Genomic DNA, 257,536 nt, shown 5'->3' on the forward strand with positions numbered 1-257,536 from the left:
AGCAGCAAAGTGCACGGGTGAGCTCCAGTCGACACGAGCCGTCATATCCGAGTGACTGCTGTGTGATAATTGCAGCCAGCCCACTCCAGTGCAACTCATCTGAATACAACCATCCTAAACCACATTTTATCAAAAACCCAAAAAATTACTGCCCGAACAATGTAATGTTCAAAAGGATAAAACCAAGATACATAGTCTATACATACTAATATTATAAAGCTGAAGAGTTTGTTTGTTTGTTTGTTTGAACGCGCTAATCTCAGGAACCACTGGTCCGATTTGAAAAATTCTTTCAGTGTTGGATATTACATTTATCGAGGAAGGCCATAGGCTATATTATATTATCAATAACATTAGGGATCCTTACTAAAAGTCCAATTTAGAATCAAATGCGTTGGAGGGGGTTAGATACAACATGCAGTACTTGTACGAAGTGTGTGTTGACAATGCCGCAGGCGCTAGAAGTTTATTTCCTATTGCCTATTAACATTGTTGCTACGCACTAGATGCCCTATTATTCTTAATTTTCCCATACAAGTAAAAAACACCCGTGTGATATTAACAACGAAGCAATCAGTACCCTCATATAGAATACATAGAGATAGTGTGAGGTATATGTATATGTAGATATAAAGAGATAAATACAGATAGAGAGATACATAAATATATAGGACTATAGATGTAGATATAGATAAATATATATTTAGAGACATGGATAGATTATTTGTATATGTGTAACTACTTCAAACATATTACAAAACAAAACTGAATGAGGCATTGCAATGCATGCCGAGCATTAGCTAGATAATGGAATCTTTTCAATATTAGTAATCCCTTATTTTTCAGTTTTTTTTTCTATATTGCTTTATAGAGTCTAGATTACATACAGACCAGGTAAATAACTATAAACTGGCAAAACGTCTGTCGGGATCTTAAAGTGATATAAATTATTTTGCACACTTGACATTCAAATTAAGAAGACAATTACTAACTACATCTGATCTCTAAACAGTTCCCCTTCACCCTGTGTTTAGCCCGGGCAACGCTGGGCACTGCAGCTAGTCAAATATAATTCTGATACATATTGCTATGGTAGTGCCAAACATCCATACTGTTATGAGTGGGAAAACAAATTCGAAAAGGATTGCCAACTAAAAAAAAAAATATTTACTACCTAATATTTGCACTAATCATGAAGTTATAAGTTAACACTCTGTACATACATTATTCTTTCATTGTCCACACTTTAGCTTGGCAATAGCTCTCTCGTCTTACCGCGCACCTCTATCTTAACACACTGCCTCGCACTACTCACTCGTCCACCACACATATATCACCCGGATGCTTCAGTCCCCGATGCAACAATCTTTGCACGAGAAGTCTGCAGTTTGCTGTCCACTATCGCTCACCGGTGTCACCACCAATCTCTCTCTCTCTCAATGACTTGCCGGAGGCCAGCAAAACCTCAAATACTTGTAAAGTTGCAGCTTGGAAAGATCTCGTAGTCCTCTAAAGTGTTGCATCATCAGAAATCCTTACCTAACACTCAAAGCTTTGAGACCAATGGCATCCTACATAAGCTACTTTATGGCGATGGGGGTCTGGAAAATGCTGAACACTTGAGAGATGGAGAGAGGCGCCACTGCTAATCAGATTACCGCAAAGGGACGTGTGATACCTGTCAGGGAGGTGGGACCTCCCTGGATCCAGGCCGGCTGGCTTGCTTTGTTGCCTCGCCTCCAGTATCCTCGTAACACTACCCCCTCCTTAAACCTCTTCATTCCAAACAGGTAACATGCTGCAATGTCATCCCACGCATCTGGCAATCATAATGGATATGGCCCACTTCTTGACAGACATAACATCACTGCTGTCTTTGGGACCATCTGTCTGCTTTGAGATTATTTTGGACCTCGTTCTCTTGTTTTTGTTGTGGTGTCTCCTTTCTCATCATGCAGTCCCGCTGGGTACATTCCCGTTTGAAACAACTCCATTGAATGAGCCTTAGTCCCTGGCAGGCGAAGCAATATGGGCAACTTCCTGCTCTTAGAAACCTGCAGGATTTTCTCCTTCTTAACCCCATTATCACATTGCTGTCCTTTCTTCGGTTTCCTCCCACGATTTGGGCAGTTTCGCTGGACATGTCCCCCGTTCTTGGCATGTGAAGCACCGTGGGCGACCTCTTGTTCTTCGAACTGGTACTCTTTTTCCAGTTTGATCCTGTTATCACAGTATAGTTCTTTATTTGGTTTCCTCTCATGATTCGGATGGTCATGCTGGACATGTCCCCATTCTCGACAGTGTGGAGCACAGTGGGCTATCCCCAAACTGTGACCCATTCAACAGCTTTCTTAATGCACCAAGGATATTCTCTTTGTTAATGCTGGAACTGGCATTCACATCGTGGTAAGGTTCAACACAGTTCGCCTTGCCGTGATGCTCATGTTTCTTAAGGCAATGTAGGCACCTTCAATTTCCAAGGCGTGAACAAGAACATCACAGCTCTTCTTGTGGCAGGCCAAACGAAGGGCTTGCTGTACCTATCCCTGAGTCCGTCTATGAATGCACTAGTAGCTAGCTGCTGCCAGAACTCTGCAGGAGTATCCAGGTAAGCAAGGTGCACAAGCCTCTCAATATCAGCCTCAAATTCCTGAATTGTTTTTGAGGATAGCTGTTGACATTGGGCATTAAGTTTCTATTTTCTTCAGCCGCCATCTTCAACAACATTCACTGACAGCCTACTTGTCACTGATGTTCTATTAACTACAATTCCACTCAAAACTAACACTAACTTTACTACACTCAAAAATAACTATAGTTTTAACACTTAAATAGCTAAATTCTAATATTTTAATTTAAAAAAAATTGGTTGTCTGTAAAGTCGGTTTACGGACGATAGTTTAACGTGACGTCATAAAACATTGATGAAATGATTGATCCAGAAGAAAAGGAAATATCATATTCGGCCTGAGACTGAGCCGTAATAGGTTTTTGCAACCAAACCATTTAGGCATTAAAAATATTATATTTTTTGAGGAAGAATTTTTTTTTAATTTTTCAATCTTTTGCATGATAAAATTTACCTCTGAATACTTTTATAAATAAAATTGAATAATTTTTATTGAATTATCACTATTTTGTATGGATACAAAGGAGTGAAATGAAATGTGCAATTGAATTAATAAATTTACTTTTATTTGCATTCATTAATTCAAATATATTTATTACTTTTGAAATGTTGCGTGCGCCATATTTATTTTTACAAGTACAAAAAAAAATTTCGCAGTTGCCGGGTTTCAAACGGACAACCTTTAGTTTAAGAGTTAGGTACACTAACCACACGCCCACGAGGCCATACTAGGGTAGTGTAGTTTCAAATGTTATATACAGGATGAGCACAAAAGAAGTATACAAAATAAAAAATTCATAAAATATAAACGGTACAACATACAAGCTTCGAATCATATATAGTTCATAGAGAATCTCTGGAAGTTTTTTTAACATATTACAAGGACTCGATGTGTGCTCCTCATGTCACACGGCAAACGTCGAGACGATATTCAAACTCATCCCACACCCTGCACAACATGTCGGTAGTGATGGACTCTACCGCAACTGCAATTCACTGTCTTAGCTGAGGCAAGGATTGTTTAGGGGCGGGACAAACACCATGTCTTTGATGTAACCCCACAAGAAGAAATCACAAGGGGTTAGGTCTGGTGATCGTGGTGGCCACCTACACCACACGTCATCACCAGCACCTGCTCGACCGAGCCATCGCCCAGGCAGATGTGTGTTGATGTGTTCCCGTACAGCCAGGTGGAAGTGTGGAGGTGCACCATCTTGTTGAAAGGTAAAGTTGTCAGAGTCGTCTTGCAATTGAGGCAGCAACAACAAAGAAAGCATGTCGAGGTATGTAGTGCCTGTGCCAGTCTTCTCCAAGAAAAAGAAGGGACCGTAAATCTTCTCCCTCGACACTGCGCAGAAGACATTGACCTTTGGCGAATCTCGTTCATGTGCGATGGTTTCATGGGGGTGTTGTGTTCCCCCAACACGAACATTGTGATGATTAACTCTACAGTTTGTGTGAAATGTTGCTTCATCGCTAAAAATTAACCTCTTTGATAGGTTTTCATCATTCTTCATTCTTGCCAACATTTTGATGCAGAATTCCATCGTGCTGCTAATCGGCGGGAGTGAGTGCCTGGACCATCTGCAATCTGTAAGGTTTCATGCGCAAGCGTTTACGTAAGATTTTGGAAATTGTTGTTTGTGGGATCTGCAGCTCACGACTTGTGTGACGTGTTGATTTTTGTGGGCTTCGCAGGAATGCAGCTCGAACACGATCCACAGCTTGCTCTGGCACAGGAGGGCGACCAGGACTCTTGCCTATGCAAATCCATCCGTTCTCTTCACAGTTTTTGTACCAGGTTGATATGGATACTCTGGTGGGTGGTTCTTGACGAATATGTGTGCGAAATGTTCGTTGCACAGCGGTTACACACCCCGTTTTTGCTAACTGCAGGACACACCAGCTCTTCTGTTGCGGTGTAGGAGCCAATTTCTACGCTAGTACTGTCTGGTGGCGGCAGTATGCAACAAAAGAAGTGCGTCTATACGTCAAAAAAAACTTCCAGAGATTCTCTATAAACTATATTAGGTTTGAAGCCCGTATGTTGTACCGTTTAGATTTTATGAAATTTGAATTTGTATACTTCTTTTGTGCTCACCCTGTATTTATTTATTTATAAAAACTTTGTTCACGGTAGCTGTATAATATTAACACGATTTTATAACAAATACGCATCCCAAATACACCAAACTTATTTATAATGTGTTACAATATTTATTTAAAACATTGTGCAAAAGTTCCCGGGTGTAATTTGAATTATTATGTGTAACTGTAAAACACCATTGTTGGTTCAAAACGTATTTGAATTTTCAACATTACTTTTAAATAACCGTACCGATTGTGCTGAAAAGGTGGACGATCGTTAAATTACATAATATTAATAATTCAAACGACGAAAATATGATTGAAAAGTCAAATCGATGGTTGTTCCAATCGAGTGGAAGAGAGATGCCACGCATGTGTACAATGATCATGAAGAGAGATGCCACGCATGCGTACAATGAGCAAACAGAACACATCCGTAGTGGGACATCCGTAGTGGGACACTTTTTCGTGCGTACAGCCGGCGTTCATCGATTTATTAGACGTTGTCACGTCAAAAATTGAATCCTAAAACTATTAATAACAGCTATCCCTACTTCTGACACCAAATGCTACGATGACTGCGAAACAGGTTCGTAAAGGACAGCCCAATTAATTGAACACAATATTATGAAACTTAATATTTACACCATTTGTTAAGCTATAACAATTAAATTATTTGTACACAAATTAATCTCCTTAATAAAGTCCAAAATTGCTCTCCTCGCTGGAGCTCGGCTCGACAGTGGCTCTTTCTACTGCTCTTAAACGTGCACCTCTGTCCCAACACATTGCCTCGCACTACTAATTTGTATGCTGCTCATGCAACACCCGGATGCTTCGATCTCCGATGCACAAAGGGGTTTCTTCACTTTACTTCACTGCTCTCATCGCTCCAACTATTCACTAGTGTCGTGCTCTCGCTAGTGTCACCACCAACTTATTCGAAGACTCGCCGGAGGCCAGCAAGGCTTTATATACCTATTAAGTTCTTCCTGGAAAGATCTCGAAGCCCTCAAAGCTCCGAGAACAATGGCATCCCACTAAGCCACTTCTTGCAGGCGGGGCTCTGGAAACGTGCCAAATGCTCGAGAGACAGGGGGGGAGGCACCGCTCCAAGGATCACCGCAGAGGGACGGGCGCTACTTGTCTGGGAGGTGAGGCTTCCACTAGACCCCCCGCTGCATGGACAGCACGTTGGGCCGACTAGCCTGCCCAGTAGCCTTACCCTTACATTCTTTTCTGCCCTACATCCCTATGACTTGCCCTGGGCCTTTCATTCCACAATGGCTTTGATTTTCAGTATTAATGTAAACAGCAAAATATAGGTACTTTTTCGAGCAGTGTAATTATGTCAAATATAACTTTTAAAAAGACCTGTAATTAGCAAGAACCTAATTATGAGATTTTACTGTAAAGTGTTTACAAAATATGGGTACATGATTTTATACTAGTTGCACATGTCAAACATGTATCAAGTTTTAAGGGAAAAAAACTGTTCTCTCTCATCCTATCCATTATAATGAACTTCAACTTTTGAGCATAGGCGAGCTAAAGCTACTCCCTCAACTCTGCTCCAGGTTTCATCTTGGTTCACTTTTAATTTATTGTATACTTAAATAGATTTCCTTAAGTTCACAGTGACTGGCCGCATCATACATTTTCCCATGTGATCTCTGTTTTATAACGAACAAATTAAAAAAAAAAAAAATGAAACAAACTGTTATGACAAAAACACAGTTGAAACAATATAGGGTCATTCCATATCAAGTGATCAAAGTAAAAAATACATTTCCCCCTCATGTTTTTCTTATTGATTCGTTTTACCTTATTGAATAAACACATAAAACAAAATTAAAATTTAAAAATGTTTTCATCTCTAGTTTTTAAAATAATTTTTGAAGTTGCAAAAAAATTTTTTTTTGTGCTTACATTAATTTACATTTTATTCAATTTCTCAGGCTAGAATCAAGATAAAAAGTTAAGACAAAGACAGTTCTTTTCAGAATTCAACTAGCTTTATTTGATAAACAATATGATAGTATTTCAAGTACTTAGATCTTTCAGCCACTGAAATCAAAAATTTAAAAGTTAATCCAAAAAATACCATGAATTCTTAATGTTATTAGATTACTTAGTTGTGTACATTTTTCATTAATGGGATCATATTTTAAAAAAATTGCATACATAAGTTTGCAATGTAAATATAGACAACTTATATACATTTTTAATTCAAAACATGTCCAAGTTATGTAATGATCAATAAAAAACTATGTTTGTAAAACACAAGTTTTTTTCATATTATATAACATATAAGGTATGTATAATTTAGATATTTACAATAAGTATATGAGCTTAAGTCTACAAATTCTGTAATACTGGTACTTAAGATAGAATAACAACTGTTTAATGGCTGTGTCACTTCTTACAAATAGCAATTCTAGTAAAAAACAAACCTTACCTTTAAAAGAGTGATGAAAATGTATTTTTTAATGTTAAATTTGATGATTACATGAATTTAAGTCTTGAACTTAAGCTCTTTGTTGCTGCAATGGTTTCGTTTTTGGAAATTACATTAAGTTCTTCCTGTACTTGTATTCGGATTCACTCCAGTTAAGATATGTTTTATGTTCACTTTTAAAATGTCTGGGTTGTGTGGAAAAACAAATAAGGGAGCAGACCAGAAGGATGTAAAAATGTTACTTCTACATCTTCACTTTCATAGTCGTTTGATAGGACACTCGCCAACCACCAACGCCGATCACATTCACACATAACGTAACCTAAAATTCCCAAACTTTTACTTCCTTCAACAATTTCTTGTACGTAAGAGTTGTCAGATAAGGAAAAAGTTTTCTACTTCAATTCAGTCGAACTGTGAGGAATGAACGTTTGAAAATGTTGCGTTCCTGTAATAGTTTCAGCTTCTTGTAGATATTTCAAAAAAGATCCTTCTAAATAATACAAGTTTGTGCAATATTAAAATTTAATTTTTGGTATATTTTCTTGACTCCAAAGATACAGTTGTGAAGGGGTCATTATCTATTCACTATATATGGTCTTTGCAAGCTTGCTTTTGCTGCAAGCCATTTGACAGTCCCTCCCAGACCATCACAAGTTCCTTTGCCGTGAGCATTTGCGAAAAAGTGCCACTCCGTCTCAGTTCCAAAATCATTTTTGTGATTGCAGATATTGATAAAGTTTTTTAGATTTACATACTGCGCAGCTAACCGTCCAAGAAATAATAAATCTTTTTTTCAAACTGGGCAGCACATAATTTTTAATAAACATTAACTTCCTTTGAAATAAATGGACTGCTAGTCATGAATCAAGCATTCTGATTTTATTACAAAGCTGGTGTACTTAATTTTTCCCTTCTCACTGTAATAAATGGCAAAAGGGTGCACGGTAGCTTGGTCATTATTCCAGTGGAAGGACTGTGCCTCATCTTGGACAATGAAAGGTAGTTTTTTAAAAGTCCAAACTTAAAACTGCTTCATCTTCTTGGCTGTTTACTTTTAAATGTTTGTAGTACTTGGATTGCTGACTGGCTAGAAATGATGTTTCTTTAGTCCAAAAATTTTTTTTACAAAATCTGTCCAAAAATTCTTCTACAGTTTTGCAAAATGTTTCGAATGTGCATCTCCACAGAAACCCATTGTTTGTATGTGATGGTTTCTATCATTCCCTCTTCAAAGTGGTTCAGAAGGTTTTCTGTAACTCCTGCATATTTTTCACATTTGTTTAGGTAGCAGTTAGGGGTCTTTTCTTGGCACATTATTTGTGACAAACATTGTTTGTAAGAAGCTTCATCACTCTCCTCTTTCAGCTTTCCTCCGAAAAGAATTAATTTTACATTCTGGTAAGTTGTGAACACGCAAACCAAATGTGTTCCATTTCCTCCAGCCAAGATAGAATTCTTCTGTCTTAATTCAGTGAAATTTGAAAAAACCTTTTTTGGCAACTGAATCAGTTTTTTTTAATAGTTCATAACATTCTTTTGAATTAATAGAACCAATCTCATTTGAACATGTTTTTATCTTTCCATTTACATTCATCGAGACAAAATCTTTTTTTGCCTGGCATAATTTGACTCCCATCATCAGAGTTGTAAAAATCTTTTGACTTTATTCGCAACATTTTGGTGTAAAATTTTTCCTGGCTATGAATCTGGACACAACATTATTCCTTTTTCTTTAACTAGTGATTTAGTCTTTCTGACCATCCTGTTACTGACATGGACCTCATTTTCAATTTTTTTTTATACTCCAACTTTTAGGTATTGTTGTCAGGATTTTTTAAGTGTTTTGGAATTTTTCTTTCAATTGTACAATTATTTCGGAATCTAGATTAACTTGCTCTTAATTCTCAGGGAAACTTGTATCACCAATCATCTATTGTGAGTGAGCTATTTTATGACTTTCTCCAATTTCTTTCTACAGTAACCAGGTGAATGTAACCTTTTCTTTGTAATTGGTGATTCTTCAATATTTGAAAGTGATTTGTTTAAAAATTACAATGATAAATTAGGGTCGATAAAGTTCGTGTCTGTTTGGGAAAACGAAGGTTTATCCATTTCTACAGAATCTAAATTATTATTTTTCTTTTAATAGCTGCTTACAACAGCTGTTTCAAATTTTAATCCCAGGCCTTACTTCACTATTTATTTCAAACATCCACCCTTGTACTGGTCATAGAATTTTTAAAACTTTGTAATTACTTTTTTCAAAAGGATTACAACAATAAATTGTTTGAAACCCTGGAACCAGATTTTTTTGTGTGTCTTTTCCATCTCTAGTTTAACATTAACTCATTCATTAAAACATTAAAACCAACAAGTAAATAAACTAAAACAGTAAAAAAAAATCTTCCTTTCAACAATAACATTCACTCAATAACATCTGCCTGGCATACTTTTTCACTTGTCTAAATAAACACATTTACAAATCACTACTCACAAGTGTAGAAGGAGATAGCATACAGACTGCCTTGACTAGAGGAAAAATTAGTAGGAAGAGATTTCAAGTCTATTTATTATGTTCATGTGGAGACATGACAAGAGCATTGCATCACACTACTCCCCCACCCTGACTCACCCCACCTTATACTCAGGGGCGCAACAGGGGGGGCAAGGGTATTTTGCTCCCCCCCCCCCTCTGAAACCTTGAAGTGGGGGCAAACGGGGGCAAAGAAAGTGCTGTGTAATCAATTTTTAGATAATAAAACTGCTTAAATAGCACCATTTTCCAACTTGAAATACAAATTTTTCCCGGGGGAGGACCCCCGGACCCCCCGCTTCAATAGAGGGGATCAATGATTCTTTATAAAAAGGTATACAGTATTGCCCCCCTTCGGAAATTTAGTTGTTGCGCCCCTGCTTATACTGTAACCTATACCCTCTCCTCTCGTACAAAAAAAAAATACACTAATTTTAAATTTTTTTAAGTTATAATTATATTTTCTAAATTGGTTTTTAAATAATATATTTTTGTATGTGCTTAATTTTTGTTGGTGGTTATTCTAAAAAATAGTGATGCACATGTAATATTACTTTAGTATATTTTCTATAAGCCATTCATTGTCATGTGTTAAAATAAAAAAAAAAGCCTTAACAAGTTTAAATTAGATTTTTTATCAACTTTTATAAAATATATGCTGAATGATAAATCCTTTCAAAGCCAAAGGTTGGACATATGATCTTGAAAACATCCATGTAATAAAACTAATTTAAGGTTTAGGTGTGATTCCATTGAGATCCCAACTTGAAATTTTGTACATAACTTAGTAATACTAACAACATTAAGAAGTCAGGTTATTTTATTGAAAAGTTTAAATCATATGCATTTTTTTGAAATGACTTAAAAATTTTAGTTCGGGGTTTGAAATATGTAGTTGAAACATTGTCAAGTTGAACATCAAATTAAAGCTAGTTGAATTCTGAAAAAGGATGGTCTTCATCTACATTTCTCTCTCAATTCTAGCCTGAGATATTGAATAAAACGTAAATCCACGTAAACCCAAAACACACTTTTTTGTAACTTTAAAAAAAGATTTTTAATAACTAGAAGAGATAATTTTTTTTAAAATTTAAGTTTCTTTTACATAGATATATCTAATAAAAAGATCAACCCCATAAAAATGTTAAGGTAATATGGATTTGATCACTTTATGTGGAATCACCCAATGGCCAGTTTACCCATACTTGAAGAGATACAGTAAAGGTTTTGTTTTAATTGAAATAATAGCATATATTATTAATTTAACATGACTTAATTTTTTTTGCTATAGCTACAGTTATTTAAAGGTATTTTTGTTTTTCTGTGTGAATGCATTCATTGTGTAGTATTGAGGGTAATACCGCATTGATCACATATTGCACATCACACTACATTTCATCTTCTTCTCACAACACTAGTTCTGAGAACTTCTGTGACTGGTACAAGCACCTTGATAAAAGAGGCTGTCAATAGCAGGGGCCGTGCCAGCTACAAGTCATTGCTAATATCTATTTTCACCAAACTTGTTTGCAATTAATACAATTACATTTTTTAGTTGATGTTAAGGTTTGAGTTCACACATATTAGTTATGTTGCTAAAAGTGTAAATTTAAATTTATGCTAAGAGACCTGAAAACATTTACAAAGCTTACACGATCATCAAATGACTGTTTTTAATTCATGAAAAATGAAAGACTGATATGGGAAAAATGGATTACAGTCAATCAGTCTTTTCACACGAAATACTGTTAATATGAAATTAGAAGTTGTTTTAATCCCTCAAGTTGCTGTTTACATGTATAACTTACAATTGTTTAACACAAATTTTACTTCTGAAGTTCAAAATAAATAATCACGTTTTATCAAACATCAAGTATACAAACATTTATACAAAGACATGTGAATGTATTCTACAGCATAAAATGGTTGAAAAACAAGATGAAAAGTGTAACATTAGCGACAATTTTAGAAACTAGACTAAAAAGATGTCATTTTGTAAACTGAAACTAAAAGGAAGGTACTCTATACCATATTTATATGAGTCATCGGAAGTGTACACATGAAGTATACATAATCTATGATAATAAGTTCGGGTATTTTATTTTGATCGCATGTATGCCATAACCTGAATTTTGAGTGAGTGTTGTGTTGTAAAATGATTGCAAAACGTAAACGTAACGATATTACATTCCAAGTTTAAAATTAGCTAAGTTTAAAATGGAGAAAAAAAATACTGTAACCCCTAGAGACTGAACATCCCACAATTGTCCTAGTCAACAATATTTCAAAAATCAGCTTTTGCAAGTTCTTGTGAAGCAGCCCACCGCCTCGTACGTCGCTACGTCACATCCTTCCCACCCCTCTCTCCTCTCTTCTCCATCCCCAGTGAGTTTGTTTCCCCCTCCTGCACTTTTCAGCTTCCCCGCCGAAGCTCTCCGACCTCAGCGCGCTCTATGCGAGGCTATTTAAGCAGCCGTCGGCTGTGCCCCCGGGTTATTTTTAGCTTAGCATACTTTAAGCATGTTATCAGTTAGCTTGTTAGGCTAGGACGGCACCCAGGGAGACTTCGCTTCATGAAGGGCTTTAATGAATTTCTCTTTGTGTGGGCACGAGATGGCCGTCTGTAAAGTAAGTTGTTGTACAGTCGTGGGATCCCAGTGAGTAACGTAAAGTTCATCTTCCGCCATCATGCAGGGTTTTGCTAGGTTTGTCTGGGACCCCGACTTTTTCACCCTAATTAGGTTTTTTCGGAAGTATGTTTTCTTACACGGTTTGCATCGCCGCTTTTCACGCTCGTCGCCTGGGCTTGTTTGACAATTTCTCATTTTCGTTTGTTTTATGTGCTTTATCTCTTGCTTTAGGCACCTTAAGTGCTCTCGTCATGGGTTTCCTGCCGGTGTGACGTTTTTGCTGTTTTCCGCCCTTTTGGCTTTGCGCACTGCCACGTGTAAGATAAGCACTCCCACGGGCTGACGTCTGGATAGGGACATATTACACTGTTCACTATGAACTGTTTTCGGCCACTTTGGCTATAAGCATCAGTCTGTCTCCTGATATATGTTTTTTCTTAAATATTTTAGAGTTAACATGTTTATCGTACACCGCGCAGCGCTCATTTGTTGTCTCTAGTTTCCATGTAGTATGCGCCATATGTTACCCCAGGCATTCATAATGTGTAATGTTAGTTTGGGACCTTTCTTCCTTTTTTGAACTTCATACTAGTCAACTTTGTCAAACGTGAATTGTAACTACTTTTATAGCGCAGTATATCGCGCTAAGTTATTGTAATTGCTTATAATCTTTGTGGGACCTGAGCTCCCCGCACTCTTGTCTTACTTAACTTGCAAAGATATAAAGTCTACTTGTTCGAAGCCTGACTGGCCAACGTCACTATGTAATTTTGAAATTTTGTCAAGGGACTCTACGAGCGCCGTTTGTAACTTGGTAGGAATAAGCTGGTTCACGCCACGGTGCACTTGTGGGTTATCAACTATAAAAAGAATGAGTGGTCCAAAACATGAAGAAATACGTGAAGCAAATCTGCCAATTTCTGGACCTGTGATGTAGAAGAAGGCAGATTACTTAGCACTGAGGTTAGAAATTTTGAAAATTTACGTTCAGTAGAGGTTGGCTACATAGATTTATGTAATACAGTGTATCTATTATTTATGGTTGTAATTATAAGAATTAGAAGGTAATCAATTGATTTAAGTTGTAATGATTTCCCAATAGTTTGGTTGATACAAACCTCGTTACTAAAAATGCCAAAATAATGGTCCCTTCAGGTTTGTAATAAAGAGGTTTGACTGTAAAAGGTACCAATTATTAATGTACTTAATATGTATACATTTCCAATTCCTAGTAAGGTTGTGCGGTTCTGGTTTTTATTGGTCAGTTCAGTTTTAAATCAAGAACCTTGGTTATCAGTTCCAGTTTTGATGATTAAAAGAAAAAACCCAGTGCTAAACGAAATATGAATGAGGTTAACTGAGACATTTTTTTATTAAAAATAAAACACCCACAAAAGAGACATACACTAATTGTGTTAGCCTAAAACTTTAAGTATTTAATAAGTTAACCTCAAACCTTCCAAATAGGTAGGCAATCATTGCTGTCATCAAAATCCTGACAGAAAAGACATTCCAATTATCTGGTTAAGCATGTTAACATTCATTTATAAATATATTTCTTCAAATTAAAATGTATAATGTTCATTAGTCTACAGTTTTAATGTACTTATGTTTTATAATGCAATATATTTCACTTGCATGGTTTGTTTACCCTCTTTTATCGCGTAATCGTCGCACTCCCATAATCGTCGCACCAATATTTTAGGCCATCAAAATTTCCCAATTATTGGGATAAAAATAACTTCACGCGTAAACGTCGCATGTTGTTTTTGGTCCCGCTATTAGATGCAGAGCGCTTTGTGTAGGTATCTTTTTAGTATAAAACGATGTATTTTAAAGTATAAATCTAATGTTTATTCGGACATTACCACTTACAGTGGAACCTCGTTATTACGAGTACGGAATACTACGAGACCTTCGTTGTTATGACAGTTTTGTAATGCACCGTCAGTTTGACTACGTAAATCATACCAAATTAAACCGGTTATTGCGAGTGCCTCCTTGTTGGCCCTTTCGTAAGTACGAGTGATTTGAATGGCATCTTCAAAATAGGAAAAACACCGTCAGTTGAAAAAATAATGTTCACGCGGTAAACACAGACAGCTGCGTAGCTACGCAGGTGCCAGAAGGACTGGGTCCTTAGCAGGTATAAGCAAGTATCAGGGGAGGAAGGACTGGTGACAAACAAAATGCGCCCTCTCTCTTTCCCACCCTCTTTCTTTCTCTTGACGGCGCCAGTTGCTTCCCCTCCTAAGTCGGCAGCCGACACACTTCCTTTCTTCGCTCCTTTTTTTTTCACGGCTTCACATACCTTCCCTCCATGGACATGAACGGTGCCGGTCTTTGAATCAGGCCATTTCATTCGCGTTTAAATCAAAAACCGTTTTAGATACAAAAAATTCCATAGTGACACTTTCTATTCGTAATTTAATTTTCTACAACTTTTATTCAATACGTTTTTTTCACTATAGTGCACCGTTTTAAAGTTACGGTGTGAAATTAAAGACTGTTTGGACGGTCCAGAATCTAACTTCAATTTAATTTTTTATATTCGGTTATAACGAGTACTCGTTATGAGAATTTTTGCCGTCATCGTCAGCTCTCGTAGTAACGAGGTTCCACTGTACTTATTTAATTAACGGAAATACGAAGTTGTCTGACGTGTAAATTTTTCTTTTAAAGATGTTTTTTAACGTTATTACCTTTATCTATTCGTTTGCATCGTCGCGATGTACCATTTACAATAATGTAGAAATCACCAGTTGATATAGTTCTTGTTTGGTTATGATGCTTCCCGTATAGAGCGCGCACACGTAGTCGAATATTGATATCCGCCGATTCCTGCAACGCGCACTCTCTGTCATCTGTCCAGTTAACTACATTTGATGGCTCGCATTCTTTCGTGGCAAGTGTGTACTACGACACGTTAGTTCACATCACAGATTCAAGTGGTTTGTGTTCACGTCACAGTTTTGGTTTTTCTATTTAAAGTTGCTCCTATAAACGTACATTCCATTAATGGGTTTTGTTTTCATAAATAACTTTATCTAACAAAAAAAAATTATTTATTTGCATAATTGTTGAATCCCTACTTTTCAAACTTTATTTCAGAATAAAATGTGCGACGATTGTGCGAGAAAACACGGTATATATTGTAATAAGCTTTTGACTTACAAACAGCCAGAAATTTTAAATATTCTAACTGGCAAAAAATGGTATCACCACTATATCAAAGGAACTGTACGATGCCAAATTTCTTCAACTGTGTTTGTGCTATAACAGTTTGTTTCGTTTTTATTTGAAAATTCTACTTTGTTAAGCAGAGATCACACAGAAAAATGTATGCAGCAGCCAGTCACTATGAACTTCAGCAATTATATTTAAATATATCATGCTTTAAACAATACAGCAATTAACAGAATGATGTTATAGCCAAAAATTTGTTGAAACCAAGATGGCGTATTTCATTTTCTATCACTCCCCAAATTCACTGTAACTATTCACTATGGCATACATTACTTGTGTGTTGTTACATCATAAGACACTGGTAACATTGAAAGAATGTATTTGTTTACCTTTCCCGCACAATAAACATATCGCTACATGAGGTAACAGAAAAGTACAAAATAATACCGGGAACTGAATACACCAATTCATTTAGTACAATGTTAATTTTACTGCCCCAGTCTTAAATAGCATGTCTGTCGATTTCAATTAGCACGAAATCGCCACAGACAAAATAAAAATTTAATGTTGGGCTTTACGCCACGAAGTCTGTTTCAACTCGGTAAACAACTGATGTACTGTGGCATACAGTTAGCTATACGAGGGGGGAAGAGATGCTCGTGAAGGTCTGACTACACTATCAGCTTGTGTACAAACATCAGCTAAGGCAAGTTCAGTTGAGACTATTAGGTGCAAAGGATCAAATGTTATTACATCCGCATGTATGCCACCGGGCCGTACTGTTGTCGCCCGGCCACAGAATAATTGATTACGTATTTCTCAGTTTTGATTGCTCAACACAGGAAGTCAATATTTACAACTTCACAAATTTACAAAAAATTAAATTACTTCATTATTAAAAATAATTTACAGGATATTTTGTGTTTAGATTTATCATTCCTTTATCACTTAATCACAGGGAAGAAAAAGCACACATTTCATTAAAGGACAGTTTTTTAAAAGTAACTTTCAGTTTTACAAGATACATACAAAACAATGAAAACATTTTTGTACAAATTCCATTCTGAACTGAAGGCACCAAATCAACACAAGTAAGATATTTTTATAAACGTTAAGATTTAAATACCAAAAAACATAAGACCTATTTTTATTTCTCCGAATCAAAAATATTTTTAAATTTGTATGATGCAATACAACAAAAAAAGTACTACATTAACAGTGCCTCCCGCTTTTTAAATGCCATACTCAGTTCCACAAAAAAATTTAATAATTTAATTTTTAATTATGCTTTATGAACACAAAATCATTTATTCATAATTAAAGAATCATAAAATGATGTGCTACAGTATCGTCTCACATATAATATTTTTTCACAGTCACAAGTTTAATGATTTCCATTATGTGAATACTCAATAGAATAGTTGCCATACCAATCTGTTACAAAGTATAATTTTCTTGCAAAAAAAAATGTAAACAGTTCAAAATGTTACTTATATAAGGAAAATGCAACATTTATCAAGAAATTCTTTCCTTCTTTTTAACTTCAAGGAATGCCATTAAAGCCAATACTCTTTAACACTTGAATAATGTTTAGCTCCATAACACCAATCTCTTTTAGCACACACAGACGTATATTAAACACATTCATTCTTATTTTTAATATTATAAAATTTATGAAACAGCTTACTAAAATAATAGACAAAATACATGAAATTAAGATGCACAAAGATTCTATAATCAAACAATATGAAGAAAAAAAAGAGGTTGTATAAGATATGAAATATGTCTGTGTGTGTTCAACTATCATGCTGTTTGATTGTTCTACAGAAAATTAACATAACTGCAAAAAGTCAAGGAAAATGCTGAATAAGCCATTTTTTGTGCATCAAAAAAAATAAATGTATATTGTGCCAGTACTTGTATTCATAACCGCTCCACTTTATATTTGGTTCAACTTAAAAGTATGAGAATCACGCGACTGAACACTGATTCGCAACAACTTGTTCACACTCTCTCTTGGACAGCACCAAGTCACTAGTGTCATGAACACTTAACAAACAACTGTGGGCGTTGCAGCACTTGGCACGACTCCACCCGCTGTGGGGCTGGTGTCCAGGCCTCAGTCAGTCTCTACGATCCGGCCACGCCTGGCCTCGACGAACACAGGAACATGTCGCACTCCTCTTAACCGTCTTCTTTGGGCGGTGTGAACCAGCCTACAAACATGTGCATGAGAACTTCACTTTTGATCAAACTGCACACATTTTTACTGAAACATTATGAAGGTTACATGAGCACCTTCATAGAATTAACTACATTTGCAGCTAAATTATCCATTTTGTTTTGTCAATGAAATGTGTTGATCTCAACCCAGTTATTTTGTTCTCTACCTCATAAATTCAGTGAGCAGAATTAAATCTATGCTACAAATATGTAATGTTTTCAACTACCAATGAAGTGTTGTAAAATTAGTGTTTATATAAAAAGTTAATAATTTCTTTATTTCAATACTATTTCAACTGGTAAAATTTTCAAAATATATGATCAACTTTATGTATGTAAATTTTATATTTAAATCAGTTTGTTAGTGTCCATCTAAATTCTATATGTCAAATTATATAAACTACATGAATTAGTAAAATCCACTATGATTGATAACATTTCTCAGTCAGTCAGACTAGCAGATGTTTTAAAAGACAAATCAGTTTGTTAGTGTCCATCTAAATTCTATATGCCAAATTATATAAACTACATGAATTAGAAAAATCCACTATGATTGATAACATTTCTCAGTCAGTCAGACTAGCAGATGTTTTAAAAGACAAAAATTGATGGTCACTCGGAACAACCAAAAACGAAAATGTACATTAAGTTTTTAGTTTTTGTCTGGACTAGCTCCAAATAGGAAGCTTTAATTTTAAGGTCCAATTTTGCAGCATTACAATACTCAAGAAAGATTTAATTGACGAGTGCTATCAAGTTAATCAAAATATAGAAATACATTGAAGCCAGAAATGTTGAAAATATTATTTTGAGATTTTTAACATTTTGTACTGAGCAACTAAGTCTTCAACAATTGGAATCAACATCAATTAAATTTGGAATTTAGTACAAACTGCTGAAACCAACAACGGAAAGGGGAAGAAATTCAGATCCCGAGTCGCCAGCTGATCATTTCGAGAGCCACGACAATTCCCAACAAAAAAATTACACAGTAATTGATACCCTCTATAACATTTTGAAAATAGCCTCAGTCTTCTGGAGAACTGTGAAAAATATAACTGAAAATGTTTAAAATTTGAACAAAATTGCTAGGTGCAATAAAATGTGAATTTCTTCGTCCTACCAGCAGGCATTATTGCCGGTACGGAAGTGGGTGGCTGAAAAGTGGGATACAGTAGCTGCGCGTGTTAACGCTCGGTGCTCACGCCTACAATCCCTCAACATCTTGAGGCTGACATTATTCCATCTGCCTGGAAGTCGCAGCACCTGCACTCCTATCAGGGTGGCCACCCATTTGACATTTTGAAATTCCTGGTTTTTTCCAGGTTTTCTCAACTCACTGAAATTGCATGGCAACAAACTTGAAAATTATAAATCACAACAAACAATGGCTGTAATATATTTTTAACGCCGTAAAATTATTGAACTACATAGGAATTATTACAATTAGGTATATACACTTTGAAGATAACAGGAAATGGACAACTTACTTGTTACTTTCTTTTCATTGAAATCTCATCTTCAATTAATGCAACTGCTTCTGCTGCATCTGCTAGCAGTTTAGCCTTCTTGGCTTCCAATTCCTTAATTTCTAAGGCTTTCCTTTTCTTTTCTTGGATAGCAACTGACTCTTCATGCTTTTGTTTTCGCTTGATTTCTGAGAGTTCCACATATTTCGCATGAGCATTCCGGCACGAATGGATAAGACTTTTATCAATTAGAACTTTTCCTATGCCCCCTAAAATTGATACAGAATCATACACCTGTCTTAATGCTATCAGGCTCTCTTCATGTTGATTTTCAACAAGGCATTCTGCATTTACTGAAAAGCCCCTTTCCACCGATGCATTTCCATGGGACATAATCAGCATCATTTTAACCAACAATGTAAGATTTGGTGAAAACTTATCAACATCAACTACTTGCATCCAAAATTTATCCAACCTTACTTCATTTCTTCTGTACAATTTTGCAGATTCCAGCAGATATGGTAACTTGCATAGCTCCCTAAATTCACTTTTTATTTTGTCTGCTAACAAACCAGCCATCCACCTCTTCTCAACAAGTGCTTCTAAAAGTTTTTGCATCCTGTGTTGAGCTAATGTGGGACTAGCACAAATTACTGCTGGATCCAAGCAGGATACATTCTCTGATAACCTAAATGAGAGAGGCGACTTAGAAAGAATCTTTTGTACAAATGATTTGTAGGATTTGACACAATCATGTTTGAAATGAAGAATATCTACTTCTTTCACATGTAATTTAGAGTTCTTTAATGCATCTTTTGTGGAAAATCCCAAGTCAACATTCTTTGCAAATATAAGATTGTCACTGAGTGTTAGATCTATCTTCGTGATATCTTTGTTCTCAATTATATCTCCTTTCACAAACCTTTCCATTACAGATTTGACCATCAAATGAAGAGCACTATACAGAAAAGGAGCCACTGGAGCTTCATTCTGAAATTCCTTAAGGAAAGGCTCCACTTCTGCTGCCATGGCACTAAAAAAAGCTAATTTAGGCCCAAGAAGTTTGTCATTTAAAAATTCAGAAACAATTCTGTAGCTTTCACAATATGGAACTTTCTTTTGTTTGGTAACATTGCTAGTGTACAAAAGTAAGTCAGGTAGCATAGCATGAGCCCTGGATGCCACTTTAGCATTTTCCACCCATCTAACTGAACAGAACTTGTGGGGCAATCTGGATGAGTTTGTGTAACTTATAAAATCTCCTCTCCTAGAAGGTGAATTTTTGAACAAATTGTACAATGCCCTTAAAAAATGGACCAACTTCCAGCCTGTAGATGTAACACCTGTCTTAAAAGCATTATGCACAGTGTGCAGACCACATGTTCCTAATTGAAGAAAGTAAGGAGCATCAACATTCCCTTCATGTAAAACATATTCAAGGTCTTTAACTACTTTAAGATTTACATTTGGCCCATCCATAGAAATTTCAATGGTTTTTTCAAGAAGCTGAGGAGGGACTAATTCTTGAATAGCTCCCAGAAGGTCACTGGCACAGGCCTTATTAAGGAAAGCAGAAGTGAAGTATCTACTAGTTACCTCATTGTTATCATCGTCCCAAAATTTGACATGAATGTCCATTTGCTGATGTTGGGAGATTTTATTCAAGCTTTCATCAAATGCCAAAACAACATGAGGACAACTATTTAACTTATTTTTTAGTTTTTCAGTGAAATAAGGAGCTATTCCATGTACTACTGTGTAAGCTAACTTTGTTCTCTGTATCTGCAATTTACTAGCTATGGTACTGTCAGCAAACATGATGGGTAGCAAAGATGCCAAACCAGCAGCACTCCTAAATGACAAATGAAACATAACACTTGCTAAACACCATAAAATCTCTGCCTTGGACGTTTCTTCGTTAACAAGAAAAGTTTTTAATGCCGGAACTACACTGCTTGAGCAAGGCAAATCTAAAGATGGTGTAAGTGTTACAACCGAAGATGTAGGCTTTAAATCTTGTTTTTTTCTTAACAAACACATCCATAGGTAATGATCTTGCCTTATTTGCTGCCGCAAATATGTGCTTTGCACCTTTAGCATGACTAACAAGGGCGGTTCTACCCATACTACTAATATTGATTTTTCCATTACACAATTTGCACAATGCATTTGTACTACACTTGGGGTCCCTTTCCACCCACTCAAATTCATCTTTGTACTTATCACTGTACGTGGTAACGGAACACTTCGGCATATTAATTACACACTGTTGCAGATCACATAACCTTACTGTACAGAAAATAGTTATATTTACATCATAAAACAAATAGTTGTTACATCAAACTCTTTCTGTTGTTCACGTAAATAGGATATATTCATCATAAAACAAATATATGCAAAATCAAACTCAAATGCGGCGATTTATATTAAACGATTACTGTAAACATAAGACGGACTTGAGCCACGCACAAAAATACTTCAATTGATAAATCCTCAAATGCTGCGCGTATGGACTTCTAAACGTAATATTCCAACATCTAACACACTTCACTTGCGTAGAAAATCGTATAACCTTGTCCGAGCACTGTACAACAAAGATGGCGAAGCGCGCGTGCGAACGAGGAAGCAAACAAGTCATGTGACTTGACTGCTAGAATGCATGCTGGGAGAAATATCGATCGATCGCTGTGCGCGTGCGTACCTGCGCAAGCAGACTCGTCACATTTTTTTTTAATAGACATCGAAAACTGTGGTTACTCGCCATCATAATGCGTTATTTTAACTTACATTTAATAAGATAATTATTATTTAAAGAGTTTATACAACAAATGTATTGGAAAGCTAAGGTTATTTACTGCTGATGCGTATACATTTCATGATGAAAAATCCCGCACATACACGTTCCCGACTCTCTACGAAAATTCCTGGCTTTTTCAAGGTATTCCCGGTGCTCACGAAAATTCACGGTTATTTCACGGATTTCCCGATTTCCCGGTTGAGTGGCCACCCTGCCTATCCACTCTCTCCAATGCTCACCAATAACAGCTGCAGCCTGCCTCTTCCCTTCCAACCCCTTCCCTTTGCCATAACAGTTCTGTTGATTTCTGTCTGCAAGTCTCATACCAATGAGGGTCTGTACTTTGTGTTCTTTAGAAGTAGATAAACCATGGTAACACCAAGTAAATTGTGATGCAACAATTTATTTTACAGTATATTTTTACACTGCTGATAGAATTAGATTATTTTATTTTTTGAATAGGATTTTACTTTAGTTCTGAAGCCTGGATAATTAGCATCAAAAGAACAAGACAAAGATGAAGTGCATTCAGTGAAAACGAAGCTAGCACTGCCAGCAATAACCTGGAATTGTGTACAATAGCCTCAAGGAACAGAACAGCAGAAGTTAAGCTATTTATGTTTACTGTTTGTAAAAAATCTTATTATATCATAGTAGCTAAACACATTAACTTTATTGCATTACATTTATCCAACACTACCATTGTTTAGTAGTGCATTAATAAATAAACAGCTTAGTTTCAGGCCTACCAATGCAAACGTTGAGGTTCTCAAATCCACAACAACAAATGCTGATATTCTAGCCCCAGGCACGCAGTATCAATAAGGAAAGGGAGGATGGACTATCAGTCCACCATAGGAGAGCAGCCGACCTGCCTTCTCTTGTGTCACATGTCCCACACAACACCCATTATTCTCCAGCATGTGACTGGTTCTTAAGGCTAATACGTCCATAATTCATTCTGTCCTCACGAAATGAAAATACTGAAATTGGACTTCCAGCACACCTGTGAAACCTACATAGCTTGCTGAGGTTAGGCTTGTTTTGGCAACAAGGGAGGATATGAAGCATTATAGTAACGAGACCTGAAAAAATTGTGACTGCAACAAAAACATAAAATAACGCAATTTATGATGCTTTAAAATTTAAAGATGATTTTCAATTTTTTCAACTTGTACACAATTGCCTATAAAAAATAGGCTTCCATTGTTCATTTTACGACTTTCTCAGCAAAACTATCTCGAAAACCTTACACTGGTCTGCATGAAAATCGGCCCTGACACTATATCTGGCTAAAGAAAAAATTCTACTGTATTAATCTTAAAACGATGTAAGACAGAAGAATATAAAATGGTTTACAAATTATCTAATAAAGGACATACTATCATCATTTTCGAAGGATAAAATTTCTAACTGTTTTCCTCTAACCCAAAATGAGCCAAAGCAATGGTAACAGTATTATTATTAATGAAACTTCACAGTGATTTTTACATTATACTGGGCAATTTATATTATCCATCCCTTACTAATATGTAACTGTTTACACTTGGAATAATAACTTTGTATTACAAAATAATCATACTTTTGTATTTAATAATGTTTTTCCTCTATAACTGCTATATAATTTCTAGGAACTGTGAAAACACTTTGTATTAATGAGAGTTTTGTATTAAAAATGGTGTTTATTGAAGAAGTTTCACTGTGTGTATGTATATGTGTGTGTGTATGTGTGTGTGTGTGTGTGTGTAACAGCAACCTTAAAGAAATGTAATATTTTAATGTTCTTGTAATAAAATAGAACATCCAGCCAAAAAATTTTCACGTAATTTTTCTTGCATATTTCCATTAAAAATAATGTTGCAAACTTATTTTTAACATACAAAATCAGTATACCGTATTTTCGTGTATAGCGCGCACCACGATTTTTGCAACAAATTCCAAAGAAATTTTTTTTTTTCCCATAAATAAATTTTACTAACATTCTGTGGTACCTGTACGTGTGAAACAAATTATAATTTAAATTGATGTGTGGTGATGCGTCAGGAAAATACTTAAACTCTGCTGTGTAGACGGAAGATAATGAAGCGCTGTATCGTCACAACTGGTACGTGAACGGGAGGGAGGGAGGGAGGCAGGCAGGAACGTGACGCGGAGGACTAGATGACTCACCGGTAGCAGCTGCGACGAGGAAGCGAAGGAAGTGGGAGGGGGAATGGCGACAAGCGACAACATTCTTTCTCTCTCTTTTATTTTACTAGCTGCGCTGGCTTTGTGTAGAGGGGGAGGTCTAAAAATAAACAAGAGACGTGCGAGCTTGCGCGCGCACGTGTGTGTGTGCGAGAGACCAGGTTGCGTGCGTGCGTGCGTGTGTGTGAAAGAGAGGCCTTGTTGCTTGTGTGTATGTGTGGGGGCTGGCCAGAAACATCACCCGGCAGTTAACGACTTCCACTCCTCCTCCCCGCCACACCCCCTTTTTTTTTTCCGTGTATAGCGCGCATCCTTATTTTTTTCCTTTACTTGAGGGGGAAAAAAGGGCGCGCTATACACGAGTATATACGGTATTATATTGCATGGTTACAGTAGGCTGTAATGGTCAATTTTTTCATAATGATTATGTAAAACTAGCAAACAATTTTATTCTTACAAGTTAAATTTTTACAAATCAATACCTACTTATTCAAAAGTATGTATTGTTTATTAAACCAAATTCATTTTAGCTTAAAAATCACAGTAAACAAGAACTGCCTCTAACGTGGAAATTATTTTATTTAAAGACATTAGTATATGCATTGCATTCAAATACAGAGAGAGGGTTGGCAGGGATCTGTGGCTCGTCTGTACAGTACAGCATAGCTCAGTGTATTTGCATCACGATCACAAGGTGACGACTTTCCCCCGTCCCTCCACCCCTGCTGGTTGGAGGGAGCGCTGGGAGGGGAGCAAGCCGTGGCGAGACCTGGCATAGCCACGAGGCACGATAAAAGTCAACAATAGAGCTAGGGAATTGTCTCAGGCCGCATAAATGACTGCACAGCAATGTGAACAAATATTACAGAGAGAAACCATATCATTTGTGATACAATAGCTATGTTTAACTTTGAATAAAAAATACTTTACATCCTGATTGCACATCTTACACACAGCTACTGAAAACCTCCCTTGGTTTTAATCTTAACATTGCTTTTCTATCATCCGCCACCTCTACTTCCAGGCTTTTATAAGCTTTAGCAGATCATAAACACACTCATCTGGTGCTTCAGTCAAAAGCCAGAGTGAAATAAAATACATTATTAAACAATCTGGACATTGTAAATTAAGTTAGGCATATAGCATATTCTGAGAAAAACAGTTTAGAAATTTGGCACGTAGCATATGTGTATTTTTCCTTATAACTCAAAATGTGGTATTAAAAATTGTATTTAACTAAATATAAACATTGTTACTTAATATGTATTCTATGTTAGCTAAATGTTACGCAGCATTTATACTTATGATGCCAGTAACCAAGATACCAGCTGGTACTTTCGTATTAATGCCAGCATCAGCTCAACCCTAGTCTAAAGTGTTTTAGTGATACTCGTGATGGCCCAATATTCTATATTTGATATCGGAGATCGGTAATATCGCCACATTTTTCAATATCGGACATCGGTACATACTTGCGATATTTTGATAACCAATGTTTGCTCTCGCCAATAATACTTCTCACAGAACCTTAACCGTAATTCCAAACTTATTTTACCCGGGCGTAATTTATCTTTCTTCACGTCACCATATTACCTAGTAATTCCAAGCATATTTTCCAGTGAAACAATTTCAAGCCTATTTCTTCTTTCTGATACTGCAATGCATCCAGACGGTACAATTCTTCCATGTGTACACAAATCCCAGTCATTAGTGCATATTTATTCGTTTCAGATATTCGCAAAACGTTTTAGCTTGATGAATTTTCGAAGTTCACTAAGTGTACATAAATTGAAAACATAAACAAAAATAATTACGATATTTAATTTAATAAGTGGTGTAGCCGTAAGTAAACATGAAGAAGAATAAAGTTGCTGCTTGATATAACAGGCATTTTCTTTCCGTTTCGTTTCATGGTCGCCAACTGCTGTTCTATACAAAGACGTTACGTAAGTTTTACAAAAGCTAAAATATGAAACGTGTTTAAATAGGGCAAGTTGCAGCAAAAGTATTATGTTGGCTATATTGAGTGCATTGCCAACAACATAAATAAAGATTTGTGGTTTTATAAACTCAGCAGTACGTTTCAAAGTTGTATTGAAATTACTTTTCATGTATTTTTAACGTGTTTTCGCACCAATAAATGGAGCGATACACTTGAACAATGGAATGACAGCCCACTGGCGTACTGGAAGGCAAATTCTACCTTTCCGAGACTGAAATTGTTAGCCAGAATATATATTGGCTTTCCACCTGCCTCAATTCATTCTGAAAGATTGTTTAGCTCTGCAGGTAAATTTTTACCAAAAAACGGAATCGCCTTTCACCTGAACACATTCAAATGCTAACATTTCTCCACAAAAATCTGAAATTTGTTTCCTTGTAGTTACAATATGTTTTTTTACATACTGTAGGTAATACCTACACCAGAATATTGCTTTATCTGTCCTTGAAAAACAATTTAATTTTTTAAGACCTTGAATTTAGAGAGATTATTTGTAGGTCATTATAGTAATTTCATTATTAGCTTTCATTTAATGTGAATTTACAATATTTTAAAATTAATAAAAATAATATACATTCACATAAGTATGTTGTATTAATATTTAACATTTTTCATTATTGTCTCTAACAGTACTCCAGAACCACAATTTTATAGAATCAGTGTTAGAAATGAGATAGGCCTATTATCGGAAGATCGGGTATCGGGTATCGGATCAGTAAATTTGGAAATATCGGAATTGTTATCGGTATCGGGTTTTTGGATATAGGGCCATCAATAAGTGATTCAGTAACATTAATCCCTTGAAAATCCACACCTCACTCCTTGCACCTTGTCATCAACTTACCATTCTTCTCATGAATTTGGACTAATGACTTGAAGGATTGCTGAGCTCGTGCTAAGCTGTACTGCCCCTGAAAGAAAAAGTGCATCATTACCATCCCATTCACTAAACAAGTCTAGCATACAACACTCACTTGATGCTCTCGTACGGGACAGATATACATAGAAACAACCAGAGAAAAGTAATACCCTAAACCACCAGCATTCACAGTATTAACTTGAGCTGTTGTTGCACAGAGGTGGTGCAGAATAGTTATTTTTAGAATTTCTTCATGTTCACAACCGTGAGCCTGATTTTACCCTTGTATCCATAGTTACTTAATGATATGGTCCCTTTGTTAATAAAATTGCTGGTTGCAATTTCTTGACACCGCTCTTACCCTTCTTTCTACAAGGGCACACTCCATCCTCCCTTACCATCCATCATGGAGATCAGTACCAAATGTTGGAAGTTGGTGTTGTGCTTTTTATAGTACTCACCATGTGTTTAATTAAATGATTTAACAGTAAGTTATTTTAGTTTTTTGGTTGAATTTTATGAAAATTACAAAGATTACCAGATGTATATTTAATCTGTAATTCTAAAGAAGAGCCTTTTTTCTGAGCAAAAATAACAAACCTGCTTTTTATATATTTTCAGATGTGTTTTTCAAACATTTTCTGAAAGGTCACTGTGATAAAGTAGTTTACCAATCAAACAAATGATTAGGTATGGTTAGCAATATTCAGAATACTTAAAAATGTGTAGATGGTTGGTTAAGACTCTTAAAGAAATACATATAAAATACTTTAATAGTGTGGATGGTTGATTAGATTTGGTTAGCTACAGTAAAAATATTGTAAGATTATTATGAATTACCAATTTAAAATTTACCTAAGTTACACCATTTCACAGTATTTTATATGTAGCAACCTAACGAACCACCCACATAATGTCATAGTATTTTCAGTGACCCTAATAACCTAAATACTCGTTAAAATGGTAAACTAATTTAAGAATCAAACTGCCCTCTTAGAGAATGCTCAGGAAATAATTCCAGTAGGGAGGAGGGAGAATTAATTTTTTTTGGTAGAGGCTTTTTATTTAGAATTACCAAAAAATCTTAAATTTCAATTAATAGCACATAGAAAACAATTTTTAAAGGAATAAACAGACAATATGAACATATGATACCAAATTTTAGAAGTAACCTTAAATTTTTTTACACACTTTTTTTCACAAATTTTAGGTTTTGGTACCAAAATTTTGCACTGCTTTTTGCCTTATTTTAACACTGTGTTTGGTCAATTTTATTTACCATTTTCTGGGGTTCCAAACCTAGCTTGTCCCAAAGAGAAGCAAGGGAGAGTCACGTATCCAGTCATAGGCTACACATACACAACACAACTCCATCACCTCCCAGAAAAAGCTCTACATGACCTTGGAACAATTACATTTCTGCAGTACAGCCCAACAGCCTGTGTATCTATCCAGGAGGCAGAAAGATGCACAACGCCACTTAAAAAAATACTCTAGTGAAAAATATACTTGATACATGAACAAATCTTTCAAAAATTAACAATATTTATAATAAAGAACAAAAGTACAATGTTAATTAAGACTAATATACATTACCACAATTATATTAATCATTTCTATATTAGTTACCAAAAGTATTCAACCATCAACATCTATTAAAACAGAATCCAGAATTATTAATTACATTTGTTTATTCAAAAATACACTAGTGCAAATGCCTAGTATGTAGTAAGTAGTTAATAGTTCACTCTTATCCTTTTTTTTTGCATAAAATAATGACTATAAGCAAAGATATTTCTCGTTGAATATAAATATTTATGAAGAAATTTAAACATTTATTTCATCCATCCATGGCATGCACACTAAGAAGCATAGTGAGAAGACATACTGTACCTGACTACAAACCTTGGCCGCACCGAACTGTATGCGTGCCTTGCCCTTGACGAGCGTGGCTGCTATCTGCATGATGACTGCTTCCACGGTGTAGGCGGAGCTCCAGCCCTGCTTCGTGAGCAGCTCCATGCAGATGGCCCCGCCCACCAGCACGTAGCCACCCGTGATCACCGGGTGTACCACTCGCACAAAGGGCGGCTCAAACGGGTAGTTCTCCTGCATGAACACCAACCACTAGGGCTTGCAAGGCAGGGTCTGTGTCCCTGTGATGCAGCGTGCCAGTTAGTGGTGAAAAAAATGTTCAGGAACAGTTTTGCACCGACATGGACCAACAAGAACGTGAGTCAGACTCCAGTGGCATGTATAAATGAAAGAGTAGTTAGGTTAGTTTTATTTTTTGAACAGACATTGGACAGATTAAATGTGAAGTATAGTGAGGCAGTGAAACTAGAGACTTGTGTGGATATTAGTGATTAAATAGAATTGCTAATGAGTTATCCTTTAGAACCCAATAGCTTACCACCCGTGGGTAGAAGTCAGGTAGCACCACAGAGCAGCTGTGCTGCCAGGTGCTCCTCTGACAGCAACGGTCTTGGTGTGGGCAGAGCTGGTGTGCTCGGTCCGTGTGCCACAAGCGACGTGGCAGGGTTTCCCTCCTCGACCAGCCAGGTTCCAAGGGCTTTTACTCCACTTCCCCCCCAAATTACGGTAGGGCATAACGCAAGCGGGATACAAACAAGAAGAAGGGGTGTAGAAGGGTTTGCTGGTGACGATTGAACCGGGTTGACCAGGTCTGTGGTGGTGCGGTGTATTGTGGTGGTTGTCCCTGACCGACTGATCCATCCTCAAATGTGACTGTTTTCCCCGCTGACCAATGTCACGGGGTTCTTCCAGTGCTATCCAAGTGTTCGAGTCGCGGTGACTATAAGTGGTGGATCTGCAGAGGGCTGCTTTCTTGGTGGACCACTTCCACAGAGTACTTCAGCACTGAGAAACCACTCGAAAACTGTGTCGGAGAGTATGAGGTAAGGTGAAAATGTTGATGGTCAACAATCCCTTCCCTCGGCTTCGGCGGGGCACCGGTTAAGGGCCTAGGTGAGAGAGATTACCTAGTGAATCAAAGGTAAGCATGAAGTTATTGATGGGAGGTTTTTGCAATATGATAAACCACATCTGCCCCTGGCTTGCTTGGGAAGTACACACCATAGTGCCCAACCGCCCCAGCTCTCGACCACGGTGACAGCTGCTGCTGGCACAGGAGGCTCGAAGACAACTGCTGTGGTGGCTGCTTGGCCATGGCCGGAGAGGGGTGTAGGGTGAGCAGCGGCGAATGAGGGATGAAGGGACTGTGAGATGGACAATCTCAGCTCAGCTAGGCCCACCCCTCTTTCCAAGGCTCTGGACTAGTTAATGATGTATTTACAGTTTGTAAATAAGAAAAGCACCAAAGCCCATACTGAAGAGAAATTTTTAAATTACTTTTCATTTTATTGTGATACCAACTATTAGTTTTGTAATGTAAGTGGCAAATCTTAAAAATCTTTACATTCATTTGATATTTTTTATTATGTTTTGGAATGCAATGTATATTTAAAATTACTGCGAAAAATAAATTATGTCAATTACGGCTATAAATTTTACAGGATTTTTAAATGCTGTAAAGAGGATTTAGGAACCTAATTTGGTGGCAGGCCTGGCATAAAGTGTCACAGTTTGAAATTAATGCAAAAACATGTTTTCCACTGCTTTGTAAACTTGCAAAGGCAATGCTTATTCTTCCACACAGCAATGCAGGGGTGGAAAAGATATTTAGTAAGCTCAACCTTATCAAGACAGCGCACAGGTCATGTCTTGAATCGTCAATGCTAAATGCTTTGTTGCATATCTCTTCTAGGAAGAATATGGCAGAATTCCAGCCAACAGAAGAAATGAGGAATAGGGCAAAATATCTGAAAAAGTGATATTTAAATACTGCCAGTGGTGAAGTGTAGACTACGTGTGTGTGTGTAAATACTTGTATAAAGTGTTAAAAATTGAATTGTTTTGATTGAAGTATAGTTACGTACATTATGATCAAGTAATTTTCATAAAAATTGCATATTTTTTGTATTTTTTAATGTACAGGATTTTACAGAATATTTTATATTTAAAACAAGGATATTACAGGATATTTCACATTTCAATCAAGGATATTGTTTTCAAAGTGGTGGCAGCCCTGATTTATATATAACTGTCATGTTTAAAGACCAACAAATATCAAGGCCCTATACAAATCTCGGGTGTGAGGATTCTCATTGCTGCAATTTTTTTTCATGGCCTTAATAATTTTGTTTCTTTTGAAAATGCAGAGTATTATTAAAATTTACTTGTTAACCAAAAAAAAAGTATGAAGGCATGTTTTAATCACCGAAACCGAGCAAAATTTTATTCAAAACCATAGCATAAGTGCAAAAGTATTTGTCAACAGTCTTACCAGTCACCTAGCTGCAGGGTATATTAAGGATTTCCACTGTTCCAGGAAATTTTTGTAGCAATACAAAAAATATCATCAACTTTTTTTTAGAATAGTTATACAGTATATATTTCAATATACATGCCTAAGCCTGATCATAACTCAATATTTAAAAAAAAAAAAAAAAATAGCAACATTTTACTATGGGAATGATCATAATCAACATTTTTGTAAAAGTCTTTCATGGAGAGACACCAGATGTTCAATGTGCTCTGGAGCAAGGTTTTCTCCGCGTGTGGATACAATAGAATCTCGTATAAGGTACATCAATAAAGCCTCAACTTTTATACTTAGTAATGAAAGTACTTTATTCTGAAAGTTACCTTTAAAACGTAGTATTTTTGAATTTTTAAAAATAAAGTAGTAGGGGATCAAATATTACATTAGCTTGGAAGCAAATATTTGTAAAACAACAAGAATTGAAAAAAATTTACTGAACTTAATACAGTAGCCTAACTTCTAGGCGTACATATACAAAACTGATATCTGTCGAACACAAAATGACAAATGGTTTAAACTATTTTGCAGATATGTACATTTATTGGGATAGAATTCCCTCGTCATCTTCTAGGCGAAGTCTCTTGCGACCAGCGGATAAAGATGACTGTTCATACAGTTTAATATTTTGTTTGCGATTTTTTATTATTGTTGACAGTGTAATGGGCACCAAACCAAAAGACCGTGCCACATCTGCATTTTTCCTGCCTTTGTCAACTTCTTTTAAAATTTCCACTTTTTTCTTCAAAGTAAACTGCTTGCGTTTCATTTTATCTTTTTGGCCATCCATCCTGATTAAAATATTCAATCAACAATATTGTTTGCCTTGTGCCACGTCAAATGTAAACAAACCTCTCATCCATAGATAACCATAGCTCCGCACTAGTAGCGCACGTCGCGAGCATGGCTGTGCCAGGCAACATTCCGACCTTCATGGCAAAACAATTAAAGTGTGTCGGCCATGTTGTGACACCAAACAGTTCAAAAATTAACCTGCATAAATTAACATAATTGAATTTTCTATTTTGTATATAAGTTAAAATATAATTTTTATTTAACGTTTGTATCTGCAGTAATTTAAACTTTTAAAATGTGCTCTATAAATAACCAAAAGATGGCGCAGCTAAAATCAATTGTCTTGAAGAGGGGCGATAGAGCACTTGATTGTTTAGATCATCTCGTGCACTAAAGTGTGTGATTCATGGAGGAGGATGAATGGCGCGTTATACTGTGTTTGTTTACGTTTTATACTTGTTAAAGATTCTTGAAAGTGATAAAAAAAATTAATCATAGTGTACATTTATACTAAAGAACCCCTGCGCAAACACAGTAACTATAATCTAAAATTTTCCTGATAACTGGAAAAGAATGGTCGTTGTATTGAAAGGTAGGATACATTTTTAATGTTAAAAGGAAATATTTTTACATTGTTTACATTGGTGTTTTGAGCAGGAATTTAAAATCATACGTTGAACTGAAAGATACAATGGGGTTCTTTTATTTATGTACATGCGCAAACAAGGTTAGTTAACATGTAATTTTAAATATTTTTATACTTAGGCCTAACCAATAAAGTCTGAAAAGACATCATTATACTCAAACTCGACTCATGAGTCGTGAACAGCCATGCCGAGTCCGAGCACTAATTAAAAACTCGACTCGAACTTGAAATTCGAGTACTCGCAGGTCTCTAATAATACATATAAGTTTTTTTCCCTCATTTAAAGCCTCACATTTTATGACGAACACAATACGCGATCCAATCAACGACAATGAACAGTAATTATTTATGCTCTGTAATTATTCATGCTAAGTGTCATTAGGAAACTGATTTCCTGAGGTTTCGTACAATTAGATTTAAAAATTTTTTTTTTTAATTTCTAGTGTTTTAAATCAGCAGACTACCAATTATGACATAATATTAGCAACTTATATACTTTAACCAAGAAGATTAGTGCCACTGAAATCTCAGCCATTTAATTCAAAACTGGTGTACTGACACCATGTTTGACAAGTTTCTTTTCGTGAGTAGTTGGGATAAAACTTTTTTTTTCATGTATTTTTATGTTTGTTTTCTTACAAACATTAAGTAAGGCATTATTATTTAATGCTGTGGTATTTAGGATATTCATAAGTAAATACATACGTCCGACATTAACAAAATGAATAAAAACATGACCCAATAAAAACTTTTATTGTAAAGTAACTAGTGATGGGTCGAATCCCATTTTTCCCGAATCCGAATTTCGAATTCGAATCCCAAACAGTACCTCGAATCAACTCCTCGAATCCGAATCCAGATCTCAAGGGTTAATTATAAAATAATTTATAAGTTAAGAGAAAAAATTAAACATTATGCAGAATTATTTAACCCTTTAAATTTTTATTTAAAAAAACAAGGATTTTACAACGGTCTGGATCAAGACAATTCCGTTTTTGGTCACATATGTTTCCTGCAGTGCTGAACAAACGTTCAGAGAACACTGTCGCAGGTGGTGAACACAAATATTTTTTGGACAGTTTATGTAGCCTGGGTGAACACGCAGACTGAGTTTTCCAGTATTCGAGGATGTTTATTTCTGGGTTAACTGTAGGATCACATAAGAATCTGGTCACTTCATCAATTGCTGTAGAATTCGACTTGGTGGATTTAAGGCATTCAGGCATTATCTGTGAGTACAGTGATTCATGTATCCACGGAAATCGGAAAACGAAATTCAACATCCGACGGAACAATATTTGTAGTTACGAACTTGACATTTGTTTAAAGTCCCAAATGAAGATAAACGCTTTCCTGAAATATTTAATGGAAACTGAAAGGCACCATCTTGGCTTCAATGGTTTTAGGCCATAAGAAATATTGTTGTGCATCTTTTAAAATTAAGCCTCACTAAAGCATAGTGATTAATATGCCCGAAGTTAAAAGTGACGGGGTGTTTTCTCTAGTTTGCCCATTAAAATTCTTTATATTAATATTAGTTATTTTTTGTGTTTGTGCCGGAAATTAAGCATTTCGTCACTTTTTTTAATTTTTTCTATAATTTTAAAATTTTTTGGGGTTTCTATTTTTTTAAATTTATCTGGTTGTTAATGGGGGTGATTTACTTTTGTTAGGCCGGTGTACGCCACGGATTTAAACTTTGTGCCAGTGGACCGAAGCCCCTTCCCAGGGGGCCATTCTGATATTTTGCTGTCTAATGTGGACATGGTCAGCCCGGTTGAAATTTCTCTCGCCTGCAGTCACGTCCCGAGTTTGTAATTTTAATTCCCTGCACGACCAAAACTGCATAGAGCAGCTTCTGGGCTGCAAGCTGCTACTTCTCAGAGAGCTGCTGAGAGAAGTAAGTCTGGTCACGAATACGTATTAGGTTCTCTCCTCGAAAAGCACGTCATGGACGCTTGTTCTCAGCGTCGTTGCACTTTTGCTCCCCCCCCTCCTCTTTCGGTTCTAAGAATTCGCCTAAGGCCAATGACAGGTCAGAAACCCCAGCAGACAGCGACCGTCTCCCAGGATGCCTTGCATAAAAAAAATGTGTGTGCCAAGATGGACCACCCCGCGACACCTAGCGGCAAACTCGCTAACCACCCAGCCAACTTACCCTGTAGGCCGCCAGAGTGTAGCACTAGACTGCGCCCTTTAACCCTTGGTTTAAGCAGACGCCTTGGGCGAGTCGATTCTTTTTTATTTCAGACAGCCCTCAACAGGTAGCGCTAAAGTCGACGCAATGCTACCAGCTTCGAGACTTCAATCAGAGTTTTTTTTATGGCCCTCACTCGGGGAACTTCGGGACCTTTCGGTCCGGACTCCCAGTCCTCCCTTCCACTTTTGATTCAAGTTTTACTTTTAATTACGAGACGCGTTTCTCCGCGGGACACTTCAGGCCGCGACTGCAGACGGACCGTTTGATTATCGGCGAGTCGACGAGACTCTGCAAAACTTCCATCCGGCCGCAACCGACTATGTAGTCGCCTAAATGAGGGATGCTATCCCTATAATCTTTTTCAAGTAGTTTAGTCCGTCTGCGTAGTATAAAATGTAATAGTTATTTTTTATCTTTTAATTTTTTTTTGAAATTAGAAAACGACCGCGCCCAGCCGCGTATTCGCGGGATCCAGTTCCTGGCTGGCGACGCATCTGTAAATAGAAGTCAACTTCCCTGTCTGGTGAGTGACGATCCGGCCTTTTCTTTCCCCAATTTCCCGTTGTTGGCTTTCGTGCCAACTGTGTATGACTGTCTGGACGCAAGTCTAATTCGTTTTGAATTTGATTTGGGTTTCAGACAGGGTCGAAGTGCTGGAGAGACCAATTGCTCCCAGCTCGTGGTCCTGCACCTCCACTGCGGGTCACATTAGAAGAGATGTCTCCGCGACCCGACGTTATTTTTTGAAGACCCGGGTGGTAATGTAAAATCAACATCCCCCCCCCCCCCCCCACTTTCTAGCTACGAACTACATCAATCGAATGAATAGCCTACCAGCGAACAGTGCTTTCCTCAAGAATATGTAGAATCAATAAAACTAATCATCGATGTAATGATTGGACAAATCAAATTTTGGTGTGATACTAATAAATTTTTGTTTATGTAATTGTTTGTTGGTAAAGTTGAGTATGTGTGGTTATACTAAATTAGGGCCGGCCCTTTCTCGAAAAACTAAAGCATATTGTTAATATCATTAATTGGGAAACTTATAAATGCCAAATCAAATGGAATACGGAATTCATTAGTTACATTTTTAAATAAAACAGGGAACCTATAGACCAAGCAACTTGTGTAGTGTTAATTTATTTATGATATACCTTCTTCCCTTAAACGATCCACCAGCTCCCCAGTTGCTTGTGTCAGGGAGTTCTAAATTGTCTTGTTCTCCACCTCGTGCCACCTCTGGTCAATAAACTTATTTTTCTAATTATTCTTACCCAGCAAGTTTCCAAGGCTCTTTTTAATTAATTTAAAATAATTCAATTTTGAGGCACGAGAGGTGTTACATGTTGCTCAAAATGATTGGCTAACAAATTCATTGATTGGCCATCATGTAATTCTCAGATAATACATATTTTAACGTTGGTAGTCTACACAAACCAAACTTGGCCCCAGTGGCGTAGCGTGGGTGGGGCGGAGGGGGCGGCCCGCCCCGGGCGGCAGCCCGCGGGGGCGGGTCGCCGGTGAAGCGGGTTGTGACCTGATCTATGATTCATTCATTACATGTGTCAGACACACTATAATGTTCCATTTTTATCTAAAATTTTGCGCACCAACTATTTTTTAATATTTATTTAAAAGAAAAACTGCGAAATCACTGACAGAGCTCTTTATAACGTTTGTTTGTTTACATACGAACGGCAACATCGCATCACGCCGCGCCGCCCGGCGCGCGCGAGCGAGTTGAGCGGCACTCCTTATTATGTTAATTACTCATACAAAATCTTTTGTTTCACGCGTCGGCCCGTGTCAATGCCTCTCTTTCGCACTCATTGAATTTAGTACTACGCATTGTACTGTAAAGTTTGACATTATCAAAGGTAGCAGCTGTAGCACACATGCTACAGTACTGATCTTTGTTTGTTTTAGTGCATCGTGAAGTACCGTTACGCAATCACGCTTTACTCGTATTGTAACCCTTCTTCCTCCTTAATTGGAAGAGGGGTTGCGTCCCCGACTCACTCTGGGCGCGAAGGGAAAAAATAAATATTAAAACCAGGCATAAAAAGCTAAACAATATAAATTCCCCACACCACTGCCCAGGGGTCAGGCCAAAAAATTTAAAGGATATAATAGCAGAGTAACCATTAAACAAACAAGAGGCAAGACTTTGGACGTATGTTATTAAAAAATAGAAATTTGCAAAAATAATTTTTTACTATACATAACCATACAAGCTTAGTTACAAAAGCTGACGTTAATAATGGCAGCATCTTATCCCCATTTGCGATACTAACAATAACCTTTAAAAAATCGTAAAAATATAAATACTGATAACAACAAGTATAAAAATATATAAGGGCGTGAGGCGTGGCCACTATAAAATATCAAAATTTACTGACTGCCCTAATACCAAAAAATCAAACAAGACAATCAATACAAATATATAAAAAATCTACAAAAATAATACTGAAGTACAAACAAATTATTTAAATAAAGTTCTTAAACTCTCAATCAACGGTTTAGTCTTTCTTCAGATGTTCGTTGCTAAAGACTTGCCAAAAAAACAAAGTTAATATCCTAGGCGTGCGCTGGCTTCCTGACCTTCCTCACCAACTCCAGAGTCTAATGCCACGCCGGGCCATAGGTACGAATTCACAAAGGCGTGAACGATGATCAAAAAAAAATTATCTTATTTTTAAGGGAAATGTAGCAAAAACTCTTCACGTAACATAACTATGTTACCACAGAAGTATTTATCATATACTTCAAACAAAGTCTTACTTCTTTATTAACTTGCCAATGATTTCATAAAAACGTAGAATGGCCGCACCAACCAACCAACATCAGGCTGCGCATGTAGTCCAATACCGATCGCATACATTTAATTATACTGCACAAGCTGATATATTAGCTAAATGCAACTTTAAGTATGCAAATTCCGAAGACAAAGTCTCAAAAACAAATTGCAAAATGTTCGTTTCTTCCAAACTTATACTTTTATTACAACTACAGGCAAACGGGCGACCTTTTTAAAAAATCCCACACTGGAACAACGTGTGAAACAAATGGGCCTCTTCACCAAACTGGCTAATAAAAGTTCCGTCCAAATAAAATTTAGTATGGGAAAATACACAGTTCACTAGGTTTGCCAAAAACCACTGCAGTACCACGAGGGTAAAAATCAAAATTGCGGCCTCTCTTTACCTTGATAAGTTCAGTATCACAGGGCAATCCATTGCCCTGTCACCCAGCGTGGAGCCTCCATCCCAATATTCTTCGTCGCCCGTTGCCGTCCGGCACACCAGTCCGCACCGTCACATAGCTCTGTCCTCAACGGTCGCTGGGCACACTCTCGCGCCGGCCCAGCTGATTTTTTCTTCCCGGCAAGCCGAATGTCTGACGTCATCAGCCAACCGCCGGGCGCTCACCAAGTGGTATTTACGTGAAACACAATCGATGTTCTTAAACTCATAATCGATAGCTACCAAAAGGCGTATAACTAATTAACAGAAACAAATATAATTTAAAAAAAATTTACAGATAAATTAACATTAATTAAAAAAGGCGTAAAAATACGTGAAATAAAAAACCATATAAAACTAGAGACCAGCAACAAAAATAAATTACAAGTAAAAATGTGGCCCTGCCGGCCACAGTATGTTTGTTTCGCGAGAGTTTCGGATACGGAACGAAAGTCATTTTGATTGTGTTTTGATATTTTAAATACTGTTGAATCTTCTAAAACTAAACATTTAGAACTTTACCCAATCTTTGAACTAGTTTTTGAGAATGAAAAGGAGTCAAAGAAAGCGGTGCGGAATTCCGCAAAAAAAAAAAGGCTAAGAAAGAATCAAATGCGAAGAAGTCTCAAGGTGCATTACTGAAATATTTTAGTTCCAGTTCTGGTTCGAAAGCCACGTTAACGTCTTCGGTGGCATCCTGCAGCAGCGGAAGTGATTCCAGTGAAAGTAGGTATATGATTCCTCCATCTAGAATCATGCATGGCCTAGAATTACTCTAGTTATTTATTATTATTATTTATTTATTGTTTACAAAAGTTACAATATTTCTTACATTAGTCTCGCAAAACCTATTCACCTAGGTTTGTCTGCGAGTACGGAGTCACACTCGTTCATTAAATCTTATTTTATAATACACTTAAAATTGCTCTAATAGCTGTTTGAACATTGATTATTGTTTAAAAAGTATGGAGTATATTAACATAAATTACATTGAGTTAAGGTACATCTTTTTAAGTTTACGACTGAATTTTGTCCTGCTACTTCAATTTAAAACTTCAATAGGGGATGTTTTGTAAATCTAGTAGTAGTCTAGGAAATTTTTTTTTGTTTTTGGATAACTTGATTATTTATGGTACCTGTCACAAAGAAAACATAATTTTTCATTTAGCTCAAAAATGGCGCCAACGATTTTTCTCAAATTTCTCGTCATTTTATCTTTTAATAACATCTATAACATGGCTTACTCAGTCAGTTATTACCGGGAAACTCTAAAAAAGGTAGCTGCCATACAAAATCAATTTTGTTTGTAAATTTTCCTATAAACCCGGCAAACAGCGCCGTCACCAAAACCACTTTTGTTTTGTGATAGATAAAATACTTATTTGAAATTCTAACGTGTCCTCCGGCCAATATTCATGGGAATACATAACTTATTTTACAGGTACAAGAAGAAGACGTACCTGCCGTCGCAGTTGGAAGTAGTTCTGGTCCCACCACAGAGCAGGGTCAAGACGAAGTCGACTCATCAAAAGTACCTCAAGCATCTAGTCATAGTCATAAGCCTGCATAAAAAGTGAATGTTGCCAAAGAAGACATAATTGAAATCGTGCCTTCTGCTCCTGCCGAAATCAAAGATGTGAATGTCGACGATGTAGGTTGCTGGCCTTCTCCTATGACCGACGAAGTAAGAACGCTTCTAGTACGTCGCGGATCTGACTCAGTACAGCACATCGATTCCAAATTTGCCGATGTTGTTCGCTCAGGGACTTCAACGAAAGGCGGTACCCGAAAACTAACCAAAGAGTGGTTCTACAAACCATTATCTAACGGCGAAAAGGTTCTCCGAACATGGATGGTGTACTCGCCTTTGAAGCAATCCTTGTATTGTTTTTCTTGCAAGCTGTTTGGCAATTCCGGCTCTAACTTCGCATCTGAAGAAGGATTCAACAAATGGTGGAAGCTAAATCCAAGAATAGGAGACCATGAAAATAGCCTGGGCCATGAACAGAGCTTCTTGAAATGGAAGGAGTTGGAAGTTCGCCTGAACTGTAAAGCAACCATCGATCAGAAACAACAAGAAGTTTTCGAAAGTGAGGAGAAGAAGTGAAGGGATGTACTGTACAGGTTGCTGAATATTATCCAGTTCTTAGCCAAACAGAATCTGGCCTTCAGAGGACATCGAGAAGACATTCGAGGAGATGATAGTGGCAATCACGAGAACTTTCTGGAGTTAGTGCACCTCCTAGCTAAATACGACCCTCTTCTAATGGAACACCTGACAAAGATAAAGCTGGGAGCAAGAGTTTCAGTTTCGTATCTATCTCCAGAAACCCAGAATGAATTTATAAACTTACTGGGACAGCAAGTTCGATCCACCATCATCCGTCGTATTCAAGAAGCTAAATATTATTGCGTAATCTTCGACAGTACACCAGACATCTCCCACAATGACCAAATGAGCCAAGTTCTGCGATATGTACATATCGAAGGAGAAAAAGTCGCCGTGGTAGAATCTTTCATTGACTTCTTCGAACCAAAAGGAAAAAATGCAGAAGATCTCAGCAACGATATAATCGCGAAGATAACATCAGACGGACTGGACATACAGAATCTGAGAGGACAGGCCTATGACAATGCTGCCACAATGTCAGGGATCCACAATGGAGTTCAAGCCCGGACTAAAACACTGAATCCGAAAGCTATATTCGTTGCATGCACAAACCACTCACTAAACTTGGCTGGGGTACACACTGCTTCTGAATCAGTGGATTCCGTGACGTTTTTTGTAACTCTGGAGAAGCTGTTTGCCTTCTTTTCCGCATCAACTGTTCGATGGAACGCTTTGGTTGCCATCACAGGTCAAGCAGTAAAACGAGTCACTGAAACGCGCTGGAGCGCTAGACATGTAGCTGTCAAGATGCTTAAAAATAAGTTTGAGGTAGTTCTTGAGGTACTGGAACAATTAACAGATTCATCTGAAACTTCCAAAACAAGATCGGTAGCCAGTCTTCTCCTGACAGCCATGCAGTCATTTAACTTCCTAACTTTTCTTGGCTTTTGGGCTGCAGTGCTACCTGAAGTAGATGACGCACAGATTTACCTGCAGCAACGAGGACTAAGTGTGGATAAGTGTGCTCAGAAACTCTGCGCTTTGAAAACCCTCTTAGTGGAAAGTAGAGACCGTTTCGTGCAAGAAGCAATTGACTTTGCTAAGAATCTCTGCGAAAAACTCGGAATCGAACTCAAAACGAGAATTCGCAGGAAAAAACGCATGCATGGCGATGAATCTTCTGAAGATGCAGCTTTGTCTCACGAACAGGAAATCCGTCGAGAGATTATCGCATCATTCGACAAGATCATTCAAGAAATGACGACTCGATTCAAGCAAATTCAAGAAATATCGGACAAGTTCGGATTTTTGATGCCAGCGAAACTTTTGGACAGCAAGTTCGAGTGTGATCTTTCCCATATATTAGAAGACATCGACAAGGACGAGTTTCAGATGGAGCGGAAGCGTCTTCAGCAGTTTGTTGTTTTTGCCTGTTCTGAATCAGAGGAAGATATAAGTGGTAAAGGACCACTGGAGCTCCTCCAGTTCATTCAAAAACTGAATCTCGGAATTTCGGTTCCAAATATAGTCATCTTGATTCGTAAATAAGTATTTGACTTTGGCGATTAGTGTTGCAAGTTGTGAAAGAAGTTTTTCGAAGTTGAAGCTAATCAAAAATTACCTCAGATCTACTATGAGCTCCGCTAGACTATCAAACTTGGCTATATTGTCGATTGAACAAGAATTGGCTGCTAATATTGATTTTGACAAAGTTATTTCTGACTTCGCTGTTCATAAGGCCCGTAGAATCCGCTTGTAAAACCGCTCATCCTATTTTAACTTCAATAAAAGGTACCTCATTGCATGTGAAATTTAATTTTAATTAAGCACCTATAGAATGGGGGCGGCAAAATGGGTCTCCCGCCCCAGGCGCCGAGATGGCACGCTACGCCACTGCTTGGCCCTAAAAAAATTCATAAATAGAACGTGTATCAGAATATTTAAAATTGAATCGTGATTAAAATAATAATTGTATAATGTATTAATTTTTGTCATTTATTATTTCATTGTTATTACTACATGTGCGACCATAACTTGTGATGAAAGTCGGCATTATTGTTGTATTACTAAGTAACAGATTTCTCGGTAAAGTTATTAAAAAAAAAAAAAAAAAGATTCATATTACTAGTCTAGATCCTAAATATGTGCTTTATATTATTTTTTAGCATATTCTGAGAATACATCTGTGATTTATGCCTTATTTAATGCCAATGTAGCGGCAATGCATCCATGTTCATTAATATAAAGTAAGTTTCCCAAATCAGTACATGCTTCATAATTTTTTTTATATAACAACGAATTAAAAGTACAATACAGTAGAACCTCGTTAATCTGTGATGCGCTAATTCGGGAATCGGATAATCTGGTACGATTTAAAAGAGCAGAAAAAAAAGAGAAGTAAAAACTGTCAGCGCTTAAAATTAACGTCACGCGGGCCGGCGGCCGGCAAACACTGCAAGCCATCGCGTGGGCCGCCAAACTCTGCAACGCTGTTTGTACAGACCCTTTGTGTCGCCCCCCTTTCAGATGTCAAATTTGTCACTCTTTAAACATGAGGGGGGATGTCCTGACTTCTGCTTCCCGTCTCCCTTTGTTTGTTTCCACCCGCCAACGCACGGCAGGCGCCTGGCGAGTGACGTGTCTGGCTGGCATTTGGCTGTATGAAGGGCGGGGGAGGGGGGGGGGGGGGGGAGGCTACCCAAAATTTATGTGTGCAAGGTCAGCACGATCTTATCTCTCTCTCTTCGGCTGTTGTAAATGACCGTGAACTGATGGCTAGGCAGTGCTGTATTTTTTTAAGCAGAGACACTAATTCGAAGACGGCTGGCCCTTACCATGAACGGATTATCCAGGTTTATTATTTTTTTTTATAGGATTTCAATTATCCGGGCATCAGCGGGTCCCAATTAACACGAATAATGGGGAGTTTACTATTTTTTATCCATCTGCTGCTAAGGCGCAGTAAGCCTCGCGAGATGTTACGTCACATGACCTTGGCCTTAATCCAGCTGCACGCCAGTGTCTGAGAGGCTTGACAAGACCTTCCGGGCTTTTAATCGCTAGTCCGTGAAATTCGGTAATCCGTGATTATCTCGGTCCCGACCATCACGTATTAACGAGGTTCTACTGTACCTCAATAGGATGTGTTCCAAGGAAAACGTAAACAGGCCAAGTAAATTGTAAGCATTTAAGTTTTTAACGTACTACATTTACATCAATATTTTTCCTCGAATCCAGAATCTTTTCCCTCGAATTTCGAATCTTTCAAATACTAGAGATTCGGTGGGATTCGAGGATTCGAGGATTCGACCGGCCCATCCCTAAAAGTAACATAAATGCATATTCTATTGTAGAAATCATGAAACTTTGTTAAACTATTAATGTTTATTTTGAATTAAGTAAGTACTAGGTTCAGGAACTGATTTATTTGAGGTTGTCATATCTAGGAAAGAAAAACCTAAAAATTCCCAAAAATTTTGAAAAATTTTTTTCCCTTCCCAACGAGAAAAAACCCTAATTTTTCCCGAACTTAGAGATCCTGCACAGGCCTACTTTATACCTGTCTGTAAAACAGCGCACAATTATGTGACCACCCAATGATTAGTTTTGTTCAAAACATGGCAAAGGAAACTAGTATAGATCTGATAGAAAACACCCAGGTATAAATGCAAGGAATGACTTGTTTTTCCTGACATACTACATGCTTTTCAAGAAGATATACACAGTCTGGATGCACACCTGCCAAAATATAATTTTTAAAAAATTCAACAAATCTCATTGAAAGCTTATAAAAATGTTATTTTTTTAACGCACAGCATATATTTAATACTCTCAATTATGTTTCGATAAGAACAAAAAAAAATAGCACATTCTATTAAAAAATACGGCAGTAGTAGCTTCTGTGACGTGTGCGCGTGCGAAACTTGTCTGGCTAAGCTGGTCTGTGCCGGCGATGGCGGCGCCTGCACCGTGACATATGGCTTACCCCTCCCTCCCTTCATTGGTTTACAGTCTTCAAGGCTTAGGTGTATATTCCTCTTGAACATTACAACATTCCCTCTCCTTGAGCAACCTTCCCCATGTGAGGAACAGTCAAACCCCCCCCCTCCGCCCCCCCCAAACACTGCGTGCAACAAAAGCCTGAACATCACACAGTGTAGTATAGTACATTCCATATTATTGATTATTTTTAAGGCCCACACCACAGCCATTTATCTTAACAAATACTGTATAAGTTGTTATGGCATCAGACTTTAAATAAAAAAAATTGTCTAAGTACACTTTGTTAGTTAGTCACACAGCTGTATTTCTGCTGGAAAATCACAACCTTTGCAATTTCTTGTGTGGAAACATTTAGCAGGGCTGTAAAAATATTTATTTCACCATGAATGAACAATACTCACCTAAACCTCCGCATTCCAACATTTGTGACACGTGAGGCATAGCAACTTCAACAAGAAGAAAAAATGAGTAGCCACTTCCTCCCCCTTTGGCTGTGAAAGAAATGATTATGAACAATCGCTGAATCACAATCAGAGAAGTTGATGACGATGATGGTATATTCATTGGATCATGCCATGAATTTTTTTTTAAGTGTTTTGGGTATGAAACATGCAACAGCAAAATTCATTCCAAAACTGTTGAAACTCGAACAAAAACAGCAGCGTTGCCAAGAGGTCGTTAAATGAAGTCAATGATGCAGAACTACTGAAATGTGTCATAAAAGGTGATGAAGAAACATGGGTTAACAGCTAAGTTGTTGAAACTAATGCTCAATCATCCCAGTGGAGGCATTCTAGATCACCAAAACCAAAAAAAAAAAAGCTCCACAATGCGGTTGAATGTGAAGGTTATGTTCACTGTGTTCTACGATTTTAACAGCATAGTGCATCTTGAGTTCTTGCCACAATGTCGAATGATCAATAAAGTGTACTACCTACAAGTTCAATGCCGTTTGCATGAAGCAATCTGAAAAAAATACCCAGATATGTGCGAAACAATTCATGGCTTTTGCACCACGATATTGCACCTACTCACACTTAATTGCTTATTCGTAAAATTTTTACAAAAAAAAAAACACTGCAATTACAGTAAGTCCTCTATTTACGTCGTACCGATTTACGTCGTTTCCGATTAACGTTGCTAATGTTTGAGTACTCATGTTTCAATTTAAGTTGTCGCCGATTCACAATAACATCGTTTACAATGACCGTAAATCTTTATTTTAACCAAAACACCGTATATAATTCGTTTGTAATTCTTTGTTTCCTTCGGTAGTTAATTTATTCTATGTAGCGTAAGCTACACGTTCACCGCCTTATCTTATCATACATCATGAGGGACGCTTCCCGCTCTCCGCTTCTCTCCGCGCGGTGATGCAATACTAGCCCGCCAGCTCGGCCACCCACGTATCTCGCACGTAGAAGTGTTATCTACTTCCCGCAACGACACAGCATTTTCTCCTACCCCTTTTCGTCCAACTCCTTGGCACTTCAGTAGCGGTGTAAAAGTAACTAAAAAAAGTGTACCCGTATGTATTCGTTACTATAACAATTAGTACTCGTTACTTTCGTATCGTTACTCATTACTTCTGATACCGCATAACATGCTATGTTATGTAACAGCAACGAATCGAGTCGTATTTCGTACGCGTACAGTATGATGTCGCGTAAATAATAATAAATCGAATATAAACAATTAAAAGTATTTGATAATTAACAGCTTTTGTTAACCAAGAAACAATAAAATCTCATTAGAGCAGCTTTATTATAATATCTCTTTTAAGATAAGAACAAAAAACGTGAAAATACGCGATAATAAAAAACAAAAACGTACATATTTATAATTTGTAAAAAATACTTTCTTACGTTGTTTCTGTTCCAATCTCAAACTTTGTCTACACACACAATACCTTTAATAAACAGTAAAAAACTTGGACGACGAATTTCCAAATTATACTTTTCTTAATAAACAAACATCGTTCTTTGTAACGAATAAGCGCGCGCATGCGTAAAACATACGAAAAATGCGAGTAACGAAATGCATTCGTGTGTAACGTTTCGTTACTCGTTACTAGATGCCGCACCCGTTACTCAGTAACGAATACATACGGTTTGCTACAGCTCTACACTTCAGTCGCTATGATATCATTGAGTTGGCCGGAGTTTTAAACGTGCCGTTGTTAACTTTATCGTGATTAAATGCGTTTGTAGTAGGCCTACAGTATCAGCTCACTGCAATTTATGTTTTTTTCTTCATAAGATGTCTTCCAAACGACTATATATCTGTTTTTATATTTCAATCAATAAAGGTAATAAAGCAGCTGGTTAAATAACCATTCTATAAAGCTGAGAAGTACTAGTTGGAATTATTTCCCACGCTGTCGGTTGTCATTTGCTGATAAAATTACCCGTTGTCACGTCTGTATGCCAGCGCTTCCGGCCGACCTTGAGCCGTGGCCGGCCGGTGGCATGAAACATGGCTCATTTTGCGTAGTTTCTATTTACGTCGCGGTTTTCAGGAACGTAACCCCGACGTAAACCGAGGACTTACTGTATGTCTTGGCCTCTAAATTCACCAGGCAAGGCCCCATGTGATTTTTTCTGCTCCCAAAAATAAAGAGAACCTGAAAGGACCATTGTTTCACAAGCATAGATGAGATTAAAAGTGAACTGCTGAAATAGCTAAACGCTATCCCAAAGATCAAGTTCCAGAAGTGTTTTGAGGATCGAAAGAAGCGCTGGCATAAGTGTATAATATCTAATGGAGACTATTTTGAAGAGGATGACATTAATGTAAAGGAATAAATAAACTTCTTTCCAAAAAATGAAAATTTCCATTACTTTTACAACACACGTCGTATGTCTTCCTACAGCGACACTTTATGGGTTTTACATGAAAAAGTTTGGCTGTAAAGCTTTCCGTGGTACTGGGATTATATTAATGATGTTCTCTTGCTGAGAACCGGCAGAACTGAAAACAGGGACCAACACATCGCTAATCTATGCATACACAAGCAAGATTACAAGAGTTGAAAGTAATCAAGCTTGAGTTAAAGATGCATATGAGGCAACTGGTAGCAATCACCTTGAAGGTCATATGGAGCAGTATGTTGTCCTTCCCTTCCTTCTCCTTGAGTAGCACAAGGTCATTGTGCAGTGGAGAGTCCGGGTCCACACTCATCAGGCGTATGTTCCACTCGTACAAGCTGTCGTTGATCAGGTCTATACTATACATTCCTGGGGAAATACATCATTACAGATAACAAAACACACTATACATAGTTATTATATCGTTCATTTGGAAGTGAAACATAGCAACAAAAGCTAGTAACATTTCTTCAACAAAAGATACGCTCACAATCTATGCACTACGAATTTTTCATTTGGATAGTATAGTCATTTTGTTTCAAATCTAAAAACACTCAACTATTTTTGGACCTGAAGTTGACTCATATATGATCCACGCTCTTTAGTTAAGTGCAAAAAATAAAGAACATAAATAGTACAAATAATTAAATACTATTTTGTCTAACATCTAAAGCATTATCATTAGAGATGATGAAAAATAGCATTTAAGAAGCTACTTTATAGCATTTATTTTTTGTTCTGTAGAATTTATTTTTTGTTCTGTAGCATTTATTAGCGTTTATAATTTTTTTTTAAGTCCTGTAGTGTGTGATGTTCAAAAAATGCTTTTTAAAAATATAGGAATATAATATAACAATACTGACGTTGTAATTACATATGGTAATAAACTAATAAAGAATTGAATCAAAATACAAATAACAAATTCAGCTACATGGGACAACAATCATACAAATTTTTGTTTCTGACCACTAGTAACACAACATACTGTAGCAGAGAAATTTAACACACTAAAAAAATTACACATCATGTTTATGATAATTCATGATTAAATGAAAGCATTGAACATGTTTCAATGGTATTCTCAGTCATCCTTGTCCTCCTGTCAGTGACAATGAGGTTGTACTTACTAAAAAACCTTTCGGAATCAACACTACTGACCGGAAGCCACACACATCTCAATGCCGCCTCAGAAAATTCTGGGTACTTGAGCTTTACTGCCCACAAAATCTGGATTACATCACACGTCACCCTCTTTAACGTGGTTAAAATATTTACGCAACCTGATACACGGCACAGCAAAGCCAGTTTTTCTTGCGTGGCCGACTTAGGAATGAATTCACACCAGGAGTTTAAAAAAGAGTGAGTGAAAGGCAATAACAATGAACCGGGTGGTTTGTTGTGTGGTTTGTTGTGTCGTCGCATGGAGGGAGGAGAGGCGGAGGGTGGCTTGTTGAATGATGGACGGCGAGGGGTGGGAGAGACATTTTTTTTTTTGCTCGTAAGGAATACGAGGGGGGAAGGGAAGTTTGTTTTACAGTTACCGGATAGTGTTTATGAGGAAAATAACAAGTTATACAGCTGAGTTCAAACAGAAAGGTGTGAAGTATTGCGAATGAAACGGAAAAAAATGTGGCAGCAACCAATGTCAAGTACTGACTGGTGCAGCCAAACATTAACTCCAGAAGGCTCCGAAAGATTTCGAAGGATGAAACAAGGAAAATATCCAGAAATAGCAGAGGCCGTGACCGTGACTGACAGGTAAAGAGATACTGTACGGCAATTTATTGTACACATCGCCCGGGACACGAGTTGTGTTTATAGCACTTTAGTGCAAACTGTACTGGTTGGCCTTGACAACTTCCGCAGGCTTATCGCTGCACGCACGCACGCACGCACGCACACACACATACATACACACAGACACACAGACAGAGCTGCCTAGTGCCTTGCCGGTTGCTGCTTAGAAACAAAACATGTGCTCTGAGAGAAAAAAAAATCCAGTAACTCAAACTAACACAATGGTTATTTAGTATGTAGCGCAAATTCACAAGTTGGTTAGTTTATCGCATGTTATCGCTGGTAAACGGGTTTGTCGCATTTATTCACGGCTATATCGTTAAAACGATTTTTCATCATCTCTAATTATCATGTATCCTAATACCGTATATACTCGTGTATAGCGCGCTCTTTTTTCCCTCAAGTAAAGGAAAAAAATCAAGGATGCGCGCTATACACGGAAAAGAAAGTTATGGGGTGGAGGCGGGGAGGAGTGGTAGTCGTTAACTGCCGGGTGATGGGTGACCCCACACATACGCACAAGCAACAAGGCCTCTCTTTCACACATACACACACACACACACTAACAACATGGTCTCTCGTACACACACGCTCACACACACACACACACACACGTGCGCGCGCGAGGTGAGTCATCTAGTCCTCCGCGCCAGCTTCGCAACGGTGACGGGAGTGGCGGTGTTTAGTCCTGTCAACTGTCAAGGTTACTTGATGGTCATAGTCCCCCCCCCTTTTCCTGTCTGTCTGCCTGCCTCCCTCCTCCCCCCCCCCCCCCCCATCAACGTACCAGTTGTGACGATACAGCGCTTCATTATCTTCCATCTACACAGCAGAGTTTAGCTTGCTCCTGTCGTTTCAGATGGTACAGTATGCCACAAAAGTTTCGCTTTCAGGTGGAAGAGTATTTTATTTAAGTATTTTCCTGACACATCACCACACATCAATGTAAATAATCATTTGTTTCATAAGTAATTACTTAACAGGTACCACAAAATGTTATTAAAATTTATTTATGGGAAAAAAAATTATAAATTTTTTTCTTTGGAATTGTTGCAAAAATCGTGGTGCGCACTATACAGGAGGGCGCGCTATACACGAGTAAATACGGTAAACCCCACTTTTTTTTACAGCATTTTATGATATCCTGGCTGCATCACAGAATAATTTCAAAAAATACTAACAAATTAATAAAATAACAATAATTTAATTAGATCATTATAATAATAATTTCATCAGGAAATACAATCATAAAAATTTTTAGCTATTAAAAGAAGTGACGTTAGATTTGAGCTTGACATACACATGTGATGCACTACCTTTCTTAAAGCTGTCGGAGCGGTATATATCACGCAGCTCCTTCATCAGTCTGTCCGTGGCCTGCACGGAACCCGACACGGAACCCTTGAGGTAGTCCTGGCGCTGGCTTTGCCGCAAACGCTCCAGTGTTGCAAGATGCTCCGTGTCCATCTCCTCGCACTGCAATGCCATGGCAAAATTTGCATGGCAGGGGAACAAACCGGACATTAACATCTCTGAATTTACTTACAACGATTATAAAACCATCGAAATCCAGAATCAGGTTGGCCGGACTGGAATTAGAACTGGATTGCCAGTCCAGGGTCTTCATACAGCGTCACCTTGTTTCATACAATTTGGACTATATTGGTGACATGATACTGTTTTGAAGCTTTTTCACATAACCAGGGAATTTCCTATGAGCCCTTCAAGACTAAAAATTAATTTGTAAAATATATGTCTGTGTAAGAAATTCTGAACACCAACAATGCTCAGCAGGTGATTCCTTACAAGAAAATCACAAGGAAACATATTTACAATTATTTCTCTAAGTTATTACTGTGAAACGCTGTATCAAGTTAACGTGATTCTAATCTCCTACAGTGATTGCATGCACTTGCGAATGACTAGGCCAGCTACGTTTCCCCTGCTATTAGCTCCCTCCTGTCGCCCTCGTTACTCTCGATCACACAAGATACGTACGATAGCCATGAGTACAAAGTGACATTCAAAATACATGGTCTAACGCAAGTGCCAATACAACATGCCTGCTTGAGAAATTGTACAAAAGCAATTAAACAAATGGCACAGTCACAAAACGAGAAGTGCAAAAGTATCTGGAAGAAAAATAAAAGCCAATCAATTTTTCTTTTAACTTCAATAAAAATAAAAACCTGACTACTGGTACAACAGTTACACTCAAGACTTGCTATTGCAATAGCTATTGTCATTATATTCTTATTGCATAAATGATGTGAATGTCTCTCGCTCCTGTGTCCTGCTTGCCCAACATCAAGACAAGTTAAATAATCTTGTAAACGAGATTCTAATGTGACAGATAATATCATGATAGAACACTCATTGTCAACCAGGCTGAATACACAAAAATTTCTTTTTATGTTTTTCCAGCAGTGAAGATTGTAAATTTATTTTTTCAATCAACTACAATAGAATCCCGCTGATGTGACCCCTCACGGTTTCCAGAAAATCGGACTTATAAACGGAATGGTCGCAATAGAGAATTCGGGCCAATTTTACCCCCCCTCCCTCCCCCCAATTATAAAGTGAATTTGCGTCACGCGAGTTGGGCTACGCTAGCCGGCTGATTGTTATTTTCGTTCAAAACGTGGCGAAGGAACTTGTGTGGATCAGGTAGAAAACATTCGGCTATAAACGAAAGATATAAGAACAATGCTATCCTGAAATGCTGTGACATGTTTTTGGAGTAGATAATCACAGCGACAGACCGACAGGATGCGCTCCCGCCCTTGCCGTCAGCGATGTTTATTTTGACAGCTCAAGCAATTATCTTTTCCACGTCCCTTCACAGCGTAAAAAAAAAAGAAAAAAACAGGTGTGAACGGGTAAATGAGGGGAAGGAGAGCGGAACTGCTGGCTGCGCACGCATCTACTCGCCAGTCGCCACTGTCTGGCGGCGGCGCGCGCGCATGTGCGTGTGTGCGTGCGCGAGGCTGGCGACCAGCAGTGTCGTTAGCTAGCGAGTGTGTGACGGTAAATGTCGACCTTGAACTTGCACTTCCGCTTACTGCAGGGCTCGCTCTCTTTTATCTCTGTCTCCCCCTCCCACAAATATATTGGTTGGCAGGTCTCGCCCTCTTCACCTTCTTTATCTATCTCTCACGCACACTTGAAGCACCTAATACGTCGCGCCCCTCAAATTTTTCAATTGCAAATTGCTGCCTTCCTTCTGTACTGCATTTATAATTTCTTCTCTCTTTTTAAGAATCGTGAAGAGAGTAGACTTCGGAATGCCATATTTCTGTGTTATCTTTGTCTTGCAAATTGTTTTCTTATCCACTTGCTGTATCATCTCATAATTTTTCATTAGCGACAAACTGGCTCTCTTTATACTCATTTTCACGAATCCACGAGCCCGTGTAAATTGAAAAACGAGTCACAATCGTCAAACGGGACCGAGACCGGGACGGCAATAGACGCGCGCGCAGATGCTATCAGGTGATGCGCGCAGTTTACCGGTATTGGCTAGCTTGGACAGTCTAGAGGGGTGGTATCTATTTTTAGCCGTCTTTTGTATGCCTGCCTGCCTGCCTGCTTACAGTACAGCGCTCGCCAAGATAAACGTGAACACACAGCGCCCAACAAAGTGTAACAGACTTGTTTTTCAGCCGATTTTACTCAAATTTTCGACTTTATCTGCTCATATTTTTCACGGTTTCTCAAAAAACGGTCGTATAAACGGAATGGACGCATTAGAGGAGGATCGCATCGGCGGGATTCTACCTTGCAAGGCCTTATACGTTTTTAATGTTGGAACCTATTCTTTTTAGAGAATAAAACTTGTGAATTTTTCTCAATTAACTTTAATTACTTTACTGTGCTCTGTTCACTTAACAAGAGATTGTCAAAAAATCAAACTGGTTTTGCTCTTTCCCTTTCCTTCTCAGAGAATTTGTTACAGTAAAACCTGTTCCTTACGAACACCTGTATAGCGAAATCCTGTTTACAACGAAATCACGTCTTGATCCCACCAAAATCCTATACAAATACATGTGTTTTTACCCTCTTGTAACGAAATAATTATAACGTGTGATTTTACAGAACTCCTCTATTACGAATTAACAAAATTAATGGAACTGTACAAAATACACACAATTTTGTGGTGAAATACTTGACTTCTGCTCAAATATTAACGTAACGTGAACAATAAATTGTGGACTGCCATCTTGCTCTGCATCATAGAACTATCCACACTGCACAGAAGAGAGCAAGCAGTACGTCGCCAAAGAAGCAGCCGATACAAAGATGACATGGTACAGTTGGACGACTGCGCGCCATAAATTAGTCACCAGTGCTGTGTGTCGATCTCTCGAAAGGACAAAAGTTGTGCGTGAATTCGATATCGGCAGTTGGTTTAGTCTATGGGTTTAGTCCGTACTTGTATGAATAATCTTCTTTCGTTAAATTTTTGGCTTTGTGTTCTGAGTTTATTGCTGCAAGTTTATTTCCGTCATGTTCTCAAGCAATAAGTATATGTATGTTGGATTTTATTGTCTTAGGCATCCTAATCAATTTTTTTACTGTACAATTGTACACAATTGTTTGTAAGAAACAATTGGACATTCAATTGCGTCTGGTTCTAACCACATACGAGGGTTAAGTGCAATCATCAGTACATACACTGTGCCGGAAATCACGCATTTCGACACAATTTGTTTTAAATTTTTATTATAATTTTAAATTATTTTTGGAAATTTTATTTGCTCTATTATTTGGTTACTAAAGGGCGATTTACACTTTGTTAGTCTGGTGTACTCCCCTAAGTTAAACTTTGTGCCAGTAGTCTGAAGCACCTTTCCCAGAGACGTATCTGATATTTTGCAGATCTAATACTTTGTTGGCAGCTCGCTTAAAATTTCCCTCGCTTACAGGCACGTCCCAGTCCTGTAACGTTACTTCACTTCATGACTAAAACCGCCTACAGCAGCTCTGGACGGGCTGTTACCATTTCTCAGAGGCAAGCTGACCATAGCCTTTACTGTCACAAATACGTATTAGGTTCACTCCCCTGGAAGCACGTCATGGATGCTTGTTCCCAGCGTCGTTGCGTTTTCCCCCCTCTTGAGTTCTAAGAATTCGCCTAAGGACAATGACCGGTCATACACCCCAGCAGACAGCGACCGTCTCCAGGACGCCTCGCATAAAAAATGTGTGTGCCAAGATGGACCACCCCACGACACCTAGCGGCAAATTCGCGAACCTCCCAGACAACTTATCCAGTAGGCCGCCAGAGTGTAGCACTAGACTGCGCCCTTTAACCCTTGGTTTAAGCAGACGCCTTGGGCGAGTCGATTCTTTTTTATTTCAGAAACCTCTCAACAGGTAGCACTAAAGTCGGCCAGTGCTACCAACCCCGAGACATCCCCTCTCGGGGAACTTCGGGACCTTTCGGTCCGGACTCCCAGCCCCCTCCCCCCCAAAATGATTCAAGATTTACTTCTAATTACGAGACGCGGTTCTCCGCGGAACACTTCGCGTCGCGACTGCCGACGGACCGTTTGCGAAAATCGGCGAGTCGACGAGACACTGCAAGACTTCCGTCCGGCCGCAACCAACTATGTAGTCGCTTATATAAGGGATGCTATCCCTGTAATTCTTTTAAGTAGTTTAGTCTGTCTCCTTAGTACAAGAGTAATAGTTATTTTTCTTTTAAATTTTTTTTTTTTTTGAAATGATGAAATCAACCGCGCCCAGCCGCGTAATCGCGGGATCCAGTTCCTGGCGGGCGACGCATCAGTAAACAGAAGCCAACTCCCCTGTCTGGTGAGTGACGATCCGCGACTTTCCTCAACCTCCCCTTAACTTTTACGGGCATTTTCTGCCCCGTATACTGTCTGTGTTCAAGTTCTGATCAGTTTTGATTCGGACTGTTCCAGACAGGGTCCGAGAGCCGGACGCCGAATTGGCATTTTTCATCTCCCTTCCACAACCGGACACAAGCGCCCTGGCATCATGTACCCGCGTGATCTCCGGGAAACGAAGCCCCGACCTCCGGTGCTTCTGTATCTTTTGACCCTTTTTTTGAACTTTCTTTAAATTACGTCGTCAGATGCAGTTAATTAGATAAACAGAATTTCTGGACTTTAAGTACATACCTCAACTGGGATTATTTAAACATATTTTGTATTTTTTTATTGGTTTATGTATTTATAGTAAATGAAACTTTTAATAATTCCATGTACGGCCGGCCAATAATTTTTTTTTCTGGATATACCTGAGAGCTGTGTAAGAATGTAATTAATATTGTACGTTAACATTTTCTTGTATCTGTTATAATTTTCCTCAGTATGGAGTAATTATATTTCAGACGGAATCACACCTTTTTTTTTTTGTTCATTTCTAATAAACTGGTGAAACCTAAAGATCCACCTAGCAAGGCAAAGATGGTAATCAGACCGTGGTTTGCTGCTACAACAATAATAGCAGTTAGCATGGTTTGAACCTTGCTACAACACGGAATTTTTTAGAAACTATGGACAAGAAAAAGAGAACAGCTATTTCTCTTTCAACGAAGCTGGAAATTCTTCATGCAGTAGATCTGGGCGAAAGAAAAACAGATGTTGTAAAAAGATTTTCAATTCCGAACTCTACCTTGTCAACTATACTTTCGCAGCAAAGTGATCTTGAAAGTAAGGGACTTGTACTTGGTGCCGAGAGAAAAAGACAGAGACACTGTAAAAACGATAATCTTGATAGGAAATTATTTGACTTTGTAATGGAATGTCGAGCACCTATCTAAGGATCGATCCTTCAAGAGAAGGCAAAATATGAGGCATTAAGAATGGGGATTGACAATTTCCAGGCATCGAATGGTTGGCTGCAAAGTTTCAAGGTTCGTTGGAACCTGAGTACTCTGAAAGCTGCTGGTGAGGAGGCAGCTGTTGATCCTTGTGTCCAAGAAGAATGGCAGCCACAGTTGCAAAGACGTACCAAAGGATATGCATCGTGGGACATTTTCAATGCGGATGAGGCGGGTGTTTTTTATAACCTCCTCCCGAACAAAACTCTTGCTCTGAAAGAAGCATGCCATGGGGGGAAGCGAAGTAAAGAACAGTTCACAGTTCTGCTGTGCGCAAACTCTGATGGTTCAGAGAAATTAACACCAACTGTCATAGAAAAATTTGCCAAGCCTCAGTGTTTTAAAAATACCAAACATCTACCATGTACGTACAAACCCAATTCCCAAGCATGGATAACATCATCTTTGTTCCGTGAGTGGATTTGTAGTTTTTATGCTCGCATGGGGGCACAAAATAGGCAAATTGTGTTGTTCTTGGATTGTTGTACAGCACACAAAATTGATGGACTTAAACTGCGCAACATCAAAGTGGCTTTCTTTCCACCAAATTGTACGTCCAAGCTGCAGCCCATGGACCAAGGGGTAATATCTCAGTTGAAAAGGCTCTACAGGCACCAACTAGTCCAGTATCTGCTGAGGCAGATGGAGAATGGCAACACTTCTTTGAAATGGAATCTCCTGCAGGCCATGCAGCACCTCTGCCATAGTTGGCAGAATATTGAATCCACTGCAATTGCCAATTGCTTCCTCAAAGCAGGGTTCCACGATGAAGAGCAACAACAGCTAAGTAACCCGCCATGTTGCACCGAAAATGAGTGGCTTGAAGTAACCGGGAACATTGATGTCCCGGCCACATTTGATGATTTTGTGAATGTGGATAGTGCTGTTCAGACATGCCCTCAGGATGAAGGTCCTAGTGCAGAAGAGCAAGAAGATGTGTGTTTAACTGATGACACCACCGAAGAAGTCGACACTGAGGTACTTAGGCCATCGAGGCAAGACGTGAATTCGGCCTTAGATGTTTTGGAGAGATTATTTCTGACGTCTGATACAAGTAGCTCTGCATCAAATCTTAAAATGTTGCGAGAACTTGAGTGTTGTGTGACTAATGAGTTAAGCAACCGTACCAAGCAAGCATATATTAAAGACTATTTTTCAAAGCAGTAATATTAATTGTTTACATGTTTTTAGTCTGTCCATGCTGTAGTTTAGGTATTTTTAAGTTAATGTGCAATTGGCTGCAACTAGTTCTCTTGAGTGCTGCAACGACTGTCTGTACATACAGTATGATTTCCTGCCCAGTTATTTTCATCTATGTAGTATGTACATTATATACAATTTGTTATTTCCCTAAATAATACATGTCTTAATTTGCAATGTAATGTGAATAGTGTTAAAACATGACTTGATTCGGTGCAACGTTAAATATGCAATTGTTATTTTATGACATGCTTTTTTATAATTTTGGGTTTCACCTCTTTATAAAGAAACCTCTCTAATACAAACTTAACAAAATCAAGTCCCCTCAGTTTTGTTATACACAGGTTTTACTGTACATTGCTGATATTGAAACACCTGTTACAGCACTAGTTTAAGTGACATTGTACATCAAAATATAACTTAAATGTATACAGACTAGAGAGAATAATTGTTAAAAATTATGGATGTAGGCCAAAGGTGTTATTTAATATCAAAAATTTACCCATGGAACACTTAAATTTAAAGACACATTTAAAATTAGAATAATTGAGCACAAATCACAAAAATTTCCTAAAACAGAAAAAATTGATGGCATTAAATTGGCACTTTAAAAACTATTAGGTTTAGAAAGAATTGGCTTATTAGATATTTAAAAAAAAACTCTTTTTTTACGCCAAATAGTTATATCAGAACTTCATAACAACTTCGTGTTTGCTATTTCAAAAATACCAAAATGACATGTAAACATAATCCTCATTTACTCATATACTGCTGTATATTTCAATAAAAGAGCTGCTGACAGAGTGAACTTTATAATATTCACCAAAGTAACATGTAATGCCTTATCAACATGCACTATTTTGACATTTGTATTGTTTACTTTAAGAATTCATACGTTACAATTGAAATTTAAAGTTTTTTGTTGTTTACTACCACTTGAAATTTTGCGGTGCTGTAATAATTACAGTCAAACCTCATTAATACGAATCCGCTTAGTACGAAATTCCCATTTATGCAAAGTAGGTACTTTCACAGTCCCAGAAAATAAAGTATGCTTTCCTATGTTATTCAGTACTTTTAATACGAAATACGGTTAATATGAATTACAAAGTTGTTTTGATCCCTCAAATAGCTGTTAATGTGTATAAGTAAACGGTTAATATGAATTCTAAAGTAAATCACATCTTCATAACCGTCATGTAAACAAACGTTTCTCCAAAGATAGATGCATGTATCCTACAGCGCAAAATGGTCGAAAAACAAGATGAAAAGTTCAACTCTAGTGGCGATGTTAGTAACTGAACTAGAAAAGATGCCATGTTGTAAACGGAAAACGAAAAGGAAAGTACTCTATAGGTACCTTATTAATATTAGTCGTCGGAAGTGTACATACGTAGAAGTTTAAAAAATCTATGGAAAAAAGTTCTGATATTTTCCATTGTTCACGCACGTGTGTCTTAACCTCAATTTTGAGTGTGTGTTGTTTTGTAATATGACTGCAAAACGTAAACGCAACGACATTACATTGAAAGTTAAAGTGAAAATTATCGAAGAAGTAGACAATGGAGAGAGAATGAAAACTGAAATTGCGAGAGAATTTAACATCCCGTAATCGTCGTTGTCGACAAAACTAAAAAATCGTGAAAAGATTGAATCGGCTTTTGCGAGTTCGTGCAAATTATCAACAAGAAAATGAATGGGAGGCCCAAAACATCAAGAAATGGAAGCTACCTTGTTGCAGTGGTTTGAAGAAATGAATGCAGCAAACTTGGCTATTTATGGACCTATGATTCAGAACAAGGCAGACTACCTAGCATTGAGGTTAGGAATTTCAGACTTCAAGTTCAGCAATGGTTGGCTACAACGGTTTAAGGATTGCAACAATCTTGTTGGCATAACTATGTGTGGGGAGTCGGCAACAACAGATACGACCAAAGTTAAAGATTGGATACAGACTGCTCAACCAATCTTGATCAGTATGATCGAGATGAGACAGGTATTTTCTATAACTTGTTACCAAACAAGACTTTGGCTGTAAAGGGTGAAATGTGCCATGGAGGGAAACACAGCAAAGAATGTATAACTGTTTTGCTGTGCTGTAACCAAAGTGGCAAAACTAAACTTTCTTCCCTTGTTGTTGGAAAATTCCAAAAACCAAGATGTTTCAAGAATATCAGCAATCTCCCATGTGATTATGAAGCCAACTCAGCTGCTTGGGGAACCATCTCAATTTTCCCGAAATGGTTAATCAAACTCAAAAGACGAATGGCTTGTAAAAACAGAAAAATTTTACTGCTGTTAGACAGGTGTGTCGCTCACTCTTTTGCAGAACTTGAGCTGTCCCACATGACATTGATGTACCTCCCAGCCAGCACAACAAGTTTCCTGCAAACTTTTCAGAAAAACTACAGGACTCGTCTCACTTTGTACTTGATTTGTCAGATTGAGTTAAAAACATGAGGCAAACTTGAAGTGGAATGTTTTGGATGCTATGAAAAATGTTGTAATGGCATGGGATGCAGTTACACCAGTCACCATTTCAAATTGCTTCAGGAAAGCTGGTGTTGGTGCCAGTGAAGTTCAGGCTCAGGAAGAAGAGAGAGAGGATTTCTGTGTGGAAGAATGGGACCTACTTGAGAATCATCTTCAATTTCAGGGGCCATTTAGTGAGTTTGTGCAAGTTGATGACAATGTGGCAACAAGTGCAGCACCAGTGGATGATGAGCTGATGTGTCTCGACAAGGCTCAGTCTTGTGCTGTGCAGGCAAGTGTTGGAGAAATTGAAGGTGAGGACAACGAAGATGATGAAGTGTGTTCATCCTTACCAGTAGCGGATCCAGAGGGGGGGGCTAAGGGGCTCAAGCCCCCTCCAAAAGCATCTGGGTCCACTATCTATTGTTTTAGTGTTTGCCGTGATAAAGCCTAGCCTCAGCTGGGTCAAGCCCCTCCCAAATCAAAATCCTGGATCCGCCACTGATCCTTACCAAGTAGAAAGGATGCCAACAGTGCTTTAGCCACATTTAAAATTGTTCTCTCAAATGTTGATGATGTTGGCACTGAAACACTTCTGGCCTTTGATAAGCTTTGTAATGTGGTAAACAATGCCTATAAGAAAAAAATAGTGCAAATCAGAATTGATGCTTGTTTTTAAACCAAATGTTTGAATAGAAAATGTGTCATGAATGCAAGTTTATTGAAGTTTGTATTATTATATATTCTGTAAGTGTTGCATTGTGTTTGTTTTCTTCAGTGTTTACGAATTGTTATGCATGTAGTTAAGCCAGCTTATACTACCAACAGTGTATATAATTTTCTTTATGGTTGTAAACATAGGCATTTAAAGTTCTATCAATTTTTTTTGTCATGATATCCCAATAGTTTGGTTAATACAAACCCTCGTTATTACAAAGTGATAAAATTATGGTCCCTTCAGGTTTGTAATAATGAGATTTGACTGTAATAAGGCCACTCATCTCTGCAAGATGATGTCATACCATACAGCTTAAATGAATAAAATAGGGAGATATGCTCAATGTAAAGACACAATTTAAATCATTAGTGTCTCACCAGTATATTATATAATAGACCTTATGATGATGCTGAGTCATGCTGATAGGTTTCAAAAGATATTAAAACTACAAGAAGTCAAAATTATCCATAAGAAATACATTTACTATTTATTTTGGTGATTCAAAGTTACCTATGTTATTTGAAGCTTAAACTTTTGGTCCATAGCAACTTTTAATGAAAGCAAATAGACTGTACTTTTACAACAATTAAACATTCTCAAAACACACGAGTATGTTGTTGTTGACTGTTACATCTCCAGTTCTGAAACTTGGCCCGGAGTCTCCCCCAAGTGAATCAACTGCAGTATTAACAAATGCTGGCCACTGCTATGACACCTTGCTCTTGGCGGCGTCACCCTCGTCCAGGTCGAGGTGCAGGTCCTCCTCCCCCTCATCCTCGTCCTCGTCCTCGTCCTCCATGTCGTCCTCGTCCCGGCGCTGGCGCGGGCGCAGCGGTGGGGGCGGCGCGAGGCGCCCCAGGTCCGCCGGCTCGGGCAGGCCGTGCAGGCGGCACAGCTCCCGCACCAAGATGGACACCTGGCTCACCACCTGCACGTCACAGCATCCCTGCCAGGCTCCAACCAACCCCTTCCCTTATTACAGGAGATTTCTGTGTCATCATTTACGTATATATTTTTTTATTGTCTTTATTCATTAAAAAAAAAACATTTACTATTCAATATTGAACTAAAAATTCCTTAATACTTATATTACCAAAATAGTCTCATTATGATGGACATTTAATTCACTTATATAGCAAGATCATTAGTAACAGGCATGTCAACAAAAGAACTACCCAGACAAAAAATTAATCAGAAATTTTTGTGTATTTGAAACATAATTTAAAAACATGTTACTGATGTAAGATATGCAAGATCAAACAATATAATATTAATTTTTTCCAATTCATTTAGGTAATATAGTTTAGTACAATATCCATACTAATTAAACCAATTCAATGATTTTACAATGATGAAAATTTTATTTTTGCAATTTGAGTTACGTTTTGTCTAAAGGCTGATTGATTTCATGTTTTAAGTTAAATTCCAGTGCTGTATTACCTAGCATTTTGGTGGTATATATTTTATTAACATTCTTTTCGGTGTCATTTCAGTTTTATCGCAATTCACCCTATAACATTGTCCCTACTTATTATTATTATTATTATAAACCTTTTTGTATACATATTCACATATAAATATTTTTTCTACTATGAATCAGTCCTGCTATTTTTACTGAATTTAACAGATTTCAAGGATATTAGAAAATTAAAACTAATTGGCGGCAGAAGTAGTGAACTTCACGGATATATAGAATGGTTGAGCTGATTTTTTGACATTTAAATTACAATACTGTAAATATTAATATCCAATCCACTGGTAAACTACATGGAGAGGTCCGATGGAACAACTCCTATTAGCCCAGGCATTTTAGGGAAAAAATCGAGCAAACCTAAAAAATAATAATGGTGTTTTGAAATTTGGCACAGACGTTCCTTTGGGTGTTAAAAATTGATCATAAAAAGTCCCCATCTCTCAGATCTCGGCTTCATACTTTTTTTAGGCAATAAGGGGGTAAGTGCCGAAATATTTATATTGTGACTTGCGTGAAAACACTAAAATTCCTGGGCTATATTGTATGTGGCGTCATGAAACTTTCGAGCTTTTGATTCATCAGACCAGAAATATTTACCCCCAGGCATAGTTTCACACATAATTGAAGCATTGCATGTTTGGATTCATGAATCTGCTAAAAAGTTAATTAGTTTCTATAACACATATATTAGCTAAACCCACAGTTTCTTCAGACAAAGCTAAAATTTTCCAAATAGATGCATTTCTCTTTCTTCCTTGGTTAAGTTTGCAATACACTGACCTTATGCAAACATTTATATGTAAAAATACATACTTTTTTATTGGTTTTGAGTCTCAAAACATACCTCTTGAAATAAATGTCTTCAAAAGTCAGAACGAACAATGAAATGTTTAGATCCCCAAGAAACAACTTGATTAATATTTTGGCCTCAATTTTACCATTGTTTTCCAAAAAGACTAAATAACTACTTTTCTGTAGTTTTGATGCATTTGCAGTCATGAAAGTCATAACTCAAAAAATTTATATTTCCGACACTAGATGGAACAAGAAGACACAGCCACACTTTTGTGTAGCTATCACAAAACTTTAGAGAACCTTTTTAAAGTATGAGGTATAAGAAACAAATGCATGCTTCTTGTTTGCATCTCAATTTATTTTAAGACGATGTAAAAGGCAACATAACTGTTGTTGGCCGTTGTCAAAACACATACACATAGGACTGTCACCAAAAATATGGTCATGTGAGCACAAGCAACACAAGAATTACTGTGTAATACTATATGCAACCACCAGCCAACAGGTCACATTTATTGTACAACACAGACTTATTGTAGAACACGCAAATAAACATGATATTTCTGACGTGTCTTGTCAGTAAGTTTCTATGTTTCCATTATAAACAACACTCCGTAAATCTCTAACTGGACGTCTTAATACTCTAAATCAGTAATAATTATTGAAAAATCTGTAATAGTTGACAGCACTGCTCAATTCAAGTGGACAGCCACCCATTCTTTATATTTAATGTGCAACAATAAACAAAATACAAGTTAGCAAACGGCTGCTGAAAATTAGAATTTTAAAGACTTTTAACAGAGTTAATGTTTATTCCAGGACTTTTTCAGAACCAGTCCTTCAGTTGCATTACTTTTTCATGGTTTTCAAGACCTATCACACCCTGTTGAGACCACCTGCCTGCTATCAGCAGACACCTGCTAGCTTCTTATCTCTCCAACACTTCCTGAGTTTCAAATAAGAACCAGTCACATGCAGTTCTGTGTTTATGCTTATATTGTATATTTAAGGTGTTATTTGTAGATTTATAGTGTTCTTGTATTCCCAAGATGTCTATCTAAGAAAATAAAATTCATACATAATCAAAAATTTCAACTTTATTATTACGAGCCATGAAAAAAGAACTCTGTGCACTCATTGCTACACCTTGCGCGTCACACAGAAATAAAAACAAAACTTTTTCGATAAAACATTATGTGTGTGTGTGTGGTTAATTTTTTGTTAATACATGTCACTGGCTAAATTATTTTATGTTTAGATAATAAAACATTTTCTTGCAACCAGCCACTGAAAATGGACTTCATGCTGGCAATACGTTAAAATATAGGTGTGAATTCTTGATTATCTTTTTTCCGGTCGCAATAATAGGTTAAATTAGCCCTCCTAAGGTATTGTTCTATTTGAGACACATCTAACTATAAATATAAGTTCACATTTCAATAAAAATTTATTTAAGTTCATTTTAGAAGCCACTGAAAATTGACTACCCGTGCATATTTTGCTAAACCTTGATTGTCACTCTGTGCTTATGCTTTGTTATTTACGACAGGACGTTGAATATGACTTTCTGTGGTATAATTTTATTCAGAAGACATGTGACTCACAAAACAAAATTTAACTTTTACAACAAAAAAAGTTATTATCTTGGAACACGCATCCAAAATTGACTTTGAACTGCCTGCTTGCTACAAGCGTGTCATGTTATCATGTATGCAATCTCTGGCAACAAAAGAGGTTGTATATGTCCTCCTATTGATAAGAGCAATATATCCTGTATTTCAATAAAATAATGTAAGTACTAAATGACTGTTCCAATTATTAGAGGAGTGAGATAAAACATTTTATTTGGCCTTTGTACATTAAGTTAGCAGAGTATACACAATTTTAAACTACACACTGCATCGCCCTCTTGTTTAGCGCAAATACTTGAGAGGCTACTGTGATTTAATCTCACAAGGCTTACTGTCAATCTATACTTTCTGAGCTCATCTTACACCTTGAGCTTGTTTCATCTTGTGGGTCCTCAGAGGCCAACAGAAACACTGATTCACAGCAAGAGGAAAATTCTGTTGTCCAGCAGGCTACACACGACACACGCTAGCACACTGGGAAGAGAGAAGAGGTAGAGAGAAACAGGCTAGTTGGAAAGAGTAAGCCATAAATCACTCCCTTTTATTTTGCATGTGACATCATGCTCATACCTGTGGTCATCCACTAGAAAGCACCCAAATACATGTACGGTAGACATTATCCTAATATATTTTAACACATGGTTGTCAAAATGTTTTAAAAATGCATTAACACTACAAATTTTTTTTCCAGCAGACAAGTATAATTTCGTATTAATTCCAGTTTTACAGAGCCAATTCACATTCACATGTAAAGACTACTGGAAGCATTTTAGCAAGCTCCAAAACAAAATTATGGAATCTAAAGAAACCAACTGTTGACAAAATGCAAACTCAGCATGTTGATTATGAGCACTCATTTTGTGAAATACAACATGACAAACACCCTAAGATCGCTAATAAATTGTGACATGATTTGAAGTAAAACAGTCACAAATTCGAAGTAGTGCTCTTTTTTCAACCACTTGAGTTTTTAACCCCTGTGCACGCACAATGGCAATGGCCCTTGTGTAAAATTAAACACAATGCAAAGAAGTAATAATGTGATGAACCTTAAAACTGTTGCATTATCTTTTCTTTAATAGTTATTCGCTTCCATCATAGGTTATTTTTTGAGCCCAACTAAAATAAAAGAATGATTTATACTACACAGGAATATTTTTGATAACCGTGTTGTGTTCAGTCAATGTTTATATTATGCTATCTCGCAAGTCAGCAGCAGCTCTGATAAGAAAGGCGTAGTTTAGCTCGCACCTACTAGGATGCACTACTGACCAGTCATGTGACATGTTGAGAAATTTATTTATTTAATAACAAAGCTGGAATTAACATTTACAGGTTAAATAATCTTTCTTGTTAATAGAAAAAGTTACATTTTTCTTATTAATCATATTACACATTCAACAGAGCTTATGTATTAATAACATTATTATTTTATTGCTTAATGTTTCCATGCCTAAGTCCTTATACAAAATTTTACTTATTTCTTGCATTGCAATTTTTATAATTATTTTGATTAACATACTCTTATGAAAAAAAAATATTTTATTAGCACTGTTTTGATTAACACTCAATTTTCTTTGAATGTATTAAATTCAAAACTTTGCCTTTACAACTACAAAATAAATATTTATGGTTATAGTGTGTCCGTAATGTCACAGTGCACTTTCGACCAGTCACAGGAAAGCAACGAAACAAGAGATAGTAATGTGAAATCTATGCCAAAAATTTTTTAAAAAAATATTAAAAAAGCGCAACTTTTGTTTCGTTTCTGTTAGCCACAACAAACGTTCATAACTGCACCTTGACTTTAAGGACGTGCTGTATTTACCTATGCTATAAATAAAACCAATAGCGCTCAACCATTTTCTTGTGTAGGGCCTATATATGTAAAACCACAAAAATTATTTTTAAAAAATCAACGGAGGATGAATACAAAGTATTTCTGTGAAATGTTTAATGTTAACATACACTTGCTTTTGATTCATTACACATCTTACAGCTAGCTGTAAAAACTAATTAGGTATATGCATCACAAATCAGGGCATGAAAAAATCCTGATTTTTTTTTAAAAAATCAAAAAAATCAGATTTTTTTGATTAATATCGGTTTTTTTTTGACTAAAATCAGATTTTTTGATTAAAATTTAAAAAATTGTAATCTGCGTAATATACAGTACATTTTCATGACTGTTTTCATGACTTGACTTTGCTCTACAGTACAATTAATAACAGATTAATTCATTTTGCAAAGACAACTGGCTTAATTTGTAGCATTGCACAATGAGGATTTGTTATATACATATATATTTTTTTGGGTCATAAGAATAACTTTGATATGAAAGATAGTAATTATTTAATATGTAGATAAGGATAGTTCAGAGTTGTTAAGAATTGTTATTAATTACTTTGGTTAAATTTCATGGAAAGCCTTAAAATACTTATTTCCTTGAGATACTTAATTATTAATTTGAGGGTTAGCTCAAGTTCATAATAATTAATTTTGATATTTGATAATTAATGTCAGTAATTGTTTTGTTTAAAGCAGTATAGATTATAAATTTACAGGACATCATTTATAAACAAAAGTTTCTAATATGGTATGAATTTCAACTTTGTTTACTAAATTTTGAACATTGTATTTGAATTTTTTGGGTAATTTTATATTTTATTGGATATTGCTAGTGTAATATTTTGAGAATAGTCTGGAAGGTACAGAAGGAAGAGCGGGCAGGCGCGACACTCTGGTGCCAGAAAGTTATTTTTCACTTTGTAAATGCGTGTTTGGGATTTACGCATCACGTTGTACGCACAGCTGTAGCGACCGTCTGGAAGGGTCTCTGGAGGCTACCACTAGCCAGCCAATCAGGGCGAGCCCTGGCGTCAAGTGATGTGCCCGTACGAATTTCCTTATATGGTCATGTTTTGGAATTATGTGCGCTGATTGGTCAGTTGGCCCACGGGGTTGCCTCCCTTGTTTTCACCTTTACAAGGGAAGGTAATCTCGTCGACCAAGTCACTTGTTGCTCGATCGTCGCCGAAGCCGGTTGCGTCGTCGGCAAGTCACGACACAATATGAGTATTAACTAAGGGACAATTTAACGCCTAGGGGCTGGGGCCAGGCCGTATTTTTTCAAACTAAGTTCATTTTTTTTTGGACTAATTAACTAGAAATTTAGGCCCTAGGCATCGGCATGACTTCGTGTGATTTCGGTCCACGATCGATGATACCTTGAGTTATGTAACTAACCAAGGGACATTACTAAGTTTTTTTTTTCTTTGGCGAGTGACAAGACTCCTCGACCATCAACAGCAAGATGTATGGTGCTGTGGAATGTATTTGGACCTCATCCTATCAAAATTCAAAGACATCGTTAAGTAAAATTTGTATAAGAAAAGACAAAAAAACTGTGCAAGTAACAAAGTTTTTCCAACTAAATTCATTTGTAAAATTGTGTACTGAGGCCATGTAACTATGAAAAAAAAAAAAAAAAAAAAAAACATTTTTTTTTTAAAGAAATAAACAAAGATAATTTCATAAAACTTTTTTATTTCCAAATAACGTAGAACCATCGTAATGAAAAATCCCTAAGGAACATTGTTCGTCTTTGTTTTGTTACGTTTCTCTGTGTGCTTAGCCGGGCCAAAACATACAACGTAACAACATGGCGCCCAACATTGGGCACGAATTTAGACACTGCCTGATGATAATAAAATAAACATTTGGAAAAAGTTAACTTCAGTAAAACCTTATCAAGTAAAAGCCAATCATGACTAAATTAACTGTGGCAAATCCTTTTGGAACATCGGCAAAATTATAACTTGTGAACAAGTGATTCGTGTGTGGATCGTGTGAACTTTTATCTCCGCATCACACTTGTAAACATCGACAGACGAAGACAAGCGTGAGAAGCCAGCATTCACCGTTTAACAGCGCGGGACATCGTGGGAAAGGAATGCGACGAGAACTACATTTTAGAACATTGTAGAACAGCGCTTCGCAGAACATCGTGGGACACGATTCCAGCAACATAAATCATCTCGGTACTTCGCAGGACAACGAGGGATGAATTGGTACTTCGCGGGACGAGGGATGAATCGCCGGAAACAGCAAGTCTAAATTGGACAGAAACTTACATTCTTATGGTCTAAATTTTTGTATTTGTGGTTATCATTGTTTCAAGTTTTTTTTAAATGTGTTTTTCAAGGGTTATTTACGTTTTTTGGTAATTTATAATAGTAAAAAAAAAATGAGTACAGACAGACAGTCAGGATGACCTTGCGGGTTTTCCTGAAACTTCAGGAATGTCCGATCCTAATTTGAATATTGAATTGGTACAGGAGCAGTCAGAAAAATTAATGATAATGATGCATAACATGTCACAAGGTCAGACTGAATTCAGGTATATAATGGAACAAAAATTAGATGCTACTAAACAGGAAATTACAGCCACTAAACAGGAACTTACAAACACTAAACAGGAACTTACACAAGAAATTACACAAGTAAGACAAGAATTAGGAAATACATTTGAGAGCCGATTTGATGTACTTAGGAATGATCTTAATGAAAATATCTCATCTTGTATCGGCAAAGTAAATAATTGTGAAGTGCAGATGGAGGAGGTACAGTCTAGATTAAACACATGTGAAGGAATAGTGGGCCCAGTTCAGGAAAATTTGATACAAACAGGTAAAACAGTTCAGGAGCATAGTAAAAAATTTTCTGAGTTGGTACAACATAGTGAGGGTGTACAAAACAAAATTGCCGAAAATCAAGATGATGTCACAGATTTACAGTTGAAAGTGGTTCAGGAAGTTAAGGGGAATTTTGAAGCTAATGTTGAAGGGACGTTTACAGAAAGTTCAAAGGTGGGTGGCCAGTTGGAGAATTTTAGGTATGATGTGGGTAGAGAATGTTTACAGGAAATCGAGGAAGGGCTGAGTAACATTAGAGGGGATGGACATGGTAGCATTGGAGGTTCAGTTTTGACTGTAGATGAAGTGAACACTTTTGGAGGGACAGTGCCTAAATTGTTTGGTGATGACCGAGGAGTCACTCCGATACAATTTGTAACCAAATGTGAGAAAGTAGTTAGCTATTTTAGTGGTTCGGATGAGCAACAGGTAGAATTGTTTATCACTAAATTGGATGGTGTTACATTGCAATGGGCAATACATAAGAAAAATGAATGGAAAACATTAAAAAAAAAATAAAAAAAAAAAAAAATAAAAAAAAAAAATTTGCCAGTTGTGTATGTACTTTTTTAGGATAATTCAATGAAACATTATTATGGACAATCAGCTGTGCAATGTTTGATTATTGTGTAAAGTATGTTTATGTTGATATTGTAAACAAATTAATGTGATCAAGAATTTTATCAGGTTGGACTAAAGACACTTCACTATAGTGAATATTTTGCATAATTTTTAAATGACAAATGAACATGAAATTCCAATGAAATAATTTGTAGTGTCAGTATAACCTGTTGAAGGTTATGTTTGCTCTATAATCAAGTGTTAATTGTGTTTTTTGTTTAAGATTGATTTGTCACTTTTTAATTTGGTATGGAGAATTGAAATAATTTTCTGTATGTAATTTTTCAATGTTTGGGTTATAATTTTGTAAATTTGTTTTAAGGAACTATAATCATATGAAAAGTAATGGTATGTTGTTATTGTGTTAAAAAGATCTTGCAATACTCATGGTTGTTGCAATTGTTTGCACATTGTTGATTTGTTATGGTATTCTTTTGTATTCAATTGACACTTGTGTACTTTTTGATTTAATTTTTTTATAAATTCAATCAAAAAAGTAGGAGGGGTTATGTAGCATTGCACAATGAGGATTTGTTTTATACATATATATTTTTTTGGGTCATAAGAATAACTTTGATATGAAAGATAGTAATTATTTAATATGTAGATAAGGATAGTTCAGAGTTGTTAAGAATTGTTATTAATTACTTTGGTTAAATTTCATGGAAAGCCTTAAAATACTTATTTCCTTGAGATACTTAATTATTAATTTGAGGGTTAGCTCAAGTTCATAATAATTAATTTTGATATTTGATAATTAATGTCAGTAATTGTTTTGTTTAAAGCAGTATAGATTATAAATTTACAGGACATCATTTATAAACAAAAGTTTCTAATATGGTATGAATTTCAACTTTGTTAACTAAATTTTGAACATTGTATTTGAATTTTTTGGGTAATTTTATATTTTATTGGATATTGCTAGTGTAATATTTTGAGAATAGTCTGGAAGGTACAGAAGGAAGAGCGGACAGGCGCGACACACTGGCGCCAGAAAGTTATTTTTCACTTTGTAAAAGCGTGTTTGGGATTTACACGTCACGTTGTACGCACAGCTGTAGCAACCGTCTGGAAGGGTCTCTGGAGGCTACCACTAGCCAGCCAATCAGGGCGAGCCCTGGCGTCAAGTGATGTGCCCCTACGAATTTCCTTATATGGTCATGTTTTGGAATTATGTACGCTGATTGGTCAGTTGGCCCACGGGGTTGCCTCACTTGTTTTCACCTTTACAAGGGAAGGTAATCTCGTCGACCAAGTCACTTGTTGCTCGATCGTCGCCGAAGCCGGTTGCGTCGTCGGCAAGTCACGACACAATATGAGAATTAACTAAGGGACAATTTAACGCCTAGGGGCTGGGGCAAGGCTGTATTTTTTCAACCTAAGTTCATTTTTTTTGGACTAATTAACTAGAAATTTAGGCCCTAGGCATCGGCATCGGCCCGACTTCGTATGATTTCGGTCCGCGATCGACGATACCTTGAGTTATGTAATTAACCAAGGGACATTACTAAGTTTTTTTTTTTTCTTTGGCGAGTGACAAGACTCCTCGACCATCAACGGCAAGATGTATGGTGCTGTGGTATGTATTTGGACCTCATCCTGTCAAAATTCAAATACATCGTTAAAATTTTTATAAGAAAAGACAAAAAACTGTGCAAGTAACAAAGTTTTTCTAACTAAATTCATTTGTAAAATTGTGTACTGAGGCCATGTAACTATGAAAAAAAAACATTTTTTTTTTATAAGAAATATACAAAGATAATTTCATAAACTTTTTTATTTCCAAATAACGTAGAACCATCGTAATGAAAAATCCCTAAGGAACATTGTTCGTCTTTGTTTTGTTATGTTTCTCTGTGTGCTTAGCCAAGCCAAAACATACAACGTAACAAATTTCTTTCTTTGAAATAACCACATTTTACATTGCATAATGTTTTAAGGAAACATTAATGATGTCACTTTATGAAAATTTTTAGTACAGTAACATAGTTAACATTAGTAAAAAAAAATATGTCTTATAGAAAATAACTACATCATTGAAAATATATAATATTTAAATGTAACTTTGTCACTTCTGTCATCCCTTATAGTCTTATAGTACAATTGTTCTAAATAAAGTAATTTAAATCAAAACCACAATTTCCTTTTGTTCTTCTTCTCAGAATTGCACACTTTCGAGAGTTTTCAAAGTAAAACTTCTACATAAAATATTACTTATTAAAAATTTTAAACAAAAATACAAGTTTTGCAGCTTTTCTGTACCCATTCGATTTCTTAATGTTGACTGAACCAAACCAGACATACCAAAGAACTGAAAATTTCCTTCCTACAGTTCTAAAATTAGCATTTGACATTGTTGGAAGACAAACCTGTTGCCAAAGAGATATGACACACACACACAACACAAACACATGAGGTAGAGGAGAGAAGAGAGAAAATGAGATGGCATTTAAAGTTACATTCCACCCACCTATATTTAATGTGTTTCAAAATAACTATAAATACATTGTAGAAGAAATTAAGTACTATTAAATTTTCATTCTAACTTTGCAGCAGTCAATTTTTATGTAAGTAGGCATGAATACTTGGTTTAAACAATACAGTATAGGAAATATTAACGTTCATATTATAAATTGATTTTATTCACTAATTTTAAAAAAAAAATCACATGATTTAAATCATGAGATTTAAAAAAAAATTCACATGATTTAAATCATGAGATTTAAAAAAAAATTCACATGATTTAAATCACGATTTATATCATGCTGATTAAAATCAACATACCCTGTCACAAATATTATTTACATCTTTACTTTATTATTCCCCATTAACAAAGTTATTCTATTTATTTGGGTCATTCTCATTGAAAGGGATTATTTTCAAGCTAAAATTTTTTTAAACTAAATTTATTTTAAAATTAATGAAATATAATTATAAATGATTACATCAGATTTCTCACAGTAATAAAGCAAATGGTCAAGATGATTCCATTAAATTAGTGAAGTAAAAAAGTATTTAAAAATTGAACTGTCCACGGAGGAGACATCAGTGTCCACGGAGGAGATTTTTAAGAAAACTTGTGGTCAAGACTAATACAATGGCAGAGGAAAAAAACGTTTATTTGTGCAAGAAGAAACATTTAATTAATACTTAACTTAAGGACTGTAGACTAAACTTAAAAAAGGCAAAATATTTTGATTAAAATGCCTTCTACATACCAATCATATCTGTTTTTAACTTTCCATGTTGAAATAAACTTCACAGATTAACAAATATCCCCTAACATACATTATCATAATGGGATACATCATCATTGAATACATACTGATCCCGATTATTTACAATTGGGTAACTTAAAATACTCTTAATATCACTTCCCTCTACAACAGCTATGTCGTCAGCATCTGGAAAAACAAATTTACATCTGCCAGATTTCCTCATGAATCTAAATGTAAATTCATTTAACCACTTGTCTTCAGAAACTATTACACCAATGTAATGTCCCAGGTTTTTTCTTTTTTAAATTGTCCATTTTTCCTATAAACAAATACAAATAATGTAAAATGTACATTATGGCTTTATTTTTAGTTTCAAAGCTACAAAACAACCTTACAAATAGCTGCATGATATTCTGAGTTAGGCACCGTAGAACGGAAACTTGAATCAGGTGGAGACACGCGATACATTAATTTATATATATATTAGTTTTTGTGTCGAAGGAACTGAACATTTAAAACAAAGTTGCGGAATATTTTGAGAGAAAAAATTGCCTACAAATTGACCATGTTTTACAGTAACATTTATATCTTGTAATTTTTTTTTTTACACAAATTGTACTTAAGGCTGCATTGCAGCTAGTGAAAGTGAGAAAAACTTGGGATCTCCTCCCAATGCATTTTATGGTGAGGAGACCTCAAGATTTTCTCTCTTCAGCTCTCCAATCCAGCCTAATTCTGGCTGACTTTTAAATCAAACAGAATGAGTTATTTTTTAATACAGTATTTGTGAGAAGATCTAGGTACATTACAAATTTACAACCAAAATGTTTTCCTTTTTTAAAAATAAACTGATAGCCTTACGCTTACAAGAATGTGTTGATTGACATGTTAATGTGTTAATGTTATTAATAAAAACAAATGCTACAAAAAAGTTTAAATTTTTTGTCAAATAATAGACCTTTGTTTATTTTTGTCTCTTCCGTGGACAATGTGTTCCTCTCCGTGGACAGCAAGTGTCCACGGAGGAGGTGTCCACGGAGGATACAAAAAGTCATAAATTTTACTTCTTAGCTATTAATTTTAAGGTTAGAAAACTTAGTAAACAGTTGGTAAAATTCAACAAAAAAATAACTTGCCAAGTGAAGACAACTATGAAAAATATCCTTTTCTTTTCATATTACAGTGGTCACGGAGGAGAGACATTCATCTCAACACAAAACATTCATCAAACTTTACTGAATGATCATGACAAAATGGTCACATTTACTATTCAAATAGCAGTGATATCACAAAATGTCTACTTTTGACATTCCATTTTCCTTAAAACCAAAGATATTGTAGCACTAGAGAGTTATTTTTTTTTACTTTAAGTTGTGTCCACGGAGGAGATTCGCAGTCTGAAGGACAAAATGTAAACAATTTTAAGAAATGTTCTGCTTCATTGTTCATTGATGCTTTTGAGTAGAATTTGTAACAGTAATATCTAATTAATTTTAACAATAATACATTTATTATTTAAAATTAAAATATACTTGAAACAACAGAAAATGTTAACTAAAATGTCTTGGGGGACAGTCCACGGAGGTAGACATAGCTATACTGTGAACCAGTTATCTATCATAAATAAAAATTTATATTTTTTTGGTTGGACATAGAAATGTCACTCTAATTTTACTTGTTATATTAAGTTAATACCAATATGTAGAAAACATTTTATTAATTTTTTAATGTTAAGGGACGTCAAATAATCCCTTTCAATGAGAATGACCCATTTCCATTACAACTTAAGAGCTGCCACAAGACAAATTCACAAAACTTAAAAATATTTTTACCAATCATTCAATGTTGTTATCCATCAGCCTGTTACAGTTGGCACAGCCTCAACGCAGATAAGATACCGTCCTGCATGCCACCATTAAATAAGAATATCTCAATGAATGTTTAGTGTTAAATATGTACATGCTGCAAAGAAGCACCGCTGTGAAACACTGGACTCACATTCTAGAGACTTGGGTTTGACCATAGCGGTTTTGGTTTTCAATAATTTCCCAAAACCACTCCAGGAAATGCTGTGATTGGCCAATTCATTGCCCAATATCCCTGGTCTGCACTGTGTAGTCTCCATCTACAATGACCTTGCTGTCAACCACATGTTAAGTCATGGGGGAAGAAAAACTAAATGTACACAAGACGTAAATCAATGATGTGACATATCAGAATAAACAGTATACCATATTTATAGGAACATTTAAGCAGCATGTGTTTAAAGGATTGTCATCGATATAACAAGTGAAAGATGGAGGGCAGGCAACTCTAAAGATGTCACATGACAGTGTTAACAGCCAGGGTTCCTACACTATTAATATAAATAGTTTTCCTTAGCCCAAAAATTTTTTTTTCCTGTGTTATTGATCAATTTGAAAGATAACATTATTATAGTAAATACAAATACTTACACACATAAAATGTCAAATCTACCACAAAATCTTTTCGGATACAATATACAATTTGCAATGTTATCACATAAATTATATCTTGTTAGTCTGTAATGTATAACCGCTATATTTTATTAAACTTTGAAACAATAAATTAATGTTAGAACGACTATGCTTGTTTAGCATGCTTCAAATCATTATATCAACACACAGCTTATTCATTGTTTCTCTTTGTTTAATTAATGATGAAAACAGATGGCTTTTCTCCTGCACATGAAATTGTGATTAAAATAAAGTCTGGTTTTAAGACATCAAAAGGAATATTGTAGTACTAAGAATTATTTATGTAGTTTTTGACTAAAATTTTGTTAATCTCCATGTGTTTTCCAGGCTTTGGAGTCATCTGACCCTGTTTTATAAAATTTCCTTGTTGTCAGGGAACACAGCCAGCTGACCTCTAGACGTGGCAAATGTGATTTAAGTACTGTTTACCCCCAAACCTTGCACACACGAGCTAGAGAGGAAGGAGAGTGCATACGTGGTTGTCCCTGCCCGAAGTGTTGCTCAGGACCTGGACAGCGTTGGTCACACTGGTTTCCTCCGATTCAGCGAACCAGACCGGCGGAGTGGACGGGTACGTCTCCTGCAACAGCAGCCATTCTCACAGCAGAGGCCATCGCTTCTGGTCTACCTACACTTCTATAAATAGACCATTAAGATTTGGATTGGTTCATCTGTGGTAATTGAAAAAAAAAAAAACATCATAAACAACACTAGAAAAACATGCTTATTTCTAACATGTTCTCAACTCGAAGTTTCTTAATGGTAAAAGTACAACACATACATTACATAGTTACAAGTAAAGTCATTCAGAATTATTTTGATTGCCTACGTCTCAATAACTGATGTTCTCAATAACCAAATAACATCTTTATGATTAAAAATTAAAACATAAGCTTTATTGTAGAAAAAATCTCTTTTTGCACAGCCTGCAGGCATAGGTAGATATAAAAGTATCCATTTCTTCTGGAAACATTCTACAAACTTCTATTTACTTCCGAAACAATTTAAGAACTTAATGAACTTAACATCTCACATGTTGTCTAATATTCCAAAATGATTGATAAAACATTTCTCATATTCCATGCAGCAAAAATGTTATGAATGTTTTTAACTTAATGCAGCCAGCATTGAATAGCTTAGAACAAATTTCATATTATGCCTACTAGGGTAATTATGAATTTTTTTGAGCTTTAAACACTATTTTATTTATTTTGCACTAATATGTAGACATATAAACAAATGGTTTGGACCAAGGTTTAATATTAGGATGGTTTAAAATATATTCAAACAAATTTAATAGTAATTTTAATTATTATTTTAACCTCAGTTTTTACGATATAGTTCATTTTAACAACAATTGTCTAAGCCAAAGGTTTTCGATTATGTTATAAAAACTTAAATAACACAAATGTTTCAGATAGTAATTAGAAGGTTTAAAATAAATAAGAACGGATTAGATAATGTACATAGTAGGGAAGTTTATTTATTTTATTATCTAAACTCCTGTTTTTTTCAACGTGTAGTAATGGTTTATCGTCTCAAAAATTGTTTCATACCAAAAATTTAGATAATTAATAATTATTATATATTTTACCAGTTACTTTACAAGGAGTTAGGTTTGTTTTTGTTATTTAACCCCTGTTAATTTCACCTTTAGCAGGAATAATTGCTTGTATCAAATTTTGTTTCAGAAAAAAAGTTTTAGATAATATTTATAAGGTTTCAAAAATTTGGAATGGATTTGATAGTGTACTTACTACAAGAGCTATTAATTTTTTTGTCTTTCAACCCCTGTTATTTTCCACCCGTTGCAGTAATGCTATTCGTATAAAATATTATTTCTGACGAAAGATGTAGAAATATTTTTTAGGTTTTACAATAAAAAGGAATGATTTAATAGTGTAAAAGGTACAGTTTTTATGAATTTTTTTAAATTTCTACACAATTTTTTTTAACCCCTTGCTGCAATTGTTCATCTTATCAAAAATGTTACAGAAAAAAGTTTTAGATAAAAATTTAAACACACTTTGAGCTAATTCGATGGTGTGCCTACCAACAGTTTTATGACTTTTTTTTGTCCTCCAACCTTTGTTTTTTCCACCCCTTGCAGTTATGGTTGGTCGTATCAAAAATGTTTTTGGACAAAGTTTATGGTATAACTCCTACAATTTATAATACGTTCAAACGGATGTGATATCCATCACATTATGGGAGTCAATTTTTTGTTTTTCAAAAAAACCTTCTCCATTTCTACCCCTTTTGTCTGATATTGCCCATTAACGAACTCGACCCAGATTTTGCATGATTGTATTTTATGTATTAGTTTGGAAGTGATTTTTGAAAAATTACGGCAGTTAAAGTGACCACAAAAATGTTATATATATATGCACACACAAACAAACTTTTGAGTTGACAATGTTTTTGGGGTCTATGGACCGTGAAACGAAAACAATATAAAAATTTTCCGGAAGCCACACCACGGTAACAGCTACAATAGGTAGTATTTCTTCAAAATCCCTAAAAAGAATACCTATACTGCACAATATAAAAGTATACACTAGCTGTTCGATATTGTACTCGTTGCACTGGCCAAACAAGTAATTAAAGAATTAATTTCCATTATTCACAACAAAAAAGAAATTTATATTATTTTATACTGTTAGGTATATATATATATTGCACCTTTCCATTTGACAGCAAAGAAACTGCATAGGAAGATACTATGGTTACACAACTGATGCCACAGATGTGTAGAAAGAGTATGTTCTTCCTTTTACATATTTTTATGAATTAACACAATCAAATATGTAAAAGGAAATATTATTACAGAAATTGAATTTGCACATGCTTAAAGGGCCTTAGTCCATGCAACCCAGTTTTGAGAAAAACTAATAAATCTGTCTCTAAGCTACCTTAAATTTTTTTTTAACTAATTAACTTTCCTGGAAGGTTATACTTACCTCAATGTTACCTGTTTTTACTATTTTAACATTCTTTTATATTTAGTTAGTTTTCAAACTAGTGTAAATGTAGTGGACTGAGGCCCTTTTAGCATACTGCAAGGTTTTCACCAAATAGAAACAGAACATCTTTGGTTTTTGTCAATCTGTTTACTAACAATCAAAGATTCTAAGTACCATATTTATATAAAGGTAACAAAAACTCAATGTGTCAGTACAAAATGTCATTTAAGTTGAACTTAGTCATCATTTTGATCATCACTGCTGCTTTCAGAGGTAGGCCAGACTAGAATTTCAGTATAGAACTCCAGAAACTCATGAGGAATATATGGCATTAATTTTTGAATGTCATTTACTTTGACAGGTTTTATATGGACATTATTCAGTGGGTTCATCTGGAAGTTAACTTCTTTAACTCCGGTTTGTGTAAGGCAAAATGTGTGGGTTATCACAGAATCAATTAAGTGTCTTGAGACAATCTGGAATTTAAACTTGGAGTCGTAGGTGAAGTGCAAGCATGTAATAATCATAAAATTAACTTTGTGGTCTCTAGGAACAGTCTTGGGTTTAGTTTCTTCTAAAAAACAGTTCTTTTTATAGCAGTGTGGCCAACATTGTTCAAACTCGACAATTTCTTCTGATTTAACTTTTTTTACTATGATCTTATGAGTTTTACTAGATTGTATGATAATATGGATGATAATGATAATATTTGCCATACATTCTGTCGTGTATTTTCAGGGTTCTTTTTTATTATGGCAAAATCCCCATCACATGGTAGAAACAAATGTCCTCGGACAGGGAAAAATTGTTCAATTTTTTCAAAGAGCTTTGTGTCCGTCAAATCTAAAAGCATTCTAGATAGGGCATGATTTTTATTTTGCTCCCCACAGTTGTCTGAATACACATGCAGTTCTGTGTATTGTGTGGGGGGACACAATTCAAAAAGTCATAAACAAGTGAGCATACTTCATTCAGCCCTTTTTTCACCTGACTTTCATGATACAGACAAATAATGACCTCATTTTTTTAATGTCATGTCTATAAAACACGCTGGTTGACAGCTGACATATGTAGAAGGTTTCTTGAACAGGTATTTGAGGTAGTTGAACATTCTGCATGAAATCAAAGCAGATAGCGAGCACATGTGCTTCGTCTTTGGCTTCTCGTTCCCTTTTCAAACAAGCAAAAAACTTTGAGGTTTTTCTGTTATGAACTAAAAGCTCCGCAGATGCCACTCTTTTAGCTGCCTCGTTTAGGTGGGGGCTTTTTAACTTGACTTTCAGTTCTTCACAAGTGTCACAAAAATCAATTTGTGGTACTCCAAAATGCAAGTTATAATTTTCACCAATAATTCTTGCACAGAATGATTGGCTAACTTTGTTGTTTGGATTCTTTTCATTGTAATGGAAGCACAATAGTTTTTTGTTCAACCTTGCATCTAAGTAATTATAAGTCTTTGATGCAACTGGTTTGTTTTTGCGGGAAACTTTCAATATGTTCCCACAAAAGCTGTTTTGTATCTGGTAAGTGGGCTTTTTTTAACGTGTTTTCCACGTTTGTCAACAGGACTTTTACCCAATAGTTTCAAGGATTTCAGTCTCTTAACTCTTTTTAATGACTCTGAATGGAGAGCTAAGAAAGCTTTAATTATACCTGTTGTCTGTTTGATCCTACCATCACATGATAATGAAAAGTGTTGCTATTTTCTCTGGAATCTTCTCCTTTTCGAGGACGTCTTCGTTGTACCACAAAAACATCAATCAAATGTTGCAGATGCAAATCTTGTTAATCTTTGGAGGACAAATCATAATCTTCACCAAAATATCAGCTTGTTCATCTTTGGTTATGATTTCAAAACAATTCATTCTCTTGAAACTGAAAGAGAACATAAAAATTAGTAACAGAGACTAAAAATGCAAACAAAAACACTTTGTATATGTTGAGTTAGGTTATATTCTTTACATTATAAAAGGTATAAGTCTCAAAGTATTTAGGCCTATGTTTTTCATTAAAAAAAATTTGGTTTTAAGTTCCAAATTACACATTTGTATGTGTAAGTTAGTTTTTATGACAACTAAGTAGTTTCAAAGATTGGTTGTATTGTTATTATACTGATATATCTTACCTGCAGGCATTACCAGTAGTTTTCTTAGGGACAATAACGTTTTCAAGTGGGAAAATTCTTCATTGTTAAACCTAGCTCTTTCAATTCTATTCCTCTTCCACAAGTCTTTGTTCCCTTTACTCTTCACTATTCTCTACTAAATCTTCCATTGATAATATTACGTACAAGCTTAAATGTTTTATAAAACTACAGTAAAACAAACATTTAATTCTTTTTATAACACAATACACACAGTGCAGGCTTCCTAAGTAAGGTTAGGTTAGAAACAACAACACCAAACAAGTATGACAGCTGATCAAGTGCGCGAAACAGTTAGGCAGTGTTGCCACGAGTGTATGCTAGAAGGGCCTCAGTCACGGACTGAGAACCTTTTAGTGTACGTTAAGAATTTCCTTAGCTAATATTAGCTAACCCGCACGTGTGACTCAATCCCTTTTAGCATAGATAGTTGAAGCTATCCTATAACATGTGATTTTCATGCTTAACTCACTTTGCCATTTTTTGTGACTGAGGCCCTTTTAGCATGTGCTGATTAAATTAAAAAGATGAATGAAATTTGATGATGGCGATGAATGAATATAAGGGGGTTTTGGGATTCTTCTAATATTTAGTTTGGGATATAGCTTCTTAAATTTCAACCGTGAACCAAAACTTGCCAAAGTAACTATTTAAAAACTGCTCCTCTTTTATTTCTAAAAACTCAAGTCAAGGAAATGCCTATCAAAAAAAACATTTCACTGGAAGATGAAACTCGTAAAACTAAATTTAAAGTGACCGGTTTCTGATACATGAACTTCCTAACCAACGTACTTAACTTAAAATTTGAACATTAAAAAAAGTTATATACTTTAATAAATCTCTTTACATGAACTGGTACTTTTTACCAAGGCTTTACATTTTTAAATTCTGATACCAACTTATTCTCCAAAAATAAAAATTTGAAAGGTTCCTACCCAAACCATTTAAAAAGCAATTGTGTTAACTCTTTTTTTCTATTAAATTTTGTCTTTATCCATAAATACAGCTATCTTTGAACTTCATAAAATCTGAAACAGTTCTCATAAAAGTCATCCGATATTACTCAAGCATTAAAATTTAACTCATTACTAATGAACTATAATTAACAATCACTAAATAAGGATTGGACATCCAGTTCAGGACTTCTTAAATCAACTTGGCTACAATAAATTCAGGGTCATTCCATGTCAACTCACCCAAAAATTTTTTGAAATGTCACCCACCAACACGGATTTCCACAAAATTTTGTGTATTGTTGCCTCGATGAAGTTATGAAGCCATATGAATTTTTTCTTCATTGGTCCTTATAGTTTTTTTTTTAACAGAAGGTCAAAGTTATATGCATTTGCTTGAATGTGTCACTCTTGATACTCCTTTTCAGGAGTGTAGCACATTGCTAAAAAATAATATTTCAGCATGTATACTTGTTTAATGTATGAAATTATTCGTGTAAGTGAAACAAGGTTTACAGATTCCAAGAAAAATTGCCTGAAAGCATTTTTATGTTTTCTTATTGCTTAAAAAAATTATTTAAAATGAAAAGAGCATGTTTTTACAGCATAACACATGAAATTGCAGATGAGAAAATTTAGCAAGAGGCAATAAAGAAAACTCATCTGTATTGGTTTTACATTAATCCTGTAACTACATTTTATGATATAACGAAAGAAAAACTGTGGGGTTTTGAAGGTTTATGTATGTAAGTGCATGTATTATAACCCCATCTTTTGTTTTCACTTTGGTAACCACATGGCTACCTATATCACCTTCTTGCACTGAAGGTCCAGTCATGTCAGCATTACACAAGTGTGTAGTCATCACTGGGCTTATCTGCAGAGGCAGCTGCAGTAACCTCCGCTGATGTAGCAGGATAGCCAGTTGGTGAAGCAGAGTTGGAAGGATCTTCAGTGCTTTCTGGTATAAGGTTAATAAACAAGCATGTTGAATGAACTACAAACTTTTGTTTAGTTATTCTTTTAATTTTTTCATTGTGTTGTTATTGGGATCGCACAACAACTTTATGATTTGGTTTTTGAACCAGTGACATTATGTGAAAGTGTTGTGAAGTTGATAAAGCAGTAATGGAACTTCAGCAGTCAGGAATTAGTGAACCATGTAGTGTTCGTAAGGAGACTGGAACAGAGTGTCATAAAACAAGTTATACCCATTTGAAGAGGTTGAACAACATTGAAACACTAAGTGATACTGACAAAGAACTTTTATCCTGTAGGAGTGGCATAAAAAGTGATAGGTTAGCGAGTGTCTGTGAGCACCATAGGATTTTTTATACAAAAAAAATATGAACTGTATCAAACTAAATGTTGTGATCCACTTAAAAAACATAAGAAAACCATTTACAAATCACTACGATGTGTAAATAAAGACATTTCAAGGGAAATATATGACAAATTAAATTTGAAAATACCACAAGGACAGAAGATTTGTTCATCTTGCAGAAAATGCATACAAGCACTTCCTATTAATACAACAGACCAGGAATCATCAGAAATATCTGATACAGCCAGTGTATGCAGTATAGGTGATCTTGATGCATCATCAAGCAAGGAAGCTGCTTCGAAGACCATCAGTACTACATTTGATGAACTAGGAATATCCCATTTAAAGTTACATGCTGTACCAGCACACAGCAAGCTAGTTTATGGGAAAAGGAGATTGAAATCGGCATGTGACAGCTTAAGAAGTAAAGTGTGCAAAGTACTTGGCCAGGGCTTTCCCACTGAAAAAAATGACAATGAACAGATTTCAAAGGACATCAAACAGAAAGCAGAAGATCTAGATACACTCTTATCTTTAATTAAGGAAAAAGTAAGAATGACACAGAATACACCAGAAAAGATTAGACTTTTAACTTTAGTTCCAATTTCTTGGAGCAGACAAAGGATCATGGAAGAATTTGAAGTCAGTGAGTATGCTGTTAGGCAGTCAAGACATCTTCTTAACGAAAAATGAATTTATCTACTCCACAATCCAAGAGAGGGAAATCCTTAAGCTTAGAAACTGTTGAAAGGGTGCACAATTTTTATGAAAATGATGAATATTCTAGAATAATGCCTGGAAAGAAGGATGTAGTTTGTGTTGCTAGGAATGTCCACAAGCAAAACGTCTTATTCTTTCTAATTTACGAGAATTGTATGCTGCTTTCATATTCAAATTTCCAGAATCTGCTGTTCGGTTCTCTAAGTTCTGCATGCTAAGACCTAAGTGGTGTGTTTTGCCAGGATCATCAGGAACCCATTCTGTATGTGTATGTAGCATACACCAGAATGTGAAACTTTTCCTTCATGCAGTTGGTGAAATCAATGAATCCTATCATGACCTTATAACTTACCTAGTTTGTTCCAAGGAAAACAGAGATTGCATGGTGCGTCACTGCTCTCATTGCCCACCAAGTGAGAATTTAAGGAGAATTCTTCAAGAAAAACTGAATTATGATCCTTCAGATGAGATAGAATATAGTCAGTGGGTAAGTACTGATCGAACAGAACTCATACGGTGTACTGCAAGTTTTGAAGACTATTTGAACAAATTGATTGAAAAGCTAGAAAAACTTATTCCACACTCATATATTGCACAAGCCCAATCCAACTACTTTAAAGAAACTAAAGTTAATTTGAAGTCAGACACAGCAGTTGTTCTTCTAGATTTCAGTGAGAATTTCTCATATGTTATCCAAGATGAAGCACAAGGTTATCACTGGACAAGTGGTGCTTATACTCTACATACTGTAGTCATTCATGTCCGCTTGCCTGGCTCAGTGGATTTGTATGTTTGTAATCTTTGTGTGTTGTCTGATGATCTGGATCACGATGTGGCCTTCGTACATGCAACACAAAAAGAAATTGCCAAGCTAATTTGTGAAAAATTTTCGTTTGTGAGAAAGGTGTGTTACTTCAGTGACGGCTGTGCTGGCCAATATAAAAACTGCAAAAACTTTAAAAATGTGTGCTATCATGCTAAGGATTTTTCCCTCGAAGCATCTTGGTCATTTTTTGCTACCAGCCATGGGAAGTCCCCATGTGATGGCATTGGTGGCACAGTGAAACGCTTAGTTACTAAAGAGAGCCTTGGAAGATGTCTTGATAACCAGATAACAACAGTAGATGAAGTATTCAAATTCTGTACATCGTGCATTGAACATATTCATTTCAGGCTTGTCAAAAAGGAGCTGATTCAACAGGAGCGACATGAGTTGTCAGGATGGTTTACGAAAGTAAAGACAATCCCTGGAACACGCGGATTTCATCAGTTTATACCACTGTCGCAAGATGTTGTAGCAACGAAACACATAAGTTTTGATGAAAACTACACCTCTGTGTTCCATTTCAGAGAAAGCAATCGTACGCTAGTCACCATGTCACAGCTTTCTGTAAACTCATTTATTTCATGTGTATATGACTCTCACTGGTTCTTTGGAACAATTGAAAAGCTAAATCATGAAGAAGAAGATGTGGTAGTTAAATTCTTACATCCGCATGGACCAGCATGGTCATTCCACTGGCCTTCCGTTGACAGAGAAGACAGGTGTGATGTTCCACTGTATAATTTCCTAAGTGTTGTTATAATGCGACAACGAACAAAAGAGCGTTCTCAGATTTTCCTCTGCGCATCCACAGACTTTCCCTACCACAGCGGGAAAGGAGGGGTGGCAAACCAACCCATCACGCCTGAGCCCATCTTACACGAACACCAACGGCGTTCCTTAAGCATTTCATTTCATCATTTCACTATATTGGCAAATAAATTGCGCCTCAGAATTTTTAAATTAGTTTTCGAGATTAAAGTCTACGTCCCTCATGGCATAGCATTATTGTTTTTCCCATTTTGATTAATTGTATGATGTTTTTTTGATTGAAGATTCATGTATCGACTCGTCGTTTAAATCACAAACATTTAAAACTTTATATATATATATATATATATATATATATATATATATATATATATATATATATATATATATATATATATATATATATAAATTTAAAGGCTTATTCAAATGCATGGCTGAAGAAACTTAGATTCACCGAGTCTAATTTATTGCGTAGGAAGTTAAAAATTATATTTGCGCAAAGATTATACCGAAGTGGTTTAGAATACATTTTAAATGTAAGTACTGCTTCAAAACATTGAAACAGGCATAGAAAATAACCACTTTGTAGACAAGGAAAAAACGCTAGCCCACAATTAACATACTCACCTATTCCGAATCACAGAGACTGCTTTCCTCACTGTCTGTATCGCTTGCAGTGTCCGTGTCACTTGAACATCCGACATTTATTTTTAATCAATTTCAATGTCAATCCTCCTGTCACTGTTAACATTGTCCACAGAATAGCTGCTGAACAATTCCTCACACAATTTTCTTTTATCATCTAACGATGAAGAGATTCCTTCCCGATTTTTTTTTGATGTCTGCCCATACCAGCACAATAGGATTCAAATCAGCATGGTATGGAGGCAGGCGAATGACATCATGGCCACACTCCGTGATTAACGTATCTATTTTAAATTGTTTCTTTACTGGCGAGCTTTTTACTAAAAGCAGAAGACTCGCTTTGGTCATGGTTAAAGAGCATTAAATATTTTTTTTTGCTAGCCAGTTTTGGATGTCTTGTTTTAAGGATGATGCTGTAGATTTTTTGTTTAGCTGTGCATTATGATAACTGGCTTTGTCCAGAACTACAACACATTTTTCAGGTACATTTGGCAGTAATTTACTTTTCACCCACATTGAAAAGTTTTCGAAATTCATATTGTCGTGGTAGTCTCCAGATTTTTTTTTTTTTACTTAAAAATACATAAGTAAAGCATTCGGAACAAAGCATTCTTCTCCACCCGCATGAGCAATATAATAATAAATCTTGGACCTTTCCCAATGGATTCTGTGACGCCTATTTCCGTATCTGACTGCCAATAAGAACTTACGCTGTGTGTAGCATTAACATAAGTTTCGTCAACATAAACTACGGTTCTGCCAGCCTCACATAACTCACGCATTTGTTCAAGATAGCGCCCTCTCCAAGCAGCTATTTCTGGCTTTTCAATCAAAATCTTTCTCTTCGATTGACACTTTTTTTCAGCGAAACCCTAACCAATTCAACAACTTTCGCAAGTATTCCCTGCTACAGTTCAAAACGTTGTCTTCTTGCAAAGCCTTAGTCAACTTATTTAATGTCGGAACCGATTTCCTTACTGTATAAACACTCGAATTTTTCTCTGCACGGCACCACATGTAAAATTGCCTACTTCGATTATTTTCCCATGCTCTGTTTTCTTACCCGTCGGTGTCGAAAAAGCTAAACTGGTTTTGCTCTTTAATTTCGCCTTACCTTCTGCTAGAATTCGTCTAATTGTTGATACTGAGACACCTGTTTCAGCACTTGATGTTTCAGCGACATTGTACGTCAATTTATACAACTGTTTTTATTTACTGAGATGTGTTGCAACATTGTAAACAATCTCACGAGCTTGTCCCCGCACTGGCGTGCCAGATTTAATACGTGATTTAAATCCCGACGTAGAAGCCATTACGTAGATCGGTTCGTGTAATACGGACTGCGAGACAGCCGAGCGCGAAGGTGTTATCAGCCAGACAGCGGCTCCATTACTAACCCACTCCACTTCCTGACGCGCTCATCATGTGACCGTCTGCTGGCAGTGAGATCTGTGCAGGTTCTTTTCCTTGTTGTCGCACTATAGTGTACCAGTCACAAAAGGAAGTGGTAGGATGTGGTACTTCCCAGAAAAAGAGGTAGAGTTTGCTGATATTCTGTTCAACAAACATATTGGCTCATAACACTAACTGTATACAGTATATTGGTAGTTTTGGACAAATATTCATTTATTATGAATTGATATGGAAGGGGAAAATATTTGTATTTATATACCTGCAACAAGGGAAATTAGTTAATGTGAGATAGAAGTTTTCATCCTGCATCCTGACTTTAGGAACATCAACCACCAGAAATACTTCACAAGGTAATTATGCTCCATCACTTACTTGAAGGATAAGGCCGTTGGTTTAAAGCATAACCAGGTTTCAGATTATGTATGTGTGTGGGTACACACACATGTGTAGCAAATGGAAAATCAACCCAAATACTGCAAACATATTAAATAGCAACTTGCAATGAATTCTGATAGTACATATGTTTGAGTTAAAATATCTTAAAAAGGTATGAATACACTGATAATTAATAATAATCACTGACACTATCACCAGTTCATAAATATATGCAGTGTTATTCTTTAGTAGCAGCTACAACAAATTAAGAAAATATTTGTAATGAGTGTTGTGGTCGGTTTCCAATTAATGTCGTATATAAATCTGTATAAATTTTATATCAAAGCCTTCAAAACCCCACTGTTTTTCTTTCGTTATATCATAAAATGTAGTTACAGGATTAATGTAAAACCAATACAGATGAGTTTTCTTTATTGCCTCTTGCTAAATTTTCTCATCTGCAATTTCATGTGTTATGCTGTAAAAACATGCTCTTTTCATTTTAAATAATTTTTTTAAGCAATAAGAAAACATAAAAATGCTTTCAGGCAATTTTTCTTGGAATCTGTAAACCTTGTTTCACTTACACGAATAATTTCATACATTAAACAAGTATACATGCTGAAATATTATTTTTTAGCAATGTGCTGCACTCCTGAAAAGGAGTATCAAGAGTGACACATTCAAGCAAATGCATATAACTTTGACCTTCTGTTATAAAAAAACTATAAGGACCAATGAAGAAAAAATTCACATGGCTTCATAACTTCATCAAGGCAACAAGTACACAAAATTTTGTGGAAATCCGTGTTGGTGGGTGACATGGTCTGGGTGATTTGACATGGAATGACCCTCCAAATTAAACAAAGATGATGTACATAACTGACATCACTATCCCATGCTGACATGTCTCACCCAGGTCCTCCACCTTCTTGCCATGCTATGTCTAATCGGAACATTGTTCCCTTAAGTCAGCCTCCATCAAGAGCTGCTCGCCAACCTCAGCAGTTTCATAACCACCTTAACCCCCCTCTATTCAGGGTGGCCACTATATTTGTGATAAAAAATTCCAGGTTTTTTCCAGGTTTTTCCAGGTATTTTCAAGATTTTCCAGGTTTTGCAATATATATACAAAATGACATGTTTTTATTTATGTAATACATGATACAAAGCACACATTTTAAAACACGGAACTGTATAGTACTAAATATAAAACAAAAATGCACAAAATGTGATACATACCCAACTAAAAAAACAGGTGGCAGTTTACTAAATATATATTTGCCACATAACTTTAACCTTTTTTGTGTTTAAAATTTCTTCGTCTATGAGAGCGGTCTGTTTTAAGGCATCACTCATTATTTTGACTTTTTTTGCCTGAAGTTCCCTGAGGTTCTTTTTTTTTTTCTTTTTTTTTTTTGAACCAAATATATTTGGTATATTTTGTGCGTATTAAACAGGGCACAACACTGGCCGGCTGGTGGTTGTTTTCATTCAAAACGTGGCTAAAGAACTTGCATGGATCAGGCTGAAAACATCAGGCTATACGTGTAAGTTATAAAGAATCTTATTAGTGTCATGAATTGAGATATGTTTTTCGAGTAGATATACACATCGACCTACCGGATGCTCGCCCGCGTCTTGTTTTAACTGTCGCAGCGATGTTTATTTTGACAGCTCAAGCAATTATCTTTTCCCGTGAGTTGATAGAAAAAGGTCGCTTCACACAGCATAAAAAAAGGAGCTACGCCACTTATTCCCCACGCAGGAAACACACTGGCTGCTGTCTGTCATCCCCCGCATTTCCCCCTTCCTTTCTTCTAACATTCCACGTCCCGCCTCTCGCGCGAGCAATAACGAAGCGATGTAGCAGTTGCACCACGCATTGGGTCGTGTTTATGCTTTGCTGGTGACCGCAGGAGGTCCAACATGCTTTTATTCGGTATATATGATCTTTCATTGCGTTTTTTTTTTAAATATTTTTTTCTGTTTTTCACATTTTGGTCAAAATTTCCAATTTTTTTACGGTTCCCGAGAATGTACTCGTAAAATCACTGCTTCGTTAAATCCGGTGTTCGTGAAATCGGGGTTCTGGTGTACATAATAATTATATGTTTAGTATTATTATTTTACAAATTTTAAGTGAACATAGCATTACCGACGTTAAAGGTAAGTTAATGCGGAAGGTTTATCGGCCGGCCTCAACACGCTGCGAATATTCATAAAAAAACGTGCAGTGTCGTTAGTTACTGGACATATTTGACAGTTTATTGATAAGCGATGGATTACAAGACGTCGTAGTTTATAACATCGCTAAACCGTTGGAAGCTACTAGTATAAATTAAAGTACTAATAAAACTTTGTTACAGGAAGCGTGGGCTTCATCCTGAGCAGGTTGAGTAGAAACAAAATTCTGTAACTTGCAGGTTTCTTGATTGGTTATTTATAACTCTATTGTAATTCTTAGATTTGGCATGGCTTGTAAATGCTCCCCTACCCATCGTATCGATCTTGAAACTTTTATTGCATATTTTGCATCTCGCACAAGTTCTGTCTTTCGCATCCTCAGTAGCCCATGGAACCTCAAGACTCATAACGACAGGAATACCTAGTAGACATTGCCGCAATAGCTTCCTAACAAACTGCACAGCGTAAGACTAAAACCGCTCGAAGACTTGTACTGAACAGAACAAATTAGAACAACACCCCGTGTTGCACGCCGTAGTGCGGTTCATATTCCCCCTCCCCCTCCGCCTCTTAGTGACGTATTGCGTCTATGAGGAAAGAAGAAACATGGCACGCCTGGGAACACTACAGTCGCTGCCAACATGACACTGTACAGATTTGCCGCGTGATTATCAGACGCCGCGATGTACGTCTTATATAAGTTGTGCGCATTTACACAGCAGCATTTGCCCAGGAAAGAAATAAAATTCCAGACAGTTTCCCGGTTTTACCCGGGCCCTTTCAAATTCCCGACATATTCCCGGTTTTTCCCGTTTTCCCGGTTTGGTGGCCACCCTGTCTATTACGTAGTCCTGTGGTTCAGCATAAAACTTGCCTTCTCTCCTTCTTTCTTTTTTGCTCATGCACAGTTACAACACTGACTGGCACATAAAAATATAGTCACTGGCCACCCACCAACCAAAAAGCTAGCATCAACCATCAAACCTTATAACAGCTGAGTGAACCCAATTTTTTTTTTAATAAAATGTGTCCTACCAAAAAAAACTATTCATTTTAAAAAGATAACTAACACCAAACAACTTCAGTTTAAAAAAAAGCTTCATAACAATATAATATGCCTTATTTAATTTCAAACTAGAAATAAAAAGTATTTTATTAAGTAAACCGTTAATAGTTTAGCACTTTTATTTACTACATTCTTTTAATAACTCTATGCACCTATTCCACAGCACTTGCTAGATTTTGAGTGTTTGCAAGCCCATACATCATGCTATTTCTTATAGAAATGACAATGATGTTAGCAAGCGGTACCTTGGCCCACGTGTGTCAGCCAGCAGTGAGCCCCGCCCCTCACACCTCTACAGCTCAGGAAGAGCAAGCACTCTACATTTGGACCTGCTGCATTTTAGAGGCAGTATGCCTATACCATCTGCAGTAGCCCTGCACTGTGGCCCTCGATTACAATTGGTTTAGAGTAGTTCATAGGTATGGGGACCAGAGAGAGGAAGGGGTAATGGCATAGGAGGCGACAAAGACAGCTGAGAAAAAGAGGGAGAACCAACAGCATATCAGCGACGAAGAATATTTAAAATAGACTCACGGGAAGGATTTGCGCTGTTATGATAAACAAACTTCAACTCGGTCAGGAAAGGCTTCTTAAGCCAGGAAAATCAGTCAGTCTGGATCAGTCAGTGGGAATCCCCGCAACACCACTGCCAGGATGACGAACGGTGAGTGACCATGTCATGATGGTTCAACGATAGACATTTAAAGTTTTCGGCTATGGGCCAATGTAACTAAACTAAAGTTGGTAGAACAAACTTCTCCCTCCTCAAGAAAAACTTCTGAGTTAAAACTTAAAAGCTCTTTCTTTAAACTAAGATATAGTAACTTAAATTGTGAGTTCGGTACATAACTTACAAAGGATCAAAACATAATTTAAAGTCATTAGATAATTGAGTAAATTAACAGTTAACATGTCACGGACGAGCAAGTATAAACTAAAGTTGGTAGGACTGTAAACGCACAGACAGAATGAGGGTAAGAATGCAGAGATGGAAATGGCAAACATAATGACATGTCAATTTTATTTATTTATTTATTAAATTTGTGACATGCACACCAACAGCCGAAGCTTTGGAGGTGTGCACAGAACAAGTAATAAAAACACGACACATACAAACGAATAAATACAACATAAACAGGATAATAAAAGACGACACATACAAGCGAATAAATACAACATACACAGGATAATAAAAGACGACACAATAACAAACAAAACAAAACAAAACAGCAACAGAGATAATCTTAACTAAATGATCTAGAATGGGAAGAATAAACAGGATTATAAAATTACTCAAAATATTAGGGTAATCATAAAAATTAAAATTTAAAGTTTTTAATAAAATTTTCATATTTATTGAAATTTGAGATAAGTCTGTAAATTAAATCATTATTATTGTGTAAGGAACATAATAGGGATCGAAGGCGGCTTTTGAACTGCGGGACTCGAATACCAGAGTTATCAAGTAAGTATAAGCAATTAATTTTTGAACTATAGCACTTAAACACAAACAGGGCATCCAGATGGATGCGACGATTTGAAAGAGATTCTAATTTGGGTAATTGATGGTGTCTAGAACTAATTATTTTGAAAAATTTATTTTGTATGGATTCAATTTTGTCACTATCGGTGGTGTTAATACTGTTCCAGATAACTGAGCAATATTCGAGTTTACTTCTGACTAAGGACAAATAAAGAGTAAGAATGGATTCAATATTAGATGCATAGTAAGTTATATAATTTATTAAATATAAGGTTCTACGGGAAAAGGATACTAAAGAATTAACATGTTGATGAAAGAATAGTTTGGAGTCAAGAATAACACCAAGATCTTTTATACTAAGAGATTTGGAAATTTTTGAGTTGTCAAGAAAATAATCATATTTAACTGGATGAATTTTCCTTGTGAAAGAAATAATTTTTGTTTTATCTTTGTTAAGTGAAACTAAATTCATTTTACACCAATTATCAATTTCAGTAATATCAGATTGAAGAAGCAGACAGTCATTTAAGGAGGAAATTTCTCTGGATATTTTAAGATCGTCAGCAAACAGAAAACCAGTAGTATGATGTAGAACTTTAAAAATATCATTGATATAAATATTGAATAGTAAGGGAGATAAAGTACCCCCTTGAGGCACACCAGAAGTAGCATGATATAAAGTAGAAGTTTTTTTATTAAGTGAAACAAAGAAACATCTATCTTTAAGGTAACTAGTAAACCAGGTTATATAATTATTACAGAGACCGAAGTTAGAAAGCTTAGCTAGTAAAATGGAGTGATTGACAGTATCAAAGGCTTTAGCCAGATCAAAATAACATGCATCAACCTGCCCCCTTGTTGTAACTTTATTGTATATAGGATTAATAAATGAGAGAAGATTAGTAGAAGTTGTCATACTATTTCTAAAGCCATGCTGATTAGGAGCTAATCTGTTGTTTATTGGGAAGTTAATATGTTTAAATATTATTTTTTCAAAGATTTTAGTAAAGCCATTTAATAATGATATAGGCCTATAATTAAATACACTGAGTTTACTACCCTTTTTATGTATGGGAAAAACCTTAGCTATTTTCCATTTAGTGGGAAATACTTGTGATTTTAGACTTGTATTAAATAGATGCAACAATAGAGGCATTAGAATAAAAGAGCAGCCTTTAATAATGAAATTTGGTATACCGTCAGGACCAGTAGACATAGTTGGTTTTAATGATTTAATTCCCCATAAGACCTGGCTTTCTGATAAGAATGATACAGGAATTGAATCGTGAATAATATCGGGATCAATGATACGAGGGTGGTTGGTGGATGGTACATATACACTAGCAAAGTACTTAGCAAAGACATTAGAAAGAATACCTGGATCATTACAGATATCACCATTGACATTAAGAGAATGAGATTCACTATAACCATTTTTCATAACATTGACATATCTCCAGAATTTTTTAGGGTTATTCTTAACCTTATTATTGATACTACGATTCCAATTAGTTTTATCACGCTTAATAAGATTTTTAACTAGTGCTCTATATTTAGAGAAAAGAAGGTAATACTGAGTATTATTGTTTCTTTTATAGAGTTTATGAAAGTGTTTTTTAGATTTTAAGGCATGAATTAAATCACCAGAGAACCAATAAGGATGTTTAGAGGCCTTACGTGTGGATAATGGAATGTGAGTATTGATTTTATCACAGATACAAGATGTAAGTTGATCTACAAGAGCATCTATATCAGTGGTGTTATAATATTCATCCCAATTGTGGGTTTTTAGAGAGTTATATAGGCTTAAGTAATCACCAGCTTTGTAGTTTCTGAAAATAGAATCTGGAGTAAAATTGTGTGAGGTCGCCTCAATATGTAGTTTAATAAGTAGGGTAGGATGATAGATATCCTCTTTGACCAGAGATTCAACAGCTTTTTCAACCACACAATGGGATAGATTAGAAAGACAAAGATCTCGAAGATTATTGGAAGATTGTATTAGGTTGTGCTGAATTAAATCCAAATTAGATATGAAATCAAGTAGGCACTGAGCCTTGGATCTAACATGTGCACGGGCAATATTGAAATAGTGATTACCTTTCCAATCTATCCCAGGTACATTGAAGTCACCTAAGATAATCACATTATCATGAGAATTAACGAGTTTTTGTTCAAGAGCTTCAAAATACAATGTGAATAGATTAGGCGATGTAGTTGGAGGAAGATAAATATTACCCAATGTTAAGTACTTATTAAAAGCAATTTTAATATTAATCCATACGGCTTCTACTCCACGATAGTCATATAATTGAATTAGCTGAACAGAAGGGAATTTATGTTTATTCACTGCGATCAACACTCCGCCACCACGTTCCATTGATGAGAGTAGCGGATCCCTATCAGTTCTAAAAATAGAATAATTATCGGTGAAATAATAAGCATTGATACATCTTTCGTTGATTTCATTTCATTTAACACCTTATCCCCATTAGGTTCAACTATGGTTGTTTAAACAGATGTTTTATAAGGTTTAATGATTATAAAGTATATTTTTGTCAAAAGTTATGTGGCCAGTCAGATGTCTAGTAATGACAAATGAACAAAAACTGTTAGTTGTTTTTGAAGTCAAGCGATTTTTGTTTTAAGAGTTAACCTCTTTGTTTGTATTTAAAAAGGGACTAATCACCAATCATTTCTTTTAAAAAGGTTAAAGATGAGTGATGGACAACCAGCCCCCATAGCATTCTGATATCCACAAAGGGCCTTAGGCATATCATGACTATGTTAATGAAATGATCCCGGGAGAATTCCTGTCCAATCCCCTTCCCCATCATCCCTCATATTCATTTCGTTATCACCTTTCGCATTTCCACTTTCCTTTGATATCCATCTGTACGGTTAACGCAGGATTAGGGAGTCGACGGCCGTAAAAATATAAAATATATAAAATATTAGCATTTCTAATTGTAATTTTGAGACTATTATAGAAGATGATGGTATTCGCAGAATCAATTTTTTCAATTCATTTCTTTAAGGCCTATTTGAATACATTAATTCAAAATGTTTATAACTGCAAATAGTAAGGAATATACAGCTCTCAAGCCACTGTATGCACAGAGTGTCACAAGGCTCGCTAGAGGATAAGGGGAGATCAAAGAGAACAAAAAATGGAGAGTAGGGGAAACAAGATAATTTGGTAATCGACACACTCTGCAGGTTCGTACTGAAGATATTGAAGAGTCGTGGTGTGACCACTGTACTACCACCGGTTCAAATAGTCAAATAAATTTTGAAATCAAACTCATTTTAGAAAACAACAAAATGTAAACTTTTAATTCTAAAATTTTCTGTAAATGATATTTAACTCTGTTTGATTCAGCAAAAGGATTTTACTGAATATAGCATCAAATAAGTATAAGGAAAATGAGGAACAAGTTTTTTCTTTATACTTATTTGATGCAACTGAGGAGGCAGCGCAAAAAAACTAAGAGATTAACTAACCTTGTGAGATTAACTAACCTTGTGACTAGTCACAATCATGCCCGGCTACGACGACTGTTTTTTATACATACCTTGAAAAATATATCATATGAAGTTGCATGTTGTTGGGTGTAAATTGCTGTCTCTGGCTGTTAAATGACTCGAACCTGTTGATGATAATTCTCAAATAAAAGAGTTAAAATGAATTTAGTTTTTTTTATTCTTCTCCCGACAAAAAACTACATGTTCGTTACACAAGATAGTTCCGAACGCAAACTCACTCCCGCCGCTCGTTACTCACAGTACTGTGCCTCTATGCAAGAATGTCCCTACCGACTTCGTCATCTAGGTACTACGAAATATGGACACTAAGTCCCGATGGACCAACGGACAACCCAGGCCTGCGCCACACGTCTGGGGCCTACAAAGTATTGTTTAATATTCTGAAAAATTATGAGCACCCCCCCCCCCCCCCCCCCCCCCAATGACTTTTCTCACAGGGTGGCCACTCTTCTGGGATAATAAAATTCCTGGTTTTTTCAAGGGTGGTTTTTATCAATATTTGCATATAATTTGCATTTCTGTTACACAAAGCACTCACAATATGATGCTTTTATTGGCGTTAAACAATAGACAACTTAACTATAGGCTTAAAAATTAAATCAATGAACTTGCTTAAAACAAAACCTACCACCAACAAAAAAATTTATATCCTCACGTCACCAAAATTAAACAACAGTACTGTATAGCCTAGGTATTACAATTAATTAGATAATAAGTAGCCCTATATATAACACAACCATTAAAACAATTTAATATTTGCCGAACTCAACTTATTTACAAAATATGCATACCTTTTACTGTTTTTTCATTGCAATTTCCACTTCAATTAATGCAGCCATATTTGCTGCATCAGCAAGTAGTTTGGCCTTTTTTGCCTCCAGTTCCTTGATCTACAAAACCTTTTGTTTCTTGACTTGAGCATTGGTAATTTCTTCTTGCGTTCTTTTTTTCTTCAGTTCTAAATGTTCTTTGTATCTTGAATGAGCATTTCTACAAGAATGGATAAGACTTTTATCTATCAGAAGATTATTTATACTGCCCAGAACTGACACATATTCATACGCTTGTCGCAAAGCTATTAAGCTTTCTTCAAGCTGATTTTCTACAACACACTCAGCATTGATTGAAAAGCCCCTCTCTACAGATGCATTTTTACAAGTGACATAAAATTTGGAAAGAGCTCACTCAATCCAACTGCTGTCATCCAGAAATGGTCCAAACATGAATTACTTCTTGTGTATGATATACATTCTTGAATTTTTGGCAAATCACAAATTTTTGGAAGTCACTTTTTACTTTCTCTGCAAATAATACACTGATCCATCCTTTTTCAACAAGTGTTTCAAGAAGGTTGACCATTATCTGTTGTGCCAATGCGCTACTACTAGCAATGACGAGTGGATCCAGACAGGTTACAGACTAAGCTAACTTGTATGCCAGAGGTGACTTTAAGAGAATCTTGATAGCAAAGTATTTGTAAAATTTTGCACAATCTTGTTTGAAGAGAAGTAAGTCTATGTCTTTCACATGAAACTTCAATTTCCTTAAAGCATCTCTTGTAGCAAAACCCAAATCAATATTCATTGTAGGGATAACGGTTTCACTGGCTGACAAATCAATCTTTGAAAGCTCTTTCTTTTTAAGCACATCTTCTTTTACAAATCTTTCCATGATTGATGAAGCAAAGGAACCAATGGGACATCACTTTGGAATTCCTTTAAAAAGAGTTCCATTTCAGTAGCCATAGCACTGAAGAAAGCAAGCTTTGGCCCTAATAATTTGTCTTGTAATAACTCTGACACAATTTTGAAACTTTCACAATTATGGACTTTTTTCTCTTTGGTTATCCCATCAGTATATGTAACCAAATCTGGTATTATTTCCTGAGCTCTGGAAGCGACTTTAACATTTTCCACCCACCTAACCGCACAAAATTTCAAAGGGAATCTTTTTGACTTTGAGTACCGAATGAAGTCTCCTCTTCTGGAAGGAGATATTTTGAACAAATTGTATTAGAGCACGCAAAAACTGTACTAGCTTCCAGCCAGTTACAACAAATCCAACCCTAAATGCATTATGTAATGTATGCAGGCCACATGTACCCACATGTACATCTGCACTCCCATCATGCAAAGCAGCTTCAAGATCTCTAACAACTTTTAAGTTAACATTAGGACCATCCATTGAAATTTGTATCTTCTTTTAAGAAGCTGAGATCCCACTAATTCCTGAAGAGAATTCAACAGATCACTGGCACATGTACTATTCAGGAATGCAGAAGTAAAGTATCTGCAAGTAAACCTCAGATTTAGTTTCATTCCAAAATTTCACATGAATATCCATCTGCTGCCTTTGAGAAACTTTATTTAAACTCTCGTCAAATCCAATAACTATGTGGTCACACACTTCGAGGGAGTTTGTAAGTTTATCTCTGAAATATAGTGCAATACCATGAACAATTGTATAGGCTAATTTAGTTCTTTGCATCCGCATTTTACTGGCAACACTGCTGTCAGGAAAGATGAGGGGCAGTGATGATGCCAGAGATACAGCACTACGAAATGATAAGTGATTCATTACAGTTGCTATACACCATACAATTTCCTCTTTTGCCGCATCTTTATTAAGCAAATATTTTGTCATACCTGAAACTTCTGGATTTGATTGTGACGCATCTGATGTACTTGGACATGGCACAGACGAACTACCTGCTGTTGTAGAAATCACATATGTTTCTCTTTTCTTCACAAAATAATCCAGTGGCAAATTATTTTTCTTACTTGACACCAAACGCACGTGTTTTGCCCCTCTTACAGGGCTGGCTAATGCTGTTCTTCCCATGCTACCGATATTGATTATAACATTACATAAATTCCAAATGGCATTTGTACTGCACTTTGGATCTTTCTCCACCCATTCAAACTCTTCCGTATATTTGTCATTGTATGTGGTGACCGAACTCTTTGACATTTTGATAGTCTGCGCAAATTACATGTTAGATTAAAAAATTCAAAATAACGTCCCGCACACCTAAACTTTTAAAAAAACTGGAGAAAAGTATCCGTGATACCGTGACGCAACAACATGAGCGCAAAGTGTATATATATATATATATATATATATATATATATATATATATATATATATATATATATATATAGACACACACACACACACACACACAAAACTAGTGCTATCAACATGCCGTGCGAGAAATTACTACCCCCCTACAACAACATTTTCAGTCAAAATGCTGTTGCTTTTGAATAGAGAAACATAGTAAGTATGGAAGTATGAATTGTTAACGGTTTCTTACGTACTATAAAAGTTTTTAAATGCAATATGAACAAATTAACTTTCACAAAATATAGCTCACGAGCATACTGTCGTGCTTCGACGGGTGGTGAACGTGCTCACATTCAAGTTTCTCCATCATAGGCTTTTAACAGCCGAATGTTATTGCGATCATTACTTCATAAAAAAAATTTCCGGTTCTAATAAAAATTCCTGGTTGATTCCAGGTATTCCTGGTTTTTTTTAAAGAAATCCTGGCTATTTCCCGCATATCCCGGTTGGCTGGCCACCCTGATATACGCAATGCAGCACAGCTAACTATTTTGCGACAAACAGTATCACTTATTGATGTCTTCAGTCCAAGAACGCATGCAGCGATTTCTGCCAGTTGAACCTAACTCCACACCCCTTGCCCCCTCCCCCCCAAACCCAAATCCTTCTCCCTTGACATTTACGATGGCTTGCTTGTCCAGCTCCGCCAGCTGGTCGCACGCGAAACGTGAGAACGTGTATGAGTTTCACGAAGGTGTCCTAAGCTTCAAGCAGTGTGGGAAGTCCCGTATGAAGTCTTGAAGCGCCTAAATGATGTGGTCTACTGGATCCAGAGAGGAAAGGGGGGACGTATGTAAGTGATACATTTGGACCAATTGAGGGAATATGCTGGAAGGGATGCGTTACCTGTTCGGGACAAACAAGTTTAAGGAAGGAGCAGTGTTACGAACTGGGAAGCAGAGCCGCAACGCGTGCCAAATATCTGAGCAGGCCCTCCAGCGGTAGTCTGGCCCGGGGAGTCTCACACGGCCACTGACGTCATGCGCATATTAGCGCGGCTCAACCTCACCACCCTCTCCCCTTCCTCAGCGTCATCCTTCCTCGACGCTGTTATCTATCTCTCAGCAGCCTCGAGAATTCTGCGGGCCACCGCGCGGAGTGAAATGAATAAGTGTTGCCATTCTTAATGTTTCGGGCATTGAGTCAGCCCAGGATGACATGACTTGTCACAGCCGCACTCATCATTTCGAGAAGGGCACCACAGGTACTTAAGCAATGATGCCAGCCACCACGGGAGTTCCGCGACAGTTCCGGGCAATTTCAGAGAGTTCAGAGAGTTCCGCGAGTGAAGGGAAGTACTACATTTGCAAAGAGGGTGAGGGAACCCCCCTCGAGAGTGTTGCAATGTGGAGCAGCGGAATTGAGAGTGTGCGACCGAGTGGCGCGAGACTGTGTGAGGACAGGAGTGAGATAAGGGGCGAACCATTGTTGAGACTAGCTCCAGTCAGGAGTGCAAACTGTGAAACTTTGCAGACAGTGTGAAACTTGACAGACAGTGACTGACTTGCGAAAACCATTTTTCAAAGTGTCAGTGATTGGTGATTATACATGTTTAAGTACAATTATTTATTAGTAATGTAAATATTAGTACTAAATAAAACTGTAATAAAACTTAATTGGGCAATCCCTTATGAACCTAGTTCTCACCACATAGGTCATAACAATATGTATGTTGTGGATACGATATCAACTGGTGTTAAGGGGAAGTAGTTGAAATACAAGATTATGACTGGGACAATCCATATCAAATCAACCAATAAATAAACTAAAATTAATGTCAAGGTTTCAGATTTTAATAATTTTTATACGCATGTTGTACTACCTATCACAAGTATGATGGTAAAATTATAATTTTTTTGGAATGTTGGTTTTTGAGTTATGAATTTCTGAAATGCCAAAGGAATTGTAAATTATGCAGCACTAGTAAATCTTTAAACTGTTATAGTTAGAGAACCGTTAAACTTAGAAAACTGTAATTTGTGGCATTTTGTTTAGTTTTGTATGACATTTCATAAAATATATAACACAACATGGTTACATGAAACTGTTATTTCCCCAAAAATTTCAAAATTTTTTTTTATAAAACTCAAAAACTGAATTTTCAATTTTTTTGAAAAAAATATATTTTTCCCATACTTTTATTGACTACTTATATACCAAATTTCAATATGGTATTCCAATAGTATCTTACCAAAATAATTTTTTTTGTTTGTCAGAGTGCACATCAATTACTGAAGAAAAAATTGAATGACGGTTTGGATGACAAATACTTTACGTGGACTTTTTACAATCTGTTGTGTATTAAATGGTCACTTTTAATAATTTTTATATCCAACTTAAACTTGAAGTGGGAATTTTTTTCATGCTGTGAGGGATTTTTTGATAGTCTCAAGGAAATACTTCCTTGAAGCCTGGCATCACTGCCTGTTCTGCCATATTGTGTTTTGGGAGAGAAAAAAGTGTTTATGGAGGTTTATCAAGTGCTTACATTAACTCATCTGTTATGAAGCTTTGTAGCTTTAGACTAAGATTTGTTGTAGTGATTTTTTTAATTGTGATTGTTTTTTGGGTGAACAATATTGAGATTTTTTGTTGAATGAACAATATTGAGAGGTTATGTTTATTTAATACTTGAGTGTAGTTAATTGTGCTCATTCAACATAGTAAGGAATGATCATTGGAGTATACCATGGATAAAAAGTGGTCCAAATACTGTTGTAATCCTTTAAAAAAGAATGGACATTGGATTTCCAAAGACTTGAGAAATGTTACTTTATGGATTATTTCCTTAGGTTATGGTATTGAAGATGGTATGAAAATTTGTACTTCCTGCCGCTTAGAGTTAGGTAAGGAAAAAAATAGTGTCTCTAATGAAACTGAAAACAATGAATTAGGCATTGTTGAAGATGACACTGAAAAACAAAGTTGTAGTCAAGGTGAAACTGAATCATACATGGACGTTGAAACAGGTCTGCATTATTTAAATGCATCTTTAACCTCTATTGGAGAGTCACCTGTTTTAAAAAGTAAATGTAAAAGTCACAAAAGATACTGCAAAGAAAAGAGTGAAAAAATAAAATGCAAGATTGATGAAACTTTTTTTAAAAATGTGGGAAAAGTGAAGGAATGTAATTGCGAAGGGTCTCAAACAGAAATTATAGATCAGCTGAAAGAAAAATTCACAACTGCAAGTAAAAGTGAAAGATTACAAATTTTAACAATTTTACCCAAAAGTTGGTCTTGTGCCAAAATTGAAAGCGAGTTTGGTGTAAGCAATTACACTGCGCGAAAAGCAAAACAACTATTAGAAGTGAAAGGGGTTCTGTCTACACCAGATCCAAAACCTGGGAAAGTCTTGTCACAAGAAACAGCAACACTAGTAAAGAAATTCTATTGCAGTGATGATGTTAGTAGGCAAATGCCTGGTTTGAAAGATTATGTCTCAATGGGAAAAGATGCTAATGGAAAACCTATTCACGTTCAAAAAAGGTTAATATTATCAAACTTGAGAGAAGTGCATTGCCTATTTAAGTCCAAGCACCCAGAGTTAAAAATTGGTTTCTCCAAATTTGCAGAACTGAGACCCACGAACTGTGTAATAGCTGGTGCCAGTGGCACACATTGTGTATGAGTTTGCACTGCGCACCAAAACGTAAAATTAATGATTGTGGGTGGAAACACATAAAATTACACTACCTGGGTTGGAAAATTCACTGAAGACGTATCAAGAATGTCTGTCACAAATAATGTGCAACCCACCAAGTCAACTGTGCTTCCTTGATGAATGTGATTACTGTCCAACAATTAATGATTTTAAAGAAGCATTAATAGGTTGTCTCGAGGAAGATATGATTGAGAACATTAGGTAGTTATAAAAAATGGGTAATAGTTGATCGTTGTTCTTTTGACATTACGTAAACCAACCGATGAATTTGTTGACGAATTTTGTATCCAGTTAGTACACCTGAAGAAACATGACTTCATTACAAAACAGCAATCACAATTTTTTGCTGAGAAGAAATCTTCATTGAGAGAAAATGAAGCTGTGATAACATGCGACTTCGCAGAAAACTATTCGTTTGTTTTGCAAGATGAAGCTCAAGGGTTCCATTGGAACAACTCCATGGCTAGGTACTGTCCATCCATTTGTGGTGTACTACAAGAATACAGACATTGAAACAGAAAAACAAGTTCTTCTTCATAAAAGTTTTGTATTTCAGATTGTTTAGCGCTTTAGCCCATAACACAGTTCTTGTTAAAGTCTTTCAAAAGAAAACTTATTGGTTTCTTGAAAAGTTTTCTGCCCAATTTAACAAAGTTGTACTATTTCTCTGATGGCTTAGCTGCACAATATAAAAACAGAACGAACTTTTCAAATCTGTGTCACCATGGTGAATATTTTGATGGACTCAAGGCTGAACGGCATTATTACGCAACCTCTCATGGCAAATGAGTGTGTGATGGAGTAGCGGGTACAGTTAAGAGACTTGCAGCCAAGGCCAGTCTTCTAAATCCAACAGATAACCACATATTGACACCATTTCAACTTTTTCAGTGGGGAATAAGAAACATACCCCCAGTGACTTTTTTCTATGTGGCAAATGAAGAGTATGTTGAAGAAGAAAAATTGCTGAAAATTAGATTTGAAGAATCAACAGCTGTAGTAGGAACCCAAAAATTCCATGCATATATTCCTCTTGCAACAGATACACTTGAGGCAAAAATCTATTCATTTTCTGATAAATCTGAAGTGCACAAAGTTCAAATTAGTCCTGTTGTTGAAGATGTACCATTTGAAGAGATAGTAGGTTTTGTTGCATGCACCTATGATAAACAATGGTGGATGGCGTGTGTTCTTTCAAAAATGAAGTTGAAGAAGTTACTGTTTCTTTTCTTCATCCAAGTGGTCCTTCATTTTCATTTATGTACCCAAGGAGAGCAGACATTTAGACGGTACCAAAAAACTATATTCTTTGTAAAATTAATCCAATAACAGCCACAGGTAGAACTTACAGTGTACCTCAACAGGAGATGACTACAGCTTCACAAATTCTGTCCAAAAAGATAAATCTCTTATACTAATAATTCAAGAACAGTAACTAAAGTATTGTCTAAGTCAGCGGTTCCCAAACAGTGGGTCGCGACCCACTAGTGGGTCGCTGAAGGGTTACAGGTGGGTCGCGACTCGATCCTAAAACTATCAGAAACCATCGAATAAACCATCAGAAAAGACGAGAAAAATCTAAACAAATAGAATTGTGTGCAAACACATATCTATTGTTAAATTTATAACTGTTTTGCTACAACGTGCTTATATTTTGTCAACCATTTTCAAATCAGAACACATATTGTCTATCAGTAATCAATCGGTATTTTAAAAAAAAGCACACACACACACACACATATATATATATATATATATATATATATATATGTGTGCAATATTTGATGGTAAATTCTATATATGTACATAAGAAAGAGATACGATACAAATAAGGATTTTTACTCCACCATGGACCGATAGACCGTGGAGGTATTCCTATAAGGAAGGTGGGTCGCCAGCTGAAAAAGTTTGGGAACCGCTGGTCTAAGTGATGATGATGATGATGATGATGACTGTAACTGACCGAAGGCCATTGGTCAGGAACTCCAACCACTGAGCCAAGCAGTCTGACTTTGTGTAAGTGACAGAAGACCAATTTTGTTAGATGTAACCATATAACATTTTTTTCTGTTATCTATATTGAGGAAAGTGTTATCAGTTTAGGCATACCACTGGTCTACTAACATAAAAATGTTTTACAACATTTAAGTACCGGTACATAAAGGGTAGAGTACTCATAGGCTGGTACTTCCCAATAGAAAAACAAACAGTATGACAAAAACACATTTTCAGTTTCACTGGCTTAGCACAGCTTCATCGAGCTGCAAGTTTAGGCCTTAAGTATGCCTGCATATTCTAGTATACCTGAATGAAGCTGGCGTAAGCCAGAAAACGTCGCGAACATGCTTTCGCACAAAAAATGTGTCGTCCTGTTTTGTTCCTGTTTGGAAGTGTGAATACATACTCCTGCCCTTTATGTACTTTAATATTGGTAGCCTAGCAGCCTGATCTTTTATCATAATGTATTTATAATTAATTTTGAAGACAGCAGTAGATGTATAATTTAACATAATGGTATCTCAACTGTTTTCAAACACTGCCAGTAATTTAAGTGATTTTCTTTGTTACAAAAGTTTACATACATTGACACAGACAAAAAAAAATTTCAGTAAGATACCATTGGAATACCATATTGAAATTTGGTATATAGGTAGTCAATAAAAGTATGAAAAAAAAAAAAAAATTTCAAAAAAATTAAAAATTCCATTTTTGAGTTTTATAAAAAATTGTTTTTGAAACTTTTCAAGTAAAAAAAGGTTTAATGTAACCATGTTGTGTTATATATTTTATGAAATGCCATACAAAACTAAACAAAATCCCACACATTTCAGTAATCTAAGTTTAACGGTTCTCTAACTAGAACAGTTTAAATATTTCCTTGTGCTGCCGAATTTACATGCTTTTTGGAATCATAAATTCATAACTCAAAAACCAACATTACTAAAAAATTACAATTTTCAATTTTTATCTACTTAACTAATACTAACACTGTGCCAAAAATAAAGGAAATGCTAAGATGTCAAGTTTTTTCCATTGGTTGATTTGACATGGATTGTCCCGACTACGAAAAACAGTAAAATATTCACTTTTTTCATCTAAAGTGGCTTGGAACTTCAAATAAAAATTCTGATACATATGACAAGATTTGCATATGATTTCAAGACACAGTCAGCTCAAGGATGTGGTCACTATATTACACCAACAATGAGAGAGAATTTGTATTATCTAGTATTCCTTGACAATTCCATTAATTAATGACATTCATTTTCTTTATTGTCATATTTTATCCTTAGCATGAAATTCTTAACTTATAAATTTTTGTTTAAGTGTGTCTCATTCAATTAACTGAACTAACTCCAGAATACTAAGTATGAAATAGTTTTTTTTTGTTTGTTGATTGAGTAGATAAATAAGTGTCCCACATTCTATATAAAAAAATTCACAATGCCTATTTTGTACTCAAGGTAACTCGAAGAGATTATATATCTGTGGCTTGGTTCTAAAAGGGCCAATGTCAATTTTTTACAAAAATCAGTTTTTAAGTCCAATGTGCATTTTCAAACGTGGTGCATTTTGTGCTATAATGGCCAATGTCTGTAACTTACCATGTGGCAAATACAGGTTATGATGGGGCCAAAGTCACAACAATAATTAATTCTTCATTATGTGCTACAAGGGCCAATGTTGACATTGGTCTTTTGAAGCACCAAATAAGCAATGGCCAATGTCAACATTGACCATTATAGCAATAACAGTACTGTGATATTTGGCTTAGTTTGCATGACATTGGCAATTGTGACCCCTCATATACTGATATTTACTTTATGTTTATACGCTGTTGCTGGAAATAACATGTAAACATAATCATGAAAATTAAAAATAATTAGTATGTTGGCAACATTTGACAATTATCAATATAGATAATTGTTGAAAGCAGAATTTCAAGCTGAAAAATTACTCATGTGGTAAATGTGATCGGTATGAGTTACTTCTTAAATCCAGTAAGGATGTAATTGTTCTGGAACAAGCTGAGAAAGAAAAGAAGATACACTTGGAGCTGGCAGAATCGTCCTATGAAGAAAAAAGGAAAGACAAATTGCTAAGTAAAAGTACATAACAGTAACTGCGTAACAATGTCATTTTATCATCAGAAATGCCTCCCTACCCCACTTTTAGTGAGTGGAGTAGCATTTTATAAACGACAACTCTGGACATTTAACTTAACAATATATGAGACAGGTCACCAGAAATCTGCTGCTACTTGTTTAATCTGGGATGAAACTATTGCAGCAAGAGGTGGACAGGAAATTTCATCCTGTTTATACAAGTATCTGCAGAGTATACCCGATGCGATTGAAGAAGTGAATATGTATAGCGATTCCTGTCCTGGCCAAAATCGCAACATTTATGTGGCCGTAATGTTACTGACTCAAGTGAAAACTGTAAACATTCAAGGTAGAACACTGATCATCAATCATAAATTCCTAGAGCCTGGCCATACTCATATGGAAGCTGATACGATACATGCGGCAATTGAGAAAACAAAGAAAAACACAACAGTAAATGTAGAATTTCCAAGAGACCTAATTTGAATGGTACGACGACGTCCACCCATAACAGTTGTTGAACTGGAGCAGAAAGACTTCTTGAACTTCAAGGAATTGCTTAGCAATCATTATGTTCACCGGAAGGTTGATACCGAAGGAGAAAAAATTTCTTGGTTGAGAATAAAGTGGATGAGATATGATTCTTCATGTTCCGATACAATCAAGTTCAAATATTCTTTCCAAGATGATGAACAATTCAAGACACTTGATCTGTCACGAAGGCACAAGAAAAGGAATTCGCTTCCAACCTTAAGTCCTATTTCAAGTATGCCATTACCACTTCCAGTAGTGAAGGTAAATTATTTGAAGTCTCTCTTACCTTACATTCATCCCAACAGTCGTCAATTTTATGAGTCATTCCTGAAGGGGGACACACCATCCTTTGAGCTTACCGGTGGGTATCCCTGGATGACAGTGAAGAAAATGAAGCAGACACTGAATAAAGTGAAAGTTAGACCTGTTTAATACGAACCAAAACCTTGCGGATACAATGGATGTGTTGATTTTGTTTGTTGTATTGTTGGGATACAATGTAATACATGTATTTATTTATGTTTTTTACTGAGCATAATGTGAGAGAATATACATGGTGGAGAAGAATATTAATTAGTGAAATTATTCATATGTTAATGTGCATTGACTGATTATGTTCAAGAGTCCTCTTAAATTGATAAGAACTGAAATTATTTAATCAAATTAATATGTCTAAATAGTAGTTAAAGGTTCTAATTATGTATTTTGTGTGCTTTTTCTAGGCCAATGTCAGCAATTTTAACCCATTTTGAACGAAATAAGGGCCAATGTCATTAATTTTTTTTGGGTTAATGTGTCTAGAGAAGTTGGACTTGGTCTACTATACTCGTCATGGACTCCAGTTTGTATTGGGGAAGTATCATAACATTGGTGTGCATAGTTTCTTTGTCATTAATATTTTAAGAATAAACCATATATTCAGAGCTTAATATCTCGGAACTGTTATTTTTGACATTGGCCCTTTTAGAACCAAGCCACAGATAGTGTAGTTATTTCACTAATTTTAAATCAATTAATTATGCAAACTACAAACTACAAAAAATGTCATAACCTTTTTTCAACAATCAGAAGTCAGAAGCTTGTGGTTCTCAAACCACTCAAGGTAACATTTTAAAATTTCTTTTGTAAGAAAGTTATTATTAAATACTGTATTTCATAATGAAAATTATTTTTACCTCTCCCCCCACATTCCCACTTTTAACCTTGAAAATTGTAACATTGTGAAAAATTGGTGATTTTCAGGTAATATCCTGTGAAGGGGACCAAGTAACAACTTAATGTTCCTCTAATATACTCATGTCTGTCTATTATGCATGAAGAAATTAAATGCAAACCCTTCAGTAATTTTTACTAACCAAATGTTGCAGAAACAAGAGTTATATCAGGTCCTAGTTAAACTTAAAAAAAGGTATGTGTGATTTAAAGGTAACTTTTATCTCTGAATGTAAAAATATGCTTTTAAACTTTCGAAAGAATTATGTTTGAGCTTTGTAGCAACAATAGTTTAAAATGTATGACTTAAAAAAATGTATTATAAGGCACAGGATTTTCTGAAAATGTACAAACTTTTAGTACTTTTAATACATCATATACAGTCAATAGATTACAAAATGAAAAAAAAATTGTATTTATTTATTTATTTTAATTTGTAAAATGCCTACCAACAGTACGAGACTCAATGGTGAGGCAAAAGGTGTTGCTAATTTAAAATGAAATGACCCAATGGCATGATATTGTAGGATAATTGGTAATGGCACAGTCTTGAAGTCAGCAAAAATTGTGCATTTTGAAAAGGCATAAATATAGATGTAAAATTATTAAATTATTACAATTGCTGTAACAATTCTATTGTAGCAATTTTTATTATTTTTATATTAATATTTTTCTGATTTTAAATGGCTTTTACCCCAAAATTTTCTTATACTTCATGGCCCTGCATTGTCCACTAGCAAGTTTCTCAGATTTCAGTAAGAATTTGAATATCCTTTTTTGGGGTAAATAAAGAAATGTATGTAATGCTAAAAATGCCATTTTCTGACATTTTTCGCCCAATTTAGGGAATTACCTAGGAAATATTTATTAGCTGTGTGGCATTGTCTCAGATGTATGAGCAGCAAAACCAATATTTGGGTGCCTTGTGGTATTTGAGTTTCGTGTGAGTTTCCTCAATGGCAACAATGACTGTACCATTTCATAATTGTTGCAAAGGACTAACAGTAGACTAGCAAATATTTTTTTAAGTGTTTTTATATACCTTATTATATTATTGCCCTCATTTCTGTGATTTTTCCAGGACGGCAATTTTTTTTTAGGAATGCCAGATTTTTTGAGTTCTTTGGAGAAGGCAAGGTATTATGGGTTAACAAGGATATGTGTCTACATGAACTTTACTTGCAAGTGAAAGGTTTAGTTATGAACTTTACTTAAGGCGATTGGTGCATGGAAAATATTACGACAAAAATAATTGAACAGTACATATTTACTTTTGTTTCTTCTTTTTAAGTAATGAATATGCATTAGTTATTTTTTAAATAAATTTTTAACTGAGTTATGGGCTTGTAAACGTATTTATTTTTCTGCCGAACCTACAATAAAATGAGAAAACTTAAAGAACATTAATATAAAGAGAGGTTTAGGTAATAAGTATACAAACAAACTGCTGTAACAAGAACCAGATAAAAAATTATTTTTGGTTGCTAAATTTGCAGTTAAGTTTTTAAAATATCCATGGCTCATTGCTAGTCTATTTTAAAAGATATTTAAAAAATGAATTTAAATGAAATTGAAAAGATACTAGGTGGTACAACACTGAATTGAGTATTTATTCTCGTATTCTTTTGGTTTTGACACGATCTGACTTAAAATACGTATACTGGAGTGGTAGTTTTAGCACTGCGTATGAAACTTTCATTGCCGGAATGAATGTCCCCGCGACGTGGCGCTGAGGTGCGACAGTTTCTGGAACTACGTAGTCAGGCGGAGCCCAGCATGGCCGCTGCTGGGAGTGGGAAGAGAAGGATGGGATGGGAAAGGAAGATGATGAGAACCTTTCAAAAGGAAGGGGGGGGGAAGGGGGGAAGGGGGGAAGGGGGTAATGGTGTATAGCGGGATACAATGTCAGTGATAACAGGAGAGCGGCGAAGACACGTTGCTTCAGCGACACGATGTCAAATAGGACACCATTCAGCAAGATCCGTAAAAAAACTAAACGATCGAAATGCATAAAAAGATTGAAGGAAAGAAACAAACAACTTGTTGTTGTTACTGCTGGTATCAACTCTGCTGAAAGATAAAATTGTAAACTTTTTAAGTGTTTTTATCTGTACTAAAACTATGATTGCACATTGCGTATTTATTATAACGTCACGTTTTTTTTCTAACTGTAAAAAAGTGCTAATATTATAAATTAATCCTATAGGACATTTAGTTTAACAGATGATGGTCCTGCTGCTACTACACAGAGGGAAACTTTTGCCTGTGTGCCATCTGAATGTCAAAGCAATCATGACAACACCACCAGTGCTAATGTCCAAAACATAATGGAGTAGGAAATTTAATTACATAATTTTGTACAGTGCTTGTTACACAAGTATGATGTGGGGATCATCGTGCTTGTTCCATAATGCAGATAGATCATGGGTTTGAGTCCCACTTCTGACTAAGGTGTCTGTGGCTACCTTAGGCTAAGTTAGTGTGTAAGTACTCTTCCAATTAGGCTATCACATTATAACTGAGACGGTAATAAGCAAAAAAAAAAATCCTTTAAAAGAGGGAAATGTCCCTTAAAATAGTCCTAAATACATAAACTAAATGTTTATTTGTTTTCAAATAAACTTAATTTAATTTTTTGTTTTAACTAATTATTCTGTGTACACTGTAAAAAAAAAAGGGACAATTACTAATCTAAAGGTTGAGTATATTTACATTTTGGTAAAGTTATTTTTAAATAAAACTACAATTTGGGTAATTTTACAGAAATTGTTTCCAAAATTCCTAATGCTTCCATATAAATACGTTTGAGTTTATCTTAAATTACACCTAAAATTACCTCACTTGTCGCAAAGAAACAGTATGTCAAAAAAAAAACCTTTGCCTACCGGAATTAAGTTACTAATAAAGTTACGAACGTCTATTATTAATAAGCACAAACAGCTGGTTGTCTCACTACAAAAAAAACTTTCAAGATAAGTTTGTAAATATAACTTTCAACAATGTAGAATATTTCATCAATTAAGAATTGATAATGCAAGAGATATTGCTCTTTGGTTAATGAATATTAGAGTACGCATGTATTCAATTTATGTTTATGTTATACAATATATGTGCTTTAATATTTAGTTATATGTAGCTGTATATATAGATATATATGTATGTGTGTATACATACAAAAGTTATGTACCTTTTATCAAGTATTAAATCTCATATTGTAGCATGTGAATGTAAATAATGTATACAATAAAACAAGTTTCATTTGTTTTGCACAATAAATTTGTTATACTCACTTTCTTTCTATTATTTATACGTACTTCCTACTATTGCACTCATAGAGGTGAACGCAAGATAAAGTCTCTCATTCTACAAAGGATAGATTATAATTTTCCCTTTTATTTAATCGCCAATTGCCTTAACACAAAACAGCACAATTCACTATATTCAGTTAAGATTACCATTATTATTACTGCTAATACACTAACTTATTTACGCTCTGTATTTCCATTTTATATATATTTTTTTTAGAATTCAGGCATACAGTTTTAATCATGTTTCACGATGTCCATACATGTCCATGTATAATCGAGGAAACAAAAAAGCAGAGGCACAAACCTATCAAAATTTTGTCTAAAGCTACATTTTTGCTTAGTTTTAGAGTTGACTATGCTTAATAGCTTAATAACATACCAAAAGTTTACCGTTTGTGCTTCATACCGAAAACATGCGTAAAGTCCTTTATGACAGTGTCTTACAGCCATTCATTAAAATATTTTCATTAAACGCACTTTCTGCCGTAGACTCTCGATAAAAGTATCTAAAAAATCTAGGAACGTTATCCTACATAACCATGTAAAAAATTTTCAAAGCTGAAAACTAAATTAGAAATAAAAATTGATACAGTTATTGATTATAATACTTTACTTAGTTCTGGAAATAAACTCATTATTTACATACAAATGAAGGGCCTAATGTAAAAATCATCTACATAAAAATTTTTGCTTGTACTTCAAGCTTTAAGGTGGTACAATATAAAGAGTCTAGCGCAATTAGTAGAATCACAAGAGTAGCCTATAAGCGACGGATTATGAACCGTTTTGTGGTCGCAGCAAGCCAACGCAATGTGCGTTATACGCAAACTTAATGGCCAAGTTAACAAGTTAGTGAATTAATTTTGTTTAGGAAATGCTGCAAGTATGTGAAGTTTATTCGAATTAGTATATTTGAGTTACATTAACACAAGTAAGATAATACTTTAACACTTTTCTCTTGCGAAGGGTTTTGACTTGGCTATACAGTATAAAATTGTAATGTAGGTCTACTTACTTGTTAGCACTTGTTAACAGGAACACCCTAAAATCCAAGTTTAATTATTATGTATGCAAAAATCTATAAAACTCAGGTAGGCTGTCCTCGTAAAGCCCGATTTAAGTATTAATTTTAATTTGGCTGGTAGACCTATACGTTTGGAATGGGAAAACGGAATCACTAATTAGGTTTAAAGTAATAAAGATACGCTAGGGATCGAACATTACATCACATTTAGGATAATGCATATCATACGAGAACATGTTTTCAGTATGTAAATTATCAAGGAAAATATTTTTATCTAAGATTAAAAACCATTATTTAATTAACTAACTACTTAAATTAATTCCAATACTAATCAACAAATAATTATTTTCTGAAAGTTAGGTACTGACTGATACTATCACTTGAGTAAAGTAGTCGTTTATAATTTACCCAGACTACGTGGTCAATAAGAAAACAAAACACTACTAGTTCTCAAATGACCAATTAATGTTTGTATTTATAATCATAAGGAAATATGTTTATCCTGGTGTATTGTGATAAAAATAAAACATGCTTTTCCATGTACTTATGATAATCAATTGAAGCAATCTACTAGTAATTTATGACCTACTTAGATCTTTGTTTCCTGGGATATAAACGTCCCAACCCAACGACTGTAGAATGGCCCCCAAAAGGTACTTTACACACTACGACGCTGGGAACGTTTCAGCGATCAGAGCAATTGTGTTGGACTCTTATTAAAATGTACCATTTTAAAGCTTAATAAATGTACAACAGCAACATTTATTAAAATGATTTTCACGTCAGGTCTTTCATAGTTATCTAATGTATTTTCATTTCCCGTTCATTCCCTGTAAATTTGAATAAAATCTTTTTTCCCTTTATTATTCGTTATATTGCATTTTTAGTAAAACCAATTATAAGATTTTTTAACATTTTTATGTATAATTATTTTTATGGATTATTTTGGTTTGGTTAACTGAAGGGCTACTATAAATATTACGTTAACAGAATGCATTATTGTGGGCCACTGCAAGAAACTACCATTATGGACTTAACTGCGCGTTTTCAGTATAACGCAAAAAGTTTGCGGAGGTAAACTGTTCACATGCTACTAGAAAACTTTAATATAACCCCTGTACTAAATTACAGTTTGGGGCAAAACTTCCAGAGTTTAAAAATTCTTGATTTTGTGGGAGTGAAAGTCAAACCAGCCCTTATGGCTATAGCACTGTGGCAGTAAGTATACAACACTGCTGCGCTTGGAACGCTCCAGCGATTAACTAGATTACCCTAGACTCTTGAAAAATATGTCACTTTAAAGCTTAAGAAATGTGCAACAACTTTTGTTTGAATGATTATTACGTTACACCTTCTATTTTTAAATGAATAGTGTTTATATATCCTTGGCTGATGATATAAAAATAACTTATTTAAAAATTAATCAATTTGTATCATAAATTTAATATTAACATTTGGAACATTTTCAACAATAGTGTGTATAGTAATGTTTCTAGCTTATTTTGGTAGATATATGGAGTTTCTATGTTGAAAACTGAGCAAATGGGAAACATTTTAATGGAATGCTGTAAGTCGCTGTCAACTAGGACTTAACCGTACATTTTCGGTGATACGCTCAAGATATACAGCGTTTAACATTTGGTATGTTATTAAACATAGTCGACTCTACCACTGTGCAAAAATTCAGCTCTGGACAAATTTTTCACAGATTTAAACTTTTATTTCCTGAGCTAACAGCGGTAAGTCGAATCGACAGCCTAAAAAATGATCGAGTTCCTCGAATCATACTCGCAAAGGTGATCTCAGTAGTAGGGAGACAAGACCGACCTCCCCCCCTCAACGAAAGCGAAGGACTGGTGAAAAAGAAAGCTGATAAGCCTTCCTCTCCTCCGCCCTCGTGAGAAACCGTATCGTCTGTGTGTAGAGTGAGACAGAGATATGACCGTGGAGCTTCTGCTAGTTCCTCATAGATGGCAGGCCGCAGAGCAAGTGCAAGTGACACCCTCACTCTCCAAAGGTCTGCACGCCACTGACGCGCTGGAACCAAGCTCCTGATCTCCCTACACAATAACTGCGACCTAAGAGGCATCTAGACACTTTAGTAAGCAACTGATCCAAAATTCATTGTTTTCTGAGCGGTGACCGTTTTTTACCGTGCTCCAATCGCCTTAAGTGAAAAAGGTTTAGTTTGGTTGGACCTGCTAAACTTAAAATTCATAAAAATCTGTGCTAAAATAATTAAATTCTCAACCAAATATAATTTCAAAATGTTGTGAATAGTATAATGTTGACAAAAAAAATTAAAAGGTTTTCAGGAATAAAACTTCTTGCACGATTACCACCCCATCAGGAAAATGATAAAACTGTTAAATGTGGATGTCAAAAAAATTTTTTGGCAAGACTTTGAGAATTTACGTTTTGTTTTGATAAACATAACAAAATGTTGGCAGTAATAGTAAAAAGTGCATTCCTTGCAGAGTCAAAATCAGCAATTATATTTTGCTCTGGTATGTCCTTCTGGTAGCATCTGACAAGAGAACATGTATTGAGATCTTTGAGTATTGGTTCGAACCATCTGGGTCAATAGGTGTGTGGGCTGCATGTAATGTACTTGCTGATGTAAATTTTTCTCCTCCATTCAAAATTTATTTTTGGATCACCCATCAAAATTTCTTTGGGTCTTATCTATATAGCTTGGTTCTTTGCATGTTAGAGATAAAGGTCTAATGCATACCTGTTCACGCTACCAGCAATTTTGCTTTGATTCTTTGAGCATTCAAACAGATCTTGTAAATATGTATAGCATTTCAAACTTGTGTTTGTTATTTACATTTGATAACTTTACTTCTCAACATTGGTCGGGTACTTCGATTGATTTTTAAAGCAAAGAGTAAGGGTTAAACTGTGAGTTTAGCATAGGGCATAAACTGTGCATGCTACTTGATTTGGTGTCTAGCAAGCTAATAGACCTCATTACATGTGGGCGCCTGTTTAACAAGAGGGTCTTCCTTAGGCACGTCATACCGCTGTATACACTCAACAGTTTATATACTTTTTTTTGCAAAGTTCTTTAACTTCAGTTTATATTAATGAATAGTTCTTATGTGTGTAATCATTTGTTGACCTTTGTAAGTGTGAATATCATTAGTCTTTTGAAGATTGCTGTTTTCAACTTGATAGTTTATGATGAGGAAAACAGTCTACTGTACAGTTTGTTGCAAAGGCACGCAAGTGCCTGATTGGAAATGCATATACTTACGTGAGAAACTTTGGTCTAGTCTTGGTTCGAAGTAAGATGTTTTATTCATCTTGCTATTTTTGAAAAGGTTTAAAGTTTTTTCAATATTGTATAGCCTTGGGCCAACGGTTTATTATGGCTGGAATTGTATGATTTAGCTTGTTTATTTGTAATGCTTGAAATGCATGGTATAACATGTAATTGTTTCACTTTTACTGTGATGATTAGTGATGTTTTCTTAATAAAAGTTAATGGAAGCCATTATTATGTCTCTTCATGTGACTGTTCCTGTAAATTGACTCAAATATTTTTTTCACCTTTGACCATAATGAACACCTACTATCTCTGTATCTGAAGTAACAGAAAAGATTTAAGTTTTTTGAAATGAAAGGTAACATTGAATTCATATGACTGTTGACATTTAAAGAATCATGTTACAATTTGATGTCATGGAGGTTTAGTTATTGAGTATGCAAACACTTAAAAGGCACACAATTTACTATCCCTACATTTAATCTTATATTGTAATTGACATTTTCTTGTTCTAAAGCGCAGCTTAGTTAATTTAAATACCAATGTACATGTAATTGATGAATAGTATGTTGGCGAAACATACTAGTCATCAAATAAATATATAATTGGCCACTGTAATTTTACCCAATGACACAAATCCGTTTTTACAAACAAACAAAGAAGTTGAAAACCATGTGCTCCTGCATTGGTTTTACAAAAGGCATGCAAGTGCAGAGTGGAAATTGATCAACATAGCAAAACAAAATAAAACTGACCAAACTTATCTACTGGCACAGCACTGACTACCACAACATCTGTTGTTACATGACAGACTACACAGCCAATCATAAGCCAATAAACTGTCAACAAAACAAAACACCAACACATAGTTGCAGGCCCTTTAAGGCTGTATCCAAATTGAAAAGAATGCTCACTATCGCTCTATTCTCTCCCTCTAGCACACACTGATTCACTCTCTAGTAATTAGTAACTAATTGTGGATGTCTACACTAAGCAATTTATACCCTTGGAGATTTGAACGTTAACACATTTTTGCAGTACCTAGTAAAAGAAAATTTCATGTTAGAAGTGATGCATTTTATGAAAGAACTCAATAAAATAGGTAAATAGAAAAAGTTTATCTTCTAACCATAAATAAATTTAAAAAAACATTTGATAGGAAAGTTGGAGGACACAAATTTTTTACAAGCAACCGAAACTAGACAACTTTTTAACTTGAAAATAAAAGCTTCAAAAAACCAAGATAGCTACCACAACATGAATGAGAGAGTGTAGGTAATGAGCATTGTCACTCCCTCTCCCTTCCGCCCCCTCTTAAACAAGATCGGTGAGGAACCTCACTCTCCAATACCGACAGTAGGCGAGTGTGAGCGAAAAGCACACAGATCAGCTCAAACCAGCCTATCAACAAGGAGATGATGCCTGCTCTTTAACACAGGCACAACAAATATCACAGATAATTCCATGAATGTTAACTGCAACCTGCAAGCTAAATGTGTACTGCGGTTTACTGTACATACAAACGCAAGCAAAAAAAAAAAAAATTATGAAAGCATTAACCGTCAGAGCCCGTCTACAATAGTCCGAACCTGTGCTTGGTCCGTGTCCTTATCCGAATGTGAGTGACGTCACATTGTCTCACCGAAAACTGCCCTGTCCACAATTGCTACGTCCGATGTCCGAATGTATAGATTTCTAAAGTTGTCACCAGAGCTCAGTAAATGTGCCAAACCAAATGTTTTTGTTTATTGTTTTGATGCTTTGTAGTTTGAGATTGAACTTATGAAAGTTATGGGAGTTCAATATTATATATTTATTCAGTAAGGCAAAGTGGCAAATGTAAATGCTAAAAAATTGAACTCATATCACATTTCAAACGGGAACCGGGAATTCAAATATCGTGAGTGTTCTGTTATTTTTCTGTGTCCGAAGTACACAGGTTGGGACAAAAAAGTTCAAATTGAAGTATGTCTTCGGACCAGGTCGGTTCGGACCTTCGCCCACTTGACGCATGACGTCAGAGGGTCACATGGACCAATCAGCGACGAGTGTCCTTCAGACACAGTTTAGGACATTGCTATTGTAGACGGGCCTTTAAAATGATACATTTTAGGACATAGGTCTGTGTCTCAACTCTAGACAATTAACAGGAATGAAAGGCGTGATTCCCTTCACTTTTAATTTTAAACCAAAATACATACGAGAGGTTAACAAGCATTTCGAATTTTCTACACCTAAGCAATTATTCTTAAGAAATCCTTTGTTTGAAAGACAATTTTCGATTAGACTACTGTAAACATATTTCGCGTTTCACAGGTCACAAGTCAAATAAATTCATTTAGTAAATATTAACACCATAACTGATGAGATATTTTACTCACTGTAATATTTGCGTGTATTTCATACTTTTTACCGTTTTTACCAATAAATTTACACAGAAGTTCATCTACACTTGCTGACACAATCTGAAATCTTTCGTGATTTTTCGTAAAAACTGATTCTAAAGTTTTAATCTCCTGTTTAAGTGTTATGAGACAAGCCATTTGTGGAGAAACACATACACAATAAATTTTTTTAGCACAGTGGGGAATTTCAAGATAATAATAATACGAATCACTATCTTCCCAAGAAGATGGCGACCGAACTTCTTTGTTGATCATGCGGGATTCGGAGAGCATTTCGGTTATGTTCGGAACAAACATTAGATACCTTCCTTAATTTATTATTTAAACCTCCTTTTACCGGTTAATACTCACGATAAGTATAAATTCAATACTTTTAAACCCTTGCATCCTCAATCTCGCCAGATGACATTTGGTTAAATTGGGGTACATATTATTACTCTAATCAAATGTTAAATAGTAGATACTAATAATAATATTAATTTTATCAGTTTTAAACAATTTTTGTCCTTTCTTCCTTTAAATGACATGGAATCTCATTCAAATATTCAAATAATGATAAATCCGTAAATCACAAATAAGTACTGACACTACTGAAAATCGCTATAGTAGAAGTTGTAAAGGAAAGTTTTAGGTTTTATAATTTGTCACATGTTCAAAGAATCTGTGGTTCTTCGAGCCCTGAATAGCACAGATCCTGTCGACGTTTTTATCTGTGATTGTAGTGAGTACAAATTTGTAGGATTTTTATTTAAAGTGTTCTTTTAGGTTATGAACATTTATAATAATATATAGTATTTATATGATTCATGTTCACTTAAGACAGATGATTTTGGAAAGCTTCTTTTTGGAATGAAAGTGTCATGGCCGGTAACATTTGCATGTAGCTTGTCTGTACTGTTGTACGATCATTTATAGATAAATCTGGCAACTTCAAGGGCAACTTAATATGGAGTTAGGAAACACCTTACCTTCATTCTCCGTCGGCTTAGGGCCGAATTCAGAGAGCTCTTTCGACGGTTATCCACACACCGAAAGACTTTTCCATTGAAGCTGCTCGGCAGAGACGTTTTTCAGTGGTTGGTTGACTGCTGGATAAGGAGAGCCAACCACTTGAAAGTGAATGTGGTCTGAAGCTCATTCGAATGCCTGTTCAGTTGAAAATCGGCGGAGCAGTTGATGGTTTTAATATATAATTCCCACATAAAAACGTGTTCATGTATGTTTATAATTGTTTAAAACATTTTTGTCATATGGCAGATATGTAAAATATGTTTTGGAATTAAATATGCGTTTTTAAAGAAATCGTTTCGCCCGCAAAGTGTGCATCAGACACGTGTTTTGTAGCGATGGCAGAAGATTTGGATGAATTTCCAAATCAAATTGACGAAAGTTTTTGAATTTTTTGATGATCTTAAAAATGAAAATCCAGTTCCGCGAAGGTATATAAGAAATTTAGCAGACCCGTTTGATTTTTGTCGGGATAAAGAGTTCGAAACACAATTTTTTTTCTCTGTAAGAAACTGCATCTGTTTTTTTTTTTGTTTTGTTTTCGATTACGGTTTTGTGTTCACAAGATCAAAATAATCGCTTTTTCATCTGGAGAAAACACTATAATTTTAGGCAATATCCATCTTAAGAAAATTTCTCAACCTCGTGTAGGGTTACCAGACGTCCGGGAAAAGGAGGACATATCCTCCTTTTTATGTATTTTTTTGCGTCCGGCCGGATTTTCCTTAATGCTCCAAAATGTCCGGCTTTTTTATAAAGTGAGATAATTCCTGCAGTTACACTCTGGGCCAGGGCAGCAACTAGAGTCTCTGGCACCCGGGGCATGAATGGATTCGTGCGCCCCTCCCCCTCTTTTTTCGCACATAACACACCAATAAAACGGGGGGGCCTGGGGGCCCTCCCACGGAAAAATGGTGCTATTTAAGCATTTTCGGTACCTACATGTAACAGATTCTGTGCTACTGTAACTTCCATACATGAACCCACTAGTAGGAATTACAATGCAAGCTATTTCGGCGCCCCCACAGCTTTGCGCCCGGGGCGTATGCCCCGCTTGCCCCCCCCTAGTTGCGGCCCTGCTCTGGGCAAAGCGCGCGCTGTCCGCAGAATCATCCCACTAGTAAGTAGTACTATGACAGCTTGACAGGTAGCAGCACATGCAGAAGCACGTGTTTTTAATATGCTGTATATGCGTAGTTTGTTTGATTCTTTATACTGAAACTGTATTAAATGACAAAACATTGTAAAATATCGTACTCCATTGTAATTAATTCATGGCTTTTTTAAAAAATATATATATTATCCTCCTTTTTAGTGAAATGTCCTTCTTTTGCGAGATGAATGTCGTCCTTTTTTATTATCAGTGTCTGGTAACCCTAACCTCGTGTCCAATCCAAACAAAATATTTTCAGCGGGAGAGTAAACAAAAGACAATCGAAATGAAATAGGGCGCTTTTCCACACACACTCCAAGTACTTGATCTAAAAATTTTTGTGCCATGTTGCCAGATCTTCACTGAAAGTGGATGGGAACAAGCTTTCAGCTGGCAGTCATTCGAAAGGCGTTTTTGAAGTATGAGAGGTGGAGAGTCTGCCAGATGAATGAGAGTTGGATGCGCTTTCGAAGGTCAACTCTGAATTCGGGCCTTAGTGAAGCTCGCGGCGGCCTGCAAACTAACGGTGCTAATGATAATTGAATCCATTATTATGTTGTATTAAATTGGAGCTTGAGTAAAATATGAGAAAAAGTCATTTTTCCATCTTAATTTTGGAAATTTTTTCAAGATTTCTATTTTTTTCATTCGTTGTGTGCTTGGCAAATGCCTAATTTGTACCACTGCCATAAATGTTTTTGGAATTTGTCTAAGTCCTATCACACTATCAAATATTTGTTTCCAATATATTTGACAATAGAGTCGGAGGTGTAATTAGTTGATTGTAAATGGGTTCCAGTTTTCTCCATCAAACAAATTTGGACAAGAGCCTCAAATATGTTATAAAATGGTATCACACTATCAAAGAAATTTTTTGTCAGAGCTATCTCAAACTTTTAAATTTTAATCTTAATTTTGAAATTTAATAAGTATCAATGTGTGTTTATAAGTTTTTTGAAAATGTATAAATTTAACTAACAATACTATTTATTAGAAAATAAGGGAATGATAAGTTGTCATCTACCAGCCTCTGTAGAACTCCCGGGAAGTACCTGATGGGCGCTATGGGCGTCGCGGTGATGCTGTTGTCCTGGGGCGCCAGGCTAGTGGAACACTAGGCCATTGGTGATGGGTCGTGGCAGGGGCGAATATTCCATGGAACAAAGGGAACCATTGGTTTCCTACTGATGACAAATAAATAAAATAAATATATTACTACTTGTCTACTGTCATAAATAATTAAAATCGTATTATTTTAACAGCTCGCCCTAGCACTTTGTGAAGGCACGTTCGTGCGTTGAACCTCTTCAGCTATCGCTTTATCTCTCTCACGCCTCTCTTTCTCTCTCTGCCTTCCCCGCTCCAACATCCCCCCCCCCCCCCCACACCCGGGGTCAACCATTGCTTTCTGCGCCTTCATTGGTGGTTGACTCATCGGATCTCTCCGCCTTCGCCTTCGGATGTTTCCGTGAGCACTCGGCTTCTGCTTCCGACCTGGGGGACCAAGCCAGAGGGCTGGTTCCATCGCGTGCCGCGTGGTGTATTCTCTAGAGAAATTGTGTACTTAGCGTTGCGTAAAATAACTCGCCTGACAGCCTGAAAGCAGATTTACTACATTAAGAATACGTACTTTATAATACTTAATTATGTCCCAAGTTTTTGGTGAAGAGTTTCGTCAAACTCAAAAGTGGCCACATAGCTACAGCATTGTTGAACTCGCTCATTGCGGTAGGCTTGGCCAAGGGAACCAACAGTCTATTCTGCGGGCCCTGACCATGGAGGGGATTTTAAGGGGAGTGTGGAGGGACGAAGCAGTCGCAGTAGGGAAGGGAGCGGCAGGAAACAGACGCGTTTGTGACTGCGTGGTAGAAAATTTTAGAGGTGTAAAAGTAATGAAAAAAAGTGTATCCGTATGTATTCGTTACTATAGAAATTAGTACTCGTTACTATCGTATCGTTACGTTACTCGTTACTTCTGATACAGCATAACATGCTATGTTATGATGCAGCAACGAATCGAGTCGTATTGCATACTCGTACAGTATGATGTCGCGTAAATAATAATAAATAGAATATATACAATTAACAATATTTGATAATTAACAGTTTTTGTTAACCAAGAAACAATTAAATCTCATTAGAGCGGCTTTATTATATTATATCTTTTAAGATAAGAACAAAAAAACATGAAAATACGCGATACATACATAAACATATATATTCCTCATTTGTAAAAAATACTTTCTTACGTTGTTTCTGTTCCAATCTCAAACTTTGTCTACACACACAATACCTTTAATAAACAGTAAAAAAAATTGAACGACGAATTTCCAAATTATACTTTACTTAATAAACAAACATCGTTCTTTGTAACGTAAATTCATCGAATATGCGCACGCATGCGTAAAACATACAAAAAATACGAGTAACGAAATGCATCCGTGTGTAACGTTTCGTTACTCGTTACTAGATGGTGCACCCATTACTCAGTACCGAATACATACGGTTTGCTACAGCTCTAGAAAATTTACTTGTTTCATTTTTGGTGCTAAAAGTTTCGAACAAAAACCGAGTTTTAATTTTGCAAGGTAGACCCACGCCAGACATATCGTGTATGGTAACAAATGCTTAATCAAGTGGTGTGCAGTGCAAAAGACACTTCAAATCTAATAAGCGAAATAGCCTAACAAAATGACCATACATGCTCATGCTTGAAAGTGAGAGTTAAGATTATTAAATTCTGTGTGACTTTAACATGTATTGCATTGACTACCAAAATCATAATTTCGTGAATTTTGATATAGGTATGCTGGTGATGTGTTTCCGAGCGTATCTTTCACTGTTTCACTGATTAAAATATCTTGCTTCGTGTAACAACGATTGCTCATGTTTTAGTCATACCAGCTTTTTAATTTTATTGTAATATATGAAATGTTGACAACATTTTGAAGAGAAACTCTTAGGCCTAGCTTTCATCGACATTTAAAATTGTTTTGCTGCGGAAGCCGCCTTATTAGTCGAGGCAACAAAAGAAAAATAGATGAAAAACATACTAATAAACCCATTTATCGGTGGTGAATGGGAGGTGGGAGGGCTGTTTAAGGGTACAATTCATCGCTTTTGCTTAAGGCTAAGATCCTGAGTTTCTCCCGAGCGCGCAAAGAAAGAACACAACACACGTAGTTCCAAAATCCTCGATAGAGAGCACTAGCTGTACGGATGAGCTATGGTAGGAAGAGGGGGGTGGGGGTGGAGGAGTAGGAGGAAAGAGCGCGCTTTTCTTAGAATTCCTTATAGCCCAGCGGGGTGTCATGTTCTTCAACGAGCTGAGGGGGGTGGGGGAAGCCAGCCAACTGCCTGCCTCGGAGAGAAGTAAGATTTCCGCTCGGTTTTCTCTGTCAATTCTCCCCAGACTTCTTCGACCGCTCGACCCTCAGCACGTAAGAGAATAAATATTACTATTTTCAGTACATTTGACATTTCAGTTATAAACCCGTAGGTAACTGTATGCAACCTTATGCAACCCAGCAGAATTATAATAAATATTAATTTTGTGCATACATATGCAAACAAATATAAAGAACACTTCACTTATACGATAAACATATTGTACATTTTACCGCGGTGGGTTGGTGGCGAAACTCAGATTTGGTCTCTTCTGCAAGTTATGCACACAGCTGACCACTACAATCAGTGAGGTTGGCCAGTAATGCAGTTTTCCTTCCCGTAAAAAAAAGTATTGTTATATACTGTACGAAAAAGGGTTTGAGCTTTTATGGGTTTTCTTCCTTTACACATTTTGCCACAGATATATGATTGAACATCTAATTACGCGACTTTCTGTTGTAAAGTGATATTTTTGGGTATATGATTAAAATTTATAGTTTTCTGTACGACGATATAAAAATGACCTTTTTATACAATCAATTTATATTTGTAGTTGAATATATGTCCACAAAATATTGCCGCTTATTGCACTAATTTTAGTTGTTTGAATGTATTATGCATGTAAGTATGTACAGACGAGGATAGAGCTGAAGCATTTTTTGGTTTGCTTTTAGCCTACCTGCAGCTTGTGGCTTTCGATGACCCCTTCATTTTTATTTATCATGTATGATGTTTGAAATCTATGTCATTAGTTGCTCAATGACCCTGGCATTCGTCAAAAAAATTTCTTTTAAAAATACATAATTAAAATTTACAAAATATGGTATCGTGTAGTAATTTATAATTGCAACATAAATATTGGCGGTCGCGTCTGATGAAATGGAGAGCACCTTCATGCTATCCCTACGGGTGACATCAACCATCACCGGTAGTTCTCCTTGTAGGTATTTATGTACTGCAGGTCGGACAAGCATGAAATAACATATGTTGTAATTAATAATTAATATTTCTATAATTAAAATTTAACTCTGAAAGGGTCACAGACCTTTACCACAAACCGCCTTCGCTACCCAGTCAGAAGTGTCTGAATGAACATATGTAGGGAGTAGGCTATTCGTCGTAGGTAACAAAATAATATTTCAGAGGTGGCTAGATAAAGTGATACGCGAAGAGTAGTAATTCTCCCCTTCCCAAACCGTTTAAAAAAAAAAAAAAAAAAAAAAAAAAAAAAATTGACACGTTACCACATGCAAAACACTGCTTCAGATCTGAACCTGGATCAGGTAAGTAGAAAAAAGGCGTGCATAAATTACGACCACTGATGTAATACACGGAAATCAACCAGAGTCTAAGTGATTAGGAGCGAGGAATACTAGTACAATAAATATAAGTCATGGACGTAGTTTTATAGTAATTTATATTCACGTTTTAGAAATTGTAATTGCTGCATACCAAATTTACATTTTAAAATTGCATAATAAAGAAAAATTGAGAAAAAGTAAAAATTAGTAAGCTTAGTATATAATTAAATGTCTTTGGACAAATGAAAATAAAACAACTAGAGGACAAATTATTTATTAAATAGCAATGTATTAGACAAATTTTGTAGTAAAATAATTACACATCCATTGCAAATTAATGAGAAAAATTATATTTTTTCTTATATATACAAGTATCATTACATTACATTTTCCGCAACTGGTATACATAATTATGCTATGGGCCCTGTCATTATACATTGTCACTTTTTAATCAAGAATATATAAGGGCATAAACGTATGAGACCGATTTCTCTGACGTCACGGCGGCCATTTTTAGTGTCAAAATTCCTCAAAAATGACTCAAAATTCCTTTTAAAAAAATTCCTAATTCGAGGGAAAAATTCCCGTTTGAGGAAAAATTTCCCGTTTTAGTCATCAAAAATGTCAACGGCTTGTAAATTCCAAAAAGCGGCTTAAATTCCTTAGCGTCAAGCCGCTCTAAACTGCCGAAGTCATGACCTTGTCAATTAGGATACCATCACCGCCATTGTGAATTATGTCGTAACTGTTGCAATTATCAGTACGCCTACTATTTTGAAAATACGTCATTTTTATGCTATAAAATCGGCAAAAAATTTAAAATTTATTAAATAATTTAATTAACAAAATTTAAATAAAAAATATTTAAACACACCATTGCACATATCGTTACGGCCACCATCTTGGATTCCAGAACTGTTGCATGTTTCGTTATGCCCGCCATAATGGATGTGTATAACGCCATCATTTCACTTTTCTTTACGCCCGCCATCTTGAATTATAGATCTTTGCAATTTTTGTTACGGCCGCCATCTTGAAATACAGTAATTATTGTCCAAAAAATGCATTAACGTTATTAAAATTTATAAAAAATAAAAATTTAAATAATATCACTTCGCCATCTTGGATTATGAGATCACTACCACCATCTTGAGAATCCGTATTTATTTTCAGATTTTAATAAGAAAAGATTCAAAATTTATAAAAAATTTAATCAATATTTAATAAAGTATTATTTAAAAACGCACTTACAAAATGAAGTTCGGAGTCCTCGGTTCTAACCCGGTGAGTGCAAAAAATAAAAAAAATGGCGACCCATCCTTCCTCCATGTAAGCCGCCATCAGAATGACTTCCCACCACTAATGCTAAAGTGTATATATAGGTATATATATATGTATATATATGTATATATATATACACACACACACACACACACACATATATATAGCCCGCTAGTATGACGTCACGCCCACCATCTTGGATTACGACATCACAGTCGTCATCTTGTTTACGTTTGCTAGAGTGCGCTACAGCCAGTTAGTTTAATTTTTATACACACTATAATTGCAACAGTTACGAGATAATTCAGAATTGCGGTGATGTCATCCTAATTGTCAAGGTCATGACCTCGACGGCTTAGAACGTCTTGACGCTAAGAATTTAAGCCACTTTTAGGAATTTTAAAGCCGTTGACAGTTTTGATAACTAAAACGAGAAATTTTCCCTCAAAACGGGAATTTTTCCCTCCAAATATGAATTTTTTTGGGGAATTTTGACACCAAATATTGCCACCGTAACGCCAGATCAATAGGTCATTGACCCCATCCTCAATCCTCAGCCTGAAGCCAGGGCTCGGAGCAACCAAACTATAATACTACTACTAACATGTTTATTTAGGCCGATCCGAACTAAAGTTATGTAGTTATGAGCTTGCAACCTTGCGTACTTCACTTGCCCTTGACGAATCTGGACAGGTTCAATGTTTGGCCTCTTCACATGGTAATATCTAGCCAAAAAGGATGTTTACATTTTATTTTTGCACACAATTTTTATTGAGAAAAATGTTTTTAGCCGAAAATAGTCATATAACACTTAATTACTGTCCCGCGAATTTATGGCAATTTAATTTATTATTTTACCTACGTTTTGTAGTTACCAACGGTAGGCTGTGCATGTGCATGTAATTGTTTAAACTTATTTGTAAACGTGTATAAATAATGTTTTCATCAAATTTATAATAAAAATTATTAATGTTTTTTAAGAGTTCTTAAATTTTTAAAATCAAATATAACCTAAAATCGTTTTACAAAATGGTGACGATTTTTCAACTGGAAGTACGTGAGAAGTACACAGATTTATTTACTTGCGTACTTGAATTTACTTAACTTTCAGTTATGCAGCCCTTGTGATTTCACTTCCAGGGACAAGTACGTATAGTATTATATACTTCAGGCGAATACGGACACGGCCTTACAAACTTCAATTTATCTAGAAGAATTAATTTAATTTAATAGAGTTTAAAATTGATTTTATGAAACACGAAAGCTATTATAAGTTTAAATCCACTGCGGAAACACTTGCTAAGGCAGTATTTTTTGTGGTTCTCTGCAAGTGTATTTTTTGGTTGTTTCTGGATCGATAATGAAGTTTTTTTTCCATGTTGTTTTGATATATAAAATGGATACAAAGATAAAAATATAAGGAACAGGATGAATCTTAACGATTTAAATAGTTTTCGGTAGTGACTGAAGTGGTTTATTCATTTAAATACTTACTGTTCATTTTTGTTTTGTTTAACTTGGATTTGTTTATAACTCTAAAAATTAATGCCGCAACTAATAGAGTGATTATAAAAAATGCTGTTCGTATGCAAATGTATTGGCATGAATTTGCTAGCCTTTAAATCATTGAAATAAAAGTGATTTTTTTTTTATAGAGTTGGGTAGATTTCGGAGAAAGACTTCCTATTGTAGCAGTTACCACTGTGTGACTTCCGGAAAATTTCTACAAACTTTTTCGTTACATAGTTTAGTGTCCCCATAATCATCATCTCAAAACATTATATATGCATATATATAACATACATAAAATTTTATGAACACGATAACTACGTAATTTTGCACGAAACATTTCCAAATTAATGAAGAAAAAAAACAATGAGAAATCTTGGTCGAGTTTGTTAATGGAAAATATCTGACCAATGGGGCAGAAATGGGGAAGGTTAATTTTTTTAAATAGGACAATTGCTATAACCCGCGCATCCGTATGAAGAGTTATTATATATCTCGTTTAATTTATACCAAAAACCTTTTGTCAAAATAACTGCAAGGTTAAATAAAAATGGCTCAGAGGACAAAAGAATTTCTTAACTTCCTTAGCAGGCACGCCATCAAATCAGTTCAAATTGTTTGTAAACTTTAAATGTGTTCTAGAAAATGTTTATAAAACTATTTTTGATAAGTCTAAACATTGTTGCAGGGAGTTCAAACGATTAGAATTGAAAAACAAACAAAAATTATAACATTCTTGCCACATAAAATATAAAATACATTCTTATTTTCTGCAAACTTAATAAATAGTCTCTACAACTTTAGTCTGAAATAATACTTTATACAACCAACCAATACTGTAAGGGATTGTAAAAAAAACAGTGGCTAAAGAATAGAACATTTCTTAACTACCATTCACTACCAAATATGATACAATTTATCGAAAATCTTCTAATTAGTATCTAAAACAAACATTCGTACATTTGAGATTTTTTTTTTTTTTTTTTTTTTTTTTTTTTTTTTAAGGAATTGTGTTGGCGTCATCCACAAAGCTAATGAGATACACATTTTTACTGATTCTTCCGCAACATTCACGTATTCAATAATAGGTTTGGACAATGCTTTCTTGGGCAACCCCGATATTTGTTGTTTGGATATCAGAATTGACAATGTGGACCTAATCATTCAGGCTGAGCAGAATGGGTACTATCAGGGCCGCAACTAGAGTCTCTGGCACCCGGGGCATGAATGGATTCATGCGCCCCCCCCCCCCCCCCACTCTTTTTTTGCACATACCACACCAATAAAGCTGGGGGTCCGGGGGCCCTCCCACGGAAAAATGGTGCTATTTAAGCATCTTCCATACCTACATGTAACAGTATCTGTGCTACTGTACCTTCCATGCATGAACCCACTATGTCCATAAAGTAGTCCGTATAATCACTAGACTTGTTCATTAAATATATGTTGAGACGTTATATTGTAAATCAGATTAGACATTCCTGGCATGCAATTTAAAAAAACTTTTTACCAGTTACCAGTTGTAGTAGGAAGGAATTACAATGCAAGCGATTTCGGCGCCCCCACAGCTTTGCGCCCGGGGCGTATGCCCCGCTTGCTCCCCCCTAGTTGCGGCCCTGGGTACTATATGCTTCATGTCATTAAGATAAAACTGAAATAATTTGTGTGTTTTTAAACTATTCCCAGTTAAAATAATGTTTTTTATTCAACATTATATTTTGATTAATCGTGTCAAATCGTGTTAGATGCGTTACAAAAAATTCCTATCGATTCATCATCAATTGCCTTGTATCGGTATCTTTTATAACAAAAATCAGCAAAAGCTGTTTCAGTGCTTCTAGCTGTTGTAAATTTGATAGTATTTTGTAATTTTCATACATATAATTTCAACACATTGTTCAAATATTATTGCAAAACAAGACATAACTGCTATCAGACGTTAATTTTATATATTTGATTTATTACCTTTCTCATGCAGAGAAATAGTTATTGCAATTTGAAGATATTATGGAAAGATTCCAGTAGTAAAATATGACTTTATTATAGGAAATAAAGGAACGTATATACCATTAGAAAACCAACCAACTAAAAAAAAATAATAATTATAAAAATTAAAAAATACTTTACTACACATTAATCACAAATTTTAAATTGCCAAAATTACAATAACATTCAAAATATTGCGTGACCTGATACCTACAGAGCGGACCATGGGGCGAAAGAGGACGCGTGTTGTTGTAAAAAGTAAAATAAAGAAAAGACATTTAATAGGTCACGTTTGATCCACGTAATATGACTATAATCATAAAAACAATAAATCTTGTCTCAATAAAAGTTTACAATTAAAGTTCTACAGAGTTTCGTTAAATCATATTTTTTTTTTTTTTTTCCTAGCCTAAGTTAATTCTAAGTGTGTAGGGGATGGTCCAGGTTAGGGGAGGACCTAAGTGTGTCTCAGGCCGAAGCCTATACACTCTACCATGCGGGTTTTTAACCATGCAGGACAAGGGCGCGTGCATCATGTGCTTATTGGGGTTTATTGGCCAGCCATGGCTGCAATTGGCGCCATGACTGACGCCCCATTGGTCGCCTAGCTTAAAAGCTAGCTAAGTGTGGCCCAGGTAAAACCTGCATAGACACAGGGAAAACCCTGGGCCGGTTCATGCGGGGATCAATTAACATGCATTAAGCAAGCAGGTAACTACTGGACAAGAGGAAGAAGGGTCCAGGTAAGAAGAGTTGGAGGGGCTGAAAAATCAACCTTGGTGGAGTTGGGTGCTTGGGCCTTGCGGCCCGCATTTAAAGTTGGGAGCTCCTGGTTATTATTGGCCAGGGGCGCATGCGCCCCCAGGGGCGGGCGACTTCACGTCAGCCCAGCCACAGCTGCCCAGGCAGCCACAGTTAAGACAGAAGCGGGCAGACGAGCCAGTAAACCGGCTCGAACTGCTGGCTCTCGGTGCGAAAGGCAGCCTGACGTTGCACCATCTTCATCTTCCTTCTTCAGGTCAACAGCAGTACTTTTCAAGCCAGGGTGGGGGGAGGGAACCAACCTCGCCACCCAAAATCCCCGAGACGGTTGAAGGTCGCGCCGCTCGAGGCTACTGCTGCCACACCTACAGCAGCCCCAGCTGAAGGTTCCTGAGTTAAATCATATCTGTGCAATATTAGGATATAGATGTTTCATTGCTCAATATAGTTCGAAGGAAATGGAAGAGTTTTCAATTGGCTTATTTCTATTTTCAAAACACAACGACTTACTGTCACCGAAACAAGTTTTGAAGTCGAAAGTTTAAAATAAATTTTATTCCCTACAGAAATCCTCTGCGATAGTTGGGACATCTAGCGGGCAAACTCTAAACTCATCGTGCCTGACGTCTAGCGGCGTAAAGCTGAACTAACACATCATTCGTCCATTTCACGAGCTACACGCGTCTGTTACATGACAAGTTTTAAACTAAAATTATTTAAATTCTGTACGTAATGTTTCAGTTTTGGGCTACAGGAATTGTAAAGGATACTCAATTTGATTTGTATGTAAAATAAAGACCGTGTACAGTTCTTATAAATATGAAATACGTCGTTTTAAAAATTTCTTAATTACAATTTAGTAACAAATAATTTTTTGATAAAATATTTTCTACCACAATTGCAAAAATCAAAGATTGATCTTATAATGCTGTAATTTACAATTTTTTTACCGACAGTGCTATTCGTGGGATAAATAATTTCCGTCGTGCTTGCAAAACTATGGATCTCGGCCTTAAGTATTTTCCAAACTAAAGGTTTTAACAAAAAAAACTATTTTGATACAAAATTAAAGAGCATTAAATTTCCTACAAAAGAGATACGTTAAACCGCTTAAATAGCACCAATTTGAACCTTGAAATAAAATTTTTCCGGGGGTGGACCTCCGGGCCCCCCACCTTAATAGGGGGTGACAGTGAACATACTTGGTTACCCCACTTTGAAATTCACCCTTCGCCACTGGGTCGTGGGTACTCTGCCCCCGCATGCCCTGCCAGATACGCTGCTTGAAATCTAACCCGAACTTCCCTACTTGCTCTACTGGCCGGCTAAACCATTCTATCTAAATTAGGGAGTTCATCCCTTGTAGTCTGTTGACTACATGTTACAAGTGATGGCGTTCTTCTTGGCAGAGACAAGTGTTGACGATTACAGTAGTGCCAGCCAAAAAGGACCCGTGCGCCGAAGTGTCGGTGTGTGTGGAAAGTCTCTTAATTAAAAACCGGTGTTCCCCCCTGGAGCAAATGTTGGAGAGTGGGGGTGTACCGAGGATAGCCGAATATGCCTGAAAGGGCGGGGAGAGAACAAAAACACAACTCGAGTGTTTAACTCGAACTTCGCGCGATCACAGCGCTGTCTAGAGGGCAACTCCAAAAACCACCGCCTATCGACTCTAGACAGGTCGAGGTGGTGATGCCTGTGTTCTTATGCTGTAGCCAGTGCTGTGCTCTGGCAGCCTAATTGGGAAGGGGAATGGAAGTACTCATCTCAAGCGCACAGGGAGCGCTGGTGGCCTTTCTCTGGTCAGCCACGAGGTGCATAGTTCTAAAGGAGTACGTTAGATTGTCGTAGTCAGGGATATCACCACCCGTGATTTAGCTGGTTATGTCCTATTCTCGGGTCAGGGTGCAGGCCTTGTGGCAGGTGGAAATTATCACTACCCGTACTACAATGAAAGTTCGTCAGTTTGTTATACAACGTTTTACTTAGTCTTTCACACACTCCCTTTACATGGGCTGAGCGTGGCTCAACACCTGTTCTCTCCGTGGAGTGAATCTCGGCAGCATGTGTTTTGGTGGGTAGGCGCCAAGTGTGGGCTGCCCCCATGGTTTCGCGATACGTACGTATGAAGAACTTATTATGCCCCTCCTGAATGATAGCGAAAAAACAAAGTCAGTCTGAATGCCAGTGCCGGAGACGTGGAGACCATCTCGTTGTGGTACGCCCGTGTCCGCCGATACACGTAATGCCTGATATCACGGAAACAAGAAAAACCCGTATATACAATTTAACTATTTACAAAAACAATAAACCGCGTAACCCTGGTGGTCGTGAAATCTCAATTCCCCTTGACACTATCTCACCCGTCGGTGCTCTTGGCACTGCGTCTCACCGTGCGACTGCCTCGTCCAGCCGCCAGATACCAACTGCCCCCTCTCCTGCCGCATCTGCCTCTATGCCCATCCTCCCCCCACTCCGTGACACGTGCAGCGCTCAGAGAGATTCTGGGTGTCGGCCTCGGCTTCGTCGCCCAGAGACAGCAACGTAAAATATATCACATAATTTTTTAGAAAAATGTATAATAATAATTACAAAAGTTTACCGAAAAAAAATACATAAAAATAATATACATGACACATTATTAAATATAAAAGTATGTTCCTCATAACACATAATCACTGCACGGGCAGAGAAGGTTCAGGGGTTGGCGCAGCATAACCGACTTTATGAGCAGGGCAGACACTTGGGTCGATGTCAAATGCCCCCCCCCCCCCCCCCTCAACGAAGCCGCTTTGTGCACCAACGCTCCTCTACCATGAAGAACATATTTACAAGTCACAATCGGGTACGTGCTGCATGCCAGCTGGCCGTCCTAGGGATGTCCTGTCTGTGTCACCCCTCTGCACGAACCAGGGCAGCAGGTTCATTACGCTGATGCGTAGCGTCTTATCACGGGTGGTTGTCTGAGTTGGTAGTGGGTGGTATGCGTAGTCCTTCAGGTAGGTCGGCGCCCTCTGCGCCCGGAAGGCCTCCCTGTCTCGTCCCCCTGTACTGCGGGTCCCAGCCCCTCCCCTGACGTCGTGGACCCCTGGACAACTTCGTCCTATACGTCGCACGACGTGTCTACCAGGATTCCCACCGGTACCACCGTGTAGTCATGACCCCCTTCATCAGGACTCGCCGGACAACACATCTGCACAGGCGCCTGTCGTCGGCAGGGCGGGTTCTTCCTCCCCTGGACTGACCTACTCACTTCCGACTCCTCCCCTTCCGACTACGGCTACGTAACGGAAACCGTAAAACTGGAGGTAGCCAGGCTGACATCCACTGGCCAAATAGGGCTGTACCAGTCCCCTAACGACTACGTGTCTTCGCTGTCCGTTTCTGGCTCCGTGATGGGTCCCTCTCGCTCATTCCCCGCCAGCTCGTGGCTCGACGGCCACGCTTAAATGTCCCTCTCCTCCACTTCCGTAATCTCAATCTCCTCACCTTCATCACCTGTCAGTTTAAGTGCCCGCCCTATGTCGTGTTCCCCTTCCTGCCCCTTAAGACACGCCACCTGCTCCGCTTTACAATGACGCGGGGATGCCTGCCTTTGACCCCGCCCCTTCTCACACACTACCCCTTCTCCACTAGCCTGTGGGCTCCTGTCCGGTTCCTTCCCGGGGCTCGTGTCCTCTGTCCGCGCGGCTAAAGCTCGCTCTTTGCTCTCGTGTGTCACGGCGTCAACGCCCCTCTGCACCCCGCGTCTGCCCTGGCCAAAACTCCCCCGCTCACCTCTACGTGGTGTCTCCTCCTCCCGGTCCACAGAGAGCGCCTTCCTCCTATTCCCCTGTGACTCCCTTTGCACCTCTGTCGTCCCTGACTCCGCCAGCCGAAGTTCGTACCTGTGTATCTTTGCAGGTTGTCCGCTCGGCGTCTGTACCAGGTACGACGTGGGCCCGAACTTGTAGACGAACTGCCTTGGCTTTGACCACTTAGGAGGCAGCCCTGCATTGAAGTTATTAGCCTTGGACGACAGGTAGTGCTGCCGCACATGCACCATGTCACCGGGTTCCAGCGGCGGAGAAGGACGTCCCGCCACCGGTGTCGTCTTTTGACGTACGCCTTTTGGCGCTGACGTGCCTGTTCCCGCATGACAGACAACTCTGTCCTGAGGGCCTCCCCCAGCTCCCCCTCCGTCACCGCGGCAGCCACCCGGCACTCGCCTGGCAGGGCCAGGTTCTGGCCCTGGACCTGCTCCACAGGCGAGTACCCGGTAGCAGCGTTGGTCCGACGTTTTAGACAATAAAGCAAGTTAGGTATATGCACATCCCACTTTGTGTGATCGTTCCCCAACCGGAGATGGAGTTGAGCCTTGACCTCCTGGTTCCGTCTCTCGGTTGGGTTGGCGCGGGGAGTGTACGTGGGGGTCGTGTGGTGCTCGACCCCCCACTTCCTGTATACCTCCCGCCAGCGGGCACCACTGAACTGTCCCCTGTTGTGACTCAACAGCACAGCCGGATAGCCAAACCGGGGAAACACCTCCCCTTCCAACAGCGCCACCAGTGTACCTGATCTCACATTGGATACTGGGTACGCCTCCACCCAGTGCGTGAACATATCGGTCATGACAACCAGGAACGGTTTCCCTTTGGCTGTCCGGGGATATGGTACCATGATGTCCAGTGCTACCGTCTGGAATGGCTGGTGTGGGTGGCGGGGTCGCTGTTTCTCCTCCCCGTCTGACCTCTATACCTTGCATTGTTGACACGTCTGGCACTGGTGGACGTAATCACGGACATCATGCGTCACCCCCGGCCAATGGAATGACCTGCGTACCCCCTCTATTGTTTGGTCAGCCCCGGGGTGTCCAGCTAAAATGTGATCGTGAAAAAATGTAAGCACAGCGGCTCGTGCCCCCTTTGGTACGTACGTGCAACATGTCCCCATGGCCCCTGGACTCCGGGTCTGCACGACTCCGTCCACGCACTGCTGAAACGGCGAGAACTCTGCCTCACATGAATCCCTCATCGTCAGTGTGTCTGCGTCCCCCACCTGGGTCTGTTTTATGGCCTTCACCAGGTCATGCATTGTGTCCACCGGCCCTGGATTCGCCTCCGGCACGGGCTGTGCTGTAGCGTACAGTACTGCGGGTGCGTTGACGGCCGCGGCGTCGTGTCTTCTGCCCTCTGGTGGTACAAGGTCGTCCCAACTGCCCTCGTCCTCGTATTCTACTACCGTGTCCAGGTGTCGAGAGAGCTCGTCGGCCAGCTGGTTCACTTTTCCCGGGAAATGCTCCACCTGGAGGTCGTAATTCTGCAGTGTTATGGCCCAAATGCGCAAACTTGGACTTCCGTCCTTGCATGGTATTGAGCCACTTCAAGCACTGGTTGTCAGTGCGCAGGGTGAATTTACATCCTTCCTGATGGTGCCGGTAGCGGCCAAACGCCCACACCACGGCCAAGGATTCCTGCTCGTTGACATTGTACATCTGCGCGGCCGGGCCGAACTTCGCGCTGGCATACTCAATCAAGCGCCGCTTGTTGTCGGGCCCGACTTGGTACAGTGCAGCCCCCCATACCTACTTGACTGGCGTCAGTCTGCAGGTACAGGGGCTCGTCCGGGGTCAGTCTCGCCAAAGTACGACAGTCGCGGATCAAACTCTTGACCGCGGTCAGTGCGCGGTCTGCCGCCTCCGTCCACTGGTACTTTGTCTTAGGTGATAGTAGGTCAGTCATTGGGGCTGTCACGGTGGCGAAGTCTGGGATGAATGACCTAAGCCAATTTAGTAGCCCCATGAGCTTCTGCAGTTGTTTCTGTGTCTTGGGTACTGGTTTTGTCGCAATCAGGTCCAGGTGTTCGGGCAGTGGCCGGCACCCGTCCGCACTGACAAGGTGCCCCAGGAACTGCAGCTCTGCCGCCCCGACATGGCAATTACTTGGATTTCAGGTTAATCCATGTCTGGCCAGTCGCTCTAAGACCAGAGACAAAATTGCGCATGCTCCTCCCACGTGTCATACCAGACAATCACATCGTCCAGGTAGGCTGTGACAAAGTCGCCAACAAACCCGTCCAGGACACGGACCATCATGGCCTGAAACGTTGCAGGAGTTTCCATTAGCCCGAACGGCATGGCGCAGAACTGGAATCTGTGGCCGTCGGGAGCGGTGACTGCCTTTTTGGGGCGGTCCTCCGGGCAAACTGGCACCTGCCAGTACCCGGAATTTAGGTCAAGTGAAGTGAAAATCTTTGCCCTCCCCAGGCCAGCCAGGGCATCAGCTATGTTAATTAGCGGCGGCGGGTCAGGAACAGTCACAGATATAATAGGCTTAAAGTTCACATAAAATCTTTGTGAGCCATCTTTTTTCTTTGCCATAACAATGGTGCTATTGTACGGGGACTCGTTAGGTTCTATGACTCCAGTATGTAACATGTCCTTAATTTGTTCCTGTATGACCCGCCGCTCACTTGGACCTAACTCAAACGGTTTTACAAAAATAGGGGCATGGGGCCGAGTCGGAATCTTGTGTTCTGCGTACATCGTGCGCCGCACGAGGTCCGCCTCTGCAAACACCTGCGGCTGCTGCTCCAACACCTCCTCAAAGAGGTGAATGTATTCGGGCGGCACCTCATTGCAGATCCCTGCCAGACCTATGGATGGGGGCGTCAGAAGTGGTTGTGGTGGTCCGACAGCGTACAGAGTACGTCGCCCTTGCCGGCCCACATGCAGCTTACCATCGCCGATGTCGATCGCTGCATCCTCCTGGATCAACCAGGGCAGCCCCAGGATCAGGTCCTCGCGCAAGCCTTGGTCCATCCATGCGGTGGTCTGACTAAGCTTGTCTCGTACTGCGATGGTTACCGCACGCACCCAGACTTGAGCGCGTTTACTCCCTCCGTGACCAGCTGGATGACATCCTCCCCGGGCAACAGCTGGGCGTCCAGCTCCCGATGGGCGGCGACGAATGTGTGGCTCGCCGCCGTGTCCACCAGGGCGTGGACGGGCCGCCCATCCAGGCAGACAGGTACCCGCAGCAGCTGCGCTGCGCCGTCTCCCAGCTGTCCCAGCCAGGCAGGTGCGGCGTCCGGCTCCGCGTCGGCGGTCGCGCCTCACGTGGCAGCCGTCTCGATGTGGATGTGGGTTGTAGCGGTGTTCCCCTCGGAGTCGATGTTGCTGCGGGACACCTCATGCCCCAGGTGGGGGGCGGTGCCGGTGTCCGCGTCCGACGTCCATCATGGCTCCGTATCGGCCGTGGTTCCTGCCGTGCTGGTGTTGATTTGCCCGTCCTTGCTTGTGCGGCTAAGCTGGGTGGCGTTGCTGCGACGTCCCTTTTCGGCGATGGTGTTCTGATTGCGTCGGAATGTCCAGTCTCTATGGGGCAGTGTCCGACTGAGTCACTGTCCTCTACTGTCCGATTCCCGGCTGACGTCCTTCTCTCGCCATCTTCTCCCACAGTCTGGCCTTGGTCGGACACTCGGTGTGCCAATGATACTCTACATTGCGGCAGTATAGGCAATGTGGTGGTATCCTGCCGTCTCCCCCTCTGTTCTGACGCCTCGACTCCTGGCTTTCCGGGATGGGCGGTGCTGGTTTGTTTTGTCTCCGCATGTCCGTTGTTGTCGGCGCGGATACATATAGAACCGCTGCCAGTGCCTATTCGGTCTCCACCCGCTCCTGTATGTGTACCCCGCCGCCCCGTTCCTGCGATGCGTGCACACTTCTAAGTCTACACAGATCTTGCTCCACCCCCCGGGCTATTTCCACAAAGTCTATTAGATCCCGGTCCGCCAGTCCCCTCAAAAACAGTCTCAGTTCTGGTAGCACTAATTCACAGATGACGGGACTGATTTGTTTCACGGGTACGTTCGGGTTCAGTTCGCGATGCAACCGTGCCTTCTTGTGTATGAAAGCCTCGACACTTTCATCCCGGCCTTGAACTTCGCAGTGTAGTGTCTGTTGGCACTGTGTTCGCGCGAGATGTACGTCGAAACTGCGCTCGAATGTCCGTTCGAATTTTTTCCCAGTCTGCTAGGAAATCGCCCGTTTCAGTCCACCACAGTAAGGCCCGCCCTCGCCGTTGTTCGCTCACTCTAATTGCCCAGGTGTTCCGCGGTACGTCTCTCAGTGCATCCCAGTACATCTGGATAAATGCTCGCGGATTTTCGTGCTTTTCCCCCGCGAATTCCAGCAGCGGAGTCGACCTTTCCGCTACTTGCAACACCACGGGAAACTCGTTACGTCCGGTCGTCACTGCTACCCCTTGTCCACTGTCTGCCACTTTCCCCTCCTTGCCCGTCACACCCGCACTGGTCATCGCTTGTTCGTCCATTTCGCTGCTGTCCCTGCTCTGCGCGTGCATTAGTTCACAGCTACTGTCCCTGTCACACTCGTCTGTGTCCGGCTTCACCTCCCGGGTCCACAGACACGCACACGATCTCTCTGTGTCGTCGCGCGTGGAGTTATCGTCCCGATGCGGTAAGTCACACCACTCGCACTTTCCCGACATTATCAGTCCCGTCGACATACGCTATCTTCCCATCGCTATCTTCTCGGTGTCGCAGCCGGCTTCTGTTAAGCGCCAGTGCCGTGGGACGCGTCGCAACTCGATCCGCATCTATCTTGTCGCGCCGCCCTGTCGCGCCCGCTTCCGCTCGCAGCTGCGTCTCCCGCGCTCAGCCCTGCCGCGCCGCATCTCTGCCCGGCATAAAATTTCTTAAGAAATTGGCCACACAAGTTGGGCGACACTTGTCGTAGACACGGATATCACCCCCCTTGATTTAGCTGGTTATGTCCTATTCTCGGGTCAGAGTTCAGGCCTTTGTGGCAGGGGGAAATTATCACTACCTGTACTACAATGAAAGTTCGTCAGTTTGTGATAAAACATTTTACTTAGTCTTTCACACGCTCCCTTTACATGGGCTGCACGCGGCTCAACACCCATTGTCTCAGCGGAGTGAAGCTCGGCTTCACGTGTTTCGGTGGGAAGGTGCCAAATGTGGGCTGCCCCCGTGGTCTCGCGATACGTACGTATGAAGAACTTATTATGCCCCTCCTGAATGATAGCGAAGAAACAAAGTCAGTCTGAATGCCAGCGCCGGAGACGTGGAGACCGTCTCGTTGGGGTACGCCCGTGTCCGCCAAACCACGCAATGTCTGATTTCACAGAAACAATAAAAACCCTTATATACAATTTAACTATTTAAAAAACGATAAGCCGCGTAACCCGGGTGGTCGTGAAGTCTCAATTGCCCTTGACACTATCTCACCCGTCAGTGCTCTTGGCTCTGGGTCTCACCCTGCGACCGCCTCGTCCAGCCGCCAGATGCCAACTGCCCCCTCTACTGCCACATCTGCCTCTCCGCCCGTCCTCCCCCCACTCCGCGACATGTGCAGCAATCGGAGAGTTTCCGTGTGTTGGCCTCGTCTTCGTCGCCCGGTGACAGCAACGTAAAATATATCTCATAATATTTTAGAAAAAGTATAATATTAATTACAAAAGTTTACAGGGAAAAAATACATAAAGATAATATACCTGACACATTATTAAATATAAAAGTATGTTCCTCATAACACATAATCACTGCACAGGGCAGGGGAGGATCAGGGGTTGGCGCAGCATAACGGACTTTATGAGCAGGGGAGACACTTGGGTCGACGTCAAGATGGCGTGGGTGTCTCCAAATCGCACCGCGATTCTGGCGGCTGAACGGCCTTGACTCAGGCCACTCGCCCTGCTGGGTTCATGAACTTTCAATAACACACTCTAAGGGGCGGGTAAGAGGATGAACTAAACGACACCACTCGGCATGGGAAAACGCATCATGACGTGACTTTCTATGAGTGAACCTAAGACGTATGCGTTACGGGAAGACCTGATGTATGCTGGTCTCTGAGAAGTAGTAAAAACTTGGCCAGAGCTGTTGTGTGCAAATTTAGTCATGCAGGGAAATAATATTACAGACCACTGACGTGACTGCAAGCGGGAGAAATGTCATTCGGGCTGCAAACGACGTCTTTAGACTTGCAAAAATCAGATTAGCCCCCGAGAAAAGGTGCCTCAAGCCACTGCAGCAAAGTTTGACTAAGTAGAGTACATCATCCTAACAAAGTGTAAATCACCCTTTTGTAACCAAATGTTACAGAAAATAAAATTTCCAAAAACATTTTAAAATTATTACAATTAAAAAAAACATGAGGAAATACCTAATTTCCGGCACAGCCCTATGCGGTATTATAAATGAATAAATATAACATATCACGTTACAATTCACCTCTGATTAGGAATTTTTAAACAATCATAAATACTGTATGCTGCTTTAAATTTTTAAAATGTAATTCAGAAGAAAAATTTTCAAAAAGTTGTTTGCATTGCCTCTCTCTCTCTCTCTCTCTCTCTCTCTCTCTCTCTCTCTCTCTGTTTGTTTAGGTGTGTGTAATAATTTTAATATATTAAATCCAATTATAAAATTGTTTGTATTCCTTTTTGAATCTTGGTTGATGGTCAGGAATGATAGCAATATTACAGCAATTTGTAATAATTGTTATGTATGATCTGGAACGAACATGCTATCTTGTAATTTTATTTGCTGACAAAATTGGTTAAAAATATTTTACTTTGTACGCCACATGGCTATACCATATCTGCAAAATAGAAAACATAATTAAGTAAATAAAATTATTTATTTAACAATGCTCCATTGTTGTGTACAGTATCATAAATGCTGCACAGATCATGTAAGTTATACTTCGTTTGTTATTTAAGCACCATAAAATAACTTATTTCGCTGTAAAGTGGTTGTTTTACGGTATCTTATGGTGATTGGCTTAATATTTCTAGGACAATTCTTAAAATTGGGTTTAATGTAGAAAACAATTTCAAATACATTATAATTTAATTTACTGCATATAATTCATTTTCGGTAAGTTTGAGGATGTAACTACATCTGAAAACATATTGCTACACATAGTTTTACATGTTATGTGTAGCTTATGGAAAAGTTTTTTTCAGGGACCGGAAAGTTACTTTTAAAAAGTAACTCAGTTACAGTTACAAATACTCCATTGGAAATGTAACCCTGTTACAACTACAAGTTACACTACTGAAAGTAAACCAGTTACAGTTACAGTTATGAGAAAAGTAACTGTAAGTTACTTTAACAGTTACTTTGTGAAATACTAAAAATGTGATACGTAATATTGTTATAATTAATTTAAAGCTAATAAAACATATTGTGTTTAGTAAAGATATATGTTTATTTAAACTAAAATTTTTTAAATAGGTTTTAAATTACATTGAGTAATTAGTTCACACTACAAAATTGTTCGCAGCACCACACAACAAGCATTTCACAATAAGGTTATTTTTATCACTCGACCGAACTTCGAAAAAATTAGAATATGAAGGCCACGGCAACGAAAATTCTGGACTGCTTTCTCGGCTTCTCGCATCATTAGATTCTGTCATTGCTTTCGCGCATGTGCAAAGGTAGGTTAATTAATTAAACAGCACAGCAGTAAACCCGCATGTCGCAAATATTAAAGAAATGACAATCAAAATACGAGCGCAGGCTAGCCAACAGCAGTTTTACAAGTACAAGCAATACCATCGCAAATAATATGCTCGTCGGGATTTTCGTTCTGGGATTGAAAAAATCAACAAATCATTGTTCGTTCAATAAGAAATACATTTTAAAAATGTAACGCAAGAAGTAACGACAATTATCGTTACTTTAAGGCAGAAAAATGTAATTCAGTTACAGTTACAGTTACTGAAAACTTAATATATTGCGTTACCACGATCGTTACCATAAAAAGTAACTGTTACAAATAACGTCGTTACTAGTAGCGCGTTACTTCCAGTCCCTGGTTTTTTTTAAGTGCACAGTCAGAGTTGACGTCGTCCGACCGAAGGCCACCCTAAAGCCCGACCTGCAACCGCCAGTATCTGACCCCGCTAACGGAACGCGCCCCTAGCCATGGCCCACCCGAGTCAGGCGAGCACCGTGGAACAAAGGTAGAATCAAAGCCCATGACTTAATCGACCAGACAACCCGAGTCCCGTACATTGTAAATTCAACACACATTAATGATCACATCACTTTTAATTAACAACCCCATGCAAGGGAAGTGCGACGTAGGAGTGACCGGGTCACTCACGTGTGGTTTTATAGTAATACAGTTTTGAGTGCTCCCCTTGCGGCCTTCAGCCTAGTTTCAATAACGTAGTGTGTAACTTATTAAAACCGCCCCAAATTTCTATGTATCATTCGCCACTGGAGCAGTCATCAAGCGACGAACAGTCTCCAGTGTGACTCAGATTATTCAAACTTATTTCATATAAACATGTTAAATCTAATTCCAAAACATATATATGTATTAGGTTAATTGATAATTTTTAATTTGTGAATTTAGAGCCACTTACATTTTGTTATTAATATAATATTTTACGAATAACGGAACTTTATAAACCTTGGCGCGAGAGGATGCTCACCCCTCCCGTCGCGCCAGGGCCAGACGCCAGTACCCAGCGTCTCGCGGACCGGGACGGACGTGCCTCACACAGGGAGCCATCAGCCATAGTCGACACTGAATTCATTCTGGTAAATATAGTCACGCACCAAAACCTTTTTTAATCAACTACCCGTGTGCGCCCGATCCTTTTACGGTGTAGGGCCTATCCCAGCCGCATAAACATAACACTCCCCGCACAACGCTTTACGTGGGCAGTGCAATATACGGCACGGGCCGACTCCCGCAATAACAGACTTTCAGTTAACTGCCGAAGTGAACAGGCACTGGCCACATCTAATCGAAGACTTTAATTAATTTCATAGCGAGTCGCGGTCCACACAGGTGGGCCCGTGCATCGCCGTTCGCAAATTATGGGATTGGCCAACACGAATCAAACTCTCCCCCTCAACCACGACTGGTGTGAGGACTTAATTTTAGGGACGGCGCGTCAGAGCGCCCAGTGTAATCATAGTGTACTTTGTATAGGGAAATAGTGTAACTGTAACCGCAAGTGTATTTGCCAACGTTAATTAAACGTCCACTCTGCACAATCTGTGCGCGACGTGTATACGACAGTGCAAAACAGACTCGTGTACGTTATTTGTGGAACCTCCCCAACCCAGTTAGGGATCAGCGTGCAATGCTGTGTAGGGCCAGTAGTGTAGCAGTAATTAGGGATCCCTAACATCACGACCACCGCCGCCATTCCTAGTGGGCCACGCAGGGGCATTCCTACCCAACGACCTCGTGGTTAATCACCGAGTTAGCCCTGTGCCCTCCCGGACACGTTTCACGTAATAAAACAGTCTTCCCGCTAGGAACCCCGCCGGATCTCGAACACGAAAACCCGGGCGACGGCATAATAAAATGTAATATATTGGATAACTTAAGTTTCGAGGAAAATTATTATTTTTAATAAGTTGTAGAGTTAAAATAGAGGCAGTAGAAAACAAAATAGGTAATAAAATTGTGTTAAAACACACTGCATTTATGCTGCATCATAAAACAACACTGTTGTGCTGCAACTTGCAACCTTTGTATTTGTTGCAGCAGAACTTACAAATATTATTTAAACTAAACATTGGCATAATGTTTAATTAGTTCATTGATCTATATGTATGTTTAAACCAAGCCACTATAACATGTATCTACTATCTACTGTCTATTGTCACGACGCGCAGCAGAGCTGGTGTGGCAAGCTGTCGCTTGTGGAATGCGTTATGAATAACACAGTGCACACGTCGACAGGAGTTACCCCGCACGAAGCGATATGTCTGGTACGGTCGGAGGTAATACCGCATCACTACATCCCTACTTGCGACAAGATGGGAGATAACCACACACCAAGCTTCCAGGAAATCAATGATTTCATCTCGGCGAAGCTCGTCCTGGAAGCGAAGAGAAGAGACAAGCAGGAAGCAAAACGCCGGAAGTTTCATTTCAAGGTCAACGACCTTGTGGTGTGGCGAACTGCACCTGTAAGTTCGAAGTGGGAGAAGGTGACGAAAAAACTGTTTCTACTTCACAGCGGACCCTATCGTGTGGTAGAAGTACACCAAAAGAACTACTACACACTGATTTATACTATCACTGGAAGTATCATTGGTCGGTTTAATATCAACCAGCTAAAGCCTATAATGCACCTGTGGTGCAGGAATAAACAACAGCTGATACAGGGTAGCGTAGTCGTTTATACTGGTTTGCAAGGACTGAAAGTCATGATAATTTAATTTGTGTTACCTCGACGATTAAGGAGGAGTATTACAAGTGTGCATTGTATGTAACGGTGAATAATGCCGGAGATTAAGGGTATGTCGGCTGAGAAAGGGTCCTATGTTGTTATTTGTACTCAGCTGATGTGTACTTAGGGAAGAGATGGCTTCCTAAGTTTATGTTTAGGAATGAGAGCTTTGACTCTTGGTTCCCAAGCAGTGGCCTGTGGAATGTACCTTGAACCTGTGTACCCCTTGTACACTATGATTGCACCTAATTAGTTTCTTACCCGCACAGCACAATGATAGTACACGAATGTAATACATTGGGTATGTTTTGGCACTTGAGAAGTACATGAAGTGTACCGAATTTCTAATGCAAGACAAGGAAGGAAAATGTGCTACAGTATACCTACATCTGATGTACAGTGTACTGACATCATAATAAACTTATACACACAGTTAGAAACTTACATCTAGTACTCACTTGGAGCGATCCGAGCCACTTAGGGCCTAAGTACTTATGTGTTTGTTTTGTCACCTCTCACTTAGAAAGAAAGAAAAACACCTTTTCCTGCTTACAGCACTAAGCTAAGTGGGTATCTTTTCAACCACATCACTTGGAAGATTGATTAATGTTATTTCCCTGAGAAATGAAAGAATAATGAAGCACCGTTAACATCAATTTTTTTGACGTAAGAAGAAAGCCTACAAGCACAGAAAACAAAATGTCGAAGCACACTTAGGACTTTTGCACTCTTGATATGAGTTTTCCACATAGAGACGTCTTCATGTCAAGTGTAAGTAGTTTGTGTTTGTTTATCTAGTGGCTTATGTAGGGTATATTAAGGACAAGTTGCAGCATCCCAGCAGGACTGAAAAGCTTGCTTAAAACCTATTTATTTTCATTGATAGTGTATAGTGTATTTGTATTGTATGCATTGTATATAAAAGTTGTCATGTATTTTGTTTATTTATGTCATGAAATCTGTAAGTTGAATGGTTATGTCTGTGTCAAATGAATGTTCAATGTCAGTGTGATGTTATACAATTTGCCAGTGTCAAATGTTTTGATTTTTTAAAAAAAAGAGAGGCATAATGAGCCAGATGAATATAGAAAAAAAAAAAATATGTATAATTATACACTGGAGCTAGTTTGGTCCTTGAATATTTTTTCAAAAGTAAACAACATGTGATTTGGCTAAGTACCAGAGGTTTTTTTTTCTTTGCCAAAATTATATATAAAAAATTTTGTCTCTAAGAAAATTTTTTTTTTCTGATTGCACATGTCATAAAATGTAAAATGAACATGTAAGTTGAGTATGTGATTTTTAGTCAATATTTGACTTTCTTTTTGAATATTTGAGTTTGTAACAATGAACTATTCTAATTATAAATTTGTCATATTTGTTTGTAAAGTGTTATGTATTAATGTAAATTCCTTTTTAACATGTTTATTTAAGTCAAGTGTTATGTCGACATATAATTTATGTTGAATTTGAAAGTTATAATTTTTATTATTAATTGTCATTCATTGTTGTTTGTCATGCTAATCTAATAGTTATGACGGTCTCTACAGCACATATGTCAAGTTTTTTTAGTAGGGTTTTCTGCTTAGGTCCAGTCAACAGAGTAGTATCACACAGTATGTGTCATGGACCCGCTAAGTCGTAGAGCACGATTGGCAGAGCAGGATAGTGGAATGAGTGGCGGGTTTGAGACGTGTCGACGAATGCTGGCAGACCCCGGGAATGTGATGCATCCACGTTGGCGTCATCTACTGCTCAGGCCATAGATGCAGCGATGGAGAGTCTCTACCAGTCCGGTAGCAACGCGGTGGCTCCCACGGCCAGCCGCAGTACCGGTGGTGAGAGCGGCTGACTCACGCATCTCGCAGCCACGTGGTGGCTGTGACCTCGGTGACATCACGTCACGTCATGGCACGTGGTGTCATTGGAGTGGCACTCTTGAGCGGCAGAGGTAGCTGACGTCCCGTCCGGCAGTTCCAGTGACGACAGACGTCTACACAAGAGATCCACTTTGTTTACTAACCGTCTCCGGCAGAACTGTCACAGATTTCCAGAGAATGCTGAAAAACCTACTACTTACCGGACATCGGACATCTGAGAGCAAATGTCGTCTTCACAATGCAGAACGTCGAGAGGCACGGGTGTGCCGTATTATCGGCAGCAGATGGCTGTTACATGAGAGGATGGAGATAGAGTCTCCTCTTCACGGCGGCAGGAGTACGAGTGATTTGCCGCCAAAGCACAATCGACAGTTAGTGCTCGATCACGGTGTTGTCAGTGCGACGTTGCCAGTGTTAAATTTATTTTGAATACGTACTGAATTTAATCCAGCGATACACTCTGTATTCATTTAAGTACGAGAGCAGCATCTGTAACATGAATCTACTTTATTACCGAGTTCTAACACTGTCCGCCCGCCGTGTGTTACGTTTTTACCGTTGTTGCGTAGCAACAAACTTTGTTTGTTACAAATATAAACAGTAAACATTCCAGACTTATTTATTTTAATTTTATATACATTTGGACATTTTATTTGTGCTAATTTAAGCCATTTTCAATAAATTAAGAAAATAATTAGAACTTCAACAGGCGTTTCCGCGATGTTGCGTCGTGATTGGCCGGCCGAGGAGTGGCCGATACAAAAGCGGCAATGTAAAATATAGAAGGTTTCCTGGACGGCTGTCCTGAGTGTGTGCCGTAACGTTGGTTAATAATCCGCGCACTGACACTCTTGTCATATTAAATCGGTTCCTCCGATATCGCTGTGAACATTTGTGTGTAATAATGTCAGCGATTATTACGTGCGTGAGTGTGATATCTGCGTTCACATCTGGACCCCAGCATCTATCAGCTAAGGTAGGCTGTTGCTACTACGGTTTGAGGTGACGCCAAGTTATATCATGTTTCCCTAGTGACTTTAGGACTTCAAGGTGAACTATTTCGACATTTTAACAAATTCAATTATACATTTTCACACGCTAGAGTTACCAAGACTAGTAGTTCTGAGAGTACCGTTTCGTTGAAATACCTTACCAAACTACAGCGGAGCAGTTTAAGAAAAACATTCCCTGAGATTTTTAGAACATTATAAAAATATAAATGAACTTTCGAAATAATTGTGTGCACTGTAACTGCAACTAGCTTTAAACATTATTTCTTCCTTGGTCATCATAGGGATTTTCATTATTATAGTGTGCTGTAGTGACCCATTTGCTATTTTTTTAAAAATAAATATCAATTTGTTATCGCAGTAATTTTATATGTATGAATTTAATCCTGACCATATATAATGTATGTATTTTGCTAGCTGTTAAATGTCGTTCCACGCATATACTAGAGGGCCGCAGTAACCATCATAATTCATATTACTTAAACATTTGTCACGCCACTTTGTGGGGTCTTATAGGTTATATACAGAGTTAAACCATGTCGTCGCTCCGCTCGCCCTTCCGCGTTGTTCGACGCCTGGTTGCTCAGTTGTACTAGGTAGAGTGGGGTTCGGCCAGTGTGGCCAAGGAGGGACAAGCTAAGACGTATAATTATTCACCACCAGTCTGTGACGAACACCCGATTTAATGATACAGGACCCTGTACATGGGGCTGTCCCAGCCCCTCCTGCGACAGTCTACTTTCGCGCGCGGCGACACGAGGGTTATTCTTCTGACTGGATAATCGGTGTTAAGTTCAGGCTAATCTGCACTGTACTATGTCCGATAGTTCAGAGACACCCGGAAATGTGGCGCGACACTGACACACTATGCTACAAGCTATTGTACTCAGACCTAAATGCCCCGCAAGATATTATGTACACCGTAAATGCTACTAATCCTCGCCACATAAATATGAACAAGTTGTAATTCGGATACTGACTCCTAACTGCTGCTATGCTTGCGTCACGACGCCGAAGTCCACTTACTCCTGGTTGGCTGACGGCTCAGCGACCGTCCCGAGGCTCGACTCCTCTCGTGACGTGACCGCTCCTCGTGCCTGCCTGGCAATGATTAACAGTGACCGTCTCGAGGCACGACTCCTCAGTGACCATATCGAGGCACGACTCCTCAGTGACCATCTCAAGGCGCGAGTCCTCAGTGACCGTCTCGAGGCACGAGTCCTCAGTGACTGTCTCGAGGCACGACTCCTCAGTGACCGTCTCGAGGCACGACTCCTCTCATCACACGACCGCTTCTCGTGCCTGCCTGGTCTCAACTAACTCCTCTCCGTGCTGCGGCGCGGCACATGACGGCTCATCCCTTCCCCTTCCCCGTGTCCCGCGCTGCCCCTGATGTGTCGCAGATGGGTGTGACGTAGTCGCCCAGTGAACATGATAAGAACAAAACATAAGAACTTCAAATGATATAATTAAATATTTACAAAAAAATAATGTTAATAAATATTTACAAGATTTGTCCTGCTGTAAATACAGCGTCCATTCTTTCAAGGATGTTCGTCTTTTACCGTTGATTCTCCTGGCGTGCGAATCTCTCTCGCCCCACCCCTTGCCCTAGCCACACTGCACTATTCGGCGCACACACGACACAGGGCAGGAGAAGGCGTTGGCATGGCATAACGGGCTGTGAGAGCTGGGTCGACACTTGGGTCGACGTCTACCACATAAACTCAACACAAGTAAAATTAATATTTGCATTGATAAATATTGTTGTTTTTACTGTGAGCTAAACTGTAAAAATACTTCCCACAGGATGTATTGAAGCTTTAGTATTGAATAACTAAAATAATATGCTATTTATGCATTTTAATTAAACTATATGACAGTAATGGTTTTTGTAAAGAATCTGAAAATATGCTGTAAAATAAATATAAAACAAACTTTTCCTCGTGGTTGTCCTGTGTTAGTCGTAAGTTTCAGAAAATGCATTAAGAACAATAAGTTACCTATGTCTAAGAATGAAGAGTTGATTTTTCTATATACTGTAATACAGTGAAATATTTAATCATCATAGTAAGAAGCATTAAATAAAGGCAATTGTACTACGCAAAAAAACTGAATTAACTCATTTAAGGTATTTGTAAATTTATAATATATTATGTGCATGCAAAACTTGATGCCGCCGTCGGTGCTCCCTCTGAGAGCACAGGCCGCTATGTGTCCTCAACACCTGAGCCAGTGCTAGTGCTACGAACACGCCCGCGCGTGTTTCTTAGTGCAGTGCCTCGAACGGCGTGACGTCAGTCACGGCCATCTGAATGCTCAAAGTGCCCGGCCGGGTATGGCAATGCACATCAGGTATCTAGTGCACATGTAAATCATTTAACAAACAGAAACTAAAAATTGTCTTTAATTAATTAATGGTTGTGTCAAATATTTCCACTCACAAAATTGGCCGGCATCTGCTTCCCGCGCTCCGTCGTTTTTCTCACGAGTTTTCCTCCCCTCCCTGGCCCGTTTGCCAGGGAGAGTCGTGAGTCGCCATCCAGCACTCGCCAGGGCCGGCAGCCCCGCGCACGGGGAGCATCCAATTTTCGCGCCAGTTTCCACGTTTAGCATCAATAGGTAATTATCTGCGAATCTTCTTTCTACAGCTCCCCCGTCGGCCTAACCGGCCGTACGACATATCGTGCGGTCCTTAGATAAAGTGTGTGACCCGACTACGGGTTTTTCAGCGTAATACGTAATTCTGTGTTTTAAGGCAGCCCGAAGTGGTGCCTGTGCCTCACGCTATAAAATCTCCCCACGGAAAATTAGAACTTTGCCCACACAGGGCGGCATTGCGCCAAATGCGTAACTGAACTTACGAACGCCCCAATCCCTGGGACGTGCAACGGACGTGAACTAGGGGCCATGCTGGGTCCCATCGCGCCCGTTCCCAGTTTTAACGTGGCATACGCCACTTCGAGAACCAGTCTCGTGTCACGTGACCATCAGAGGTCCAGGAGCCGAACCCATCCCGAGCCCGGGATGCGCTCATAATCACTTAGTGTTAATCGCCGTGTTAAAATCAGTGTATGTCGTCATCATTAAATCTATGCATAATTCAGTGTTACTTGTAAACCCGCGTAAACATTGGCGGGTTGCCATCTCTAGTATTACGGACTATCACGTGTCAGGCACTAGTCCTGCAGCGTCACGACCCGCTGTCAACGTAACTCAGGTTAGTCTGCATCCCTCACTGGGGTAATCTCCGGAATGCCGTGAGACGTAATCAGTGCCGCCATTCGAGGGCCGTGTAGGCGGAGTGAAGGTTGACGACGATACGGCCAGCCGCGTGACAGTGTCTTGTGAGAATAGAAGTACTGTAATGTGTGTTACCGAAATAAAATAATCAAAGTCCCGTGTGTATTTTACTAATACGGCATCCTGGGAGGCCATAACAGCCCGGGGGGTTCTTTGTCGATGCGTCCCTGCCTGCAGCCACGAGGCCAGAAACCCCGCCCTTGAGACTACATTTCCTTTTTAACATTTTAATTAACATAATTTCAGGACAGGCAGCGGGGACGGCGTCAAACTAATTCTAATCAATTTCATATTGATATTTTAAAAAATTGATCAATGCAAGGTTGATGCATAAATCTTTTATTCTGCGCAATATTAAATAAACAGTAATTTGGAAAATTACCTGTGTTAAAAGAACGGTTTTGCTTCAGCTTCTTACTTTCCAGCACACATTCATTATATGCATTAATATGCTTGCTTTTAATATGTGCAAATAAGTTCGTAGTTGTTCCTGAGCTGCGATATGTTTTAAAACATAAATTGCACTTCATACTTATGATGTCTTTTTCCAATTTTATGAAATATTTCCACACTTTTCTGGTGCTCATTATGCACACACAATTCACATTACACTCTTACACAGCACACCACAGCACTAGCAGGAGACGAGCACAGTATAGGCCAGCCCAGGACCCAGGATTAATGCATCGGTGCTTTTGGATAGAAACATACCATAAGAAAAGGTATTTCCCCTTGTGTTCCCACTTCCCAGTGAAGCCATATTCACAGCTAGAGGGTTTCCAGTTAGTGTTGCCAACTAAAAAAAAAAAAATTACAAAAAAAATATTTACAGGGATATGAATACTTTCCTAATATCGATTGAATATATCGTAGTTACAAAACTATTATTTGCTTCGATAATATCGAGACTAAATATCGAATCGAGTGCTATAGTCTATGCTTGGCAACATGCTGGTTGTTGGCAACTCTGACAACAGTTAAACAGTTAAAGTGATTTTATATGGTCGTTGAGTTAAACCAAAGTGTAAACTGTGTACTTGAGCGAAATTTGAGTGACTTTTCCGGAATTTTCTTGTGTAATAGCACGGAAAGTTAAATATCTAGGCTTTGTTATGTCGTCCGAAAGTGGTAAGATTGGAGAAAATGGGAACCTTGCGGAAGGTGATAGAGGAAACGAACTAATGCTGGTTCAAGAGCCCGTCTCTTTTGGAGATTCTTCAGATGTATCCTTAACTTCACGAGCTCAGCGCCAAAGAAATCTTCAAGATTTGTTGCGACTCAGTACTCAAATGACTGTTCAGAGACCAGTGGTCGGCGAGCCCCTGGATCAAGAGGTACAATTTCTGTTGTTCCGGAGTACAATTCTTTGAGTGTAGCCTATATCACAATTCCATAAAAATATTGCTGATGTTACATACATGGAGGGGTCACGTTTGGTCAGATACATACAGAATGAGACAGGACTTTTTGTCTGATAGTTGTTTACTTCCATATATTTATATAAAAGCAATGTACTATGAATCAGACGTGGCACAACAATTCAAAACTGTCTCGATCAGACGCGAGGTGACACCGAATGAGAGCTCCAATTTTGGGTAAATATTTACAATCGCGGTAGATGCCAAAAAAAATGCTAAAAATCCGAAAATACTTTTATTCTATGCTCTTTCACTTCCTCTTTTCAAATCAACCGGCGGAGATAAGAAATTCCAAATACTTTAGGAGATATGGAATTTTTAAATTCTGAACATGTAGAGTAGCGGTATTTGCGAAAAATAATTCTAAAAATCTGAAATTACTTTTATTATATGCTCTTTCACTTCCTCTTTACATTAAAACCGGCGGAGATAAGAAATTCCAAATACTTTAGGAGATATCGAATTTTTAGATTTTCATCACAATACCTGTGAATTCAGGCGGCCACCATTGTTTCTTGTTTACGAGACGAGTATGATTTTTTTCCGCGTAGGTGAACCGACCATTGTTGCTTGTTTACGTTTATGATTTTTTATTTTCGCGACGTAGGTAGAACGACTACATCATTTTCTACTAATGGCAAAGGAATGTACCCGCCGCTAACGTATGAGTTTTTAACGTTTCAAATTTTAATGTTTTATTTGTTGCGCAAGTAATAAGTAAAAAAATTACGTGAGTTCTACCGTTCATCCTTTGTCCCGGTTTGTTAGGTCAGGTCAGCTACATTATAAATACTTTAAAACTAAACAACCATTAAAATTAATTTATATTATTTTTAATGTCTGCTTAGTTTGAAAGTATTAATAATGTAACTGACCTGACCTAATCGACCATTTTAATTAATTAGGCATTCACGAACGGTAAATCAAGACGCACATAAAGTTCTGCGATTCCCGATTACACCCGAACCATTTACCTTCGGCCAACCTCGGTTTTATTTATTAATATTTATATTTCCCTGTTTATTTTAATGTAGCTATACTAACCTAACTAACTGTCCATAGTGTTTTAAAGTGTTTTAATGTAGCTAACCTAACATAACATAACTATAATAAAAGTATTTTAAGATTTTAATAGATACTCCTAAACAAGCAACAATGTAGTCGTTCACCTACGTCGCGGAAAAAAAAAATCATACTCGTCTCGTAAACAAGAAACAATGGTGGCCGCCTTAATTCACAGGTATTGTGATGAAAATTTAAAAATTTGATATCTCCTAAAGTATTTGGAATTTCTTACCTCCGCCGGTTGATTTGAAAAGAGGAAGTGAAAGAGCACAGAATAAAAGTATTTTCAGATTTTTAGCATTTTTTTTGGCATCTACCGCGACTCTACATATGATGAAATTAAAAAATTCTATATCTCCTAAAGTATTTGGAATTTCTTACCTCCGCCGGTTGATTTGAAAAGAGGAAGTGAAAGAGCACAGAATAAAAGTATTTTCAGATTTTTAGCATTTTTTTTGGCATCTACCGCGACTCTACATATGATGAAATTAAAAAATTCTATATCTCCTAAAGTATTTGGAATTTCTTACCTCCGCCGGTTGTTTTGAAAAGAGGAAGTGAAAGGGCACAGAATAAAAGTATTTTCAGATTTTTAGCATTTTTTTTGGCATCTACCGCGATTGTAAATATTTACCCAATTTTGTTGTGAGCAGGCTGTCCTAATGGCTGCAGTGTTCTGCGCGGTAATTATAGGATATCATGCCATTTTAGAATGAAAAAAAAATGGAAAACAAGGTTTTCACACATTACATAGGTCCATAATTTTACCTTGAAGGGATGGTTGCTTAATTCCTACTGGTTCATGAAGAATAACAAATTAAAGCTTATATTACTGCTGCTGCCAGTCATTGTTTACCCGCAATTGTTTACCTCTTTGTTTAAAACAACTGTAGCCAACTATAGAGAATTAAAAATACACTAGTTTTTCCATTTCAGTTATTGAAGTTTATCCTTGGATCCTGAAGGCTTGATCCTGTTGTATGATTGTGTTGGCTTGATCCTGTGGTACATGATGCTGTTTTAATTCAGTACGTTGAAAGATCCTGATGGCATGATCCTGTTGGCTTGATTCTGTGGTACTTGATACGTGCTGTTTTATTTAAAATGTAGAAAGATTCTGATGGCCTGATCCTGATGGCTGGATCCTGTAGTAGATACATTGCTTTTTTGATTCAGTACATTGGAAGATCTCCTGTACATAAAATAATATTGTCATATAATAATGAATTATGATTGCAAGTCAAATAAAAAAGGATTTTTTTTTTCAACCTACAATCATAATTCTTTCTTATTTCACAATTTCTTTCCTGTGCAGAATCTTCTGACGTACTGAACTAAAACAGCAATCATCATGTAACACAGGATCAAGCCAACAGGATCATGCTATCAGGATTTTGACGTACATAATTAAAACAGCTAGTATAATGTACCACAGGATCAAGCCAACAGGATCATGCAATCAGGATCAAACCTTCGGAATCCAGGGATAAACTGGGATACATGAAACACTAGCCATATCAAACACAGAATATACTTTGGCTGTAATCGAAGAATTCCTTGAAATACTGCAAAATTCAATGTGACAGCTACTTCAGTGCACAGCATGTATTACTCACAGAAATTGAACGACATTATCAATTTTATTCCAATTTTTGCCTCCCTTTAGACTTGTCCATTACAGCATGACTCAAAATAGTATGTAGGGTAGGATGGGATATATCGGTGGAAAATTTAATTTGTTTACAAAACATGCTCATACTCGCAACACTTTTCCCATTGTAAAATAGGCTACAGCAGGGTAGTTCATTAATGTATCGTGCTGAGATGATTTTATAAATAAAAAAACTTTTTTAACCTGATCAAAAATAAAATAAAAGTTATTTCCCATTTACCCCACATGGGGTAATTTGGAGGTATGACTATAAACCCAATTGACTCATGTTAAAAATGTGGGGTGGATTGGTGCTCGAACAACTATAACCTTTACAGAAAACCTACATTTCATTAAAAAAAAAAATTCCAAGGCTTAAAATAAATTGTTCAAAATATAGATAAATATTGGAAGTTCGCTGCTTTTTAGAATGGAACGAAAAAAATTCGGAAACATGATATTCACATACTACACACACCCTTAAATTTACCTTGAAGGGCTGGTTTCAAATTTTTTACTAGTTTGTGAAAAAATTAAAATTTTATATCTTACATTACATACCTGCGCTTTACTGCTGCCATCGCCATTAATTTTTTACCTGCGATAAATATAAATATAGGCCTATATGTTTTCCATATACTAGACATGTTCGTGAATTAACCCTGTAAGGCAGGTTTTTTAATTCCTACTGGTTTGTGAAAAAATAACAGTTTACAGCTTAAATTACAATAGGCGTAACTGTGTATTCACGTAATTGCTGTTTACTAATATGGGTTACTTTTTAGTCAATGTAAGTGTTGTGATAATGAAAATAGTTTAAATAATTACTATTGCAATATAATTTTTAGTACTTATATTTCATGTTTGTTGTGTTATTAGAATAAGTAGCTAATTGTATTACAAATTGATTGTTTTATTATATTAAATTTAAAATACATTGTAATAAACGAGTCTAATGGGAGCCAAAAATTTGATTTGAATTGTTAACATTGTTCATTTTCTGTGAGGAATATGTGCTGTGCACTGAAGTAGCTGACACATTGAAGTTTGTAGTCTTTCTAGGGCATTTTTTGATTACAGCCTTTGTTTATTCTGTGTTTGATATTGATTGTGTTTCATGTAGAGAAGTTTATCCCTGGATCCTGAAGGCGTACACCAAATCAGAATTGGAATAGGACATGGCGCAACACGACACAACAACACACCACAGGATGCCTTGCAACAGTTTAACACAGTATTTTCATTACCCGATATAGTCTACATTAGTGCAGAAAATAGCATATAGTTGATGACTATGTGATTTTATGTACTAGAAAGACTGGGTATTATGGCTGCCATCTTTGGTCTCGTGCGAAAAAGGATGCAGATTCCCAGCTAGCTCACTGGTAAAATAAAAAACTTGTTATTGTGAAGAGTGCAAACTGCATGAAACTTTTAAGGTATTGTACCTTAAGATGCATTGCCTTTAAATTTTTCAATTTTTAACCCTGTACTAGCTGTAATACATCGCAAAACATATTGTGGCTTGTAAGGTGATCTGTTCACCTTTTTTTTACAGAAGGAATTTTTTCCCCCAATTACTGTAGGTAGGTAATGTAAATATACACATGTGCAGTAAAGGTCAAATATCAAAATTACATTTAGTAAATGTTGATTTATTTAACTGTTACCTTCACAATAATTTTGTTTGTGTTCGGGTTTCCGTGCGCTTTTCCACATGGCACAATCGAATTGTTTTCCGAAACTGCCATCCCAAAAAATATTCCTGAATTGTTTTATTTGTGATATTATTTTTAAATCTTTGGGCATTTATGTGAATCGCTGTTGCCTAATTATATGTTAGACATTTAGTTATACAATGCAGAAGCAGTGACATTTAAAATTAAAATCTGTACAAAAGCACTATTGCTGCAATGGTTTATATGTGGATACAACAATGAGATACTGCACATTTAAATATATTGGCAGTTATACTGCTATATAATAAATTAATATTTTTGACTTATTTTATAGAAATTTAATTTTTTTTTATTATTACCCGTAATATTGAAATACTTTGTAACAGTGCTATAGCCTAGTCTATTAAAATACAATTCTGATACTTATAAATATTGATTAATGCAGTGAAAGTGTTTTATATCTAGTAAATAAAAAACTTTAGCATAGTGGCTCATAAAATTCTTAAAGTTTAAAAACACAAGGTTTTTGTTATAACTTGTTACAACCCAGACCCAACAGCTTGCTCGAAAACTGGCCTGAATTGCACAAGTATAAAAACACTTTAATTAGTTTGGTTCTAAAATACTGTTTAAGTTTTGTAAAAAAATTGCTCTAAATAATTCATGATGAAAATAAAGTCTCTCTCGAGAATAAATTGTTACTGCTTTTATTATCCTTTTTTCTAAAATACACATAGGAAAAAAAAAATTGGTGCCTAGGATTTTGGAACTGATATTTAGCTATATTTGGGGTGCTGAATCTAAATATGAAATTAGTTTATTCTATCAGCTCTACTTTTGGAGATAAGCGAAGCTTGAAATTTGTCCTTCTACGCAATGGGAACAAATATGGTCAATACCAATTGGTCAATACTGTGCCGGAAATTAGGTATTTCGGCACTTTTTTTTTTAAATTTTTATTATAATTTTGAATTATTTTTGGAAATTTTATTTTCCATATAATTTCGTTACAAAAGGGTGATTTACACTTTGTTAGGCTGGTGTGATGGTCCCTTCTCCTCTTCTTCTCTCACCGATGTCTCTCTTGGGTGAGAGCCAGGTATCCGGGTGGAGAAGGTCCAACTGCAGGTCTGGCCCCACTTTGGGCGCCAGATAATTTGTTGATGTTTCGTCTCTTCTTCTTCTCTCCTCGCACCGATGTCTCTCTTGACAGAGAGCCAGCAGGGGTGGAGGAGGTCGAACTGCTGGTCTGGCCCCACGTTGGGCGCCAGCTAAATTGTGGTGGTGCAGTCTCCTTCTCTTCTCTCACCGATGTCCCTCTTGGTTGAGAGCCAGGTATCCTGGTGGAGAAGGTCCAACTGCAGGTCTGGCCCCACGTTGGGCGCCAGTTTGACGTGATGATGTCTCCTCTCTTCTTCTCTCACCGATGTCTCTCTTGGGTGAGAGCCAGGTATCGGGTGGAGGAGAAGGTCCAAGCTGCTGGTCTTGCGGCAGGGTTCGCAGTTGGCTGGTGAAGGCGAATAGCTAGTGGGGTGAGGGATGGGACTAAACTATTCATTGAAAATAATGTCGGTATTTTACACGGAACTTTTATTGACCTGAATTGTCCAAACAGTTCAATTTGTCGCCTGCGTCGGCATTTACAACATACACTGGATTGATAGACGGTACACCCTATCGTCCAGAAAGGGGGGGGGGAAGGGAGACAAATTCCCTAGGCCGAGATAGGTCCTCGGATGGCCTGACTCGCGAAGGAGGGGTGCGAGCAGCAGAAAACGGATAGCCAGTCGTTCTGCTGCTCCCCCTATGACCGTCCTATGGCCAGTGGGCGGAATCCAGCCTCACTGGCCGTCGGGCCGATCAACTGACTTTCAGGTGGATGACCTCGCCTTTATATAGGGAGAAATGCGCGGGAACGTAGAAAAGAAGGGAGGGGCGAACTAACTCCTCTTTGGAAGGGATGAGAAGCGTGCGCATGAATCTCGCCGAAATTTCCCTGCCCTGGGGGTGGAAACATAAACTAGATATTAATAATTAAAAAGAAAAGATAAACTTGACATAAATAATTATATGTTCATACATATATATTCAATCCTATGTATTAAAAAGTATTTAAACTTCCTTTCACAACTTAATTAGTTAAATTTATACTATTATAAAATATAAGTACAGTTGGTAGATCGCCGGTCACAAGATGGCGTCACAATGTACATGCTTAGCTGTGGCAAGAGAAAAATATCCATTTGTATGCATAACTCGTTCATATTTACTTTTATATTCTGAAGTGCATTAATATGTGTGGTTATAGCGACGTAAAAAATAAAGGGCGAAGATGGTTGGTTGTTTTAATGAATTATTCTATTGTTCGTCACTTTGTTTATAACCTACGACGTCGCACAGATTCGTCGCCGCATATTACGTGAGTAGGCCTATTGCCGAAACATTTTTCCCTAAATTGCTTCTGAACTTATTAAAACTTGTTTTGGGTTTAATTATCACGTAAAGTAACGTGATATTTAATATAGGGAGGGCGGGCACGCGTCAATTTCCCCCCTAGTGGCGAGCGTTACTTTACGGGAGAAGACGCTAGGACATCTTGGAGGAACACTTTACACATAGATAACTGTCAGTCTCTGTAGGGTACGAGTCTCTGGGTTATCACTTCGGATATGGCTTCTTCAGCTTTCTGGAAGTCCTGATTGGGGACAGCTGCCGGTTGTCTCCTGGGAACGCCTATTGGGACAGCTGCCGGTGGTCTCCTGGGAACGCCTATTGGGACTGCTGCCGGTGGTTGTAGGATTCGGCCATTGGTAAGGCCGTTGGTTTGGTGTCCGCCAAACCGTCTCTCGGTACCGTCCTGGTAGGTCCTTGGGGTCTCCTTTGCAGCTCCGCCACGGCATCTGGCGACGCTGTGGAGGCTGGTAGAGGCCTGGTTGGGTCCTTCCCACTTTGGTGCGAATCCGGCGCAGAAGTGGTTAGGCTTATTGCTGAGTGGATGGGTCTTGACTAGTACCCTTTGTCCTTCAGCAATCTGGTGGTTGGGCAGATTCTTCGGTGTAAGATACTTGCGGGCTAGTTACCCTAGTTGAGCCTTTCGTGCGCATCTACTCTGGTGGCAGCTCGTAGACAGATCTCTTCGCTGAAGGGCGGTATGTGGGGTTGGAACTCCACTTCATTCTCCAGGTGGCTGGATCTGTCGTCTCAAGTTTAATTCGCTGGTGCTGGTTCCGATTGCTTCATTGTGCCTACGCCGCAGTGTGAAGAGGATTTCTCCCAGGTAGCGATCCCAGTGGCGATGATTGGCCGTGGTACGCAACCTGAGCCCTTTCTTCAATTCCTGATTACGGCGCTCTGTAGGGGTTACCTGGGGTTGGTAAACTGGAGTGGCCCAGGTTTCTAGTTCCCATTTGGCGCAAGTGTCTGCCCATAATTTGCTAGTGAATTGCACCCCATTGTCTGAGGTATGCTTTTGGGGTATCCCCATCCAGAGAACACTTCATCTTGGAGTAGAAAATGAATCAACTTTAGCGAGGGGATAGGCTTCGACCCATCGTGAGAAAAGGTCTGTGTCGACAGGTAGGAAGCACTTACCCGTCGTGCTTCTGGGGTAAGGTCCCATCAGGTCTAGAGCTAATTGGTTCCATACTGCAGCAGGATTGTCTCTGCTAGCATGCGAGGCATCGATACTCTAGTCCGGCGTGATCTCGGGGCTCGTCTGGCCAAGAGTGATGGAACAGGAGTCCAGTGATCTGGTGGATTCCGGTGCCAGGGCAGTCTTCTACACCGCAGAGTCGATGGACTGCGTCCGCCGTCGTTGGGTATGTACAGGTAGGTGAGTTTTTGGGCGCCAGGAGAGGAGGCTGTTCCCCTCCAATGTCTGGGTCCGCTTCTCGGGAATCCCTGGTGGTAGGAAGGTCAGGAGCACTTGCCTGCTTGCTGCTGTTCCTGGTGTGGGCCATGGTGTGCCTGCTGTTGTTGGTTAAGTCTTGTATGAGCTGCAAGTTTTGGCAGGGGTCCATTCCAGTGGTTGCTGGCTAGTCCGTCTGGTAGAGCTTGCAATGGGTCTTCACGGGTATTGTAGAACAATCAACGGGCCCCGCGTTGGTGCGCCAGAAAAATGTTGTGATGGTCCCGTCTCCTCTTCTTCTCTCACTGATGTCTCTCTTGGGTGAGAGCCAGGTATCCGGGTGGAGAAGGTCCAACTGCTGGTCTGGCCCCACGTTGGGCGCCAGATAATTTGTTGATGTTTCGTCTCTTCTTCTTCTCTCCTCGCACCGATGTCTCTCTTGACAGAGAGCCAGGAGGGGTGGAGGAGGTCGAACTGCTGATCTGGCCCCACATTGGGCGCCAGAAAATGTTGTGATGGTCCCGTCTCCTCTTTTCCTCTTACCGATGTCTCTCTTGGGTGAGAGCCAGGTATCCGGGTGGAGAAGGTCCAACTGCAGGTCTGGCCCCACGTTGGGCGCCAGATAATTTGTTGATGTTTCGTCTCTTCTTCTTCTCTCCTCGCACCGATGTCTCTCTTGACAGAGAGCCAGCAGGGGTGGAGGAGGTCGAACTGCTGGTCTGGCCCCACGTTGGGCGCCAGCTAAATTGTGGTGGTGCAGTCTCCTTCTCTTCTCTCACCGATGTCCCTCTTGGTTGAGAGCCAGGTATCCTGGTGGAGAAGGTCCAACTGCTGGTCTGGCCCCACGTTGGGCGCCAGATAATTTGTTGATGTTTCGTCTCTTCTTCTTCTCTCCTCGCACCGATGTCTCTCTTGACAGAGAGCCAGGAGGGGTGGAGGAGGTCGAACTGCTGATCTGGCCCCACGTTGGGCGCCAGCTAAATTGTGGTGGTGCAGTCTCCTTCTCTTCTCTCACCGATGTCCCTCTTGGTTGAGAGCCGGGTATCCTGGTGGAGAAGGTCCAACTGCAGGTCTGGCCCCACGTTGGGCGCCAGTTTGACGTGATGATGTCTCCTCTCTTCTTCTCTCACCGATGTCTCTCTTGGGTGAGAGCCAGGTATCGGGTGGAGGAGAAGGTCCAAGCTGCTGGTCTTGCGGCAGGGTTCGCAGTTGGCTGGTGAAGGCGAATAGCTAGTGGGGTGAGGGATGGGACTAAACTATTCATTGAAAATAATGTCGGTATTTTACACGGAACTTTTATTGACCTGAATTGTCCAAACAGTTCAATTTGTCGCCTGCGTCGGCTTTTACAACATACACTGGATTGATACACGGTACACCCTATCGTCCAGAAAGGGGGGTGGGGAAGGGAGACAAATTCCCTAGGCCGAGATAGGTCCTCGGATGGCCTGACTCGCGAAGGAGGGGTGCGAGCAGCAAAAAACGGATAGCCAGTCGTTCTGCTGCTCCCCCTATGACCGTCCTATGGCCAGTGGGTGGAATCCAGCCTCACTGGCCGTCGGGCCAATCAACTGACTTTCAGGTGGATGACCTCGCCTTTATATAGGGAGAAATGCGCGGGAACGAAGAAAAGAAGGGAGGGGCGAACTAACTCCTCTTTGGAAGGGATGAGAAGCGTGCGCATGAATCTCGCCGCAATTTCCCTGCCCTGGTGGTGGAAACATAAACTAGATATTAATAATTAAAAAGAAAAGATAAACTTGACATAAATAATTATATGTTCATACATATATATTCAATCCTATGTATTAAAAAGTATTTAAACTTTCTTTCACAACTTAATTAGTTAAATTTATACTATTATAAAATATAAGTACAGTTGGTAGATCGCCGGTCACAAGATGGCGTCACAATGTACATGCTTAGCTGTGGCAAGAGAAAAATATCCATTTGTATGCATAACTCGTTCATATTTACTTTTATATTCTGAAGTGCATTAATATGTGTGGTTATAGTGAAGTAAAAAATAAAGGGCGAAGATGGTTGGTTGCTTTAATGAATTATTCTATTGTTCGTCACTTTGTTTATAACCTACGACGTCACATTTAGCGTGATTAACTTTCTATCTGCTTTGGTTTGATTTATGAGCAGTGCTGTAATAATACTCATTGACAATGAAAGAAACATATAGCATTATAGCTCAGCCATTCCAAAGTAACGGATGTGACAGTTAGACACATTTATTATCACAAAAAATATAGAATAATCATGTTATTGGATTTTAAATTTGAGGACCACGTTCATTTCAGTACTTTATGCCTCCCTTGTAACTTTGAAAACAAAAAAAGGAAATACTAATATTAGAAATGTCTTATTACGGCTGGTAACGGACGTGACTCATACGGCTAAGAGTCATGAAACGTACACAAACTAGCCTACTTCTAATTCGTCTAATCTGGTACAAGTTATTGTAACAATATAATATTTTTTATTTGTTCTGATAAAAGAACAAACAGTCATTAAATATCATTAAAATTAACACATCTACAACTGAAAACAGAATATGAAAATTTATTTGGGTAACAGATGTGACACCCTGAAGTAACGGATGTGACCAGTATGAGTACTCTTTGTTGATAATGTAATATGTTGTGATATTTCAAAGTAATAAAGAATAATTATGCAATAAACAGACTAAAAATTTACAAAACAAATAAAAACATGTATCCATGCAAAAAAAACCTTAATAAATATTAAATAAATAATCATAACTTAGTATGTTTTATAAATGTTAAATTTCACTAAACTACAACTAAAACACTGGTTTTTTGAAGATATAAAATACACGATCTCCACTTGCGATTATGTTAGCAGGTAAAAAGTTTTTTATTTGTTCGAAAGAAATGTATTTTTCATCTTGAGTATTCATGGTGTATTTTATTTGGTCCTCACCATATGGTTTCATAAACATTACATACTAAAACTTCCCCGTCAGAATCCCCACTTTGTGTTACTGCTACATGTTTTTGACATGTTTTTTCACTTTCACTCTTTAGTTCAGTCAAAACATAAACACCAGGTTTGATATCATTCACTTTAATATTGGATGTCCTCAGAATTATCACTTTCGTCATCTGTGCTGCTGTAAACATCTTTGTATCTCAATCGTTTATTCTTGCAAATTCCAGAATTTTTAATGTGTGATAGCTGCTTGCCAAACATATTTACAGTTATCAGTTTTGACTTAGCAGTGACGCCCACAAGAAGGTTATTACTGTTATGTGGAAGGAAGTGGTGTAATGATTGAAGTCCAGGAACATTCAAAACCGTGTTACATTGATTGACCAGGAAAGCTTTGTTTTCTTCAACTTGTTCTTTTGGTACATAAAAGACTTCTGTTTTTATGCATGTCATTGCTGCAAGTACATGAAACTCTTTTGCAGAATTAATACTTAAGTCTTTTGCCTTCACAGGTCTCCATAGCCCATTTTTAAGTGAACCACCCACACCATCCACTGCACCTTTCCCATGCAAAGCTGCAAACGTATTCCATTCAACTGTTACGCCATAGTATTTTTCCATGCAATACAAGTTTACCAATGTAAATTTACTCTTAATTTGAGAGGCTTCTTCACTGCTTTCTCAAGAGTTTGTGGTCATTGATAAGATGCAAACTTGGAAACTGGGGGAATTACGTTCAGTGGCTGCTAATCTTTTTCGTAATCTACACTTTTGCTGTTGAGCTCTAGCATTTGCCCTCTTCTTTTATATTTCATTTTTGTCAAAAGTATGACCTGACAAGTTTTCTTTTTTTCTGGCTTTCTTTTTCCTATCACGATCTTTCCGAAGGTACAAGGCCCACTTTTCTGGATCTTCTGTTTTCCTCTTCCTAGACTCTGCCATCAGTAAGCCTTTTGGTTTTCCCATTGCCTGAAATAAGAAAGGGCATAAATTATTAGAGGGTGCTGGCTGGCTAAATATAAGAATCAAGTTAGTGACTTTAGAAAAATTCTACTGACAAAGGTTTTGCCCTGGCTACAACACTAGAAAGTGAGAGATTAACATGAAACTGAAAAGTATATCATTCATGGAACTAAATAGTTTGACCAAATGTCACACCACAATTCAAGATGATAAGCAAAACAATGACACACTCAACTTCCTAAAAACTTAAGGTCCTTATTCAAGTTCTTGTTAGAAATACAAATTGTAATTTTCAACATTAGCATTCATGTTTTTCTAAGAAAAGCATTTTGAAAAACAACAAAGGAGTTTGTTTTGAAGTATCGTGGTGGGGGCAGGCAAGGTACCTCACACTCCACCTCAACCTCAGCACTATACCAACAGCGCGCAAAGACAAATTACCCCTTCTGTTAGGGGCACACAGAGCGTAATGTGTGGTAAACTAATCGTGAACAAGAAAGCAAAAATATAAATAGTACAGATGCTAACAAGATGATATATACATATCATCTTGTTAGCATCTGTACTATTTATATTTTTGCTGTAATATATATATAGTTACAATTCACTGCAGGTTCATAAAGGATAGCCCAATTAAAGATTTTTATCACACACAGTTTTATTTATTGCCACTATTACATTTCTAGCTAATAATCTAAAAATGCCAATTAATCAATTGTACTTTAAAAAATGTTGCTTCCTCCAGTCACTCGTTTCTCACAATCCACACGCCTTGCTGGGCCGCACCTCTGGCGCAACTCTCGCCGCAGCACCTCCATTGCCGCACGCTGCCGTCGCACTTCCCCTTCGTCGAGATACCACTCGACGCCTCGCTCGGAACTCCGCCGCGTCCGCGACACTATTGCCCGGAACTGAACTCTTTTCCCTGGAACCTTCGTCCAAGGACTTCGCTGCTCTATCGCCCGGAAACTACTCCGCGGGAAAACTCCCGACTTCACTCTGAACTCCACTGCCTCCCTGCCCTGACGTCCTCGGGCATATATATAGGCTCCGGTGCAATTCCAGAACTCACGAGAGCGGCCGGGGCCAGTCGCGTTATTCGAGCGGTCCCGACGGCAGAAATCTCTCGAAAACACATGTCAGCGGCTAGCGTAACTCCGCAGCTGGCAGGTTTCGGATGTTAAACTAACAGTTTCGCGTGGGGGAAGCGGAAGGCTGGAGGGAGATAAAGCAGCGACCCAGGTGCGCACGGCACATCTCATGTTACGGCGGCATGTGATGCAGCCAAGCTAGCTCTGCACCTGCACGTGACGTGTCCTTGCTAACGTTTGTAACAATATATGTGTGTGTGTGTGTGTGTGTGTCTCTCTCTCTCTGTCATACATTCCATTAATATTCTGACAAAAGGACACTATAATAAGAACCTTTATAGCACATAAGAAAAAGACGACGCATACATGATCCAGTACATACTATTCTCAGATATGGGAATACCTACACTTGCATGCCCATTCAATAGCAGTTTACAATACCCACGTGGGTGAGTACATGAGCCCTCAAACAAATACGTAAAACCGTTGATTCTAATAGGGCGTAAGTAACAGTGCTTGACCACATCAATCAATACTATCAATACTAATATTATAAATGTGAAAGTAACTCTGTCTGTCTGTCTATTTGTTACCTTTTCCCGGCTGAACGGATCATAATGAAATTTGGCAAGGAGATAGATTATATCCTGGGGATGGATATAGGCTACTTTTGTCTAAGAAAATAATCTTTAAACGGGTTAAAAAAATATATCTTAATTTTATGTAATGTGTGTCATAGATATACAAACTGTTAGTGTCATTCCTCTATGTTTGTCGAGCAATAGCTTTCAAGCCATTACATTACGTTTTGCTATTGTAAGGAATTGAGTAGAGAGTAAGAAAAATTAAAGCTCTGCATTCTAGTACCTCAATACGCCAGTAGATGTCACTGTTAGATTTTTTTTATTAATCGTTTTATAGTTTGCACATCCTAACTAATATTATAAAAGTGAGTGTTTGTTTGCTACGCCATGAAATTTTGCATAGAGATAATTTGTGGGCTGGAGAGTGACATACACTCATTTTTATGTACGGTTCCAGTGGAATTTTGTAAATACTTAAAAAAATTACATATTTTTCTATTGTTACATTTTGTTTGGTTCATCGCAATTAAATTTATTTATATATGTTTTTTTAAATTTAATTTCTTCTATATATATTTTCTCCCTACCTAGGATACCCATAATTCTTTTAAATTTCACGTGTATGTTTTCAATGTCATTAGAGTAGTACAATTTTTTTTGTCAAATTAGTTATTTATACTTTCTGTTTCATTTTGGAAACATACATTTTTTTTTTAGGTATAATGACAAATAAAAAAAATTAGTTTCCCTAACATTCTTAGGTTTTTATTGTGTGTATAGTTTCAAGTTTAATATTATGTAGGTACATAAATTCTTAAACTTTTAAATTCCTTCGAAATTTATTCAAAGGTTGGTAGGGCCTACTAATTTTTTCTATTCGTCAATATTGTAATTATGGTAGATAGGAGTACAGTAAATGCCTACATTCTTATATTCCTTTATATCTCTTTCGATTTGGAGTGTTTCCGAGCCATTCGGGGTCCTCAACATCACCCCCCTCCCCTCCTCAGAGGTCAAAGCCCCAAAATATCAAGTTTAAAAATTAAAAAAAGACTTTCTATTTCTATTTTAAGTGTTTTCGAGCCATTCAGGGTCCTCGAACCCCCCGCCCCCCTCTGGGGACAAAGCCCCAAAATTTGGAAATTTCAGGAATTTCAAATATCTATTCTTTCGAGATGGAGTGTTCCGAACCATTCGAGGTGCTGAAACTCCACACACACCCTCCCCCCCCCCCCCCCCCCCGGCTCAAAAGTGAAAGCCCCAAAAATGCAAAAATTAGGAGGAAATAATAAAAAAATTTTATGTCAATATTAATTAAAATGTAAAAATTAAAATTATATTTTGAAAAACTAAAACTACGCTTTAATTGTTGTACTAAAATGTGAAATATTGTTAAATATTTCATTAACATTAAAAATATTATCTTATGTAATACATAATTTATGATGTAGGAAATGATAAATAAATGTACATTAAGCTACCTACCTTCTCTTATTCAATATTCTCAGAAATACCATATTTTTATTTGTAACAGGGTTATTATTATTCTAAAAATATTGAAATAAAGGTTATGGTGTTGGTAAGAATAATTCTAACTCAAAATAAATATCAGTTTATTATATTTATTTTGGAATTCATATCTGCGGTTTAAAGAAAAAAAAGATTAGTTTGGTTTCTGTCTGAGAAGCCAAAATTGTCGTATTTACTTAAGTCTCAATTTTAACATTGTCGTCCCTATTGGAAAATAGCCGAGGGGTAAGAAATAGAGGTGTAAAAGTAACGAAAAAAAGCATACCCGTATGTATTCGTTACTATAACAATTAGTACTCGTTACTATCGTATCGTTATGTTACTCGTTACTTCTGATACAGCATAACATGCTATGTTATGTTGCAGCAACAAATTGAGTCGTATTGCGTATGCGTACAGTATGACGTCGCGTAAATAATAATAAATAGAATATAAACAATTAACAATATTTGATAATTAACAGTTTTTGCTAACCAAGAAACAATTTAATCTCATTAGAGCGGTTTTATTATATTAGTATCTCTTATATGATAAAAACAAAAAAAAACACGTGAAAATACGCGATAATAAAAAACAAAAACATACATATTTCTAATTTGTAAAAAATACTTTCTTATTAACAGTAAAAAGACTTGGACGACAAATTTCCAAATTATACTTTACTTAATAAACAAACCGTTCTTTGTAACTTAAATTCATCGAATATGCATGCGCATGCGTAAAACATACGAAAAATGCGAGTAACGAAATACAGTCGTGTGTAACGTTTCGTTACTCGTTACTAAATGGCGCATCCGTTACTCAGTACCGAATCCATACGGTTTGCTACAGCTCTAGTAAGAAATTAGGGGATTTTGTTATAGTAATAATAAGCAAACTAAGATACTAATATGTTTGATAAGAAATTTGAGATCTGTACTTTACATTCAAATGAAGATGTGATTGTATCAAATTTCCTTAAATATTGGAAGGTATTTGTAATAAAGTGAAATTGTTAAATTATTATAAGAATAGCTCTAACCTTAATAAATAAATAAATAGTGTCAGTGTAAACAATGGCATAAACTTGTGAGGATTAATATATATATTTAATTGTCTACATCATTAAATTAAAGAAGAGAAGTGTGATTTAGTCAAGGTAAAATATCTTCGAACACACTAACAATAAATTTTTAACATCATATAAATAATCTATACTAAACATTAAAAAACTTTTCACCTAACTTCTTGAAAAAATTTCTTTCTTAAATATTTAAGGATTGTAAAAATAATTTCTGTACCTAAAAATGTATTGTGCCTATTTATTTAGTAAAAATATTTGGAACTTTTTATCATGGTAAGATTTCTGCAATACTCAGAAATTGCGCGAGCGAAGCCGCGGGTTATTAGCTATTATGTATGTATGTATGTATGTATGTATGTATGTATGTATGTATATATATATATATATATAAAAAATTCAAAAATTACAAAAGAAACGTGCTGTCTGTCCGGGCGTGGAGCTGCGTAACAAGGATCACTGAGCACACAACCTTAAGGATGAGAAATGCGAGACAAGTTAAAAAAAAAGGGGGTCTAATTAGCATACACGAAAAACGTAAGCAAGCTATACAATGGGACCTGCAAGTCACCACTAATGCAGCTATAAAGTAGTACAACGGCTATGCCCGCCTTCAAAGGGCAATCAGAAACTCAGTGTCAAAACTAACGCAACTTTAGTACGCATGGCCACAAGTTACCAAACGTCAAAAAGTAAGCTACGACCAAGAAATGAAGCTTGCCATCATCAGGATGGCCGACGTCGCAGCACCACCGACGAAACCGCGAACCCGAACAGAACCGCCCGAGCTTATGCTAACACCATAGCTATGTACCCAAGCTAAAGGGCACTAGAGTAGCAATCAGTAGGCCTGGAGAGGGGAAGAGCCTACGGGAGGGGAACTGAAGGTTGTGGGGAGGGGAAGGGAGGAGCCGGCGGGCGCCGACGAGGTAAGGCGCACGCTTCAAATTCCCGTCCCCTGGTGAAGCCTTCCATGACGAACGGTGAGGAAGAGCTGCAGAAGACGATGTGTGGCGGATGATTCTGGAGGAGAGTTTGAAGTAAGACGATAAGCATCATGACGACAGTAGACGGTACTGCAGGTGGGGCCCAATCAGGAAAAGCTCCTAATGGGCCCGCAACGTCCACAGCAGTTTGCAGCGCAGAATATCCGTGACCAGGAGTATGAAGGTATCTAAATCAAAACCCATGATGAATATGCCACAACAAACACGCATCTCAGGTGCCCGTCCCCAAAAAACACTAGGAGCGTCTCAGCGCAAGGTGCAGAGAGGGGTGGCGGAGGCAGAGGCGGTAGCGATGGCAGTGGCAGCGGCACAGCTCCAGCACCTCGAAACTGCGAGTCTTTCAGCGCACGGTGGCCGGGCGCGACAATCCATGAAGGAAGCGGCAGCGCCCAGGGGTGCTCGGAGAGGGGTGCCATCCAGAAGCCACATCACTAACTCACGGTAGAAGTGTATCCAGGCGGGCGCACTCGTAGGCGACAACCAGCATCGGCGGCGCAAGAAGTACGGCGTAACGGTGCGACGGAGTACAAGCACACAAGCGGACGTCGGAGGCATAATGCCCTTCTGAATAGCTAGCTTAACAAATATGCCAAATGCTCAAATTAACAAATCAAAAAAAAAATATGTAAACATATATACAAAAGCTACTACTTATGCTGCTCATAAAAAAGGGAAAAAGGGAGAACAATTATGGCACATACGCCTTCAATTGTGACACATGGCATTTCTTGTATCTAAACCTTTTATTACAATCTTGCAGAAGCACTGTATTCTTGCCCAAAAATCTCGTAATTTTGAATGGGCCTGAATAAGGGGGAATTAATTTAATGTTAATCTGTGCGGCCAGAGAAGGAAGGACATATGACAGCGATAGGACTAAATGATATGATAACCATGGGGCTGCCTGGTCTTATTATATTGCGTCTCGACAATGTCGCGGGCCTTTTGAAGGTTACAAGACACATAGGCAAGAATTTTCTCCAGGTCAGCCTCCGATAGGATGGTACCTAGAGACTGCAGTCCCCGCAAATTGAGAAGAGGGTGCGAGAGCTCTCGGCCCAAGAAGGGAATGGAAGGCGGAAACCCTGTGGCGGAATGAACGGCAGAATTTAGGCCCATACTAATAAAGTCCAGATCTGTATCCCAGAGGGTCTGATCTGAGCGGTATAAGGCAGTAAGGATACCCTTGAGCATGCCCTGCGGAAATATGCTGAGCTATAAATATGTTTAATAGCCTACTCAAAACACATATTACTGTAAATATTTGACTGGAAATACCGTGCATTGTCAGAGACCAGCATGGCCGGAGCCCAAAGAGCATCCATACCTGCTCCCTAAGGGCCTTAACGATCGAACAAGCCTTCATATTCTTAAGTGGCAGAAGTATTACAAATTTAGTACATATATCGACCAAGACAAGTAAACAAATATTGCCCTTACGAGAGTGTGTCAAAGGACCAAAAATGTCCAAATGGACAACGTGCCAGGGCGCCACTGGCAGATCCGCACAATACAAGCCCACCTTGGTGTTCTGGGGCGGCTTAGAAATTTGACAATTGAGACAGGACCTGACGAAAGTACGGACGTCATTACGAAGATCAGGCCAATACAAATGCGCAGAAATACGGCGGAACGTTTTATCCATTCCAAGATGGCCTCCGATCAGGGAAGCGTGGTAGTATCTCAGTACCATCGGCCTTAAAATTAAGGGTACCTATCACAACCTTTCGGGCTCTCCCCGTACTGCCTGTGAAATAAATAAGACCCTGCTCCTCAACAAAAGGGACACCTTTTTTAATTTTAATTTTTTGTAATTTTTTGTGTTTCTGTTACATACATAAATAGTTAACATAACATTTTTTCAAAAAGGTTAAATTATGTATGCATAACTTCACTCTAAAGAGGAGGTACTGCCTGTAGTAAAGAACTTGTTATAAGTTTCATTAGATTAAAAATAAATGTAGTGTTTAAGTTAAATTATGAAAAACACCCCAAAATTTGTAATTCCATTACTGTGGAATGGTCCACTAGTAAGGTGTAAAAAAATTACAACAATCATTCAATGGGATCTAAAATTCTGCAATTTTGGAGTATCATTTCATTATTGTAATCAAAATTGAATGTATTACTAATAATTTAGAATAATTAATGGATATATGTAGATCCATATAAAGTTTGAGTGGGAATGGTTTGGAAAAGCAAATAATTTAAATTGGAAATGTTTTTAAACTTTTTAAATTTCTGATTATCATTATTAAATTAGTCACCTTTGTATAAAATTATTCATATACATTTTTAATAAGTCAAATTTATATATATTCTATGTAATTTTGATGTTTAAGTGCCTATTATATGTGTTATTGCTGATTACATTTACTGAAACACTATTTAAGATTAATCCCTTTATGTATATTTCTTATTCTTTTATTATTTTCCTAGGTGTAATGGTTGAAATGTTAATAGTTTGAACATTTAAGATAACATACCTTATGAAAAAAGTCATAAAGCTATGTACTATACGGTTTCGTTGGTTTTTGCACAATGACAAGTTTATTTTACAGCTGCGTTTGCCCTTGCTGGCTGGGAGCGGCTTTCCGTACTCCTTGAGCGAGAGCAGGCAGGAACCTGAAAACATTACAACATTCAAGAAGACCGTGATGAAATGTCTCTATCTCTCTATGTGTGTGTGTGTGTGTGTGTGTGTGTGTGTGTGTGTGAGAGAGAGAGAGAGAGAGTGAGTGTATTGGCTGTCTGCGTGCGTACCTTCTCGCCTGCTACCAAAAATGGTGGCCTTTAATACCTGTCTTTATAGTGCCCTGTTTCTGTGGAGCATTTTGTTTATTTTTGAAAATGAAGTGATAAATAAATATCTGTATTCAGTTTTATTCTGAGAAAAAAAATTAATTCAATTCTTTTATAAGAGAATATATAGTCAAATTTAAGTAACTATGAAAAACAGTCTTTAACTAATCAGCTATAAATACACTGCAGCATACTTTGTTTATAATATTTGTACATTTGCGCTTGAGAAGAACATTGCAGCCATCAGACATTCTGCTTGCAACAAAGTTGGAGCTGTCGTTTGTTGTTGTCACCTCGTGTCTGATCGCGACAGTTTTGTGGCGTTGTGCCGTTTCCGATTGTGTGCATTGTGTTTATGTGAATACCTGGAAGTCATCTTCTATCAGAAAGAATGTCACGGGAAAAGCGCGGAAATATGTGGCTTTGGTTAGGAACTTTCACTTTTTGTTTCTGGTATATATTAAGGTCAATGGCGCATATAAATAAAGGCAAACAAAATTGGAAAAGGAATTTTTTATATTCTCACCTTTTTCCTAATTACTGTGTAAAACAGCCTTGCGATATTTCTGTTATTTCATTAGCTACTGCAGAATTATTTTACAGTAGCGTGAACATACAAGAATGTTGAATTCTTGGAACAAGACGTTTGCATGTCGTAGGGAATTCAGAAATGCATTTAATTTTTTTTGTTCCTAATGTTTTTCTAATCATTCTATGAAAAGTAATTGTGATACTGCATGTAGTTTACCAGTAGTTTTTAGTTTTATCAGATGGCTAAATATGTTCTATAAACTAATTGTACCAGTGATGTTTATTAGTTGGAAGCAATTGTGCCAACTGTAGGAGTATTTGTGCTACTGAATAATATAAGGTATCTGATAAGCAGTGATAACCTCATTATGTAAACTTAAAACTTTAAAGGAAGGTTTTTTTTTTTTACATTACCATGTTATAGTAAATGGGAGTGGGATACTTTGACTAAATTTTTAATTTTTCAGTTGTCTGACTGTTTTTCTATTGTATCTTTTTAAAATGTAAATATAGTGACACAAATTTGTGATTGTTTTAGTAGCATAGCCAAGACTGTTTTCTATGAGAGCCAGCCCTAATCCTGCTGTCGCTGCTCTAATGTTTACTTGACACTAGTTGCAACTTGATCATGTGGTTCTCCAGTGTTTCATAGGAACATAGCATAGCCAAGGCTGCTGTCAAAAAGACAAGGATTTATATTATTACGTTACATCCAGGGCCAAGACTGTATTCTATCTTGATTGGTTTTCAATTTCAAGCGAATATTGAACCTTATTGAATTTGGCTGACAATTGCATACTAGTAAGTCAGAGCTCATGGCATTGCTGTTGCAACTGAATGGCATATGTGTTGCCTGCAGGCATAGCGTAGCAGCTCGTAGTTTGAAGTGGAACCACCACAGCTGAGAAAAAAGCACCTACCATAGCTGTCTGTTTTATCTTTTTTAGTAACAGTTATCAACTTAAAAAAAAAAGAAATGTAATTTACAAAAATCCAAACTTAAAATTTTAGCTAAGCAAAAAAATTAATATTTTATTTAATTTTATTTCACACTGCCAAAACCAGAACAGTTATTTTAGGCATCACAAAATTTATTATTTATTCCAAAATTCCAGTGAAAAATATATAGGACTAATTACTCCATCTCAAGTGAAAAGTCAAAGAAGTTATTAATGTAAAACTCTGTAGTCTAGAATAATGATGTAAAATACCAAAGCATGGATCATGATGCAGCTGGTACTGGATCAGTATTGTGTTTGTAATGTGTAGTTACTGGGTCGGTAACTGTGCCTGGTGCACCTGTTGCAGAGACGATTGTTCCTGGAGCAAGCACTGAAGTCGCTGGCAGTTTATGTGGTCGACATGCTGGTGAGAGCAGTGAAGGTGCTGCACAAGGCAAGCACTCTGAGTCTGGACGATGACCCCAGTGAATGTGAAGCAGCACTGGATGACATTTTGGATCACGTTGATCACATAGACTTTGCAAATGGTTGGTACTGATTCGGCTTTCATTGTTGATTTGAATTAAAACTTCTTTGCTGAGGGGGCTACAATTTTTGAGCGTTACGAAAATTCCGATCGCACGAGGAGAATAGTTAGGTACGTGGTGGGGGAACTGGTAGAGGAGAAAAGTGTGTCAGTGGCGACACCTTCAACGCGTGCAATAGCGGTCATGTGGAAAGACGGCAAGGAGGGGGGGATAGGTACGTAGCCTAGCATGTTGTATGCTCATTGTAACGGCTGAAAGGGGAGATGGTAAGGAAGAGGTAGAAGAGAGGCTGCAGTAATACTACGGAGTTGTCGTAACGCTACTTGTGTTTACGTATACTCCTGTTTTCGTAACGGCTACCAATAGATGCTACCATATATATATATATATTTTTTAAATTTTAGATCATACCTGCATCCTTACTATTCTCAATTATTATCTTTTGTTCAGTACAAATAAGTAATCTCTATCTATGCCTAATAAGAAACAAGTTTCTCTTCTGTCTCATGTGGACTCCACACATACACTTTTTTGTGACCCAAATGGCCAAAGAGAAATCATTATTGTTTGAGGTAGGGGTTTTACTTGAGTTCTAAGGTACGATGTTGCAGAACACAAGTACATGTTGAAAGCACTTAATAACATTTATTTTCCATACATCATGCTACACCAGTAACCATAACCGGAACTGACGTTCACCTGCTGTCATCAGTCGTGCCAACCATCACCAGCAAGGCAGATGTACAACACCTTCCCCTTTATATGAAGACATGTGACCACTTGCTAGGGTTCTAGGATTTACTTGTTGAGACCAACCTTACATACTGAGTTTTGCAGTTGCTTTTAACAGTACACACTATGACTCAGAAAACAAGTATACTGCGTGAAATACAAGTGCAGATCACAACATACTAATTGACAAGCAGACAATAATTCACAAGCAGACCATGCCTTTACCTTTCCTCCTTTATATGTAGTTTTCTATGCAGTGACATAAATGACATACAACATTACAAATTTAAGCACTTCACAGGCTTCACCTCCCTTCCATTTCTGGTAGCCGGGGTATGGCCACTGCTGTCTGTTGCTTCCTGAGGGTCAGCACTCTGCACAACAGACACATCAGTCACTGCATTTGTCAAAATTTGGGCTCAAACCCCCGGAAGTCAGGCTCCGATGATGAGGTGCGTAGAGTCTGCTTCAGGGGGTTACTCTCCTCGTCACCAGTCTCAGTGTTGGGAGCCTCGAGCAGGATTGGAGCTGACTGGTGGGGCTTCTGCGAGGTCGTGGACTTCTTCAGATGAATCACATTGCGACGCACTATCGCATCACCCGATCCTCGCACCCAATAAGAGCGAGGTGATGGGTGTTTGTCCACAATGACTCCTGGCTCCTACTTGTCAGTTTTGTGGGTTTTGACGACCACATTTCCCCTTTAATGATTGTTATCTCCTGTTGCCTGGCAGTTTTGTTTTACATGTCTTTCATCGTCGCTCCTTTGACATTAATGCTCTAACTATGTGTTTTGGGGAGATTACCCTAGGTTTGAGGGTTTTATATGAGACAGGCAATTTACCCCGAAGTCTCCTATTAAATAGTAACTGAGAATGGGACCAGACTAAGCCAGGAAGAGGGGTGTTTCTATATTCACGAAATAGGTTCCTGAAATCAGCGCCCTGACTTTTGCATAGCAGCATTTTGCTAATCTTTACTGCAATTTCTGCCAACCCGTTACTGTAAGGATAATGAGGACTACTGGTTCGTAGCTCATTTTCGCTCAGAGCGCAATACTGACGACATTCATGAGAATTGAATGGCATGTTATCAGCCATCAGCACTCGTGGGAAACCATGAGTGCTGAAGACTTGTTGCATGGCACTGATGACGGCAGAGGAAGTCTTTTTGGAAAGTTCACACACATGTATCCATTTGGAATATTTGTCCACAAGAACCAAAAAACCTTTCCCAGAGAAGTGAAAAATGTCTGCTCCTATTGTGTCATATGGCAGCTTTGGAATGGGATGTGGGCAAAGGGGCTGTCTGTAGTTGGCTGGGTGAAACTTCTCACACACAGAGAATAATTGAATGAACTGCACAATATCAAATTACATAGATGGCCAATAAAACAACTGACGACCCTTGGACTCAGTCTTAGATTTCCCGCAGTGGCCTTTATGAAGCAGCTGAAGAACATATGGTCTTAGAGCCTCAGGAAAAACAACCTTATTGCCGAGGAAGACTAAGCCACTTTCAGCATACAAGTCATCTCCCATTTTGTAATACGGTTTGCATACTTGAGGAACTCTACTGTACGAGGGCCAATCTGACTGACAAAATTGGGACACTTGACAAAGAGCCGCATCCTTAGTTGTTTCCAACTGGAACTGAAGCAAGCGTTTGTTTGACATAGGACAGTGCTTACTGACGGAATGTACTACCTCAACCATTGCAGGATCGTCGCTTACCTTATCTGTAAGATATTGTTACGATTTCCCTGCGGGTTCGTAAAGGATAGCCCAATTAATAGATTTTATTTCACACACACAGTTTTATTTATTATCACTACTTGTCACTTACAAATAATCTTCTAAATAATTAATTACACTTAAATAAATGTCAATTTCCTGGTCACTCGTTCCGCACACCTCGCTGGGCCGCACCTCTGGCGAAACTCACGCCGCAGCACCCCTCGTGGGTCTCCGCCGCGGGACTCCGTCACCACACTCCGACGCCGCCGTCACACCCTTCGCCGAGATCCCACTCGACGACTCGCTCGCAACTTCACTCGGGACTCCGCCGCGCCCGCGACTATCGCCCGGAAACTCCCGACTCCACTGATCTCACTCACTCCCTGCCCTGGAACCTTCGTCCAAGGACTTCGCCCGGAAACTCCCGACTCCACTGATCTCGCTCACTCCCTGCCCTGGAACCTTCGTCCAAGGACTTCGCCACTCTGCCGCACCCGCGGCACTATCGCCCGGATCTCCGCCGCGGGAGAACTCCCCACTCCGACTCTGACTCAGACTCACTCGAAGGTTGGCCCAACCTTCTTTTATAGCCCTTGGGTTCCCGTCCAGAACAATCGGGCATGTCTCCGAGATATCGCGCGACCTTCGCCGTCGAAATGTCCAGAAACGCGTTGTGAGTCCTCGAAGGACGCGGCGGCTGCACAAAGAACGCCGATAAACGCAACAAGCATCGGGTTCCCACAAAACGCGCCGATAAACAGGCCTGAGTCCTTTTATTCCGCAGTGCGGCCTCCCTTAAGTAACTCGATCTGAGGCAGGTGCGCGCAGCGACGGTCAGGATGTCGCGAAATAGTATGGCACGAGATACCAGGGAGAGGATGCGGGTGGAAGGGGGCGCAGACAGGCCGAACGAGCGCGGCGACGCCAAGCACTGCAGCCAAGCGCGATCGTAACATTGCCCTTTCCTTAAACCTGTTCGTCCCGAACAGGTAATGCATCTCCTCCTGGAGGTCCCCATGCTACTCGAAGTTTAGGCCTCCTGCCTTTTCTCCATCGCGGGCTGTACAGTCTCACCAGGTAACCCTCTCTCGCAGTAGATGTTGCTTCTCTCGTCACCCAGTGACACTTCTGCGTTGCTGATGCCCAATGTCGTTCAGTCAGCTGCCCGAGACGGGCCGACCGTTGCCTTGGACGGACCCGATTCTCTTGAGAGCATTGCTCGTTGCCTCCCAATGGTTCGCTTGTTTCTTCCCTTTTTCTCTCTGTTTGTTCTCTCGTAGCTACTTGTTCACAAAGCATTTCTTCCCAGATCTTCTTCGTCTCTTCTTGGTTACTCGTGCCCTCTTGGTTCTTCTGTGTCTCACCTGGACTGCACTTAGTTTCTCCTTGTACCCTCTTCATGACTCCTTGTGTTCTCATTTTATCTTCTCGGTCTTCCTTCCCCTGTTCTTGGTCTTCCTGCATCTCTTCTTGGTATTTCTTCGTTTCTTTGCGCTTCTCTATCTCTTCTTGACTCATGTTCATCTCTCCTCGGCTCTTCAGTTCTTCTTGGCATTTTACCCTCTCTCTTTGGTTTATCTTCATTTCTTCTTGTTCAATATTCCACACTTTGTAACCCATCTTCACTACTTCTGTGCTTTTCTTCAGCTCTTCTTTCATATTCATGTCCTGGTTGTTTTCCTCGCTGTTCTCTTCACTGTTCTCTTCTTGGCTGGTCTCATCTTTGCTGGTCTTCTCTTCGCTGATCTCCTCTTCGCTGGTCTCCTCTTGGCTGGTCTCCTCTTGGCTGGTCTCCTCTTGGCTAGTCTCTTCTTGGCTGGTCTCATCGCTGATCTCCTCTTCGCTGGTCTCCTCTTGGCCGGTCTCCTCTTGGCTAGTCTCCTCTTGGCTAGTCTCCTCTTGGCTAGTCTCCTCTTGGCTAGTCTCCTCTTGGCTAGTCTCCTCTTGGCTGGTCTCATATTGGCTGGTCTCATCTTGGCTGGTCTTCTCTTCGCTGGTCTTCTCTTCACTGTTCTTCTCTTCTCTGTTCTTCTCTTCTAGGCTTATCTTCACTTCGGTCTTCAATTCATTATTTACTTCTTCTTGGCCATTCTTCATTTCATTCTGACCCTTTACTTCTTCCTGTCCCTTCTTCATTTCCTCCGGGTTATTATTATTGGACTCACTCTTCTTTTCTTCACGGTGGTTCTTACTCTCCTTACTTCCACTCTTCATTTCTTCCGTAAAGTTCTCGATTTTGGTTACCATTCCTTCTGTATAGTTCTTTATACTGGCTAACATTTCTTTGTTATAGTTCTTCCAAATTGCTTTTATTTCTTCCAAGGCAACCCTTATCTCTTTGTATTGCTCTACAGTAAACCCTTCAGTAGCCATCTCTCTCTAAAGCATTTACTAATCAAACAACCTAAATATTTTTTTCTAATACTGTTCTTAATTTTAAATGGTCTAGCCGAACCTTCTAATTAAACTAACAATAACTATTACATTCAAAACTAACACTGACTACAGTATACTCATACTAACTCTAGAAAATTTCAAATTCACAAAAGTTCAAACACTAACTATATTCTCAAAAACTAAATTCTATCCTCAAATTTTATTCTAATAATGTAACTGAATCCTAAATCTATTAATTAGGGCTATCCCACTTCTGACACCAATATGTTACGATTTCCCTGCGGGTTCGTAAAGGATAGCCCAATTAATAGATTTTATTTCACACACACAGTTTTATTTATTATCACTACTTGTCACTTACAAATAATCTTCTAAATAATTAATTACACTTAAATAAATGTCAATTCCCTGGTCACTCGTTCCGCACACCTCGCTGGGCCGCACCTCTGGCGAAACTCACGCCGCAGCACCCCTCGTGGGTCTCCGCCGCGGGACTCCGTCACCACACTCCGACGCCGCCGTCACACCCTTCGCCGAGATCCCACTCGACGACTCGCTCGCAACTTCACTCGGGACTCCGCCGCGCCCGCGACTCTATCGCCCGGAAACTCCCGACTCCACTGATCTCACTCACTCCCTGCCCTGGAACCTTCGTCCAAGGACTTCGCCCGGAAACTCCCGACTCCACTGATCTCGCTCACTCCCTGCCCTGGAACCTTCGTCCAAGGACTTCGCCACTCTGCCGCACCCGCGGCACTATCGCCCGGATCTCCGCCGCGGGAGAACTCCCCACTCCGACTCTGACTCAGACTCACTCGAAGGTTGGCCCAACCTTCTTTTATAGCCCTTGGGTTCCCGTCCAGAACAATCGGGCATGTCTCCGAGATATCGCGCGACCTTCGCCGTCGAAATGTCCAGAAACGCGTCGTGAGTCCTCGAAGGACGCGGCGGCTGCACAAAGAACGCCGATAAACGCAACAAGCATCGGGTTCCCACAAAACGCGCCGATAAACAGGCCTGAGTCCTTTTATTCCGCAGTGCGGCCTCCCTTAAGTAACTCGATCTGAGGCAGGTGCGCGCAGCGACGGTCAGGATGTCGCGAGATAGTATGGCACGAGATACCAGGGAGAGGATGCGGGTGGAAGGGGGCGCAGACAGGCCGAACGAGCGCGGCGACGCCAAGCACTGCAGCCAAGCGCGATCGTAACATTATGAACGAGACAGGTGGTCTGCGAAATAACTGAGTTTACCAGGTAGGTAAGTAACGTTTAGTTCATACTTCAACAGTTTGAGACGTAACCTTTGAAGGCGTGCTGAACCTATATGATGAACCGGTTTGACCATAACATTCACAAGTGGCTTATGATCAGATTGCACTAGGATTTGCTTACCATAAAGGTAGTAGTGAAATTTAGCTGAGGCAAAAGAAACTGTTAAGAGCTTCTTCTCAATCTGGGAGTAGCTCTTTTCTGCCACTGTAAGGAACCTGGAGGCAATGTGCATGAGGTGGAGACCTTTTAGGCCCTCCTGAAACAAAGTAGCACCTAGCCCATTCTGTGAAGCATCACACTATAACAAGTTGGGTTTTGGGATCAAACGGTTCCCAGGACAGGTGCACTAGTAATGAGAGACTTGAGTTTACAAAAAGCCTCTTCATGACACGGAAGCCACAACCATTCTACATCCGATTTAAGAAGTTCATACTATGGGGAACACACACTAGACATACCTGGAATATAACAGCGAACAAAATTGAACATACCTCAAGTACGTTGAAGTTCTTTGCGATTGCTGGGAGCCTGTAGACTAGTCAGCTCGGATTCGCTCAGGATCAGGTGACATGCCTGCGGCGGAGAAGATCTGGCCCACATACCTCACTTCGGAAACCTTATATTGAAGCTTATCTGGGTTGAACTTGATGCCAAGGCTGGCCGCACGTTCCACCACTTGCTGAGCACATGTATCATGGTCACCTTCTGTTTCGCCTGTGCAGAGGATATCATCGAAGAATGTCACCACTCCAGGAATAGAGGTAAAGTTCTCTTTGATAAACTTCTGGAAATTTTTTGGGGCATTGGCAATGCCGTATGGCATGCGTAGATAGCGATAGCACCCAAATGGTGTCGAGAAGCAGCACGAGACGAGTCTTCATCTAGTTGCGCTTGGTGGAACCCTTCCTTAAGATCAAATACTGAAGAAAATATTTTCCCTGTGAGCTTTTCGGACATTTCTTCCAATGTTGGTATTTCATGGTAGTCTCTAACCACCACCTTATTGAGGTCAGTAGGATCAAGACATAACCTCAATTTCCCATTTGACTTTTCCACAACCACTAGGTTGCTCACCCAAGCGCTAGCATTGAGCTTGTCGACTTTACATATTATGCCTTTCTGTTCTAACCTGTCCAGTTCTTGTTTTAATGCAGGCCTGATTGCTCTAGGGACCCTTCTTGGAGGCTTACAAACAGGGTTGCTATTATCACTAATGTTAATTCTACACACTTGTGGGAAGCAACCAATACCAGTGAAAACTTCATTGTGTTCCTTAGTGAATCTGTCCTTTGCCTCGTGGCAAGCTGAGTGAACCCTTTTCACAAGATTAAAGTCAACACAAGACTGTAACCCTAACGAGTGAGTGCTGTCAGAGTCAACTATAACAAATTCAACATAAGACTCTTGGCCTTTGACAGAGCAACACAAATCAACCACTTTTCTGGCTGCAAGAATAGTCCCACCCCAAACCTCAATTTTTAGGGACGTTGGCCTAACTTTGAACTGTTGTGAACCATCTTGAACAAACTGAGTGGCAAAATATTTTTTTCAGAACCAGGGTCCAATTTTATGTTAACTATTTTATCCTTAATCTGTATATGCTCCTTCCACTCATTGACATGGGTTGTCTAGTCCCTCTAGGATACACAGAATTTACTGTCACAGCATCACAATACAGACTCTCACTAGAGGAATGGTTTGCTTTTACCTCCCGGACTTTACGAAATCTGCATGAGGTAGCAAAGTGATTCATAATGCCACATTTGGCACATTTTTTTCCATATGCTGGGCATTTTCTGGCCTTGTGCTGTGTCTGGCACCTTGAGCAGTTGTACTCAGCGTTATCACCAAACTTGCTGTTTTGCTTTGGGCGTGATGACTTCCTATCCTTAGTGGACACGAAGTCACAACTTACACTATCATGAGCAGAATTCCGAGCTTGGATTTCCTTCGCCTGTTGTTGACTTTGTTCCATCAGACGGCAGTGTGCAGCGACTTAAGCAAGAGTAGCATTGTCTAACCTCAGCAGTACTTCCGAACGGACGAATCTCTGATGCCCTGGACGATGCGGTCGACTATCATATTCTCTTCTTGCGAAACTGGGCGCTCATAGCCACATGTTTTAATCAGGTGACGGCAATCAGTCAATAAGTGATCAAAAGACTCACCCTCAAGTTGCACTCTCTGTTTAAAAACAAACCGTTCATACAGCGGATTTGTTTTTGGTGCCTCGAACACGCAGTACACATTCTTTAGTTAAGAATACACTAGCTTTTCCGCTGGTAAGATGTCAAAAGTTTCGAAAAAGGCTCATCCTTGGGAGTCTAACATGTTTTTGAGTAGGGCGATCTTGACCTTATCTGGGCCCTCATTCTGGCCAGTAGCAATTAAATAATTTTCAAAATCGCCTTCAAACACTTCCCAGTCTTTTCGGGCCGTGGGACTCTCCAAGTTGACAGAGTCGGGTAACATTTTGAGATTTAGGCCTGCCATGGCACAAAACAAAATAAATTATTTGATTCAGTTATGTCCACGACACTGTTCGTTATCAACTACCTACTGTGGCTACGTACAAAATAGCTACAATACCGATGTCCGACAAACACGTGAACAACCAACCACACACCTACAGGTTATATTACCCACAACAGATAAATCCAATGAAAATGGATGAACTGAAATATAAAACGTAATTCCACACGACTGTGCCATGTTTTACTTGGGTTCTAAGGTATGATGTTGCAGAACACAAGTACGTGTTAAAGCACTTAATAACATTTATTTTCCATACATCATGTTACACCAGTAACCATAACCGGAACTGACATTCACCTGTTGTCGTCAGTTGTGCCAACCATCACCAGCAAGGCAGATGTACAACAGTAGGAATGGTAACAGAATTTAGATATTGCATAATTTACAAGACAGGCTCTGTGGCAGAATAACTTAATGACTTGAAACTTAGTGAATTTTTGCTCCAGCCTCAAACAAGGCAGAGTGTGAAGAGCTGAAACTGCATATTATCATAACTGCTAAATGATTTTTTCTGAATATAATCTCTGTCGAAAACACCTCGCTACGAGGAGTCAGAAATTGTATCCTGCTTGGGTTTAAGGCCTCTGCTGTGATTGGGCATTTCTGTCACGGAGTGATATGCAGTTGCGTGCTAGCCAAGTCAGTCATTGTCTGGATGAGGAACTGATAGGCCACGTATTGAGTAGTGGCTCACAAAGTATAAGATTATGTGAAAACCTTTCTTGGCTGTGGTTCGGGCACTATTGTGTAAGATCAACATGTTTTTTATCGTTTGGACTTTGCAACTAGAATTTTCTGATACAGTTGGTGGTGAAGCCTGCAACGCGACTTTAAATTTGTTTTTAGTTGTCATTTCAAGGACAAGAGTTTTTTGGCGGTACCGTAAGTTCGTTAGTGCAAACCGTATTGTAATAATTCTTCCTTCGGTACCTATGAACAGTTAATTTGTTTCTTTTGAAATCAGTGAAGAGATTATGTGCAATGTGTTTGTAAATTTGACAGGTACTTTATTTTGTGGTCGCAAGATGGCGGGGCGGCCACAAGGACTGTGAATTTTCAAGTATCAATAAAAGTACGTTAAAATCAGTTAGGTGTCTGAGAGACATTATTCCAATACACTAATCGATAATAGCAACATTTTTCGAGAACTTATATAATTTTCTTCGCCCAAATCATTATTTTTTGCAAGTTATTTATGTATGTCCACTTTAGACCAAATTTTGAGCCTTCCGAGGTGGTCTGTGGTGTGACAAATTATTGACCTTAAGGCACCCGCCTAGCTGGGAGTGAATCCCCACATTTCGCTCGTTGGCCAGGTAGTCTGGGCAGCCCACAGTGGCTGAAGCTGGAACTAGTCTGCAGCTGTGGTCACACTGCGGGGGTCCCAGCCATGTCCCCCCTTCCAAGAAGAGTCACGGCCAGTAATAGGGTGTTTGTAAACCTCCCACTACTGCTGCTGCTTTCTTCAACCTGCAGGCCATTGCTCTCACCAGAGACGCATCCTACTCTCGAAAAAATCCTATACCTAAAGTAAGAAAATCACTATTCAGTTTATTTTTATTTTTGTGCACGTAATATAGAGAATAAAATAAACTTCTAAAATTTCGTCCCGTGAATCACTGCTAAAATTTGTTTGCGTCATCAATGTTGTAAACATGATATCACATAAGTATAAACAACGTCAATCTAAATCGGTACGCTGTGCTCCACAACAGCAAAAATAAAAGTTTTAAAACTGTCTCAAACAGCCCTACCAAAACTTTCTGTTCAAATCACGAATCAGTAATTTTGAAGATTAACCCATCGCTCTCTCAATGTGTCTTGGGTGTTCCAGTTCAGGAACGCTAGATTGTTCAGCTACCATTTTGTCACATGATATGTGAGATTGACCTTCAGAACGTGTCCAACATATCATAGAACAGTTCGAAACAATGAATGAGAGAAACGCTTAATTTGTATCTGCAACTTAATATATTAGTTGTTTCTAAAGTTATTTTACATTTTATCCATTCATGATCTGAAAAATACTCTTGTAAAATTATATAGATTTAATTTATTCTTAACACAAATTTAATCACTTAGGTAATTTAAACATTTATTCAGTGTATTCATGTGTTATTTATCATAAATAAGTACACACTTAAAGACAAATACAGTTTCTTTATAAATTCAAACAGTGGGTACATTTTTCTGTACCAAATTCAACAAAAACACACCAATATTTAAATTCTCAGTTATTTGACAACTGTCAGGAAGGGACAATTGGTAGCCATCTTCTATATTAATGATGGCTACAAATTAAGCAAAATATGGAACCCACTCTTTAGAAATACTCAAATCATAGTTCCACATCCAACATCAGACAGATCGCCTCTGATTGGCAAAACCGCCCAGCCAACCAGAATAAAGGAAGGCTCTGATTGACCCACAGCTGCAGCCAATCAGGAAGCACCTTCCTCTCAGGCGAGAGTATATAAAGGCAGGATAACTTGTAAGAACCTCACTAAGTAACTGCTCCTTGATGATGGCGACTGCAATGTCGACCGAAACGTCGGTGAATTATTCGCCAAGGATGCGGCTACAACGCAGAAGCCAAGCTACTTATTACTGTAAAAACATGAGTTGAAATAAAATAAAAATACAATATATTTTTACTATTATATTCGTTCGAATATATTTTAAACCATCTTAATGTTATCTTAAAACTTGGTCAAAAGCAAATTTTTATATGAGCACATATTATTGCAAGGGATGAAAAATAGTGTTTGAATGTAAAAAAGTTCATAACTACTTTAATGGGCATAATATGAAATTCGTTGTAATGTAAGCTATTCAATGCTCGATGCATTGAGTTAAAAACATTCAAACATTTTCGCTGCATAGAATATGATAAAATGTTCATTGATCATTTTGGAGTATTGGAGAACATATAGTATGTTATGTGCATTAAGTTCGTAAAATGGTAACTTTGTTTCCAAAATTTTTCCAAAAGAACAAGTTACTTAAAATCTACTTATGTCTGTAGGCTGTGCCTAAAGGGATTTTTCAATTTGAAGCATTAAAATTGTATACAAAATATAACTTTAAAATATCAAAGATATTTTCAGATTGCAGAAAACTGAAATAAAAATTTAGACTATACATGTCTTATTTAAGTTGATGTAATCAATATTTACATGCTACTGTACAAGATACACGCAGTTCACCAATTATAAGCAAAGTTTTCCTCTGTTATATCTTACCAACGATTATGAATTTACATGTACGAGTAAAAGAATATGTTGCATTTATTTATTATTCCAAAAAAACTATTATTATCAACCTTCGAATTGGCAAATAGCATGTAACAGCTACGAAAAATTGTACTTTAAATCGGTTTCAGTTGTTTATTTCTTTACGCTGTGGTGAACCTTTTCAGTCACAACTATGTGTTTGTTTAGTTTCGCACCACATTCATGTTTTTGCCTTTCGTGCTACTGTCGTATCAGTATTGTGAATTCTATTGAAATAATGTATAGTACAGGTAGAAAGATTGACCATTTTATTACTGATATCTATTCTTACATAGTTAACACAGCATGGATATCCATCAAACGTGACACGGTAAACATAATTAATTGTAATTCTGGATTATTGAACTTTCTGTATTACACCAAATTGTTAACTGGGGAAAGGCTTATTATTATTTACTAAAACTGAACGTATTATAACATCTCTTTTAATCAGATTCTAACCTAGAGCCTATTGCTCTCTCACAGTAACGGACTACGCTATCGGAGGCCATATGTGAATACAAGTTAGCCATGAATAATTTAAGTTTAAAAAAAATAAATAGTAATAATGTACAGTATAGTAGTAATAATGTAAAGTGATACAGCCGTCAAAATATCTAACTTTATTTTTATTCTAGATTTGTTTCTTGCGAGTTGCATGTAACCTCAACTTTGTTTTTTTCCTCTTCGTTGTTTGACGTTGACAATTTTCCTTTTGGAGAAAAAAAAATATTAAAAGGAAACAGCTGAACATTATGATGTAAGACAGAGCAAAAACAATCCGGCCACGTGCAGCGATTACTCCCCACAAGAGTGGTAGCTTACTGCACGCCCTGTGTCGGGGGTGGAAGGGAGGGCCAGGCGCGCCACCCTGACCCATCTTCACCCCACCCCACGCCAACACGGCGAGGGTTGGTCTACGGCCGAGAGCGCGCCACGTGACGGACAACCAACAAGTGCAAAACAGGCCGCAGTAATACTCGTGCCTCTCGGAAATTAATGCAGCGACCCTATCATTTTATTGGTGTAAAGTGTGTAGAAAGGTCCAGCGCATGCCCTTATAAAAGTGCCACGTAAATCCCGTGAATAGTTTGTAAGATATGGCAGCATGAAAACCTCGTTTGTGGCTATATTGAGGGGTAATAAAATATTTTTTTCAATGTGTGATTCATTTTGAAAAGTTAATTAGGCCATGGCCTGATGTGTGTGTTCTTTTCGTACGAAAACAGATTTAGAAAATTTTCCGTAGTTTTCTGTAAAAACGTGTATTTCATACACTCTGCAATGCTGTTCACTAGCTAGGTAGGCGGGGGCCTTAAGTAAATCCTTAACTCCAGAATAAATTTATAGTATGCATAAAATATTACATGAAAACACAAAAATTCTTAAAAACAATTCATAAATATTTGTTCTAAAATGCACCTTCGGGTCAAAGTGCAAAAAACAATGGCAAAAATTCTCTCAAGTGCGTATCCCTCAATACAATCATTAATCTGCTTTGTAAAATATATATTGTCCACAGCCAATATACCTACTGTATTCTCAAGTTTTTATTTCAGTAAATTACCTTTTACAGTATGGATGTTGTGAAATTGAATAAGAAAGTTGATATTTGACTTTATATATTACTCGTTCAGCCCACAAACGTCATGTGTAGAGACACGCAAAATAACAGGCAAAGACACTGTTCACTTAAATACCTTAAATAACAATGCTTTGTTAAATATCAATATAAGTACTTTTTACTTATGGTTGCAAAAAACTCAATGTACATAACATCCTTTATGTTCACCAATATTCCAAAAAGATCGATTAAACATTATCATATTCCATGCAGCAAAAATATTTTGAATGTTTTTAACTGCATTGCAGCATTGAACTTTTTATCATATTTCATATTATGCCTACTAAGTTAGTTATGCAATTTTTAAGGTAATTTTAAGATGGTTAAAAACAAATTCCGATGAATATGATTCTAAGGAAGTTTTAATTTTTTAAAATTAAAACCCTTGTTTTACAGCAATAGTTCGTTTCATCAAAAATTGTTTCGGCCAAAAGTTTTAGATAAAGTTTAGGAGTTTTATAATAAATGATAATGGATTTTATATTATATCTATTTAAAAAAGTAATAACTTTTGGTTTTTCTACCCATATTATTTCCACCCCTTGCAGTAATAGTTTGTTACATAAAATTTTCTTTATACTAAATTTTGCAACAATATTTAAAAAGTTAAACAAAAATAAACACTAATTTGATAAAGTATATGATAGGGAAGTTTTATTTATTTTCTTATTTAAAACTCAGGTTTTTTCAATCCCTTGCATTAATAGTTTGTGTTATCAAAAATTGTTTCAGATAAAAGTTTTAAATAAAAATTATAGGATTTACAATCATTATAAACTGATTTGATGGTATGCCTACCAAGGGACTTATTTGGTTGTATCAAAAATTATTTCTGTTAAAATATTTAATAATATTTATAAGGTTTACAAATAATTTGAACGGATTTTATAGTGTACCTACTAAGGGAGTTAAAAAAATTTTGTTATTCAACCTCTGTTTATTCCACTCCTTGTAGTAATGGTTGGTAATATAAAAAATTATTTCAGATGAATGTTGGAGATAATAATTTACGGTTTTACAATAAAATATAATGTATTTAATAGCGTACATGGTATGGAAATAATGATTTTATTTAAAATTGTATCCCTTAATTTTTTCAACCCCCTGCAACTAAAAATTGTTTCAGACAAAAGTGTTGGCTAAAAATTATAAGATTAACAAACAATGTGTACAAATTTAATGTTGTGCCTATTAAGGGAGTTATGATTTTTTTGTTCTCCAACCCTTGTTTTTTCAACTCCTTGCAGTTATGGTTGGTTTGTATGAAAAATTTATTCAGACAAAATATGTTGTAATTACTCCTTCAAGTTATTATATGTCCAAACGGATGTGATATTTTCCATATTATGGTAGTTACATAAATTTTTCAGTTTTTCAAAAAACCATCCCCATTTCTACCCCTTTGGTCAGATATTGCCCATTAACAAACTCGACCGAGTTTTTCCACTACTAAATTTTTGGAATCATTATGGAAGTGATTTGTGAAAAATTTTGGCAGTTATCATGTCCATAAAATAAAAAAATATATATATGTTTACATATACAGTGTAAACTCTATATAACGACACTTAACGGACTGAGCATTTTTCGGCGTTATAGAGAGTGGTCGTTAAATGGAGAGAAATAAAATATATAATTTTACTATTCTATAATAATATGCATTTACTAATATAGTACACATTTTACACACGAAAATTAATATTTATACAAATAACAACACTTTTGCGTATAGTCTGTTATCTTTGACTATTATTTTTTGCTGCTCCGATATTTTAATTGTATTTTCTTATGTATCCTCTTATTTTAAATTTATTTTTTCTGCTTTTCCATATTGTAGACACGGTAGAGCGGCTAAATCCAAAGCGTCTTTCAACATCACTGATCTTTTTTTCCCGCCTCTATTAAGCGTATTAATAAAACCTTTTCGTCAATACACAAAGATTTTCGTTTACTCACCCTGTTTACAGTTCGAAAGTCTGTAAGCAAATGTGATAATGATAACGTGTAACAACTTGACAAACGTCTAGTGACCAAGGTAAACATGTGCAAGTTCATCATACAAAAAACAAAAGACAAAATTTCTTAGAATCTCCGGTACGTCAGTCGAAGTAAAGCTAGATAATACAACAACAAAACAGCAAGCAAAAGAACGTACACAGCTGCAGTTCTTATCAACTTCGGCAACTTAGAAAGTACTGATTAATGATTTATAATGTTGTATTGTTGTTGTTAAATAGAGTGAGCGTGATGCTATATAGAGTATATTATTGTATAGAAAACAAGGTAAACCAACCAAACTCAAGCAATTTCGACGTTTTAAGGAGTTTGTCGTTAAATTGAGTGACGTTATAAAGAGTTTACACTGTATATGTAAACTTTTGAGTTTACGATGGTTTTGGAGTCTATAGACCATGAAACTAAATAAAATATAAAATTTTTTACGGAAGTGTTACCATGCTAACGGCTATAATAGGTAGTATTTCTTTGAAATCTACGTATGACAACCAATCATTGACGTCATTAGGCTGACAAGTTCAAATCAAATAGGGCATTCAAAAATATTTCTCCCTGTCCTTTTAAGTAATAAATTTTGAATTAATTGTTAAACCTTTCTTCAACAAACAGCATGTATATTAAATTAAATCACAGTTAAAGCATATTCTAATAAAATTTTCAATCCAAAATCTACAGGTAAATTTCTTTGGCTTCTAGGGCAAAAAAGTTGAAGCGTTGCTAACACAAAAGCTTACCTAAAGCAGATGATAATTTAACTTCAAATTCCAAAAAAAATTCTATTTTGGGCAACTGTAAAGGGCATAAGTCTAAGGGAACCCCAGTTGATTTGTGCCGTGTATACCACTCACGAAAGAATTTAGTTAAAATCTTTGTGGCACGTAAAACTTCAACAAACATAGTCATTGTTAACTAGCAGTGGATGGTGCGAACTTACAGTAGAGCTAGGCATCTGTGGATAATTTTTTTTCTTTTGAATCAAATTTTGAATTATTACAATATTCTCAAACATAGAATATTTTTGAATTGAATTTTAACACACAATGAATTTATTTTTTACTATTTACACAGGATTATAAGAAAATTGATTGAAAAACAATAAATAATAAAGAGAGGAATGTACATTAAACCATAACAAATATGTGTAAAATGTAGGAAAATCGAAAAATCTGTCATACGGTAAAATTTTAAGTTTGAGAATCTTTTTTTATATAACTGATTATGTGTATTATACAGAAAGCAAATCTAAAGTATCAGTAAATTATCTTTCATGTTTAATTTTTTTCAGTTTTTTTTTTTATGAGTCCCACTTGGTGTAAGAATGTATATTGGTAACCAATAATTACATATATAGATACTTACATATGATTTAAAATGTGGAATAAAATATAAAACTATTTAAGTATTTAAAAAACCAAATTATTCACGAATATTGAGTATTTTTTGAGTACTTGCAGACCCTTAAGTTGAGCCTCTGCTGACGTTCTCACTGTTCGAAGTGTAGAAATATAGCCAAGCAGCCCAGCTGGCTACCAAAAATATCACAGTCTTGCATACTTCCTCTTTAATGCTGTCAGTCTATGACCCCGGTAGCCTGATTTTTGTACTTTAGAAGGTGTAATAGATAAAATGGTTGCCATATTTTTTTTATTTAGGAAGTTAATATAAAAATATTTTTTAAGAGCTATCATGTAGTTATTTAAATGGTCCTGAAAAATGATGCAATAGTAAATTTACATTCCTAAGTAACCCAGCAACATTCTGCTTGATCCTGCACATGCAAACAAACTTATAAAAAAAATAGTAAAACCTTTGCATAGCAAACATCATTTTAACAAAGTCATTATAGCAAATATAAATTTAATGAGTGTTAGGGAATGCCGAAACATGTATTAATGAAAATAAGGAAAATACGTTAAATGAAGGAAAATACATCCGGAAATGAAACCCTGCAAAGTAACAGGCACTGAACAGTAATGCAAAAATTTGAATTTTGTGCTCAACAAGAAGCCACACCAGTGGTTTAGAGGACATGCGGTCGTAGCTCTGTGGGAGCAGGTAATGAATGGGGCGCAATGTTTGGAAGTAGTCATACCACGGCACTGGTCACCAGCCCTTGACCACGCTGTAGACCCAGGATAACATCTTATTAACACAAGATGATGTGTTCTCGACTGACATCCTCGAGGGTATCCAACACTGCACCCACCCTGACTGCTTTCAGACACTACCACCTGCTGTGCATCGGTACACATAACTCATCTTCCAAACAGCTTTTTTCAGGGTGTCTTATCAACTTTGAAACCAGGAAAACTGGTTTGAATTTACTAGAAACTATAACTGGTAAAAAATCAGTGAATTTCTAGATAATTCGAGGAACGTTAAGTTGTGTTAGTAATACTTTTCTCTTTAGAGCAAATGATACTTAGACTTTCATTTTTTTTTTTTTACTATGTCACACCACTAAGCAAACAGTTAATGTCTTTGTGTGTAAATGCATGTTTCTGTAATCACAGTAGTGCAACGGTGCAATGTGAGGATGGGACTCGACAGAAAAAATATTCAGATGAACACCCACAGCCTGCCAATTCCCCCTTAGCGTTCTAACAGCATGGTTATCTTGACATTTAAGGAAATTATCTTTTCTCCTGGATTGACAAATAAAGGTGTCTTCACAGTGCAGAAAAAAGGTTACGCTGGGGTTCTTGAAGCAGCTGAAGACTCGCGCTGGCAGCACGAGATGTCTCTTCTCCACTCGCGACAATCTCTGGGGCTTGAGCAGCGTGCTGGTGTCTGCACTGCACTCATTCGGAGTAGCTAATCAGCTGGATGCCTGGGTCGCACAGTCCTGGGACCGTCATGCTGTGGTTGAGGCTGATGATCGTCCAGGTTGATGAATGAGCGTGCCACTCCTTCTGCTCCCCACTCGGAGTGAGCTGGCGCCTCAGTAACTGTGACATTGTCCCTTGACACAGCGACTGTAGTGTTTGCCTGTAACTTATGGTACCTTGTCACGCTACAATTTTCACAACTAATCATTACTTGTTCGTCTGCTCTGGTTTTATGTCTACATCGGTTCACGTCTTACGATTCACGTTTTAAGTCAGGCAATGTCTGTTTGTTGCCACAAGACCAACACCTTCTTCACTGCCAACTGCACCAAACCTCCTCACTAGTGTCGACAGTGACTATCACTCGCTTGTAGGAACACAAAAAAATGTCTATCAGCCTAGAGGTGTGCCGATTTGAATAGGCAGAACCAGATTTTGCTGAAATATTTGTTGAATCTGCATTTCTGCTGATTCACAATACGCTTGTTAATTTTCTGCTGATATTACTGAAAAATGAAAGTGTCTACCATAACCTAAAAATTTGTGAGTACTCTTTTCACATTTTGTAGTACTAAATACTTTGAACTCGCATCATTTCTTAACTACGTGTGCCTGTCATACATATAAATCTTTAAACATAACATCCTGTGTTTTAATAACTTTTTTAAGTTTATTACATCATAATGAAATATATCACTATGGTAAAGTTATGAACGAACAAAAGATTGATTTATTTAGATCATGGCTGCCTCAATAAACTGAAAAATACTAGCTCCTTGAACTGCAAAATTAAATGTTCGTAAGATCGTTACTGACACATTTTAAAATTAATTTATGTCAAGTTTTTATATGAACTTTATAAAATAATGTACCTATATAAGACTTCACATAACGCAAAGTGAACACATGAAACACATTTTTGTATAAATTGAGGGCGTACGGTGTTATGGAGGAATTGTCGGTACTAAATAGTGGGCGCCACCACGTGAGTGGGCACGTGGACCCGGCGAGAGAATCTAACCCAGGGCGTTACGTGGCCCGTGTGCGGCGAGATACTTGGCCCTCTAGATATTAAACGCGCTGCTCTCGACCCTACCTAAGCCCGCTCTCAGCGTCGGGCACGCTTCTAATCCGCAGTGGGTTCTCAGGGCGCCCCACACGCCGCCGGCCAGGTTGGGGTCCTACGTGGTCCCCCGAACACAAAGACACGTAACACAGTTAATTGATTTATTTTACTCACGATTTATATCCGTACACGTTCCTTCACTGGTACAACTGAGAAAACGCCCGAGGCGCGAATCAGCTTAGGTGAGGAGGCGAGCCACGCACGTGGCCGCCCCAAGTCGTTACGTATTACAATGATGTTACCGAAAAACTCCGAGGAGTTAATATTAAATATTTATACAGTCTCTCCGACCGAGAGAGGCCCCGAGGATGAAAAGAAAGAGATTCAAATAAATTAAACTATGGAATTATTACTCAGTGACTCAACGGTGATGTCCTTGGGGTGTCGACAGAGACGTCCGCTCTCGGCCGGCTGTAGAAGGAAACTGGGATGTGATCATGGTTTGCAGGTGGCAACATGGCGCCCTTCGCGCCGAACACAATTACCGTTACAACATTCTGCGATTCCGTGCCCCGGCGAAAGTTAAGTAAATCATAGATTACATTAATAAATATATAAAAATTACTGGCGATTTAAAATACATTAATGTTTACGTAGTTAATGAGAATTTATATAAAACATTCCTACCCTCGTCCAAGTCCGTGCCTATTCGGGTCCGCCCGGGCAACGTCTATAGTTTTATAATTAACATAATATTTAAATTAAAGAAATACATGAGTACAAAACACTGGGGCAAAAGAATGAAAGAAAAAGGGTTACAATATCAATTAACACATTTAGGGGTGCGGCGCACTGCATCTAAGCGCCCTCTTGCCGGGCTAGAACCACACGCACACACGCACGCACGAGCGGGAGGTTTGAACTGAGACGGTGGTTGGGCGGTGTCATATCGGGCTCAAAGGGGCCGCAGGCCCGGACGACGTCAAAATGTTAGGTACCGTGCATTTTCACCGCCACTTGAATTAATTTGGTTTTGGAATTACTGTTCTTGAATTGTAAACATCTGAAAATTCTCGTAATCTTATACATTTTCAATTCTTTTTTAAACTTGTGAATTTGTGGATCAATATATTTCATTGTTACCTGTATTATTAAAGTATCTTATTTTATACAAAATCTACTAAATAATTACATTTCCAGCCTCCATTTGTAATTTCATTTTTCATTAAGCAATTAACGGGTCAGCAACAAACAAATGAAAACACTTAAAAAGATGAGTTAAAAAAAAGATGTTATTTACCATTTATAACCTGAAAACTGAGAGTGTTTGTTTTGTGACTAGATAAAAACAATTATGCAGTTGCGGATATCAGCTTTAGAAAATTTAATACAACTAAATAAGTAATTTCTATACAACAGAAATTATGTTGTTCTGCTGCAAAGTACCTATGTGTGCCTGCTACTAGTGTTCTATCAGAGACTTTTCACCCCTTGGAATCGTTCATGGCATTATTAAAAGACATTAATTGAAAAATTAAAAATGTTTTATATAGTGAGCCAATGTATGGTTATGTAAATTTGTTGAATTGTTTATTGTAAAATGTTTTATGACAGCAAACTTTAGGTTTTTGTAATTATATTACAGCTGGTTTAAAAAATGAACTCCCATTCAGGACATACTAGGTTATCTTTCTTTTTAATTAACTTTTGTGTACTGAAAATAAAATACACGTGCATTTGCATTGCATTATTTTCTAAGAATAAGACATTTAGGGTAATTTAGTATATTTATACACATTTTTATAACCAAAATGTGTTCTCCCCCTTATCGGTTTGGAATTGGTTGATTGGCAACAGTTGAATCGGCATATCTGCAAAATTTTGTGAATAGCTTATGTATTCTTGCATACTTTTGTAAGCCATATGTTTACACTCCGTTACGTACCGTTCTGTGACTATCTTGAATACTGACTTAAACAAGGCTTATGCTTACCTATGCTTAGTCCTGGTTAGGTATGGGCAGCTTGTGACGTCGGGCAGCTTGACAACAATGGAGTCTGGTCTTGTTTCTTCAGGCAGCGTGGTGTGGTGTCTTTAAGCGAGTGAACCGGACTGGCTTCTTTACTCAAGACCTGGGTTTTTATACTGGCCAGCAATGGTGGTTGACTATGACTCAATCCATCTGGAAGGCGCTGGCCGGAAATTCCAGCCATGAGCAGGGGCGTAGCCAGGGGGGGGGGGGTTTAGGGGTTCAAACCTCCCCCTTAGCACCAAATCTTTAATTAATTTCTTATTCATCACTCAAACAAATTTCATATTAAAATTAATAAAATTTTTACCATTACAATATTTAAATTTAAGTACCGAAAACTGCTAAAATAGCACTATTTTACACCTTAAAATCCAAATTTTCCCGGACCCCCCGCCTCCGCTTTAATACGGGGGGGGGGGGGGGGGGGGTTCTTCTTAACACCCCCCATACACAAATCCTGGCTACGCTACTGGCCATGAGCATTTGATTTAATCTCTTGAGCCCCTGCAGAGCTTTTCATGATTTTTTTTTTGTAGCGTACATGTCACATATACCCCAGGGATGCAGCATGTACCAGGCGCTCAAACTCCTGCGCGCTCCTCGTGCTGTTGTTATTCCTTAGAAATTTTTCATTACTATGGTTGCTTCCGACTTTTTTTTTTTAGTTATAATTTTAATTTGGAAATAAAAGAGTTTATTAAATTACCTTTGTTTATTTCTTTCCAATTAAAAAAAAAAAGTTTTTTCTCATCGTTACATGGCATCAGTACACAATTTTACAAACACAATTTTACAAATGAATTTGTTCGAAAGCTTTGTTACTTGCACAGTTTTTTGTCTTTTCATATAAATTTTTACGATGTCTTTGAATTTTGATAGGATGAGGTCCAAATACATACCACAGCACCATACATCTTGCCGTTGATGGTTGAGGAGTCTTGTCACTCGTAAAAAAAAAAAATTATTAATGTCCCTTGGTTAACTACATAACTCAAGGTACCGTCAATCGCGGACTGGAATCACACGAAGTCGGGCCGATGCCGACGCCTAGGGCCTAAATTTCTATTTAAATAGTCCGAAACTAAAGTATTTAGGTTAAATAAATGTGGCCTGGCCTAGACCCCTAGGCATTAAATTGTTCCTTAGTGACTTTCCATTGTGCGAGTTGCCGATGACGTAACCGGGTTCGGCGACGATCGAGCGACAAGTGACTTGGTCGACAAGACTACCTTCCCTTGTAAAGGTGAAGACAATGGAGGCAACCCCGTGGGCCAACTGACCAATCAGAGTACAGAATTCAGAAACATGACCATATAAGGAAATTCGGACGGGCGCATCACTCCACGCCAGGGCTCGCCCTGATTGGCTGGCTAGTGGTAGCCTCCAGAGAACCTACCAGACGGTCGCTATAGCTGTGCGTCCATGTGACGCGTAAATCCCAAACACGCATTTACTAGATGAAAAATAACTTTCTGGCGCCAGTGTGTCGCACCTGTCCGCTCGTCCTTTTGTACCTTCCAGACTATTCTCGAAATATTACACTAGCAATATCCAATAGAATTTAAAATTATCCAACAAATTTACATACAATGTTCAAAATTTAGTAATCAAAGTTGAAATTCATACCATATTAGAAATTTTAGTTCAAAAATTATGTCCTGTAAAATTATAGTCTACACTCCTTTAAACAAAACAATTACTGACATTAATTATCAAATATCAAATTAATTATTATGAACTTGAGTTAACCCACAAATTAATAATTAAGTATCTCAAGAAAATAAGTATTTTAAGGCTTTCCATGAATTATAACCAAAGTAATTAATAACAATTCTTAACAGATCTGAACCATTATCCTTATCTACATATTAAATAATTATTATCCTTCATATCAAAGTTATTCTTAATCAATATTCTTATGACCCAAAAAAATATATATTCATAACCAATCCTTAATGTGCAATGCTACAAAGACAATTGAAATGTTTGTTGTATAGAGATTTTAGAGAAAACAATTTGCTATAAAGACTTTGTTAAAATGATTTTTACTATGCAAAGGTCTTACTATGTTTTTTCTATAAGTTTGTTTGCATGTGCAAGTTCAATAAGAATGTTGCTGGGTTACTTAGTAATGTAAATTTACTATTGCATCATTTTTCGGGAATCATTTAAATAAATTCATTATAGCTAATTAAAAAATATTTTTAAATTATAATGTTCTGGTGCATTTTGCCTAACATTTGTAAGTTGATTTCTAAATACTTCTAGAATCATCAATTGTTAATAAAATTTGTTGCATCATGTCATTCAGTTTGTTGAAGTATAAATATTCAGAGGTTCTAGAAAGTGTATATACAAGAGCGTGATGGCATCTTGGTGGTGTGTAGCTAGCACGTGAAGTCCATGTTTGAACCGTGGTTGTTCCAAGTGTATATGAGAATTCAGATGTTGCAGAGCAAGAAGTGGTGCGATTCTTTGGGTTCTTCCAGTTTTCACTCCATTATAAGGGCTTTGAAGCCGCTTCAGCATCTTATTGTGACTCTTTGAGTAATAATGGGAATATTGAGTCACCTCAAACAATAAATTAGTAAAAACATTTCTTGAACAGTGGAATTGATTTAAATAAACTTTTGTTAGAGTAATGTGTTTGGTGTTAAAATTTGCATACATTTATGTGGATACTATATATTATATTTAATTTGTACTACACAGTGCACTTAATAATGAAGAGGGTTGGTATAATAGTGTGGGGGTACACTTGTTGTTTCACAGACTTTCACAAGATAGGCGGATTCTCGATCCTTCCATCTTGTCTCAACTCACCGCACGTCAGCGTGCGGTGGCGCACGGCACAGCTGGTGGGTGAGCTAACGCAGAACAACCGATACTGTCAGCACCACGCACTGGAGGTCGGTCTACTACCTGCCCTGCTGTCGTTATTGGACTGCGACCCTGACCAGGTTGTGCGTGTCAAGGCCCTCTACGCCGTGTCATGTAAGTGCCTCTGTCAGCCTTGTCTGTGTACCACCCCTCTACCACAGTATTGAGTAGTCCAGGCTACTGTTGCTACTGGACTGCAACCCTGAATAGACTGTGCACGTGAAGTTCCTCTACACCCTGTCATGTAAGTGCCTCTGTCAGCCTTGTCTGTGTACCACCCCTCTACCACACTATTGAGTAGTCCAGGCTACTGTTGCTACTGGACTGCAACCCTGAATAGACTGTGCACGTGAAGTTCCTCTACACCCTGTCATGTAAGTGCCTCTGTCAGCCTTGTCTGTGTACCACCCCTCTACCACACTATTGAGTAGTCCAGGCTACTGTTGCTACTGGACTGCAATCCTGAATAGACTGTGCACGTGAAGTTCCTCTACACCCTGTCATGTAAGTGCCTCTGTCAGCCTTGTCTGTGTACCACCCCTCTACCACAGTATTGAGTAGTCCAGGCTACTGTTGCTACTGGACTGCAACCCTGAATAGACTGTGCACGTGAAGTTCCTCTACACCCTGTCATGTAAGTGCCTCTGTCAGCCTTGTCTGTGTACCACCCCTCTACCACAGTATTGAGTAGTCCAGGCTACTGTTGCTACTGGACTGCAATCCTGAATAGACTGTGCACGTGAAGTTCCTCTACACCCTGTCATGTAAGTGCCTCTGTCAGCCTTGTCTGTGTACCACCCCTCTACCACACTATCGAGTAGTCCAGGCTACTGTTGCTACTGGACTGCAGTCCTGACCAGGCTGTGCGCTTGAAGGTCCTCTATACCCTGTCATGTAAGTGCCTCTGTCAGCCTTGTCTGTGTACCACCCCTCTACCACAGTATTGAGTAGTCCAGGCTACTGTTTCTATTGGACTGCAACCCTGAATAGACTGTGCACGTGAAGTTCCTCTACACCCTGTCATGTAAGTGCCTCTGTCAGCCTTGTCTGTGTACCACCCCTCTACCACACTATTGAGTAGTCCAGGCTACTGTTGCTACTGGACTGCAGTCCTGACCAGGCTGTGCGCTTGAAGGTCCTCTATACCCTGTCATGTAAGTGCCTCTGTCAGCCTTGTCTGTGTACCACCCCTCTACCACAGTATTGAGTAGTCCAGGCTACTGTTGCTACTGGACTGCAGTCTTGACCAGGCTGTGCGCGTGAAGTTCCTCTACACCCTGTCATGTAAGTGCCTCTGTCAGCCTTGTCTGTGTACCACCCCTCTACCACACTATTGAGTAGTACAGGCTACTGTTGCTACTGGACTGCGACCCTGACCAGGTTGTGCGCGTGAAGTTCCTCTACAGCCTGTCATGTAAGTGCCTCTGTCAGCCTTGTCTGTGTCTGTGTACCACCCCTCTACCACAGTATTGAGTAGTCCAGGCTACTGTTGCTACTGGACTGCAGTCCTGACCAGGCTGTGCGCGTGAAGTTCCTCTACACCCTGTCATGTAAGTGCCTCTGTCAGCCTTGTCTGTGTACCACCCCTCTACCACAGTATTGAGTAGTCCAGGCTACTGTTGCTACTGGACTGCGACCCTGACCAGGTTGTGCGCGTGAAGTTCCTCTACAGCCTGTCATGTAAGTGCCTCTGTCAGCCTTGTCTGTGTCTGTGTACCACCCCTCTACCACAGTATTGAGTAGTCCAGGCTACTGTTGCTACTGGACTGCAGTCCTGACCAGGCTGTGCGCGTGAAGTTCCTCTACACCCTGTCATGTAAGTGCCTCTGTCAGCCTTGTCTGTGTACCACCCCTCTACCACACTATTGAGTAGTCCAGGCTACTGTTGCTACTGGACTGCAGTCCTGACCAGGCTGTGCGCTTGAAGGTCCTCTATACCCTGTCATGTAAGTGCCTCTGTCAGCCTTGTCTGTGTACCACCCCTCTACCACACTATAGAGTAGTCCAGGCTACTGTCGCTGATTAACTGCGACTCTGACTGAGGTCATCCATAAGCAATCAAGTTAGGGTCTCCGCTAACCTTCTGTAGTGGTGGGGTAGAGTACCATAGCTGTTCCGTGCTTGTTATGAGAGGTGACTAATGAGAATGCATTCTTATTATCTTTGCTCTTTGGTCTTCTTCTATCTTGACATATTTATCTTTATCTCACCACATACCTTCATTACTGTTTTAAAGCTTTGTCTTAATTCAGGGTACTGTTTTATTTCCTCATGAGCTTGTGTCCTCACCAGTAAATGCTGATTCAAGTTGTATACCATACAAGGTGCCTAGTCAAAGGACGTCTGTGCAAGAACCTCGTCACTGACCCAGTGGGCAGTTCTAGGTGCGAGTTCATACAAGTACATCCACATAGCACCGATGGTGTATTTCTGGTGGGAAGGGTAATCGTAACCTGCTGGAGCAACGTGTTAAAACTTAAGGAGGTGGCTGGTGCATTCCACACTTTCTATGAAATGGTACCTATAGGCATTCAATATATGTAGTAGGGCATAAAGCTGCCCTTGCTCCAGACAATCTGTCCGTGGTTTGCCTTGATATAAAATTCGGTGTTCTACTGGAGCAGTAATTCTCAGTGAATAGCTGTGGATGGTTGCCATTCCTATGCATTGACTAGTTCTGTGAGAAGTTGGTCCCCTCCCAGTGGCATGAACTGCTGAGGTGTTTTATCTGGCGGCTTCCTTGCTTTTTCCTTCCCACCCAACCCCCTCTTTGATGGTGTACTGTGGTCTATGGTTTTTAATAGGTTGTGCAATTACCATGGCTTTGTAAAGCACTCAGGGTGCATCCTCACTAGAAGAAAAAGACTTCACCATGACTTGGGGTAGCGAAAATGGATTATTGGGAAAGATGTTGTGATGCCAACTTCATACTTGCTTATGATCATTGGTTTTGAAGGGCACTCTTTTAAAAACCTTTACAACGTCCATTACGACACCTCAAACATGCAGATCATCCTTCTTTATCTTACCTGCTCCTGCTTTACACTGCTTTCTTTTTGTTACTATGTATTGAAATGATATTTTATTGTACTGTATTATCATCATCCAATTTCCCTTCGTTTAACTCTTTTTCTAACTTCTTTTGCATTAATGTGTAACATAAATTTTTGTAATGAGTTTGACATGTGGTAACAGGGGGATAATCGGCGGTGGAGTTAGTTGGAGGTAAAATTGTCGAATTTTTTTCTCACTTTTAAATTACCTAGATTAATTAAAATTATGGCCAAATGTAGCTTATATGTATTTTTGACAACTGTAAAAACAAGTTGTTTTATTAAAATATCTATTATAGAACTAACAAAAAAAAGTTATGATTCCAAATCAAAATTTCAATTCATATTTTTTTATTAAAAACATTTTTTTGCCTTTAATTTTTTTCCAGTCAATGTTTGGTTTGTATAAAGTTCTTCTTGTTGTTAAAGCACAAATATGCTCCAGTTGTTTAATTTGTAACAACCCAATTTACTGCCCTCCCCACTTTCTAAATAAGTTTATTAAATGTAATGAGATTTTTGTAATCAGAAATTATCTATGGTAAGGTTTTCTGGTATGATTTAAATAACAGCTGTTGGTTTTGCTAAGCCATTAATGCAATTTGTCTACAATAATTTTAAAGCCTGATATACCAATTTTTAATAATTTTCCTGATCTAATATTAAATATTAAAATATGCAACTGTGTCCCACTTTATTGTGGCCTGACCCACACAGCATTTTTGAAAAAATTTTACCAAAAAGAGCACATCATTGGCAACAAGTTGGTTATTATGTATGTTCAACTAGACATATTTATAAGTGTTTTAACATAGTTTATAGTATTTATAAGATGCGACATAAACCCACTTTTTTTTGTGGCAGCTTTTAATGTTTTTAATGTTACGCAAAAATTCCTTTTAACGTGTGTAGATATTAAATTTAAAACTAGATTTTTAATTTTTTTTATAACATTACACAGATGATTGACTGTTTTTTTGTAGAATGTTTACAGACTGAATGTTTTTTTCTAAATAATAATATGAGCTTGTTTGGTGCTGTGTGTTACATTATTCGACAGGTCTGGTGAGAAACAACGAGCAAGCCCTGAAGATATTTCGGGAGCACGATGGCTTCTCGGTGCTGCTGCGAGCCTTGCAGAGTGACGTGGATAAGCTGCGAGTAAAGGCCGCTTTCTTCCTGTCTGCTCTCAAGCAGCCCCATGTTCTGGGTAAGAGGATTATTCCACTCCTAATGGTGCATCTGATAAAATTTAAAGTTTAAAATGATAAATACACATTTTTTTTAATCATTCGTACAATGTATCCATTACTGTTTAGCATGATAATAGTAAAAATTACTCTACACTTGTGTCATGTTTATAAGTCCCTTATTGTTTATGTTTTTTATCATGAAGTCCCATTAAAACAACAAAAAAGGGTATTTATATAGCACAAAGACTTAACCTGAACAGTGAATGTTGGTACAGTAAGTCCTCTATTTACGTCGTACCGATTTACGTCGTTTCGGATTAACGTCGCTAATGTTTGAGTACTCATGTTTCAATTTAAGTTGTCGCCGATTCACAATAACGTCGTTTACAATGACTGTAAATCTTTATTTTAACCAAAACACCGTATATAATTCGTTTATAATTCTTTGTTTCCTTCGGTAGTTAATTTATGCTATGTAGCATAAGCTACACTTTCACCGCCTTATCTTATCATACATCATGAGGGACGCTTCCTGCTGTCCGCTGCTCTCAGCGCGGTGATGCAATACTACCAGCCCGCCCGCTCGGCCACCCACGTATCTCGCACGTAGAAGTGTTATCTACTTCGTGCAACGACACAGCATTTTCTCCTACCCCTTTTCGTCCAACTCCTTGGCACTTCAGTAGAGGTGTAAAAGTAACTAAAAAAAGTGTACCCGTATGTATTCGTTACTATAACAATTAGTACTCGTTACTTTCGTATCGTTACTCGTTACTTCTGATACCGCATAACATGCTATGTTATGTAACAGCAACGAATCGAGTCGTATTTCGTACGCGTACAGTATGACGTCGCGTAAATAATAATAAATCGAATATAAACAATTAAAAGTATTTGATAATTAACAGCTTTTGTTAACCAAGAAACAATAAAATCTCATTAGAGCAGCTTTATTATAATATCTCTTTTAAGATAAGAACAAAAAACGTGAAAATACGCGATAATAAAAAACAAAAACATACATATTTATAATTTGTAAAAAATACTTTCTTACGTTGTTTCTGTTCCAATCTCAAACTTTGTCTACACACACAATACCTTTAATAAACAGTAAAAAACTTGGACGACGAATTTCCAAATTATACTTTTCTTAATAAACAAACATCGTTCTTTGTAACGAATAAGCGCGCGCATGCGTAAAACATACGAAAAATGCGAGTAACGAAATGCATTCGTGTGTAACGTTTCGTTACTCGTTACTAGATGCCGCACCCGTTACTCAGTAACGAATACATACGGTTTGCTACAGCTCTACACTTCAGTCGCTATGATATCATTGAGTTGGCCGGAGTTTTAAACGTGCCGTTGTTAACTTTATCGTGATTAAATGCGTTTGTAGTAGGCCTACAGTATCAGCTCACTGCAATTTATGATTTTTTCTTCATAAGATGTCTTCCAAACGACTATATATCTGTTTTTATATTTCAATCAATAAAGGTAATAAAGCAGCTGGTTAAATAACCATTCTATAAAGCTGAGAAGTACTAGTTGGACTTGTTTCCCACGCTGTCGGTTGTCATTTGCTGATAAAATTGCCCGTTGTCACGTCTGTATGCCAGCGCTTCTGGCCGACCTTGGGCCATGGCCGGCCGGTGGCATGAAACATGGCTCATTTTGCGTCGTTTCTATTTACGTCGCGGTTTTCAGGAACGTAACCCCGACGTAAACCGAGGACTTACTGTATATACGACAGGCTGACGAGGTTTGCTATGACAAATTTTTGTAAGTAGATGAATATTCATTATTTCGATGTGTTTGTATTCCAGGTCGAATCAAATACGAATATTTTATTTGTATTCGTATTCTAAATTTAAAGTATTCTTACAGACCTAGAAAAAATGTATTACCGTGTTTTATTGCATAATCGTTTCACATTTTATTCTAAAATCAATTTTGAAAAGTAGGGGTGACGATTATGCGGGAAAATTTTTTTTTGTTAGGTAAAGCTATTCATGAAAACAAAAACCCATTCATGGAAAGTACATTGATTTAAAAAGTGTAGTTTAAAAGAGCACGCCAAACCATTAAAATTAATAATTCATGCAACAAAAACCTTTCTTCAAATTTAAATTGAAAAAATCAAAATCTGTGACGCGAACGCAAGCCACTTGAATCTGTGACGTGAACTAATGCATAACTGTCGTAGTACATGCTTGCCACGAAAGAGTTTGGGTCATTAAATGTAGTTAACTCGGCAATTGACAGAGAGTGCGCGTTGCATGCAATCAGCTAGATATAGACATTCGACTACATGCGCGCGCTCTATACGGACAGCAACATAACCAAACACGAATGATGCCAACTAATGCTGGCTACATGTTTATAAACAGTACATCGCGGCGACGCAGATGATCAGATAAAAGTTGTCACGTTTAAAATCGTTTTATACGGAAAAGATACCTACACTGTTACACGGCGGCGACGCAGACAATCAGATAAAGGAAATAACGTTTAAAAACATCTTTATAAGAAAATTTACACGTCAGACAACTTCCTATTTCCATTAATTAAATAAGTAAGTGGTAATGTCCGAATAAATATTAGATTTCTACTTTAAAATACATTGTTTTATACGGAAAATATATCTACACAAAGCGCTTGGCATCTCATAGTGGGGCCAAAAGCATCATGCAACGTTTACGCGAGAAGTTTTTCTATCCCAATTTTGACAGCCTAAAATATGGGTGCGACAATTATGCGATAAAAGAGGGTAATATTGCTCAGAAGGGGGACATCGATATGAAGAGGACATCTTGTGTTAGAGGTCGTCTTTTAGTCATGTAAATACTATACATCAAGTACACGCATTGGAATCTGAAGCAACTTATACAGAATAAACCAACTTTTTAAAAAAAATTATTTAACTGACTTGAAAAAAAAGTCCCTACACTAAAAAGTGAAAAAATAAATAGTACAGATTTAATCCAAAATACAACTATGCACATAATACTTTATATTTATTTTTGTCTTATTTCGTTATGTACACAGTATTATAATTACTTATTAATCAATCTATCTACATATATGATTTATTTATACATTTGCAATGTAACAATTTCTGTCCAAAGCTATTACCCATAATTTTAATAAAATATTATTATTGGTATGTGCTACCTACTGATAGGTTTGAAGTCGGTGCCAAGCCCGAAACAAAATAAAACTTAAAAATATAAACCATCGCCTGACTGTGACCATACAGTATCACGACCACACCAAGACTTAAGGGGATTAGTGCACCAGCATCGTATTAAAAAAAACAATATATTTGTTAATGATTCAGCTGCTAGAGAATATTTGAACCATTCTGGTGTAAAATTTAATTTTTTATTTTTTTATTTTAATTAAGTTATTGCTGATTTTCGGTATTTTTTTTAATTCAAGCTTTATTAAAAAACTATAAAGAATTCAGTGGTAAAACTTTCGCAGATAAATTTTCAGACACGGGAGATATGACTGTGACCATTATTTTATCTGTAATCATTATTAATTTAACGTATTTACAATTTGAATTTTAATAACTGAGCTGCTACGAAATTGCATGATATTCATTTGCGAATTTAATAACATTCGCGTTTTCATTTGTAATTCAAACGCCTGCATATATGTCGGCTGAATGATTGACTTTATTTTAGTCTTTAGCTTATTGCAGTTGGACCTAAAGTAAAAACGTAGCTGTAGAAATTTGAGCCGCGTGCAAGCTCGGATACGAGGAATTATGGAGCGCGCTGGACAGTAGTGACACCTTGCGACAGTTTTCCAAACTTTTTGCAGCTCGTTTTCACTCTGCCACAGCTGTCTGCTGTTTACGAAGGGGAGACGGGATTTCGCGGGAAACTGATATGAAGGTCAACGTACTCATTTTCAGTAGATAAGAGAACGTGTTTGGTTTAGCTCGGCGTATAATTGAATGGTTATTCTCTGTTGTTATTTAGCACAGTGATTTAGCTAGATTTTTTTGTTGCAAGCGTAAGATTTATTCAGGAATAAAATGCAGAAGAAACCTCCACCAAGAGTACACAAAAGAACAAAACTATCGAAAGCCATTAGAGCGCTTAGAAAAAAGAATAAAGAAAGATAAGAGATTATTTTATTATAGCTTTTTTTACCATATATTTATTTTTCAGAGTTGAGTATGTACAACGCGATGGACGCGACAACAAAAAGATGTGTAAAATTGTAAACATGTTTTTTTTTTCCAGCAATGCGTGAACCATTCATAAACTATACTCAACATGTATCCGTATAATTACGTTTGAATTTTTTTTTTATGGCAGGCATCAATGTTAACAAGTTTATTAAGCCACAATAGACTTTTTTCAGAAAACTAAGTGTAGCAGAAAACACTCAACATAGTCTCACACAAAATCAGTTTACATGAATGCAGTTTTAAGAAGTAAGCAACGTAAATAATAGTTAAACATCATTTAATATCTGCTGGTAACGTTTCCAAAGTATCAGCTTCGCCTTCATTCACGAACAATATTCGTGAGTTTATTTATGTATTTTTGCTGGCTATTCGTTGGTGACTGTTAGGACTGCAAAATTAGTAAATATTTTTCACCCTATCCTGAGTTAAATCTAAGTGTGCGCGGTTAGATGAGGACCTAGATGTGTCTCAGGCTTACGCCTTTACACTCTACTCATGCGGGGTATTAACCATGTGCGTAAGAGCGCGTTGCCATTAACCTGTAGGATAGTCTCAACAATCCTCTACGGACTCGAAAAATGTCACCTGCTCATTGGCTACTTGACTTGTGATAACTGTTTGTTGTAATGCCTGTGATTCATCGTTAGAGACCTGAAAAATTCGCGGGTTCATTTCGTGTTATGCTAAAATTCAAATAATTATACCTTAGTGCTGCTTCTGTCATTGGTTTATTGTTAATCTGGAGGACTGAGGACCAATTAGAGACCCTCACTCATAGAAGTGTCGAATCACAGGCCACCCAGTTAAGGCGACACACAAGTCAGCAGCCAATGAACAGTTGGCATTTGCCCGAGTGTGTAGATGATATTGGAGTCTATCCTGGAGGTCATTGAACCCGCGAATTTTTCCGGTCTCTATTCATCGTTGATTTGGATGAGGAGTTTTCAGTGATTCAGAGCCTCCCATTTAACTGTGGCCAAATTGAAGAAGCAGTACACATGTTACATGCTTGAATTCATAGCGAATGGAAACAACAAATATTTACTGATTTAGTGGTAGGTAAAAAAAAAAATATTATTCGTATCGCGTCCATCGCTTCGCGCCATGTTGGCTCCTATATTATATGGATTTACAAAATATAACGATTCATTTACGACACTTAAGATAAGGTGTGTAGGATTTTAAGAATTCACTTGAATTATTATTTAAGAACATATTTCAGGATAACTTGTGAAGACGCTCGTACAGAGGGCACCGGTTGTGATGACTCATTGTTACCAGAGCAGGGGCCATCTCGTGTACACGAAGTGGCATGCGAAACCTCAACATAACTCGAAAATCAATAAGTGTTACATTGAAATGTGTCCACTACAAATTTTCAGGAATTATAATTTTGAAATTGAGTAGAAATATTCCTGCAATTAGCATTAAGTATATTTTAATAGACATTGAAAGCGAATCATTAAGTAGCTTCAAAATCCAAATACCAGAATACAGATAGTCTGTAACAATACAGACCTCACCGACTAGATATGGTCCAGATTGTTAATACTAACACATTTGAAAAACTGACTGGTTACTGAATATGTTGAAATTTTGTAAACCTGTTACTTTAGATGATTGGTGATGTAATAATGTCTCTTGGAAACTACATAAGATTTTAACTGCTTTTATTTCTCCATAAATTCGCAAATCACCATGGCGGCCATTTTACGATCACGATTTAGTTCTTAAATTTTAAATTAGTTTATTTGTTGAGAGCCTGGTACAATGTGTCTGACCACTAAAGCGATCCGAGCCGCGTAGTGTATACTACTGCGAGGTTGTCGAAGTAGGCTCGGGTCGGGACGAATTTCACTGTGAAGAAACAAAGGTTTTTAATACATGAAAAATTATCCCAAAGCCGAAAATTTGTACAGTAGTAGAATGAACATTTCTTAGTAACACGTCAAAAGTTTAAGTACTGCCGCAACCTTGTGCGTCACACCAAAAACGAGCAGTTAAGTCCAAAATGACAATTTTTTGCAACGATCCACAATAATGGATATTGCAAATGCAGTTTATGGAGTAGACCGTCAGTATGGAACCCAAAATAATCTAGAAACATTGCCCCATCTGAGGATAGTGATAAAAAGCACAAAGTTTAAACATGTTTCTATAAAATAGACCTTTTAAATCATTAAAGTTAACGAATTCACTTTCATTCAATTTTAAGGAAATATAAATACATCTTACATAAACTTAAAGAGCCCAACGTGGAAATCGCTTAGAGTAAACGTTTTTGCATATTTATTCATCTTTAAATTGGTATATTTTTTAAGTGTCTCATACAATTAGTCTGACCACTAAAGCGATCCGAGCCGCGTAGTGTATACTACTGCGAGGTTGTCGAAGTAGGCTCGGGTCGGGACGAATTTCGCTGTTAAGAAACAAAAATTTTTAATACATGGAAAATTATCCCAAAGCAAAAATTTTGTACAGTAGTAGAATGAACATTTCTTAGTAACACGTCAAAAGTTTACCGATGAAACCTTGTGATCACACCAATAATGAGCAGTTGAGTCCTTAATGATAATTTATACAATGATCCACAAAAATGTTTCGTAAATTTAATAACTTTAATACTTTTTTAAGCCGGTTCTCATTATGGCACCAAAGTAATATAAAATAATGTCCTACATGGTAACTGTGATAAACACCTGAAAGTTTAAACGTCCTATTATTAAATTGGTAATTTTAATCATAAAAGGTAAGAAATATATATATTTTTTATAGAAATTTGACTACATGTTACATAAATTTGTTGAGCGTAGCGTCAAAATCACTTCATAAATATTGTCTGTGTTTTTTTTTTTTTTTTTGTAAAGTTTAAATGTGTATATTTTGAGTGTCTGGTACAATAGTCTGACCACTGATGTATTTCAAGCTGCGTAGTGTGTGTGCATCAGTGTTAAAGTCGCTCGTGCTGGGACGTTTTTTGCTCCAGAAAACTAAGGTTTTTAATGTATGGTAATTCCAGACTGAATTTTACTCTGAAAGAATAAAAGTTTCCTAACTGCAAGTGATTTTTGCTGCAAACGTAGATAAAAATCTTCCAGGATGCGATTTGCTTAGGTAAAAATATTAGTATGATCGACTCTTTAATTTCTAAATTATAAATAAATAACAATAGAACTTCCCGGAAAGTTGTGATAAACTAACGATATTGCGCGAGTAGCACACCCGTACGTGACTACAGAGAAAGGCTATTTTCCTTGACCGTTAGGATTTCTGGGACGAACACCCTCTCACAGCTGGGGTCATAAAATACGGCCAAACTCTTGCAAAAACATCCACCACCGCTCTTTGCCACTAGCAATTCAACGAAGTAAGCTAGGCGCAGCACTCCAATGAATTAACTTAGAAAAAAATTACTAAATATGTAATTCTATCAATACATTTTACAACACAACTTATGTTTTATTTATTTTCTGGAAAAAAATAATATTATCATACGAATTATGTTATAAAAGTGACAAAACTCAATAAGCACATTTACGGTGTATCGTTTTCTTCAACTGTTATGTAGTAAACTAATTTCATACAATTAAATATATATATTTTATAATATAGGCTACATAAAAATTTTGCACAGATCTGATCTAAAATAATGTATTAGAAATAAAAAATAATTATATTTTTTGGTATTAAAATAATTTTTAATAATAAAATTTCTGTAACAAAATACGAACACACGTATATAAAACCAGAGGTCCTCTAGAATTTTGATTTACAAGTTCCAAGCAGAAATTGTTTATTGTTAATTTTATTGTATCAAAAATCATTCATATAAGAAAAAAGAATATGAATATCTAAATAGATGTAACATGAATACACCCTATCATATGCATTAAATATATTTTAAGTAATCCCTAAATAAGACCAAGTTTATTGAGTGTCGCAATACGCAGCGTGTTTCAAAGCCCGCCGGCCGTGAAAGATCAGTACGGCCGCAGTACACTGCAACGCTCAGGCAGCTTTAATGAGGCAACTAATTATGCTAGACTCTTTATAAATATACTATCTTAAAGCTAAAAGTATAATTAAAAACATTTATTTAGACATTTTTTCGCATTGGGCTCTTCAAATTGGTGTAAATCGTATTTTTATCTGGGTGGCAAATATAAAAAAAATATATGTCGTGAATTAATCGCTTTATATCATATCTGAAATATTAAAAAAAATTTCTTTCTAACATTAATGGGTGTATTACAGTTTCTAGATTATTTTGGTAAGTTTACGGACAGTCAAAATTAAAAACTGTATAAATGGGTAGCATTTTAATGGACTGATGCAAGTTGCTGTCACCTAGGACTTAAATGCAAATTTTCGGTGATAACGCACAAGGTCTACAGCGGTAAACTTTCGTTATGTTATTAAGCATAGTCAACTCTACCACAGTACAAAAATTCAGCTTTGGACAAATTTTTCAAAGGTTGTCTTGGTTTCCTGGAGTAACACGAAAGTCTACGCGGGGAAGGGCGGCTACCTGATCCGAGAATGAAAGATAGTGTGAGATGGGAAGCGAAGATAAGAGCTGGTTGGGTGTCCGTGTTGGAGAGAGAGAGAGAGAGAGAGAGAGAGAGAAAGGCTATATTGTGGAAGACCTTCGAAAGATTCCCGCTAGATGGCAGGCCTCAGAGCTGCAATCTTAGACAACCTCCCCCCACGGAAGCTCTCTCGCCACTAACTTGCCAAATCTCACCCGCTAGCTTATATACGTGCTGGCTGGCCGTGCAGTAGTAATAAACAAGCATTTATAAAACACTTAAGCTCATTTCCAACAAATTCTGACGAATGACTGTTTTTTGTCCTGCACCAATCCCCTTAACGAACAAGGTTACGTGGAAGGAAGTGGCAGATGTGTGACTTCTCCAAACAATCACAGCACAGTTCTCACAAAATCATAGCAGTCTACACATTTCCTACCCCTTGCAACGAGGCTCTTTCGACAGAGATTACAAGAAAAAAATCACTAAGTCTGGTGTCATCACTTTTAACCAATCATAAAATTACATTGAAAAAATAACAGCCAATCCTGGTGCATGAAAACAGCAGCCTGATTAACTCCAGGCTTTTTCTAACTCTCCAAACACACTCTCCTCCCTCTCTCATGCTCTCTCTCACTCAGGTTCCCCCCTACTCCCCCCTTTTTTTTGGTTTCTAGCACTGATTTAATATTTCTTCACATTAGATCATCATGCTTTCAGATAAAGGATTTTAGCGAGAAAAAAGTAAAGGAAAATTACGTTTTTAACACACTCCGTTCCGAACGATGCAAACAACAAACAATACTTAAATACAGTGTTTTATAGCCTAATGGTCGTGCGCGCGTAGTCGTCGCAACCATATTTTAGGCTGTCAAAATTGGGGTAAAAAAACTTCTTGCGTACACGTCGCATGATGTTTTTGATCCCGCTAGTAGATGTGTAGGTATCTTTTCCGTATAAAACAATTAATTTTAAGGTTAAATCTAATTTTATTCTGTCATTACCACTTAATAAATTAACGGAAAAATACGAAGTTGTTTGACGTGTAAATTTTCTTATAAAGACATTTTTAAACGTTATTTCATTTATCTGATCGTCTGCGTCGCCGCAGTGTAGGTATAATCTAAAATTTAATTTCGGTCATTACCACTTATTTATTTAATTAACGGAAATACAAAGTTGTTTGACGTGTAAATTTTCTTACAAAGACGTTTTTAAACGTTATTTCCTTCATCTGATTGTCTGCGTTGCCGCGGCGTACCGCTTATAAAAATGTAGCCAGCGCATCATTCATGTTTGGTTATGTTGCTTCCCGTATAGAGCGCGCGCACGTAGTCGAATATCGATATCTCGCAGAGTGCATACAACGCGCGCTCTCTGTCCAGTGCCGAGTTAACTACATTTGATAGCCCGCATTCTTTCGTGGCAAACTACGACACGTTAGTTCACGTCAGATTCAAGTGGCTTGCGTTCGCGTTAGAGTTTTGGTTTTCTATTTAAAGTTGAAGAAAGGTTTTTGTTTAAGGAATTATTAATATAGATTGTTTGGTGTGCTCTTGTATACCCCACCTTTTTTTAAATAAACGTACTTTCCATGAACGGGTTTTGTTTTTATGAATATCTTTACCCAACAAAAATTTTTTTTCAGCATATTTGTCGCACCCCTACTTTTCAAATTTGATTTTAGAATAAAATGTGCGACGACTATACGAGAAAACACGGTACGTGAATGCACGTATAAACGTAACTAAGACAAAAGAGTACTTCTTAAAAAAAGAATAAAATGCTTTTATTTAAAGGATATCAGAAAATCTAACCAATGCACTGGACATGATGGGACTCTATAGTACGTAGTTAATTAAATCATTTAACAAGTGGAAAGGTCAGTAACCTGGGTCATTACAACTGTTGAGTCTCATCTGGTCGAGTACGATGAACTCGCCTTTCGATCTGAGTTGACTCTTGCTCAGATTTTCAAGTTTAGTCTAGGTCTATCTTAAAAAAACTAATCCCTAACAAACTTTCTACTATGGATTACCCAGCTGCACACCATGGGGCTACATGCTGGATTTTTCAGGTTGTAGTAATTTCTAAAAACATCAGAAACTGACTAAAAATATGCAACTTTAACAGAATATTCTATTCCAAACAAAAACAACTGCACCAATGCACATACATCTGTGGGTTTTCCTAACACTGTTGTGGTTATTAAACTTGTAAATCTTTTATGAACCTTTGTTTAGTTTTCGGCTACACAAATATTACTGAAATGAAGCAAGATATAAAAAAGAATTTCGAAAATTACCTGAATCTAGCCAGCAAACCAAATGAATAAACAAAATTTGAAATGTTTTCAGAAATTTGCAATTAGCAAACTCACAAAGTACTAATGGCTTAAGATGTTGTAAAGTCTAGAATGTTTGGTCACCAGCAGTTGTGGCAGACTTGCTTAGGTGCAAGCACATGCCTACACTGACAATAGAACAGATAGTTTTTCACTTTTCTGTATTATTTTATTTGAGAATTTTTGTTTTAATGTGAAATCATTTATTTTACAATAAATTACTTAAATTATTGTTTTAGGACACATAATTCACTTTAAGTTCAAAATGACCTCTTTTTTAAAGAACTTAAATATGTATTTTTTTTTTTGCTTGAGAATATTACAGTAATTAATTATATTGAAGTAATGTTATTGTTTTGCTTATCATCACTGTACTCATCAAACTGAGTTAAATGGCACTGGTGAATGTGCTGTTGCTAGGTAGTTTCTTTGGGCAGAAATTTTTCAAGACTGATCTTGTGCTGTAGTCAAACAAGCTTTGGTTCTTGCTAAGAGCATTGCTAATATAATTTTTGATGGTTGTGGAAAAAATTTATGCGTGCGACATGTGCATGAAATATTCTGCATGGTTATTTATTTCACCATCACTGCCCTGGAGTTACGACTTTGAGCACCAGTGTACCTCAGCAGTGTGCAGCTCTAATGTGCCAGACTATCGTAATGTACAAGCGTGTGGTGTGTGCAGCAAACATTTTTTGATGTGACCGTAGCGGGCCAGAGAGTGAAGAGAGAATGGCTTATGTTGTAGAGGAGTTGCTGAAGATGGGCTTCGTGGAGTTGTTTGCGACGCTGGTGAGCTGTGACATGAGCCCTGCCACGGAACACTTGCTGAGTGCTCTCCTGACACTGGTGACGGACTGCTCGGCTGCGCGCACCGAGTGCCGACGCCCTGAGCTGGGACTGCGCAGCCGTCTCGTGCAGCTGGTGGAGGACTGCAGGAACAAGGAGGAGTACCAGGTACTGCAGGAGAGGGGAGAGGGATTCATTATTAACCTTTTGAAAAAAACCAGGACATTTTTTATTTTATTTAGATCTGTCATTAATTGGCCCATTAGCTATTCTCGGCTGTACATCGTGTTCTGGGACACTGTGTACACCTGTGTGTGTCATTATATATATATATCTTTTAATATTATACTCGTATATGCAAATATTTTTTTTTTCCAATTTTTTTTATTTCCAAATATTTATAATGTACTAAAAACATGTTTACTCATCAGGATATCATTCTCTTTAAAATTTATTATTTCATCTGAAATATAGTCAGCATAACTTACTGGGTTGTGGCTAAGTGTCCAAACACTTAAATCTAGAATCTGATTGGGAATCGGGATTTGTAATTAACCATTCATAAAAATTATACATCATTTAAAAAAAAAAAAAAACTGACTGATTTAAACTAGCATGACTAAATTCAACTAATAGAGCACAAAGCTGTCTTGTTGCCACTGTCCGGAGTGCGGGTGGATGACAAGTGTTCCACACATACGCTTTGTGTCATTGGATAAGAATTATAAGTCGGAAGTTCTGTTCCCTTATCCACTCGCAAAGTGTCAGAGAACAAAGTGCAGTGCATACATTTTGTTTTTGTAGTTAGTTTTGATTTAGATGATGCTAAGTGGTGAGCAGTTCTATAACTTGGATGGAAATCAGCTTTTGGAAATACTGTACCGTGTTTTCTCGCATAATAGTCGCACATTTAATTATAAAATCAAGTTTGAAAAGTAGGGGTGCAACGATTATGTGGAAAAATTTTTTTTTGTGTTAGATAAAGTATTCATAAAAACAAAACCCATTCATTGAAAGTACATTTATTTACAAAGTGAAGTATAAAAGAGCACGCCAAACAATTTAATTTAATAAGTCATGCAACAAAAACCTTTCTTCAACTTTAAATAGAAAAACAAAATCTGTGATCCAAATGCAAGCGGAACGAACGTGTTACTACCGTAGTAAACACCATGAGTGAGCGGGATATCAAATGTAGTTAACTCGGTTCTGCATAGAGAACGCACGTTGCATGCAATCGGCGAGATATCGATATTCGACTACGTGTGCACGCTCTATACAGGAAGCAACATAACCGAACAGTAATGATTGCAATGAGTGCTGGCTACATTTTTGTAAGCGGTACACTGCAGCGACGGAGACGAACAATCAAGGTTATAACGTTTAAAAAGTCTTTAAAAGAAAATTTACACATCACACAGCTTCGTATTTACGTTATTTAAATAAGTACGTGGTAATTTCTGAATAAATATTATATTTATAATTTAAAATACATCGTTTTATACGGAAAAGATACCTACACAAAGCGCTCTGCATCTAATAGCGGGACCAAAAACATCAAGCGTCGTTTAGGTGAGAGGTTTTTTTTAATCCAAATTTTGACGCCCTAAAATATGGGTGCGACGATTACGCGCGTGCAACGATTATGCGATAAAAGAGGGTAATATGTTTATTAGAGAATATTTTGCAAGTAATTTTGCCAGTAAACAAAACTATATTGTGCTTGGGGAGGGGGGGGGGGGAAGGCAAGTCGCCTGTGGCACTTGTACAAGTGAGTGGGTGACGTTGCTGCTTTTGTGAGAGAAACTCAGGTACGGCAGTCTGTATTCTACTCCTGCCTTGCTGTTGTGCACAGTGAGATCCTAGAAGGCTCTTTCGTCTCTTGTTGAATTACACTCCCACCATGAATCATGCCTTGACGACTTCTATTAAATTTTATCATTTGTTTGGTGTACGTTACTATTTTAAATTTTAATTTACATCGTTATCGGTGACTTATTGCTATTATACTGTCTGTCTGGAAACTATTTCACTTTGCAAGAACTAATTCATAGTTACCTTTTTGTTTGCAGGAAGTGTGCAAATATTCTCAAGATTTGCTGGCGCTCATTTTTGAAGATGATTTTGGAGAAGATAGATAATTATGAGCATTATGTTATGTGTTCAGATTTTGGTGTTTGTAACTTCTCTTTTTTGTAAATACTTGTATGTGAATTTGAATTTTGTCTTATTTTATGTGTCAAGACTTTATAGGAAAAAAGCCACTGAAAATTTTTTTGTAGTGTAATGCTAAAATGTTTCTTTTGAAATACAATAGATTTAATGAGCACTGTTTGTTTTTAACTGTAGCACATTTATTATGTTTGTTGTGCAACATGAGAGAACTGTGTTGACATGTACTATTTCACCCTTTCACCCTCGCACTGCTGAAGCTGTGTGTTTGCTGTGAGACCTCTTTGTGTACACTCATTCTCAAAGTACAGTTTCAGCGGTCGCTCTTCCACTGTCATGCTACGAGATATTCAAATGACACATTGTTACTGGTTTTCCTAGCATATAATTAGACATGATGTACGAGATGATTTGACCTTTTTGGATTGAAAATTGGAAAATAACTAAGAACCTACACGTGAAAGGGGTAATGGCTACCTCGCTCCTCCTTCGGTTGATGTCAGGGCCTGGTATCTCCATGAGATGAGAATCGGCTGTTCTACACGGTATTCAGACTGCTTCAACAGCAATGTAAGTAAGATGACTAGCAGCTGTGAGTTTTTCAAACTGGCCTAATATTCTGGTCTTACATGCAGAAACATATGGTAATATATGTTAAACTTGATATTAGCTGGCTGTGAACGCTCATGTGACCAGCAGCTCCATCACAATCTCCCCGGCCATTGGAACAAGTCATAATTTATAAGCACTATGAAACTCTTGGCCATGTTCAGACTTAATATTGACAATTGTCCAAGTGTTAGTCAATACAGTCAAACCTCATTATTACAAACCTGAAGGGACCATATTTTAGCACTTTGTAATAACGAGGGTTTGTATTAACCAAACTATTGGGATATCATGACAAAAAAATTGATTGAACTTTAAATGCCTATATTTACAACCATAAAGAAAATTATATACACTGTTGGTAGTATAAGCTGGCTTCACTACATGCATAACAATTATTAAACACTGAAGAAAACAAACACAATGCAACACTTACAGAATAAATCATAATACAAACTTCAATAAACTTGCATTCATGACACATTTTCTATTCAAACATTTGGTTTAAAAAAAAAAGCATCAATTCTGGTTTGCACTATTTTTTTCTTATAGGCATTGTTTACCACATTACAAAGCTTATCAAAGGCCAGTACTGATCAAGTATTGGTTGAGCAGTCTGTATCCAATCTTTAACTTTGGTCGTATATACTCCTGCCGACTCCCCACATAGTTTTGCCAACAATATTATTGCGATCCTTAAACCGTTGTAGCCAACCATTGCTGAACTTGAAGTCTGAAATTCCTAACCTCAATGCTAGGTAGTCTGCCTTCTTCTGAATCATAGGTCCATAAATAGGCAAGTTTGCTGCACGCATTTCTTCAAACCACTGCAACAAGGTAGCTTCCATTTCTTGATGTTTTGGGCCTCTCATTCTTTTTCTTGTTGATAATTTGTACGAACTCGCAAAAGCCGATTCAATCTTTTCACGATTTTTTAGTATTGTCGACAACGACGATTGCGGGATTTTAAATTCTCTCGCAATTTCGGTTTTCGTTCTTTCTCTATTGTCTACTTCTTCGATAATTTTAACTTTAACTTGCAATGTAAGATCGTTGTGTTTACGTTTCGCAGTCATATTACAAAACAACTCACACTCAAAATTGAGGTTAAGACACACATGCGTGAACAATGGAAAATAACAGATCTTTTCCATAGATTGTTTAAACTTATGTACACTTCCGACGACTAATATTAATAAGGTATAGAGTACTTTCCTTTTCGTTTTCCGTTTACAACATGGCATCTTTTCTAGTTTAGTTACTCACATCGCCACTAGAGTTGAACTTTTCATCTTGTTTTTCGACCATTTTGCGCTGTAGGATACATACATATTATCTTTGGAGACACGTTTGTTTACATTACGGTTATGAAAACGTGATTTACTTTAGACTTCGGCTGTGAAATTCGTATTAACCGTTTACTTATACACGTTAACAGCTACTTGAGGGATAAAAACAACTTCGTAATTCATATTAACCGTATTTCGTATTAAAAGTACTGAATAACATAGGAAAGCATACCTTTTTTTCTGGGACTGTGAAAGTACTTCGCATAAACGGGAATTTCGTACAAAGCGGATTCGTATTAATGAGGTTTGACTGTACTGTCAAGTTTGTATATTTAAAAGCCATGACTTAAGTACTGTTGACTAGTATACCGTGTTTTCTCGTATAATCGTTGCACATTTTATTCTAAAATCAAGTTTGAAAAGTAGTGGTGCGATGATTGTGGGGGAAAAACAATTTTTGTTAGGTAAAGTTATTCATAAAAACAAAACCCTTTCATGGAAAGTACGTTTATTTAAAAAAAGGTGGAGTATACAATAGCACACCAAACAATCTATATTAATAATTCCTTAAACAAAAACCTTTCTTCAACTTTAAATAGAAAAACCAAAACTCTAACGCGAACGCAAGCCACTTGAATCTGACGTGAACTAACGTGTCGTAGTACACACTTGCCACGAAAGAATGCGGGCTATCAAATGTAGTTAACTCGGCACCCGACAGAGAGTGCGCGTTGCATCCAATCGGTGAGATATCGATATTCGACTACGTGCGCGCACTCTATACGGGAAGCAACATAACCAAACACGAATGATGCGCTGGCTACATTTTTATAAACGGTACGCCGCGGTAACGCAGACAGTCAGATAAAGGAAATACCGTTTAAAAAGTCTTTAAAAGAAAATTTACACGTCAGACAACTTTGTATTTCCGTTAATTAAATAAATAAGTGGTAATGACCGAAATTAAATTTTAGATTATACCTACACCGCGGCGACGCAGACGATCAGATAAAGGAAATAACGTTTAAAAACGTCTTAATAAGAAAATTTACACGTCAAACAACTTCGTATTTTTCCTTTAATTTATTAAGTAAGTGGTAATGACCGAATAAAATTAGATTTAACCTGAAAATTAATTGTTTTATACGGATAAGATACCTACACAAAGCGCTTGGCATCTACTAGCGGGACCAAAAACATCATGCGACGTGTACGCGAGAAGTTTTTTTATCCCAATTTTGACAGCCTAAAATATGGTTGCGCCGATTACGCGCGCGCGACCATTATGCGATAAAACACGGTAGTTGATGTTTAACTATACGTGGTTAGTTAAGGGTTAGTTAAGGGTTCTTTTAAGTGTGAACAGTGTTATACTTAATTATTCGTATTTAAGGTTTATAAAAAAAGTTAATTATTGTCTGTTTATAATTTAGAATTAAATAATTATTATTTTTTATTGCTGTAAAAAATGTTTGTGTACTAATAAGCATTACATTGATAGAAGATTTTAAAATATTACATTATTTTTGGAATTTTTTGTAGAGTTTTTGAAATTTTAAAAATAAGAAATTTATGTAGGCTTGGCACTCTGCAACTAGTTCATATGACTTGCTTATTGTTTATCTAAATTATAAGTAAAGTTCTTTGAAATATTGTTGTCCAACCATTATTTCAAGTTACTTAACTTGCATAATTATTTTAATTGATTTATAGATTTTGAGTCAATAGTATTTATTTCTTCTGACTATAAATGTGTGATCCTTATCAAACAGTTAATGACAAAGCAAAACTAACCAAGTGACGAACTAGAATAACACACTTTACTAATTGTCATTGCAACAGACAGTCACAGCTAAACAGCTGCACAAAAAATGATAGGTCGTAATCAAAAAGTGGCCATGCAATTGCGCTGTAGCACTGACCAGATTTTCACATACACATAGTTTGTGAAATATTGTTTAAACCAAGCCAAGGACAAGGAGTATCATAGCTGTTTTATAACAAATTATACTGATTTCCTGGGTAAATCACATTGCTACCCGGTCATTTCCCCTGCCTTAGACAATTCCCTAGCTGTGTTGCTGACTTGTATCGTGCCTTGGGGCTATGCCAGGTCTCAGTACGGCTTGCTCCACTGCCAGCACTTCCTCCTACAAGCAGCGACAGAGGAACGGGGGATCACCCTAATAAGCACTCCGATCATAATATCTTCCGTTGTGCTCGTGATGCAAATAAGCTGCATGGTGCTGTTACCGTTGCCTCTCGTAAAGTTCAATGTACACCTATCCCTCACTTAGCACGTCTTCAGATTGCGCGGATTAATTTAGCGCAATGTTATTTTTACTGCCCCAGTCTTGAATAGCATGTCTGTAAATTTCAGTTAACACAAAATCTCCGCAGGAAAAAAAAAATGTCTGGCACGACGCCACGAAGTCTGTTTCAACTTCTGTAAACAACAGTTGTGCCATGGGATACAGTTAGCCAAATAAGAGGGGAACTGATGCGCGCGCAGGTCTGACTACGCTATTGGCTGTTGTACAAACATCAGCTATGGCAAGTTAAATTGCGGCTATGGAGTGTAAAGGACCAAATGTTTTTACGTCCGCGCCTATGCCGCAGTGCCATACCGTTGTCGCCTGGCCACAGACTGGTCTGTAAACTCAGTCTAGCCAGTGGCACGGAATTCACTCAAACAAAAGCAGCGTCTGCCCATTCAGCTGCTGGTAACTGTACGTGCTTGATCACTCATAATGCATCATGTTCAAGTATTTGAGACAAATCTAGAAGTATTACGGCACGCAGATTCTCATGAAGGCCACGCTCATGTTGGTTGCACTTTAGTTTTAAGCAAGTCAACTGTGCGCACAATCGTACGAAATAAGGACTCTTATCAAAAGTTTATATAAGTCTGATGCTGTTGATTGTACTAGCAGGAATATATTTGACATTAGATTCCGGAACAGAAATTAACAGCTGATTCGCATGTAAAAGGTTGTTAAATGAATGTTGCAATGAAAAAAATAATCATTGGCCTGACAGGATTAGTGTGAACCAGGTGGTGATACGCGAATAAGCACTTTAATTTTTGAAAAATTAAAATGTAATTATCCGGACAGTAATATCGGTTTCAGTGACAGTAAAGGATGGTTTGGAAAGATATGCGACATGAGTTGAAGGTCACGCCCGGGCGGGCAAGTCAGCCAACCGACTAACAATAAAGTAGATAACCACGTATCTCCCGTTACGCGGTGTCGTATTTGTCATACAAAGTGGGATGGGAGGCATATAAAGATTAATGGTGTGACATATTTATAGTTGAGTGTTATTCTACGCATTTATATTACGTAAAGTATATTTTCCTACACAATTTTGGAACAAATGAATAAATTAACCTTGCTATTTATGGAAACTAATGCTTCAGAATACGCGATTTCGAATAACACGAGCATTTTTTGGAATTAATTAGTCGTGCTAAGTGAGGGATAGGTGTATGGCTCGAGTGCAACTATGCTAAATCAGCACCATTCGATGCAAGTGCAGATCTGTGTGCATTCAAGATGCCTAATATTGCACTGTACAATGTGTATGATATTTCAGAGGCAGTATGGAACTGAATTCAGAATATATGCAGGCAGGAGGGGGAATACGAACGTAAAGGGGTCTGGATGGTCCCTCACCTCAGTTAATTCCATCCAACTTTGAGTTAGTAATCCTGACCTGTTGTGTGTGTCCTACCTACCACTTTCTCTGACCATTGTGAGCAAATATGCGCTATCAATCCCGATGTGGATGATGAATGTTTCACAGGGTTCGTATGGTCCTGGAATGTCCTGGAACTTTTACCATGTCCTTAAAAGGTCTTGAAAAGTCCTTGAATTCAATCCAGTCCTTGGAAAGTCCTTGAATTTTCAGGTAACATAATATTCCAGTTAGTTTCCCATCGTTAAAATCCTAGCTTAGGAATACAAAACCATAATTTGTTTCTTATTTCTAGAATATAATTTGCTTGAGGTGAACAGATGATAACCGAGTGAATTTTCGTAAAAAAAAAAAAAATGGATTTGGGAATTTCTCGTGTTCTATTGGCAACGACATTTATCGGTTATGGTGCGTAATAATGCTTTGCGTAACTGTGTTATTGGATATAGTTTGGTACACAAGAGTAAATGTGGTATCGCGTGGTAGTTGTGGTATCGATTTTTAAAATATGCAGGATAAATATGGTATAGTATGGTAAATGTGGTACAAACAAAAGAAGTTAGATGCAAGATGGTGGTTTTGCTTTGTACTTTTTCCGGATTTACATGCTTCTGTAATTGTATGGCATTGTCGGAGTGATTGGAAAGGGAAAAGTGTTATTTCTAGAAATGTTTTAATATCAGTTCCGACTTCGTTTTTAGTTTATACTTCCTACGAGTTGCGAAAAGATTTTTTTGCCGGCTTTGATATTTGCATCAAATAGCCTATTTGTTTGCATTTTGATTTAATTTTTGCGGCTGTCGTATGTAAAAACTACATTTTTTCACACTTTCTCTTATTATTTTCCTTCAACGTGTTTGATAGTGCTTTTGGTGTTTTTATGTACCTATGCAACTTGAGAGATACTGTTAACATTTTTTCTCAAAATGCCTGGAAACTGTACTTTTAACGATTTGTGGTTACGTAACCCAAAATTCAGTAAATGGCTACAAAAAACGACTGACAGAAAGAAAGCCAAATGTGTTTTATGTAGTAGTGTTTTCGATATCAGTAACATGGGTGTATCGGCGTTAACGAGTCATATGGGTGGGAAGAAACATGTCGCTCTGGCAAGTGAGAAGCCAAAACTTGGAATACAAGTATATCTCGGTGGTAAACAGCCTTCACAAGATGGCCAATCTACAAGTTTAGCAGTCGTGAAACCAGATATCCAGAATTCTCAAGATCAGCAGGTAGGCCTGATTAGTTCTTTTATTACTGGCCAGGACACTTTAAAAGCAGAAATTCTGTGGGCCCTTAAAGTATGCAGTAACCATTTTTCATACAAGTCCTGTGAGGATATTGGGCCCTTGTTCAGACAAATGTTTCCTGATAGCAGTGTTGCCAAAGGCTTTTCGTTGGGAGAAACAAAGTGTGCCTATATGTGTTGTTTTGGGATAGCACCTTATTTTAGGTCCTTACTCATGGAAAAAATTCGAAAGGAAGATTCGTATGTTCTGCTTTTTGACGAGAGTGTTAACCGAAAACTTCATCAGAAGCAATTTGATTACCATATTAGATATTGGGATACCGACAAAGTCGTCTCATGCTATATGCACTCTAGTTTCTTGGGACATGCAACTGCAGAAGACATGTTTAGTTCGTATGAAAAACTCAGTTCTGAAATTTTTCTTCCCAGCATGCCTTTACTGCAGCTCTCCATGGATGGTCCAAATGTCAATTGGAAATTTTACGACATGGTTTGTGATCAACTGAAGAAAGACACAAATAAAACAGTGATACAAACTGGCAGTTGTGGGTTACACATACTTCATGGTGCATTTAAGTATGGATCAGTTTCATCTACCTGGGATGTGGAGAGAATTTTGTCAAGTATGTATTATCTTTTTAAGGACTCTCCAGCTAGGAGGGAAGATTATGTGAATGTGACCAGTAGTACTCTTTTTCCTTTAAAATTTTGTGCTGTTAGGTGGATAGAGAATTCGATAGTTGCAGCTCGTGCTATTGAAATGTGGCCTCATATGCTCAAGTATGTAAAGTCTGTAACAGACAAAAATGTTCCCAACCCCAACACCAAATCTTTCATGGCCATCAAAGAAGCGGCAGCTGACCCACTCACGCCTGTAAAACTGCTAGTATTTCAGTCAATTGCCAAAGAAGTGGAACCATTTTTGATAGCATATCAAACTGATAAGCCAGTTCTGCCATTTTTAGGGAAAGATATGTTGAAATTGCTGCGAAGCCTAATGGAAAGGTTTATCAAAGATGATATTATGAAGAATGCAAATTCTTGTGGCAAACTTGTCAGAGTTGAAGTTGCAAAGAAAGAAAACCATTTGCCAGCAACCAAAGTCTATTTAGGATTTGCTGCAGAAAATAGAGTAAAAGATTTGGTTCACAAGAATGTAAGCAAGGATCGTGACATTATACAGTTACGAATGGAATGTCGTGATTTTCTCTTGGAAATTGTGAAAAAGTTGTTGAACAAGTGTCCTTTACAATATTCTGTTGTTAGGAACCTCAGTTGTTTGGACCCTAGAGAAATGAATGACCAAAAAATTTGCACTACCCGGTTTTCATTAGTATTGAAAATTTTGGTAGATGCAGGGCGAGTTGAAGAAACAGACTGCGATGCATTACTTTCAGCTTACAAAGATTTTATTCTGGAGTTTGGTTCGTCATCACAGTTTCGAAATTTCAAACCTGAAGCTGACCGTTTGGATTCATTGTTATTTGGTAGTGCAAACTCTAGTTCCAACTACGTAGGATTATGGTGTGTGATGAATATGCTGCTGATTTTGTCACATGGACAAGCCTCTGTTGAGAGAGGTTTCTCAGTTAACAGGCAAATTGAAGTAGAAAACATGCATGACCGTACAGTAATTTCGCAGAGAATCATTTGTCAGCATGTTACATCTGTTGGTGGTGTCTCAAATGTAAACATTACAAATGATCTGATAGCTTCAGCAGCAAGCGCACGCCAAAAATGGCAAAGCTTTTTGGAAGAGAAAAGGCGCAAGAAAGAAACAGAACAGCAGAAGTTAAAACGAAAAAATATCACAGATGAAATAGATGAACTCAAGACCAAGAAACAAAGAATCGAAGCAGATATTTGTGAACTCACAAAATCAGCTGATAGGTTCTCTGAACAGGCGGAAGCAACCGGTAGTTTAACCATGGTGTCAAAGTCCAACAGCCTTCGAAGAACAGCCAAAGAAAAATCTGCATCCCTTGCTGAAGTAAACAGACAGTTATGTGAGAAGTTAGAAGAATATAAAAATCACTAAGGTATTGTGTGAATGTTACGTAGGTTTTTAGGTAGGGATTAAATTTAGTAGAAAAACATACTTAACATACTAAAAATACAAAAGCAGAAATAGAAATGTTGCGAAACTAAACTTAATTTGACTTACTTAAGTAAAAATTTGATGTAGCTAATATAATTTATTTTTACTGTGGTCCTTGAAAAATTATTGTACAGTCCTTGAAAAGTCCTTGGAAAGTCCTTGAAAGTTAATTGTAAGTTCCTGTAAGAACTCTGGTTTCAGGTGGGCCATACTTACTTCATTTGTGGAAGGTCAGTTTCCACTTTGTGTTAATGATATTCTTGAGGAAAATTTGACTTTGCTGGGATTGATTTTCCCACACCCATCGGTCAAGTAATTGTTTGAGAGGCATAACCTGACTGTCTCCATCAATATTGACTCTCTTGATGATGATTGTAAGGTGGTACAACTCTGTGTAAATAAATTGGAAAAGGAGCAAAACTTTGACTTCTTGTGGCTTACAAGTGGCAATGCATTATATTATTGCCTTATTAAGAAATTTTTGAGGCTAGTGGGTTTACAGCTGACTGGACATGATGGTCAGATATTAGTAAGTAAGCATTGCTTCAAGGCCTTCCATGATATTGACCAAGAATATATTACCTGATAGGAATGTCTTGCACAACATAAAAGGTTTTCTGTACTACATGCTGTAGTACTTGTGGAAATGCCATTCCTGGGGGGAAAATGGTACAGTGTTTACCTTCTACAGTAAAACCTCACTAACTCGACACTTTGTGGACCCAGAGGATGTCAAGTTTGGGGGTTGTTGAGTTGTCCAGAACATTGAAATTTTTAATAGGATTTTGTAAATTAAGAGATGATAGACTTGAGTTACAAGTATAATTGTATTTCTTACATATATGTAGTTCTATGTACAATTCACAAAAAAATCTCAAACATTAAACAATTAAAATTAATCATTCTGAAGAACTGTTTAATTGAAGCTTGTTTTTCGTTCTCAATTCGTCACGAAGTCGCCGGAGGAATAAGACATCCATTGCAGACGATCCTTGTTGCAAATAACGCAATGCTCCTTCAGTTTATTTCACACCCTCACTGTGACTTATCCTTTCTTGTTGATTACTCTCCATGTCATCTTCTTAGTCGCCTTCTTCTTCCTCTGTCCCTTGGCCTTTTACAGCAGTAACAATTTCATCTCCTAGTGGTTCACTGGCCCCATCAAGATACATCCAATCTCTGACATCATCATCTACAGTTTCTTCACATCCTGGAATTTTCCTCATAAAGGCGACCAAATCGGATGCTTCATGTTTCTCTTGTTCAGGAAATTCATTGCCTAAATGATCTAAATGTTTCCTCCACGGGCGAACGGAGTTATTGGCTCTAGTTCATTGCAACACTGATTGATCCAGGCAATAATATCTAGTAAATCAATCTGTCTTAGCTTAGTTATTAAATCATTACCTTCTTCATGGCCAATATTAATGATAAAAGGAGCTTATGTCTATATCTTTTCTTCATAGCTGCCAAAACGCATTGATCCATTGGCTGAATCAGAGAAGTGACATTCGGGGGAAGAAAGATGGCGTTTATCGCTTTGTCTTTTAAATATTGAGTGTCTGGACGAGTCGTAGCATTGTCCAGGACAAGAACTGCTTTTCCGGGAAGATTTTTCGACTTTAAAAACTGCTCGACATCAGGCACAAATTGTTGGAAAAACAACTCTTTAAAAATTGATACTTGCATCCACGAATTACTCTGGTTTCTTTATCACACAGGCAAATCAAAGCCATTGCTTGTGCTCTTCACATGTTTGAAACATCTCAGTTTTTTTGCTTTCCCTATAATGGCTAATTTAACCTTATGCTCTGCTGTTGCATTGCTACATGCAAGAAAAGTGACTCGCTCTTTACATTTTTTGTAACCTGGAGTGGAATTTTTACTTTTTAAAGCCAAACTTTTAGTTGGGAGCATACGGTAATTTAGGCCGGTTTCATCACAATTATAAATTTGAACCCCAGTAAGCTTTTATTTTGCAGTAAGTTCTTGAAATTTAACCTTAAACATACCTACTGTGTTAAGGTCAGCAGATAATTTTTCACCAAGTTGTTTCACACCATACCGCTGTTTCCACCTGTCTAACCAGCGATTAATTGCTGTAAATCCGGCCTCTACCTATTTTAATTCCTCGTAAAACTTAAGTGCTTTTTTTTGTAGGATAGGCCCGGGTATAGGTGTGACTTTGTCCCTTTGCACCCGAAACCACTGATACAAAGTGTTGCGTGGGTTCGTCTAAACTAATTGCTATTTAATACACCCGTAAATTATTCTGTATAATCTTGTATTTCAACTTATTTACATTCAGTACAAGACAACCTCCTCTCTCACACACTCGCCATAGACTAACTGATACAACATCTTTCCCTTTTTCTTAAGTTTCACAGTCGACCAATGGTACTCTTGACTGGGTAACCCTTATACAGAAACACCACTTTCACCTACTACTAAGTATACACTCCTATCACTGCTACATGCTAACGTACTAGTCAAGTTCACACACTACTATGTACACCCCACAGCTGAGAGTCCCCAGTCCTTCCTTTCACAATATAACCCATGTTTGTCTAATACCTGCTACATTATTGCATTCACCATTATACTGTTCTGGTTTCCCCCCAGTTTAGTAATAGTCTTTCATCCACCCGGGAGTGGTCTTTACTCTACTAGATTTTCTCGGATACGGTACATTATCCACGACATTCTGCTGGGATCGATTGTCCCAGCCCAACCATTCCGGTTCATCGTCAGACTCCAGTCCCCCCGATTTCTGGCTCACGGCTGGCTCTCCTGCCTGGACACTGTCTGTTGCCACTTCTTTTCCCATTTGCCCTCGCCTACTATTAGGTCCACTGACAACTTCACTGGTTCCTAGACTATCTCCTCCTGATACGGTTTCTTCGTAGTCGCTACTTTGGCACCCTGGTCTGTCTCGTGGCCACTTCAGAGGGGCGGGAACCAGATGACATCTGTTACATCTGTACCTGCCTCCTGCTTCCACGACGTATGCTCTGGGAACTCTTAGCTCTGCGGGTGTGCTCACCACCACTCCATATTTTTTTGTCTATTACCCATACCCTGTCCTTATTTTGTAATGGGGCCAGGTCCCGTGCCCTATGTCGCCTGTTGTACCACTGCCGTTGGTATTCCTTTTCTTTTTGTAAGTGGTTCTTCACTCCCTTGAAGCCTGTATCATTGTGTAAGTTGAACGACAATACTGATGTTCGGACCTTTCGCCCTAGCATAATTTCCAGGGGCGACATGCCCCCAGCCAAAGGTGTGCTGCGATGAGCTAGTAAGGCCTCGTAAATGTCCCCTCCTTTCGTCAGAAGTCTTTTTGCAGTCTTTACTGCTGCCTCCGCACACCCATTAGATTGGCTGTACAGGGGACTACTGGTGACGTGCTGAAAACCATAAGACTGACCAAACTGCAAAAATGTGCTCTTGAATTGAGGACCATTGTCAGTCCTCACTATCTCTGGGATGCCGAATCGAGAAAAGATGCTTTTGCACTCCTGCACAACAACTGCTTCAGTTAACTTGTTCAACTCGGTTAACTCAAAGTACTTTGAATAATAGTCCGCAACCACCAGGTACCACTTCCCTTGACATCCAGCAAATCGACCCCCACTTTTTGCCACGGGTAGTCAGGAACATTTTCTGCCACAAACGGCTCTACTCCATTAGCCCGGTTTTCCACACAAACTGGGCATGTCTGGACGAGATTTTGTAGCTGCGTGCTTAACCCCAACCACCAGACCGATTCCTGAGCTTGGGCCCTACATCGTGTTATACCTAGATGACCTTTGTGTAGTTGCTGTAAAACATAAGTTTGCAGTTTCTCTGGAATAATTAATCTACTACCCTTCAACAGAAAACCTTTAGCCACTGATATATCCCAGCGATACTGATAGTATGGTTGGAGCTCAACCGGAACTTGATTTTTCTTTGGCCACTGGCCTTTTGTATACTGTCTTAACTTGATACACACTAAGTCCTGTTGTTGTTCTTGTTTGATCTGGTCCATTATAGTCTGAGCCACTGACAGGTCATTAATAATCATATTGATCTGTGCATGTGTGTCTGTCAACAACTCGTCCTCAACGTTAACCTCCTGCCACGGACTTCTGGACAGGCAGTCAGCTACTAATAACTGCTTCCCTGGTGTATACACAACCACATAGTTGTATTTCATGAGTCTTATTCTAAACCGTTGAAGTCATGGAGAAAGCTCATCAATACTTTTGGACATCAAAATCTGTATGAGTGGTTTATGATCTGTCTCTAGGGTAATGTTTTGCTGGCCTAGTATGTATTCTTGTAGTTTTTCACATGCCCATGTCAGCGCTAGTGCCTCTTTCTCAATTTGAGCATAACGACATTCAACTTTAGATAAAACTCTCGAGCCATAACAGATAATATCTCGTATTCCGTCTGTGTTTTGCTGGAACAGTGCAAATCCTAGCCCAAATGATGAGCTGTCAGCACTCACAATAAGCTCCTTCTCTGCATCAAAGTGTGATAAGCAAGGTGATTGAGTAATAAGGATTTTTGCTTTCATGAACGCTGCCTGTTGATCCCTACCCCAAACAAATGGCTGACCCTCCTTCAGCAGATCGGTCAGTGGTTGCAATACTTCGGAACGATTTGGGATGAACCTACCCACAAAGTTGACCATTCCCAAAAACCGCAACAGTGCTTGCTTACCCGCAGGTGCTGCAAAATTTTCAATGGCTTGTATTCTACTGGGCTCCACCCTAATACCTTCAGCTGATATTTCATGACATAAAAAGGTAACTTTACTCACTCCAAACACACTTTTTTCTGGGTTTATAGTAATGCCCGCTGCACTGTACTTTTCCAATACCTGGCGCAATGTTCTGTCATGGTCTTCAACCGTGTTCCCGAACACCAGTACATCATCAACATGATAGACCACATTAGGGATACCTTCAAGTACTTGTGCTATTTTTGAACTGAAATACTCAGGTGCACAGTTCAACCCAAATGGGAGCCTTTTATACATAAACCGCCCAAATGGTGTGATGAATGTTGTTAAGTGTTGACTTTCCTTACTCAGGGGCACCTGATAAAATCCAGAGTTAGCATCCAATTTGCTGAAGATCTTAGCCCCTTTCAGTTGTGCCAAGGTATAGTGGATCTTTGGAATAGGGAACACTGGTCGGTGGACGTACCTGTTTAGTTTAGTGAAGTCACCACAAATCCTTACCCCATCGCCTTTGGCGGTTACCACCATAGGAGCGTAGTACTCTGTCGGAACCTTCACTGGTGTGATAACGTCCAGTTGGACCATCCTCTCTAGTTCCTGTTTCAATTTCTTTAACAATGGCAGGGGAACCATTCTTGGACTTGTCAATGCATACGGTTTAGCTTCTGGTTGAAGGTGAATTTTCATGTCACTTTCCCATTTACCTAGACCAGAGAATAGATTTGGAAACTCTGCTTCTACATTCACTCGGTGAACCACTTGAACCATGTGAGGGCGTACGGTGTTGCGGTGAAATTTATCGGTGAAATTTAGTGGGCGCCACCACGTGAGTGGGCACGTGGACCCGGCTGGAGACTCTAACCCAGGGCGTTACGTGGCCCGTGTGTGGCGAGATATTAGCCCTCTAGATATTACACGCAGCTCTCGACCCTACCTAAGCCCGCTCTCAGTGTCGGGCACGCTTCTAATCCGCAGTGGGTTCTCAGGGCGTCCCACACGCCGCCGGCCAGGTTGGGATCCCACGTGGCCCCCCCGAACACAAAAACACGTAACACAGTTAATTGGTTTATTCTACTCACGCTTTCCGTCCGTACATGCTCCTTCACTGATACAACTGAGAAAACGCCCGAGGCACGAATCCGATTAGGTCAAGAGGCAAACCACGCACGTGGCCGCCCCAAGTCAGCGACACGACCGCCCTCGGCCGGCGGGAGAGAAAGACTGGGATGAGCTCATGGTTTGCAGGTGGCAAAATGGCGCCCTTCGCGCCGAACACAATTACCGTTACAACATTCTGCGATTCCGTGCCCCGGCGAAAGTTAAGTAAATCATAGATTAACATTAAAAAATATATAAAAACTACTGGCAATTTAAAGTACATTAATATTTACGTAGTTATTGAGAATTTATATAAAACATTCCTACCCTCTTCCAAGTCCGTGCCTATTCGGGTCCGCCCGGGCAACGTCTATAGTTTTATAATTAACGTAATATTTAAATTAAAGAAATACATGGGTAAACTGCAACAAAACACTGGGGCAAAAGAATGAAAGAAAAAGGGTTACAATATTAATTAACACATTAAGGGGTGCGGCGCACTGCATCTAAGCGCCCTCTTGCCGGGCTAGAAACACACGCACACACGCACGCACGAGCGGGAGGTTTGAACTGAGACGGTGGTTTGGCGGTGTCATATCGGGCTCAAAGGGGCCGCAGGCCCGGACGACGTCTCATGTCTAATGCTTGAATGGCATGTTTACCCAATAACGGATGGAGCAATTTGCCAATGAAATACACTTTAACTAATTGCCTACGCCCTCGATACTGCAATGTGAGATTCCTGTAACCGACTACTTCCAGACTACGCCCATTTGGCCCGCATACATTACTAACGTTGGTTCCTTGTTGTAAGTCCTTTGGGTCCATCATCTCGCTTGGCATGCAGGTGACATCGGCTCCCGTATCAATCAAAAATTCCACCGATCTTTCCAGCTCCACCACTTGTAGGTGTACTTTAAATGGGTTAGATTGTTGAGTGTCCCTTATAACTCCTATCACATAGTCCGGTTCTCCCTCTGGATCCGAGAGTTCACAGATGTGATGAAGGTTTTTCTTGGTCCTGCACATCCTAGCAAAATGCCCTTGGCGTTCACACGTGTAGCATGTAATGTTCTGGGCAGGGCAGTTATTTCTGCTGTGCATCCGTCCACACTTCCCACAACTTCCAGCGTTCTGCATAGATGATTGACCACTTCCCTGATGTTCCCCGGAATCGAAGCTTCGACGTGGGTTTTTTGACTCAAAACGGGCACTGAATCTACGATTCTGACCTGCGTCTGATTTACTGGATGGTCCCTTCTTCTGTATGGCATTTATCTGCTCCTGATTTCAACGCAACTGCTGTGACTGTGATGTTTGCAACTCTCCCTGGTGGCACATATTAATGGCATCTTGCAAGGTCAGGGTACACTGGAGCTGCATTTTTTCACTTAGCGAGACGTCTTGCATCCCGACCACTATTCTATCGCGAATAAGCTCGTCTTTCAAGGGGCCGTAATCACAGGGATCGGCGAGGTTATGCAGGGCCGTGATGAACTGTTCTGCAGTTTCCCATTTTTGTTTAATTCACGAGTTGAACTTGAATCTTTCAAAAATTATATTTACACGAGGCTTGAAGTGTCTATCGAAGGCCTGCACTAATTCTTTGTAAGTCCACCCACTCGTTGGTTTCTCAAACGTCACTATCACTTCATCCGCTTTCTCCCCTAACACATACATTAATAAGTCGATCTTCTCTTCATCCTTGCATTTGTTCTGACCACTGAGATTTAGATAACGATCGAATGGGACTTTCCACTTGAACCAGGCATTAGGGTCAGTAAAATCCAGAGGCCTGGTGGTTTAAGCTGTTTTCCAATTACTAGTGATGATTCGCAACTCTTTTTTTCCTCGCCGCCGTCTGCCATGTTGACGTTTATCATCTCGGGCGCAAGTTCCACTTCAGGTTTTTTTTTCCATCACAATCTTCTACCGACGAACACACGAGATCCCACTTCTGACACCATGTTGCGCGGGTTCGTCTAAACTAATTGCTATTTAATACACCCGTACATTATTCTGTATAATCTTGTATTTCAACTTATTTACATTCAGTACAAGACAACCTCCTCTCTCACACACTCGCCATAGACTAACTGATACAACACAAAGCTTCGCCTACCTTTTCATATTCTGAACATTTCATTTTTCTTCTCTCCTAAATGGATTCTGTACAAATTCTTTTTAAACACCATGATTTGATCTCTGAGTTTTTGTTATTCCAACCGAGCACTGTAGACCTCCCAACATTTAATTATAATTCTATTTTATTCATGTTATCACCTTTTTTCAGTCTCTTCAATGCATCTAATTTCAGTTCAATTGAAATCGGCACTTGCTTCCTTTTTTCTCCGACATGATTTAATCCACTCACCTACTAAAAATAAACTAATGTAATTAAATAAACTAACTAGTGCAGCATACTGAAATTGATTTCAAAACAACTGATCGCATTCACCTCCAATGCTAAACTGAGCAGGCACAAGAGAAAGTGAAAAATTAGCGTTATGCACGTGGCAACAGTAAGTTAACAATAGCGAGCTACCTGGGGAACAACAGGCGCCCCGGGCGTTGACCTGAGACAGTGTTAAGGTGCGCACTAGATCGACTCTTCGCCCACCTCGGCTTGTTCCACTGTCCTTTAAAGTCGAAATACCCATAATCTAAGCCACTGCTTACTCTGTTGAGTTACACGGACTGTTGAGTTACTGGGTGCCGTGTTAGTGTGGTTTTACTGTACCATTATATGAACAAGCTACCGATGGATGTCTACTGTGACTTTGAGGCTATGCTGATCAAGGTCAGCTCATGTCAGCCCAATCTGTCAGATGCCTATACAGAGAGTTACCATAAGCATGAGCTGTACAAATATGTATATGATATCTACACCATCCCTGTGGCACAGATACTATCTTTTATTGAGGCGTTGATGCTGCGGTCGAGTTCATGGAGATGGTAGACATTGGTAGCAAGGTCAAGTCAATTTGAGACCTCGATAGGTATGGCGGCGCTGACAAATGCTCAGATTGCCAGCTACAGAGTGGTGAAAGATTGCTACTACTTTGCCAAGATCTTTATGGACTCAACTACAAAGTAAGAGCATAATCACTTCTCTGGGGAGTTCATTGGGGTGTGTTAAGGATGTAACATGCTGCTACGAAGACCCAAGAAACTTTCATAACCTAGCGTATGGCCAACATTTTATCATCAAGCAGCTAGTTTATGACATCAAGAGCATATTTGTCATTCCGTGCAGTCAGAAGAAGATGATAAACCTTATCAAAGCACCTGGGGACAGGTTTTCTGTACAGTTAGTGGACACGTTCAGATTTGTAGTGCGGAATAGCATCCCTCGCTCAGAATCTACATCATTGCAGTTCACGACCAGAAAGCTATATTTCTGGCCTGAATGTGCAGGGCTCGTCAATAGGAAAGTTTTCTCGTAGAACCACATTAATATGTGGGAGTGTTTTGATGAGCAGAAATTGCCCCTCCCCCACAGACAGCTTTTACAACGTCCTTGGTGGCTCCACCATCAGTGATGCAGATTAAGACCCTGCCATGAATGTCTGAGACACATTCATGTGTACCTGAAGTCAGATGTCCTGATCCTGTGCGATGTCTTAAAATTTTCTGTATCCTTTGCCTTTCGATGTATGGCTTAGACTGCACGTGTTACATCAGCACCTCTGGGTTCTCGTTCGATGCGATGCTCAAGACCACCAAAGTGAGCTCCAACTCTTAACAGTTTATGATAAGTATCTGTTTGTTGAGTCTGGAACAGGGGAGGTGTGGCGCAGGGTATGGCGTGGCAATAACGCCTGCATGCAAGAGTAGTACAATATAGGAAAACCATCAACAAACCTGCAGTACCTGCATTCAACAACTTGTTTGGGTGGGCCATGCTCTTTGTGATAATGCACAACCAGTTACAGTGGGTCGCTGACACCTCATTAGACTTTTTTAGTAGGTCCGATGATGGGCCCCATCGGGTAAGTTCTGGACTGTGACATTGAGTACCATGCAGTGCTTCATTCGTCCCACAGTGACTTACTCTTCCTTTCTGTACATCAATGCCCTCCGAATTGCACTCAACACAGACTCATGACCCTTGAAGATAAAACCCACTATGCTGTATACCATGTCAACCTCAAACAGGCCCTTTCCCATGGACTTTTCATTACTAAAGTGATAAGAGTCCTCCAGTTCCAGCAGTGGACTTGGTGAAAGCCATACATCACCCTTAAAAAGGCAAACTCAGGCAGCTCGTAATGACTTTGAGAAGGACTTTTACAAGCTCTGTAAAAATTCGTGCTATGAGAAACTTGTGGAGAATCTTCGCAAGCGGCAGAACACGGAGTTGGTGTGTAGAAAAGAGCATTTCCGCAAGCTCGTTGCATGCCTCACTTTCAAAGACTGTATTGTGTACAATGACAGTTTGGTGATGATTCATCTCTACCAAGACATCATAGTCTTCAACAAGCCAATATATGCTGGCTTTGCGATTCTCTATCTGTCGAAGAGCTTCATGTATGATTTTCATTATGACATGAAACCAAAGTACCATGATAGGCCGAAACTGGCCTACATGTGTATTGACAACTTTATATATCATATTCGGATGGTCGAATTCTACCGAGATCTCCAGAACGACCCCACACTTCCGCGAGAATTCGACACGAGTGACTACCACTCTGGTCATGCACTGCACTCGACTGCCAATGCGAGGTAATTGGTAAGTTCAAGGACGAGGAGGTCCATGACCGAATTTGTCTGACTGTATCAAAAGGCATGGCTCCTGATGTGATTGGGTATTCGCTATGAAAGCGAAGGGGGTCCAGAGGTGTGTCGTTAAAAACACCATCACCTTTAACGACTGAGGGCTCTTAAGCAGGAGGTGAGGCTGCATGTTCATGTCCGCACCATCCGTTAGTGCCATCATGACATGCACTCGGAATGTACAAACAAGCTGGTGCTGATGTGGACGGATAATTAGCGTATCATAAAGGACACTGTCATCCATATGCTGCCCCATGGTTATGCTGGCCAGTCGCTACAACTGTGTATATTATTTGTGCTGTGCCTCTTTGTGTACCTACATGTTATGGTAACCTTCTGCCTTCCCGACTTATTTTGTTGATGTTCTTGTAATCACTCTTGGTAAGTTGGTTTCACAATGGATATATATATATATATATATATATATATCCTCTTAATTTATTGTATGTACCTACATATTTCCCCTTCTCCTTGTGTTCCATACGAAAATTGTTTTCATTTTCGGCTTCGTGGGTTAACACAGCCTTGTTTGGTGCTTGGGGCAATGCAATAGGATGGATATCTTTTTTTTATAACATACAACAAATTACCATTCCCTTGCATTACACTTCTGGTTCCATGCTTTTCCAGTGCCATACCTGGTTACATCGTGGAGGGAAAGCCAGGCTGAATGTGTTAATTTTTGCAGTGTGAGAGGATGTGGTTTGCCTGCTTCAAACTGCATGGTCGTCCAAGATGGCAGCACTCGATGTGTGTATCGCTAGCAGAGGTCGATCCCAAATGGTGATCGATGCTGATGTTGGTGCAAGATGGTGGTCCGATTTTTATAACTATTACAAATAAACGATATGAAACTATCGCTATCTAGTAACAGCGACATGAACTGTTCGTGATGTCAATAACTATTGGCGGTCGTCCAAGGTGATGAACTCCAGCAGACTGCCATGTTCTGGGGCCCCCAACCACCCTTTGCACCCTCCCTTAAGCAATTGTTATATTGCCACCTTAACTACTGTGCCTGCTGTTGAACCGCCATTTTCCATCTATTTCATACTGAATAACAGATTGAAAAATAATCTCTTGCCAGCTTTACACCTTTCAAGAAGTTTCAGGAGTGTATCTGGTAAATCATTGCTTGCTTGTAGATTCGGAACATAGATATTTAGAAGCAATATTAAAAAAGAATCATTCCTGGATGCACCTGCAAGGCTTTAAGGAATCCTATTTGAAATACTGCCATATATTCCTACCTTAACACACAAAAAAGGTTCACAATTTTATATTGCATATAGGCCTACCCTCAGTTGAGATTGTGACAGCATGGTCGTATACGGATATACCACCACCTTTGAAGTTCATGTTGTGGTTTCAATGACAAAAAAAAAACGAACTTCTATATTTAAAAAAAAAAAACAATAGACTCAAGTAAAGAACTGTCATATTTGCGCAACACCATCCTACATGGATGGCCAGAGAAACATAATCTGTTAAGATCAAGTTTAATAAATACTAGACCAACAGAAAAGACTTCGCAGTTTATAATGAAATATTTAAAGAGACACAGACACTCATTCCAGAGACCATGGAGGTATGTGTTCTTTCACACCTGTATAGTGCTCACAAGGGAATCCAAGGCTCACTGCAACTGGCAAGAGTTTAAATGTTCTGGTCAGGAATCACTCAAGACATTACTGAATATGTGCAGAATTTGTTATTGCCATAAAAACTACAAAGAGACACTCCACAAGAATGTATTACCGTCGACCGGGGCTACTTTGGGCCACTTTGTCACGTTTTCACTAACATTTCTGTTATTATAAAATGTAATATTGGACTATCAACGTCCAAATTGAGTTTTAACCAATTAACTTGAAATGAAGAAACAAACTGTATTGTTTAGAAGATATATTTTCCTTTTTTATTATTATTCAGTATTTTTTAAGTTTTGGACCAAAGTAGCCCCTGCTTGGGGCTTCTTTGGTCCATTCACTTGATTTCATACAAATTGAATAGATTTCATATGTTGGACAATTGTAGCCCCTAACTTAAGGATCTGTTAATGATTTGACACCGCAAATTAGCTAAGAATATGTTTTTTTTAAAAAATCATATTGTAACACAATAAACCAGCTGTAGTTATGAAAACCATGAAAAACAATTTCTCAAATCATGTCCTTTGTCCTTATAACTTATACAGTGCTAAACTTTTCATTCCAAATAATAATCAGGCATCTCAGCAACACTGAAATGTCCTCGTTTCATTATCTTGGTAGGGTTTATTTTTTTCTTTATGTCAGCCTATTCGTAAACAAGAAGATCCTTCTTATCAGGCCATATACAGGACTTTTTGGTCTTGCTCATGCAGTATATTGTAGGGCCTGACTCTTCTTCACTCGGCAGTTTTGTTATCAATCCATGATAATACTTTCCTGAATAGGTATTTGACTATGACAAAGTCACCTTCTACTACTTTTTAGAGATTCTGGTTCTGTTAGATGTTCTTTGCTAGGCCTACAGGTACCAACATCCCCGAAATCTTCCGATTAACTTTCATAAAAGCTCGAGCCGTCATCAGAACGAATATCGTCGTGGATATTGTAAGAACTGAAGTGTTCAGATTCAGTTTCTGGTTTTCGATTTCTACGTGGGTGCCCTCTTTTCGACTTAGGAGTATATTTCTGTACGCCTTCCAAGTCCATTTCATCTGCGTTCGATTCATCAAACAATTTTGAACAGACACACTTTTGCCAGCTGGCACATCTAGTTTCTTTCGTTTCTTACTAGGATTTTTTTTCGTCAACTCCTGCCTTCTTTCTTCAAGGTTTTGCAAGAAAGTGTCTCCTATCAGTTTCTTTACTGGGCTGCTTATGTCCTTTTGAGGCAAGCGCTCAAGAACTTTGGTTCTGTCAAGAGGTATGATACCTGTTTTTTTGAACCCAGAAATTATGTTTTTCTTCTCTACATACAAATAATCAACAAACTGTTTTAGGAGTTTAGGAAACTGTTCCTTGGGCAAGTTTTTCATTGATTTGTTTCTTTCTTTCCACAAAGTCATTATCTTACGCCACTCTCTCTTCATCGGACAGTAGTACCGTAGTAGGTAACATCCAATGGTTGGGTTAGGTGAGTGGAATTTGGAGGTAGGCACACAAACCTTATATGGTTTTCCTCACATGCTTTTAAAACTTCCATGTTGATATGAGAGGTTAATTTATCTCCCATCACAACCTTGTCTTCGGGAAGCTTCTTCAACCGGGGAAGCAGGGTTGAGAAAAACCAATCTTCGAACGTCCCCATATCAAACCAACCACTTTTGGTTCTATTATATCTGCAACCTACAGGTCCACCTTCCGTCCATGTAGACCACAAGTGTTCTGACTTGTACACCACATAAGGAGTTAACATTTCTCCACTTCCATTTCCACAAAACATTAGTGAAGTACAAGATTTTGTAGACTCCATAATGCGCTCTACATACTTTTGTTCTCTTTTACAATTAACCTTACTTGACCCTGGGTCATCTCTTAGATTAGTTTCGTCAAAGTTCCAGATATATTCATCTGGAACATCGCTGAGAACAGTTCCTAAGTTGTCAAAATAATCATTGACTATTTTTTCATCAATAGCAGTTCTTACTCATTTTATGTTGCTTGCTGTGCGCACCGTTAAGTTTGGCTGGCGTTTCCTAAACGATGATGCCCAATCAGATCCCGGGAAATTGTTTTTAAAGTTATTTACTATTCGCCCTTGTCTGTCAAGAAAGCATTTCATGGAATATCTCAAATCAAAATCAGTAATTGGAAATCCAAATTCAGCCAACTTCTTGATATGGGCCTCAAATGAACATTCTTCTTCATAAGAAAACACTGTGGGATGGCCATGTTTTTTCACCTAATTTGTTTTAAGCTTATTTATTATTGTGCTTCTAGGTATATTATAATACTGACTTGCATCTCTTTGTGTTCTTACTCCACTTCTTATGTCCGTTAAACAAGCTTGCAAGGTCTCAGCATTGTAATCAGCATATTTTCTCGAACGTGCCTTTCTTTTGTAATTTCTCGCCACGATGTAATCAGCAGCTGGAACAAAAATGACTAAAATAATATTTTACAACAGTAACATTTTAAGAAAGTTATTAAAAACATGTCTTAAAAGATTTTGTGGTAGAAAAAACTATTTGTAAGTAGCTGGGGTTACTTTGATCCAAACTAGGCCTGGCACAAAGTAACCCCGAAAACCTAGTTTTTAGGTTATGCTTGTGAAAACTTTTAAATTTACACTCAAAACACAACAGTTGAGGAAAAACTATGATCAAGCATTGGTAATAGGTTACTAAAGGTTATATATTAACGATTACCTTCTTTTAAACTCTTCTCAAGATTGCTTCACAGGAGAAAGTTTGTAGGATATAAATCTTCACATACAAACAAATGTTTATAAAAACTCCAGTGTTGCCAATAACAAAAAATTAAATTTACTCCAAACTACTGAATTACCCTCAAACAAAGTAAAAACTATTTTTCAAGCCCAAAAACTATTATTTATCTTGTATTGTTTGTTTTGTACACAAAATAATAAGTTATTTTACGTGTTGGACCAAAGTAGTCCCGTTTAATGGTAGTGAAGTAGATATACCCTCTCGCCCATGGATGTATGTTGCTTATGACCTATTCCAGTTGAAAGGATCTAATTACCTGGTCTTAGGAGACAGTTACTCTGGATTTTTTGATTTTGTACTTTTGACATAAACTGAAAGCGAGTCTGTAATCAGAGAATTGAAGCGTTGGTTTTTCCTCCATGGCATCCCAGATTAAATGAGAACAGAACGAGGCCCCCACACACACATCTCGGGGTATTTATGAGTGACACAGACTACGTATAGTTATGAAATTCCACCCCCAAAGGGAGTGAAAAAAGGAGTGAATTCAGTTGTATAATATAAACTCAGAGGAGGTAGATCATAGACACACAAACAATGAGTTTATGCCATTTCTCTTTGTCCGCCACACTGTCATATATGAAGGTATGGGTCTCTGTTTTACTGATGCGTAGCCTTGATGCATCGAGACTGTGCAATCAGTGGGACTTTAAAATCAACATTCCCTGTTTGCGAATCCTTCAGGGTTGAATGGATATTTAAGCTGCGCACATCCAGCCCCAATTTTCCCCGCTCAAATGAATTGGCTGAATGGTACATTCATGAAGCGAAAAATCTCATATAAAATTGTAATGAGGATGATACAGATTTTATGTTAGCTCTCCTGCATCATAGAAACACACCCAGAGGTATGATTGGTTTCCCCACTCAATGCCTAATGGAAAGATGGACAAGAACATTACTCCCAACAACTGAACAGCTTTTGCTACCTGCATTAGTGAAAGGCAATGTCAAAAACCTGAAAATTCTGCGACAACAGGATTGCGACTTATTTAACAAAAATAAAACCATGCCATGTAAACTAAAATGTGGTAATAGTGTCATGTTTCGTGAAGCGTACAAACAATGGGTACTAGCAAAAGTAGGGAACCCATACCGAATTCTCTATCATCTGTAATCGGCACACCACTTAACTTAAGTGCCCTCGTGAGGGACTTTTTGGATTCTACAAAATATTGTCTGGGCTTGTGTTGCAAACCTAGTCTTCAATGATTAGAATTCCGTCACCGAGACGTTCACAGCGTTGCCCACATAAAGTCACTGGTTAGGCGAATCGCAAAAAATAACTCTTTTTAGTTAATACAGCCAGAGGATTTCAGTCAGCAATTAGTCCAACCCACGTGGTGTTAGTTAAGTTTAAAGCCACATGCCAAGTAGCTAAGTTTAATAAGTAATCTTTTCCCCTGAGCCAGATGGTTTTGTAGTGTTTTCATAGTGCATGTATTAGGCCTTTTGTATTTGTGGTCAGCGTGACATTTGGGGGTGGCCACTATGCGGAACTTGTAATGTGCTTGGTAATTGTTTCATCATGTCAGTATGACCAATAAAGTGGGCAGCATCGAGCTTCAGCTCCGAAGTGACCAGGCCATAAACTGAGCAGCGCATGCAAGAGTGCCTCTGCTCAATATAAACTCTTACCAGAATTCCGAATGCCTGATTCGTAACACACCTGATAATGATTTAGCATAGCGTTCCTGGTGGCTATAACAGCCGGAGATATTTCAGTTTGGCCAATACCTGATGCATGCGGGCCACGTGGCGATATTACGACCTAACTGAAGAGTCCCTAAAACTCTGTACACTAACACACAGGCATAATTGCTAGTTGGCATCTACGGCAACCAATTTCACCTCAAAAATCTCGGCGGCAGAAGGCAGCAGGTCGACAAAACATACCGCTAAGTTCTTTGGCAACAGTGAATTGTTGAGTCAGTCCACTTACAACAGAGTTTATGAGTTAGTAAAAAACATTCACTCAGAATTACCGTTCTTCAAGTATCTTTTTGTTATTCATCGAAGACAGTGACTTGTCTTCTTTGATTTCATCATATAAATATTTTCTTTTCTTCGTTCTTCTCTCCTTAAAAATAGAATTGGTCGGAAGATCAGTAGCCAGAGCTTCGGCTAGTAGATTTGATTAGGCTAGTAGACTCTTCCATTGATCACGAAGCTACTTTAGTTCTTCAATCAAACTATTGATATTTGCGACTTATACTTTGAGAGTCGCATCTCGGGCTTGTAGAATTTGGTTTCTGAAGTCAATTGCTATGAAAATTTCGGCCCAAACTGTAGCCATTAAAATATTTTTTAAGGACTTGAGATATTGTGGAATTTCCATAAGTTCCATTTTTTATTCAGCTGACAAATGCATATCTTTGCATTTATTTAGTGCACGTTTGATAAGGGGCAAATGTTTAACAAATGGTTTGACACTATGTAATCGAGCAGATCATCTTGTGTTAGAAAGGCTGAGCAAAGAACAACCAACTTCTTTCTGCATTATTTCCCATTGCTGTGGGCTACGAAAAAATAAATTATGAATTTTTTGTACCATTCCGAAAAACATAATAACTTCTTCACGATAATCAGCAGTAGGTATTCACACCACACAATTTTAGACTGTGTGCACCACAGTTTTAAAATATGGCAAGCTTATTCAGTTCACAAATGATAACTTGTGCGAGACATGTCCTCGTTGTCGTATTCCTGTCCCCTTCATTCAGCCAAAGGAATTTTATGTTTTTCCAGCTCACCATTAATCAGATTTGCAATGTCTCGTCCTGTTTTTTGTATTGCAAGACACGAAACTCAAAAATCGCTCACTACTATCCTAAATGATGAATCACGATCTAACACATATCTTAAGACGAAAGTTGCTGCTCAGTGTGTGCTGCATCTACGTTTCATCTACTGGTAATGCAAAATGTTTCGAATTTATCTCTCTCTGGCAAGTATTGCTTGAAGAACCGTTGCACTATAAGCCTCAATGAATCAAATCTGTGAATCAGGATAAAAATAGTGAGCTTGTAGCCTTTTGCCATCACTTTGAGCTTTCTGTACATTGGTTACATGCTCTCTTAGCAGTTGGTCGTACTGAGCTATCAATTCAATAACTCCTAAAAAGTTCCCATTATTGAAATCTTCAATCTTACGGTACTAGAAGTGCCCCTAAATGCAAGGCCTCTTTCACCAAGAAACAGAACTACGAAAAATTCCCCGGGAAACAGATCTCACCAATATTTTACTTTCAAACCAATTTCAGAATCCTATTGAGCATGTATGTCAGTTCCTTGGTTGAGTCGGCTTTCTAGTTCTCTCCATTTAATATAGCATTGCTTATTGTTATGTACACTAAGCTGCAGGTAAACACTCAAAAATGAATAATTAAATTAAGACCTTAGAAGCATCAGCCCAGAAAACAAAACAACAACAATAATCACTGAGGTGCCCAGACGTCGTACAAAAGAATTTTATTTATAACCTCCTATAGGAACTCTAGGAGGCTATGTGGATCGAGGATGAATAATAATGAAATAACAAGACTGTTGGTTTGATTTATGTAACTGCTCTTTTACTAAAATAATTTACTTAATTTTTTTTGTATCTTTTAATTACACATGTATTAAAATATATTAATCACAAAAAGGAGGGAGCCCCGGGGCAACAAAATACACATAAAAGTAAAACAATAATACATCTTGAGCTTAACACTGGTTTTAAGTGAGCTCGCAGGCTCATAAGAAAGAAACAATTACATTGTGTTCTTAATTGTCTTTTCAAATGAAATTTAATTATATCCTGTGTCCTGGCATCGGAGGTTTCGGTAGATTAAAGTCCAGAAGGAATCATTTTGTGTAGAAGGTTGTATCTCGACCGGAGAAGAGAGAAAACTTCTGACTGCATGAGCCCAATCACGGACTGCTAATTTGGCAATGAAGTTCCATTCTAATTTGGGGTCTTGAAGCTAATCTTGCAGCTAAACTTGCAGCTAATTTTGGAGTTAAACTTGGAGCTAATTTTGGAGCTCAACTTGGAGATAGACTTTGAGCTAATTTTGGAGCTAAACTTGGAACCCCGCCCAAAACAGCGGGGTGAAGTCATGTAGGCTGGCTCCAGGAGCAGAGAAGGCAGCTCCCGGCACGGAAGTTCGCGGTAGTCATGATGAGAGATAATGAAATAAATTTAGATTAGCAAAAAACTATTGCGGGCAGCAAAATTTAAAAATAAGAAAATTGATGCCTCTATGCCTTGACGTTGGTGACTACATGACATAGTATCGAGTCTTGGTCGAACAACAGAGATTGACTCTCGCGGATCGCGACACGTGGTCCGCACAGACCAGATGCTGCCCGCCGAGTCTTCGAAAAATGGCGTCGGGGCGCCTAATTAAAGAAATTAACTGCCCCCATCCAAAGAAAGGGGGAGGGGGTGATTGCCCGAAGGTGTCCGGAAATGCCCGAAGGGGCGAAGCAGACTGCAAAATGCTCGCCGCGCTCTCACGCGAGTCGCCAGCGAACTAAGATCGCAATCGCACTGCGACTGCTGCCAAGGTCGATTATGACAAGCTGTCTCTTATGGGAGAGATGAGTAGTGCGCTCTGGCGGCCAAGATAAGAACCTGCCTGGAGGGTCACCGAAACGTCCGCTAGAGAGCACTGAGCGCGCTCGCGACCAGCGCACAGAGCAAGGTTAGGGATTTTTCCCGCCGCTAGACTTCGCTGAGGGCTCTTTTTGACAAGGGCGAAAGTCCTTGAAGAGACAATGTCCCCGCCTAGGTTCACTGGGGGTCGATGCTCCGAGTGGAAGTTCTCGTGAAGCCACAGGTGGTTGATGAGGGGAGGGGGTCTAAACTTGCTAAGTCGCCTGGGAAAGGCGTCATGTGGACCGTCCCGAGGCATCGCCGAGAGCTGTAACATAGTCCAGTACATGCTGGCAAAACCCTTACCTATGCTTGCCTCCGAGAAATGAAAGTTGCTAGCAGTGGGCTTGGGGTATTATTCGCTAGCACGAAAAGTCATTCTGTTACAAGGAGAAAACGTGATGCGAACCGTGGCCGAGATGTAGCGATAGCCAATCGTCAGCAAACAGTATCTAATTGAAGCCTGCAAACAAGCGCAGGTGCACTGGGTTGCACAAGATTACGTCGGAGTGTACAGTAATGGAAACAAAATTAAATTAAATTAAAAATGCAAATTTATTATTTGGTTTCCTTCTTTAAAAACTAAAAATTAAATTTAAAATTTAATATTTGTGCTCAAATATTATGATAAATGGCACATACTTCCCCCCTGAAAGACAGAGTCAGGGTGGCCAACTTGAGCCACCAAAAATCTAAGTGACTTACCCTGTACCAGGATCTACTGTAGTAAACTACTTACAACCGATAAAAATTCCTAAACGTTTAAATAAGAGCTAAATTTACAGATAACATATTGACTAAGTGACTACTTAAAACTAGACATCTTAATATAACACTTCTAACTTAAATATCTTATGAACTAGTACCATGGTTTTTTTATTTATAATTAGGCCCTAGGAATTTTTCTTGAAATATCAACACTGTGTGTTGAGTATGGCATGCCGGAATATTAGCGCTGTTACTTGTGTAAGGAAAGTAGTGAAGAGTGCCCCTACTTCATGTCAGGGTGCACCTTCTTCACTTGGGAGATGTGGGCGCGCGCGCGAAATTCGCAAGAACTCGGGTCGGCTAGAGCGACGGTTACTGGCGTGAGGAATCGTTGTATCTGCCAGGGGCCATTCCAACGATACGAAAGTTTGGCTGATCGCTTGTCGATAGCCTTGCTTAAGGTGTGTGCCTTGCACAGCACAAAATCACCTAGTCTGTAGGGATTGGGAGAATGTTTTCTGTTATATTTCTGTCTACTTGCCTCATGGGCTAAGTGCAGGTTTCTACGAGCTCTACTCCAGACTTCCTTTTTGTTCCTCGGGTCGTCTGGTAGTAACTCTTTCAAAGACCATTGATTAGAGAGTGGGGTGTTGGGCTGGTAGGTAAACATGAGTTCAAACGGTGTTGTTTTCTGACCTTCATGTCTGGCCGAATTGAAAGCCAACTGTAACCACACGAGGTTAGAGTCCCATTTATCCTGCGAGTTCGCATGAAATGTTATGAGAGCATATCGGAGGTTTCTGTTAAAACGCTCCGCATGCGAAGGCTGGGGATAGTATGGTGTAGTGGTTACATGCTGTATTCCGTGTGAAAAAACACATGTTTTTGAAAAGAGTCGATTTAAAGTTTGTGGCATTATCGGAAACGATGATGGAAGGAACTCCAGAAATTTTGAAAATGTTGTTTTGTAGGGCTCGAATGGTAATTTCGGCCGTGGTTCTCCCTCCTGACTGCAATTAGCCACACAAATTTTGAAAAGGCGTCTACACATACCAAAAGCATTGTATTTCCGTCCTTTGATCTTGGGAAGGGTCCCACAAAATCTATGAAAAGCTTTTGCATGGGCCTTTCTGCCATGTCAGAACTTAAATAGCCGAACTGGGTCTGCTGCGCAGGTTTACTCAATGCACATAATTAGCACAGTTTTATCCTTTGTGTAATATCCTTGTGCATCCCGTCCCAGATAAAATTCCTGCGAATGTTTTCAATAGTTTTGAAAATTCCTAAATGTGCGCCTAAAGGTGACGAGTGGTAATACTGAAAAACCATGTCCCTGAGATTTTGAGGTAGGGCTATTCTGAAACTATTTCCTTGTTGTGTCCTTCGGTAAAGTATGCCTTTTGAAAGTTTGTAATATTTTGGAGGTGAGCCTGATTTTATTTGGTTAATTATGTCTGACAATTGTGGATCAGAATTTTGATTTGATTGTATGTCGGAAAATGCTAGTGGAAAATCTGTTAACAATGTGTGGCAGGCAATGAGATTTTTTTCCTGAATATCGGAGTTGGAAGGGTTCTAGAACATTTGAGAAAGAGTGTCTGTCACGATGTTTTATGAACCACGAATATGTTGGATGTTGAATTTGAGGGAAGCAATTTTTACAATCCCGCGACCTAATTTACCTAATTGCTTCGGATGGGCTAAAAGCCAAGCAAGGTCCTGGTTGTCTGTTTCTAGTAGAAATTCTTTATGTTCTAGATACGGCCGAAACTTATCTATGCCGAAAACTACGGCAAGGCACTCAAGTTCGTATACCGAGAAAGCTTTTCTCTCCTGGTGTATTAGGGTGCGGGAGGCAAAAGCTATAGGTTGCCTGCAACCATCGAACTCTTGGGATAACACTGCACCAATGGCCACACTGTATGCATCGGTTTGCAGAATGAAAGGCCTACTGAAATCAGCCATTCTGAGCACTGGAGGGCTAGCTATTGCCTGTTTTAGGAAATCAAATGCTTTTTCCTGTTCTGGACCCCAATTGAAAACCGAATTTGTCTTACGTAGAGCATTCAGTGGTACTGCATGCTCAGCAAAATTAGGTATGAATTTAGCGTAGAAATTTGCCAAGCCGATAAATCTGGAAATGCCTTTAGCATCTTTAGAGGGTTGGAAATCCTTTATCGCTTGTGTGCGACTTGGGTCTATGGTTACTCCTCTACTTGAAATCAGGTGTCCGAGGAAAGAAATTTCCTGCACTGCAAATTTTACCTTCTTTGTAATGACAGTTAGGCCGGCTTTACGTAGTCGCTCAAGAACTTCTTGCAAATGAGCAATATTCTCTTCAAAAGTTTTTGAATAAACAACAACGTCATCAAGATAATTAAAAACGAATTTGAATTTCAGGTCACCGAAAATTTGGTCTAGAAGGCGTGTTAACACTTGCGCGCCTGTGGCTAGACCAAAAGGTACTACTTTTTATTGGTAGAGATTCCACGGAACGCAGAAACCTGTGATGTGTTTTGACTCTGGAGTTAGTGGTATTTGATGATAGGCCGAGTTTAGGTCAAACACACTGAAAAATTTGACTTTACTGAACCAGTGACATGCCGAATTTAGATCTGGTAATGGCATCATTTCTACTTCAATTTGACGGTTGACACGGCGAAAATCGACCACCATGCGGTGACCTTGACCTTGATCTTTGGGTACCAAAAATGCCGGGGAGGCGAAACTGGAGGTGGAAGGTTCGACGACATCTTTGTCTAACAAATTCTGTATGTGATCCCGCATTATCTGCATTTTAGGTCATAATAATTTATAAGGATGACACCTAACTGGGGTTTTGTCCAAAAGCTTAATTTCATATTGTGTGAGATGGGTGCGTCCTAATTTTTCACTCAAAACTTTTCTATTTCTGGTCTATGTTCGGAGTTAAGGTGGGCTAGCGAAATGTTGTCTTCACCTTTAGCATATGCGTGAATGACATTTACATTGCTCTGACATTTTGCGTCAGGTGACACAAAAGAAACAAAAACTTGGTTGTTCAATTTGATGTGAAATTTTCGTCCTTTCAAATCAATTATCATACCTGTTTTAACAATGAAATCTGAACCAAAAATTAAATCTGTGGCTAAATCATCTGCTACTAAGAATGGGAAAGTCCATGAAAACAAGTCGATTTTTACTTTAACCAGGACAATCTGATTTACTTTCAAAGGCTGTTCAGCAGCTGTAAAACACTGTATTTCTATTGGCTCTACCTTTTGAGTCAAACGGTTTTGTTGTAATTTCCTGAACAGCTGGCCTGACACAAATGATCGCATGGATCCAGTATCAATTAGACCTGGGACTTCTTGTTTTCCAATTGTTGTAATTGCGTAGGGCAAAACTGTGGGTAGATTGGCGAAAATGTTATGACATATTCGTTTGTCAGTCGTGCGAGGACAGTTACATTTATTACACCTGAGCTTAACACTGTTGCTATGATTAGTTTGTTTTCTTTTCTTCATTCTGACTTTCTTGTTTGTTTTGTGTTTTTGTTTTCTTTGTTTGTTTTTCCATCGATTTGGGGAAGCTGTGTTTTGTTGTTGTGATTTGTTGCTGTCATATTTATTATTTACGTTTGTGTGGAAGCAAATATTTCTTACAGTTGTTTGGTGTGCTGGCTCCAAAAGGATTCTTTCTGGCCAGCGATTTACACATTTTTTGAATTTTTAGAATAGTGAAAATTTGGCCGATAGTTTGTTGCACGACACTGTTCAATGTAGTGCCCAGACGTTTTACAGTATCTACAAACCGGTATGCTCTCATCTTTGTACTGGGGCTTAGCAAAGTGTTCAGAGTTGTGTCTTTGTTGGAATTGTTTATTAGAAAATTGCTGTTTATTTTTTGTTGCTGTCCGTGCGTTGTTGTGGGCGTAGAAATTAGCTTCTCGATTTCGCTGGTGGTCAGCGTATTCTACATTTGTGTTGGAGATACACAGGCGGTCAAGCTCGGCAAAGTTTTGCGGTCGATTCTGGAAAACTGCCCGCGATCTTTCCTGCGGATTAATTCCATCAAGGATGTTTGAAACTATCTCGTTCTCAGACACTCGCAACCGAAGAATTTGTGCAGCTAGTTTGACGTCTGCTATGAAATTTGGTAAGGCTTCACTTCTTTGTTGTAGCCTGTTGTACCATTCCAGTCTGATGTTGGTCATCAAACGGGCTGGAATAAAAAAATTTAGTACGTCTTCGTGAAATTGGTCAAATGAATAATTTTGCTCAATGGCGAGCGTAACTCGCTCGCGCAAGGGTGGTTGTGTGAAGGGGAAAATGATTTCCAGCAGTTCCCTGTCTGGAATATTAGCCTTTTGTTTGATTCTGAATAAATGCTTGAGGAACTCGATTAGGCTCCTGGGCTCCAATCCTGTGGTTTCCTTGAAATTGGCTAAGAGCCTCTCCACGGGATGTGGAATTTTAGCATATAAATTGCCTCTAGCTGCTTGATTGGAGGTAGAAAATACAGGTACTGGGTTCGGTGCTAGGGTAGAGGATGGAGGTGGGGCTGGTCGAGGTTGAGGTTGGTTTTGAGGTTGATATACCTGCGGGGCCAATGGCAGGTATGTGGTGGCAGGGATGATGTATGGAATTTGATACTCTACCCGGCCACCGGGTTGCACAGATGCTGCATGTGGCAGCATAGCTGCCAGGGCGGAAGGAAAGGCTATCAGTGGCGAAGCTGACCTTTCAATGGCCGAGGAGGTGGGGTGGGCTTCCGGGGAGTTCTGAAGGGATGAAAAGGCGGACCTGAATTCACGATAGGGGTTGATAATGGTGGGTAGGGTGGGGGGGGGGGGGAGGTACTTGGGTTGGGGTTGATGGAATGGGTGAGCGGTGAATGATTGGGTGGGATGAGTGTAAGTGACGTTGGTACTCAGGTGAGTACCTGTCGCCATGACAGTCGCAGATGGAAAATGAAATTGGGTGAATGTCGAGGTAATGACAGGTAATGCCTGGCGGCATGATGTCACGCGGGGTGATGGAGGGGAGGGTAAAGGAGGGGGGGGGGGTAGGGACTGAGCTACCTCCAGTTTGCATTTGTTTTGGGGGTTGCTGTACTTGAGTGTCAGTTACTCCTCCTGCCGCTGCCTCTATGGGTTCAAGTAATCCTTGATCTATTGCAGCTAGTTTGCTCCGCCATTTGAAGTGTAAGCCAGGGATCTGCTGCCTACATCTGTCGTTCTCTGTTTGGTAGATCAATTTGTTTGTAGCTAGTCTCGTGAGGTTGGTAAACCTCGTGCCGATATGGCTCAAGCGAGTTAGCACGCGTAGGATGTTGCTTTTATTGGTTTCATCTCCTACATAATTAGTATAGCTGTAGAGATCATGAAATTTGTTACAATCACAATTGAATCAGGAATTTGCAAAAGGTACCAAGTCCACTTTTTGAGCATATTCATGTTATACGAGATTCAGAATCTTTAAAGTGTTCGCTTTGCTGTCAGCAAGAAAAGGAACCAAGTCCTGTATAAGAAATACGATAAACGGACTAGTAAATATATGTGGAACTTGCTAAAGGTATAAAGTCCTGGACTTGGTACCTTTTGTTGAAGATATCAATCTCTGGACTTGGTAAGTAAGTACCACCAGCTTGTGTACAAATCTGAATTGAAAGGTGTTGTTGAAGTATATGAACAGCTACAGGGGTTGGTTAATCATACCTTTCATCTTCAGCTCCCAGGACATTTGAGACACATTGTAATGCCTACAAACAAAGCTTACAGAAATTGAACTGTACCAATTAGAAAAAAAAATGAAGACATTCACAAGTGTTTGCGGTACATTGCAGTTCATGATGAAGCTCTCGCATTATACGAAAATATACTAAATTGGCCAAACCACAGACTAACAGACATGCCCATGTATGCCACAAGTACATTATTGTTTTTGAAGGATCTGTTTTCATGTTGTTTGTAGTTATTTCAATAGCATGTACTAAGGTTCCACTAATCTATACCAATGACACTTTGCATTCTCAGATGTGTAAATTTAATACTTAACATTTGTTTATGGGTAAATGGTATCAGGTGGTGTTGTTGTAAAATATGCTTTTGTGTATCATATTATTAATTTTTGCATTATAATATACCAACACTGTACTATTATCTAACCAAAACATTATGTTTTATGTGCCATTGTTTGAATGAATGATACTTCATTTGCAAAGAGTACCAAGTCCAGTAACTTTATTGATTTTTAAAATATTTCAGACAAAAGTGTATATATGTGAATTACGTTTAAAATCATCACACAACCACTATACTTTCAATTGATCCATTACTGATAACCCGTTTCATTACCAGGTCAGCAATAATATGATTTCTGTTGTTTCCCAACAATCTACTTACTTGGACTTGGTACCTTTTGCAAATTCCTGATTCAATTAAATTAATTCAATGGGTCCAAGTTCGCGAGATTAGCTATATGTGGTTGTATTTCTTCGGCACACGCAGCTCGGAGTCTCTTCCGAAGCATGGCTACATTTCCGAGGACTGATAAGCCTCGAAACTGTAGTTCATACATAAGCTCGTCACGGAGGAGACACTCCGGCGTCAGCATTGTGTTCATTTTGTCGTTGGACCTTGGTCCAATCTTACAAAGACAAAAAAATACACTAAATTTTGATGTTGGTTGGTAAAAATACCCCAACAAAGAACTTATTACTATTGTTTAAAATGTACCTTAAATTCTATACATAAGACACTATTAACTTAACTTAGTTTAATAATATCATCGTTACTCCAGCAGGTCAGGAAGTATGTGCCCAAAATAATGAAAAATCTTTGTTTGGAATACATTAACTTTATAACTAGGATGAGTCAAACACATGCGTCCTAGCCGGTAATGAAAACTAATTATTACTGTTTGGCTCATGGAATGAAGGACGTTCGTCAAGATGCGTGCCCAGCAGGCCGCTGTGGCAGTACAGATGTCGAGTGAAGGTTGCCCAGGGCGGTGAACTGAACTCGACGCGACTATGCGTGCCGTGAGTGATAAGGTGCGGGGGGAGGGGGGGTGTTGTTTGCACCGGGGGAGCTCATCCTAGAGATAAGACCAACAGCTAAGCGAAGAGGCCGGGTGCCCGCCTTGGACCGCGTGGAGAAAAATATGCATCGGTCGGTCAAAGGGAAATCAGGATTTGAACTTAAATGAATTTAAAAATGAAGAGGGGAGTGCCAGTTTTAGGACTTACAATAATATGTAACACAATCTGAATCTAAATAAACCCTAAAAACCTTTAGTTATATATTTAATTATTTTTAAAATTTAAAATTAAAATTTATTATTAAAAATTAAAATTATTGTTTTGGTATGCATATAAACCAAACCACGTTAACTACAACCAACTTCCAACTTGAAGCAGAAAATTGCTTTATGTTACCAACTTGTAGCAAAATTCAAACCACGCTAACTGCTACTATTTTTGGTAAGAAACCATGCTTTGCTACCATTTTTGTTACGTACGCTGGGCTGCAGGTAAACACTCAAAAATGAATCAGTAAATTAAGACCTTGGAAGTGTCAGCCCAGAAAAAAAACAACAACAACAATAATCACAGAGGTGCCCAGACGTCGTACAAAAGAATTTTATTTATAACCTCCTATAAGAACTCTAGGAGGCTATGTGGATCGAGGATGAATAATAATGAAATAACAAGACAGTTGGTTTGATTTATATAACTGCCCTTTTACTAAAATAATTTACTTAGTTTTTTGTATCTTTTAATTACACATGTATTAAAATATATTAATCACAAAAAGGAGGCAACAAAATACATATAAAAATAAAACAATAATACATCTTGAGCTTAACACTGGTTTTAAGTGAGCTCGCAGGCTCATAAGAAAGAAACAATTACATTGTGTTCTTAATTGTCTTTTCAAATGAAATTTAATTATATCCTGTGTCCTGGCCCCGGAGGTTTCGGTAGATTAAAGTCCAGAAGGAATCATTTTGGGTAGAAGGTTGTATCTCGACCGGAGAAGAGAGAAAACTTCTGACTGCATGAGCCCAATCACGGACTGCTAATTTGGCAGTGAAGTTCCATTCTAATTTGGGGTCTTGAAGCTAACCCATACAGCACACAATGTTTCAGTAACATGTCTGTGATATTGCAGTAACATTACTATGTTTCGAATAGATTACATTTCATCTGTCATGTTTCTGGAATATTTCATAAACATTTAATTGGACACATAGTACTCATGTCTATAAATGAAGTTTCAGATACATTTCAGCAAGATTCGTTTGGCAATATTACATTGTGGTTGATTCTGAAATGTATCTGAGACATTATATTGAAACTTCCCATCATGCTTGTTGGCACTGAAGTTTAGAAATCTTTATCTTTGTGTATTATTTCTTGTTTTGGCGCAGTATTTTGGTACTTGGATTTTTATATGTGGTGAATAAATTGTAAGTTTTAACATTATTTATTTCATGTTAGTTTACTTTTTTTTGTTTTTACTTTCGCACTTAAGCAAGTACCGGTATAGAAACATTCTTTTATGCGTCTTCGAAATGTGTAAAGCTGTAGGTTAAGGAATGTCTGTTTTTGTCGGTATGCTTAACATTCCCGTGCCATATTTATATGTGCGCTGTTTTCAGTCTGATTTTTTAATTTATGTGATGCATTAACAGGATATTCGCGATTTAATAAAATTGCGAAAGCATCTAATGAGTTTTCTACTTACTGTAGCTATATATGGTCGTTGACTGTAGAACACGAATGCTAATGTATGGGTTATTTATTATCTTTAGTTAAAAATCACACAAATATAGGCTTATAGGTTCCTAAATATTTTGGTTTTAATAGCATTTGATTAAACCAATTTATTTTATTCAGTTATCACCTTCGGGCTTTTATAATATACTTAAGTAAATATATTTCATAACCTATAATATGTAGTTAAGGGTAATTAATGTTTATTTACTGTGCACAACACATAAATTAATTATGTTGTGTTTATTTTAATATAAATATTGAAGTGTTTTATTTGAAATAATTTACAATTCTACTGGTTAAGTAATTATTTTTATTATGTTATGTTCTGCACTCTGTAGTACTTACATCGTATGTTGTAGGCCTACGTATTACTATTAACGGAAATTTAATAAAGCCTGCTATTATATCTGGCTTGTCATAAATGTAATTTATTGTAAGTGAATGCACTAGGCCTACACATATAATTAGACAGCGGTTTCATTAATTGCCATTTCGCTTAACAAAGTTATTTCTGCAATCTGGCCTTCATTTTATTGGTGGGCTGGAATTGCAGCGCAAAATAATTGAAATAAATCTTGTCCTTTACCGCAGAGAAGGTACAAGTCTTCGAGTTGTGTTGTACTAAGCATAAGCATCATTGGTTTTTCTATTTAAATTAGTTTTTCTTATGCTAAATTATGGTAGTAACCAAGTATGTTTGATTTGGAGAGTTTGACAAAACCTAATTCCATCCATTATATGACAATAAAGGAAACACATTAAATGATGATTTATTAGATTACATGTGTATAGTTATGTAGTGGTAGCAATTTAAATAATGAAAATAAACATTAAATGTGCACTACAAAGGATAATATTGAGAATCTGCTCAAAAAACTACTAGAAATTTTAGAGTATTATTGCACAAAAACATGGGCTGAATTGTAATGATGTAACATCACAGGCACTGTTCACACAGACACTTATTAGGAAATCATTAGGATTTAAATTTAAGTTTTCTTTTAAAACTTTGCTTAAAATGTGTTATTATACAATGTCATGGGCCTCTTTGCATTAACCAGACACCATTAAATTGATTATTAGGAATGTAAATAGCATGTTAAGAAATTCCCAGTGAAGAAGTATTCCTGCTTAATAAGTTTGAAAAAAAAAATGCATAGGTTGCAATACCAATTTGTCCATTTTAAGATGCTTTTAGTTTTGAAATTTATCATTGGCATCAGAAACTTTTTTTTTCTGTTTGCATGGTAATTTAAAAATAAATAATGTAACAACTTAGTGTCTACATGTTTAAAAATCTTACATACGTGTCATAATTGACCTGAAACAAGTTAAAAATAATTGTTTTTTCTTCTTTTTTTTCCAGCAAAAATCTCCAAAAACATCTGCATAGAGAGTCAGTTAAAAGTTTCATGTATTGTATATATTATTTATATATATATAGTTTTTTTATTAAAGTCTACTTCTCAGACTATGTTGTTATTTGTTATTGAAAATACCCCTTTGCATCTTTGCCTCTATTGTTAAGTATTCAAATGGAAAGAACCTGGTTTGACCTGGTGTGGCTTTCTGATTATGGTTATACATGGTTCTTAACTTACTTCAGGTGCATTCTTGGCTGGTTTCATAACATAGATCATAGAAGTTACAATCCAAAACCCTATTGTCTGTTTGAATAAGTTTCTCTATCTCTAATGACTTCATTGTTGACGAGTTAGGCCAAACTAGCTACCTTCTATTTTGTACAAAGTATAACTCGCCATTCATATTATTTTAAAATTTTGTACTGCATATTACAAAATTATTTATATTATTTGTTTACAATAAATTTGTGATCTCATTTGAATATAGTTTGTGTGGAAGTACTGTTGTGTTAATATTATTTTGTGTATTTACTTTGAAAATTTGGA

The 257,536-nt window shown here is 38.0% G+C and overlaps 2 protein-coding genes across 3 annotated transcripts; one reads left to right on the forward strand and one right to left on the reverse strand.

Moving 5' to 3' along the window:
- Positions 1–10,831: 10,831 nt before the first annotated feature.
- LOC134527473 (ubiquitin-conjugating enzyme E2 Q2) lies at positions 10,832–118,628 on the reverse strand. Of its 2 annotated transcripts, none has more exons than XM_063360172.1 (8): positions 118,341–118,628; positions 75,778–75,882; positions 61,087–61,299; positions 50,445–50,604; positions 47,549–47,700; positions 28,970–29,173; positions 27,050–27,116; positions 10,832–17,743 (listed from the first exon to the last, which is right to left on the reverse strand). In XM_063360172.1, the coding sequence occupies exons 1-8, from the start codon at positions 118,617–118,619 to the stop codon at positions 17,712–17,714; spliced, it is 1,212 nt and encodes a 403-aa protein (XP_063216242.1). In that variant the 5' UTR covers positions 118,620–118,628; the 3' UTR covers positions 10,832–17,711. The 2 variants fall into 2 exon arrangements, with proteins under 2 accessions (XP_063216242.1, XP_063216241.1); XM_063360171.1 differs by having other exon boundaries at positions 10,834–17,743; positions 28,958–29,173.
- A 33,469-nt stretch (positions 118,629–152,097) lies between these two features.
- Positions 152,098–217,686, forward strand: LOC134527474 (hsp70-binding protein 1-like). Its single transcript, XM_063360173.1, has 6 exons — positions 152,098–152,509; positions 174,673–174,853; positions 199,135–199,356; positions 203,356–203,505; positions 215,317–215,525; positions 217,430–217,686. Exons 1-6 carry the CDS (start codon positions 152,288–152,290, stop codon positions 217,496–217,498), a joined length of 1,053 nt encoding a protein of 350 aa, XP_063216243.1. The 5' UTR covers positions 152,098–152,287; the 3' UTR covers positions 217,499–217,686.
- The last annotated feature ends 39,850 nt before the right edge of the window (positions 217,687–257,536 follow it).

This window comes from Bacillus rossius, chromosome 1, assembly GCF_032445375.1.
Source record: "Bacillus rossius redtenbacheri isolate Brsri chromosome 1, Brsri_v3, whole genome shotgun sequence".
NCBI classification, from domain to species: domain Eukaryota; kingdom Metazoa; phylum Arthropoda; class Insecta; order Phasmatodea; family Bacillidae; genus Bacillus; species Bacillus rossius.

Coding starts and splice junctions, on each gene's coding strand:
- LOC134527473 (XM_063360171.1), bottom strand. CDS start 118,619: ATGATCAACAAAGAAGTTCGGTCGCCATCTTCTTGGGAAGATAGTGAT. Junction 29,174..47,548: donor TGCTCCATATGACCTTCAAG/GTGATTGCTACC, acceptor GTGTTCATGCAG/GAGAACTACCCGTTTGAGCC. Junction 27,117..28,957: donor CGGCCAAGGTTTGTAGTCAG/GTACAGTATGTC, acceptor TTTTTCTTTCAG/GGGCAGTACAGCTTAGCACG.
- LOC134527474 (XM_063360173.1), top strand. CDS start 152,288: ATGTCGTCCGAAAGTGGTAAGATTGGAGAAAATGGGAACCTTGCGGAA. Junction 152,510..174,672: donor GCGAGCCCCTGGATCAAGAG/GTACAATTTCTG, acceptor CACCTGTTGCAG/AGACGATTGTTCCTGGAGCA. Junction 174,854..199,134: donor TCACATAGACTTTGCAAATG/GTTGGTACTGAT, acceptor GTTGTTTCACAG/ACTTTCACAAGATAGGCGGA.